The sequence below is a fragment of the Spermophilus citellus genome, assembly GCF_964194105.1.
Source record: "Spermophilus citellus genome assembly, chromosome: 6".
In the NCBI taxonomy this organism is placed as follows: domain Eukaryota; kingdom Metazoa; phylum Chordata; class Mammalia; order Rodentia; family Sciuridae; genus Spermophilus; species Spermophilus citellus.
Window position 1 is genome coordinate 66259784 of NC_138187.1, and position 288358 is coordinate 66548141.

General features: G+C 37.1%; 1 protein-coding gene and 1 long non-coding RNA gene across 36 annotated transcripts; one reads left to right on the forward strand and one right to left on the reverse strand.

Moving 5' to 3' along the window:
- The first annotated feature begins 21806 nt into the window (after positions 1 to 21806).
- LOC308651559 lies at positions 21807 to 42036 on the forward strand. The gene is made up of 4 exons (XR_014022585.1): positions 21807 to 21905; positions 30625 to 30701; positions 40215 to 40269; positions 41852 to 42036. It is a non-coding gene; the product is annotated as an uncharacterized lncRNA (long non-coding RNA).
- Positions 21877 to 205475, reverse strand: ZNF438 (zinc finger protein 438). 35 transcript variants are annotated; one of them, XM_081298823.1, is made up of 13 exons: positions 205458 to 205475; positions 193048 to 193122; positions 170653 to 170708; positions 128019 to 128088; positions 126459 to 126563; positions 124887 to 124935; positions 120847 to 120939; positions 96037 to 96254; positions 94215 to 94288; positions 55962 to 56029; positions 38724 to 38807; positions 27344 to 29165; positions 21877 to 25991 (listed from the first exon to the last, which is right to left on the reverse strand). In XM_081298823.1, exons 9-13 carry the CDS (start codon positions 94244 to 94246, stop codon positions 25373 to 25375), a joined length of 2625 nt encoding a protein of 874 aa, XP_081154949.1. In that variant the 5' UTR covers positions 94247 to 94288; positions 96037 to 96254; positions 120847 to 120939; positions 124887 to 124935; positions 126459 to 126563; positions 128019 to 128088; positions 170653 to 170708; positions 193048 to 193122; positions 205458 to 205475; the 3' UTR covers positions 21877 to 25372. The 35 variants fall into 35 exon arrangements, with proteins under 35 accessions (XP_081154949.1, XP_081154938.1, XP_081154948.1 ...); XM_081298812.1 differs by lacking the exon at positions 205458 to 205475 and adding an exon at positions 205022 to 205157; XM_081298822.1 differs by lacking the exon at positions 205458 to 205475 and adding an exon at positions 205022 to 205113 and having other exon boundaries at positions 193048 to 193119.
- Between the last annotated feature and the right edge of the window lie 82883 nt (positions 205476 to 288358).

Genomic DNA, 288358 nt, shown 5'->3' on the forward strand with positions numbered 1-288358 from the left:
AAGTCTGAGGAACTTTCATCTCTTCTCATTGGAATCTTAGGAAACCCTGAAGAGCCAGGAGCCACCCCAGTAAGGGGACTCTTTCCCCATAGCAGTCAAGGAAGAGGGGCAGTTGGGAATTGGCCAGTCACAGACTAGCAGATAAAAAGTTGAGAAACCAAGGCAACACGGACGGACAGCTTTGCCTCCCCCAGAGCACAGAGCAGGCAGATATCCTGGTGTCGTGGGACCTTGCCACAGGACTGTGAGCTCCTTGATGGCAGGACCTGGGCCTGTCCTGACTACTTGTCTTCTCTGCCAATGTCCAGCTCAGAACCTGGCACACAGTGGGTACGCATTATACACTTGCTAACCTAAGCAGTAGCCTCTGGGCACATTTCTAATATTTGAACAAAAATCTGTGGGGATGCCCAAGTGAGTGGAAGCTGTGGACTCCCCAGATTTTGCCTGGTAGTTGGTTGCTTGGGATCTGCCGATTCCACATGTGGGAAAGCAGCTGCCCCAGGCTATTCCGCAGGCCTGCTCCACCCACCCTGAGTAACCCACAGGGCACACCCTGGAAAACGAAAAAAAACAGGGAGCCCCGCCTGTCCCCAAAGAAAGAACTAAATTGCAGCAAGCAATTTGGAAAGGAGAAAGGAGCTTGGAAACTCAGAGCAAGCAAGAATCCTCTCTGAGTGGCCCCCCTTCTGCTGTCTCAGGGAACATGATGAAAAGGTTGGATTTGCCTCATTTCTCAACACTCATCCCTCAGAGGGGATCCCCGTCTTCTCTCCTGCCCAAGGAAACCCCCTGCCCTTCATGCCTTGCTTGCATTTCTCCCTGTTTCTGCTGGCTCGAAGCTGTCAGAGGGTAGGAATCCAATTCTGAGGCTCAAAGCCAGCACCAATTTCTGAAGCACTTGACTTGGCACCTTTGCTGGGAACCCAAATTGTATCCTTTGGGGTTTGTGTGAGGGGGCACATGCAGCTCTGCCCAGCCCCTGAAGTCCCTTCTGGCCTGTTCTTCCAGTTTCCTTTCCTCCTGCTCCCAGACTCTTCCTCCAAAGGGAGAACAATGCACGGGGAGAACTGTCCCCAGCTTGGAATCCCAGAGACTCCCCCAGTGGAGTTGAAGGGGGCTCCATTTTGCAGGACAGCTAGTTAGCTTAGGGAAAACACAGCTACATGGTGAGTAAGGAGGTTGGAAAGAATGTCGGTCTTCACTGGGATTTAAGATGACAGATTTCTGGCTCTGTGAACTTGGATGAGATTAACTCTTCATTCTTAAGGAAAAAAAAAAAAACCCAAGTCTCTGAAATAGTAGTTTAGTGGAAAAATGTAGGAAGTGTCGCAGGCAAACCGGTTTTCTCAGTCCCTCTTTCCGGGGCTGCATATTTTCTGTATCTGATAATATGTTTGTTACACCTCGTCTCTGCCAGGGACATACAGTAAATTGTCAGCTCCAACCATGTAATCTCTTAACCATGAGGCTCCAACATCTGTTGGCCAGTTGTTGCATGGTTGGATCATTAACCAGTCTTCTAATTTTACTCTTTGAATTTAACATAAAAAGTTTTAATGAGTATATGTAATTCATACTTTCCAACTTCAGAGAGTCCTGAAAGGGAAACCTATGCTTTTATAACCCAAGTCTCACAAGTAAACAGTTTTATTTTTAAATCCCATTTCCTCCCCCACTCCTCTATGCAAATACATTCTAAAACAGACCAATTGGACACTATCTCCCTTTCCAGAAAATGCATTGAAATGTTAGGCTTGGTTTCGGAGAAGAGCCCCCTTTTTTAAGCTTTGTGCTCATCTGATATGTCACATGTGCTCATTCTTCATTTTGAGATTAGACTGGTGTCATGAGCTCCTGTCCACCCATTTATAAAAACAAATTGGAAAATGACATGAGAAAGACAACCCTTGAGTCATGCTGGGAGAATTCGGTTTTAAAACTTGCTTTTGCTCTCATGCCTGTTTTTACTGAAATGAGATGGATTTAGAAATGGCTTGTTCCTGCCAACTTAGTTCACTTTTCCCATTTCCCCCTGCCTTGGGTATGCCTCAATCTCCAGCCTAGGAAGGGACTGTGTTTGATTAAATGCAATTTGGGATTGACCTTTATATTCAGAGACATGCCTCTATAAATATATTTTGAGTGTTTTTTTTTTTGAACAAACTCCAACAGGCTGGAAAAGAAATGCTCAATTCAATAGCATATGTGACTAATAAAGCATCCCTTCGTGATCCCTTGCTGTAACTGTGTTTATCATTAACCAACTCCTGGTGAATTTCAAAAGAACTCCTCATATTGGTCTTCGCTTCCTCTTTGATGATATCTTCTATGTTGAAAGTTTGATGAAACTTTTTAAAGCAACAGGCAAAAAAACTAGTTTTGTTAGTGTGGCTCTTGGCACCTGCCAGAATTCTGTCCAAGTTCTACAGATACTCATCCCTTCCTGCCTGGTGCATTTTCCCCTGGACAGTAATACTGTGATGAATGACCAGAATCAACCAGAAAACTCCTTTTGCTTGTGACAAGAGATTAAGGGGATGGCTTCCCTCTGATTCTCTCAAGTTCAAGCAAGTTCAGAAGCAGTATCATAACACAGCATTTTGTTAAGAACCGAATCTCAGCTGTGTGGCCAGAGATACTGGTGAAGTGGAAGAACTTGACCCCCACCGAGATAAGTTTCCTCTATTGTCTTAGTCAGTTTTCCTTGGCTGGAACAGAGTACTCGAGATCATAACTTACAAAGAAGAAAGGTGCTCACAGTTTTGGAGGTTTCAGATGATAGTTGGGTGAACCCATTCCTTTTGGACCTATGGCAAGGAAGCCTATTATAGTGAGAATTGTGGAGCAAAAGCCATTCACTTCATGGCCAGAATGAAAGGGAGAAAGAGGAAGAAGAGACCAGAGTCCCATAATCCCCTTGGGGTGCATACCACCAAAGATCTAAGACCTCCCACTGGGCTCCACCTCCTGAAGTTTCCTTCACCTCCCACTAGTACTCTACGCTGAAGACCAAGACTTTTTGTTTGTTTTTCAGTGCTGGGGATTGAACCCAGGGCCTAGCACATGCTAGGCAAGAGCTCTACCACTGAGCTATACCTCCAGCCAGGACCAGGCTTCAGTACATAGGCCTCTGGAGGACATTTAAAATCTAAACTATAGAGCTGGGTGTAGCTCAGGGGTAGAGAGCTTGCCTAACATGTGCAAGGCCCTGGGTTCAATTTCCAGCACTGCAAAAATAAAAATAAGAAAACCCCAGTGTAGCATCCATTCATTGGCAGTTGGTAGGAAGTGCTGTTTCCTGCCCAGTGCTTTCTAGTCTCCAGGGATTGGCACTTAAAATCTAGCATGGGAAGAAAAAAGACAAGCCAATCAATTATATGACTATCTCCGTGAAATGTTTTTCTACCAAAAAAACAAAGAAGGTTTTCTAGATTTTTGGATGGGGAGTACCTAGGAATTTACTATTATTATAGAATTCTTGCGCAAAATTTAAAATCTATCAAACATGACTTTAGAGCTAAGGACTGGTGATGGGGTGGTGGTTCCCACAGTGGGGTAAGATGACAGAAATGGGGAGGAAGTTAGAGATGATCTTGTCCAAAGACTTCCTTTGAGGATGAAGAAACTGAGGCCTTCAGTAAGGGCATGTGTGAAAAATATCACCCCAACAATAGTTGGTGTTTATAATTCCCTAAAAAGATGGAAAGAAAACACAGGGGTGACAACACAAGAAAGAAGTGGGGGCGTGGGTGAGGATTCAGGGAAGAGGTAAAGAAAGGAAAAGGGAACAAGCTTGGGAGGGGCCTCCACTGTGGAGTCCAGTGTCCTCCTGGTTGACTGGGAAGGAAGTAAGGGACTGCTCCTGAGGCAGGATAAAAGAAATGGGAACAGGTAGGAAGGAGACATAAAGGAAGGATGGGAAAGGAGACTTTAGGTCAGAAATTCTGCATACTTTTCCAGGTTTGTCACTCCATGAACCCGTCTCCATTCCAAACCTGGGAAATTCTCAGAAATCTATTATCTATATAGATCTATCTACCTGTGCACTCTTAATTACCCCCCCCCAATTAATCTATTAAGCAGAGAGATATAATATCTCGAGGAATCTATAATTTAGGGGACTTTCCAGCACCATCTGTGGATCAGATAATGAAGGCCATATCAGCCTGAGGATCCTGAGAAGGACCAAGATCACCAGAACCCGACTTGAGATTACTGGACTGATATTATTCCTACATATCTTCCCATACCCTCCCCTCACCAAGTTGCCTTTAAAAAGAAGGGCTGGGAATCCCCCAAATGCATTTCTCACTTTCAAAAGGACCTGCATTCTCTTTTGAGTCTATATTTACTTTTCTAAATAAACCTCTGTCTATGCCTCTGACTGATGCAAGTTGAAATTCTTTTCCATCACATAAGCCAAGAACCCCACCGGTCCTGAGCTGGGTTCCTCCTTCTCTCTGTTCTTTAGAGACATCTCTTCTCCAGTGACATTCCTGCCCTCGTCTGTCAGTGCGGCAATGTGGTGGGATTCCAGGTACTTGGGTCCTTCTGGTTCTTTCCCTTCATAAGTTCACCCCTTGTTCCTGCCCCATGACAAGTCAAGTGTCCTCTGGAAGAGTTCTCCCTCCAGAGGAGCAGGAATAGTTCAGGGGTGCTGTGGTGCATTTCAGTGGAACATAAGGGAACTTAATGGCCGTGCCAGGGAGGCAGCCCATACGCTGTCTACGCTATCCACCTTGAAACCCACCTACTGAAGTTTATAAAGCCACATCTGTGGAACGATTCATGGATCTTGGTGTTTGGTTTTGATGATACTGAAGATGGAACCTGGGGCCCTGTGCACACTAGACACGATCTCTACCACTGAGCGACAGCCTCAGTCCCCCAACACCATCTTAACTGTATACATGTTTGATGACACTACTGTGGTCAACTGATGAGGCTTCCTCTGGCAATCATCTCCCAGGGAGGAGCAGAGCTGGGCTGAGGCTGTGCAGATGCCACTCATTTGCTCTGTTCAGCTCCCAGTAGTTGATTCCATTCCTGTCCAATTTGGACAACAGGGTTTCCCCAGGAGCAAGGTTGGGAAAGGTGATGGGGAGGAGAAGGGAGGAGCTTTATCGATCACGCTTCTTCATCCCCACCAAGTCAGAGAACAGCATCTCTTTCACTCTGAACACCCACACCCACTTTTTTCATTTCTCCAAGGTTATCATTGACTGGGGGTGAGACTGGGTATAGGAAGGGGAAAAAAGCAAAGCAAAAAGATGATCTCTCCACCTGGATGACCCACAGGCCTCTTTACCTCCTTAAGTCAAAGCCAATCTTGTCCCCTCTCTCTGCAGCCCACAGTCTCTGGGATGGCTTATCTCTCTAATAAGGTCACCATCCACAGAGCTGCCCTACAGCTGGATGAAGGGCAGTTGTCTTCCATGTTTCCATTTCTTTCATTCTCCAAATCTAGTCTGTCACCAAGCTCTACTGAATCCACCTGACACCCTTGCCAACTGGGCAGTCCAGTAAGGTAGCCTCTAGCCACTTGTGGCCCACACCTAGGGGTAATATAGGGTTTATTGGTTAAGGAAGTGAAAATTTCTAATTCAGTCTCATTCTCTCAGTTCAAGCCTCTGTCATTTCTGGCCTGGACTAATGTAGTGGCTTCCTAAAAGCTTTTTCTCACCTTTGACTACCCATCCTTAACACCGGCAAGGGTCTAAAAAAATAAAACCCCAAAAGGAAAAAAACCAACCTCCACCACCAAACGTATTCTGATCTGTTACTTTTTAAAAATCTCCAATGTTCCCATGACCCCAGGGATTTAGAGGGACCCAGTGCAATTGGTCTCCCCAGCACATACACCCCACCACGCTGCTCTTATAAGCACTAGCTCCATGTGTCCATGTCAATGTCACCTCTGCTGGGACACCCCAAATCTTTCAGGCAGAATTGATCCCCCCTCCTTTTTTCTCCCATAGTATGGCATTCAAGGGCCAGAGAATCGTATCTGACTGTCTCTAACCTTCCAGGATATGAACTCCTTGTCGGACACATGGAAAGTTTTAAGAACTGACACTTATGATTTGCACTTGAATGAGGGAGAGCATAGAAGAGCGGATGGAGGACAACAAGTCCCCTTGAACTTGAGATAGCATTTCTATAGGTCAGAAATATCTTCCCAAGGCAGTGATGATCAACTCTGGGTGCATCTCGGAGTTACCTGGAGAACTTAAAACATCACAGTACTGCAGGCCAATTCAAATGAGTCTCTGGGGGTGGCACTAGGAATGAGGAGATTGTGTGGGCAGTAACCAGAGCCTGCTTACTTGCCAACTCCCTACACTTGCTGCCACGGATCCTTGGTGAGTGTGCACGGTCCATTTACATCTTGATATATGAAGGGTAGTGTGGGACAAGTCCTGCAAGTGGGAGTCAGGAAACCTGGCCTTTGGACCTGGTTGTGCAAAAAGAGACTGGGAAAAGTGTTCTCCTCTCATAGGAGATCTGACCTAGATCCATGGTGGCAAGAGGAAGCTCAGAGAGTAGGGATGTTGGAAGGTACCTCTGATTTTGTTTGTCTTGTATGCAAGCCTTCCCTGATGGAGCCTATGTTTCTATTTGCTTAAATGGGGGTCTCTCTTCCCAGACTTAGAATAGGCATGTGACCTAGATTTGAGCCATGACCTGGTCCCCAGGTCCTCCCAAGACACTGCTGGCCAACTGAGGAAGCCATTTACTCTTCTGAGCAGTTGTGAGGTATCTGTCTGGGACAGGTCAGGACAACCAGCGTCCATCTCATCTCTGCATGCAGTCTGTTTGGAAAAATCAACCCTACAAAGCCCAAACTTCATTCCTAAATTCTCTTTGAAACAAAAGATGAAGACTCGATAACAGCGTTTGGGCATCGGGAGGCTGCTGCCTAAATTTTTCCATTGGGTGAACTTGCCCAGGCTCACCTTATTCTTGGCTTGAGGAGCTTTGAGGTCCTGTCACTAGAAATTTGCTCTGACTAATACACTGTTCATGGGAAATTTGTGGCAAAAAAAAAACCCACCTTTATTTCTTGCCACATGTAAATGATGCTAATCCCTTCAAAGATGCGAATCAGGCAGCTGGAAAGAGTTGAGATAAACAGCTGTAATCACGTCAGTCAGGGCCGAATGGAAGAGATTCTAGATTTAGAATCAGGGACCAGATGGCTAAATTCAGAAAGAGGAAGGGCATCTAATGGAAGTGAGGAGGGAAGGAGTGGGCAGGAGAAGGGAACACTGAGGGGTGGGGGGGGGGTTACAAAGAGGCAGTTCTCTGACTTGTTAAATGATGGCTTCTGGGATTGATGGCTTAGTTCTGGGGCTGAGTCCAGTAGAGGAAGTTCCTCTTCAAAATATCTGCAGTGTCCCTTTTCTCTCCCCTCCCATCTGTCCCATTAATCTGGTACTTCACATAAATCCAATCATCTGGGGAACAGGCACTTTTTGCTGTTAGTGCCAAGCTCAACACTGGGCCCCCACAGAGATGCAAAAGTTCCATTCCGCAAAGAGCTCATGGTCTTCTAGAAGGGATGGACATATAAATAGCAACTATGACAAATGACCCCAACTAAGCACAACTGAATGTTTAAATAAACACATAGAGAAAAACACAGAAACTTCCAAGTGTCGTCATCAAAAAGGCAAATTGGTGTAGAAAATTACTCAGGAAAGCTCAGCAACACACAGAGGACTCAGGAAGTCTATTTTCCAAAATTGGAAGGAAAAGAACATTACCAAGCTCCAAGATCTGAAAGACAAGCCATTTCTAGGCTGGGGTGTGTTATCTTACGTATACCAACATAGGTCATAACTGAAAGCTCAGAGGTAGGCTTTCCACCTGCTTTCCTCCCCTCCTCTAGTCATAGCAGGGTACAAGAGCCTGGACTGAAGTCTCCTTCAGGATATCTGGGACAAAGAGGTGAAGGTCAGTCTAGAGTTGCATTTCTGAGATATGGGCAACCTCAGGTAAGGTGACAGTGGAACTGGGTAGAGAGGGAGACCTTCCAGGGGCAAGAGCAGTGTGACAGAAGCCTCTCAGATCCTGGTTAGGTCTTCATCCCCATGATCCCCTTTCTGGGACTCTGCCAGTTAGGAGACCCCCATTCTGGAAACACCAGCAGGCCACAGGTATGTGGCATCCAGAAAGGGCATTTTGTTACAGAAGCCTGTTGTAGAAGGCATATCTGTATAACAGGCTCTTGGGTTTGAATCTAGTACTAAGTATTCAATAACATGTTTCATCATCTGTTAAGTGGGCTTAATAGAAATACCAGCTTTGTATTCCCTTCTGAGGGACGCAATGAGTGAAAGTAGGTGCTATTTGCAAAAGAGTGCTGCCCAGAGCTCCACACACACTAAATGCTATCCAAGTTGGCTGTAATTACGTCCATGGCTCTGTTGGACCACGCAGAGTAACCACCACCTCCTTCTAATACGATGGGTACGATGAGGCCTTCCGTTGACAAGAGCAGCTACATGCCTGGCTGTGACAACCACTCTGAATGCTGGCCAAAGAGGGTGATTCCCTTAGTGTTTATGAAAAAGCACTGAAGTACCAATACCAAATGGTTAAACAAACCCAGATTGTTGTTGGGGATTTGATGGAGAAAGGATTAACTCACTTCCAAGTGCCTTGGCTGGGGACCAACATTATTTACTTAGCTGAGAATTGCCTTTCAACACCAGCCTGGTGAAAAAGACCAGGCTGAGCGCTGGGGAGGTGTGATGGAGGAGAGGGGGACAGTGGGGACACATTACAAAGACATTGGCTCTGTTCTCTGTGTTTCTTACTCCGCCAGCCTTCTAATTGAGGCAGGGAGAGGCTGTGGGTTCACTTTTGTATTTAAGAAAGGACTCCATAATCAGGCTTATTATCAGCCAGCAGGTAGCAGTAGCTTTCGCCTGCTTACTTTTCCCAAGTAGTTAATAGTGATTATTATGATTTAAATACTTCTCTAGGTCCCCAACAATTTAAGTGCAAATGTGTTAAGAAATGTTCTGGTGCCAAACCCCCGAGTTGCTAAAGAAGCTTAATGTACTGCTTTTCAAACACGAAGCCAAATGGTGCGGAACTGGATGATGCTAACTGCAAGATTTTGATGATGTGCCCACTTTGCTTGGATGGACTTGCTTGTGATGTGTGTCTGTGCTGCGCGCTGGTCCAGGGGTGCTTATCATGGGACAGCCTCATTCACAGCACATTAGGAACCCCGGCAGATGGCAGATGGCACAGGCCTGCAGAGTGTTCCCAAAGTGCAACCTCGATGGCATTGAAGGGGGTGGGGCATGGTGTCATCTTGCATTAGGTTCAGTTTGCTCAACCACCAAACTATTAGGTATAGGAGTTCAGGTTCTACTTCCTCTCCATTTTTAAGAAGAGAGTTCAAACCTTGTATTTTTAGGAGAAATATAGGAACCACCATAAAAAATTAAAATAAGCTTAGAATTATCACTGGTGTTCTTTGAGGACATCCTGTGGGCTTGGAAAGCATTAAGAGCTGGAAACCTCTGGGCATGGTGGCACATGCCTGTAATCCCAGTGGCTCGGGAGGCTGAAGCAAGAGGATCACAAGTTCAAAGCCAGCTGCAGCAAAATCAAGGTGCTTAGCAACTCAGTGAGACCCTGTCTGTAAATAAAATACAAAATAGGACTAGGGATGTGGCTCGGTGGCCAAGTGACCCTGAATTCAATCCCTGGTTCCACATATCCTCCTCCCCCAAGAAAAAGAGCTGGAAACCCAAAGATGAAGTAGCCTAAGTTCTCTGTAAGAAACTGGTAGTCTGTGGCACCAATAAATAATCCCAGGCAGAATGAAGAGAATAGGTACAACATCTGCAGAATGCCTGCCTAGGGGTTGGGATTCTCATCTCTCCTCCTAGCAGCCTTTGCATGGGAGTAGAATTGGCTCCCTCCTATGGCTAAGGGGAAGGCAAAGGAGGCAAATCCCCTTCCAGTTTACACTGTTGATGAGTGGCAGAGCTAGAATTCAAACCCAGATCTGTTTGCCTCTTGGAGCATTATTCTTCCATGGGTCCAATCAGGATAGAGTTCCCAGAGCAAGGGGAGGGACACTATCTGGGGAAGTTGGGGAAATTTGCAAAGAGAGGGTGATATTTAAACTGTGAAGTGAACCAAGACTTCCTGATTCCAGATTTCTCTCCTTCCATCACTAATCTCCTAGGGTCCTGGTGGCCCCAGGGGAAAAGCACAGGTGTGAAGAGGGCCCCTCCTCCTGCCAAATTGCAGCAAATCTCAACAGCCTGGCCTTGGCTTTGGAGATTTGCTGCTGCACAGGTGAGATCAGGAGAGACTATAAATAATGCTTCCAGCTCAGAAGGAAAGGAAAGGCCCCGAAACCCAGAGGACCAAGCCCTGCAGGAGGAGGATAGTAGCTGGGTTGCAGGCTAGGCAACATGGAGACAGACCTTACGAGTAGCTAATAGTGATTTTCTGGGTACTGGGCATACATCAGCTCAGACAGTTCTTTAAATGATCAACAAAAGGAGCAAAGGGCTTCTCTGAAGCTTTGACAAATGACCCTTGAGGGAGATGATCTAACCATAAGAGACTCTACACATATCACTCTGATCTGTATCAGAGAACTGCTATCATCCTAGCAGACAACATCTCTAGTTTGGGTGCTAAAATGTGCCAGGTGCTTTTAATGGGCTCTGTTTTCCAGGCATGGACCATGGAGTAGCACTTAGCTAATTAGTTGCAAGGTCTCTCAGTTAGAAAATTTCAGTTTCTGCTGAGGAGGTATGCATACCTGAGGGGAAATGGCACACCCTGGAGATCACAGGGCAACTGCCAATCACATACTGCAATAGGGACAATATGGGCTGCTCCCTTGATCAACAAATGTGGAGCAGTGGTACCGACTAGGTGGCTCAGGGGAGAAACAGGCAAAAACAGCCCCAAGAAAATGGCACTGTCACTCATTGTCCTGGGCTTTGGCTCCATCTCTCTCAAATGTCGACCAAAAATAAAAATAATAAACAAGAAAAAAATCTTGGTGGTACATACCTGTAATCCCAGTGGCTTGGGAGGCTGAGACAGGAGCTTTGATCATGAGTTCAAAGCCAGCCTCAGCAACTTAGTGAGTCCCTGTCTCAAAATAAAATATAAAACGGGCTGGGAATGTGGTTCAGTGGTTAATTACTCCTAGTTCAGTTCCCAGTACCAAAATAAATAAATAAACAAGCAAAAATCTACTAGTGCATGTAGCTGCTAAACAGGAGCCATCTTTATAACGTAATTAAGAAAATTCTGGAGCCTATTTCATTTAAAGACTCTAGTGAAATCTGCGATATCAACAAAACATCTGGTCTGATGTTCGATATGAAGGGGCCCAGAAAGAAGAGAGAAAAATCCACGCTGGAAAAGCATTTGAGATCTGTGCTTAAAATTTCATTAGGGAGAATTCCCCCTGCCCCAAAGGGTCTTCTTTGGTAATATCTATGAAATGACCTAGTGGTATATTTCCACCAGGTTTCACCTTCAGTATTAAAAACACTACCATTCCTATCTGAAATGTCTTTTGTAATTGTGTAATTACACACCTCATTTATCCAATTGTTAAGCCAAGAGACTGATTAAATATTAACAACTGCTTGGTTCTCATGGTGTCATTAGCTGGAACACAACCCTGTAATCTCAGGTAACACACGATGGTAATTATCCTGCGTATTCACACTTAGCTGAAAACCCGGAGCAGTCAATCCCGATAAGAAAATGCATTGCCTTTAAATCCTGTTTTATCTCCTCCGTCTGGAGCAAGGTGCATTTCGGACCAGCTCAGGGTTTTTAAGAATAAACCTGTGGTTGCTGGGTAATGGCTGGGGGAGTGAGGCTGGACTGGCATAAAAAACAACTCAATTCCCACACATGCAGCCCTCTCCAGTCATAAATCCGACGGGGCTTTGGAAGTTATAATGGGATTTTTTTCCTGAAGAACCAAGATGGAGAATCCAGTGTAGGTCAAGCATCCCTCATTTTAGAAAACAGTGCTGAGTCCAGCAGAGTTGCCTTTGTTATTTCTCCTGGGCTAGGCAGCGGCAGGAGAGTGGTGTCCACAGGCCCAGCAGCCTCTGGTTCTGTTCATAGGGGCTGCTGCCTGATCTTGCCCCTCAGCACTAGTCTGATGAACTGGACTTTTCCTTTCAGGCCACCGTAGAGCTCTCCCATCCCAGGGACCCTCATCCCTTCCACCCAGGTTTCTCTTTCACCTCCCTGATGCCTTCCTCCACCTGCTCTTGGTAGTCTGTATGCTTTAATCTGTTCCTGTTGGTGCATTCAGGCCTCAAGGCCTTGGCCCAGTTGTTCCTCTTCTTGGGGCACATTGCCTGTGGCTGGCAAATGTTGAGCAGATTGAAGCTGGTTTAAAAAGAGCCTCAGGTCTTAGGGCAGCCTGAATTCTCCAGGCTGAGAGAGGCCTGAGCCACTCCATGTTTTGAGATGCTCTAATCTGGAAACACTGAGCTAGAGCACGACCAAAGTGCTTCCATGTACCTGGGGCAGCTCAGTGGGAGCTGGCTTCCCTCATTTCCCAACCCCATCCCTGAACATGTGCCCTCTTGATTGAATGGGTAATGGATCATCTGTCTGTCTCCTGCCCCATCTTTTCAATGGTACTGCAATCTCTGTTCAAATATCTGATCATGAGGAGATGTGGCTGGGGCTGATGAACACTTAGAAAAGTTCCTACACCATAGCTCAGATATCGTGTGAGGACAGCTCAACTTGTCCAGACCCCAGAATGGCCAGCACCCGGAGGTGCTCTGAGCTCCAAAGACAGCACTTTCCTTCTGGCTCAGGTGTGTTGCTGGTGCACATCTGGAAGACTGTTACCACAAGAAACTTCATGACATCAAGGTACGGCCCCTTTAATAAACACAAAGGATGTGCTGCAATGCTCTGCCTGGCTACTGATGAGACAGCATGAACGAGAAAGAATTAGCTAATCATCGCTCCAATCACATTAATAAAAAATTCCCCACTATTTGCTGAACTTTGGGAAATACCTAAGTTGATATGAGGAGCAAAAGGAGAGAAGAGAAGGAGTAGAGCATGCAGATTTGCGACTGGTAAACAAACCTCCTAGCAGGGTGGAGGGCCTGGATGTCAGAAAACCAGTGCGGGGAATGGAGGCTCCTGGAGACCTCATTACAATGGCTCTGACACCACAAACCTGTGTCTGATTGCTTTGTAAATGAAGGATGATAAAAGATGTGGCCTCTGTATTACATGTCAAAAAGCTCCTATTTTAGGTTGAAAAGGAAAATGAAAAAAAAATAAAATCTCCTTAGTAAAAACCACATCTGTGCAGCAAATTTGGGGTTTGCATTTATTGCTCTGCAGGGAAGAGCTGTTTAAATCCTCCAAAGCAAACAGACTGGCACCAAGCCTCCTGGGAAGAACAGGCAGTTTTCTTTTGACAACTCATTTGCTAGATCCTAATTATACTGTAGGTTTGGGTTGTTGTCATTGTTTGCTTATTTAATACCAAAGTCAGGGGAAAAGTCGGAAGAAGCAGAATTACACAACATTCAACTCTCCTGAGATCAAAAACTCAGGACATTCTAGTTGTTTGTGTGCGCCACCTGGGGAATCGTTAAAACTACCTTTAAAAATTAGGAGCCTCAATCAATGGCTCCTGCTTGCTAATTTCTGATTTGACAGCTTATTTAGAATTTGCTTTTACATTTAATCACCTCAAAGGCAAATTTGGGTGGAAGATTTTTTCCCCTTCTGATTAAGAATCCAGAGATTTCATTTCTCCACTCCACAGCTTTTTAGCTTTCCATCTCTTTCTGACCATCAGATTATCAAACCCATTCCAGGAGGCAGGGCTTACAGCCCAGATGTAGGCTGCCCTGGTGCTGAGTAAGCCTGGTACCCCAGAGCCACCCCACCTAGCCCCTTCCTCTGTGGATTTATCATGTTCCTTCCTGTACCTAGAGAATGTTTTCTGCAGCTGGCAGCAGGCATGCCATGCCCAGAGGCACTGAGCCCTGGAGACCTGACGAGCCTGCTTGATCTCTGCCTGAAAAATGTGGCTCATCTTCTTGCTGCAGTAGGGGAAAACAGCCGAGTTTAATTGGTTCTGACTTCAGCATTCAGATCATCTTTTTCCCTGGAGGTGTGCATCCCAGGAAACAATATTACCAAAGCCGGGTCCTTTCTAAAAGGCAGAAATTAATCAAGTTCCATGATCATTTGTAATGGGAAAAGAGAAGGGAGCATTCAAACATTTAATTACAATATTTTGTAATTGTTAAATCACCAGTGACATTACAAAATGCTCTCAGTGAGCAGAAACATGATGTATTTCCATGTGAGAAGGCAGACATGCCTAACAGAAAGGAAGCAATCGTAGGCACCTCTTCTCCTCCTTTATCTCCCCCCAAAGAGACCAACCAATTCAAATAGATAATTTGACTAGATTGTTTTTAATTACATTGCAAACATATTTTAAAAATCTGGGATAAAGGTGAACACAAGTCAGCTGGTAATAAAAATGCACGCTCCAATTCTTGGATGACAGATGAAATGAATTTACTATATTATTGCTCTGTGGAAAGCAGGAATATTTGAAATGGCAAACAACTGGATTCAATTAGCACACTTGTTCAAAATGGCTTGGGGAAATGCTGGGCAAGGAACTCAATTTACCCATCCATTGTGGGACTAGGGAAATCATCCTGGTTCACCTCGGAACCACTTTTGTGGAAGAACAATGTGAAACCGGTTCCTGCGATTTTCCATCCAGCCATATCTGGCAAGCAGAGCCACTGAGAGATTCAGCTGCTAATGTTCTCAATCCCTCACCTTACATAAGTGCTTAATTCATCAGAAAGATATAAAAGTGGAGAAAATACATTCAGTGTTGAAAGATGGGCTACTAACCGCATTGCTTTCAAATGCAGGTAAATCCCAAGGGTAAAATTTCAATTCCAAATTTCCCCCCACTAATAAATCACAATCAGCAATTGTCAGTGGGGCCTGTGCACTGCTTCTCACTTGAAGGGTTAGTCCCTGTGGGACACCTGGCCTGGGCTCACTTTTGGAGTTGGTGATGGTTTTGACTTTGGAGAAGGGAATATCTGTTTGCCTTTGCCGTAGTGTTCAAGGGATGTGTTTCAGTCCCTTAGCATGGCTGTGACTTAGAAAGCCCTGGAAACACATAAGTAGTATGGTTCACACATTTAATTGCTTTGACAGGTTTGGTAGAAAGAGCAGGAAACTGACCTGAGCAGGGACTGCATGGTCACCCGAGCTACACTCCAATGCCTTTCTTTGTTTAAGGAGTTGGTAATCATGTTTTGTGAAGGAGACAGTACAGCTTGGCTTTGCAGGTTGAGAAAATTTTGCTTAGGAAATCAAAACCCTTAGTGGGTTTCCTCAACTTTGACAGTGGGAAGATTCCAACAAAGACATTTGGTGGTGGCATTATGCCTGCATTTAATTCATGAGAAGTGAACTATGTCTACTTTGAGAGTAAGGGCATGGGCACCACATTTACATAACTTTGGTTAGGCCTTAGTCTAATTTTATGCAAAGGAACATGATCAGTGTGTTGGTCAGTTTTTAATCACTGTGACCAGAATACCTGACAAGAACAACTTAGAGGGGTAAAGTTTATTTTGACTTATGGTTTCAGAGGTTCAGTCCATGGTTGGCAGACTCCATTTGCCTGAGATGAGGCAAAAACATCATGGCAGAAGGGAGGGGCTGAAGGAAGCTGGTCAGTTCATGGTAGCCAGGAAGCAGACAGAGAGTCAAGGGAGCCAGGACAAATATAATCTCCAAGAGCATGCCCCCACTGACTGACCTCCTCCAGCTACATTGTACCTTCCTGCAGCTACAGTGTACTGGCTATGGTTACCACACAATAATCTATTTTAATTATTAATCCAACAAATGGGTTAGGGTACAGCTCTCATAATCTAATCATTTCCCTCTGAAATGATTTAGAGGTACATCTAATCTCATGCTACATTGCCTAACATGAGCTTTGGGGAAGGGGGCACTTCATATTCAAACCATAACACTCAGACAATAAGTAAGGGACTGGAGAGATGAATCTGCTATTCCCTGTCCGTGAGGTCCTTCTGCCTTTTCTTCTGGGGATGTGTACGTTCAATGTTTTCATTTTTAAAATTTATTCCTCAGCCTTGCTATGTTGCCCAGGCTGGTCTGGAACTCCTGGGCTCACGTGATCCTCCTGTCTTACTATCCTGAGTAGCTGGGACTACAAGTACATGTCAGTGCCCAGCTTAGACTCCTCTCAATGAAAAATGTTGTAGCTTTCTGTTTGAGCATGTTCTTAGAGATGCTCCTAGGCACTTTGCCTACATCCTCACTAACAGGAGGTAGGGTAGGGGTTACTCTAGGGAACAAGAGCAGGACTGAAAGAAAAACTGGCACTGTCTGGAGGGGATAGTCCTAGGATGGAGCTGCAGATGCACAGAGCTTGAAAGCTGCCAGGGAGCAATGAGTTCCATCCAGCTCACAGAGCCTTCCCACTAGGCTCCCATGGAGTCGGATTGAAGTTTTCGAAGAAAGAGGGTAAACAAGGAATAAAAGATCATTGTAAGAAATTGAGGGCTCCAAGTTTGGGGCCTAATAAAAAACTGTCCCTGTGGGAAAGGGAGGGTTTAGCTCCATGTGGTTGGAATGGAGAACAGCTGGGGCCTCCCAGGGCCTTGGGCCTACTATGGCATTGCTTAATCATTAGAGAGGGCATAAGAGTAGGGGAGAAAGAAGGTCAGATCCAAGGTTGAACCTCTGCTGGAGAAATGATTGGGTGTACATGATCAGGAGGCGTGGCCTGTAAAACCACAGTTACATGATAAATACTGGTTTAAAGGTGGGAAATAAGAGGAGTATGGGGAGGGGGAAAGACGTTCAGTGTGCTTCAGAATCAATGGACTTTTTAGTCGATAGTTGTCTTCTGTCTTATTTTCATTGTCTTCTAGAAGCATTGTTTGCTTAAGATATTTTCCCAAAGATGTTGATGAATCTGATGGAAAGTATTGGGATGATTTAAGAGGTTGCTGCTGACTGTATGGGCAATGATGTCAGATTACACTTAATAGGGAATTGGCAGGCATTAGCTAATGATTGGATGTGATTCAGGCTGCAGAGATCCAGTGTGAAAGGTTCGATTCAAACTTCACAATGTGGCAGAGCCTGCGCACTTTACATAAGACTAGTGTGATTCTTGCAAATCATACCTCACAGTCACAATGAGGAGAGAAAGAGAAAGGGGATAGGGAAGAAGAGAGAGAGAGAGAGAGACAGAGAGAGAGAGAGAGAGAGAGAGAGAGAGAGAGAGAGAGAGAGAGAGAAACATGCCCAGTCAGCCTGTTTTCCAGGAATATGCTCAAAAAGTATTGGAACTGGCTCTTTCACCTACTCCTCTATCAGTTTTGCTGCAGATTGAAATTCAGTGGTCTCTTTGCTAAGTTAAGACTATTAATACTGGAGTGTGCTCAGAATCTTGCCAAACACATTTTAAATTCCTTGTAATACCAAAGGCCTTGTGCTATTTCTGAGTTATCTGTAACCTTCAAAGCCTGCAGCCTGATATATTCCCTTTATCCCCAGTAGAAAACAAATCTTGGGTTGTAACCCCATGATTTGCTATCTACTCTCTCAACTCTACCAAATCACTCAAGTTTTGGGCACTGGGTTTTCTCTTCTGGGACTGTCAACAAGGAGGCCAATTAGTGTCCATTATAGCAAAGGATTTTGTGATGTGGAAATTTCCCCAATTGAAACTGGACTGAAATCCCCAATTAATCCCACAGGACCTAGAAAAGCATTTGATTTTTTTGTGATAATTGCATAAGCTTGCCCTCTTCAACAATGAAGTGCTCATACTTACAACAATTATTATTACCGTAATTATTATTTCCCATATAAGACAAGAACGTGTTTGAGTCAGTCTTTTAGCATACCGATGAAAATCAAAGCAAAATGAAAACATCCAATTGTTAGTTAATACCTGCCAATTTCCTTCTCCCTCAGGGCCTTCCATTATCATTGCAAAAGCCAAATTTTATTCTCCAGTCTGTGCAAATGGAAAAATACAGCTTAGGGCAGCAACTTCCAGGTAAAACCACTGGCCTAGAAGACTAGAAGGCTCACCCAGATCAGTGCTGCTCTGTGTCAGGCTGGGTTCAGGAGGCTGGTGACCCCCAACAGGGCAAACTGAGCATGTGGTTCTCCACCTGAGCATGAGACCTCCAAGCTGTGTTGATTTGGGAAGGTCCTGGAGGACCTGGGAGTCGGTCCATAAATACCTATTTGGCAACTTGGGAGAGACTTAAACTGCTATAAAAAGGGAAACCAGACCTCTTTTCTTTAAGCCAACACACTAAAACTGAAAAGAGTGACCTCTGAGGAATATACACAGAAGTATGTGAATTAACTAGGTGTTACCTTGGAATAGTTGGGGCCAAGTAACAGCTAGGTGAAAAGTAGAATTTTCTTTTTACAAGGTTCTGAGCATCTCCTAGACAAGGAGGCAGAAAGAAGCATTTGGATACCTTAACAAAAGAGAGAAGATGGAAAGATAGAGGTCACTTTGAAGTTCAAGAGGTGTCTTTTTTGACCATGTTCTGTTTGTGACCTATGCCTGGCAAGTGGCAGAATGCTCTGCGGGAAGGTAAGGCCAGGAAGAGGAGAAGGAAGGGACCATACTCTTTGACTTAGAGAAACTCACCAGAGGTGTATTTCTCAGCAAAGAAGGGTTGAAAGAGGATGGGTGGAGGGAATGGAAAAGCCACTGGCTACATTACTGCCAGAATTTGCATCCTCTCCAGAGGACTTGATTTCTGCCATATCATTTTGCTTGAATGAAGGTAAGAAATGTCAGACAATTTCAAACCCAACCCAAATGCAGAGCTGGCAACTCTTATCAAGTATAGCTAAAGAAGAGTTTCACTTGATCCCTAAATGATGATCTCAAGGATATACAAGGGGGCACTGGAGGGCTACCCAGGCCATTACTGGAATGGCTATTGGTCAAAAGATGCCTGAAATTCTCAGCATTGGTTATCCCTTGAATTGAGGCCACCCTTAAAAAGGCCTATAACATGCAAATTTGTGGACTAGTCACTCATCCAGCCCCTGATAGCAGAGAACTGAGGGACTGGGCAGCAGCACAGAAAGGCCTTAATGAGGGGCCAGAAAGTCAAAAGTCCACAGCTCTTTATTTTGAATGGTATTTGCTCATTAGTGGGACGTGAAATCAATCAGTAGCCAAGATCAGTTAGAGGTTGGGCGCAGTGGCACATGCCCATAAAAGATCAGTTAGAGGTTGGGTGCAGTGGCACATGCCCATAATCTTGGTGAGTCAAGAGGCTGAGGAGGAGGATCTCAAGTTAAAAGCCAGCCACAGCAACTTAGTGAGACCCTATCTCTAAATAAAATATAAAAAAGGGGTTGGGGATGTGACTCAGTTCATTTGGGATGTGAAACCAGTTAAGTGCCCCCAGGGTTCAATCCCAGTACCCGCCCCCTCCAAAAAAAAAAAAATTCAGAGCAGCACATGTCAAGCAATGTGTATTATTATGGACACAGTATTATTTTTATGAAATTGAACTTTTGTCTCACTTGAGTGTATCTGTGTGTGTGCTGGGTTGAAAACGTGTCTTTCTTGTTGTGGATCATTGTCTTTTCAGGACTGTGAGGCAGCAGGGGCTGAGGGTTAGGTAAGATGCACAGGGGCACTAAAGCCAGGGGTGGGGTAAGACAGATTTTCCTTCTTTAACAGTTTTGCTGAGGCCTGTCCTACTGATAACTGCATAGCTACCCCTTAATATGGTAAAATTGTTTTTTTTTTAACTGAAAAAATAAAATGCAGCAAAAAACATTGAGTACAAAAGAACCCTTTCCCAAATGAAGTCGTTTTCCATAAATTCTCTATGCAAATTCAAGCACACCTATATCTCTTTTTGCCTCTTTTTTTCCTTCTTCTTCAAAAGCAGATGGAAGCACACTGTACACTGTTCAGCACCTTGCTTTCTTCACATAATACACACTTCAGCGCATAAAGTGCTACTTGAGTCTTTTGTACTACCGCATAGTAGTCCATTATGGAGGACTCTAAATATTTTTGACCAGCTTTGATAACAGCTGTGTGTAGTCTTTCACTTATTATAAACAATCCTGCAGTGAACAACTTCCCTCATCTACCTATCTATGCACGTATGCAGTAATTATCCACAGGGCAAATCCCTAGAAGAGGAGGTCTGAACATTTTTGGCATTATGATAGACACTGTCCAATTTGTCTCTATTGAGGGTGGACCAAAATATTAATGACCTTTTGCTGCTTGGTTTTTCCTACCCTTATAGTGCCCCACGGAACCTTCCATCACTAAAAGCAACTCAGACCACGTCTTGAAACAGGACTCCTGTCCTCTTGTTTCTTCCTTTCCTCTTTTTACTTCAGGAAAGAATAATTAAGTCTATTTATTTATTTTAATTTGTAGAATAAATAAGTCTTTTGAGAGACAGTCTTCTTGGAGATTTTAGGATAACGTTTCTTGGGTAATCATTGTCAAAAAGGCTTGGTTCAGTGAATGTCCTATGAAGAATTCAACTGTGCTTTAATACAGATTTGAGTGGGAAAAGGGGGTGTGCTAGTTTTCTAAGAATGTACCCTTAAATATTACTATTTACCCAGAGCTTTGGGAGGGTTATGCAGTTTGTGTGATTGAGTCACCTGGATCTCTTCCATGGCTAAGTTTCTGTAGTAAGATACATATTACAACTCAGATAGTAACCAGATCATTTTCATTGCTGTCTCTACAAATACCTATAGAAGACATAGTGTCTTTCCTTGTAACTCTAAGGTATAGACTGAGTTAATTAATGAAAGAAGGGGAAATCTTCTGAGTAGTACTTAGCGGGTATTTGGCTTATTAAACATGATCTATTATTTTTGAAACGTGCTACAAAAAGGCAAGAGTTACCATCCTATTACAAATGAATTCTTTACTGTTAACTGGGGGTGGGATAATTTTGAAGATGGGAGCAAATTTAATTAAGAAAAAGGCCACTTGTTTAGCTTCATATTATCAAAATTAGAACAAGTAATCTTTACATCACTTCTGTCACGTTTGACTTTCTTCAATGGAGAGCATTTTTCCTAGGATTAAGCAACACATTGAAATATTATCACACTTCATAGTATGAAAAAATGTGATGGATTTCCAAGCCAACATCTGCATACTAAACACAAATTTAAAATATGCCTGAGAAATGGTGGTTATAGTTTTATTATGGAGATAACCACGATTATGGCCAAATAGGAAATAGAATGAACACTTCACCTGCAAAAGCAACATTCCTGAAGAGGTATATATGGTTAAAATATACACCAGATTATATGCTGATTGTCCAAGGGTCAGTAAAAAAAAAACCATATTGAAGTTAAAAACCTGTTCTGCTAAATCCCAGTTCATCCTTACCAGGGCACTTTTTCTCAGGAGCTCAGTAGAAAGGGGAAACTCTATAAAATATGTACCTAACAAAGCATGTCAGCAACTTGAATGGAGTAAACCAGGACAGATCTGAGAATTCTAATAAATAAATGAAGTTGAGCATTTATTGCCAACAATCATGTCACTGGGGCCACAGAAAACTAGAGCCGCACAGCTGGGGAGGGGAGGAGTCTGTAGCCAGAGAAGGCCATGGAACGCACCCAGGTTTGATTATTTATGGTGTGCTGATGAAGAGAGAGCTTTCCATATGAGGTGCAGCTTAACAGAGGAACAGTCAAGCTGAACTAGGAAGAGGTCCAGCAAGAGAGAGAGAAGAGAGAGCAACAAAAGGGGACATGAATAAAAATGACAGGTAATAAAACAATACAAATCTAAAATGCTGTAACTTTCAGAAATAATTTTGGGCCAAAAGAAAAGAAAAAAAATCTGGTTTTGCTGGCTTTGAGCCAATTTTCCAAGAAGCAAAAGACATTAAGCAAAATGAATGTGCTGAGTTGAAGACCAAATTTTCCTTGATATGTTCCTAGCTTACAAGTTTGGTTGCTTCTAATGCTGATTTATATGTAAAAAGCAAAGTGGTAATTTTGCATTTATCTGATGTTGATGCACTTATTCCTCTTCCCCCAACAACTATCTACTATTCCATAGGAGGTACTGGACCCTCTAGGGTCTATGGTAAACAAAGGCACAGTCCCTGCCCTCAAGAGGCTTATTATGGTCTAGCATGGGAAGTAGAACAAGCCCACTGCCAGTTTCTGGATGGGGTGGGGAGAACTATGACAACAGTTAGATCAGGGGCCAGGAGAGGGCAGAGAGCAAGCCAGAGGAAGGAGGTGCCATCCTGGCTGAGACCTGAGAAATGTGAGCCCCCAAATAAGAGTCTGAAAAGAGATCACTTAGTGAATTCTGCTTTCTATACTGATTAAATAGACATTTACCAAACCTCCATGCAATCCAAGCTAGTTTTATTAGTTATTTAAAAATTAAAATGTAAGCTGGGCATGGTAGTGCACGCCTGCAATCCCAGAGGCTTGGGAGGATGGTGAGTTCAAAGCCAGCCTCAGCAAACATGAGGCGCTAAGCAACTCAGTGCGACCCTGTCTCTAAATCAAATACAAAATAGGGCTGAGGATGTGGCTCAGTGGTTAAGTGCCCCTGAGTTCAATCCCCAGTATCTGCCCTCTCCCACAAATTAAAATGTCCTTTTTATGTAATGAATCAAAATTCTGTGGTTCTCAGTAGAGTTTTCATCCCTGAAATCTCTAGGTCTACCTGAGCTGTTTTATCTTATATAACATATCTTTTCTTTCAAATCTGGCCAAAAGTGTAATAAATACCAGCCACCTGTTACTATGTAACCCAAACTTGCCAAGTGTCTTGGACTCTCCAAACAATGCCTTGAGGTAGGACTATTACTGGCATTTTACAGCAGAGGGAATGGGGCCTCAGAAAGGGACACCCTCAGAGAGGTTACAGGGTAAGTGTTGGAGAGCTTTATTCTACACTGCATGACCTTTAGGTTAAGTGCACAGGTTAGACTGCGCCAATAACACTTCTACACCTTAGGGAGGCCCTGAACCATTTCCAAAATTACTTTAGCAAAATCCCTCCCTCATCTTCCTACCTCCTCAGTAATAGCCCCTCTTCCCACCATTCTAAGAACTGCTTTAAGGGCCAGAAACTCCTTACTTTGGATAGCATTGTGGCTGCTCGAGCTGTAATGCAGAGTGTTTCCAGAGGCTAACAATTGGAACACAGGCATTGAGCGGCATCTGGACTCCAAGTTCTCTTCTCTCTTAAAATGAGTTTTCTTAAAAAATGAGTGTTGACTTCTCCAGTCTTTCTTGCCTATTTCCCTGTCCCCTGTGGACCAGTGACAGATGACTTGCCTAAATTCAGTTAGGCCTCTAGGGCTACTGCTCTGAAATGTGTTCTAGAAGGGGATCCTGCCTGAGACCTTCATCCTGAACCAATCATATATTCTGTCTACCTTTGTTCTTTGTCCCATTCATACCTCCTTGTTTCCTTCCAGAGATTATCTACACTCTCGCTCCGGGAATATGTGGTTAAATGCAGGCCATAGGTAGGTGTCTCCATGACTAAGGGGATATTAGACATCTCATTACTGGCTGGGTGATGCAATCTTGGCCTCCATACATATCCACACTCACTATTCTGCCCCTGACCAACTGGTATTTCTGAAATGCTACTTAGTATCTTAGGACTGAGCAGTCTGCAAATTATTTCATAGTTTGAATTTAGGTTCAAGTAATATTCTTGGGTAGATCTCATTTTGTAATGTCTTCAATCTTCCATGAAACAAACTGGCAACTGTACTGAGTGGTACAGCTACTTCATTATTATTAACTCATTAATATTAACTCATTATTACTCATTATTCTAAATCTATAAAATAGTGTAGGTCTGATATTATCTCTTTGAAAATGGGTACAATCTGATCAATCAATAAACCATGGCAAAATCCTCCAGAGAATTTCAAACTTAACACTCTTTATCTTAAATTTACAAAACTATTTGCTAACAAGGCAGGGATGAAGTTTTCCCTTTTTACACTATTTTAGCCACATGGTGCCTATGACCACTTTCTTTTAGAACTAGACATTTAAAAAGATGACTTAAGACCCACTAGCTTATCAGAATTTAGTGCTTCCTCTGTTGGGTAACTTCCTGTATCACAGAAAAATGTTATGACCATGCCTGGGCCAACCTTCGGCAAACAGGGCTAACCACACGCACAGGACTTTCATGCAAAACCGGCGATTCTAGTGGGATGAATGCTCTGACTCTCCTGTCTCAGAAAATGATTTTGCAACCAGGATGGCCAGAAACTTCAAATGGCAACTTTTCTGATTCAAGGTAATTTCCCAGGAATTAAAGAGGCAATCATTTACTCTTGACTTTCAAAGAGACTCTGGGCTTGAAAGGTACAGTTGTATCTAAAATTGATCAGCTAGCAACAACCCTCTGAAGTTACCTGGGAGTGAGAGAGCAGTTGAGATACCTACACATCTGGACTGAACCATCTAGTTCACTTTCCATGTTGCAAATTTTCTGGCCCCAAAGACTATTTGAAAACAACTTTTACTAAGAAAGTGGATTTCTTTATTAGCTGAAATGCTAAAAATTCTTTATTATTTTGATATGGAACATTATAGCTGTGAGACTTGCCAAGTTATCTTCAAGGCAATATGCATTTAAGAAAATAGTAAAATCACACAAAAAATTAAGTGTTAAAAACATATACTTCAAATGATGGTAGAAGACAACCTTATGAAAAGACTGCTTGGCAGCATATTCAAATACACCAGGGAATTTAATAAATATCAACATTTACCATCTAATTTGATACCATGGTTTGAAATGAAATGGAATTGCCACATGTAAATTCTTCACATTGTTGGTCTACGTAAGTAGAAAATATCTGAAAAAAAAGGACACACACACACACACACTCACACGCATACATTTTTACTGAAAGTTATTTGAAGAACAACCTATAATCCTCTACATTTCAATCTCCAAATTTTGATCTTTTAATTTATTCTGAAATAAAGTCTAAGATAAAATAAAGCCAGTACATAGAATTTTAAAATCAGACTGCATATGGTTAGAAAAATATGCATCCAGGGCATATATTTTATTTCATAAGAAAATAAAACTATGTACAAAAATTACTTTTGTTCATTAATGTTGATTCTAATTTGTTTGATTCATAAAATTAAGTACCACCATAAAACACAAAGCTTTGATAGAAAGGTGCTAGCAAAACTCTCTTTAACCCCAGTTTACCCCAGGGTTTCATTTTTCAGTTTTACTGGAAAGTTCAATCACTCCCTGGTTCGAGAAAGTACTTAAAATAGCCCAAAGTTTGGAAGGGTCCTCACAGTTATGTCTGTGTTCCCAGTGCAGGAAGAGCTCCTCCTTCCTTCCCAGTGTCTGGGCACAAAGGAGGCAGTTAAAGCCTGAATGGGACCAGAGGAGAATGGTGTGGGGGCTGGGACACTCAGGGACCTGAGGTTGTTCCCTTGGCTCATTTGCTCCTGGTAGGCCTCCTTCATTTTCCATGAGTATTTCCACACCATTTTGGTGGTGAAGATAGAGTGGCCTTTTCAATTTAGGAAATGCACGGAACTCCTCCTCAGAAGAACAAGCCTTTACCTGCCTTCTTCTCTCAGGATGCTGTTTCCAGTCAGGAGCAGCATGTTTAACCAGAGCCTCCTGAGGAGCTCCTTTGGTGCCTGGTAAGATTCCCTCTTGCAGCCTGCCCTGAATTTCCTCTCCATGAACATAAAGCAGATGGAACTTTATTTCAGCAAAAGACTGAGCAGTGATCTGACAACGGCCACATTTGATTTGTAATTTGACTTCATCTGCCTGGTTTAGAAGTAAGTCTTCTTCCAAGCTTGACTTGTTTTCCCTGAAACGGGGGAAAAAGTCTATATAAGATTTCGTGGAAAAACACAATTAGAATTTTTCCTTTCAGTTCTAAGCCCTTAGGGATTTAAAACACACCTACAATGAGAAGTACAAAGAATGGGGTAAACACAAAGAACCAAGAAAGCCAGAGCCTGGGAAGGGACTCTAGCAGAGGGCACAGTGAAAGCTAACTGTCACACATTGTTTCTCAGGACACCTGGGTTCATTTAGGAAGTGACTATGCCTTTCTGCTTCTCTTGGGCAAGCCCCTCTTCTTTGCTTCCCACAGGAACAGGGGTACTCAACAGGGAATAATCAGGGAGTGTCAAGTCAGGTGCTGCAGAGTTACTTGCTGCAACTGAAGGTAACTGTGCCCCACCACTCAATGTTGCCCTCCCTATCCTTGAGCACAAAAGGCAGTTTGGACATTTTACTCAAACATCAAAATCTGACAACAGGAAAACAAGAAGGTTGGTTTCTTTGTACACTAGTGAAAAGCATGAGAGCAGAAGAGAAACTATACACAGGCAAGGAAGTAGTAGAATAGGCACCCCTTATTTATCGAATATGACAGAGTAAGCCAAAATTGAATAGAAAATATGTTGAGCAAATGAAACAGTGAAAAACAAGAGGCAGAGAGAGAATTGAAAGTGCTGGAAAAAGTTTTCTTTTCATGATGCTGCTAAGAATTAATTCTAGTGAAACTCCTTGTCACCTTGGTGGAAAGAGGATACACACAGCCCTCACTGAAAGCATTTGCCTGGTTCATTACTGCTCTAAGGTCTGCCTGCCAGGCTTCCAAACTACATAGCTTATTTGTTTATAATGTGAGGAAGCAGTACTTGCAAAAAGGAATGACAGATTAATCTGGCCTGATGGGAAAAATGGGTCATGTTAGGTCTGGGTACCTTAGGGTGTGGCTGATGCAGCAGACCCCTGGAGACCCCATCAAGAGTCACCCTGTTTTATAGGCAGATACTGCTGCTTAGATAGAAATCCTATGCACATAAATTTGAGGAAGATTATTTGTAAAGACTATCAGGAACTATATATGATAATTTACTACTTCATTTTCAGATGCAAGAATAACTTTCTGAAGCCCAATTGTTCTGAGCACACCTCAAACTAGCATTTCTGCCTTGGCATACACAGGTTAGAGTAATTAAAAATTATGACTGACCAGACACCAAAGAGAAATAAGATCATTCTTTACTGAACTAGGGGGAACACTACCTTATGAAATCTTCACCTGAGAGATGTTTTTATAAAGTCTTTTTTGAATATGAAATCTTCCCCTCTTCCCCAATATCAAAACAGGCTTTTGTGCCATACTTCTACTCCATTGGCACTCACCTCTCCAGGGTTCCCTCCATCGCTTGCATACTAGCATCTCTGTCTCTGTTCTTTGGCATGGCCCCTGGCTGTGGTTCACTGGGGGAGGGCTCAGTGCTGATCACGACCCTATGCACTTCTTTCAGATGGCCAAAATAGACTCGGATGTGACCAAACACTTTTGCACAAAACTCACAACACACAAGTTTCTTCAGACGGTTTTCACTGTGATGAAGTCTCATGTGTGTGCTTAGGCTGCCAGAACGTACATAGGCCTTGCGACAAATCCGACAACTGTATGGCCGTTTGTTGGTGTGTGTATTCATGTGGTCTCGAAGGTGCTGTTTGAACTGAAAGTGGTGGTTACAAACGTGACATCTGTGCCAAGGTTTCTTAATGCCAGAGAATCCATTTCTGAATACAGAGCTGGGCTTAGAGGAAGGGTTGTCATTCTGCTTACAGCTGAGATATTTAGAATTATTTAACAAAGTGTCCTGTCCCAGGCTGCTGGGCGTTTGGGATGGTAGCACAGCTGCAGGAGAAGGTAGGGGAGCCAAAGCAGACACAACAATTACAGGTTTAGGCATAATGTTACGGTATTTTTTCAGGACCCCGGGTTTTTGGTCTCTGGATTCTTGGGGATCAGTTTTTGCTCTCTCTTTACTATCTCTACATTTATTAAGAATGCATTTCCTCTTTTTTCCTTGAAATGTCAAAATTTCATCTGGTATCTTTCGTTTTCTTCCTCTTCTCTTTGCTGCCCCACCATTCAATTTTGTTTTGTGGTTGAGATCTAGTTTGGTAACTGGATAAAAGGCACTTTCACAAAGATTCTGCTTTGACACCTGTGGAACAGGTGTCTTACTGGCCATTTTGGTGGCTGCATTAAAGCCTTCCATGGTGGAGAATCTCTTATCACAGTCTGTCCCAGGTAAATAAAAATCTGCAGTATTGGCATCAGATTCAATTTTGCAAACCTCTGCTGTTTTCATTCTAGAGTAGGGTAAGATTGGCAGCTTACCCCTGGGGACTGAAGAGATCAATTGAACTGTACTGCCTAAAATGGCTGGTGATAAACTGGTTATAGCTTTTGCATGATCAACTTGTTCTTTAAGTTTTTCACTGGCAATAGGAGAAGGTTTACTGGGTATTTTCTTGCTTGTAAAGTTTACTCTCTCTGAAATCTTTGGGAAACTCTGCTTGGCTGAGGGCTCCCCTGATGTAGAGAATATTGAGGTGGCAGGAGGGGTCGCATTTCCATGGTTGTTGGTCACTGGAGATCTCGAGTCTCCATGGCCACTGCCACTTGTCAGTATAGCTGTGCTGATGCTGGCTGGGGCTTTGTCTAGTGATGGCAGCTGCTTACATGGACTGGGTTTATGTGGAAGTTCAGGCTGGGCAGATGTAGGAGGAGACATCTGAGGACACATCTGGGTTTGGGCAGGAGATTTGCTACAGCCACTCTCAGGAGGGCTCAGGATGGGTTTCTTTCTTGATCCTTTGTTACTTCTTGGGGGTTGATATCGGGGAATAGGCAGTTTAAGATTTTCAGGCATTCTAGGTTTCTGAACTGGTTGAGTTGAGGCAACATGTGGCAAAGCAACAAGAGAAAAAGTTCCCTCCTGGCCAGCAACTTGCATCAGAGCATAGTTCTGGGCAGGCATCCCCAGTGGCTTGATGGCGGGCCCCAGATTCCCCTGATCGGAGAGTGATGGTGAATGACATGGCAGCACTTTGGATGTTAGGACTTTGGGCACAATTTTTGGTGCAATGGTCCTAAACTGACTCTTATTCTGCAAACTTTTCCCACTCTGTATTGTTCCAGAAGGGTTGTTTGATTCGCCTGAAATGATAATACAACATTAAAAGTTATTGTAGTGTAACTGTCCTGTTATTGAGAGTTCACATAATCATCTTATTCTACTTAGAACAGATTCCTTGATGTACCTCTTACCCTTCTGATCAAATGCCCATGCCCTTCAAGACCCAACCTGAAGGTGAATTCCTGCCTGGCCAGCTTCACCAAGGATTATTATTCTCTTCCATGGTTCCACAGCCCCTACTATAATACAGACTGTTTCCCATAATGATTTCTGTGTTTATGTGTCTCCACCACTAAATATAGAGCTTCTAAAGAGGTGGGATGCTGTCCTCCTCCTTCTATTCTGAAAGTCTATCCTCTTCATTTGCCCAATCTGACCATCTCATAAAACAGAATTAAAAATTTAAAAATCAACTTTAGTTTAAATACCTAGTTAGTGTACTAATGATTCTTCACAAGCCAGGGCAACCCCACCTCTTTTCCTGATATCCTGAGCTGCAAAGTTTCCTCTGGTATATTCTGTTGTATATTTTATTTACTTTATATACATGCCCTGCTTTCCCTATTATCCTTAAGCTTTATGAGGGTAAAGCGTAAATCTTGATTTACCCACTGTCTCTGCGGTATGAAATAAATGTTTCTTATATCAAACTCATTTTTCATTCAATTTCAGGATACACCATTTGACCCACTGGCAGTGTAACTTGTTTTGCACTGTGGATGAATTCCAGACTGAATGCTAGCTTTGTTGTTGTCTCCCCATGTGACTTGTGAATTTCTTCTCACACCTTTCAAACTGTTTATGTGCGCTTTTGCAATTTAATCACCAGTATTAAAAAAGCTGATGTGACACCTTTAAAAAATGTTGAACAAAAACAATAAGATACAAAGTGATAAGTAAGGACATAGAGATGAAATTAAAAAAAACACATGAATCACCCAAAAAGCACCGTCTAGGATACTAATAGGAACAATTTTAACTGAAAGAATAACATTTCGTTCTCCCTCGATTTATTAGCCTGACCAAAGACCAATTTCTACAACCTTAGGAGAACAATTAAGGGGCCCTGCTTCTAAGAACTGAATCTTCTATTTTATTCCCTGAGGCTGCAAGGTCACAAGGCTGGCTGCAGAAAAGTTTCTCGTTTCTAAGTACTTCATATTAATCAAACTTCACTTCAACTCACATTTACTAGGCACCTACACTAGTCTAGAAACTGGGACCATTGCAAGTCTAAAAACCCTTTTGAAACTCACGGAGCCACATGTGTTTTGCAATTTACACTTTCAAATTTTAGAAAAGTAATAAGAAGCATATATCAAATGTTACATAACATTCAGAGGTGCCCATAAGTAAACCTATTGACACTTCTCATAGCAAAATATGTGAGTATCCACAAGTGGACACATGAAGATCTTTAAATTGTCTTATTTCAGTTCAGGTTTTTATCAATTTTTTGATAAATTTTTCTGTTTTCAGAGCTTTTTAGATTTTGGAATTGTGCATAAAGGATCAAAGAACAATCTGCTTCCAGGATGCCAGGGATGTGAACACAGGTAGGTAGCTGACCATCTCATAAAACAGAATTAAAAATTTAAAAACCAACTTCAGTTTAAATACCTAGTTAGTGTACTAATGATTCAATCAGGAAGTTGACTGTTTTAGTAAGACTGACATGCTTCAAATACATAAGTAGCGTAGTAGGAATCAGCTGGGAAGCAGAGTGGCCAATTATTAAAAGCAATCAGTGGTGAAATAGGAAAAGGATGCTATGAAACATTGCACATTAGAGTAAGAAGTAAAAGGACTTGTGCTGTTCTGGAAAAGTTGGACAAGGATAATCATATCGTCTGTTGTTTTCTTTCTTAGTTTTGTCACCATGAGGTTCAGGACAAACTGATTAGCCAATCATTTCATAACACCCACCTTTGTGCATTACTATATTTCCTTCCTTATTCATAATTTTAATTTTAAAATTCTATTTTCATTTTAAGCCTCATATTCTCATCTTTTTGAGAAAAGTACTGGAGTTGTAAATAAATATATTAAATCAAGAGGCACAGAATTTGCAGAAAGCCTACAATTATTGATAGCTTTTGGTGACCTGAGATAAGGCTTATTAAATAATTATATTAACAATTAATAATGGTCTTTGCATCTATACAACAAATCTGGGGTAGGAAAAATACAGAAGAGAATACATTGGGTCATTTATGTCGATTCCTACTCCTAAATGATTAAGCAGAAAATATTTACAGCAAAAAGAGCTAGAATAAAGGCTATTTTGTCTTTATTCAGTCATAAATCCTCTCAAAACATGACAATAATACATCATAGCAAAAGACATAACACCTTACTTGCCTGCTCACAGATGACTGTCCAATGGCTCTTCATCTCAGAGTGAAAGCCAAAGTCCCTGCAATGGCCTTAAAAGCCTCAGGCTACTTGGGTCTCAGGGGTGACTCTGCCATTTCCTTTACTTGCTTCCCTCCAGCCATCATGGCCTCTTTGTTGTTCCTTAAATGTGCCAGACAGGCACCTCCTCAGTGCTTTGCACTTGAAGTTCCCACTGCCCAGAACATTAAATCCCTAGTACCTGCTGCATCATTTCCTTCAAGGTTTTGCTCAAATGACCTCTTCCCTGTGACTCTTCTCTGATCACTTTATTTAATACTGTATTACCATTCTGAATTTCTGCCACAGTTAGGATGTGGTTTGTGTCCCAGGGATCGATGTGTTGGAAGCTTTGGTTCCCAGGGTGCTATATTGGAAGGCTGTGGAACTTTTAAGAGGTGGGGCCTAGGGGGAGGTCCTTGGGTCAGGGTGGGAAGGTCATGCCCTCTGAAGGGACTGAGGACATTCTCCTGGGAATCTGGTTAGTTCTTATGAGAGGGATATTAACAAAAGCCTGAGCCTGACCCCATCTACCCTGTGCTGCTTGGACTTCTAACCTCCAAATTTGGAGCTCCTTTTCTTCATAAGTAGCCTTCCTCAGGTATTTCATTATAGTAATAAAAAATAGACCAATGCAACAACCCATTCCTTTTTCTGGCTTTAATTTTCTCTGGAACATCTGTTTATCTATTGTACTAAGTGTATGGTCTGCCTTTCCTCAATAAATGAATTCCTTGAGGGCAAGGGGTTTGCCTGTTGTCTTCAAGGACCTGGTACAGTGTTCCAGCAAGTGGTAGGAATTAATAAATGTTTGTGGAATTTGTTAAGTGATGATAAAGTGACCAAAGAGAAAAATCAAGAATTGATAGATTATGCCCAAGCAATTTTCTTTTAAAATGGAAAAAGGAGGAAACAATTTAAAAATAACCTTTAACATTTCATAATTTTGAAAATTAACAAAAGAAAGAGAGGATATATCTCTGGAACTACTACTTCTCTCCCCCCCCCCCAATTTAACTCCATTAACTGCCAGAATAAGGAAGTGGTTCAGTATAATAATCAAATTCTTTAAAACAAAGGAGATGGTAAGGCCAGTTGTCTATCAGAGGAAATAATAAAATAATAATAAAAGTAAATTATGCTATTGGTGTGTAAACTGATGTAGTCACAGTAACAAGTGGTCTCTGAAGAAAAAATTGCTCTAAGAAAACAGATATACACTGAGAGAGGAGTAGGGAGATTAGAGTGAAGAGAGGAACATGGAAAAGCTGAACTTCAGAGGCAGAGCATGGTAATGCAACATGAAGAAGAGCAGAAGCCACACAGAACAGAAGATGCAGCTGAAGCAACAACCAGTGTCAACCAGTGTCAAAGGTCACTTCAAGATCTCTAAAGGCTTGAGTTGGGAAGGAACTTCCTATTTTTTTTTTTTTTAAATAACCAAGTAAAAGAAAGCAACCTTCTAAGAGTTGAGGGTTTCAGAAATGAAACTGGATGTACTTTATAAAGCCATACCAAAATGGAATAAGCTGATTATGACATATTTAAAGTTAATGTGCTATGTCAGATATTCAAAGGTCTCTACATTGTGTGGCTGTCTGTGGTTGGGAACAAAGGACACTCCTGAGGGTAACCAGGTCGGCTCCAGCAAGGGAGAACACAGATCAGTATGAGCAGTGTGGGCAGCCTGAACTGACAGAGCCTGGATGACAGGTCTAGCACCTGCCAAGTGAGTCAGTTCCCAAGCGCCCTGAATTTAAAGGCACGGAGGCTGGGGTAGAAAAGCTTGTTAGCTGGCTCATTTTCAATCATCACAAGCTAATCACAATCTGTGAAGACTGTGAAGATAAGGCTTTATAGGGTAAATTTTACTTACTTTTGCCTGCCTGGATCTATCAGGAAGTACACAAAAAGATGAGGGTCTCCTAGAAGTCCCATTTCCCAGAATCATTAGAGAAAGGGAATGAAACTGGTGCATTAGAAGAAACGCAAGGCAGAAGTATAACAGGGACTTAGGCTGCCTTTGCTGTGCAGTTGAACCTGGTTTGTCGGCACCTATTGAGTCAGGCCTCTGGCTTAGGACTCCACTAATGAAAGAGGAAAAACCACAAAAAATGTATGAAAAATACCCCAAGCCCCAGGAATTACTTACATGTCCATCAACAGAGTGCTAATAAAATAATCATACAACTATATGATGTAACACTTTGCAGCAGTAAAAAAAGAATGAATTAGATTGATGTGGAATACTCTCCAAGATGTGAGATTCATAGTATTCTATTGTCTAGATGAAAAAGCTGGGGGATACACACATAAATATATTCCTGTATATGTACAGAACAGTTCTAAAAGGAAACAGAAGAGACTAGAGTTAGTGGCGGACTTTTGTGGAGTGGGGCAACGGGGGGAATGTTTGAACTAGGACAGGCATTTATTTTCACTTAACACCCACTGCCTGCACATAGGAGATGCTCATAAATATTTGTTGAATGAATGAAAGGAAAATGAAAGTTTACTTATTTGAAGTAGTTTCTAAAAGCACTATCTTTTGGGATATTCGTGATGAGTGTGTGCTACGCCTAAATGACTATATCTAGATATGCACAAGGGAATGATTCATGTCTTTTATTTTCCTTGACTACTTAATGCAAGAACTGCTAATGACCAAGGAAGTAATCTAGTAATCTGACAGGCAGCACATACTACCTCCTGAGGTTAAGCATTGAGAAGTATGAGAGCTCTTTAGCTCATTACCTCCCAAGGACAAGTGGAGTCCTGAGAATTGCTCCTCCAAACAATTTCTTCTTTAGGATGAAAGAAGGCAATTTGCAATAAAGGTCAGTTATGCTAGATTGACTTCAGTTTTTTTTTTAAAGTAGTTTGAACAATAGGAGTCCTTAGAGAAGATGAAAATGCCATTAAATTTTAAAACTCTAAAATATTAAGAAAGTACGATTGTAGGAAGTCTTTCTTGGCAATGTAGCTACAACAGTGGTTTTTTCCACCACACATTTACAAGGCCTTTCACAGATGGTGTGATCTAAAAACCCTCACCTGCACCTACTAAATTACAGATCTTAGAGAACTCTGTACTAAATAATGAGCAGTAGAAATTTCCACTGACATTCATAATTTCTGAAAATCCTACGAAATTACCCATAACAGAGTTAAAGAGACTCACAGGACTCTCCGGTACTAAACATGGGCTTTTATTAACTGAAAACATAAAAGGCTTACTCAGTAAAATTAATTTTGTACAATTATTCAATGAGAATACTTAATATTAGGATTTTAAATGTGGGCTATTTTTAATCTGTTAAGCATATTAAAGTAACTATTTTGAAAAATGACATTTACAGTTGGGGAGAAATAGATCTAACTGTGGAGTAAAAGGGAACTGGGAGATGCCGAGTTCTTACAATGGTCTAGAACCTAGGCTAGGTCTTCTAATTCCACAAGAAAGTACTATAGTTCCCTCTTTTTAAATATTATGAAAAATAAAGCTTGAGGAAGTTAAGAAACAAGTAAGGTCCACAGAACCCTATCTGTTCCATTCCAATTTGAAGCAGTGATTTTCCTTCATTCTTTCCTCAGAGGCGGAAAATTAAATACAAAGGAATCCTAATTAATTCCAAAATATAATACCATTTCTGAATTTTAAGGAGAAAAAAAACATTTGAAATAGAACTGGCTTTATTAAAAAATTCCTATTACCATTAAATTGATACTTCTGGAAATCCCACTTGAAAGAGAAAATTAATGGAAAATTAAGTCATCTGAAAGTACAAGCCAATTTTTAGAGTCACATTTGCCACATACTGTCCATAGGATTCTAACAAATGCAGAAAGACTACCAGACATTTGTTTGGAGAATGTGCAAAATGTGTTCTCCACCTCCTCCATCACCAGAGGATTGGATCTGATGGATATTGTTTGCATGTTAGAAGCATTGGGAGGAAGAATGAGAGCTCAGTAGCACTAGGTGCCAATGTCTAACTCAGCTTTATCATACTCTTTCCAAAGCAGCTGGCATAATTAAGAGACAAGTGCATGGGGCAATTCTCTAGATAGCTACAAACAACTCACTTCCTGATTTCCACTGGCAGAACTGAGGCCTGCTTTGTTGCTTCTAAACAAAGTTGTTCCCACTCATATCTGGGTTTGGGCAGAGTTCCATTATTCCATCTGTTGGGGCCCACGGGCCTACTGCTAAGCATGTTAGGATGGAACAAGCAGGGGAGTGTCCTCGCTCTTGAAACAGGCCCCCTGGATCCAGGCTCAGAATGAAAGTGCTGCCAAATCAACCTCTAAGGAGCCAACATTTTTAGGTGCTGTTTAGGTTTTAATTTTATTAGCTAAAAACCCTATTTACAATTTTATTTGTTGGCATCCCTGTTTTCTCTCCCATTTGGAATTCAAATAATAAATTTCAGTTGGGGTTCAAACTGTTTCCCAAGATGGTCTGTGGTTAAAATAAGTGTGGTAAAATCCTGGAGAAGTTTGGGATAAAAATAATGTCTCATAACACAAGGGAGCTCAATTTAATTTTGTCAAAAAACTATAAACACATTTAGCCACTGCCTACTCAATCTTTTAGTGCTGTCCAGGATCTGCGGCAATAGGCAGAGTCAGTAAGAATTTATTGAGTGTTGACTGTGGAGTGTGCACTGTAAAATGTGCTGGCAATAGGCACAAGTGTGCTTTTGTTTCAAAGTACTCAAGTTGCCAAATATCATTTCTTGTATCTCCAGCACGAAGGCCTGAAGTCATCATTATCTCAGACCCAACTGAGATAAGCACATTTCCAACTGGACATTTGTGTCCTGTGTCTAATTGTCCATTCCCTTTGGCACATCTGTCCTGCTTTGCTGACCTATGCTCTTGGCTAACTCCCTCCCTTCCTCTCCTAATGCCAGTACCTAGCAGGCACCTTCCACTTAGCACAACCCTGTGAAAGTTTGTCAAACAATGAACTCCTCACCTCCTTAGCAAGAAAGGGAATTCTTATTTTCTGAGAGCTGAGTTTCTTTCATGATGACTGTTGCTTAAACATTATTCTAATGATAAGTTATATTTTGTGTCAGGTATTGTAAAAAAAAAAACATATGCATTATCTCATTTGATCTCCATGATAACCTGAGTGAGGAATTCCTGTTGAGTCATTTTCTAGTAAAGATTTCTAAGCTGGTGAACAGCAGTGCTGGAATCCAAATCCTGGCCCTCTTGTCTGCACAGGCTTTCCCGGCTCCTCCTTGTATAGATTGTAAACTACTGTGCACAGTTATGGCCACCATTATACTCTCTGAATTTTGGGGTTCAAACAGTTTGGTTTCGATGCCTGGCTTTGTCCAGTCACTCTGTTGTGCCTAAATATTGTCATCTATGAAATGGGCATAACAGTACACTAGCTACTGGGATTAAATGAGAAAAATATCCATGAAGGTGCCAGGGTGGTTCCTATCATGTTAGACAGACATTTAGCAGATAGTTTCCCATTTTCTCTTGCCAGGAAGGATTAAGTTTCTGATGCTTATTTAATGTGGGAAAATAAGCACAGAACTTGAGGGCTCATCATATGGAAATAGTTCTGAATCTTTAAACTAATGTTTCCTTTTTGAGAGGTAAATGAAGGAAAGTGAGACAAAATAGCTATTATTCACTAATGAGGATCCCCATAAAACTATATTTTTTTCTCTGCAGTTTCTTTGATGACACCCACTTGGGCAGCTCAGCCATCCCTAACATGATTCATCCTGTCAGTATCACTTACTCCCTCTCCTCCCCCACCCGGTATGTCAGTTGACAAAGTGTTAATTGGATTAACAATTCAGTGTGAGCAGGAGTTAACATGTGCATTTCAAAGAGCTATTTTGTGGGGACACTCCATGCTTTTGTTTATACAGAATAGTGAAGCCAATTGTTGCTCTTTTTAAAAATTTTTATTGGTTCTTTTTAGTTATACATGACCATAGAATCCATTATGATATAATTAACAAGCATGGAATATATCTTATTCTAATTAGGATCTCATTGTTGTGGGTGTACATGATGATGGGATTCACTTAGGTACTTTCATATATGTACACAGGAAAATTGTTAGATTCATTCTACTGTCTTTCCTATTCCAATTGTTGTTCTTAAACCTAGCAGGAAAGAAAGTACTAACAGGCATTCAGTTTAGCAAGAGTGAGTCAGGCCAGATCTCAGTGGCCCTGTGAGGGAAGGCACCACCTGGAGTGGGGTTTGGGATACTGGCCACTTCTCTGGAAGACAGTGAGAATAACAGCCATGATTTCTCAATTCAGGAGTGAAAAGATGTGGGCTCTCAAAGTGGGTAGGGACAGGGCAACCAAAGTTTTGAAGGCACATAGTTATAGATTTAGTATTTTGCTGAGTAAAGCATTAACAAATGTAAAGATAGCTTGAATTTAGAAAGAAGAGTTGGGCACCAAAGGGGAAATACAGTTCATTAACTGAATAAATCAGATACATAAATATATCAGAAAGTAAGAGGAAACAAGTATTCTTTATGAGAGAATTTAAAAGCCAATTACTTCAAATAATAGTGACAATAAAAGAAAATTACACAAGTGGTTTGTTAAATTCAAGTAACTATCTTTTTGAGGACACATAATTAATGTACCAAATGAAAAGTAAATTTAAAAAGCTTTATCATTTAAAATACATTTTAATATTTCTCAATTTCAACAAGTGTCTTCTTCATCTTAATTGAGCCCTATTTATTAGTTCCTATGTCTGGGAGGACTTATTTTGATTTCAAGAACTTCTGATGAAAAACAGCTGAAAACTGGATGTGATACTTGTTTTTAATACATGTAGAAAGAAGTTGTTTATCTTTTTGGAAAAATAACTTGTAGCATGCACAAAATTTTATTCATTATTATACAGCAGTCAAGTTAGTATCGTTACCCAAATCTAGGGATGAATGAATAGCATAAAAATTTGTGAAGAGTTAATGACTTTTCAAGGACACTCAGCAAAACAGATGGAAACTTCTGAAATGCTTTAACCCCATTTTCTCATTATTCTTTTTGTTGTTAATATTACTAAAATTGCTAATATTCACTTGAGTTCCAGTTGAAATTTAAACCTTGATAAAAACATTTCACATGGTCAAAGCAGCAGATCATTTAATCTGACATTCTACCACCCACAAAAAATACCTGTGCAGACTGTCTTTCTAGGAGAGTCCAGCATTTGTGGAGTTAGGTGTTTCTCAACAGGACTGGTGGACATGGAATCATCTCCTATAGAAAAAAAACTTTGGTAAATGGAACAAATTTCTCATTGCAAGCAATCTTCAACAACCAATAAAAGTTGCTCTTTTTAAAATTTTCCTTAAGATGATTTAAAAAAAAAAAACTTTGTTCTTTTTAGTTATACAAGGCAGTAGAATGTATTTTGACATATTATACATACATGGAGTATAACTTCCCATTTTTGTGGTTGTACATGTTGTGGATATTAAATATTACACTAGTCATATATTCATATATGAACATATAGGAAAGTTATGTCTGATTCATTCTACTGTCTCTACTATTCCCATCCCTCCTCCCTTCCCTTCATTCCCCTTTGTCTAATCTGATTAACTTCTATTCTCCCTGCTTATTGTGTTAGTGCCTATGAATCAAAGAGAATACTTGGCCTGTTTTTTTGGGGGGGATTGGCTTATTTTACTTAACATATAGTCTCCAGTTCCATCCATCCATTTACTGGCAAATGCCATAATTTCACTCTTCTTTATGGCTAATATTCTATTGCATATATGTAGCATATTTTCTTTATCCATTCATCTGCTGAAAGGCACCTAGGTTGGTTCCATAGCTTAGCTATTAACATTGATGTGGCTCTCACTATAGTATAATGATTTCAAGTCCTTTTGGTAATATACTGATGACTGGGATAATTGTGTCAAATGGTTCCATTCCAAGCTTTCTGAGGACTCTCCATTCTGCTTTCAAGAGTGGTTGCACCAATTTGCAGTGCCACCAGCAATATATGAGTGTACCTTTCCCCCCCATATGCTCACCAATATTTATTGTTACTTGTATTCTTGATAACTGCCATTCTCACTGGAGTGAGATCAACGGGCTTTTTCTTTTTTTAGTCTTATATTTATATAGCATTTGCAATAGTTATATACTGGGTATGACTAGAGAGATGGCAGTTGATGAAGAAAAACTTTTCTTTAGTGGCATAAACAGACAAGGTTTGAACATCAGAATATGTAGTCAGCTGGAAGAATTAAACTAGGACACATGCAGAAGGTTGAAACTTTCTTGCTTTTGGTCTAAACACCATGATTATGAAACTAAAGCGGTTAAGAGCACAATGTTTCAGTAATGCTAAAAAGAATCACAACAATTATTACTTTTTATACTGTAATTTCAAAAGTAGGTTTACTTTATATAGATTGGGCACTTTTGAGGCATATGTAAACTGCACTTAAAAGACAAGGGGTGAGGTGGTAGTTCAGTGGTAGAGGGCTTACCCAGCATGCACCAGACCTTGGGTTTTATTATCAGAACTAAAAAAAAAAAATGTCCCACTGTTTTGTAGTCTTATAGATGCTTTGTCTTCACATTTGATTTATCTTCAACTCACACTGATTTACGACATTTTTGCTATAAGTTTTTCTATACTTCATTCAGCTCATGATTTTGAAGTACCAATGCAAGAGGTTGGACAGCCATGGATCTTTTGGAGGTAAAGTATTCCCTTGTTATGGTTTCACTGATAATCATTTTTTAAACATTGCTGCTGGTAAGTCTTGACTGTTTCTTCTTTAATCAAGGCATAACTTTCTTTAACAAAGAAAGACCACCCACAATACTAATATTTTGAAGAAAATAAAGAAAAAGAAAATGAGGTACTAGGTACTGATTGACACTCAGATAACCAGAGGTATAGTAGTTACCTGGGTGGAGCTAATCAGATCAGCTGAATATGACTCCAAGGTAGACCTCATATAATCAGATTCTGACCCAAGCCAGCATCAAAGGCAAGAGTCATCAAAGTTTGAAATCTTTGGTGACTACTTTGGATTTCTTTTCTTTGAGTTCAGCTTGGTTTCTCCTCCACCAATCTCTTTATTCTCCTTTGGTTGTAACTATAAAATCTGGTTGAAGGGAACATTTAATCTAATCTGCTAGTTAGGAGTATGTATGAGTTAATTATTCATTTTCACTAAGAGATGGAATGATTATCTACCTGCCTGTGTTCTCTTGTCCTAGGCCATGCTTATGTGTAAGCTTAGGTAATATTCTAGTTTTCCAGTACCGGCTTCATGGCTGATCATCATGGGCACTCCCAAACGATCATAGATTTACCCCACTGCTGTCTTCCTATGGCACCTTCCCCAACTGGCCCCCACCTTGTATACTCTACTCCCATTGCTTGTTAATTAGTGCTGCAGAATTCAACCACCATGACACTAGACAGCATTACAAGCTTTCTAGTCTCAAAATCAGTTCCACAATCCTGTTCCACAATCCATTTACTTGTCCCTAACAGACTCCCTTGGTTCCTAACTGGGATTTGCCCAGATTTTTCCAAGGCACTTTCAATTCCACTCCCCCACAAGCAGGGCTGTTGTCTCTTTAGCTACAGGTTTTTAACATTGAATTTCAATGAAAAAAGAGAGGCCAGTAGGAGGGAAGCATTCCTTGACCCTTTTTCCCACTTCTAAACTTACCTTCTATCTTTGATTAAAACCACACAAATAATAACTTTTCCAGGATGGGAGAAAGGAAGGTAAAATACTATCATTCTACATATACAGCTTCTCTTCCTCAAGCCCGGAAACATTAGAATTTAAAAAATATGCACATTAGAACAGAGAGATGGAGGTTACTAACCCTAGTGCTCCTAGTGGTGCCTCAGGGAGACCACTGAGACCACCACTGAGCTCTCCAGCACTCAGGGAGACCCTTCATGACCAATCTGTCTACAAGTAGCTGCTCAGTCCCATGGGATCATTTTCGGTTTTCTTTTTTAAATTTTAATTGTCTTGTCCTTTGTGGTATAATAATATCATGATATTATATTATAGTCTAGTCTCCTCCTATTAGAATATAAGTGTAACAAAAGCAGGTGCTGTTTCATTCATTGCAGGAACTGTCGCTCAATCAATATCTGGCAGTTGCACAATACAGTATATATTTACTGAATGAAGAAATTATTAATTCTCAATTGTATTGTCTTGCTTTCTCCTATGCTTTTGCTAAACACAAAAATATATTTAAAAAAAAAACAGTAAAAGGTCATTGGGCTCTATCTTTTGTTCTAGCTACAGTTAAATTTCTTGGAGGATCACAAAGCTGAGGAGTGATGGATTTGAACCCAGACCTGTCTGGCACTACAGCTCTTCTTCCTTCACTCTAAACACACTAAGGTGTTTTGCAATTTGTCCATTTATGTATTAGGCTCCTCCAAAGGCTGGTGAGTGTCACATAACCCATCTCAATGTGGAGAAAATAAAAATCTTTTTGACCAAACTTTTTTTCTGATCAGCAGTGTAACTACTGGAGCAGGGGAGAAAGCTTCCTTGTTTTAACAGGACTCTATAGCATGGGTGCTGGGCAGGTAGTTAATGAAATTTATATAGAGCAATTTTCAATGCTTTAACACTTAAAAGCCAGGCTTCTTATACAGGTGGATTCCTTTTACAGATTAGGTTTATACCAGTATGCAAGTTCTTTTTTTTAAAAAAAATATTTATTTAGTTGTAATTGGACATAATACCTTTATTTTATTTGTTTATTTATATGTGGTGCTGAGGATCAAACCCAGCGCCTCACTCATGCTAGGCGAGTGCTCTACCGCTGAGCCATAACCCCAGCCCCACCAGTATGCAAGTTCTCTAAAGCAAAAATTACATAAGAAATTCATGAAACTTTTAAGCACTGACAGAGCACTTTCATTAATGAGCAAAAATAAATGAATAAAAACCTATTACTAAGGTCTTTTATAATTAAAAAATAAAACAAATATCTTAGATATTTCCTAATCCTGTATCACCTGCTAGGAAAACCAAGGTCACCCAAGAACATTAGGACTGAACGAAAAGGTCTAAAAATGTTAAAAAGAATTTCTAAATTCCTCATGTGGCAAGTCCTGCTCTTTTAAGTAAACATGATAAAACACCAGTGCTGTGATGTGTGGCTTCATCAGGGGAATGTTCCTTCTGGGGCTGGGGAAGAGTTTCTTAGAAACAAGAAGACAAATTACATAGTACATGTAAGTTAGAGAACAGAGACCTGCTTTGATTCTTGTACTTACTGCTAGAATAAATCTGAGATAATAATGCTTATTTTTTATTGGTCTTGGTTCTCTTCTTTGCAAGAGAGGATTAGACTAGCAAGGTGTTTCTTAAAAAATGGTGTGCAGAATTTGGAGAAGGTCCCAACACTTTATTTTTATACTAATACTGAGATACCATTTGCCTTTTCTGCTGTGTTGATGTCTACGGTGCTGCACTGATAGGGCAAAAGAAATACTGGGTAAAATTGCTCTACCACCCCAGTCTGAATTGAGGCACTGACAGCAAACTAAACAGTCATATTCTCCACAGTCACACTCATAGTAGAACAATAAACAAGCAGTATGAACTTTAAGTTACATTAAATCTTGATCCTTAAGCACATGCCTTTTCACTATTTTGTGTGATGAAATGGTTCACAAAGAAGCATGATGGCTGCCTTGAGGAAAAGCATTCCTATCTGAAAGAACATCTGAGAGATGTGTGTTGAAATATATTTAAAGAACACAGTCAGATTTGGGTATCTGGCAGACATGTTCTCAAAAATAAACAAATGGAGCTTTCATTACAAGAAAAATCTGGAAATATTTGTTGTCAATGATGAAAATCATCTTTTGAAGGCAACTGGGAAACTAGGATTCACCACCAGAACTTGAAGCTTCCTAATATAGGTGCTTTTCCACTTATGAGGAGGTCAAATACTAATAAACCCATTGTTAAGATGAAGAAATTACAAGTGGAAAATGTATTTTATACACCTAAGGCTGGGGAAGAGTTTCTTAGAAACAAGAAGACAAATTACATAGTACATGTAAGTTAGAGAACAGAGACAGTATACTATGGACTACTAGATACTTACACTTGTGATCTCATGGCTGATTGGAAACTGTGGCTTGTTTCATGAGAAAATGTCAGGAGAGTTTCTTATGAGAGTGTCATACCACATATTGCTAGCCCAGGAAAAGATCAAAATTCAAAATTTAAATTTGGTTTCTACTGAATGTGTATTGCTTTCACAATACATGTGTGTACTGCTTTATCCTTTCTTACTAGGGTAAAGTTAAAAAAAAAAAAAAGTAAAGTTGGGGAGCATACTTAAGATCTTTCCAGATGAGACTGGTGGTTACATTAGTGAATATTCTAAAAATATTTTCAAATAAAGCATATGGAAGATCTTCAAGTCACTGAAATAGTTTTTTATCTCTATCTCTCTCTTTTCTCTTTTGATATGTGGGATCAAACCCAGAGCGTTGTGCATGCTAGGCAAGCACTCTACCACTGAGCTACACCCTAGCCAGGGAACTAATGTTTTCTAAATGACCAAAATATGGTACTGAGACATTAAAAAGACTCAGTCATGCAGGAAAAACAAACAACAGAATATAAAAACTACACTGACATGATTTAAAATTTCACATTATAACTAAACTTTAAGAAGAACAATCTGAGAAGTTTTGGGGTGTGTGTGTGTGTGTGTGTGTGTGTGTATGTGTGTATCTATATCTATATATCTATATCTATCTCCAATGATCTGAAAAGGAAAGTTGGATTTTTCCTTTAATATTTCAACACAAACAAATCATAGCAAAACCAAATATGGGACTCAAAAACCATCTTCAATAAGCCAGACTTCAAAAATATTTGCAAAAAACATTAAGTTAATGTCTGTCTTCTAAATTTTTTTTGTTTCAGAAAATACTTAATTTTGTTAAACTAGGTTATTTATGCTAAGATTTAATGAGCTCATTGTTATATTAAAATGAATTCATACATATGCAGTTTCTGCTTATAATCACTATTATGGTAAATATAAATAGATAAAACCTATATAGATCGTCTTTAGAGTCCTCAATAATTTTTAAGAATGCAAAGTTGTTCTGAAACTAAGATGCTTTTTACTGAATTAGATAAAATCTGATATTTAATCTCTTTTGAGAGTCTATGATTGTGTGTGTGTGTGGGGGGAGGGGTTATCAAGTCTGGAGATATTTTGCTTGTTTTGTAAGTTTTTATTCCTTTCACATTTGTTTCCTTGAGAATATAATATGGCAGCTCAATAAGAGAGTTTTGGTAATAAAGTGTTAAAATGTAATTTATCCTGATAAAATATTTATTATTAAAATATTACTAGTTGACAACATTAGAATACAGGTTAAATAATAAAATTCTTGACAAAGAGATTCCTGGGAAAGCTGGGAATGGAACCACCATTTGACCCAGCTATTGCCCTTCTCGGACTATTTCCTGAAGACCTTAAAAGAGCACACTACAGGGATACTGCCACATCGATGTTCATAGCAGCACAATTCACAATTGCCAGACTGTGGAATCAACCCAGATGCCCTTCAATAGATGAATGGATAAAAAAAATGTGGCATTTATACACCATGGAGTATTACGCAGCACTAAAAAATGACAAAATCACAGAATTTGCAGGGAAATGGATGGCACTAGAGCAGATTATTCTTAGTGAAGCTAGCCAATCCCTAAAAAACAAATACCAAATGTCTTCTTTGATATAATGAGAGCAACTAAGAACAGAACAGGGAGGAAGAGCAGGAAGAAAAGTTTAACATTAAACAGAGACATGAGGCGGGAGGGAAAGGGAAAAGAAAAAAGGGAAATCACATGGAAATGGAGGGAGACCCTCATTGTTTTACAAAATTATATATAAGAGGTTATGAGGGGAATGGGATAACAAACATGGAGGGAAATGAATTACAGTAGATGGGGTAGAGAGAGAAGATGGGAGGGGAGGGGAGGGGGGATAGTAGATAGGAAAGGTAGCAGAATACAACAGTCACTAATATGGCAGTATGTAAAAATGTGATGTGTAACTGATGTGATTCTGCAATCTGTATTTGGGGTAAAAATGGGAGTTCATAACCCACTTGATTCTAATGTATGAAATATGATTTGTCAAGAGCTTTGTAATGTTGTGAACATCCAATAAAAAAAAATCTTCCAAATATATAATACTTCAGAAACTTATCTTACTTAATTTGAATTGATATTCATAGACTATGTCATAAATCATGTTCAAACCGATGACATTGATACTTTTCCCAATTTGAAGAAATATCACCAGATTCTCTTGGTAATATACAATAAATATTTTTTTTATAAAAAGACTGCTTTTTTAAAAAGCAAAATGCATTCAAAATCATTAAATTTTTTTTTTATCAAAACCAAATTACCATAAGGTGCTCATTCTAGTATAGTCTGGATACTGGAATTTCTGTAAACATTTTTAGGATCTTGATGCCAATTAATTAAGAGACAAGAACATTATGTTGACTATTAAAAGCATTACTAGTGATTTATGAATTTCTACTCCTACCAATATTACATTTTTAGGACAAAAATGCCTACCTTATATTTTTGGCCTGCTGAACATCCTAAATACCCTGTCAAACTACTTGGCTTTTATCCCTGCACAACTCATCATACCAACCATCTGCATAAATAAAGATGCAAGCATCTGCTATATGGCAAATGGTCTCAGGGGCAGATGTTTCTATCCTTGTGTTCATGTCACTGGGGCTGGATACATTATTTGAACAGATGTACACAATCTGAAAGTGTTGTGTCCCACAGTGAAATGTCTCCAACTGCTTTCTATCAAAGTACATAAATGCTATTTGCACCTGCATTTATGTTAATGATATAAAGGCAGCAGGGGTCTGACAAAGTGAGATGTGATGCTATGAAATATATTTACATGGTTAATTGGAATTTCTGAGACTATGCTGCCAAACGGCCACACTGACATTGATACATGCTCGAGTAAATTGTCTGATTACCAGCGTGCTTTTTAAGTAATGGAAATATGGTTATTTCAAAATAACTCATTATCTGAATCTACTAATAAGAATATCTTAAACTTTAGTATTTTATACCAAAATAAAATATGCATGGTCTACTTGATAGGTTTTAGGCCACCCAAGCCATTTCCAAGGATAGGTCTAGAGATATGTATGTGTTTTCCATTTGTTCTTCTGTCAACACATAACACACTAATAAAGCACAGTGGTACTTTGCAGAAGTTATTACATCAGAAAGTTCCAATTTCTAACATTAAGGAGTTAACCAAAACCAGCTTGAAAATGTCAATCTGTACTTGGTCTGTGGCATAAAATGGTACCAAAAGTCCAAGAACAGCATTTACACCACTTGTTAAGATCAACACGTTTCCACATGTATTTCAATATTTGAAAACATAATATTTTGGTAATACATAAAGAATGATTTTTTCCCCTCTAGTAACAAGGTCACAAAGCAATGCTAACCACTAAAAGCAAAGCACTAAACTCTAGTGGTTCTCCTTGCTACTACTGTGCATTTACATGTAAGGGCTGGAAAGTCAAATAAGTTACAATAGTAGTTTTCTTTACAGCTTTACTAAGCTAAAAGGTTGTGGTCAATTTCAAATAATACATTACTACTTTTATTAACTTGAAATTTATAATATCAACTATGCTCAAAGACATTGTATCTGAGATAAATATTATCCAAAATAACTTTTTTAAAACATTTATTTATTTATTCTAATTTGTTATACATGACAGCAAAATGCATTTCAATTTATAGTACACATACAGAGCACATTTTTTCATATCTCTGGTTGTACAAGAAAGTAGAGTCACACCATTCTTGTCTTCATACATGTTCTAGGGTAACGATGTCCTTCTCATTCCACAGTCTTTCCCCATTTCCCTTCTCTTACCTTCCCTCCCCTTTGCCCTATCTAAAGTTCTCCCATTCTGCCCAGGCTCCCCTGCCCCATCTCCATTATGGATCAGCATCTTCATATAAGAGAGAACATTTGGCCTTTGGTTTTTGAGATTGGCTTACTTCACTTGGCATAATATTCTCCACCTCCATCCATTTACCTGCAAATGCCATGAATTTATTTTCTTTTAATGCTAAGTAGTATTCCATTGTGTATATATACCACACTTTCTTTATACATTCATCTACTAAAGGGTATCTAGGTTAGTTCCACAATTTAGTTATTGTGTGTGAATTGTGCTGCTATAAACATTGATGTGGCTGTGTCCCTGTAGTATGCTGTTTTTAAGTCCTTTGGGTTTAGACCAAGTAGCTGGGTCAAATGGTGGTCCCATTCCAAGTTTTCCAAGGAATCTCCATACTGCTTTCCATATTGGTTGTACCAATTTGCAAGTCCACCAGCAATGTATGAGTGTGCCCTCCTTCCCATATCCTCGCCAAAATTTACTGTTGTTTGTATTCTTAATAGCTGCCATTTTGACCGGAGTGAAATGAAATCTTAGTTTTGATTTGCATTTCTCTAATTTTTATGCTGAACATTTTTCACATATTTGTTGATTGATCATATATCATCTTCTGAGGAGTGTCTGTTCAGTTTGTTGGGCCATTTATTGACTGGGTTATTTGTTTATTGAATGTTAAGATTTTTGAGTTCTTTACATATCCTAGAAAGTAGTGCTCTATCTGATGTACTGTGGTAAAAATGTGCTCCCATTCTATAGGTTTTTTATTCACCTTACTGATTATTTCTTTTGTTGAGAAGCTTTTTAATTTGATCCTTCCCATTTGTTGATTCTTGATTTTACTTCTTGCGCTATAAGAGTCTTATAAAGGAAGTCATGGCCTAGTCCGATGTGTTGAAGATTTGAACCTATTCTTTCTTCTATCAGGTACAGGGTTTCTGGTTTAATTCCTAGGCCCTTGATCCACTTTGAGTTGAGTTTTGTGCATGGTGAGAGATAGGGCTTAATTTCATTTTGCTGTATATGGGTTTCCAGTTTTCCCAGCACCATTTGTTGAAGAGGCTATCTTTTCTCCAATATGTTTTTGGTGCCTTTGTCTAATATGAGATAACTGTATTTATGTGGGTTTGTCTCTCTGTCCTCTATTCTGTATCACTGGTCTACAAGTCTAGTTTGGTGCCAATACCACGCCATTTTTGTTACTATTGCTCTCTGGTATAGTGATGCCACCTGCTTCACTCTTCTTCTTCTTTTTTTTTTTTTTTTTTAAAGAGAGAGTGAGAGAGGAGAGAGAGAGAGAATTTTTTTTAATATTTATTTTCTAGTTCTCGGCGGACACAACATCTTTGTTGGTATGTGGTGCTGAGGATCGAACCCGGGCCCCACGCATGCCAGGCAAGCGCGCTACCGCTTGAGCCACATCCCCAGCCCTGCTTCACTCTTCTTGCTATGGATTGCTTTGGTTATTCTGGGTCTCTAATTTTTCCAGAAGAATTTCATGATTGCTCTTTCTAGTTCTATGAGGTATGTCATTGGGGTTTTGATTGGAATTGCATTAAATCTGTATAGTGTTTTTGGTAGTATGGTCATTTTGACAATATTAATTCTGCCTATCCAACAACAAGGGAGACCTTTCCTTCTTCTAAGATCTTCTTCAATTTCTTTCTTTAGCATTCTGTAGTTTTCATTGTAGAGGTCTTTCACCTCTTTTGTTAAGTTGATTACCAAGTATTTTATTATTCTGCAAATTATCCTGAAATATCTACTTATGGAATTTCATGGTAATTTATATGCATACTTATATACATATGCAGAACAGGGAAAAATCTGTACCACCTGACATGTACAGTTCCCAGATGAGGTCAAACTAGGTGGTGCTCTCCTTTTTCGTTTTAGCTCTTATACTGTAAACAAGAGTCTTTTCAATGGTCTATTTAGTGCCATGTTTTTGCATTTTTATGCCATTTCTTGTCAGTTTCACCATTTAGAATGACCCTCAATCATAGTGCTGAGGTTCTATCTAGTGTTCATAAGCACAAAAAATCCACAGTGTGCCTTATGGAGAAAGTAAGCTTTGCTGAGGCATGAGTTATAGTGCTCTTGTTTGTAAGTTCAATGTTAATGAATCAACAGTATATATTAAGTAAGGTGTCTGCAAACAGATACACACATAAAATAAAATTATGCATTGATGGTTGTCAAATTCGTTGTAACCAGATGCCCATAGAAACCTAACCTTGTACATGTCCCAGGAGTGATGGTTCAGTATGTGTTAATTTCTTTGTTCTCAGAGACTTTATAGAATATAACTATTTCAAGTGATGAGAACTGGTTGTACCTTACCTTACTTAACTATCACAGAACAAGAATTATTATCCCCATTGGACAGATGAAGGGACTAAGATTTACTGATTTATTCATGATCACAGAACCTAAGAAGAGCAGAAGAATGACCAGTATTCTTTAACTAGACTGAGGAGAAAGCAGAGATGGGGAGGAGGAAAAGAAAACCTAGAAAGGAGGCTTAAGAAAATCGTTTTCATATAAGGTTTAAAAAAAGTGAAACTGTGGTTAGACAACAAGATAAACTACTTTTAGGTTAAGTCTTCACAGAGTAAAGACCTAGTACAGGCAGCCCAGTGTTATTCATTAAAACAGCGATAAGAGAGTACAGCTGAGTTTGGTTTTACTTTTCCCCCTTTGCTCCTTGCTGGTTGCTTCTTCAAAGGCAATAAATATTGGTTAAAGAACATTTGATTTTATTGATCTCAGAACTCCTGCTTGGTGTTTCATTAAAAAGAAGGAGGAGGAGGAGGAGGGGGAGGATGAAGGGGGAGGAGGAGGAAAGGCTTAAAACATTTTGATATGAAATGAGAGTTTAAAACATCTACAACATAATTTACTATGCATTTGAGAACCCATTACATTCCAGGGTGCTTAAAACCCTGCTAAAGATAGAAAATTCATCAAGAGCTTTATAAAAGACCTAATTGATACTGAGTGTCCAAGGTAAGTAAATCTTTCCCCACAATTTTCTTTTTTTAAAAAACATATTCACTAGGTATTCCAAGTGTTCCTTGAGTTTTAAAATGCTATCTTCACTAATGCCAAATTATTTAAGGCTGTAAAACCTAAGTATACTCTTTAATGTCTATAAGACATAAGAATATATATTTTGGATGTGTCCTATTTATTTTAAAAATATTTGATTAAATAAGAAAATTCAGGCTTTTAAAAATAACATCTAAAATGAATTGGAATTATAATGATTGTAGCTTTACACAAATAATGAACAAATTTTGAAAATTAGTAGTAGTTGGAGAGGAGGCTTAGCTCACTGCAGTGTTTCTGGGGGAGCCATTAAGACCCACTGTGTTGACACCTCAAAGCATCCACCGACTTCTTAATGTTCTAAGTAGAAATAATGCTCATGATGTGAAAACTACATTTAAGCAATACAAACGTTATGACAGAATTGAGAAAAATTGCAGAAGACCTATTTAAGAAGACCCTGCCTTGGAAGCTGCAAAACTGAGTTTTAAAACTGACAAATGACTAAGAATTTTGAATGACTTCCATAAAACATTTCCTCAACTGGACTTAAATGAAGACTCTTTTCTGATCAATAAACAACAGGGAATTAAAATTCATCCTGCCCTATCTAAGCTGCAAACATCAGTCCTCAATTGGCATCATCACAAATTATAAATTGTCCCTGTCTGAGAACCATTTGGTGATGTTGCTCACCTGCTTATCAGGCCGGTAAATAAATTCACCTGCATTTTCAATCATTGGTGATTATCTTTCTTTCAAATTCAACAAATCTAAAGTAGAAGTTACAACTATTGTTGGCCTTATTATGTTATTTTCATGTCTTTTTTAAAAATGCAGTTTATCACTGACTACATTTACTCTTTTCCAACACAAAATACTCATTCTTACATTTCTATTAGGCCATCATTTGAAACTATCAAGGAAAAGAAGAAAGCTATAGCAAAGTTATAGGAAATTTTATTCCCAAATCCTTAAGGTGAGAGAGAGAAAACTGAAACAAGAGAAGTCTTACAAATTTTTGGAGACTATTTTAATCTCCCTAAGTGTTTAAAATAAATAATATCACACAGAAAGGAACAATGACAACATTAAGTTATAATGAAAAAATATAAATGTATAAATTCATCATTAGAGTGATATTACATTGTTAAAGTTCTTTCTCTGAGATTAGTAGTACCTGGAGCATGCTTAGCTAAATGTGGTTGTACAGGGGGCCATTAACACCCACTCAAAGCATATTCTCTTTCCCCTCATTTAAATAGAAGGAACTAGAATTTCTCATTAGTTTTCTGTATTAATACTATTGCTAGTTCTTCCTATCTTTAAAGCTGCATTTCTTGTTGACTTCTGTATATAATGTGCTGAGCAAATGTCATCTCTCCACCAGCTCAAAATCTCTGGCTTAATCAACTGTCTTCACCCAGGTTTCCAAAATATTCACTTCTAATGTAGCTTTAATATAGTTAATTACATATATGTCTATCATTTCAATAGGAATCTGTGTTGTCTGAAAGTCAAGGCTCTTTATGATTTAATTTTTGAATAGCTCATAACATCTGATATCATTTCTAGTAAGAATAACCTTGATAATCCCCAAATCAGTTTCCACCATATGAATGTTTGGTAAGGTATAATATGCTGGTGGAATGCATTTCCCTTAAGCCCTAGCATCTGTTGATGGTGTCCTACTTGAATTTCATACTTATATCTGTATGTTTCTATAAGTCAGAAATTCAAAAGTCTCACATTTATAAACAACTTATCAATAGTTTGTTAAGTAAATAAATCAGCATTTAATAAATAGCATGAGCCCATCAAACTTCTCATTCATGTAAAAGATTATATTTTCTGACAGAAATATAAATAATCATAATAAATAAATCTGATATTTTTATTTCCTAAACAATATTAATATTATCCAGGACATGCAGAAAGCACTTGAATGAGTTAATAAGGAAATTAACAAATAATTGGACAATTCTTAGGCCTCATATATATTGCTTTTCTTCAATGAAGTGATTCATCATAGTATGTCATAATTTCTGCCTACTTTGATTTAAGATCACTTTAAGCATCTATGTATCTACTTAAGCATTAATCAAAGAAAAAAAAGAGGGTTGATCAAAAAATTATTAGAAAACTATAAATTTATGATGTGACACTGGGGACAAACAGCTTTACTTTTTGATAGTTCTGGGTTCAAATCTTGAATCAGTGACTTACTGGTTGATGATGTTGGCAAAAGTAACTAATCTCCCTAAATGCTTAAAATAAAGATTTATCAACATACTACGTCAATGTTTATAGCAGCTTAATTCACAATAGCTAAACTATGGAACCAACCTAGCTGCCCTTCAGCAGATGAATGAATAAAGAGATTGCAGGCTGGCTCAGTGGCACAAACCTGTAATCTCAGTGGCTTGGGGGGCTGAGCCAGGAAGATCACAAATTCAAAGCTAGCCTCAGCAAAAGTGAGGTGCTAAGCCACTCAGTGAGACCCTGTCTTTAAATAAAATACAAAATGGGGCTGGAGATGTGACTTAGTAGCCAATTGCCCCTGAGTTCAATCCCCAGTAACAAAAATACAACAACAACAAAAAAGAAATCATGGTATGTATATGCAATGGAATATTACTCAGCCTTAAAGAATGAAATCATGGCATTTGCCAGTAATAGATGGAACTGGAGAATATCATGCTAAACGAAATAAGTCAATCCTAAAGAACCAAAGGTTGAATATTTTCTCTGATGTGTGGATGCTAATTCATAATAAGGGAAGTGGGTAGGGAAGAATAGAGGTATTTTGGATTAGACAGAGGGGAGTAAAGGGAGGGGAGAGGGTATGGGCTAGGAATGATAGTACAATGAATTGGACATTATTACCCTATGTGCATATATGATTACATCACCTGTGTAACTTTGTATCATGTACAACCAGAAGATTGAGAAGTTATACTCCATTTATATATGATGTGTCTAATGCATTCCACTGTAATGTATAACTAATTAGAACAGATTTAAAAATATTTCTATCCAAATTACTATGAGGACTAAATAAAAATAAGGGATGGAAAGTTGTAGGCTGAGTGACTATCACATTGGAGGCACATGGCTAATTGAGTTCTTTTTGGTTTGATGTCTTTTCTCTGTCAAATTCCACATTTGGGGCTTAAGCATATATGGTCCTAGAAAAGACTGATGAGAAAGTTAATAGGACTACTAAATTTCCACCTGGTAGGCTAAAGGAGTCTTATTTTCTGGCTGTGTCAATGGAAATAACTAAGATTATACAATAGTCCAGAGAGGCAGACACACAAAAACAAAGCAAATAACCCTTATGGAAGCAAAGCAGGCAAGAGGTGTGAGGGGTGACATGCTTTATTTCTCTTTATCATCAAACAGATAAGCAGCTCATTGCTTAATTACTCACTATACAAATTTATAACATCTTAGAGCCACAAAAGGGATATCTAGTCCTTTTTTTTTTGGTACTGGGATTTGAACCCAGGGGCACTCAAACACTAAGCCACATCCCCAGTCCTTTTTAAATTTTATTTTGAGACAGGATCTAGCTAAGTTGCTTAGGGCCTTGCTAAATTGCTGAGGCTAGCTTTGAACTCATCATCCTGTCTAAGCCTCCTGAGTTACTGGGATTACAGGTGTGTGCCACCACACCCAGTTCCTAGTCTTTATAGTATAGAAATTGAGGATTAGGGTCAAAATAACTTGTCTGACTTTCCATAGCTGATGAGAAAGGGTTCTGGGAAAGGAGCCCAGATTTCCTGATACTTGATCCATTATTCTGTCTTTTAAGCAATTATGCCTATGTTTGCTGCTCAGGTAGAGAAAGTTAACACCAGTCAGGACACTGACTTTCCAAACCCTCCATCAGCTACTGACCATTGTACTAATCTTCCAAAGGATATACCAGAGAAATTCATGCTCTTGATTCCCACTTAGGTTCTCTCTTTGGCCTCCCACTCCCATTTCCTTTCTTGCCCTAGTGTTCAGAGCTGGGCTTTGTGTGAGTCTTAAGGACACTGGCCCTCCCTTTGGCCCAATGCCTGGATGAGATCCAAGTCAAGGTTTTTTCCATGATTACTTTCCATAGCTTCCCTTGGATCATGTTTGTCCTTCTAAGGTCACTAGACACTCTAAGCAGGAGGCAGCCTCAGACTTATCCCACTGACCAGCCTCCTAAGAGGGAGAAAGCCCACATATCAGTAACAATTATAGAGTATAATAATTACTATCATGTTTTAAGTGGTCATTCTATAATCAATAATATGCTGATAGTTTACATAAATTATTTCTTTTAGTTTCCATATCCTATAATGTGGGATTAATTACCTTTATTTTAGAGATTTATAGATAAGGAAGCTGATATCAAGTGATACACCTAAGATTATATAATTGATAGAATTAAATGATAAAAGCAGATTCCATACTTTTAAGAGCTATGATACTACCTTTTCTTTGGTAGAGAGATCAAAAAGTATTTGCTCCATTTAAGGATTCTTTATAGCTAATTCTCTCCTTTCAACTAAAAGCTATATCCTCTACTAAGGTGGTCCAATTTTGCATCTTTAAAGATAACATTTTCTCTTAAACCCATGTCAAAACTTCTGTTCTGTTTAGAAGAGATTAGGTAGGGGCAGAGGAAAGATTTGCATTTCTCCTATAGGTTAGAGTGTGCCCTTTAGAGGGAGGACAATTCAATTATTCATTATTTAAGAAAAGACTTTATCTTCCACCTGTAAACTTTTTCTGAAAGCTCCAGAGGCTCCTGTTAAAAACTCATTATTTCTATCAATTTTATGGAGCGGAAACAGTTTTTATTATCTGTTCATTTTTAAATGTGCATGGGATAAATAGGTCAAAGAAATGTACAAGCAAATATTCTCTTTCCACACATGTGTTCCCATATGTATATTTATGTGTGTGTGTGTGTGTGTGTGTGTTTTCTATTCACTAAAACCCATGTTGTTCTGCTTCAATAAAGCCAACACACTATCAGTTCAATGACATCTATCAGTGCCAGCTAACTGCCATCAAATGGGAAGGGTTCTGGGAGTTTTGCATGGAATGACATGGCCCTGCTCTCAAGGACCTAAGAGCCTAATAAAGGAGATACAGGTCCTTATAACTCAGGAATCCACAGCACTCAACTTACCAAGGAACATGAATTTCATATATAATTAAAAGGTTTGCTTCTAATTCTAGGAAATGAGTCACCTTATGATTAGAGGGTAGTGACATTAAATATATCAATTAAAATTATTTTATTATAGTGTACACATTACCATTTTCCTCAGCATGGCTTATCTTACCTTGATCTTTGGGTGGTACTGATAGAGGATTCTGCATTATGGTGAATTTGACTTGAATGGGAACTTTCCTAAATATAACCGAGCACAAATAATAATTAGAAAATAATTGAGATGTCATGTTAAATACATGCTAAAATTTAAATTATAATGTTTTTATAAGTAATTCTATTTATAATTACATGACTAATAAGAAATGAACTGAACTAGTAAGAATTGATGTTTTTAGTCCTCTTCTTACTTTTCTACAAACAAGATTTCACTGAATGTACCAGACTGGACTTGGAGAGGAATGCAATAACACATTGAGTCAGAGGCCCTACCCGAATCCCTACTCTTATCAATCCATGTGTGTATAAATTAAGATTCCTTGAAAATACCCTTCTGGATAATTATGTTTCATATATTCTTTTTAGGAAGAAATAACTAAAATGCTTAACAATATATATAAAGGTAATGTAATTTGCAATATATTCATTTAATAAACTATAATCTAGTCATTAAAAACATGATTATAAAGATTACATAGTAGCATAGAAAATGTCGATATAGTGCATTGATGAAACATATTTAATGACACACAGAACATTATAACTATAGGAAAAAACAAAGGCATTTTCCACATGGTAGAAAATATGTTTGAAAGTAAAACACAAAAACCAGTGACTACATTAAGTATTGACAAGAAAGTAGAAGAAATGGAAATCTTATATGCTGCTAGTAATAATGTAAAATGGTAATTACTTTAAAAAATAGTTTGGTAATTTTTCCAAAAGCCACAGATACATCTACCATGGGATCCAGCTAATCCCTTCCTACTTACCCAAAGAAAAGAAAGCATATACCCACACAGAGACTTGTACAGAGAACACTCACAACAGCTTTATTTGTAGTAGCCCCCAATCAGAAACAATCCAAATTTCACCAACAGGTGGAAAGTGTGAACAGACAAAGAAACACTGCTAAACAATTTAAAGAAACAGACTATTAATCCACATTACAATGGAATGAATCTGCAAAAGCACTATTATCTGAAAGAAGCTAGACCAAAAAAAAGCATATATTGTACAATGCTATTAATATATAAGATTTCAGAAAATACAAACTATAGAAATAGACTGATAGTTGTCTGGAGTCAGACGACAAAGAATGGAAAGAAAAGTCAACTGGGCACAAGAAATATCCCTTGAGGCAAAAGATGGATTCATTATCTTGATTGTGGTTATAAACTGTCAAAAAGTAAATAAAATAAATAAAGCAGGGCATATATTTATAAAAAAGTTATTTAAAAATGTTTCTTAAAATTTTTAAGTGTGAAAAATGCTAATGATGTGTTCTTATATCAAAACATTGGTTATTAAATAGTATGGGTCATTTTTTCCATATATTCATGAGAACAACTAGCAAATATTAAAAGTGGTTATCTCTGAGTCAGGCATTAAATTATTATTTAATTTCCATTTTATGCTTATTGGAATATTACAAAATTTCCCCAATGAATAAATACTACTTTTCCAATCAGAAAAAATTTAAATTATTTTGAAACACTATCATGAATTAAAAAAGGAATGTAATCATAATTATTTTTATTTTATAAACTGATATATAACTTAAAATTGTACATACTAATGGGGTCCCATGTGGTGTTTCAATATATGTATGCATTCTGTAATGCTTAAATTAGGTTAAACACATTTATCTGCTCGATCATCTATTGTTTTTTCATGGAGAAAACATTTAATATGTTTTCTTCTAGCTTTTTGAGATATACAGTACATAACTGTTACCTACAGTCACCCTACCAGGCAATAGCTTCTTATTCCTATCCAGCTGTAACTCAGTACTCATTGATCATCACTTCCTTATTCCTCCCTCTTCCCTACGCTCCATTCTTTAGTAACCACCATTGCACTTCTCAACCTCTATGAAATTAACTTTTTTCTATTCCATATGAGTGAGATCATTAGGTATTTGTTGTTCTGTGCCTGGCTTATTTCACTGAACATAAGGATCTTCATTCCTATGCAAGTTGTCACAAATAATAGGATTTCATTTTTTCTGGCTAAATAGTATTCCATCATGTGTATAGGACACCTTTTCTTTAGTCCTTCATTAGTTGAAAGACACTTCCATTGATTCAGTATCTTGGCTACTGTCAACAGTGCTGAAGTACTGCATGTGAATGCAGATCTCTGTTCAACATACTGACTTCGTTTCATTTGGATAATATGTAAAGCAGCAGGATTGTTGGATTATAAGGTAAGTTCTATTTATAACTTCTTGAGGAAACTTCATACTGATTTCCATAATACCTCTACTAATTTAAATTACCACCAGTCATGTGCAAGGATTCCCTAGATAAATCCGTTTTTACTGGGGGAGATGATATCTTAATGTGGTTTTGATTTGCCATTTCCCTGATGATTAGTGATATTGAGCATTTTTTTCATATACTTGATTGTCATTAGTATGTCTTCTTTTGAGATGTATCTATTTAAGTACCCTGCCCATTTTTAAATTGGGTTATTTATTGATTTTTCTTTTGGATATCAACCCCTTATCAGATGTACAGTTTGCAAATATTTTTTCCTATTCTGCAGGTTGTATCTTTATTCTGATTGTTTCCTTTGCTGTGCAGAAGCTTTTTAGTGTGATCATTTGTCTGTTTTTGCTTTTGTTTCCTGTGGCTTTTGGGCTCTTGACCCCAAACTCCTTTTTTAATGTCCTGAAGCCTCTTCTCCCCTGTGTCTTCTTCTAGTAGTTTCATTGTTTTACATCTTACTTAAATTTGCAATCCATTTTGAGTTGATTTTTGTAACTTGTCAGAGGTAAGGGTCTGGTTTATTCTCGTGCCTATGGACAATTTATCCTTAGCACTGTTTATTGAAGTCTTTCCATTCTCCAGTGTTGTTAGTGCCCTATTAAAAATCAGTTGGCTATACATGCTTGGGGTTATTTCCAGGCACTCAATTCTGTTCCATTTGTCTCTGTGTTTGTTTTAATGCCAATATAATGCTGTTTTGGTTACTACAGTATTGTAGAGTATTTTGAAATCAGGTAATATAATAAAATATCTTCATCTTTGTTCTTTTTGTTTAAGGGTGCTTTGGCTATTTGGGGTATCAAAATAATTTTAACTGTATGTCCAATATCATGGTATCCACGGTAGAAAACTCACTCAAAAGTCATACTGTGTTTTGGTTTTCCATATTTTTATTGGTGTATTATAATTATACATAATGATGGAATCTATTGTTACATATTTGTACATATATATTAACAATATAATTTGGCCAGTTCATTCCCCCATATTTCCCCTTTCCTTTCCCTCCTCCTCTCAAACTCCCTTTCTTCTCTATTATCTCTCTTAGATTTTCATGACATACTCCCACACACTACCCGCTCCCCTTTTCTTTTCTAGCTTCCACATACATATGTGAAAAAACATACGGACTTTGACTTTTTGATTTTGGCTTATTTCATTTAATGTGAAGTTGATGCTCTCAAATTCTATTCATTTTCCTACAAATGACATAAACTCATTCTTCTTTATGGCTGAATATAATTCCATTGCATATATGTGCCACATTTTCTTTACAATTCATTCACTGACAGACACCTAGGCTGGTTCCATAGTTTGGCTATGATGAATTATGCACTATAAACATAGGTATTCATGTACCACTATAGGAGCCACGCTATCTTTTGCTGTCAAGTATAGCACTGCTATAGTTTCATCCTATTGTAATTATGAAAAATGAAAACATTTGTAATTAATACACCTAACACCAAATAAAACATCTTGCATAATCACAATATTGCATTTTCTGACTAGCTTGGATGATAGTTCATTATATAAATATGTTAGAGGAAAAGATGTATTAAATAGTCACATAAAATCTAACAGTATTTTTCCAACTTCACACAAGAAAAGTCAATGTGCATTTTTACAAAAGTACAGTATATAACAATATGTAAAATTACAACCTGACTTTTCTTTCTTGAATTGTTAAAAAGTATATTAAGCAGAAAAATCTATCAAAAAAGGGAAAAAAATTAAAGAATGCACATAGTGAATACCATCAATTATGGCAAGATTTAATATAATGAGCTTTATAAATCACTCATATGATTACTTTTAATTTTAATTAATATATTTAAACAGAGTTGATTAAAAATGAAAATTAGGTGAATTGGTTACTTGGGAAAGTGACAGCTTGATGGTGCAAGAAATGGAAATTTTCCATTTACTTCTTGTTCAGGAAGCCTAAGGCAGACATTGCCTTGTCTTTGTTATGCTGCCTTGCCAAGACTCCTAAAAATAAATTTAGATAAAGACCTTAGAGAATAAAAGATAATCATTTGTTCCATGCTCAATAAGCTTATTAACATTAGCCCATGTTGTAAGTTAGTGTGATAAGTGCATGCTCTTGTATATGTGGGTACCAATCACAAAATTACAATGTAGATGTCAGTCTAGATGATTTTTCCAGGAAGGGATTTCCAAGGGAATAAACATGTCATACATCACCAGACAGACATACTGTTATTCAGATAACTGTAATAATGTAATAAATTTGGCCAAGAGAACTTGAAATGTGAAAATAGAGAAATGGAAATATATGAAAACAGTAATGAGTCTTTTGGTGTCTTAAAAAGGTTCTGCTTTATTCACTGAGATACTACTACTAACCTGCCACATTTGGGTAGCTGTTCATCTGACAGGCCATTTTCCACTTTTGATCCTACTATAATCTTGTGCCTCTGGATTCTAAAGCATAGCATGGTAATAGTACCACAAGATTTTAGGTTTGAAGTTAGAATTAGAGTCAGCAAGCCCATGGATGTCTATTCTATACTACAGCTCTTTTATAAAATGGGCTTAGTTTACTAGTAGCATCCTACCTTATGACTGTAATGTAATTTATTTATCCACTGATAGGCATTTGAATTGTTGCCAATAAATGGTTATCATAAATAAATCTAAATACTTGTGCCCACTTTTTGTGTAGATAAATGTTTTCATATCTCTTGGGTAAAAATTTAGGAGTAGAGCCAGGCACAGTGGCCCACGCCTATTATCCTAGCCGCTCCGGAGGCTGAGGCAAGAGGATTACGAAATTAAAACCAGCCTCAGCAATTTAGTGAGGCCTTAAGAAACTCAGTGAGACCCCCGTCTCTAAATAAAGCATAAAAAAGGGTTAGAGATGTGGCTCAGTGGTTAAACACCTCTGGGTTCAATCCCCAGTACCAAAAAACAAAACAAAACAAAAATGTAGAGTGGAAATGCTGGGTGGTATACAACTTTATAAGCAATTACCTATTTTCCACAGTGGTTGTGGTATATTTCACTAATTAAAAAAAAAAAAAACACTACTTCTAAGCAATGATGGAATCCATATTTCTCAAGATCAAAAAGACTTCAATACTTTAAAGCTTATTGTTAAAATAGCAAAAATTTATAGTATATAAGTCCTGACAATAATAGTATTAATCATTTGCTGAATTATAGTAAATGCTTATTCCTGCTTTAATCTATCCTATTTAAGAACTGAATAAAAATAAAGTTCTCAATTTGATATTAAAGGATTAGAGAAGCTAAAACTATCTACAGAATAAATTTTGATCCACTTAGTAAATTCTTAATGCTTATATTGATATTTACATTAGTACAAGGTATTAATGTTTGACAATCTCCTTCCTTTCTTAAATAGTTGCACATGGCTAAAAAAAAGTCCTTCCTCAAATTCAGATATTTTAAAATATGATGGTTCATGCCTGTAATCCAGCAACCTGGCAGGCTGAGGAAGGAGGATCTCAAGTTCAAGGCCAGCCATAGCAACTCAGTGAGGTCCTAAGCAACTTAGTGAGACTGTCTCAAAATAAATTTGGCTAGGGATGTGGCTCAGTGATTAAGCGACCTTGGGTTCAATCCCTGATACAAAAAATAACATAACATACAATACAATACAATACAATGCAATACAATAAAATAATGTATAGGAGGCCTTTTTTTTCTTTAATTTGGTCTTCACACACACAAAAAATCTGTTTAGGAAAACATGCTCTAGCCTAGACCCTTATTTCTTTTCTCTTACAAGTTTTCTACAAAGGACAACTTCTATGGTTCTAAGTACAACTTTAAATTTGTATTCCCAGCTCTCAGGTTCCAGGCAAAATGTTCTCTGCCTGCTACATATTCCAACTGACTACCTCTAACTTCTAAACTAAATGCAGCTCCTGCCTTGAAATGTGCCTCTCTTTCTTTCTTCATGGTGCTGCAGATGGAACCTAGATTCAAGCATGCTAGGCATCCCCTCGCTGCTCCTCTTTTGAAGTTTTTTCAAAGCTATCACTTCTGTTTCATCCTCACCTTCCTGTCTTAGGTCAGGTCCTCTTAACTTCCTGCCTCTAGTCCTATACCTTTCCAATCTACTCTATGCTGCTAGAATATCTTTCTCTTTTTTTCTTTTTAATTTAAATCAAAGTTACATTAACTATTTCCCTACACTTCATTTTAAAAATGCAGCCACTACATCATTATCCAAAGTACATGTATGAAGACACGAATTGGTGTCAACATACTTTATATACAACCAGAGATATGAAAAATTGTGCTGTATATGTGAAATAGAATTGTAATGCATTCTGCTGTCATTTGTTTTAAAAATCAATAAAAATTTTAAGAAATAAAAGAAACATTTTAAGTTAAAAAAAATGCAGCCACTACACAGAGATAAGCACTTGAAATTTTTATAGCTGATTAGTCCAGTATTTATAACTCTATATTTTTTCTCCAAATTTTCTAAGTATAGAATTCCAGGTTGAAATTTGAAGGCACTGCTCGCTCGGCTGAGTTCTGATTTCCAATATTGGTGTGAAGAAATCCAAGGGGTCCTTCCTATGTCATTTGTTTGCATTTCTTTTTTTCTTTTTGGAAACAATACTTAGAAACTTTACAACCAAGTGTCTTAGTCTATTTTGATCCATTCCCCAAGTGTTTGATGGGCCCTATCAATCTGGAATCTTGTGCATTTCACTTCCTGGGACATTTCCTTCAACTAGTTTTCTTGGATTTCCTCATTTATTTTTCTCTGTTCTGTCTTTTTGCCCTTGAACTCCTATTATTCAGATGTCAATCCTCCTAGGATAATTATACTTTATTTTTTTTCCCTTTTCCATTTCCCTTTTGTACTTTCTGGAAAAATCCCTCAATTTTACCTTCTAGTGTTTCAATGAGTTTAGTTATTGATTTTTAAAATTTGAAGCAATCTTTATTGATTTTGCCACTCATACATGTTTCTATAACTAAAAGTGACAGATAATAGACTAAGTATAAATTTCCTATGATTTGTAGATTCCCTAGTTGTGTTTTCGGGAGGACTGAACTACTCCTAAAATGACATTTAAAATATTTTATGTAAAGTAAAAAAAAATCTTATAAAATTGAATTTCTCAAGTATCAGGTTCAGAGGCTTTTCAGATCTTTCAACATTGTTTCAAGTTTCATCACCTACATATAAGAAGCCCTAGAAAACAATAATTTTCAACATCATTTATCAATGCATTATGTTGACAATGATGCTTTTATACATTTCATCTAAGTATAAAAAGACTGAAGTTTTCAGGAATGGTTTTAGTTTTAACACACAACCATTCTTCCATTTTTTTATTTGTATAAATGTCTAAGATATAGTTGTAAGAAAACTATTTGTCTCTATTTCTTTTTCTTTTTAGAGAGAGAGAGAGAGAGAGAGAGAGAGAGAGAGAGAATTTTTTTAATATTTATTTTTTAGTTTTCGGCGGACACAACATCTTTGTTTGTATGTGGTGCTGAGGATCGAACCCGGGCCACATGCATGCCAGGCGAGTGCACTACAGCTTGAGCCACATCCCCAGCCCATATTTGACTCTTTTTCCATCAAACAGAACATGCTTGGAATTTCCAGCCTGGCTTCCAAGTCTATCAGTATGAAGAGGTCACCAAAGCCAGTGAGGTTACCATCCTGACAAAGATGGAAGCATTTCAAAAAAGAATTGCATTATTTGGTAATAAATGACACTCAGCAACAAAATAAATACCACAAAATAAAGAGGCTGTCATTTACCTTTCCATGATATTGATACATATTGTGAGACTGTTCATTATTTTGTTCTTTTCAATCAGTCTGGCTGTCAGCACTTCAGTCAGTTTTCTTTTAATTCACTACTTTAGAAATGATCCTATTTCCACCATTTTTACTCTTATCTACTCGCTGTGACAAAATCATCTTTAAACTAAACAGGTTACAGAAAATTGATAAAATTTTAATATCATTTTGGATTCTTCACATTTCTTTATTAAGTCTAACCAGCTGCCAAGTACCACACACATTTTGGTTTCAACACCATAGATCAATGGGTATGTATACTTTTAACAGATTCTGTTTCTACCTCTTGCCTCTCTTCCCTTCTAAATGATTCATGACATCCCCAGTTTAGTCCATTTCTGTCTCAGTCCTCTGCCACCTCCAGCTGTTTCCTTCTCTACAATTTCTGCATTCAACTGAAATCCCATCCATTAGTTTCACAATGACTATTCAATTAAAAAATAAAATCAAAACTAGTTGGGCTCAGTGGCAGAGCCTATAAGCCCTGCTATTGGAAGGCTGAGACAGGAAGATGAATTTGAAGCTAGCCTGAGCAACAAAGGGAGACCCTATCTCAAACCCAAAACAAACAAACCTAAGCAAATAAACACTTCTTTGCTCCATTTCCTAATATCATTCATGCTATATATTTTTCCTCATGTTCCGTGGCTGTGTGAATTACTGCTTAATACAGAATCTGGTGATTTTTCTTCTTCTGAAAATAATTCAAACTTAATTTTACTTGGAGCACTCTAGTCACAGATATACCTTTTCAGTATCACCTAAACATTTTTTATTTTCTGCCCCCAAGGGCTTTTATCAAACACTTAGGTTATCATAAAATGATTATTTCCAACATAGAAAAAGCTAAATAAAAATTAACAAGCTTTGAAACAGAACTTGGATCAAAAAGGTTTCAGGTTAAAATACAGCATTCTGGAATCTTATTTTTTCATTTATCAAAAAATTTCTATTAGTGTACATTAAGGTAATGTGAAAAATTATTTTGAAAAACCATAGCAATATTCAGATAACATATATATATTATTTAAAACATACATTTTAAAACTAGTACTTTTTACATTTCCATTAATAAAATATTACCTCATTACTAAGTGTGAAACAAAGAAAAAATTCATAATTTCAATAGTCTGACATAAAAATACTATTAGTGTTTTGTTATGTCCCTAGTTTCTTCCCTACAGTTTTAATATTTGTTTTGGTTTTGTAATACATGCAATCATAATGTATATATATGTATATATTTTTTATTCTGCTCTAAGCATGTATTTATGGGGTGGGTGTATGGCCAAGTGGTAGAATATGTGCTTGGTAGACATGAAGTACATGGTTCAATGGGTTCAATCCCAAGCACCAAAAATAAATAACAAACATTTTCTTGTATTGCTAAGCCTTCAAAATCTATTTTTAACACTATGTTTGTATTTTAGTTAAAAAAAATATGTACAGGGCAAAAGTTCAAATAGTAAATGTAGGAATATAGCAAAAATTTAAGCTTGCCTCTCATTCTGTTCTCCCAATTTATTCCCTTAGAGGTAACATGCTGTACCTTTTTGGGTATCCTTTAAGGAACAATCTGTGTATATGTAAGTTAATGTGTAGAAATATGTCCCATCCCTTTCTTCCCATTCCCACTTTGAAGCAAATTATACATGATGCTCTTTTTTCCCTTAATATATTTTTGAGATCTTTAAATGTAGATGGATACAATGCCTTTATTTATTTATTTTTTAAAATGTGGTGCTGAGAATTGAACCCAGTGCCTCACACGTGCTAGGCAAGCACTATACCACTGAGCCTCAACACCAGCTCTATTCTTAAGACCTTTCCATATCAGAACTTATAGATTTTCTTCATTTAAAGGCTAAATAGCGATTCATTACATGGAACCACTCTTCCACTCCATCTTTTTTTTTTTTTTAAAAGAGAGATAGAGAGAGAGAGAGAGAGAGAGAGAGAGAGAGAGAGAGAGAGAATTTTATTATTTATTTTTTAGTTTTTGGTGGACACAACATCTTTATTTGTATGTGGTGCCGAGGATTGAACCCAGGCCTCACGCATGCCAGGCGAGCACGCTACTGCTTTAGCACATCTCCAGCCCTTCCACTCCATCTTTCTTCCTTTCTTTTTTCTCTTTTTTTTAATCACTGAAGAGTACTTTTTTTCCTTCCTATATACTCACCATATTTTCTCCTCATTCAAGAAAGAACATAGCATATAATTTTTTTAAGTTAATGGATACAATAACTGTACTTTATTTATTTATTTACTTATTTTTTATTTATGTTTGGGGGACCAGAGATTGAACTCAGTGGCACTTGGCCACTCAGCTACATCCCCAGCCCTATTTTGTATTTTTTTAAGAGAGGGGTCTCACTGAGTTGCTTAGTGCCTCGCTGTTGTAGAGTCTGGCTTTGAACTCGCACTCCTCCTGTCTGAGCCTCCTGAGCTACTGGGATTATAGGCGCGTGCCACTGTGCTGAGCTATTTATTTATTTTTATGTGGTGCTGAGGATTGAACCCAGGGCTTCACACATACTAGGCAATTGCTCTACCACTGAGCTATAACCTCAGCCCTGGGGTACACCTTTTTTTTTTTTGTTGTTGTTGTTCTAATTAGTTATACATGATAGTAGAATGCATTTTGACATATCATACATAAATAGAGTATAACTTCTCATTCTTCTAGTTGTGCATGATGTAGAATTATATCAGTAGTATGCACATAGGGTAATAATGTCTAATTCATTCCACTGTGCTTCCTACCCCTGAACACTCCCCTCCCTTCACTCCCCTCTGTCTAATCCAAAGTACCTCTGTTCTTCCCTAGCTGCGCCGCTGCTGCCCACTCTGGCCACTATGATATCAGAGAAAACATTCGGACTGGCTTATTTTGCTAGCATGATATTCTCTAGTTTCACCCATTTACTGGCAAATGCCATAATTTCATCCTTCTTTCAGGTTGAGTAATATGGAACTACTGTTTCTTAACCCACTTATTGATAATTAGATTGTTTTTAGGCTTTCGCTCTTTGCTAACATGCACAAGTCTAATAGTAGGACAAAGTCACAGTAAGAAATTTCTGGGCCAGGTCAATTTAAGATTTTTATGGATATTGGCAAATTGTCATACAAAGAAGTTGTACCACTTATCCAACAACATATGAAAATGCTTCAAAAACACTATTTGCAAAAACTGCCACTGGCACTTTTCAGTTAATTATCCAAAAGCTTTAAAGAAGGGGGGGGGGAATACAAGGCCTTTAAGGAGATTCTACAATACCTACATGTTTTTCTCAACTTTAGTTGAACATGCAAACACTGCACTTTGTTGAAATATACAAACCCTGACAATAAAATGAAAACCAGTGTTCACATCTCAAGAATTTAGAAGGATGCTTGTTTATAGAAAGTCTTACTTGAGACATCAGAAAAGGGAAGAAGCGTCAGTTTTAAGAAAGTGCGGCTGCCCAACACTACCAAACGGAAGGTGTTAGTGCTCCTGGAGCTTAATCCCTTAGTTGATATTAGCACATTTTTTTGCTAGGAATATGAAAAGACAGTGATTTCCCCAATTTAAAAAAAGACAAACAAGATAAACAACAAAAAGGAAAAAAATCCTACATATTTGAAAAAGTAGCCTTTTAAATTTTTTGTAAAGACATTATAGAGCATACAGACATTTTAGAGATAATTTTATATTATAAACATTTGTTCCTTTGTCTAATATGAAATGTTTTCTTCACTGAGGTTCTACCAGCTGAGGATCAGGTGAACCCAATTAACCCAATTTTAACTTGTCCCTACTAAGTGTTTTATTTTAGATGTACACTGCTCCCTAAGTCCTTTAGGGTACTACACGGAAAAACTATAAACAGGCTAAAAAGGTCATGACATTAATTTTGCTGTCGTTTTCATGCCTTAAGTAGGCATCAAAAACTAGAAGAACCTTGTCCTGTGGGAAGGAGGGTAATATCTGAAACTAATTATAGTAGTTACCATAAAAACTATTACAATTAAACACTATGACCCTAGCTAAATATATTTTGGTACTTTTTGCTAATGAATACAATTTCTCAAATAAGATTACTACAATCTTAGGTAGAGCAAAATGGTTCACCAGAGAACTAGAGAATAAAGTAACCACTCAAAAACCTGAATTTTCATTCACCTAAAGCTTAGCTGGAAGGCTTTATGTAATAAATTTAGCATAGCTGGACTCTTTTGCAGAAAATGCTATACTTGTTACAAGACTTTATTTAAGAAGGAAAAACTTCTAATTTCACATAGGTAGACTATTACATGAAGAGTCACATCTGCCACGGTTCACTGCCTACTTAGGAACAGATTTCACTCATTTTCTATTGTCATATGCTTCTCCTGTTTTGTCAACTGAGGATTTGTGTATAAGCACTACTATTTAAACCTAAAAGAAAATAAAAGGGGAAAATATCTCAATATTTCAGTAGCTTCTTTCTGTGCTTAAGGTTTTAAGAATCGAACTGCTTTATGTGTTTGGAAGATAAGATGGTCTAGCAGCAACATTTAAACTTAGTGATTTCCTGCTGATTCAGGTTCTGACCACTTTATAACATATAGCCTGAGCACCAGGTGGGATAGATAACCATCTGATTAGCAGGTGAGTAGTATTCACTGTGTATTTCTCTAATGCTAGGAAAGTTCTCTAAACTTTCCTAGCATTAGTTCTCTAAATGCTAGGATATTTCCACACAGATGCTGATGGGCTCACTTTAACCCTTACAAACACTGGAGAATAGATATGAGAGCCAAGGCCAGGAATGATGAGTTTGAGTGGGCAGGGAAGAAAGGAACATTAGTCAAGGAGGTCTGTCAACATTTGTTTAAGACTAATGAGGAGGGAAAAAAATGAAAATGTAGCAATCAAGAAGGAATGAAAAAGGAAGTAGGAAGAAAAAGAAACAATGGCAACATTACTTTAAAAGGAGAAATAGCATGTGAAGAAAAAAATCCTTTAAATTCTAGTTTAAATATTTTAGAAGACACAGAAAAATCAGTCAAGAACTAGTCCTTTAGGTTCCTGATGAAGTGAAAAAAGATGTATACAGTACTTCTTGTGTATTGTTAAAAGCCTTGATAATCAATATCTATTAATTAGTGTAAACGGTCCTAATTAGCGTAAATGTTGCTGATCAAAAGCAATCATATCAAGTGGAATAAAGGGAAGAGGGGGGAACAGGAAGAGGAAAGACAGTAAAATGAATTGGACATTACTTTCCTATGTGAATATATGAATACCCGACCAGTGTAATGCCACATCATGTACAACCAGAAGAATGAGAAGTTATACCCCATATATGTATAATATGTCAAAATATATTCTACTGTCATGAATAATTAATAACAACAACCCCCCCCAAAGCAATCATATATTAAAATTTAAATTGTGATAAAGTCAAATACTTTAAGAACATCCTTTATTTCTCTAAATTTGAAAGTTAACCTTGGAATAAAAAATTTGAATTGTTTGTTTAGAGGTATTAACTGAATATGAAGCATTATTATAGAGGAAAGATGAGAAAAAAAAGAATGCACAAGGCAACAGAGCACCACTCTTTTCTTGTAAGGATTTCTACAACAGTTCCTAGTGGATTATCAGGGATTCCAACTTGGACATGATTAGGAACACTTTCCTGATCCTTTATCTTCATATATTTGATAATGTTCCCATAATCAATTTCTTTATAAATCCACATCTCAAACTACAATTTGTAGTCCAAATGTGCATATTTGCATGTTGGATGATGAAGCAACATTCTCAGCTAGTGCATCAAAAAGTGATTTTATAATTATCTAAATATTTCATTACATTTTGTTCTTATTATTTTAGAAAAATTAGTTGGGATGAATAATCTAATATAAATGTAGTAAGATACCAACAACCTAGGCAAAATAAAAACAGATAAAATTTCTGTGCATCAAAGGGCACAATCAGGAGAGTGAAGAGGCAACCTACAGAATGGAAAAAAGTATTTGCAAATTATAATTATCACATCAGATGTTAATATCCAAAATTTATAAAGAAATCTCATGACTCCACAACAACAAACAATCCAATTTAAAAATGAGCAAAGGATCTGAATAGTCATTTCTCCAAAGATGACATGTAAGTGGTCAGCAAATATATTAAAAAGATGTCCAACATTACCAATCATTAAGAAAATGTAAATCAAAATCACAGTCACTTCCTTGGAACTCATTAGGATGGCTATTTTTAAAACAAAAACAAACAAACAAACAAACAAAACAAACCAGAAAATGAGTGCTGGTGAGGATATGGAAAAGATGGAACTCTTGTCCAGTGCTGACGGAAATGTAAAATGGTCAACTGCTATGGAAATCGGTATGACAGTGGTTTAAAATTAAAGTTAGAAATGCCATATGATCTAGCAATTTGACTTTTCAGTTTATGTCCAAAGAGGTGAAAGCAAGATCTCAAAGAGATACAAGCACACCCAAGTTCATGGCAGCATTATTCACAAAAGCCCCAAGATGAGTCAATCCTAGGTCTAACAACAGTATGGATAAAAAAACACACATACAACAGAATAATATTCAGCCTTACAAAGGAAGGAAGGCAGGCTACAACACAGATGAATCTTGAGGTCATTATGCTAAATGAAGCCAGTCACAAAAGAACAAATATTGTATGATTCTTCTCATCTGAGGTATCTCATACAAACAGAAAGTAGAATAGTGGTTGCTATGGGCAGGGGACAGGAGAAACAGGGAGTTGTAGAGAATTTGAGTTTTAAGGGATGAAAAGCTGTTTGTTTTCACAACAGTGTGAATACATTTAACACTGCTGAGGAGTACACTTAAGAATAGTCAAGATGGTAAATTTTACGTTTTTTTTTAAACTGAAAGAGAAAATGTAATTATGCATAGGTCTGATAAACAACATATAATTAAGCAAAAATGGCAATCATTGAAGATTTTTTTAAACTGTTACTGGAAGCACAATGGATTTAAGTCAGGTGTTATATGTGTCCAATCACAAAGAAAAATAAAATAATTAAAGAATATTTATAAATGATATATCAGATATTATATCAAAAAGAAGGAATTACATAATGTTTTTGGGTAAGAGGGTATCTTCTTATATAGCATAGGTCTATTTTTTTTTTTAACTTTTTCACACTGCATTTCCATGTTGTTAGTTTTATGTTTCTGTGACCAAATGTCTGACAAGACTAACTCATGGTTTCAGAAATTCAGTCCATGGTAGACTGACTGCCATTGCTTTGGGCCCAAGGTGGGGCAGAACACCAGGGTGGAAGGGCTGCAGCAGAGGAAGGCTGTTCACCTCATGGCAACTGGGAAACAGAAAGAACAAGGACAAGGAGCCAGAGGGCAGATGAACTCACCAGGGCACATCCCCAGTGATCCACTTTCTGTAGCCATGCCCCACTTGCCTACAATTAATACCTAGTCAGTCCATTCAAACTGGGATGGAATGATTAAGTTACAGCTCTTATAATTATTTCACCTCTGAATATTCCAGCATTAACACAGGAGCTTTTCAAGGACACCTCATATCTAAACAATCACACATGTAATTTTTGAGAAACATATTTTGTACAAAATTAAGTATTATAAATGGGAAGTACAAACCTAGGTCTCAGAGGTCTTAAGCTATGAACACTGCCACTCTCAAAACTGGATCTGGCTCATTTCTTTCTATATCCCCTAAACAACTATCACCCTATCTTCTCTGGTTAGCTCATTAGAAAGTCAGGATTTTTTCAGGTAATCTTTTTTATAGGGCTACCCAAATATTAGCAGCTGACAAAAAGATCCAGTGCTATAGAAAAGAGCTTCAATGAATACCATTTCAGCTCCAGGCTGGTTCTGGCAGGTTCTCACCCTCTTTCAATCTAATACCACCCCAGGCAACCCATATTCCCCACACTCTGGCATTATCAGAATTAAGTTGGAAAAATCAAGTTAATCCAGATAGTTTCAGATTAAAACAATCCAATTAAAAATTAGCATCAAAGAAATTAGCTATTAGCCTTTAAACTAGCTTTGAGATTTAAGTAGCAAGTCTATTTATTCCTGTACTCTCTAAGATATGGTTATATGCATAATATCAACAGTGAGACAAGCAGACATGGATGAAGGGTGTGGGAGGCAGTGCTCTGGGGCACCCAGGGACTTGTGGGATTGCTTCTGGAACATTTGTTACACTTAAAGGATTTAAAATGCTGACAAAGACTTTTCTCCCACAGATTATATTACCTCTCAATAATATAGTATGAAACCTGAAATTGAAATATAACTAAGAAGAAATCTCTTTTCATTTTGTCATACAATCTTAAATATCAATATCACAAAACTGGCTGCTGGTGTAGATTCACTCAGCATTAGGATTTTCTATAAATGACTGGGTGACGAGGGCAGTTTAGTCTAAAAAAGTAACAGCATATAAAAATAAAAGGATAACTAGGCATAGTGGCATACGCCTATAATTTCAGCAACTTAGGGGGCTGAGATAGGAGGACCACAAGTTTGAGGCCAGCATGGGTGACTCAGCAAGACGCTGTTTCAAAATAAAAAAGGCTTTTGATAGATTCAGTCCCTAGTCCTGAATAAACAGATAAATAGGTAGATGATTTCAAAAGAAAAAACTCGTTTCAGTGGTAGCTTCTGGAAAGGGAAAAACTGAGAGGTATATTTGGGAGGGAAACTGATTTTCCAATGTAAATTCTTTTGTAAACCTTTCAAATGTTCTACTGTGCAGATGTAAAACTTTACATTATCAACATAAAAAGAACAGGAAGAATAAAGTAGATCTAGAATTATAGGTGGTTCTCAATGAATACTTGCAGAGAAAGAGGTTCATGAAATAATCTTAAGCAAAAAAAGCTGTAGAGGGGCTAGGGCTGGGGCTCAGCAACAGTGCACTTGCCTGGCATGTGTGAGGCACTGGGTTCGATTTAGCACTGCAAATAAATAAATAAAATAAAGGTCTATCAACAACTAAAAAAATATTTTTAAAAAAGGTTTAGAAGAGGTATGTTCTAATCCAATGTGTCTTGAAAAGAAAAAAAATAATGGTATATTCACATAGAGAAATGTCAAATTGTCACTAGTGATTACTTTTGGGGCTTGTGTTGGTGGGACTTCCCATTTTTCTTTGTACAATATACATATATGTATGTGTATATGTGTGTACACACTGTATATGTATAACTAACATATAAATGTAATTAGATAATGTAACAGTCATTCAGTGCATAATGACACTCTGGTCACAGACTGCATACATGACAGTGGTTATATGATTGTGATGGAGCTGAACAATTCCCATTGCCTAGTGACGTCACAGTCATACTTACATGCCATGTGTCTGTAGAGAGCTGAGTGCTACTGGTGTAAACAAACCTACTGTGCTGCATAAAAAAATACAGCACACATAATTATATATTTACAAATGCCTGATAATGACAAATAACAATGTTACTGGTTTCTGTATTCACTATACCATACTTTTAATGGTTATTTTAGAGCATAATCCTGCTACTTATTAAAAAGCAGGAGGCATTGTTATTATAGTCATTGTTATTATTATTCCCCTTGAAGACCCATCAGTGGGATAAGATGTAGTAGAGATGGAGACAGAAATGATTGATGATCCTGACTCTGTGTAAGCCTAGGCTAATGTGTGTGTTTGTGCCTTGTTTTAACAAAAAGTTTAAGTAAAAAAATTAAAATTAAAAAGAGAAAAAGACTCATAGAATAAGGATGTAAAATCAGGATTTATTTTTGTTTGGCTCTACAATTTGTGTTTTAAACGGAGTTATTACAAATGCCTCAAAAAGTTAAAAAAAATTACCAAGTTCACAAAGTAAAAAAAAAAAAAGTTACAGTAAACTCAGGGTAATTTATTATTGAAGAAATAAAACTTTAAAAAATAAATTCAGTGTAGCCTAAGTGTACAGTGTTTCTAGTCTACCACAGTGTACAGTAACATCACAGGCATTCACATTCACTCACCCAGAGCAACTTCTAGCTCTGCAACTGTACTCATGATATAAGTGGACCATTTTTCATTTTTACTGTTGCCTTTCTAAGTTTTTGTTTTAGTCAATTTTTTTGTTGCTATGATCAAAATACCCAAAAATAACAATTTAGAGAAGAAGATTTTTATTTGGGCTCATAGTTTCAGAGGTTCAGTCCATGGTCAGTTAACTATTGCTCTGGGCCAGAGGTGGGGGCTGAACATCATGGCGGAAGGGTGTGGTAGAGGAAAGCTGTTTACCTCATGGCCAGGAAGCAGAGAGAGAGAGAGAGTTAAGCATCAAGGCAAAAATGTAAACTCCAAAGGCACTCTCCCAGTGACCTATTTCCTCCAGCCACACCCTACCTTCCCAGTTATCACCCAGAACAGCAGTCCTTTCAAATTATTAATCTAGCATATGGATTAATCCACTGATCAGACCTCTCATAATCAAATCATAAGCTTTTGGGGAACACTGTGTATCCCTGAATAATTTGTGCATTTTAACACACAAATACCACTGTGCTACAACTGCTTACAGTATTAAGTACAGTAAAATGCTGTACTGGTTTGTAGCTTAGGAGCAACAGGCTATACCATATAGCTAGGTGTGTGGTAGGACATACCATCTAAGTTTGTATAAGGGTACTATGATGTTTATAGTGCCTCATGACATATTTCTCAGAAAGTATCCCTGTTGTTAAGGCAAGTATTTGTATGAAATTATACAACTGTCTGTTTTATACTCAAAACAATAAGTAATGTTCAAATGGGGAGAACCTTTAGCAAGAATCTACTTTAAACATTTTTGTTCAAGAAGGAAAAATAGTTATTTTGATTTTCAAGTAGTAATTAAACTAAATGGAAGCCTTTTCTCACTTTTTCTATCTTCTTCCTTCTAATTTCACAGTGATCATTAGATTCAATAAATAAATTTTTGGCAAAATCAAACACATGAAGTCCATTCATCAACTATTTAACACAGGAATTGAGTAGACTGTGCCTGTAGGAGTAAGAGGGGCAATATATATAATTTCTTTTTTTTTTTTTTTAAGAGTGAGAGGGGGGGGGAGAGAGAGAGAGAGAGAGAGAGAGAGAGAGAGAGAGAGAGAGAGAGAGAGAGAGAGAGAATTTTTAATATTTATTTTTTAGTTCTCGGCGGACACAACATCTTTGTTGGTATGTGGTGCTGAGGATCGAACCCGGGCCGCACGCATGCCAGGCGAGCGCGCTACCGCTTGAGCCACATCCCCAGCCCCTATAATTTCTTAAAATTGTTTCAAAACTTTTTCTGAACTACAAATAATTTCAACTTAACAGACTAAAAAATCAGCACAAATTCAAAAGAAAAAATATTTCAAAGAAATAAGATTCTGACTTACATTATTTATTCCATGTTTTTATATGTTCCCTTTGCATAATTTAATTCTTTTCCAACAGCAATCATATTTAACATTAAACATCTGACTCTCCCAATAGACTCAAAGCTCTATAAGGGTAAGGTCCACATGTCATGTTCCCATAAGTCTCAGGACCTTGAAGAAGAATCTTTCAAACCTATCCACTTGAGAAGATATAAACTTGAGCAAAAGAAGACACAAGATTTTACAGATATTTAATGACAAAATACTTCCCAATAATGATTACTTAACTCAGCAAACAACAAGACCCACATAGAGTTAAAAATATCCTAAGGATGGAAGAAAAGGTTATTTTTTAAATGATCAGTGTAACAAAATTAAAGCTTATGTTCTCTAAGCACAAATGCCAAAGGCTCTAGAGTTTTGGCTACCTTATAAATATTAGGTTCTGAGCCATAAAGTCAAAGCCTTAAAAAACCTAACAAGTAACTCTTGAAACGGGAGCATACTATTATAGTCTTAAGGTATGTTATCATTGCAAAGTTCTTATTGACTATCTCAGAATTCCTTACATTAAAAGAAAAACTTTTAAAAGGAACTAGGGGATAGCAGATATCCTAAACAACACAACACAGATTATGACAATTCTCAAGAGGAATCCAAATCATAATACCCTTTAGTGAATGTGTATAATTTTTGACATATCTATACTTCACCAATCCATAAACACTGAATTAAGTCTACTCATAAACTTGTATTCCAGTTTCAAGAGAATTTTAACCAGGGTGAAAAGTTATACTTTTTTTTTTAAAAAAAATCAAATCAAAACAAAAGATTTCTAATAATAATAAAGATGACTAATTAAAGTCATGCTTTTTTATGCAAGCATATACCTTTCTGTCAAAACAGGAAGGGTAAAAGGTATGAACTTATTCATTAATCAGCAGGCTAATAACAGAGCAGGAATTGAAAAACGTCTTCTGTAAAGGATCAATTAGAAAATATTTTCAGTTTTGTAGACCCTATGGTTGTTGTCACTACTCCATTCTGCTGTTGTGGCATGAAACTGGCAATAGACAATATAAATGATATTAAATTCCAATAAAGCTTTATTTATGAACACTGAAATAGAATTTTATATCATTTTCATGAATCATAAAACCTTTTTTGTTTTTTTTAATAATTTAGAAATGTAAAAAACATTCTTGGCTTGTAGGTGACACAAAACCAATTTGGTCTGCAAGCCATTTGTTAGACCTTATCCTAATCCAAGAATTCAGTAAACCTGGTTTATATAACTTACTAGCCACGTGACCTTGTCCTCACTCCACCAAAACAAAACAAAAATAAATAAATAAAAAAAACCCAAAACCAACAAAAAAACCCCCACCAACATTAAGCTCTTAATTTCCAGTGGGAGTTAGAGACCTGTGCTACTGGTATAAAAACAGTAGCAGAAACTAGCTTTTATTTTGATATTATAGTGTTGCAAACTGTTCTAAGCATTTTACTGAATGCTAATTTATTTAATTTTCTTCAAAGCAATAGGATGAGTATTTAATGAATCCCATTTTACATATAAGAAAATTTAGGCACAGAGAGGTTAGGTAAATTACTGAAGCTCACACTGCTAGTCAATGTATAGATAATGCTTATAGACAGGTACAGGGTTCTGTTCTCTAACCTTGAAATTTCTCCATTCTTAAAGTTCCCATTTCAAATTCCAATTCTCAGAAATTGAAATGCACAAAAGAATAAGAACATGGAACAACGTAAGATAATTAAAGCTCATCAATAATGTTAAGCTAATCTTTGGATTGTGCCTATACTGACAATGACAAAGTTGATTCAAATGGATGGGCACTTCAGCATTCTCATGGAAAATTAGGAACAGTACCTGACTCCTTCTAGTTTGTGCTGGCTCATGAGAACAAATGCTGGTGCAAATGCCCCAAAGAGAAAATTGGAAAGGCAGGTCACTATTATTTTTTCTAAATTACTCTTCATTTTTTCTAATTTAAGTTTCCCTCAAGTTTTTTTTTTTTTGTGTACAAAGGGCATTTGTAGATTTATAATGTCTGTCTGCCACTGACACATTAACAATAAAACACTAATAACCAGGGAGATACCCTTTTTATAACAGCTACAATATAACTTAAATAACAACCCACTTGTGCACATTCTCTTTTTTTCCCCCACAAGGTCTTTATCTGTCTGTTGGTTTTGTGTGTGCTGGCATTCCAAATCTAACTGCCCAATGTCTAGTTAGGGGTCATCTGAAAAAAAAATTAATTTATTTCAACATTGTGTTGAATTGCCAAATTGGCTTTTAGAACTTGAAAAAAATGGTATCATTTCCACATAACTACAGAATAAAACATCACTTGAAGAACTTGACAGTTTAGGACTTTGGCCATGGAAATAAGAAATTACTAAAACTGAATTGATTCCAGATATTCCTCATTGGAAGGTAGTTATATGCCAGAAAATTATTTTAGAGTCTATTTTCATTACTTACATCCATATGAGGAAACTTAAATGACAGATGATCTCTAGAGCACTGGGCCAAGTACATCATAATGACACGGAGGTTGTAGACTAGGAAAAACAGACTCTCAGAAAAAAAATTTCATCTGTCAAATATTTAAAAATCTAATTTTCTCAAGTTTATATTTTTCTAAAAATGTTTGTTATCAGTATACTGCATAATTCTACATGTGACTGTCTTGGTAAAAAAGAGGTATTTCTCCACAGAAGACAAAAGATCATTCATGTTACTTGCAATTTTTAAAACAATGTGTATACTGAGGGGAACTCTCTGCTTTAGAAATGGCCCTTCAACTCATTTACTTTCAAAACATTTCAGCCATGCCTTATACCTGTTCTCCTTTACTTCCACAAATTTTATAAAATTGTGTCAATTTTATCTCCGAAAAAGTCCTCAGAAAGCTGGGCATGGTGGCTCACACCTGTAATCCCAGCAACCTGGGAGGCTGAGGCAGGAGGATTACAAATTATCAATCAGCTTCAGCTACTGAGTGAGGCCCTAAGTCACTTGGTGAGACCCTGTGTCAAAATAAAACAAATGAAAGGGGCTAGGGATGGAGCTCAGTGGTAAAGTGCCCCTGAGTTAAATCCCCAGTACAAAAACCCAAGTCCTTAGATATGTCCACTTCTCCTCATCTCCTACCTGGTGCAAACTGCTATCTCATGCCCTCCCTAGACCACTGAATATTTTTAACTGGTCATCCTAGCTTCTAATCCTGCCCCTTCTCTAACCAACACAACCACAGTGATGTTTTCAAAACAAAAATTAGAGCTTACCATCCCCCTAGACACCACAACAGTCTATCGGGACTTGTAGTCTAATCTGGACCTGCTTCATCCTATACTCCTTGCCTCTCACTTGGTATCAAAGACATACTAGACTTTTCTCAGTTTCATGAACATACCCAACATTCTCTCAACGGTTTTTATACATGTTGGACCCCTTCTCTGTATTGTTTCCTTTCTTCTCCCCTTTTATGCCTTGATATCCTGGATGCATCCTTCAGATGTGTTACTAATCAGTTTCCCATTGCTGTGACAAAATACCTGAGAAAATCAACTTAAACGTACAAAGATTTATTTTGGTTCACAGTTTCTGAGGTTTCAGACCAGTTGCTTTGGGGCCTGTAATGAGGCCCTATATCATGGTAGTGGGAGCACATGGCAGAGGAGACTGTTCACCTCATCATGGCCAGGATGCAAAGAGAGAAGAAGGAATTAGGGTTCCAATATTCCCCTGAAGGGCATGCCCCAGTGACCTAACTTCCCCTCACTGGGCCCCATCTCCCAAAAGTTTCCACCACTTCCCAACAGTGCTACAAATTGACAACTAAACAAGCAAGCCTTTTGCATACAGGTCTTTGGGAGATATTTAAAGATTCAAACCATAATGAGATCTTAAGAAAAAATCATTACCTTAGGAGAACTGTCCCCTGGCCTATTCTGGTTCAGATATTGTAAATAGTTTCAGTGAACCCTTTATCTTTCCCTTATAGTAGTTACCACAACTGTGATTCTGAACTCCTCACAGACAAGAAGCTCTAGAAGGGCAAGGGTTCACATGCCTTTGTGTTCACATGGTACCCTAAATATCTGACACAGTAATAGAAAACCTGGGAAGAACTCAGTATTTATGCTTGTGATATAATTCGTATACCATAAAATATAACCTTTTTATATCTAGGCATAGAATAGGTATATTCCATATGGGTATAAGATATAGGCTAAGTCATAGGAAAATTCTATTTTAAACTTTGAAAAAATGTTTCCAAAGAAGCTTTCCATTTATATCCATGCCAGTAACACATGTGGATTCCAATTTCTACATATTTTTACTAATGTCCATTTCTTGATTATGTAGTATTTGACTATAGTTATTCCTTAATTACACTAAAGATGTTGAATATTTTCCATGTACTCACAAGAATATATATAAATTGATCCAATTCCTTTGTCCAGTTTTTAATTATATTTTTCCTTTCTCTTTTTGGGTACTAGGGATTGAACTCAGAGGTGCTTTACCACTGAGCTACATCCCCAACCCTTTTTATTTTAAGACAGGGTTTCACTAAATTACTTAGGGACTTGCTAAGTAGCTCGAGGCTGCTCACAAATTTGCAGTCCTCCTGACTCAGCCTCCCAAGTCGCTGGAATTACACGCATGTGCCAATTCTTTGCATGTAAATCTCCATTTGTTCCAGGATCACTGGTTGAAGACATTATTTTTTTCCCATTGAATTGCATGTGTTGAAAATCAGTGTACCATAAATAAAAAGGTTTATTTTTGGACTCTTAATTCTATTATTTACATGTCTATCCTTATTTATTGTGGCTTTGTAATAAGTCATGAAATTGAGCAGTATGCGTATTCCACATTTTTCTTTTTTAAGACTGTTTCAGCTATTATAAGCCCCCTGTATTTCCATATGAATTTTAGAATCAGCCTATAAATTTCTGCAAAAGGGGCTCTACAGATTTCCATACAGATTGTGCTGAATAGGGAGTACTGTCATCTTTACAATGTTACGTTTCCCAATTAAAGAACATGGGGAAATCTTCCCATTCACTTATGTCTTTAATCTCTGGAAACATTTTCTAGAAATGTTTTGGTGTACAAGTCTTGCACTTCTTTTGTTGAACTTATTCTCAGTATTCTTTTTTGGTGCAACTTTCAGTGTAACTGTTTTCTTAATTTGATTATTCACTGTTAGTGTGTATATATGCAACTGGTTTCATACTGACCATATATCTTTCAACCTTGCCAAACTTATTATTAGTACTACCTGTTTTTCAGTGAATTCCTTAAGATTTTTTTTATATATAAGATCATGTCCTATACAAATAAAGATAGATTTATTTCTTCCTTTCTAATATGAGTGACTTTCATTCTTTATCTTGCCTGACTGTCCTGGTTAGAACCTTCAATAGAATGCTGAACAGAAGGAGAAACAGAATAAAACTGTGTCTTGTTCCTAATCTTAGTACAATGTTAACTACAAGGTTTTCATAATTTCCATTTATCAGGGTGAAGAGGCTCCCTTCTACTCCTATTTTTTTCAGTGTTTTTATGATAAAAGGAACTTAGATTTTGTCAAGTGCTTTCTCTATGCCTAGTAAGACGTCATGTGACATCAGAATGCATTTTGATTCATTGTAAACAACTGCAGCACAAATTTACATTTCTATGATTGTACATGGTGTAGCATCACACCATATGGGCAGTCATACATGTACCTAGGGTAATGATGTATATCTCATTCCACCGTCTTTCCTGCCCCCATTCACCCACCTTATCCTCCCTCCCCTTTGCCCAAAGTTCCTCCATTTTCCCATGCCTCCCTTCCTGAAATGAATCAGTAACCACTTATCAGAGAGAACATTTGGCCTTGGTTTTTTTAGGACTGGCTTACTTTGGCATGATATTCTCCAAATCCATCCATTTACTTGCAAATGCCATATTTTGTTCTCTTTTAATGCTGAGTAATATTCCATTGTGTATATATACTACAGTTTCTTTATCCACTCATCTATTGAAGGGCATCTAGGTGGCTTCCACAATTTAGCTATTGTGAATTGAGCTACTATGAACACTGATGTTGCTGCGTTTTATAGTATGCTGATTTTAAATCCTTTGAGTATAAATTGAGGAGAGGGATAGCTGGGTCAAATGGTGGTTCAATTCCAAGTTTTCTAAGGATTCTCCATACTGCTTTCCATATTGTCTACACCAACTTGTAGTCCCACTAGCAGTGCCTGAGTGTATCTTTTTCCCCACATCCTTGCCAACACTTATTGTTGTCTGTCTTCATAATAGCTGCCATTCTAACTGGAGTGAGATGAAATCAGAGTAGTTTTGATTTGCATTTTTCTCATTATATCAAATGTATATGTTTTGGGCTGGGGATGTGGCTCAAGCGGTAACGCGCTCGCCTGGCATGCGTGTGGCCCAGGTTCGATCCTTAGCTCTACGTACAAACAAAGATGTTGTGTCTGCCGAAAACTAAAAAAAATAAATATTAAAAATTCTCTCTCTCTCTCTTTAAAAAAACACATTCCATCAAGAAAACACTAGCCAATATTTAATAATTTACCATTAATAAAATGCAGAAGTAACAATTATTTTTTTTAAAAAAGTGTATATCTTTTTCTGATTAGTGTCTGTTCGGCTCCTTAGCCCTCTTATTGATAGGGTTGTTTGTTTTGTTTGGTGTTAAATTTTTTGAGTTCTTTACATAACCTGGAGATTAGTGCTCCATCTGACATATGTATGGTAAAAATTTGCTCCCATTCAGTAGGCTCTCTTCACTGATTGTTTCTTTTGATGAAAAGAAGTTTTTTAGTTTGAGTTCATCCCATTTATTAATTCTTGATTTTATTTCTTGCGTTTTAGGTGTCTTGTTAAGAAAGTTGGGGCCTAATCTGACATGATGAAGATTTGGGCCTACTTTTTCCTATTAGGCGTAGGATCTCGGACTAATTCTTGAGATATACCCCATTTGGTCTTGGTTTATAATCATTTTATATATTACTAAGTTTGGTTTTCTCTATGTTGTTAAGGGTTTTTTACATCTATATTCCTACGGGATATTAAACTGTAGTTTTCTTAGTTTGACTTTGTCATCAGGGTAATACCAGCTTCTTAGAATGAGTTAGAAGTATGCTCTCCTATATTTTGGAAAAATCTGTGAAAATTTGGTGTTAATTCCTCTTTAAATTTTGTATATAATTTACTAGTGAAAATATCTGGGCTTGGATTTTTTTTTGTGTGTGTGTGTGTGTGTTTGTGTTAATGATGGGGAGTTTCTTGTATTATAATTCAATTTCTTTATTTGTCATAGGTCCAAATTTCCTATTTTTTGTGTCACATTTGATACTTTTTCTCCTTTAAGAATCCTCCATTTTGTCTAAGTCACCCAGTGGCATACCATTTCTAGTATTTCTTTATAACTTTTAAAAATTTTTCTTTAAGGTTAATAGTAATGTCTCTTCTGTTGCTGCTGATTTAGTAACTTGAGTAGTCTCCTTTTTCATCATTAGTCTAGCTAAAAGTCATCAATTTTGTTGATTTTTTCAAAGAACCAACTTTCTTTCATTGACTTGTCTCTATTGATTTTATTCTCTGTATCATTTATATGTGTTTTACTCTTTATTATTTTCTTCCTTCTGCTTGTTTGGGTGTTCTTCTTTTTCTAGGTGTTTTAAGGCAGGTCAGGTTATCAATTTGAGATCATTTATAAAAAAAAATGCAGGCATATATAACTATTAATCTCCCTATGTCATTTTTTTAGTTACATCCCCTAAGTTTTGGGATGTGTTATAAGTTAATTTATCTTAAAAGTATTTTCTAATATACTTTGTTTCTTTGATCCATTGATTATTTAGAATTATCATTTAATTTCATATATCTGTACATTTCCCAAATCTCCTTCTGTTACTTATACCTAATTGTATTCTGTGGTGGGCAGACAACATACTTTTTATTACTGTCATATTTTTTATGCATATTGAAGACAGTTTTATAGCCTAATAGTCTATTCTATAGAATGTCCCATATATGCTTGAAAAGAATGTGTATTCTGTTCTTTTGGGGTGGTGTGTACTGTGAGTGAGTATTGGGTCTAGTTGCTTTAGTGTTGGATCTGGGATTGAAGATCAAGTTGTAGTTAAGAGGGTGCTCAACAGGAGATCTAATATCATCTTAATGGTAAGATGTTTGCACAATCATATCCCCACTTTGGAGTTGATCTTTAATGCATTTCTTCTGTAGGATTCTGTGGATAGCAAAGTAAGAAATGAATGTAGCTGTCCTATATTCCCTGATTAATTGCATATCAATTTCACTGGCTTATCTTAAATAAATTACTGCAAAGCATTATGAATATAAAAAATACACATGCACAGTGAAAATAATTTTTTTCAAACAGCTAATAGTGAAATTTAGTCGGCCCAAGCACTTTTTGAAGGAACCATTGTATCACTTGATAGGACAAAAAATACATTTTGTGATTTTAAGAAACTTCATTTATAAAATATGCTCAGGAAAGTAGTATTCACTACAGTTGATTTTTTTAAAATAGGCCTTATGAGGCGAATCTAGAAATTAAGACAATCATATCAGTGTAAAAAATTTAATAAAAATAATAAAATCCCTCTACTCTTCTTGCATGAAATTTGTGGTTACTTCTGTCAAAACGTATAGAAGATAATATATACAGGTTTTCTTCAACACACCTAGGAAAAAAATGAGATTTTCAAACTCTTAAGGGAAAAATACTAAACAAAATTATTTGTTTGTAATGTTATACACCTACATGCTTTTTTAAAAGAATGACACAGTATTTGGGATCGTAAGCAAAATCTATACAGACATTTGCCTTATCTTATTATTAACATAAAAGTTTAGCACTTTGGTAAAGCACAGATTTCTCAAAATCTATGTATATGGACATGACTTAAAACTAGTTATTAAACTATATGAAGTAACAAATCTAAAGAAATGCCTAACTTTTGTTTATGATTTTATGCAATCAACAGTTAGTACCTTCACAAATAATTCCCAGAAGCTACTACTAAATCATTGTTATCATTACTTGGGCAGCAGGAAAATTACATCACTTTCCAAATCCTTCAAAAGTTTCTAACTTTCCTTACTGTGGGTTGAAATTTCATATTTCTGAAAAATAGAATATAATATCTGAAATAATAAATATCAGACAATAGCTCGTGTGTGTGTGTGTATGTGTGCGTGTGTGTGTGTGTATGGAATTAGCCCAGGATCGTGCTTCCTAGGAAAGTTCTCTACCACTGAGTTATATCCCTAGCCTTTAAAATTAAAATTATTTTAGGACAGGGTCTTTCTAAATTGCCAAGGCTGGTCTTGAGCTTACAGTCTTCCAGTTTGAGCTTCCAGAGCAGCTGGGATTACAGGTGTGTACCACTGAGCCTGGCCCAGACAACTTTTTACTTGAAGTTTCTTTTCCTAGTCCTCAATCCTATTCACTCTTCATTATCTTGAACAGCAACTCTTTCATCATATGAGCTCTTTTAGGAAGTAATAAAAATATTCTGCTTTTTGATACTGCATGGTGAATTATCTTCACACTTGTAAAAGTCAATATTAATTATAGAAGGAATATTAATGTTCCAAATTTAATGACAGTAATCATATGATCTAACTAAAACAGGGTAAAGGTAGTTCAGAAGGAGTTTTGGCTCATACAGTCATGGTAACCACTATGGAGAATAGACCTGAAATGAAAAATATGCTTTTAAACTGGCACACCATGTCTTCCAAGTTTGGTGACCACACTGCAATATATCTACACAAGTAGGGTAGTAGTACATACATAGGGATGCAAAGAAATTTTTCAGTTATCTTTGTCAAGTAAATTTACTCTTTTTACAGGACTAAAGCTCCTTAGATTAAAGTGGGCACTTCTTGGAAAGGAGCTCTCTGTATTCTACACATGTTTGGGACATGCTGGATGCAGAAACACTGAAGGCTTTCCCAAAGTTAGCATGTATGGGAGTGGGGAAGAAGATTCAACTAATGCAACAGGCTCAGGAAAGAGGAAACGGCATATTTAAAGGATGGTAGATTGGAAGAAGCAAGTTCTTGGAGAGGAAAATAGAGAACATTAAGGTCAATGAAGGCAAGAAGAAGTGATGGGTGTGCTTAGAAAGAGACAAGAATACTGTGCTTCAGCAAATACTTAGATTCCTGTAGTCCTTCAGTCTATGTTCAGAAGAATGGAACAGAACATTTTTTCATCCACTCCCAGAATAAGCCCCCTATAGTCACAGGTGGGCAAAGATATAACAGACGAAGGATGTGACACTGCCAAATCTGACTGGAATAAAACGATCTACTTAGCAGGAGCTGAACAGCACTCTCTTTTGAGAACCACTGGCTTACATAAAATCTTTATTTCTATAATAGTGAAAACTACTTCATCTACAGAGACACATTATCTTTTTACCTACAGTATTCTTGATAAAGACAGTGAAAATAAAATACCTTTTAGTATTTTTAAGGCATTGTTGTGTAAACATTCTGTTGTTCTTAAGCCAATTCTAAATTAATAGAGTCTAAATTAAAACTATTATTGTCAAGAATTTTCCTTCAAAAATCAAGACTAAAATTTCACATATTCTGGAGAACATTCAGGAGATTCACTACAAAAAGTATCAAAATCCTAAGATAAAGTAGTTCAAGCAAATAGAAACTTTCATAATTTAAAAAAATGACATTTATAACTGGTACTTGGTTACATTATATAAATACATTTTAATTGGGCAAGGGAGAGTAAGTCTCTCAGCAAAAAACGCGGGGTAGGAATCACTGTTATTTCAAATATACTTGGTAAAGGTTTACAAAAAAGTATGTTTTAGTAAAAAAAAAATCCCCTCAACAAATAAAATATACCCCACAATAACAATTGAATTGCAATACTTCATACTTTTCTCACCATTTATTTAGTGAATGCTTAAGGGCACACACTCAGCAGCTTGCTTAGTAATACAGGCCCTGTCCTTAAAAAGCAGGTTAAGGAGTCTTGTGGATAGAAAATACATCTTTTAAAAGAGGCAAAATATAATATAACATGTCCATAATCTTAAGTACTTTTAAGATTCTCAGTAAAAACTTTCAATTACTGCAAATGCTTTGTACAAAAATGTGCTTAGAATTTTCTATAGTATAGCACTTCCTAAGTTCCTCATTTCTTTCTAGGCTTTAATACTGACCTTATTTTAGGAAGCAATGGACACACAAAGAAGAGTTGTATCAACATAGCTCCAAACTATCTGTGTTCTATAAATCCTCATCTCCCCAAGGCTTGCAAGTGCTGGGAATGGGGTGTTTGTGGTTCACTAAGAAACCCACTGCCTTATTATTTTTGGAAACAAAAGAGCAAGTCACCTGAATGAATACAAAACCTTCTCCACTAACTCCTCAAACCTCCAGGACTACGACTCCTCTCTCCATTTCATCATTATTTGCCAGAGAAAACTGAAGTGGTCAGACAGAAAGTCACTCATCTTCCCAGTATCACATACAACATACCTAAGAGGCTCTGATCCCTCCTACTTCTCATCTGACCCAATAGAGGGGATGCCCCTTCTCCTTTTGAGTTCAAGCCCCTGCCTATGCCTCAGATTCTATTTTATCCTGTTTTTTTTCTTACACAAAACATTATTCTTTCTCTTGCTTATATTCAATCTCTCACACTGGCTTTTAAACAAACAAGTTTCTCCCATTAAAACAACAAAACCAAAACAATTTGTCCTCACATTTTCTCTAGCTGCAGCCCACAGGTCTATCTAGATATTACCTGTTTCAAATAAACTTCTCTATAAATTGCTGAAATGAGGCTGGGGTTGTGGCTCAGTGGAAGAGTGCTTGCCTATCACACTTAGGACACTGGATTCAAAAATGCAGCACAACACAAAAATAAATAAATAAAATAAAGGTATTGTGTCCAGCTACAACTAAAAATTAAAAATAAATTTTTTAAATTGTTGAAATGTTCTTACTCTTCCTAAGTCTTGATATGCTCTTGAGCTCTACCATACCACTCTTCCAAAATCACTTTTATCGGATTCATCCATAGATGCTGTTTGTTATTTATCTGAATATTTTAACAGAAAAACAAATGCTGTTCATAATCTACTCTTTTTCCTTAACCTAAACAAACTATAAACCCTTATTTTCCTTTCAGCTTTTCTGGCCACACTTGGCTATTGAATGCCAAAGCACCTTAAGGTAAGAATCATGTCTCAATTTATATTCACTCCCTAGGATACCTCACCCATAACTATAGCTTTATTCATACCTCATTGATACAAATTAAAACAATCATTTTGGTATTTTTAATCTCTAGTCCAGACCTCTTCTCTGAATTCCAGACCTATAAACCTATAGACCTCTGTCTGCCTGCCACAGGCAGTGTATAGGAGTGTGGGCCCTGGAGGTAAATTTCTTGCATTCAAATCCTCTCTTTCACTTGTTACCTGACTTTGGGCAAGTCTCTTAATATATTTTTGTGTCCCTCGCTAAAAAATGCATATCAAGACTAAAATTTCACATATTCTGGAGAACATTCAGGAGATTCACTATAAAAAGTATCAAAATCCAATTCCTCCTGCTTGCCTTGTTTCCTACAACCATGGGGTCTTGTACACGTCCATTCCTGTTTAAAATGTTCTTTCCTCTTTCTCTTCTCTCAGTTAATTCCTATTCCCTCTTCAGATTACCTGATTCAATGTACCCTCCTTAGAGAAGCTTTCCCTGGCCTTTCAGAGGAGGCCAAATACTTATTTATACTCAGTGCTCTATGCCTTCCTTCATGGCACAGCAAGGAAGTGCATTTAGAAGGGAGGAAGAGAGAAGTATTTCAACTATCCAGAATTTAAAGAAGACAATTACTCAGTCGAAGAAGCAAGCATAAGCACAAGAGTAAGGAGATTTACTTGGGTAACAACAGGCTATATGAAGAGAGTTAGTTATTGCAGGCTGTATAAGTGGGGCTGGGGGGACGGAAAGAGCAAATCTGCAGGAATTGAAACAAAGAATGGTCTTGCATCTCCAAACCTGCAGTTTTTATCAGAAAGAGTTAGGCAATAAAATGACCCCTCCCCAATGCTGGAAATATATTTTCAGTATACAGGTAAATAATTCATCTGATCTTAGTATGTAAATGTATAGATAAATCCAATCTGAATAACTAAAATAACAAAACATTTGACATTTTAATTAATTGGCTGATTTCAACAATTAAACACTGACATTTCACATCATCTCATCACATTTTGTATGTATATATACACAAAATCAAAATAGATTTTAATGGAATACTATTCAACAACAAAAAGGAATGAACTATTGATAGATGCAATGACTTGAATGAATCTTAATGAATTATATTCAGTGAAAAAAGTCAATCCCAAAAGGTTAGATATTGCATTTACACATTATTAAACAAAAACAACAACAGAAAACAGATTAGTATTTTCCAAAAGTTAGGGATAGGGGTGGGAAAGTCAGAGGGTAGGTTAATATGGTTATAAAATGGCAATATAAGGAATCCTTATGATAGAAATGTTCATACTAACTGTAGCAGCTACAAGAAGCTACACATGTCATAAAAACTGCAGAGAATTAACTACAGATGTACAAATAAGTTAAAAAAATTAGGGAAAGCTAAATAAGATCTAAATTGTATCAATGTTAATATCCTGAATGTTACCATTGATGAGAAACTTGTACATGGTATATGGGGTGTGTGTGTGTGTGTGTGTGTGTGTGTGTGTGTGTGTGTGTATTTTATTTCTTATAACTGCATGTGGATTTACAATTACTCCAAACTTAAAAGTGTAATTAAATAACAATTAATATGGCTGAAGGTGTAGCTCAGTGGTAGAGCACTTACCTAGCACACACAAGGTCCTGGGTTCCACCCTAGCAACAACAAAAAATAATAAAAGTAGCATTAAACTGCTTTTAATACATTTTCAAAGATAATTATTAGATTGCCCATCTATGACTATAATTTTTCAAAAGTAGTCTTCCTCCAGTTTCTCCATATTCCATCTTTACTAGTGTCAATTCATGGAGAAAGTGAGATTTTTTAGGAGAAAAAAGAAAAAGATATCTTGAAGTTGTAACAAACATGAAATAGAAGTATTAATATTTTAAAAAGTAGATTTTGAATGGTACTAGAAAGTTTGAGATCATAATGACATAAACAACTATTTATGACCAAGAAAAATTGCCTCCTTTGGAACTTTGAAGTATTAAAAAAATCATTTGGAATTAAATTACAAAGCTCACATACTTGTTTATTCAGCTGGCCTTTTTTAAAATCATGGAACTTTAAACTTACAATTCTAATAGGCTTTCTGGTAACACCCCAACCCTTTGAAAAATAAATGAAATATCATAAATCATTTGACGGTTCTTAAGCTTAGATTTTTATCATCACTCAGGATCTTTAAAAATAAAAAACAATATGAAAGGATAGGATCTTGTTTTGTGCCCTATAAAGCTTAAGATAGAAAATAAATCACAGTATTAAATGTCATTTAGAACCCTAACTTCAATACTTAGGATTAAACTGGCATAATATTTGTGGTCATTTCTATGAGAATTCATACAAGTTGAGTAGTTTTTTTAACAAAATATTACAGAACTCTGGCATTTTCTGTGATAAATGAAGCAATAAGGCTTTTGAATTGCATTTGTGTATATTTAAATAGTTCATATAAGGGATCAGACTGTCATCCTGCCAGATATCTAACACTATGAATTTATTATTTGGTATCCACAGGAATGTTGGGATACTTAATAGAGTTAAGAATTGGGGTAAATCCTTAAGCTACAAATTTAGGGCCATATTATAGCTACAGAGTTCAACCTTTATTTTCTAGAAAGTTGATTTAATGAAAACTTTTCACAGATTTTGCCTGAAATGTTGAGATGAAAAATTTATAAGTATCTCAAATGTTTAGAATTCAACAAAACAGCTTTAAGATCTAGGTGTTAGCCACAATACCCTGAGAATTATCAGTTAAGTTTCAAGAGAATAAATTATGGGATACAATCTCCATGACCTAATTGTAAATTAAATTCAATGATGGGTCAGTAATCAATTCAATTCATAAAAATGTGCCTTTGGAAGCCAGCCGGTCAGCATTTAGGGAAGGAGACGGGAGCTGGGCCCTCCCAGTTGTCTGGCCCATATTTTAAAAGAATTCTACTTGAAGGAGATTCAAAGAGCCAAAAAAAAATCACTTGTGTCTTTCCTGATGGTTTCATTTACTCTTCCCCTTAAGTGGAAATCCATAATTTTCCTTCCCTTCTTTAAGCAATAATGGCATAACTTCTGAGAAATATTGCCAGAAGGTTTATATTATTTCTAAGATGAATTATAAACATTTTTTGTTTCAGTTGTTTTTCTAACTCATTTTTAATATAGCTACCAAAACTGTAGCCTTTAAATAAAGCCTCAACCAAGGTCATATCCATATCAGTGTGTGCCCAAGCATTTGATAAACACTCGAATGAATGACTGGATTAATGATATCACAAATGTTTCTTACATTTTAAATATATTGCTAATTATGCATCCATAAAGATTATTTAACTCTAAAATTTACATTTCTGAAGAAACTATTAAAATTGAATACATATCAAATAATACTTCCAACATATGTGTAAGTTATAAAGAAAAATAATAAAATGAACACCTGTTTTCCCACTAGCCAGTTTAGGAAATGAAACATTATTCAAGACTTTGAAGTCCCATTTATGGCCTTCCCCATTCCAATTTTTTTCCTCATGCCTTCTCCTCCACTACCCTAAATTTTTCTTTACTTTCTTGTGTGTGTGTGTGTGTGTGTGTATGGTCAGTATGATGTTTAATTTTGGCAAGATTTTGGACAGAATTATATTGGAAGAATTCTATGTCACTTGGTTTTATCACTAAGAATTACATTTATGAAATCCATCTCTGATGATTTATTTGAATACAGCATACAGCAAGCACAATTTATGTCTTCTTTCGTTGGATATTGGAACTGTTTTCAATTTTCTGAAAAATTCCTACATATATTTCTTCATATACATTTGCAAGTTTCTATGCCTAGAACTGGTGAAGTAGTATATGCACAATTTACTAGATAATGACAAACTGTTTTATATGTATGCCCCATTCATGTAACCACTAATAGAGTAAGAGAGGTCAGGATGTTCTACTTCTTGCCAACATTTTGCCAGTCTGACAAACATAAAAACAACTTAACAGGAAATAAGTTATTTTGGCTCACAGTTTCAGGTTTTAGTTCATGGTCAGTTGGCCCCATTGCTTTGGGTCCATCACAAGGCAAAACATCACAGTGGGAAATATGTGATGAAGCAAAGCTGATTATCTCATGATGGTCAGAAAACAGAGAGCTTGCCTTTATAGCAAAGACCACCCCTCCAAGCCCATTAAGTGATGAATCCATAAGTAGATTAATTTGTTTATGAGGCCTGAGCATTCATGATCTAATCACCTTCCAAAGACTACCCCCTGCTAAACCAAACACGAATACTGATGCACTGGGGATCAAGCCTTCAAAACATAAATTTTAGGGGACATATAAGATCCAGATCATAACATCAAGTTAGTGTATGTTTAACTTTGTAAGAAACTTTCAGACCTTTTTTTCCTGAAATGTATAAGATTCTTGTTTAAGATGTATAAGAATTCCATTTGTATAAGAAATTCATTAACAATGTTTAATTTTAGCAATTATGATGGATATTTCATTATCCTCCTTTTTTTTTTTTTTTTGTACCAGGGATTGAACTCAGGGGCGCTGGACCACTGGGCCACATCCCCAGCCCTTTTTTTGTATTTTATTTAGAGACAGAGTCTCACTGAGTTGCTTAGAGCATTGCCATTGCTGAGGCAGGCTTTGAACCAGTGATATTTTTTAACTCACATTTCCCAGATGATTGATTAATGTTGCAGAGCACATGTTTACTTACCACGTGAATGTCTTCTGCTATGTAGGGTCTGTTCAAGTTATGTATCTTTTTTTTTTATTGGTTGTTCAAAACATTACAAAGCTCTTGACATATCATATTTCATACATTAGATTCAAGTGGGTTATGAACTCCCATTTTTACCCCAAATACAGATTGCAGAATCACATCGGTTACACATCCACAATTTTACATAATGCCCTATTAGTAACTGTTGTATTCTGCTACCTTTCCTATCCTCTACTATCCCCCCTCCCCTCCCCTCCCATCTTCTCTCTCTACCCCATCTACTGTAATTCATTTCTCTCCTTGTTTATTTTCCCATTCCCCTCACAACCTCTTATATGTAATTTTGTATAACAATGAGGGTCTCCCTCCATTTCCATGCAAGTTATGTATCTTTTCAAATCATTTGTCTGCTTTAACACTTTTTTTTGTTTGTTTTTGATTGTCTTCTTGTTATGGAGCTGTATAAATTTGTATCTACATAGTTTGACAAATACATGCTTCCTAAATATTTTTCCCCAGTCTGTGGTTTTTCCTTTTATTAATTCTCTCTTGATGAACACAAGGTTTTTTAATTTTGATAAATTCTAACTTATAAAACTTTCCTCTTACAGTAATTGTTTTTACATCTTAAGAAATCTTTGCTTACCCCCAGGTCATAAAGACATCCTCCAATGTTTTCTTCTCAAGTCCTTATGGTTTTAGCTTTTACATTTAGCAATATGATCCATCTCACATTGATCTTTGTACATGGTGCTAGATAGCAATGGAGATTTATTTTGGCTTAGATATCTAGTTGCTACAGTACTAGTATAAAAATTCTTTTTCCTTCCCCACTGAGTTGCTTTGGATTTTTGTTAGAAATCAAATGACCATATAAGTGTGGGTATAATCTGGTCTATTCAATTGCACTGATTTATTTATTAATCTTTATGGCAGTAACACACTGTCTTGGTTATTGTAGCTTTATAGTTAGGGTACAAAAATCAAGTCTTCTAGCTATGTTTAGAAGATTATTTGGGAGATTCTCAGTTTTTTACATTTCCATATTGCTTTTAGAACTGGCTTGTCACTTTTACAAAAAAATAAACCTGTGCGATTATGATAGTGATTACTGTTGAATTTATAGATCAACATAGGAAGAAATGTCATCTATTTCAATCTTTCAGTCCATGAACAAAGTATCTCTCTGCATTTATTTAAGTCTTTAATTTTTCTCAGTACTGTTTTGTTCTCAAAGTAGAGATTCTGCATGTCTTTTGTTAAATATATCCCCAAATGTCCTACTTTTATTAAAAATAAGAAAAAGGTATATAATTTACCATCACAATGCAAACATACTTATTTCTTAGGGCTGCTTTACCATACTCTCCCTTCAGAAATATTAAATCCATCAAACTTCTGAGAAATTTTGTTTAATAATACATAATACAGTCTGTATGGAAAACAAGTCAAGAATTTTTAGAAATGGGACAAGGACTCTACAACTTGGCAGCAAAATAAAAGAAACAGGTAAAATCTAAAACACAAATCCTAGAAATAGGATCAGGAGACTTTTATAATCTGCTCTTGCTTTAACTGTATTCTACAATGGGGCAAGAAGGGGGTTAGACATATGATCACTTTGTCTGCGGGTTCACTGATCCTTTAGGCATGGGACTCACATTACTTAAGTGCTCCAAAATCAATTCTTTTGACTTGTGGCTCACATAGTCACAACCAGGGGTTTCAAAAGAAGAGAAAAGCAGGAAGTAGTTAACTTTTACTTTGAGCAGATGTAACACAAGCTCTTTGTTTTCTCCTAAAGATAAGTCTGTATGCAAAGACATTATGGTTTCTGGCTTGGCCTTGTTCTGTTCCACTGCAGCCCTATCTATTGTGGTATGCTCCACTCACTGTTGTTCCTTTTCTTCATTCTGTTTCTTCCTGGTGTTACTAATTTTTATTTTCATAGCTCCCCTATCATATTTTTCAGACTTTGTCTTTAGAGGGTCTGTGAGTGAATGGATCAAATCCCCCCCACGCCCCACCCCATCATCCCAATCCTAAAAGGCATCTCTTTAATCTTTGACCTTTGCTTGCCTCTTGGTGGCTTCTCTTTGGGCTTCCCTTTAAAAAGTCTTCTCTTCATGTGCTTTACCTTACTCTTCCATAATCTTCTTGATCAAATTTGTTCTCTTTCTGAAGTCTTTCTTTTGTTTTATGAAGTTTATTCCACTACAGTCCTCTTCCTTAGTATCCTTTATGTTGAATTTCTGCATTGGTGGCCACTGCCAAACCTATTCCTCTACATCAGATTATATGTGTGTGTGTATACACACACATATACACACACACATAAGTGTGTATATATAATATATAAAAATATATATAATATATATCCTCATCTCTGCTCATGAACTTCAAATGAATCTTCTTGATATTCTGTGCTTTGTCAGTATTTGGAGTAGACAAATTTTGAGACAACTTTATTTTTTTACCACTTTTTCTTCCATTTTCACCCCCATCTTCCCCCCCCCCCCATCCCCACTTCATTACCAATACTAAATAGACTCTAAATTCTTCCATTTAGCCATCCTGGAGGGACAGAGCCCCAGGCACATTTACAATTTCTTTGGTCAGTTGATTCCACATTTTCCAAAGAAATCTTATCCAACATGTCATAACAAGATCAAGAGATACAGCATATTAAGGTATAGGTAAACATAGGGGGGAAAAACATGTTTGAGATCTTTTAATTGTTAATTTGGGGCTTAAAGTGACTCCAGTTTTGTTTTTGTTTTCCTGAATGTTCCTATGTGTTTCTGGATTCATATTCTTTGTTTCTTTCATGGGCACACTCTCATCTCAAGAAGTTGTTGCACCATTTTTTTTTTCTTCTGAGGGGAGCAAAATTAATAAAGCTTCACCAACCTTTTTTTACTTGGCAATTCTATCTGCTCTCTGGGCAATCAGACTACAGAACAAAATTCATGGCCTGGATTATCTAGCACCCTGGCTGCAGTGTTAGTACCAAAGAGCACTGCAGCTTACTCTCAGATAAACTTATTACAAACTTCATTTTTCTTATCTGCCACCATCAACCATAGAGGTCAAAAACAGAAATAGCAGGGTAAAGCCAGTAGAAAATTTGGTTCAGATATAGACAAAAATATAATACTCTTCATTTAATACTTCTCAGAAAGGAATAAAGGACACATATTTTGCCACAGCTCACAACTATGCAGTTTAGTTCCAAAGGTAGGAGTGTTATATTCCACTTTTCCTACCAATCCAAACATATTCAGGGGTTATTAAACTCAAGCATATGAGATCTATTACAGATTTAACTTGTTTTACCTAGAAAAATGCTAAGTTAATGTTTTTTGAAAATTTTTTTGATAAACAACACTCACATTAAGTAAAGTCCATTACCCAAATTCTGTCAATTTCATCATGAACTAACCTTTAGAAATTGGTATGAAAACTTAGTGTTTCATCTTTGGGTTGAGGAAGTTGAACCTGAATGCAGCAAACACTCTATCTATGTGGTTGATTCTCTTCTCAAGCCTCTTGCTCAGGTCTTTTCCATAAATGATGAGACAGCTGAATGACTCTTTTCTAATTTTGGATAACCCCAAAGGTCAGTTCACTCATAGGTAGTGTTCAGAACCCACAGTTCATCTAAAAATGAAAAAAAAAGCTTTCAGCACTGGCAGAAGATGTTTTGGCTACTTCAAATCTTTACCTTGTAAAACCATGTTGAGAAGAGTCTGTCTTCTAGGATTTCCTCATAAAGTCTCAAAGGAATACTTTAGAAACTTTTTTTTTAAGTTCACAACTATTTGTTGACTTATACTTGAAAGATGAGACAAATGTAAAAGTCTAAAAAATTACCTGTTCTTTTCTAAAACAAATCTTAAAATTATGCTCTATTTTCTTACATCAAGTGAAATCTAAGGCCAATATCATTCTCCCTTTTATAAATATCTAAATCTATTGCCTGATTCCACAGAGAAATTTTCTTTATCTGAGGTCCATGAAATTTATAAGGCCAAGGCACACAGTGTGCTCTTTTGATATTTAAATTCAAGTTGACTTTTATTTTATTTTAATATCTAGTCATTGGTTCCATTAATTTAGGTTTTTTATTGTTGTGTTGACAATTATACATATAATGAATCTATCTTACCTGTCCCATATGTCAGTAGCCCTCAAACTGAGGAACATTTGGGGTTTTACAAAGATTTTCCAAGAAATGTGTAATTTTAAGGCAAGATAAGATCATTTTAGACAACCAATTTCTAGCTCCTCAACCTTCATTCTTCCTAATACTGATCTTTCTGGGAATATGCTGGTAGCCAAGTTGTCATGCTGGCTCCTTTCCCCACTTCACAATTACCTTTCCTCCTCTTTATAAAAGAAATGTATAACTCCTGGGATGTAAAAACCCCAGGTGGCCAAAGAAGGGGACAAATTAAAACAATGCTATGTATAAATTCTCCTTTAATCAATGAAACTGTTCTTTTCCTATCTCATATATATTTTATTAAGTAATTGAGTATTTGGGCCCATATTATAATATTATAAATCAGATAAAATAAAGCAGTAGAGATGATATTTTACCTAAAGGCTTTCCTTCTTCCATAGCCTGATTACTGTTAAAGAAGCATCTCTCTAGGAGACTTTAGTGAGCACAAAGCAAAGAAACACTGAAGGCAGCAGTACATTACTGTATCCAGGCAACACATGGCAGGACTCTGTGCCTTACCTATTTATCTATATTAGAATTAGAATTCTGCCATGTGATGGTTGTCATGGCGGCATATATTAACATATTTATTTGAGTTAAAAAAAATCAAGTTGGACTTTTACTGAAAGAAGGATGTCTTATTTGAAAGATAAATTTAAAAATGAAGACTAGCTTTGTAAATTAGATTAAATGGCAGCAATTTTCCCTAAACTAAGTAATCTCTATTTACAGCTACAAGCGTTGCTAAAAATATAATTAAGACAGATCTTTAAAAAATTCTCTAAAATTATTTATTGACAGATACATGTTGCAATTAATAATAGTTCTTACAACCCTTTCTAAGTATATTGGATTAAAAAGGGTGCTTCTACATAAAAGAGTAATAAGTATAACAGTCATTTGATAAAGCTTAGTTAAGCCTTTTTGATAAAATTTCCTCAAACTGAGAAAGTAATAGCAAATTCCTCTATAAGCCAAGTGATTTCTAGTCTTTAGTAACCTAAAGATGATAGGATAATTAAGTTGTCATTAGAGTCATCATTAAAATAATTTATAGATAACTTTTTGATTTCTGGTATACAACTCAAGCATGAGAAAAGTTAATGATACAGTTCCTGGCATATTGTAAACATTGATATTTTAAAACTAAGATATTTTATCACTTCTTCAGATGTACACTTGAATTTATTCACTTCTCTCATTTCTAATCTCTATGACCTCTGATTTCTGCACCATCTTTTTTCTCTTATACTCCTTCAAATTCTTGTTTTCATTTCTTTGAAAGCTTTGGGTTTTCTTCAATTTCTTTCCTGGATTCTGCTTCTTCTAATTTGTAGTTTTATAATTAAATTTAATTATAATTGTTAAGACATTTTAACTTTTTTCCCATTGTGTTTGAGAATCCCACTTCATTCTCTATCATATGGACAGTCTAATGCCTCAAGACATATACTGAAAACTGTGTCCACTTTTCATTGACCAGTACACACCAGTTTTGTAATAAAACAAAGTTTCCATGCACAAGTGGATCTGCTTCTGAATTCTCTATTTTTTTTTCCATTGGGCAATTTGTACATCCTCACATCATACACTAGCTTAATTACTATGGTTTTATATTAAGTCATGATATAAAGGCAGGAAAACCAGACCTCCTTGATATAGGGCAGGAAAAACATCTTATTCTTTGGACATACACTTGTAATTTTTGAATAACTACCCTATATAAGTTCAGAATTATAGTGTCAAGTATCACCAAAATGCTACTAAAATAATAGCATTTTATTATATTAAAAACATTAACAGTAATAACATTAAAATTCCCAAAATATTAGGGATTTGATTCTATGTGCACTGAGAAATAATATTTTTTTTCAACATTTAAGTGTTCTAATTCATTAATGTAGTGTTTCTCCACATTAAATTAGATTATATTTAATGTCTTTTAATAAAAGTTCATAACTTTATCATTAAAGGTCTAAGACATTATGTATTAGACTTATTAAAAATTATTTTTATTATATTGCTATGCAAATTATAAATTAAAAAATTACATTTTCTAGACAATAATTCCATTCTCCATTTTTGGTTTTTCTTTCCATGGTTCCAGTTACCTGAGTTCAACAATGATTCAAAAATATTAAATGGAAAATTCCAGGAATAAACAATTTATAAGTTTAAATCACACAATGTTCTGAATAGTGTAATGAAATCTTACTCTGTCCTACTGGGGATGTGAATACACAGCTGATGCATAGTATAGATGCAGCATACATACTACGTGCATACATTTAATAGCTGTCTTGGTTATAAGATTGACTGTTATGGTATTACAGTACTTATGTTATGGTATCACAGTACTTATGTTACTTAATTAGTTACTTAATTATGACCCTAAAGCCCAAAAGCAGTGATGCTGGCAATGTGGATGTGTCAAAAAGAAGCTGTCAAATGCTTCCATTAAGTAAAAAGGTAAAGGTTCTCAACTTAAAAAAATAAATAAATTGTCTGTTGAGGTTACTAAGATCTACAGCAAGAACAAAATTTCAAATGAAATTCATGCTACTTTCACTGTCAAATCTAAAACTGCAAAAGTTCTGTCCACAGTGTGTCGGGAGATGACACATAGGAGTGAGGATTTATCCTTAGCCTTGAGCAATGGAGGTGTGAGACTGGCTTCAGCAGCAGACAAGATAGGTGGACCTCACCTCTGCTCAGCAGGGGAATGAAGCTCTAGGAGTGGGCACTCACCCAATGGGACTGGGCTACACCCCTCTGAAACTCAATCCCTTCCCTCATTTGAGTGGAACTTTCTCAAGTGTCTTCCCCTTAATAAACAAAGTCTCAGGCATGCTTTCTCTCTCTTTCCAAGAACCTTTAAGGTTGAGAGGCCTCCCTGATTCCTGCAAGCAAAAGGTATTTCTGTGTGCTGCATGCTTCTTTTGCCATTTTCTTAGTTATTGATGTAGCCAGCTTTTGTGAATCCAGCTCATGTCACCAGCCCAGCTAGCTGGCAATAAATGGAGGCCCCACTGGGATTATATTTAAGGTAGTTGATAATATATATATGGTTAAAGTGTAGCTCTCTCTATATAAGAAAGCACGCTTTTCAGGGCTTACTGTCGAATTAATGTGGATTTTTTGTTTTTTGAAATATTTTAGATAAGAAAATTTGGATTTACATACTAGAGATTAATGTTTAGAGAGAATGAAGAGCGAGAGGAAAAATTGTTTTATTGTGGAATATTAAAATTCCAAAAATCTATGCTTCTAGAGAAATAAAGTATTTAAATTATTTTTATTTGATTATTACTTTCTAGAATTATTCAGGCAATTTAAATTGGGCTAATAAATCTACCGAGCCTCTTACTGCAGCCTTACCGAATACTAAAATTGAGTGAGCTGTACCCAGTTGCTACTCATGCAGATGTAAGGCTTTGGCTGCTCTTCCCTAGGGGGTCTTTAACTTATCCTTGCAGACCCACTGCCAGCAATACTTTTACTCCTTAGATAACCTAGTCTGGCCCACCGATTATTACGGGGATCTCTGGCCCATGTGCAGGAGACATTGGCACCAGCTTCTGTTGCTGGAGCCTGCTTTTCAGTTGAAAGATTTCTGAGACACTGGCAGGAGGCACTGCAAGGGGAAGATGCAGGGAAACGGTCCATTGACTGAGAAAGTGCTAAGGTCAACACAAGTCACAGAGATCTGCTCAAAGGATCCTGCCCATGCAGAACAATATGGCAGCACCAGGGGAGGCTCATTTGGCACTGTGGCTTTCTGCCACGTTCGGGGGATGCTGGCCGCTGGCTGGGACTCACAGGGACACAAGCCTGGCTGCTCCCGCCTGCACAGGGCGCCTGAGGGAACAGCGATCCACAGAGGCAAGGGCACGTAGCTGCCACAGGAACATCCACAACCCAAGGGAAAATGGCGGAGTGCCCACAGAAGGTCAAGGGGATTTGAAGTGGTGAAATGCAGACAAACAGGCCCAGTGCCAGGAACCAGGCACAGGGCACAACAGCGGGCAACGAGACAGGCACGGCGCAGCCAGCCAAAGGGTCCTTTGTTGGTCCAGATGCCAAAGTGATCTGCTCCGCTACACACTAACCATGGTAACCCATCGCGGGAGCACCGAGTGGACTGCACAGAGCCACAAACACACTCTGCCGGGTGCTGCGAAGCTTCAACCAAGGACTGTCATGGTCAGAACAGACAACACACAGAGTAAACATCCTACAATTTCAAGCAAAACTGGGTTATAGAGAACCCGGAAGAATCCCCCAACCAAGTGCCCTGGACAACATGGCGAATAAATCCCACCTCCCACACTTTTTTTTTTTTTTTTTAAGAGCGAGAGAGACAGAGAGAGAGAGAATTTTAATATTTATTTTTTTTAGCTTTCGGGGGACACAACATTTTTGTTTGTATGTGGTACTGAGGATTGAACCCGGGCTGCACACATGCCACGCGAGCGTGCTACCACTTGAGCCACATCCCCAGCCCACCTCCCACACTTTTATGGGCTACCCTTTAGTCCTCACTACCACCACTCAAACAGAGCTTCCAGCCCCACTGCCCAATCACTAACCTATACTTTCTGTCTCCCACAGGCTGACAACTGGAGTTAGGAAAGCTGTGCCCTGCTGTCAGAAAATTTCTTTTTATGATTTTTAATATGTTCCCTTTAACAAAAATATTTATTTTCAGACAAAATCTAATTCAGCAAACTCCTCCACTGTAGCTCTTAGCCTGACTTGTTCTCAAAGCTAAATAACCTGGTTTTTTACCTGACAGGTTCCCCTAGGAATTTTCTATGGCTACATTATTAAGGAAAAATTGCAAAGATAACATTACATTAATGAGATACTATGCATATGCTTATAGCTTAATTTCATTTTTAAAAGTTATGGGGTGCATTTGCTTGTCATGAGGACAGAAAGCCAGCAATCTGAGATCTTTTCTCATAGTGTTCCCATGACGACCAAAGAATCCTTATTCTTTTCATTTCTACTACGTAAATATGAAAAATACAAAAATGTATGCATAAGAATCTTATTTTAACTGCATTACATGACATCACCTAGATATAAGGGTGCACTCCTAGTTAAAAGTAAATCAAAATGGATCCAAATACTTTTAAGAACCACAGGGTTTCATAAGGTTTATGATTACATAATTCTAAGCTATACTTTTATTCTTAATTCATATTTTCCCAGTTACATAAATAATCTATAGTCTTTAATTCAGAGGATAATTAATATATGTCTATTTGCTTCCACTCATTTTCCCTCAACAGGAATCACATAATTTATATTTTTATACATGCATTTATCTCATGCTCTGCTTTTTAGAGATATTTAAGATAAATGTAATTTACTATAAAATATTTATTCCAAGAAATACTCATTAAATTATAAAGTTGACATATAACCATCAAGTAATCTCTAATTCCTAAATTATTGTTCAGGTTTTTATAAAATGATAGATATAATTCTGTAAACAGAGATATCCAAAAGGCCTTGGCTACATTTCATTTGAAGTAACTCTTCTTAATAAAACAATTGTTTAGATTCCAAGATTTACAGGAATTATTACAGAATATAACCAAGGAAGAATTCTAGTAGGAGAAAGAAATACTTCTGTATAGAGAATAAGGAATTGGAAGAGTCTTAAGAGGAAGAAAGAAATCATCTCTGGGTGAAAAAAAAAAAAAAGGTCTTTATATATTCTAAATTTTAATGATGGAAGGATTTTCCTGAATAAAGAATTTTTTTTTCCCAGATTGAATCAGGAAGATATACACAATTTAAACAGACCAATATCAAGTGATGAAATAGAAGATGCCATCAGAAGCCTACCAACCAAAAAGCCCAGGATGGAATGCATACATAGCCAAGTTCTACAAACTTTTAAAGAAGAATTAATACCAATTTATTTCTGGAAATAGAAAAAGAGGCAGCACTTCCAAACTCATTCTATGAGGCCAATATCACCCTGATTCCAAAACCAGGCAAAGACACATCAAAGAAAGAAAACTTTAGACCAATATCTCTAATGAACATAGATAAAAAAAAAATTCTCAATAAAATTCTGGCAAATCAAATACAAAAACATATCAAAAAGATCATGCACCATGATCAATTGGGATTTATCCTAGGGATGCAAGGTTGGTTCAACATAAGGAAATCAATAAATGTAACTCATCACATCAATAGACTCAAAGATAAGAATCATATGATCATCTCAATAGATGCAGAAAAAGCATTTGACAAAATACAGCACCCCTTCATGTTCAAAGCACTAGAAAAACAAGGGATAACAGGAACATATTTCAACATCATCAAGGCTATCTATGCTAAGCCCCAGGCCAACATCATTCTAAATGGAGAAAAATTGAAGGCATTCTCTCTAAAAACTGGAACAAGACAGGGATGCTCTCTTTTACCACTCCTATTTAATATAGTTCTTGAAACACTGCCAGAGCAATTAGACAGACGAAAGAAATTGAAGAGATAAGTACAGGAAAAGAACTTAAATTAGCACTATTTGCTGACAATATGATTCTATACCTAGAAGACTCACAAGGCTCCACCAGAAAACTTCTAGAACTAATAAATGAATTCAGCAAAGTAGCAGGATATAAAATCAACACCCATAAATGAATTTCTGCATATCATGACAAATCCTATGAGAGGAAAATGAGAAAAACTACGCCGTTTACAGTAGCCTCAAAAAAAGAAATAAATAAAATACTTGAGAATCAATGAAAGAGGTGAAAGACCTATACAATGAAAACTACAGAACCCTAAAGAAAGAAATCAAAGAATATCTTGGAAGATGGAACGATCTACTTTGATCTTGGATAGAACTAATATTATCAAAATGACCATACTACCGAAAGCACTATACAGATTTATGCAATTCTGATCAAAATCCCAATGGCATTTCTAATAGAAATAGAAAAAGCAATCATGAAATTCATCTGGAAAAATAAGAAACCCAGAATAGCTAAAGCAATCCTTAGCAGGAAGAGTGAATGAAGCAGGTGGCATCACTATACCAGACCTTAAACTATACTACAAAGCAATAGTTAACAAAAACAGCATGGTATTGGCACCAAAACAGACTAGTAGACCAATAGTACAGAATAGAGGACACAGAGACTAACCCACAAAATTACAATTATCTTATATTAGACAAAGGTGCCAAAAACATGCATTGGAGAAAAGATAGCATCTTCATCAAATGATGCTGGGAAAACTGGAAATCCATATGCAACAAAATGAAACTAAACCCTATCTTTCACCATGCACAAAACTCAACTCAAAGTGGATCAAGAACCTAGGAATTAAACCAGAGACCATGCATCTAACAGAAGAAAAAGTAGGCCCTAATCTTCATCATGTGGGATTAGGCCTCAACTTCCTTAATAAGACTCCTATAGTGCAAGAAGTAAAACCAAGAATCAATAAATGAAATGGACTCAAACTAAAATGTTTCTTCTCAGCAAAAGAAACAATCTGTGAGGTGAAGGGAGTGCCTACATCTTGGGAGCAAATTTTTGCCCCTTACATATCAGCTACAGCATTAATCTCTAGGGTGTATAAAGAACTCTAAAAGCTAGGCACCAAAAAAAAACAAATAAACAAAACACCAATCAATAAATGGGCCAAGGACATGAACAGATATTTCTCAGAAGAGGATATACAATCAATCAACAAATATATGAAAAATTGTTCATCATCTGTAGCAATTAGAGAAATGCAAGTCAAAACTACTCTAAGATAGCATCTCAATTCAGTCAGAATGGCAGCTATTATGAAGACAAACAACAATAAGTGTTGGCGAGGATGGATTAAAAAATGTGGCATATATACGCAATGAAATATTTCTCAGCAATAAAAGAGAATAAAATCATGGCATTTGCAGGTAAATGGATGGCACTGGAGAAGATAATGCTAAGTGAAGTTAGACAATTCCTCCTCACCCCCCACCCAACCCCCCCAAAAAATGCTGAATTTTTCTCTGATACAAGGTTACTGACTCATAGTTGGGTAGGGAGGGAGAGTATAGGAGGAACTGACAAACTCTAGATAGGGCAGAGGGGTGGGAGAGGAAAGGAGGGGGCAGGAGGTTAGCAATGATGGTGGAATGTGATGGATATCATTATCCAAGTAATAGGTATGAAGACATGAATCGGTGTGAACATATTTAATATACAGATATAAAAAATTGTGCTCTATATGTGTAATACGAATTGTAAGGCATTCCGCTGTCGTGTATTTGGAAACTTCTCTTTAAAGACTACATTTGATTTGAAAACATCATAATTATGATAATTACTGCTAATTCTTACATATTACTTCTGTTTGTTAAATATATAAGTTTCTAAAATATCTATGAGATTTAAGAGAACATTTTATTAAAACTGGTGTTCTCCAAATTAAGGCTATCTATTAATTTTGAGCAACAGAAGCTACAAATTTTATTGGGAATTCATTTTATCATATAGGGTTCTCTGACTGAACCTATTATCCACGAGATATATTATCAGACTTATATGCAGCTCCCTTCACTGGGAAGTAGCCTTAATCATATTTTTTAAAGACAACTGAGAGACACTGACCCATTTAAAGGATAATATTATGAAATATAAAGATATTTTGAAACCTCTCAGGAAGGGATTAAAGGTTATTTTTTTAAGAGAGAGAGAGAGAGAGAGAGAGAGAGAGAGAGAGAGAGAATTTTTAATATTTATTTTTTAGTTCTCGGCGGACACAACATCTTTGTTGGTATGTGGTGCTGAGGATCGAACCCGGGCCGCACGCATGCCAGTCGAATGCGCTACCGCTTGAGCCACATCCCCAGCCCCAATTAAAGGTTATTTTAATTCATCTATTTTACATGTAACATCAAAATGAATTACAATGATCAAAAGAGGTGTCTTATTTTCATATATTGTAGGTCTGGCCTTAATCACTACCATGAGAGAAGGCCTTAAACAAAAGAAACCTCTGTAGCTTAATACAGATAAGAGCAAATTCAGAGAGATTTTCAAGAGATCCCAATACATATATATTGTAATATTTCAGAACTTATGCCAGATGTCTGACCCCACCTAGATATTATGCTATCACTTAGCTAAAATTTAAAATAGAAGGCCATCCTAAGAACAATTTTTAAAAGATCTATCTTAATCCTGTCCCAAAAACACAGAATAGGGACAAACCTGGTTATTTGGAGCACAGACAATTCCCCAGGGATAAACAGGATCCAACAGGTAAACAGAATGCCTAAAATAATAATAATTATTATTTGATAAAATAATATTATTTTATAATTACATTATATAACAATATATCATATTATATATAATAATAATGATGATGATGATGATGATAATGATTTTAGTAAGCCTTTAGAAAAATCCTACTATCTTTATGGAGAGACTCAAAGAGACAGGACATAGCATTTAAGGGATTGCAGAAACTAACATGGTCCTAGGCACATTAGATGTTACACCATAATTTAAATAGAGATCAAATAAAAGAAAAAACATAAAGACAGAAAAAGACCAAAATACTAGTCTTGATCCCAAAAGAAATAAACTTCCTAAATAAAAACGTTACTCCTCTTTTAAGTTATTAAAAAAAAAGGTTTGACAGCCTCTATAACACTGAAACAGGGTTTACTTTGAGCCCCTTACTTTGAGAAAAATAACTCTAAAAATAGTTACCCCTAAAATATCAGACAGACAGCCATAAAAAAATCAGCTCAACAGCCACTAGTTTACCTCAATATAGAACTTAAATGTGATAAGCCCATTCTTTACTTTAAAAACAAGGTAGTGCCCTACATCACACATTGGTATTTTAAAAATTAGTAAAGACATAAACAATACATAATTATTAGAGCTTATTAAGTTATTAAAAATGTTCATAACTGTTTATACGTAAAGACTGTTTTGACATGAATCCCTCAAAATGTCATTGCTAGCTTAATGCCATATAAAATTCTAAATCAGGTCACTGTCTCAAACAATACTATTGACTTATTTTTGCCCATCAATTTTTGAGGTACTAACTCCACATACATAAGTCAGCATTAAGTTTGATAACAATAATAACAGTTTTTAATGGATTAGCAAATAAAGGGCTATTCATTTTTCTATTTCAGTTTTTGTTGATGGTAAAAACCAAAATATTTTTTCTATGCTTATTAAACATATACATTTTCTATTTTGGAAAGATGTATCTATATATTTCTCATGCCGCTAGTAAAGGACACCATTCTTTTTTTTTTATTGATTGTTCAAAACATTACAGAGCTCATGATATATCATCTTTCATACATTTGACTCAATTGGGTTTTGAACTCCCATTTTTACCCCAAACACAAATTGCAGAATCACATCGGTTACACACTCACATTTTTACATAATGGCATATTAGTGACTGTTGTATTCTGCTACCATTCCTACACCCTACTATCCCCCCTCCCCTCCCATCTTCCCTCTCTGCCTCCTCTGCTGTTGTTCGATTCTCTCCCCTTATTTTTTCCCTCTCCCTTGCCCCTCACAACCTCTTATAATTTTGTGTATCATTGAAGGTCTCCTACCATTTCCATATGCTTTCCCTTCTCTCCCCCCATTCGTCTTTGTTTACTGTTAGTCTTTCCCTCATGCTCTTCCTTCCTGTTCTGTTCTTAGTTGCTCTCTTTATATCAAAGAAGACATTTGGCATTTGTTTTTTAGGGATTGGCTAGCTTCACTTAGCATAATCTGCTCTAATGCCATCCATTTCCCTGCAAATTCTATGATTTTGTCATTTCTTAGTGCTGCATAATACTCCTAGGGACACCATTCTTAAAGTTAAAAACTTTGGCTCTGGCCTCATCCCAAATTAAAGAGAGTCATTTAAGTTAATCTAGAGCTAATTTAACAACACAAATTTTTATATACAATTTGTTATATTCTTCATTTTGGGTAATTCTATTAAAATCAAGTCATAAATTTGGTAAAGATTAAGTTTCTATTTACTATGGTCCCTTTAAATGACTTTTGTCAAGTTTCATAACCAGCTAGAGATAATAAATCTTTTCTTATTATTTAAATACCTGTACTATACTATTCACCTAATGATAGTATAACTTATGCCAAGCCTCTATTTAATTTTAACAAAAAAAATAAGGGAAAACAGGATCCTACATACACATACTAAATCTTACAAATATTTCAAAAATTTTTCTTAAATTGTGATATTAAAAGTCTTACTGATGCTGAACATGATTTAGTAAGTTAAATCAGATTTCAAAAGAGTTTAAACCTGTCATCCTGGAAATGGCTGAAAAACCTGACACAGGAAGGTAAATCTCTAGCTGCAGAGTTTACAGCCATGCAGCTTACGAGCTTGTCAGGTAAGTAAAACTTACGGAGAGACTTCTGTGGACCCATTTCCCAAGTGCACTTTTTAATGTACTTTATGGTGTGGGCTGGAAAATTCATCCATGTGACTAGATTAATTGTACTGACTATAATGGTCAGCTATACCTATATGTTGTTCCCATGATAAAAATGCTGGCTGGCTAAGGGTATTTTTCGGCAGGGAAAGACAGCATATGGGGAACCTAAACCAGCCAATCATGCTGGTCCTTGGAAATTAAAACTATACTGACATATCTGGACAACTGTCAAAATAGAAAGATTACTGAAATAGAATTTTCCTATACAGGCTAGTTATTTACATAAAGTATCCACCAATGTATTATTGCCCTAATCATTCTACAATAAAATTGGCACCTTTCCTAAGTGGATGGATTGTGCAAATGTCTTGCCAGTATAACATAAGGTGTCTAAAAATAGTGGATATATTTTAGACTGGTCTCCTAGAATTGACAAAGACAATTACATGAGGATGCCATGACTCCTAGAGGCTTTAACTTTCAGAGAGATGGCATCCAGAATGTTGTCTGGTGCTTAACTTCTGCCCCCAGCATTTTTGCATTACTGACAAACCTAAGAGTTCCTTTTTTTTTATTGGTTGTTCACAACATTACAAAGCTCTTGGCATATCATATTTCATATATTAGATTGAAGTGGGTTATGAACCCCCAATTTTACCCCAAATGCAGATTGCAGAATCACGTCGGTTACACATCCACAATTTTACATAATGCCCTATTAGTAATTGTTGTATTCTGCTACCTTTCCTATCCCCTACTATCCCCCCTCCCCTCCCCTCCCCTCCCATCTTCTCTCTCTACCCCATCTACTGTAATTCATTTCTCTCTTTGTTTATTTTCCCATTCCCCTCACAACCTCTTATATGTAATTTTGTATAACAATGAGGGTCTCCCTTCATTTCCATGCAATTTCCCTTTTCTCTCCCTTTCCCTCCCATCTCATGTCTCTGTTTAATGTTAATCTTTTCTTCCTGCTCTTCCTCCCTGCTCTGTTCATAGTTGCTCTCATTATATCAAAGAAGACATTTGGTATTTGTTTTTTAGGGATTGGCTAGCTTCACTAAGCATAATCTGCTCTAGTGCCATCCATTTCCCTGAAAATTCTATGATTTTTTTTATCCATTCATCTATTGAAGGGCATCTGGGTTGGTTCCACAGTCTAGCTATTGTGAATTGTGCTGCTATGAACATCGATGTGGCAGTATCCCTGTAGCATGCTCTTTTAAGGTCTTCAGGGAATAGTCCGAGAAGGGCAATAGCAGGGTCAAATGGTGGTTCCATTCCCATATTTCCCAGGAATCTCCAAACTGCTTTCCAAATTGGCCGCACCAATTTGCAGTCCCACCAGCAATGTACAAGTGTACCCTTTTCTCCACATCCTCGCCAGCACTTGTTGTTGTTTGACTTCATAGTGGCTGCCAATCTTACTGGAGTGAGATGGTATCTTAGGGTGGTTTTGATTTGCATTTCTCTGACTGCTAGAGATGGTGAGCATTTTTTCATGTACTTGTTGATTGATTGTATGTCCTCCTCTGAGAAGTGTCTGTTCAGGTCCTTGGCCCATTTGTTGATTGGGTTATTTGTTATCTTATTGTCTAATTTTTTGAATTCTTTGTATACTCTGGATATTAGGGCTCTATCTGAAGTGTGAGGAGTAAAAATTTGTTCCCAGGATGTAGGCTCCCTATTTACCTCTCTTATTGTTTCTCTTGCTGAGAAAAAGATTTTTAGTTTAAGTAAGTCCCATCTGTTGATTCTTGTTATTAACTCTTGTGCTATGGGTGTCCTATTAAGGAATTTGGAGCCCGACCCCACAATATGTAGATCGGAGCCAACTTTTTCTTCTATCAGATGCAGAGTCTCTGATTTGATATCAAGCTCCTTGATCCATTTTGAGTTAACTTTTGTGCATGGCGAGAGAAAGGGATTCAGTTTCATTTTGTTGCATATGGATTTCCAGTTTTCCCAACACCATTTGTTGAAGATGCTTTCCTTCCTCCACTGCATGCTTTTAGCCCCTTTATCAAATATAAGATAGTTGTAACTTTGTGGATTAGTCTCTGTGTCTCTATTCTATACCATTGGTCCACCCGCCTGTTTTGGTACCAGTACCATGCTGTTTTTGTCACTATTGCTCTGTAATATAGTTTGAAATCTGGTATCGCTATACTGCCTGATTCACACTTCCTGTTTAGAATTGCTTTTGCTATTCTGGGTCTTTTATTATTCCATATAAATTTCATGATTGCTTTATCTATTTCTACAAGAAATGCCGTTGGGATTTTGATTGGCATTGCATTAAACCTATAGAGAACTTTTGGTCATATCGCCATTTTGATGATGTTAGTTCTGCCTATCCATGAACAGGGTACATTTTTCCATCTTCTAAGATCTTCTTCTACTTCTCTCTTTAGGGTTCTGTAGATTTCATTGTATAAATCTTTCACCTCTTTTGTTAGGTTGATTCCCAAGTATTTTATTTTTTTGAGGATATTGTGAATGGAGTGTTTTTCCTCATTTCTGTTTCAGAAGTTTTGTCGCTGATATACAGAAATGCCTTTGATTTATGCGTGTTGATTTTATATCCTGCCACTTTGCTGAATTCATTTATTAGTTCTAGTAGTTTCTTTGTAGACCCTTTTGGGTCTTCTAGGTATAAAATCATGTCATCTGCAAATAGTTATAATTTAATTTCTTCTTTTCCTATTTTTATGCCTTTAATTTCTTTCGTCTGTCTAATTGCTCTGGCCAGTGTTTCGAGAACTATATTGAATAGAAGTGGTGATAGAGGGCATCCCTGTCTTGTTCCAGATTTTAGAGGGAATGCCTTCAACTTTTGTCCATTCAGAATGATGCTAGCCTGAGGCTTAGCATAGATAGCTTTTACAATGTTGAGGTAAGTTCCTGTTATCCCTAGTTTTTCTAATGTTTTGAACATAAGGGGATGCTGTACTTTGTCGAATGCTTTCTCTGCGTCTATCGAGATGATCATATGGTTCTTATCTTTAAGTCTATTGATGTGGTGAATAACATTTATTGATTTCTGTATATTGAACCATCCTTGCATCCCAGGGATGAATCCTACTTGATCATGGTGCACAATTTTTTTGATGTGTTTTTGTATTCGATTTGCCAGAATTTTATTGAGGATTTTTGCATCTAGGTTCATTAGAGATATTGGTCTGTAGTTTTCTTTCTTTGAAGTGTCTTTGTCTGGTTTTGGAATCAGGGTGATGTTGGCCTCATAGAATGAATTTGGAAGAGCTCCCTCTTTTTCTATTTCCTGAAATAACTTGAAAAGTATTGGTATTAATTCTTCTTTAAAGGTTTTGTAAAACTCCGCTGTATACCCATCCGGTCCTGGGCTTTTCTTGGTTGGTAGTCTTTTGATGGCTTCTTCAATTTCATCCATTGATATTGGTCTGTTCAAATTGTGTGTATCCTCCTGACTCAGTCTGGGCAAATCATATGACTTAAGAAATTTATCGATGTCTTCACTATCTTCTATTTTGTTGGAATATAGGTTTTCAAAATAATTTCTAATTGTCTTCTGTATTTCTGTAGCATCTGTTGTGATATTGCCTTTTTCATCCCGTATGTTAGTAATTTGAGTTCTCTCTCTTCTCTTCGTTAGCATGGCTAAAGGTTTGTCGATCTTATTTATTTTTTCGAAGAACCAACTTTTAGTTTTGTTAATTTTTTCAATAGTTTCTTTTGTTTCAATTTCATTGATTTCCGCTCTGATTTTAATTATTTCTTGCCTTCTGCTACATTTGCTGTTGTTTTGCTCTTCCTTTTCTAGGGCTTTGAGATGAAGTGTGAGCTCATTTATTTGTTGGTTTTTTCTTTTTTTGAGGAATGACCACCAGGCGATGAATTTTCCTCTTAAAACTGCTTTCATTGTGTCCCATAGATTCCGATATGTTGTGTCTGTATTTTCATTTATCTCTAAGAATTTTTTGATTTCCTCCTTTATGTCTTCTGTAACCCATTGATCATTCAGTAACATATTGTTCATTTTCCATGTGATGTAGGATTTTTCCTTCCTTCTTTTATCATTGATTTCCAGTTTCATTCCATTATGATCAGATAAAATGCAAGGTATTATCTCCACCCCTTTATATTTACTGAGGGTTGCCCTATGGCATAATATATGGTCTATTTTTGAGAAGGATCCATGTGCTGCTGAGAAAAAAGTATAGCCATTTGATGATGGTTGATATATTCTATATATGTCAGTTAAGTCTAGGTTATTGATTGTGATATTGAGTTCTATAGTTTCTTTATTCAACTTTTGTTTGGAGGATCTGTCCAATAGTGAGAGAGGTGTGTTGAAGTCACCCATAATTATTGTGTTGTGGTCTATTTGATTCTTGAACTTGAGGAGAATTTGTTTTATGACTGTCGCAGCACCATTATTTGGTGCATAAATATTGATAATTGTTATGTCTTGTTGGTGAATGGTTCCTTTTAACAGTATATAATGTCCTTCTTTATCCCTTTTGATTAACTTAGTCTTGAAGTCGATTTTATTCCATATGAAGATGGCCACCCCTGCTTGCTTACGAGGACCATGTGCATGGTATATTTTTTCCCATCCTTTCACCTTCAGCCTGTGTATGTCTTTTCCAATCAGATGTGTCTCCTGGAGGCAGCATATTGTTGGATTTGTTTTTTTAATCCATGATACCAGCCTATGTCGCTTTATTGGAGAGTTTCAGCCATTAACATTCAGAGTTACTATTGATATATGGTTTGTACTTCCATCCATGTTTGATTATTTATCCTTTTTAAAAAAAAATTAGTTTGTTTCTCCATGATTATCTTTCCCCTCGCCCTCTGTCTTTACCGAGGCACTGCCTACTGATGGTTTTGGTTCCTAAGAGTTCCTTAAATGTGAGAATTAAGAGAAAGGATGATAAATATCCTGTAGACTATAAAAAATGCAACTTATCTAATTGTATCATTAGGTATTATAGAGGAAAAGGACACTGATCTTTCATCAACCTTCCTATGTCCTACTGCCAGCTAACATTTCAGAACCATGGTATGCTGAATTTAATGTTCAGCCTTCGAAACAGGTGTATGCCAATTAAACAGACCTAGGCAAGCTCTTGATTTCATGATCCTTAAAGTGACTACTTTAAATTTATTCATTGTTTCTACAATTATAGCCTTTGTGGCTATAATTTAAACTTACAACATGTAAATATTCCTAATAATTTGGCTTATATTACTTCCCAGATCCTCCATAGTCAGATGAATATTGATGGAAGGACTGGAACTAAGTTGAATGCTCCAGAAGCCACTGTAATAAATAATACAAATGAGATCTCTGCTCTATGGTTTAAGGAAAGGCTTGAATGCCATGCTAATTATAAATATGTCTGTGTTACTATGGCCAAATACAATGCTTCCCAATAAAATTGGGAAAAGATTAAAAATCTTGTAGTGAGTGTTTGTTAGAGTAATAATAATAACCTGGATCTTTTGAAGTTAATTGAATGACTTTAATCCTAAAAATATGTTGAAACATTCTATATGGTATGTTATTGAAATGATATGTTTTCTACTAATTCTTTTTATGTCACAATAGGAGGTCATGACATCCTCGGACAAAGAATCCAGTGACTGGGAGTCATAACCCTTCAGTGTATTTACATAATACATAAAAAATGGGGTATATGTGGGGAGTTGTCACATAGGAATGAACATGTACCCTTATCCTTAAGCGATGGAGATGTGGGACTGTCTTCCACTGCGCACTAAAGCAGGTGGCCTTCACCTCTGCTCAGCAGGGAAATGAAGCTCCGAGAGTGGGCAATCACCCAATGGCACTGGGCTACACCCCCCTGAAACCCAATGCCTTCCATCATTTGGGTGGAACTTTCACAAGTGTCTTCCTCTCAATAAATACAGTCTCAGGCATGCTCTCTCTCTTTCCAATGGGCCCTAAAGGTTGAGAGCTGTCCCTGATTCCTGCAAGCAAAAGGTATTTCTGTGTGTTACGTTTTTTTTTTTTTTTTTGCCATTTTCTTAGTTACTGATGTAGCCAGCTTATGTGAGTCCAGCTTAGGTCGCCAGCCTGGCTAGCTGGTGATAAAAGTGCATGATAAGTGCTTTTTAAAGAAAAGGCATTAAATTTGGGGCAGAAGACATAAACACAGTATCTTCTGATTGACTGAAGTGTGTTGCACAACACATGAGAGGATCTCGTGATGTGAGTAATAACAAGCCATTTACTGTAAGTAAGGAATGGTTATATAGACTCAGGAATAGTCCTGGTCTGAAAAATATAAAAACTACAGGAGAGATCCACCTGTGGAGTTGCAGCTGCATTTCTAACAGAGTTGACGCAGTTGATTAATAAAACAAGATATATCATCTGAAGCAAGTATTCAACTGTGATTAAATCAGGCTTTTCTGATAGAAGATGCCCATCAGGATCTATATTCATAAAAGTGCTAAAGAAGCACCAGGGCATAAAAATATGGAAGAACAGATTAACCCTAGTACTATGTGACAATACTGCAAGGCATATGATAAAATATCTCACCGATTACAAAGAACCATATACTCTCAAAAATAAAAAAAATATATTATATTACATAAAATAATTATAATAGTAATTATTCCATTTTATTATAGCTATTATTGTTCATCTCTTTCTGTGCCTAATTTATAAATTAAACTTTCTTATAGATAATGTATAGGAAAAAACATAGTATCTATAGGGTTTGGTACTATCTGCAGTTTCAACATCCATTGGAGGTCTTGGAACATGTTCCTGATGGATAAAAGGGGAACACTGTAGTAACTTTACTGTGGAGAACTCTGGCAGAGACCATGTTAAGCAAGTGAATAAAGTTAACACCACCAGCAATAAGTCATGTTGATGTAATTTACTCTCTGATATGAAGTGACATAATCATGAGAAAACATAAGACAAAATCAAATTGAGTCCCGTTCTACAAAAGACATGACCACTACTCTTCAAAAGTATAAAGCCTGAAAAGACAAGGAAAACTGCAGCATCAACAGCAACAAACTCCACAAATGGGAGTAGACTGAAGAGATATGGCCACCGAATGCAAGTGGTGTCATGAATTGATCCTGAAATAAAAAACGCATCAAAGAAAAACTGGGAAAAACCAGAATGAAAGCTTGTAGTTTTGTTATCATTACTCTATCAATGTTAACTTCTTAATTTTGATAAATAATCCATGGCTATGTAGGATATTAATGATAATCATTATTTTCTATTTTGTTATTTGTTGCTGTTCTATAGAAAAGCAATTGTCTTTCCTATGTTGAGTCTGTATTTTAAAGAATCTTGCTAAATTCATTAACTCTAATAATTTAGTTGTAGTGTTCTGACAGTTACCCACATGGACAATTATATCAATGCCAATAATGATGTATTTTTTTCCCTTCTTTCCATTACTGTACCTTTTCTCTTAGGCTCCTCTCTGCCTCCCTTTTACTTACTCTGCTGGCTGGGCTTTCTAGCACAATTTGAATAAAATGATTAGATCAGGATTTTATGTCTTTTAAGAGTTAAAATTATATCTGTTGATGCCCAGAACTAATTTTAATTGTATCAGAATAATCAAGGGAAAATAACTTGGTTTTGCTCTTTAGCATTTTTATCATAGAGAAAGCAATACCATTTTATTTCAGTTTTAAATTCTGAAATGTTTATATAGAAAACATAAAAGAACATATAATCAAAAAAAGTAAGTACCATGACAAAAAAGAAATGCAATATGGTATTGTATCACTAAAATAAAATAAAAGCTGTGGCATTAACTATCCAGACATCACTTTTCCTTGTTATAGTGTGGGGGCTGTAATTGGGAAACATTTACCCTGCCAGAGTTTACATTTCCAGGTCTTCGTCCCTTGTACCAGATGTAGCTTTTGAATAGTACTCTCCAGAAAAATATCAGTGGAAGTGACTAAGTGTCAACTTCTGAATTGCAGTTTTTCATGTTCATTCGTTTGAGTTCTTTAGCAACTCAAAGGCCCAGATTAAGGACGGTTACCTATTGATCACAAATGCCTTCGGTCCCTTATTTCATTAGCGGTAAACACACTTAAATTGGGTTTAAGCTATTAATACATTTTGGGATCTATTTATTATAGCAGTTAGCTTTCCCAAATTAATAAAAAAATAAACAAACAACTACAATATATTTAAGGAAGGCACAGATGAAAAGCTCTAAAGTAAATAGTAATTGCTTAGTACCTAGAAATGAAGAAACCGAGTAAAATGTAGTAAGGTAGTTATGCCATACAGTCACAAAGCACTTAATAAAAAGACTGCTTGCCAAACATTTAATAAAAAGACTGCTTGCCAAACTAATAATCCTTGGTGACAGAAGTGAAAAAGTAGTTGCCTCCAGAGGTATAAAGCGGGGAATTAACTGGAAAGGGTCATCCATCTGGATTGATGGAAATGTTCTGAATCTTATTTTGGGTAATGGTTACAGTTGTCAAAACTCATTGAACTGAGCACTTAAAAGCTATGCACGTATTGCCTGTAAATTTCAGTCAGCTCTTGTGTTTTTGTGCTTCGAATCTTTGGGTTTAAATAACTGTGGATTCAAACTATTTGAAAAAAAAAATGTGTATATACTGAACATGTACAGACTCTGTCTTGTTATTCATAAACAATATATTTTAAATAATCTAGAGATGATTTAAAGTACACAGGAAGATGTGTGAAAGTTATATGTGAATACTATACCATTTTACATAAGTGACTTGAATATCTGTGGATTTTGGTATCTTGGGGGTGAGGTGTCTTGATTGACTCCTAGGGATGACTAAATACCTCCATTTTTACAAATGCAATTGTCTACCAAACTCATGCCTATAGAGAAAAGAAATGGAAAACAGAATGTTTGAATTACAAAGTACTATTTGCTATCTTTATCAAAGATTTATAATAAAGAAATGTGAAGAGACAAGCATTAAAAGATTTAAGAGTAGCAATGAAAGGAAATTGAGAATCTAGAAATTGAGGGACTCTCAGAGGTAGAAAAGTTGACTGCTTCTGGATTTCACACATTGAAAAAGAAGACTTAAAAAAAAAACTTTGAACAAAAATGGTTCCTTATGCTTTCTCTAGTAAACAGAGGAATTTAACTTTGCTGCAGATTAGGTTAAGTATGTTAACTTCAGATAAAACATATTTCAAATGGTCCAATAAGAACCCCCAGTAGGTTGAGAAAGAGACAGAAAAGTAAGAAAGCAAAGGAACAAATAAAGCTTGGAGTTTTGTTTGTTTGTTTTTGTTTTTGTTTTTGTTTTTTTTTTTTTTTTTTTTTTGGTGTGCTATTGCCTAGAGTAATTATACAATTCACTGTCCAAACTGGGAAAGCTTTTAGAGTAAGAAAAGGGCATTATTACTTAACCTGCCAAGACAAGGGACATAAACTAAGACTGTCCCTGCCAGTTTGGAACATGTAGTCACTCTTACTAGCACATGGAATTTACTGCAGTAAGACAGATAAAAAACAGCTAAGTTTGGGTGAATAACATGGCCAAAGGCCCCACAAATGCTGCATTATATATAAGCCTTTGAGAGACTCTTAAAATAATGTTTAAGTGCATGGACAAAAAATAGCAAATAAAGGACATATTTCCCAATGCCCACATAAGTGTGACTGTAGGTGAAAAAATGGTCAAGGAAGAATCTTCCAGAAGGCAGAATCAGGTCCTAGAGAAAAATAAACACAGAAGTTCCTGGTGGGGAGCAGGATCAGAGTCTAATCAAGGGACATCCCCCACCCCAGCCAAAGAGTCTTAAAAATGCTTCCTGCTATCCATGCTTTCTGTCATTGTCAGTATTCCTAATCCCAGAAGTTCCTTCAGCTTTAGAGGATTAAACACAAACTTGTAATTTGCTAACTGAGCCTAATGCAATAAATTATGGATACTGCACATAAATTGAAGGTAGTAAAAATAAACCCAAGAAGTCTTTTATAAAAATCACTGAACTGATGATGGCCAGGAGGCCCTGATTCTCATCTGACCCTCACTATTAGCTTGTGACCCTGGATAAATTGTGACTTCTCAGGACTTGAGTTCTTTCATTTGTAAAATGAATAACAGGGATGCCTTCCAATTCTATAATTCTAATTTAAAATTCTTGACCTCACTAAGCCAAAAGAAAACCACAAAAATCCTCTGAAAAATAGAGAATTCATATGGATTAGTTGATCTGGTTTTTCAGCAAAAGCAATGCAGCACAATTTTTTTAAAAAGTTATATTGGCAAATAAAATTTTGGTGCAGTTTCATTTTTAATTTTTCACATTATTTTGGTCTCATTATACTAAAACAAAGAATAAAATAAAACTTCCTGTTTTAAGTAGGGAAAGACATTTGCCTTCCATTTCATTAAGCTTTAGAAACCAATTCAAAAGGCGGCAACCTGACCCTGCTTCAGAATTTCAACATTTTATTAGTTACATAGACAAGAATAGTATTTACTGAATCTTAAAAATAGTATTTTTAAAGTAATGTAAAGTAATTTAAAGAACATGTATGCTAAATTTCAAATTTTGATGCCTCCTCAATTTTTAGAAGAAAACAACCTTCACAACTCTTTCTTCATCACTGGTGAAAGGTATGACAAAAGCTAACAGTCTATATTAATACTTTGTTGTTCAAATTATCCAGCTTTATACATGTTGAAAAATAAAGACCAATCATTTTAAGAGAATACAACCCAAACTTTGTCACTTCAAATCATCCTATGTGAGGACAAGGAAAAAATGACATTTTGCAAATCCTGCCTTCATTCTAAGGTTTCCATTTGAGTATTGATAGTAAGCTGTTGTTTGTGACATTTCTTTTTTCTTGTTCTCTATCAGCAGAGCAGACTTTCCCTTAACCCTACTGTCCACTGTCACTGTCTATAGATTCTCATACTTTCAACTTTTCCAGAGAAGAAAGCTTCCAATTCCCAAGATATGGGGAAGACAGTTTTTTTTTTTTTTTTTTTTTCCTGGCTGGAGTGAGGTGAGGACATAAGAGTCCAACCAGTCCTGAGACAGACTTTCAGCTGATGATATGCTTTTAACACCAAGCCTCAACTCCTTCTCTAGTCTCCTGATAACACTGCCATTGTCTCTGTAGTGATTAGAATTTCACATTCCTTTGTTATACCCAGTCATAGCATCAAATCTTTCTGTCTTCAAAGCTTATGCATCAGAGTTATTGAAGTCATTCACCTCTCATCAAATAAAGAGCTGGAATTTTTGCATCTATACCCTTTGTTTTTATATAAATTTCTTTTGTAGAAGGCAGCAGAAAGTTGTTTCACTGCCATTGTAAAGCCAAAAATTACTGTGTGAATTATTTCACATACCATTTTTAATGATTTGAAGTCATGTCCATCTTGGTCTACTGAGAACACATTCTCACCTCCCTTTTCCTATTTCCCTTGGAGAAAGCCTCTCCCACTCCATGAGATCCCAGTGAGGCTTAGAGTCACTGGTCAGTGTCCCTCTCCTATAGCAGACCAGGCTGGCCCACCAGTATATACCACTCCTAGGTCACACTGATTTTTCAAATGGCCACACAAGTGGTCAAACAAAGTCAATGCACATCTTCTTTGAGGCAGAGAGGTGGATATTTGGCCTGACAAGTTCTCTTTTGGTTGGAATTATTAAACTGGAAGAATGACAATCTTAAGTTGCTAGTGATCAGCCTACTGGCCATATGCCTCTGAAGAATGACAAATAAAGAAATCAGCCAAACTGAAAGAAGAATCCAGATGAGATCATTTGAGTTCCTGGCTATAACCATGCCTAAAGTCAGATGCACTTCTGGAAATCACAATTACATAAACAATTAAGTTCCCTTTATTTTCATAAGCTGGTTTAAGCTGGCTTCCTTTCAGTGATGAAGGAGTCCTGATGGATACATCATTGAATCTAAATGTTCCAATTATTGATACTCAAACTACAAAATTCTACTCATTTACCAAAAATTAAATAGCTTAATTTCTTTTATTCAAATAAAATCACAAATCAAGAATTAACATACACATATATGTCCCTTCCACCATTTAGGTAAGATACTTTGACTTTATTTGATATTTGCATGTTTCTAAGGTAGCACTATCTTTGAGAATGAGATATATATGTTCTGCAGTACTACAAATCCAACAGCCAATCACCTACACAAAAGCTTCCTTCCTGGTAGGTACTTCAAACATTCTAGCAGTTGCTTTAAATTTTTTTCAGTGCTCTCATCTCAGTTTTTAATAAAGTTCAAGTTTGATTTTCTTACATCAAGTCTATGTCAAAGAATAAAAGAATACACCTCAAAATAAAAGTATTATTTAAATTTAAAAAAAAAATTATTCAACCTCAATCTCTGAGCCAAAATTAGACATCAGAATTACTTAAACCTAAAGATTTTGGGGAAGCAGGTAGAGGGTAAGATCATGCTTCCAAAGAGACAAGTAGGAATGCTTAGATATTGGTTCCATAGGCATTCTCCCTAGAGGAACTGCCTCATTATTATCTACAGGCCATTTGTGCTCACCAACCCAATAGTCAGCGTCTATACTTCTGGGTTTAAAGTTCTCTCTTGGGACTTCAGTCAGCTTCAAGTGCACACAGGGGCCAGGCAGGTAATCTAAAAGAGGAAGCAGGCATTAATATTTAATATTTTCGACATATTGCAATAATTTGCATTAAAAATAACATTTTATTAAAATTCCAACCTCTCTCTCTGGTTCTAAGTTTTGCTTCCATGCACTATTTATACCTACTACCTTTAGTGTATTCATATTTTCTTTCATTAGGCTATCCTTTTTTTTATTAGTTGCACATGAAAATACATTGATCTTGACATATCATACCTAATAATAGCTTTTTTTGTGCACTGATACTCTATGTACACATTTATGTATGAATAAGTTAATAATAATGACAAAAATTTGGTTTACTGAGCATATAGTATGTGCCAGGCACTCTTCTAAGTGCTTTATATAAATATTAACTTATTTTGTCTTCAGTGTAAACCTATGAATCAGGTGCCATTATCCCCATTTTACAGATGAAGACATTGAGGCTCTGAGAAATCAACTTGTCTAAAACCACAAAGCAAGTAAGTTGTAAATTTGAATGTGGGCACTCTGATTAAAGGATCCCTGCTCTTAATTTTTCCTCTTTCCACAAAGACATATGTCATCTATTATGGGTTAAATTATGTCCCCATAAATGACATGAAGTACTAACCCTGGTACCTGTGAATGTGACCTCATTTGAAAGCAGTCTTTGCAAATGAAATCTAATCAAGATGGGATCATACCAGATTAGGCTGGGTCCTAATACAATTTGTCTGGTATCCTTCTAAGGAGAAAATCTGGACACTGCCAGACAGAATGGAAGACAATCATGAGAAGACAGGATCAGAGACTGGATTTATGCTGCCATATAGTAAGAAATGCCCGAGGCTTCCGGAAACTAGATGAGGTAGGATCCTCTCCTATGGGCCTCTGAGTGAGTTGGCCTTGCCAATTGATTTCAGATTTCTAGCCTCCAAAACTGTAAGAAAAAGTTCTGTTGTTTAAAGCCTCTCTACTTGTGGTACTTAGTTATGGCAGAGATCTAGAAAACTAATACCATCTCTCACTTATACTGAAATATGCCATGTCTTCAACCTGCTATTTGCAATTTTAACACAGATGGAAGTCTAAGTAAGATTTAGCTCTCCTCTTATTTCTACTTAAAGAAAAACAATAACGAGGGGTGGGACTGAGATAACCAAAAAGTACAATGTTTCAATCTAATATAGGCAGCTTCTATTCAGCACTAGCCGATGACTACCACATGGAAATACAGGACTAAAGTTGCCAGATCTTCTAGTTTGCATGAGAATCCAGCAGCCATGATTTTGTGCATTAAATTTTTTGACAAAAATTAGTTACTAATTAAAAATATTAATACTTAATGACTGGTATATTAAAAAATATTGTGCTGGTCAAACAAATCACATTTACAGACCAAATCTGGCCACTGGTCGAGGATTTTACAATCTCTACTTTGTCCATTTTCTTTGCTTTCTATGTCTACTTCCCTTGCATTTTATTTCACATGGCCCTAACTGGACCCATCCATCCACCAGATTTAGCAAGCAGGCACAGCACTGGTATCGGAAACCATGTTGAAGTCAATACCTTAAGACCAGAAAACCCTCTATGCAATGTACTGATTCCAAGATGTACTGATGCAGGGGAGTCACATATACTTAAGAACCTAAGACTGCGTGGGTACACACTTGTGGATCCACATCTTAAGTTTTATTAAAACTGTTCCTCTGTTCTGTCAGCTGATAGCCAATGTCAAAGAATTTTGATTTGAGTAAGGGTTTTGTGTAACCCAACGAAATGACCTATGGCATCATTCATAGTAATGCCCTTACAATTTAATGAGTTCTTCCAAATCCTTATCTCTTACATATATACTTGAAGGAGTCACAAGTGGATTACAATAGCTCATAATTGTCATTCAATGTGCACCAATCTGTAATGTATAAGTTTTCAGAAACTGGGGGGATTTTTTTTTTTGCCATATTTGGGATTAAATTCAGGTGTTCTACCATTGAGCAACATAGTCCCAGCTCATTTTAAAACTTTTTATGATTCTGAGGCAGGATCTTACTAAATTGCCAAGTCTGGTCTCAAATATGTAATCCTCCTGCCTAAGCCTCCTAAGTAGCTGGGATTGCAAGTACACACTACCAAGCCTGGCAATGGAAACATTTTTGAAAAGCAGTTCTGTGAAAACAGTTTTACAAAATGTGACTTTTTTTCTTCAGGTTGTTCTAAAATCTCAGAAATATGGGGAAAAATGTTCTGAGAATGTTAACATCAATAAGTCACGTTGCCTAACAATCCTCATTGGCAATGAGCATCTACTGGGGGTCAAACCTAGTTAATATAGCATAGAAACTAAGATTGCTCCTGGCAAGTGAAAGGAAGAACGCATACACTGCCAGGACACTCTCAGCTACATTGAGATATTAAATGGACAGTGATGAAGTTTGGCACACCACAGTGTTTGGGACTTGCAAAATTGATGAACATTATTTTTGGAAAATTTATAGCAATACAAAGAAATGAAAAACCACAAAGTCGGTCCAAGTCATCTCATTTAATGTTTGTTCTGTTTATTTGCTTGAATTAAGAATTTATCACACTTCCACTGGTTTTTATGTGTATAAAATCATACTGAATCTCACTAGCTTATTTTTCTCACAACAAGCCAAAATGGTCAGTAAAGTGAGTGTTAACTCATATGATGAAAAGGAACCTGATTCTCTGAAGCATTAAATAATTTGTTTCAGGGTTATTAGTGACGAGGGTGAGGCTTGTATTCAAATCTTCTCATTCTGCGTTCAATGATTTCTCCCACAAATAAAAGTCATGAAAACTTACAAGACTAGGCTCTTTCCACAGAAAGCCAGACTTGACTTTGGGCTCAGGTAAGTTTTTTAAACTTCTCTAAATCCCAATTTCCTCATTTGTGAAATGAAATTAGAATGACAAAATATATGTAAAGAATATGGAATAGAGTGAGCACTTGATTTTTATTTTAAATGTTAGTTGCCTTCTCTTTCCTCTCTTCTACCAAATCTATCAACTCTAAGCAAACCATCCATTCTCTGTTTAAACATTTGGGTGATGAGTGAAAACTACATATCTATTACAAAAGTAACTCAAAGGGTATAAAGATATTGATAAAACAATAATAAATTCATTGTTAAGGCAAAAAAGATCAAAGAAATTGTTGAATATATTATTATAGAATAACTGAGAAAGTAGTTATTTTTTAAAAATTCATGATGATGAGTCTTTTTTAGAGGGAGGTGGGTCACGTCAAAACTTCAGGCTTTGAACTTATTCTCTGCTATCTAATGAATATGGCTAATTATCTTCAAATAAAAAATTCAAACACATCAAAGAGATACGAAATGTTTTTAACCTATGGTGTGGTTTGAGTTTGTACACCTTAGGAGCTATCTTGTGCCACTTGGGTCAGAAGCAAAAGAATTTCCAGGGTCATCTGGCTGATCAGTGCCGCAAAAGAACTGAAATTCTGACTCCACTGAAGATTCCATTCTGCTGATTCAGTTATCCCTCTGGATCAGGAGGAGTTGGAGGCACTTACAGGTAGATAATAGCAGGGGATGGAACTAATGGGAGTCCATGGGCTGCTTGCTCTCGTTACAAAAGTGGGCAGAGAAAGAATTGTAAGCTTAGAATGTGGATTGGTGTTTTAGTCAGGGGCCTCACATAATCTGCCAACAGAAAACTAAGCAATTATCAAATTTAATACTAAAAATATTAAAATGCATAGGATGATTGAGAACATTTCTTCAAATTTCAACTTAATGCTAGGGAACTGTGAGCCAACAACTACCTTATATATGTGACTCTGATTCTTGGCACAATCCTGCAGGACTGGGGTTGTGTTACTGCATATATGGGAGGTTACTGATTGTTTTATAATGACCATGTTGAAGGTCATATTCCTCATACACATAATTTCACTTACTATTATGAATTAGACATGTACCTGAGTAGACAATGATCTCTTTCCATTAATTGCAAAGTGGCTGAAATTACTGTTTAAGTTGCCAGGTCATAAAAGAAAAAAGATCAAATTAATAAGGGTGAAGTTGTATAATCAGTTTATAAAACAAATCATGCTGAGGTCAAGGCTGACATCACCAACTCCCACACATCTAACTATACTTAAAAATGTGACTCTTCTCTTTTTTCTCATAACCATTGTTCTACTTCAAGCTTTTCCTTATTTTTCTTCCATTCACATATAGTTGAGGAATCATTTATCTTGGCAAGGACCAAATTGATCATGTCACCCACCTCAGAAACCTCTAAAGGCTTCCTACTGCTTGAGGGACAGAGGCCCAACTCCTCAGCAGGGGATTCATAGCTCTCCTAAATTTGGCCCATCCTTCTAATTCAGGGGTTTTCAACCTTGGCTGAATATCAGAACCACTAGGGGAGCTTTAAAAATAAACAGGCTTATGCCCCATGCCCCAGAAATTCTATTTAATAGTTCTGGGGAAGATCCAGGGACTTGTAGCTTTAAAAATAGATGGATGACTGTTAGGTTCTGCCAGGGCTGAACCACTGATCTAATTTTCCCACTTATTATTTCACCCAATATGAACTAACTCTTGTGCTTCAGTCATTAATGACTGTTGTTTATGTCTTCAATCCTCTCTGCATGCTGTTAATCCAACATGGAATAGCATTTCCTTTCTAGCTCTTTATTTATATCTTCACCATTCTTCTAAAACTAAGTGAAATCCCACCACTATTTTTAGAACCACAGAGAATCTTAATGACACTGCAATTCTGATAATCCTCAGAGCATTTATTATCTTTCTGAAGTATTTTATGGCAATTAATAACATTGTTTTTACTATGAATATTTCTTTAATATTTTGCTCCTTGTATTTCAGGCCCCTGAGGGAAGGCAAACTTTTCACAACATCTTTTGTTTCCACTTCCTAGCCCCTAGCATTAGCAGCAGCATTAAGCATAAAGTAGATACTCGGGGCTCAATACTTATGATGACTGAATAATTAAGTTCTCTGAAATTTATGAAGTGTTTTTTTCTTGCAGCCTGACAACCTAAACTGTCAACCTCAAGGGTTGTTTATGCATACAGTGACATGTTTTGTCACTAGAGGCATCATTATACCCATGTAGAAAAGATAATCACTTGTTCACAAAAACTGATTTGATGTCAAATTTAGGGGTGATACTTATAAATATATTTTTCCTTATAGACAGAAGTTATATTTTTTCACATTTATATACTTTCTATGTTTATATATTTTCTATGTATATGCAATCTGTTGTTTGTGGAAGAGCAGAAAGTGGTATGTAGTAAAAGAACTACTGATCTATCAAAAACTTACAAAAGACCCACCAAAGTGAAAGGCCAGCTGAAGCCCCACCTAACTCACTATGGGGAAGTTCAGAAGAGCAAGTGTTCTTTTCCTCTCAACTTAGATGACATAAAGGTATTAGTAAACTGTAGGTAAATGTCTATAATGCAAATACTGAAAACTAAAAAGCTATTGGTGGAAGGGTATCTAATATGAATAACTACCGAAGCTCTGGCTCAGCCCAGCAGGTTCATGTCCTGTTTCTAGTTCATGGGACACATACTTCCATATCCAGAACAAAACAAAACATCATTGTACATGGAGTCTACCTGTAATTGAAGTAACATTGGTACTTATGAGTTAAACAGTCTTGGGAGAGTTGGCTGAGAATCAAACCAATATTTATAGTACTGTTTTGTGGAAAAATGCTTTCTGCATTCTAAACAATAGAATTAAGATATGAACTTCTGGAATACAGCTTATTCTTAGGTTGGAGAATGACTGTATCTTATTAAGGGCAGCCAGGAGTGGATTACAAGAATGAAAATTGGCATTATCATGGATAGTACATATCTATAGGATGAAAGAGGGCATGATGGGAAGAAAGCCAAGCACATTCTTAATTTTTTAAGCAAATATTTACTGAGCACCATTAAAGGCTATCCTGAGTACTGTGGGAGACAAAATTCATCAGACATGATCTTTTACTTTATACAGCCTTACAACCTAGGATGGGAGCTATGACAGACACAAATAAAGCTGCTGTTAATAGTGATAAAAACAAAACAATAGATGCAGTCAGCAGAAAGATGGAAAGAGTTAGTATTTCTAACTGGAGTAACCTAAGAAGACTTCATGGAGAGATTTGTAGAAGATTTTAAGATGCAAAGGAAATAGTGAAAGCAGAAAATCATAGGTAGGAAAAATAGAACAATTTAAGGACAAAGAAGGACATGTGAGTTTAGAGAATAGGAGACTCCAGTTGGCTCAACTGAGGGATGTTTCAGGAGCATGGTAGGGGGCTTTGAATGCCAGGAAAAGGAACTGAATTATTAAAGTGATTCTATATGCAGATTTATGCAGAATACAAGATGGAGGAAGAGAATGAATACAGAAAGATCATGAAGAGATGATTTTAAAAGTTGAGGTTGGTTAAGATAATCTTTCAAGCGAAGTTTTTGACCAAATAAACATTTAAGGTTCATGTGCTAGCTGGTTAATAAATTACTTCCTTTTACAATAATGTAGAAATCATTAAGAAAAACTGTATGAAAACTTAAAAAATAAAAACCAAAATATTAGCTTCAAAAGAAAAACCATTTTAAAAGCACCGTTTAGCATATGGTTAAGACTTTATGACTAGAACTTGCTACAAATACAAGAATAATTGAGGTGGCAGTCTCCCTTTAAAAATAATACAATGTGTTTAAACATTATATTTTTAAAAGCATATAAAATGTAATATGAAATTGTTATTCCACTATTGTCAAACACCACTTATTCAATATACAAGATCACTATAAGATATTCCATAAAATTTTATTATTAAGGAAGCATCAAAGGTAGTAGACTTAATTGTTTGTTTTTAAATCTTTTCTCTTTTTAAAACAATTTTTTTTAATTGCAGATGAACACAACACCTTTGTTTATTTAATTTTATGTGGTGCTGAGGATAGAACCCAGTATATCACACATGTAGGCAAGCGCTCTACTGCTGAGCTACAACCCAATCCCTTGTTTTTAAAATCTTGAGCTACTGCTAAGATAGATGTGAGCCAACTTACTTGAGTGATTTGACTTAGCAAACGTCTTCCAACTTCAAAACTTCAGTATTACATGACACACAGCATTCATCTTTATATGAAAACAAATGAAATGGAAATAATGAAATTAAAAGGATATGTTGCTTATAGAAACCAATTAGATGATTACACCTGAAAGACCATAAAAGAATTATATGAAATACCTTAAAACATATTACTTATACTATGCATAATTTAAAAACCTAAAATAAAAATCTTGAGCTGTGCTCAGAGACTTCTAAAATAGAAGATACAATATTCCCCTTCACATATTTTATGTCAATCTCCTAAAAATTGGGGAAAATATTATTAGATATTTAAGCCTGATTTACACTGAATTATTTAAAATTTAGCCAATATTTGAGCCCCCCTCAGTATTACAGTCAGCAAAAAGATACTAAAGTAAGGGAGAGACAGCTCCTATTCTCAAGCAACTCATAAACCTCCAGAGAAGACTAATATGAATAACTCCAAATCAAAACAGACTTAGTGCTACAAATGATACAAGGCACTATGGAACTTTGGAGAGAGTTTATTACTACAGGAAAAATGTGGGAAGGCTCTGCATTCTGGACTGAATATCAACAGAGAGACTGTTAAAAGACAGATAAGGACTAGAATTTTGAGTTGAAGCCAAGTCATATTGTGGAAGGTTAAATACTAGATTCAGCACATGTGGCTTCAGTAGAGGGCTGGAGATGGAGCTTGACGAGAGAGTGCTTGTCCAGCATGCACAAAGCCCTGGGAATAATCCCCAGTACCGCACAAAAAAAGCACATTCAGTAGAAAATACATTCAAATTTGTATTTTAAACATATGGCTTTTGTTTTAGAGTATGAGTTACTGTGAGAAGACTCAACAGGTAGTGGATTCAAGGCTTACATACAAGTCAAACTACATACTGCATATGAGGTACACATAGACATTTATTTTACTACAGGCAGTGAGATCTTTTGCTACTGCAATGGTCAAGATAAAAACAAAATATAATTTAAAAAAAGGACAACTGTCGCAATGGAATTAAGTGTTGAAAATCCACTGAAGAAGTGCTTCAAAGTGAGAACCAGAATAACCATCCAATCAATTATGCAAAACTAAGAACTGGAACAATCAACAACCTACAGTTATACTGTTACTAACACAGACTGTCTTCAGCTATAATGGATCTTTCTTTTATGCGTTGTTTGTATCAATCACAGTCTTAGGAAATCAACCAATCCAACAACTCATTTCATTTCTGATATCCTATCCTAGAATTTCAGAGACCACCTATAATAAAGAAAAATACTACACTCATTTCCTCTCTTTGAGGTACCACTTCAGAATCAACTGTATGGTATCTCTGACTGCATTAACTCAATGCAATAGTTTGGTCATCTCCTAAATGATCTATTTATTTGAGGAGGGGCCTGCCACAAAAGATTGATAGCAATCAGTGAAGTCACAGAAGAACAAAAGAAAGGAATGCACTGTCCTGCCTCTTTAGGGAAGAAAGACCAAGAAAAACTTACCACATATTGGTAAACTTAGAAAGATTTTTCTAAAAGGCAGTAAAGGAGAATAAAAATTCTATTAGTTGGGAGATTTAAAAGTGGGGAAGAGAGAAGTGGAATTATAACTAATTAAGTTTGCTCTTCTAAGAAGTCCAGTATAGTCTGAAAATGAAGCTGAAGAAAATGAACTTGAGTTTTAGTTGTTATTATTGGGTTTTTTAATTCATTTTTAATGCTAGTAAATGGAAAAAAATGGAAAGGAAGAGTGATATATATGGGGCAAAATCAAGAAAAGACAAGAACTCTTCTAGTTCATGTTAAAGAGGAGAAAGTTCTTTACGATTAGAATGAAAGCAAAAGAAGGAAGATTGATAAAAATTTTGTGTATTAGGGAATAAAGCTGAAGAATCTCAGATCCAATGGCAAAGCCATCTAAGGAGGGAGAGAGTGGAAGGCAGAAAGAGGGAATGAAAGGGAAGACAGACTACGGAACATTATAAGAATGAAGGAATATTTGAATTTGAGAGAAGAACAGTTTAGTTGTCAGAGTAAAGGAGAAAATAAAAGAAGGGTTTTCAGTATTTAAAATTTTAGAATGACTTTGGTTGATAATGAAGTTAAAAAAATCAGTTCTGCTGGTGGCGTATGCCTGGAATCTTAGCAACTCAGGAGGATGAGGCAGGAAGACTGCAAGTTTGACCCAAGCCTTGGCAACTTAGTGAGCCCTGAAGCAACTTAGCAAAATTCTGTACCAAAATAAAAACAAAAAGGGCTGGGGATATGACTCAATCCCTGGCACCAACAATAACAACAAGAAAGTTTTTAGCATTAGAAACTCAAATTCATGAATTTAGAGAAATATTTTAATCACATGGTGTGGAGTATAGATGATCATAGTACTGACATCATCGAGGAAGTTGGAGCTGTATCTTCGAAGTCAACCAATAAAAGGAATTAGGAAGAGGAGGCAGTAATGGAAGATTTATAAGACAAGCAACTGATAAATAAAGGAGGCACACAGATTCCTAAGTGGACCCTGGGAACAAAGGAGCACATCAACCCTCCTTTAAAATCTAGAATTTTGTGGAGAACAGGAAAATGGTGGAGTAGAGAAGTGTGCTGACCAAGCTGCTCCATGGCATGAGACCAAGAAAGTAGATGAGTAACTTCTCAGTGAAGTGAGTGAAAGAGGGTCTTTATTGGGATTTAACTCTGTACTCTCAGAACAGCTTGAGGACTCAGATGTTTAGGTCTAATAAAATAAAAGAAGAAAAGTCACCACCAGTGCTGGCAGCTGCTAGACCTGATCCACTGTGGAGAAAAGGAACAGGGGGACTAAGAAAACCTGCATCTAAGATGACACCATGGCACTATGGTGTGTCTTGGTACAGAGAAATCAGAGATTAAGGACACTGCCTGACTGATCCAGAGGGTGGAAAACATGCCACACATGATGGCTGTGGCATGTTCCTACCATGCTACAGTGGCGGGCGGCTGTGGGAGTCTGGACCTGTGTGCTTGAGCTAGGTCCCCAAACCATACCTGGCAGATGCCCACCACACAGCTCATAGTGTGCCTAGGAAACCAGAGAAATTCAGGCATGGAGGGTGTTTGATGCAGGAGAATACAGGTGGCAGAGAGGGCGAAAGACTGGCTCTCTACCTCACATGTGGAACCCAGGGGAGACTCCTGGGGTGCAGTATCTCAGTGTGAACTGGCAGTTGCAAGGCCCTGTAAGTGCGCAAAATCTTCACACCAATCGCCATTCAAGAAAGCACCTGGGGCTTTCAGGAGCTGCGCCTAGGGGATCTTGACAGCAACCTTACCCTGACAGTGGGGCAGACAACACTCTCCAACCTGTGCCACCTCACACTGTGGAGAAGGGAAACTCGGAATTTTTTAACTCTAACTGGCAGCTTGATGAGCTACACAAAAGGAGGAAGGTCTTGGCAAGGGCCACTACTCTTGTGTGAGCTAATCACCTCAAAACAAACAAACAAAAAAACCCAGAAAGAAAGAGTTACTTTTCATGACTGACTTTTGGGGGCTAGGGTTTTTGATTAGTATTTTTTTTTGTATTGTTTTTCACTTGTCTATTTTTATTGGTTCTCTTTCTTTTCTTTTGCTAACAGAAAAATTCTATTGTTTTCTCTCTCAGTCTTCCTTTAAATTTTTACTTCTGCTTTCTCTCAAATCCTTCTCAATATCAAGGATCATGTAAACAACAACACAATAATATTGGGTAACACACCTCCCTAATCACTGGATAGCTCTTCCAATCAAAAAATAATGAAGTTACAGAACTAAAAAAATACAATTAACAATCTAGATTTATCAGACATAAATATAATATTTCATCCATGAATGACCACATACACTTTCTGCTCATCAGCACACAGATCATTTTCTTAAATAGGCCATATCTAAAGCCACAAAGCAACTCTTAACAAATAAAAAAAAATAGAGATAATACCACTTGCATTCTATCAGATAATAACGGAATGAAATTAGAAGTCAACAATAAGATAAAAAAATAAAAGCTACTCTAACACCTGGAGAATAAATGATACACTATTAAATGATGAATGCAAAGCAGAAGAAATCAAGGGTAAAATTAAAAAAAACACTTAAGAGATAAATGAGAATAGTGATGCAATATATCAAAATCTCTGGCACACTATGAGGGCAGTTCTAAGAAGAAAATTCATAGCATTAAGCCCATTCATTTAAAAGAATAGAAAGATACCAACTAAATAATCTAACATTAAATTTCATGGCCCTAGAAAAAGAAGAACAAATCAACACCAAAAGCGCAATGCAGGAATAATTAAAATCAGAGCCAAAAATCAATGAAAAAAATCAATGAAACAAAAAGTTGATTCTTTGAAAAAATAAATAAGACTGATAAACTCTTAGCTAAGCTAACCAAAATAAAGAGGGAAAACTCAAATTATTATTAAAATTTGTGATGAAAAAGGAAATATCACCACAGACACTACTGAAATACCCAGGATAATCAAACTATTTTGAAAACTTAAACTCCAATAAATTAGAAAATCTTGAAGACGTTGACAAATTTCTAGAGACATATGACCTACCCAAACTGAACCAGGAGGACACAGAAAAATTATACAGAGTGATTTCAAGTAATGAAATTGAAGACCCTTTCAAAAGCCTACCAACAAAGAAAAGCCCAGGTCCTGATTCTCAGCCATGTTCTACCAGACTTTTAAAGAAGAACTAACACCAATCCTTCTCAAATTATTCCATGAAATAGAAAAGGAGGAAAACCTTTCAAAGTCATTCTATGAAGCTAGTACTACCCTGTACCAAAACCAGACAAAGACTCATCAAGGAAAAAAAAACTTTAGACCAATATCCCTGATGAATATAGATGCAAAAATTCTACATAAAATACAAGCACGTCACATACAAAAACTGCATTAAAAACATAATGCACCATGATCACATGAGTTTCATCTAAGCAATGTAAGATGAGTTCAACATACAGTAATGAATAAATACAATTCACCACATAAATAGACTTAAAAACAAGAATCACATGATTATCTCAATAGATACAGAAAAAGCATATGACAAAATATAGCATCCATTCATGTTTAAAACAATAGAAAAATAAGCGACAGTAGGAATATACCTCAACATTGTAAAAGCTATATGACAAACCCAAGTCCAACATCATTAGAATGATATTAAATACTGGAACAAGACAGGGATACCCTCTATCACCACTTCCATTCAGCACTGTCCTTGAAACACTAGCCAGAGAAATTAGCCAATAGAAAAAAATTAAAGGGATATAAATAAGAAAAGAAGAGCTCAAACTATCTGTTTGCCATGGACATGATTCTATATTTAGAAGACCAAAATAACTCCACCAGAAAACTTCTAGAACTTAAAAATGAATTCAGCAAAGTAGCAGAATACAAAATTAATACCCATAAGTCAATTGTATTCCCATATACAGATAATGAATCAGCTGAAAGAGAAATTAAGAAAACTATCCATTCACAATAGACAAAAAAGAAATAAAATACTTTGGAATAAATCTAACAAAAGAGGTGAAAGCCCTCTCCAATGAAAACTACAGTACACTAAAGAAAGAAACTGAAAAAGATCTTAGAAGATAGAAAAATCTCCCATGTTCTTGGAAAGGCAGAATTAATATTGTGAAAATGGCCCTACTACCAAAAGTGCTATACAAAATTAATGCAATTCCTAATAAAATTCCAATGATTTCTTTATAGAAATAGAAAAAGCAGTGGAATTCATTTGGAAAAAATAAGAGGCCCAAAATAACTAAAGCACTCCTTAACAAGAAAAGTGAAGCAGGAAGCATCACAGTAGCAGAACTTAAATTATACTACAGAGCTATAGTAACAAAACAGGATGGTATTGGCACCAAAACAATCATGAAGATAAATGGAATAGAAGAACAGAGACAAACCTACATAAATTATTGAATATTTGACAAAAGAGTCAAAATCATACACTGGAGAGAAGACAGCCTCTCAACAAATGGTGCTAGGAAAACTGGATATCATATGTTCGAATGAACTTCACCCTTATCTCTCACCCTGCATGGCATTCAACTCAAAGAGGATCAAAGACCTGGGTTATAGAATGAGAAACCTTGTACATACTAGAGAAAATGTAGGCCCAACACTCTAACATGTAGGCTTAGGGACCAACTTTCTCAACAAGACTCCTAAAGTGCAAGAAGTAAAATAAAAAAATCAATAAAAGGGATGTTATTAAGGTAAAAACTTCTTCACAGCAAAGAAAATAATCAAGAACGTGAACAGAAAGCCTACAGAATGGGAGACAATCTAGTCTCAGATAAGGCATTAATTTCCAGAACATACAAAAAACTCAAAAAGTGTAACATTTAAAAAAAGATAATTCAATCAATAAATGGCCAAAGGAACCAAACATATACTTCTCAAAAGAAGAAATATGAATAGTCAACAGATACATGAAAAAATGTTCAACATCTCTAGAAATTAGAGAAATGCAAATAAAACTAAACTTGAGATTCCATTTCACTCCAGTCAGAATGGCAACTATCAAGACACAAGTAAAATTAAATGTTGATGAGGACGTGGGGAACGGGGTACAGTCAAACATTGTTGGAGGGACTAAAAATTAATTGAACTACTATGGAAACCAATATGGAGATTCCTCAAAAAACTAGGAATGGGGGCTAGGGTTGTAGCTCAATGGTAGAGTACTTGCCTTGCATGTGTGAGGCCCTGGGTTCAATCACCAGCCCACACAAAAAAAATAATTAAATAAAAATAAAGATATCATGTCTATCTACAACTAAACAAACAAACAAACAAATAAAAAAACACCTAGGAATGGAACCATCATTTGACCCAGTTATCCTATGTGACACAGCCACATCATTGTTTATATCAGTTAATTCACAATAGCTAAGCTTAGCTAAGCTATGGAACCAACCTAGATGCCTATCAACAGATGAATGGATAAAGAATTTATGGAAATAAATTTATACACAACAGAATATTACTCAGTCATTATGAGATCCTTTTTTTTAGCTTTTTGAAAAGATTAGATCACTGCAGCATTTTAAAACTCTGTTTTTCTAAGTACTATATTAACTATGATCCAAAGGTTTGCTACTGACTCAATACAAAATGTTGCTAATTTGTGTTACAAGTAGTTACTTATGAATTGTTTAAAAGCATGTTGCTTATTCTGAAGAAAATTGGCGATTTTACAGTTATCTGTTATTCATTTTGAGTTTAATTCCACTGTGGAACATCTACCATAGGATTTCAACCCTTTGAAATTTATTAAGTCTTGCTTTTTGGCCCAGCATATGTTTTTTTTTTGTTGTTTTTTTTTTTTTAATTTGGGTAAAAATTCCACATCCGCCTGAAAAATGAGCATTATGCAGTTGTTGGAAGTAATGTTCTATAGAGCAATGGTCCAGGTGGTGCACACTCATAATCCCAGTGGCTTGGGGGGCTGAGACAGTAGGTTCTCGAGTTCAAAGCCAGCCTCAGCAATGATAAGGTGCTAAGCAACTCAGTGAGACCCTGTCTCTAAATAAAATACAAAATAGGGCTGAGTTCAATCCCTGGCTACATACCACCTCTGCCAAAATAAATAAATAAAAGCAATGGTTCAAGTTGGTTAATAGTATGATTAAACTATAGTGCAATCTTCCTATTTTTTTAATTGTTTATTTTAAACATGGCGGGGAAAAAACATTGATGAATTTTGTTAAATTGGTGATGAATCTGTCCATTTCTCCTGTTTGTTGTCAACTTTAGCTTTCTATATTTTGAAGTTATGTTATAAGGAACAAAAATATTTAGGATTTTGTTTCCTATTAAACTGACCTTTTTATCATTACAAAATCAACTTTTATTTCTCATTGTACATCTTGCCTTAAAGCCTACACTGATATTAATTAACATATCAGATTCTTTTAGTGTTTGCACAGTATACCTTTTCTTGTCTGTCCATATCCTGTTCTAGACATCTTATGTAAACTATAAACAGCTGGTCTTTGAGTTTAGTCTGAGAACATTTTTGTAAATTGGCACTTAGCCTATTTACATGTAATTAATCACTGATATTTACCATCACTGGCTTTCTACTCAACTGTTCTTTTGTCTTATTTTAACCCCCTCTTTTTAAATTAATTAACTTATTATTCCTTTTTTTCTCTTGTTACTTTAAAAAACATTTCTGTAATTTTTAAGCTATTATCTGACAGATTTTAAATAAACTTCTTTGACTTATTACAGCTGATTTTTACCACTGCAGGAGCAAGATAAAATTATCAATTTGGCCATTTGTACCTATCTGCCTTTGTTCTGCTGTTTTGATATATTTTGTTTCTGTTATACTCCATATAAAGTACTTATTATTTTGACTTGAGGGAATAAGTAATTTTATATTTACTTACATATTTATGTTTCCTGATATCTTTATTCCCCCCCCCAAGGTTCTACCTTCCACACAGGATCATTTTTCTTCAGCCTAAATTATTGTACAATGGTCCTCCCTGTGACAATCTCTTACCTGTTGTCTAAAAACACATTTTCCTCATTAAAAAATATTTTGAGTACAGAGTTTCACATTGGCAGTATTCTTCCTTTATGTATTTAAAAAGTAAGGATCTCATACTAGCATTTCAATCAATAGTTATCAATCCTTTGAAAACAGTGTTTCATTTGATTGTTTTAAGATTTTCTCTTTTTCTATCTGGTTTTCATAAATTTCACTATTTTGAAAGTTAAGGTAAGACAATATCTCATTGTAATTTTGAAATGCATTTGCCTGATGGCTAGTGATATTAAGCATTTTTCATATATTCGTTGGTCATTTGTATTTCTTCTTTTGAAAAGTGTTTATTCAGATCATTTGCCATTTTTTTTTTAAATCAGACTTTTTGTTGTTCAGTTCTAGAAGTGGTTTTCTTCATCCTAATCTTACTTGGGGCTCACATAATTTCTTGAATATCTAACTTGATATCTTTCATCAGTTTGGAAAATTTTTGGTTGGGATCATTTCAAACTTTTGCTTCATTCTCTTATCCTAAGACTCAAATGACTACATGTAATTATATATCCTATACTTTCAGCTAGAATAGGTTAGGTGAAATGACTCAGTCAATTTATGTTTCTTTCAGTATTTTGTTATTTCCATCATTTTTAGATGAGTGCTTTAGCTTGCATATGTTTCTAATGAATTGTCCTTGAGTTTGCTTGTTCTATTTAATTTTTACTGCTCACTTTGCCACTAAATCAAATCAAATCTTATTTTCAAATACTACACATTTCAACACCAGAATATCCACTTATTTTCATATGATCCCAACTTTCTGTTGAAATCCTTTATCTTTGCTTCTATTTCTTTAACCCCTTTATTTTCTTTGATGTGTTTATAACAATTAAAAAATCTGTTTGGTAAGGCTAACAGATTTTGGTAATGAAATCCATCTAATTTTGGATCTCTTTTTGTTGTCTCCTCTTTGGACACATTTTTCTCTAACTTTACACATCATATAGTTTATCTTTTTTAAAAAAATCAATCAACTGTGTAACTGACATCTAAAGTCATATTGCCTAAAGACATATTGGTCAATAACAGACTACATTTATGATGGTGATCCCATATGATTATAATGGAGCTAAAAAATTCCTATTGCCTGGTGACAACATAGCTGTCATGATGTCATAGTATAATGCATAACATTTTTTGCGGTGACGAAAGTGTATGTACTGGTTCTACATACACTTAGCATGAAGATAAAATAAGTTTAATAATAAAATAAGTTTAATAATAATTTTTTAAAAACCTAACTATAAGACAGCCTCTTCCTCCAGAAGAAGGCATAGTTATTACAGAAGATGATGGCTCCATGAGTGTTACTGCCCTTGATGACCTTTCAATGGGATAAGACATGGCAGTACAGAATGGTAATACTGATGATACTGACCCAGTATAGACCTAGGCTAATGGGGCTGGCATGGTTTGGTTTTCTTTAAGAATATGGTAATTTAAAAAATTTTATTCTGATTAACATGTATTCATTGTACTTATTAATGGGGTTCTGTGTGATATATCATACATGCATATAACAGGCACTGATCAAATCCAGCCTCCCTTTAAGCACCCTCTTGCTACTTCCCTAACCTTTAGTAATCATTATTCTACATTAAAATTAGCCTTTTTTTAAAAAATATTTTTTAGTTGTTAATAGATCTTTATTTTTTTATTTCTCTATAGTGATGCTGAGAATTGAACTCAATGCCTCATACATACCAGGCAAGTGCACTATCACTGAGCCACAGCCACAGCCCCTCAAATTAGCCTTTAAAAAAAAATTTCCACATGAGAACAAGCAGTACTTGTCTTTTTGTGTCTGATTTACTTTACTTAACATAATGTCCTCTAGTTTCATCCATTTTTCCGCAAATGACAGGATCTCATTCTTTTTATGTCTGAATAGTAATCCATTGTATATCTATACTACATTTTCTTTATCCATTCATCTGTTTATGGGCACCTTGCTTGATACCTTATCTTAGCCACTGTGAATAAACATGGTAATGAAGATATCTCTGAGGTATACTGAGTTCATTTCCTTTGGATATGCATCCAGAGGTGGGACAGCAGGATCATATGACATATCTTTTTCCACTTTTTTGAGGCCATACTGTTCTTCATAATGTCTATACTAATGTACATTCTCACAAATAGTGTATCAGAGTTCTTTTTATTCCACATCCTTACTGGCATTTCTTTTCTTTTTTTTTTCTTTTTGATAACTGCATTCTAACTAGGGTAAGATAATATCTAACTATAGTTTTTGAAATGCATTTGCCTAATGGCTAATTATATTAAACATTTTTCATGTATTTGTTGGTCATTTTTATTTCTTCTTTTGAGAAGTGTTTATTCAGATCATTTGCCATATTTTAAATTAGACCTTTTGTTGTTAAGTTCTTGAGTTCCTCATATATTTTGTAATAATCCTTAGTCAGATCAATATTTGGAAATATTTTATCCCATTCTGTAGATTATTTATTCACTATACTGATTGTCTCCTTTCTATGCATAAGATTTTTAGTTTCATGTTAATCCAATTTGCCTATTTTTACTTTTATTTTCTGTGTTTTGGGGGGTCATATCAAAAAAAATCACTGCCTATCCCAATGTCTTGAAATGTTTTCCCTATGTTTTCTTTTAGTAGTTTCAGAATTTGGGGTGTTGAATTTAGATCTTCAATTCATTTTGAATTGATGGTTGTAGTTAGGGGACAGAGGTCGTATTTCAATCTTCTGCATGTGGATATTTTCAGTATCATCTATTGAAGAGGATGTCCCTTTTCTAATGTATGTTTTAGGAGTCTCTGTTGAGAGTCACTTGGCTACAGTTGTATGGGTTTACATCTGAGATCTCTATTTTGTTCCACTGATCTATGTGCCTCATTTTATTTCATATGTTAACAATTATAGGACTGAGGTTTTCTCCCAGTGAAGTCCCATGCTTCCCTCTATGAGACAGGAGGGTGGGGAGCTGATGACCTCAATCCAACTAGTCTACCTCTAATATAAAATACCTAAAAGGTAAGAATGATTGTTTATTGCAGCTCCACTTTACTCCCACCCCATGAAGCCTGTCTCATAAGACCTACAAGAAGCCACTTCAACATTCTGGCCTCCTAAACTTCCCCAAGACTCAGCAAACCTCCCTTGGGGGAAACTAGCTGTGTGTCTGATGACTTTCTCTAAGTTCTAGTCACCCTGCTAGACTTGTGATCATCAAAACTCTAATAGTTTTTCTTTCCTTTTGTAGAGTCACATTTTCATTGTAAGCTTGACCCTCCAACAGTACTCACACTGAGCAGATTTCTCAAGAAAAAGATGACTGCTACAGCTTCAGCTTGTTTGGACTCTTCTTTTTCTGAAATCTCAATCTATTTCTCTGCTTTCATGGCTGTCTGCATTAACAATATGATTGTGGTCTATTTTAAGACTGACACAAATATTACGCCACTTTTCCCATTGAGAAGTAGACATATACATCCCTCCCCTTCCTTGAATCTTAGTGACCTCTGTTCCCCTTCAACCAATAAACACACATACATGCACATATGCATTTGTGCACACAAATATACATAATGAATAATATCTGATAACAGTTTTTGGATCTAGGCCTTAAGATAGTAATTGCTTTAACTTTATACCCTGGAATACACTGAAGCACTGAACTGCCATTGAAAAGGGTAAACTAACTAGATCCGCTGAAAAAGATTTTTGGTTTCATCAATTTTTAATGTCTATTTTACAAATTGCTTTTTTATTGCTTTCTATTTATTTTTCTACTAATTTTGGGTTTGTTTTACTTTTATTTCTTCTAGCTTAAGATGAAAGCTTGGAAAAATTATTTTAGATTTCTCCTTTTCTATTTTAAAGCCATATATTTTCCTCTAAACACCATTTCAGCCGTACTCCACAAATATGTTCACATTTTCATTCAGTTTACATATATTTTCTATTTTTTTCTGCTGAGTTCTCCCTTATCCATGGTTTATTTTAAATTGTTTAATTTCCACATTTAAGGGAGACTTCTAGATATTCTATTGCTATTGATCACTAAGTCAATTTAGATATGGTAACAGCACCTATTCTGTGTAATCTTAATTCTTTAAAATCTATTGAAAATTGTCTTCTGATCTAGCATGACTTACTTTGATGAATAGTCCATATGTACTTGAAAAGGATATATATTCTGTTACTGAGGGCAATGTTCCATAACTGTCAAATAAGTCCAATTAGTTAAAAATATAATTCTAAATTTCTATTTTTTATTGATGTTCTGCCTACTCATTCTATCAACTGCTGAGCTACAAGTGTTGACGTATGTAACTATCATGACAGATTTATCAATTTCTCCTTCATGGTCTGTCAGCTTTTGTTTCAAATATTTTAAAGCTGTTATTAGGTTCACAGATATTTAGGATCAGATCTTTTTGATTACCTGATTCTTTTCTGAAATCTCTCTCAATGTTGCTAGTAATGCTCCCGTCTAAATCCTACTTTGTTGGGTGTTAATACAGCTTACTGCTAATTCCTTAATGTATGCAAGATATATCTTTCTCTATTCTTTTACTTGTAACCTATGTGCTTATATTTGATAAGGATTTCATGCAGAATATACACTTATGCCACTTATTTGTTTTTTTCACTTTGCATGGCTTCAAATACCTGAGTTTAACGTTGGTCTGAAAATACAAACAGAAAATTACAGAGGTAAGCAATTCCTAACTTTTAAATAAATAGTATACTGTACTAAGTAGCAACATGAAATCTTTTGCAGTCCCATTCCATCCCACCTGGGATATGGATCTTTCTTTCTTTTACTCTATCTATGCTACATATACTACCTGCTCAACAGCCACTCAGTAGCTATCTTGGTTATCAGATTAACTGTCATGGTATTGCAGTATTTGTGTTTAACCATTATCTTAATAATGACCCCAAAGTGCATGAGTAGTGCTAGCAATTTTATTATACTATATTGCTATAATGTTCTATTTTATTATTGATTATTGTTATTTATCTCTTACTAGGCCTAATATATAAATGAAACTTATCATAGGTATACATGTACAGAAAAAAACAGGGTCAGTACTATCTGCTATTTTAGGTATCCCTATGGTTATGGAGGGATTACTGTTGTTAAGTCTTACTAAAATATTCAGCCTCATAATCTCTACCTTTAAAGTATTTAGATCATTTAAACTTAATAGAATTATTTATATGGTTAGGTATGAATTAACCATCTTCTCATTTTTGTACGTGTCCCAATCTCTTCTTGTTTCCATCTTCCTTTTCCTTGCCGTATTTGGAACTGAATACTTTTTAGCAATGTATCTCCATTACCAGCTTATTTAACATAATTGTATGTTTAGTAGTGTCATGGGTTGCTTCAGTGTTTAAAACACACACCTTTAATATCACAAAGCTTCAACAAATATTGTACCATTTCACATACAACATAAGGACTTTATAATAGAATTTATCTATTTTCTCTTTTCTGTCCTTTGTTCTATACAATCCTTTATGTATTTAATCACATTAACAGATCTTTCAAAAATTCAGGGAACAAACTTTTAAGAGCTTATTTGTAGTCCCTCAACTCTACTTCATTGATCTATATCCTTACCCTTAAGTCAATGCCATGTTGTCTTTTTTTTAAATTTTTTTATTGGTTGTTCAAAACATTACATAGTTCTTGATATATCATATTTCACACTTTGATTCAAGTGGGTTATGTACTCCCATTTTTACCCCGTATACAGATTGCAGAGTCACATCAGTTACACTTCCACTGATTTACATATTGCCATACTAGTGTCTGTTGTATTCTGCTGCCTTTCCTATCCTCTACTATCCCCCCTCCCCTCCACTCCCCTCCCCTCTTCTCTCTCTACCCCCTCTACTGTAATGCATTTCTCCCCCTTGTATTATTTTTCCCTTTCCCCTCACTTCCTCTTGTATATAATTTTGTATAACCCTGAGGGTCTCCTTCCATTTCCAAGCAATTTCCCTTCTCTCTCCCTGTCCCTCCCACCTCTAATCCCTGTTTAATATTAGTCATTTTCTCATGCTCTTCTTCCCTACTCTGTTCTTAGTTACTCTCCTTATATCAAAGAGGACATTTGGCATTTGTTTTTTAGGGATTGGCTAGCTTCACTTAGCATAATCTGCTCTAATGCCATCCATTTCCCTCCAAATTCTATAATTTTGTCATTTTTTAATGCAGAGTAATACTCCATTGTGTATAAATGCCACATTTTTTTTATCCATTCGTCTATTGAAGGGCATCTAGGTTGCTTCCATAGTCTTGCTATTGTGAATTGTACTGCTATGAACATCGATGTAGCAGTGTCCCTGTAGCATGCTGTTTTTAGGTCTTTAGGGAATAGACCTAGAAGGGGAATAGCTGGATCAAATGGTGGTTCCATTCCCAGCTTTCCAAGAAATCTCCATACTGCTTTCCAAATTGGTTGCACCAATTTGCAGTCCCACCAACAATGTACAAGTGTACCCTTTTCCCCACATCCTCGCCAGCACTTGTTGTTGTTTGACTTCTTAATGGCTGCCAATCTTACTGGAGTGAGATGATATCTTAGGGTGGTTTTGATTTGCATTTCTCTGACTGCTAGCGATGGTGAGCATTTTTTCATGTACTTGTTGATTGATTGTATGTCCTCCTCTGAGAAGTGTCTGTTTAGGTCCTTGGCCCATTTGTTGATTGGGTTATTTGTTATCTTATTGTCTAATTTTTTGAGTTCTTTGTATACTCTGGATATTAGGGCTCTATCTGAAGTGTGAGGAGTAAAAATTTGTTCCCATGATGTTGGCTCCCTATTTACCTCTCTTATTGTTTCTTTTGCTGAGAAAAAACTTTTTAGTTTGAGCAAGTCCCATTTGTTGATTCTAGATATTAATTCTTGTGCTATGGGTGTCCTATTGAGGAATTCGGAGCCCGACCCCACAGTGTGTAGGTCGTAGCCAACTTTTTCTTCTATCAGATGCCTTGTCTCTGGTTTGATATCAAGCTCCTTGATCCATTTTGAGTTAACTTTTGTGCATGGCGAGAGAAAGGGATTCAGTTTCATTTTGTTGCATATGGATTTCCAGTTTTCCCAGCACCATTTGTTGAAGATGCTATCCTTCCTCCATTGCATGCTTTTAGCCCCTTTATCAAATATAAGAAAGTTGTAGTTTTGTGGGTTGGTTTCTGTGTCCTCTATTCTGTACCATTGGTCCACCCGCCTGTTTTGGTACCAATACCATGCTGTTTTTGTTACTATTGCTCTGCAGTGTAGTTTGAAGTCTGGTATCGCTATACCACCTGATTCACACTTCCTGCTTAGCATTGTTTTTGCTATTCTGGGTCTTTTATTCTTCCATATGAATTTCATGATTGCTTTCTCTATTTCTACAAGAAATGCCATTGGGATTTTGATTGGCATTGCATTAAACCTATAGAGAACTTTTGGTAATATCGCCATTTTGATGATGTTAGTTCTGCCTATCCATGAACAGGGTATATTTTTCCATCTTCTAAGATCTTCTTCAATTTCTCTCTTTAGGGTTCTGTAGTTTTCATTGTATAAGTCTTTTACCTCTTTTGTTAGGCTGATTCCCAAGTATTTTATTGTTTTTGAGGATATTGTGAATGGAGTGGTTGTCCTCATTTCCATTTCAGAGGGTTTGTCGCTGATATATAGGAATGCCTTTGATTTATGCGTGTTGATTTTATATCCTGCCACTTTGCTTAATTCATTTATTAGCTCTAATAGTTTCTTTGTAGACCCTTTTGGGTCTGCTAGGTATAGAATCATGTCATATGCAAATAGTGATAATTTAATTTCTTCTTTTCCTATTTTTATGCCTTTAATTTCTTTCGTCTGTCTAATTGCTCTGGCCAGTGTTTCGAGAACTATGTTGAACAGAAGAGGTGAGAGAGGGCATCCCTGTCTTGTTCCAGAATTTAGAGGGAATGCCTTCAATTTTTCTCCATTCAGAATGATGCTAGCCTGGGGCTTAGCGTAGATTGCTTTTACAATGTTGAGGTATGTTCCTGTTATCCCTATTTTTTCGAGTTTTGAACAAAAAGGGATGCTGTACTTTGTCGAATGCTTTTTCCGCATCTATCGAGATGATCATATTGTTCTTATTTTTAAGTCTATTGATGTGGTGAATAACATTTATTGATTTCCGTATATTGAACCAGCCTTGCATCCCAGGGATGAATCCTACTTGATCATGGTGTACAATTTTTTTGATATGATTTTGTATCCGATTCGCCAGAATTTTATTGAGGATTTTTGCGTCTAGGTTCATTAGAGATATAGGTCTGTAGTTTTCTTTCTTTGAAGTATCTTTGTCTGGTTTAGGAATCAGTGTGATGTTGGCCTCGTAAAATGAATTTGGAAGTTCTCCCTCTTTTTCTATTTCTTGAAATAGCTTGAAAAGTATTGGTATTAGTTCCTCTTTAAAGGTTTTGTAAAACTCTGCTGTATACCCATCCGGTCCTGGGCTTTTCTTAGTTGGTAATCTTTTGATGGTTTGTTCTATTTCCTCAATTGATATTGGTCTGTTTAGGTTGTCTATATCCTCCTGTCTCAATCTGGGCAGATCGTATGACTTAAGAAATTTATCGATGCCTTCACTATCTTCTATTTTATTGGAGTATAAGGATTCAAAATAATTTCTGATTATCTTCTGTATTTCTGAAGTGTCTGTTGTGATATTGCCTTTTTCATCCTGTATGCTAGTAATTTGAGTTCTCTCTCTTCTTCTCTTCGTTAGCATGGCTAAGGGTCTGTCGATCTTATTTATTTTTTCAAAGAACCAACTTTTAGTTTTGTCAATTTTTTCAATTGTTTCTTTCGTTTCGATTTCATTAATTTCGGCTCTGATTTTAATTATTTCTTGCCTTCTACTTCTTTTGCTGTTATTTTGCTCTTCTTTTTCTAGGATTTTGAGATGAAGTATGAGATCATTTATTTGTTGGTTTTTTCTTTTTTTAAGGAATGAACTCCATGCAATGAATTTTCCTCTTAGAACTGCTTTCAATGTGTCCCATAGATTCCGATATGTTGTGTCTGTGTTTTCATTTATCTCTAAGAATTTTTTAATTTCCTTCTTAATGTCTTCTTTAACCCATTGATCATTCACTAACCTGTTGTTCATTCTCCAAGTGATGCATGATTTTTCCTTCCTTCTTTTATCGTTCATTTTCAGTTTCATTCCATTATGATCAGATAAGATGCATGGTATTATCTCTACTCCTTTATATTGTCTAAGAGTTGCCCTGTGACATAATATATGATCTATTTTTTGAGAAGGATCTATGTGCTGCTGAGAAAAAAGTGTAACTGCTTGATGTTGGGTGGTATATTCTATATATGTCAATTAAGTCTAGGTTGTTAATTGTGTTATTGAGTTCTATAGTTTCCTTATTCAACTTTTGTTTGGAAGATCTGTCCAGTGGTGAGAGAGGTGTGTTGAAGTCTCCCATGATTATTGTATGGTGGTCAATTAGACTCTTGAACTTTAGAAGAGTTTGTTTGATGAACATAGCTGCACCATTGTTTGGGGCATATATATTTATGATTGTTATGTCTTGTTGGTGTATGGTTCCCTTGAGCAGTATGTAGTGTCCCTCTTTATCCCTTTTGATTAACTTTGGCTTGAAATCTATTTTATTTGATATGAGTATGGACACTTCTGCTTGTTTCCGAAGTCCATATGAGTGATATGATTTTTCCCAACCTTTCACCTTCAGTCTATGTATGTCTTTTTCTATCAAATGTGTCTCCTGTAGGCAGCATATTGTTGGGTCATGTTTTGTGATCCATTCTACTAGCCTGTGTCTCTTAATTGGTGAGTTTAAGCCATTAACATTTAGGGTTATTATTGAGATATGGGTTATCCTTCCAGCCATATTTGTTTATTTATGTTACTGAATATGGTTTGTTTTCCTCTTTGATTATTTTCCCCCCTTTACTGTCCTACCTCCCACTGTTGGTTTTAATTGTTATTTTCCATTTCCTCTTCCTGTAATGTTTTGCTGAGGATTTTTTGGAGAGATGGTTTTCTAGCTGCAAATTCTTTTAACTTTTGTTTATCGTGAAAGGTTTTAATTTCATCTTCCATCTTGAAGCTCAATTTTGCTGGATACACAATTTTTGGTTGGAACCCATTTTCTTTCAGTGTTTGAAATATGTTATTCCAGGATCTTCTAGCTTTCAAAGTCTGTGTTGAGAGATCAGCTGTTATCCTGATTGGTTTACCCCTAAATGTAATCTGTTTCCTTTCTCTTGTAGCTTTTAAAATTCTCTCCTTATTCTGTATGTTGGGCATCTTCATTATAATGTGTCTAGGTGTGGATCTCTTATGATTATGCACATTCGGCATCCTGTAGGCTTCTAGGATTTGGGATTCTGTCTCATTCTTCACATCTGGGAAGTTTTCTCGTATTATTTCATTGAATAGATTGTTTATTCCTTTGGTTTGGAGCTCTGTGCCTTCCTGTATCCCAATGACTCTTAAGTTTGGTCTCTTTATGTTATCCCATATCTCTAGGATGTTCTGCTCATGGTTTCTTAACTGTCTTGCTGAGCTGTCTATGTTCTTTTCAAGTTGAAATACTTTGTCTTCATTGTCTGATGTTCTATCTTCTAAGTGTTCTACTCTGTTGGTAGTATTCTCAATTGAGTTTTTAAGTTGGTTTATTGCTTCCTGCCTTTCTAGGATTTCTGTTTGTTTGTTTTTTATAACTTCTATCTCCCTGTATAGTTGATCTTTTGCTTCCTGGATATGTTTGTGTATTTCATTGTTGAAGAGATCTTTCATTGTCTGATTTTGCTGTCTAATGTCTTCCTTGAGACTCCAGATCATCTGAAGCATGTATCTCCTGAATTCTTTATCTGACATTCCATCTGCTGCAGAAATTACCTCTTCTAACGTTGAGTTGACCTGCATTGCTTGTGGTCCTTTCTTTCCTTGTCTCTTCATACTGTCCGCGTTTCTTTCTGCTTACTGAGACTGTTGTGTTGTTGAATTTTCCCCCTATATATTTGTATTACTCTTGTATAGTTGCTAAGTCTCCCACGCAGGCGTGGGCAGGGGCTCTGCTCCTCCTCCAATTGGGGCGCTGTGCCTACCACATCGGCAGGCCGCTGGGCCTGTTCTGCTGGTTGGTAGCAGGTGCGCCTACCTTGCAGGCGCGTGGGGCGGCTCTGCCACTCCCAGGTTGCTGGGCCTGACCTGCTGGTGGGTTGCAGCTCCGGCTACCTTGCAGGCACGAGGGAAGGGCGCACACCTATTTGTATTTAGACAGTTACGCGAAATGGATGACGTAATGCTCGGGATGAAAGTTGGGGGGAAGGGGAAGGTAGGTGCTCTTGAAAGGAAAGAAGGAGAGGGAGATAGATAGCATAGAGGATAATGGAAAGAGCAGTAAAACTTGGAAGGGGAGAGAGAGAGGGAAAAGGGAGAGAAAAAGTTAAAATGAAATAGGAAATAAAATTAGGTCTTAGAGATCCATTTTCTTCTCTTCCCGTAGGCAAAGCTGTGCCCTCCGGGCTGAGTTTTGCCCTCAATGTGTCAACAACAATCCCTGTAAGGTGGTTCCTGGGAGTCTCTCAATCGTGTTGGTCCAGAGCCGTTTCACTTCTACGGCCCCTCCTCCCCATCCTCCTGCCAGCCAGCCAGGTCCTGCTCACCGGAGGCAGTTCACCAAGGATTTGGTTACACTTTCAGCCCCACCGAGTGCTCTATTTCCCTAACTACTGAGCACTCTCGTTGTCATTCATCTAAGCCCCAGTGCTGTGGAGCTGTAGTCTGGGAGTCAATTGTTTAATTTTTCCGGAACCCTTTGGTGGGCACACCTTCGGAATCTGGCAGCTAAGACCATTGGTGTCGCTGCTGGTGGTAATAGGAGTTGGGGGTCGAGGATCCCCTCTACTTCCCTCAGCCCCTACAGTCACAACCACACTGCTGGCGGTAGGAGGAGTTGGGTGTCTGGAGTGTCCTCTGTTTCCCTCCGCCCCTACCGTCACACCCTCTCAGTTCGCGGTTGGGGGATTTGGGGGTGGGGAGTCGTCTCTGCTTCCCTCTGCCCCTACAGTCACGCCCTCGTCACTGGCAGTAGGGGGAGTTGGGGGTCGAGAGTCCTTTGGCCCTTAGGGTCATGCCCACAGAGAGATTTTGAAGTTTCCCGGTTGTTTGTATCTGATGTGGGTGGGAGTCACACACCTGCTAAAGTAGATTCCGCTGGGAAGGAATCTCTTTGGCCGAACTTTGGTGACTTCCCCTCTCTGCTATGGCGGGCCCCTGGCTCCTTGCCGGAGTGTCCGAAGGGAGGGGTGGAACTGGCTTTCTCTGGTCTGACACAATCTCTAGTTTTAGTTCCCAGTTCGCTATTTCGTAAAGGGTTGGTTAGATTCCCTTCACGCTGTCTCAGGGGGGGAGCCGTTCGCCGGGTGGGCGGGGCCGTTAGTAGAGCCGGGAGGGTACGGGCTATCTGCTGGGCCAGGCAGGGACACTTCTTGCTGCGCCGGGCTGCCGGTAGAGCCGGGCAGCCGGTAGAGCTGGGCAGCTGCGGCTGCGTGGCTAAGATCTGGGCGGGCGGGGTAGCCGTTCGCTGAGCGAGAGCGGGGCCTCTCGGGACGGCGAAGTGTCGGGTGCCGTCTGCGGGTTCGGGCGGGCCGCGCCGCTCGGGGCCTCCGGCCGCTTTCTGAAGCGGCTGGTGGCTGTGGGACTTGACCTCCGTGCCCGCGTGGCCGGTCAAGATCCACTTGTCTGGGACAAACTGACACTTCTAATAAACCTACCAATTCCCGGCAGGTCCCTTCTTCACGGAATTTTGCTAGAAGTTCCTCAGTAGGTAGACTGCTGCTGTTCCAATGGGTCTTTCTGATCCCGTTAATGTGGAGACATTGGAATCGCTGCTTCCTTGCCGGCGGCCATGTTGGATCCCCCCCCCATGTTGTCTTGATTACTCTCACTAAAAATTTTGAAATTGGGAAGTTCAATTTTGTTCTTCTATCCATTTTTTTAAATTTTATTTGATCCTATTTTATTATGTGCACTTATGAATACCACCTTAAATCTTTTCTTAGACAAGACAGACATAAATATAAAAAATTAAATAAGCTATATATTCAAGATATATTCAAAATAACATAATCATCTTAAGATTTGAAAGTTACAACCATTAATGTATGTCCCTAGGAATGACTATGAACTTAAATCTACTTATTTCCGAAGTCCACATCAACATTTACTGAAAGCCTACCAGATACCCAGCAGTGTGCAAGGTTAGATACTGATAATACAGAAACCTTTCTCCTCATTTAGCATATAAATAGAAAATGACAGCAGACTATACTAAAGCAACAACAGAACATGTACAAGAATACAATGGTAACAAAGACAAGGGATATTAATTTTATCTAATCATATTTCTCTTCCTTTAAAGCTTGTTTTGGAAAAAAGTTTACAAATTTTAGTATTTTCTAAATAAAGTAAGTTTAAAAATACCCAAGGCTAGTACTTACAAAATCTTGGAATAAGCAGTCCTTTTATAAAGTAGGGCTTCTCTTAATGACTTTTAAGACTTTTCACTTGTTTTTTGTTTTTAAGGTTACAAAAGGAATTTAGACCAATGGGGAAAACATACAAAACAAGTATTTATGGTAAAAAGGGAAAGTTTCATTTTATCTCTAACCCACCCTTTTTTTTTTACCCCCAAAGTAACTTCCATTATGCTTAGCTAACTCATTATTTAGAGCAACCTAAAGTAACAGAACCAAAATAATATATTGTTCGTTTGTGTGTGTATGTGCGTGTGCACATGTGGTATGAAACTTCATAGTGACAATTCTTGAAATTAGTTCTATGAGAGATTTTAATAAGTGTGCTTAAAAAGGAAAGAAAGGAAGGAAGGAAGGAAGTCTAAAGGAAGATGGACTATTTCCAAGTTCAAATAAATTTGGGAAATATTAGGTTAACTAAAATATCAGTATGTACTATGACTGCTCCCACCTTTTCAAAAAGTAACTGGCTACTAAGCCCAATCACTGATTTAATTAGTAATATCTTAAAAAGCTATAGATCTTTACAAAATTACTCTGTGAGAAGCCAATTAGATATAGTTTCTCCTCCATTGTCATGCTGGTAGCAATTCATATACTTAAACACATACAGAGATTCAGAAACAACGAACAGGGCCACATAAAATTTGTCACTGGCCAAGACTAAAAGAATAGTTAGTATATTGCCTCAAGATTTTTGTCTTTCTAATGTTAGAAAAACTGGCTTCATTTTTGTACTATATTATTATTTTTCCTTTGGCTGTGTAATAAAAGAATAAAATGAGAGACAAAATTTGATTCTAAATACACTAGTGTGTTTGTTTTTAAAATTAAATACTACTAAAGGGTTTCTATAAATTCTATAAAAATTTTAATCTATAAAACCAAAGACTAGTATTAAAATGATCTGTGATATTAGTATAATAATTGCTTTATTATAAAAAATCTTTAAGAGGTTAATAAAAACCTGCTGTGAAATTTATTTTATCTATAGTGCCTCCAGACGCCTAGATATGTTCAAATAATAGTGAATGTGGAAACAACTTTTTATATGTTAGAATTCAAATCAAGATATAACTCAGGGCTGGGGATGTGGCTCAAGCGGTAGCGCGCTCGCCTGGCATGCGTGCGGCCCGGGTTCGATCCTCAGCACCACATACCAACAAAGATGTTGTGTCCGCCGAGATCTAAAAAATAAATATTAAAAATTCTCTCTCTCTCTCTCTCTCTCCCCCCCCTCACTCTCTCTTAAAAAAAAAAAAAAGATATAACTCAGCAGTGAATACCATTAAACTTTTCAATAAGATTGGATGAAGACTGTGAAGTCATGAATGATAGAGCTCTTCAACATACTTATTTCTATTTTTCTACAGAAATTTTAATTAGGAGGAAAATTCAGGGGCATCTCATGTGGAAATGATCTTATGGTAGCTGTTATGGCTTCTAAGGAGAAGTTAAAATTCTACTTCAGGAAAATATAAGTGTGTACTCTCCACACACATTTAGGTTTTGCTGTTGTTTCTATTGCTGGGAACAAGAGGTGTGAGAACTGTCCCCCTTATTTACAAATGTCACCCTCCTCACTCCTTATATCCAAACACTATTTATTTAACATCCTATGCAAGTTTCCCCCACAAATTGTACTCCACTCTCTAACTCAATTCAAAATCATTCCTCCCTTCCCTAAACTATCTGCTTCTGGTTCATATCTCTCACTTAGCATGCAATCATATTTAGTATACTTTAAGTTACTGTTTGACATGACTAGTTTACATATCCTGATCACTGAGACGTCTGGGAAACTTTAGATGACACGAATAAGATTATATACATCCCTGGAGAGCCCACAAATCCAGGAACGATGCTGCTTACATCAGCATTCTGTATTGCTTTTTAGTGCTCTACCTAGTAAAGTTAATCCTTAGAGAAATATAAGTATTTTTCTACTATGAAAACAATAAATTTGTTTATTAGTTTTAGGAAATGTTGATATATTATCTATGACTAAAGTAACTGATGACTACACATCATTTTTTTTTTCTATGAGAGAGCAAGAAAATGAGGTATAGACCACCTTAGGACTTGGGCACAGAAGATTATGAAGGAAATAACTGTTTAATGACAACGAGATTTGGAGGAGTACCTATCATTAGAGGCTAACAGAAAGGTATAGGTAACATATTCAGACATGCACCACCCAATCATGCACATATGGAATAATAAAAACGTCTACAGAACGAATTTGGCACTATCATTCATTCATTCAACAAACCTTTACTGAATATCTACTATATCAACATGCTCTATGCTATTCTGGAAAACTAAACATGAATGAGAACTATCAACCAGTAATGTTGGCACTCTAAAGATTCAAAATAGAAGAAATTTAGAAATTCATCTATCTACCTTCACATTAACTGTATTACATTTGGGTAAAGTACATTAAAATTTTTTTCTCTATGACTTAGAGCAATACAAATAGTTTATTTTCCCCAAGCACCAGCAAACTTAAATTAACCTAGAAACTCCTTCAAAGAGAGAGTTTCATTTCTGGCCCCACAACTCTAGGTTCCCAAGTTGCTAAGGACAAAGAAGTGTTACAAGCACAATGAGTCAATGTACATCTAGAACTGTGTCTAAACACAAGCTCACTACCTGAGATCAGGGTAGTAGTGTTGGCATAGGTGCTTCCTGTCCCTCTCAACTGATAAATAGCTGCTGACACATTCTTAGCTTCACAGCGTAATATTTTCTTCTAAAACTTAAGTGGAAAAGGCAAAAATAGAAACTATTTGCCAACCACAAAAATGTATGCATTTTAAATTGTGGAATCAAAATGAACTGTTATATACTTTCAAAACCAGAGAAGTCAGAAATAAGTATCTTCACTATGCTAAACTATAACCTTCTAAATTGACAACAAAAGAACAAGAAATGTTGCAGTTCCTACAACAGCTTGATATCTAAAGCAACTAAAAATAATATACTGACTAAGTAGGCTCAAAGTGAGATGGCAGTGTCAAAATTTACTCTTTTAGAATCAAAACCCACTTCCCAAGCATATCTTTAGAAGGAAGCATTCTTCCTGAAAATCCTGAAAAAATCAACAGTGTATAAATCAACCAGAAATGTGCTAAACCAAGAATCAGTAGACTAAAAAAATCTACTCAAACCAACAACAAACTTGATTGCTAAATATTAGTTTGAAAACCAATGTTACTACTCTGTTGTTATTTTAAATGAAAAGGAATTATTTGCAGATTGCAAAGGAATTTAGCCTACCTCATGGAGAAGTAGCCATTTCTATTCTTAAAAAAACAAAACAAAACAGAGTTTTCACCTACATAATTACCTGGGACAAACTTGGCGGGTGCAAGCAGGCCAAAAGGTTAAAGGAGCCTGGGAATGCTTAACATCAAGAAAGGAATTATAGCTCAGTAAGATCAGAGGGAATTACACAGGAAATGTGAACAGTAACCCTTTCATATATTTGTACTTCCTCCTACTGCCTCTGACAAATCGAGTCCTGCTGCCTTCTAGTTTTGTAAACATACAAGAGCAGAGAGGGACTGAGCAAACGGAAAAAAGACATTTCACATACATACATTCACACACACATATACACACATACACACACACACACACACACACAGAGCACACAAAGCAAAAATTCATAGTAATATGATAAAATCAGGCTGCTCTAAGAAACAATCTATGGCTTTTTAAATCATCACACATGCACTGTATCACTTGCCTTGTTTCAACAGAACCCTAAGTATACTCTCCAAAGAAACTTGAAGAATCAGGCAGGGGTGGGTAGATAGAATATTTGGCAGATTCATAAGTTGGGAAGCATGGCTTCTATAAAGCTGACCAAACAAATGGGTCTCCACCCTGGCTTATATTTTTAAACATCTTGTTCCTAGTCTGTAGGGAAAGCATTCTTTCCACAGTAAATAATAGGCAACAGAATCAGAAATTCTTATTATATCCATTATCTAGTCAATGAAAAAAGTTTTTTCTATATTCTAAGTCAGAAACTTAGACAATTCAAATGATTATTATAATTTTTTAAAAGTAACTTAGCTATAGCCAAGGAAAGTTAATATATTTCTGGTTGCTAATTTGGAAAAGATGATGTAACAGTATGAATCTTAGATACCTTCAGAGACCCCTGATTGGGATTTTTTTAAAAAAAGAGACTGATTCTTACCACATCTGTGTCTAGAAAATAGGAGAAATCTCAGTTTTCATAAACAGGTGCATTTAGGATATATTAACTAAAATGCACATGCACAGATGTGCACACGTGTGTGTGTGTGTGCGCGCACGCACACACACACACACACACACACAGTCCTCATAGGTGGGGAAAACAGATACAATGGAAAAAATCTCATGTCCTTCTTGAATGTTATTTAAGATTTCAAAATAAATTAAGAATTATAACCAAAAAGGAACCAAAGACAGACAATATGATTGGCTTTAAGAGTTCTACTTAACCAACAAAATCTATAAAAATTTACTGACAAATGTTTTAGTAAATGGATAGATATTAATATTTTTTAAAATATTGAAGACAGGGCTGGGGATGTGGCTCAAGCGGTAGCGCGCTCGTCTGGCATGCGTGCAGCCCAGGTTCGACCCGCAGCACCACATACAAACAAAGATGTTGTGTCCGCCGAAAACTAAAAAAATAAATATTAAAATTCTCTCTCTCTCTCTCTCTCTCTCTAAAAAAAAAAAAAAAAATATTGAAGACAAAAAAAGACCAAAAGTGCCTAAGAACAATAATGTATTGCTGATAGTGAGATGTTATTTACTGGAATCTTTAGCATATACTTTTTTGGAGAGTGACTTTTAAGTGTTTTTTTTGGAGAGTTACTGTAAGTGATCTCTTTTCTAGAATTCCGCCAGAATAAATGCTGATTGATATACATCTGTTAAATTACTCAGCAAAGGGTCTCTCTATTCTGAAAATAAAAGAACACCAATATGGTTAATCTCTTTTAAGTAATACAGGACAAAAACGAGCAGGTTAAGTCTTTAGTAAAGAGGCATTAGTAAAAGACGTCAACTGTAGTAGACCTAGACAACCCTTGACGATGAAAATAGTAAGAATACCAGCTAACATTGGTACATTTGTCCAGTGCTTAGCAACATACAAAATACTTTATACAATTTAAATCCCAGCACTATATGAAGTGGATATTATTATCATCATTTAATTAAAACAGTATAAAGAGGTTTTTTCAAGGTCTACTGCTACTTAGGCAGCCAAGCTGAGATTTTAAACTTTTCTGACAGTTATTCCAATCACTAGAAATTTTTTAACTTCGTCATGCAATGTTGAAATTATCTTCATCCAAACTTCAAAATAATATATAATAATATATTATTATATATAATAAGCACAACTTTTTTCTCTCAACACACCCAATACGACTCCCTTTCATAACAGTTCTCGTAAAAATTCTCACAGTGCCCATTTCAGCAGCCTAAATTTCCTCATACCAGCATGACTAAGCCCACAGCAAAAGGCATCTTTCAAAGTCAAACCTCCTTCAAAGTAGGCCGTATATCCTATTACTATCCTTAAAATAAGGACATCATCACAAGCATGAGCTTTTAAAACCATTAACAAGTGAGGAAATGTATGGAGTTGTCAGTTCCCCATATAGAATGTTTCAAATATGACACATACTACCTCTTCATTTCTAAAAGATGAGCAGGAGTCACCCTCATACTCAGGCCAAAAGGAAATACCTGCCTTCAGGAATTTGGTAATGGTTGGCTACACAGAATAACAAAATTAACAGAACTAAGAGTTTCATTCTTACCAATTTAAAAAATCATTCTAAATGAAGTGTTATCAAAGAATGCCAAACTACTGGCATCAGTAATTTAATGTAAATGGAAAATAAAAAGAAGATGGGGTTTTATTCATATAAAACCAATATTTTACTCACTTCTTAAGGTTATTATGAAGATTATGAGACTAAATTACATGAAAAATACCAAGTATCCTGCCTTGCACATGGTACCTACTCAAAACAATGTCAGCTACTATTAGTAATACTGAAGAAGCAGTAAAAATAAAACATACAGTGGAAAGCCATATTTAAAATGAACCAACAATCAATATATTCTGTGGTGTTTTCAAGGCATCTTTGCAAAACCTAAATTTTTAGGTTTTGTAAAATGAATGTATGTGAGTTACCACATAAATATTTTAATGATTTATAAGAACAAATGACAAAATGATGATCCCTTGGAAGATGGGAGAGTGTGGTGGTCAAAGGAAACTTTAGTCTGATTTGCAAGGTTTTTCTTTTCAAAAAAAGGAAAATATGCATGTATCCCTTTGTAAATAATCTTAAAAAAATAAAACATACACATAAAATATTATCTTAGAAAGTTTAAATTCTATTGTTAATTTGGTATTACATGAAAAGATCTATTTTTATTCGTAGTTAATGTATCCAAAATTTCTAAAACTTCATTTTCTTTATTTAGTAATTCCATTCAAGCACATTGCTTTTAATAATCTTCCTAATGACATTCCTAATTGCTACATTAAAAATACCTACTTGTGCCAAAAAGAACCCCTTCTTCACAATTCTATTAAGTTTTAAAACCACTGAATGTATGCAACCAAGGCATAGAGAGACTTTCGAAGTCCAGGAAACCATATATCAAAACATTTTTACATAAAAAGATTACCTTTTCCTTTTAAATCTTGTATGTATACATTTAGTAAACCACAACAAAAAAGTAGAATCCCTGATTATTTTAAAGGCCAAAGGGTTGCCTATTAAAAATCATAATTATTTCAAATGTGTTGAGGGTAGCTGTAATTAAAAACCTCTCCTCCTAGGCTTTTCCTAACTTCTTGTTCCAGTCTGGACCATATGATGTTTTTTAAATTCTAATGTTCCTTCTAGTTCACAGCCATTGCTGACTTTATTTAAAAACAAAAAAACAAAAAACAAACAACAAAAAAAACTCATTCCTTTTTTCCCTTCAGTTCTTCTAGATTTTAGCCATATAGCATGGGCGAACCAGGTTACAAAAGCTCCTATTAACTCCCTAAAGAGCAGCAAATAGTGGGCTTCCCATGGCTCGGACATGGAGGTAAGCCATGTGCTCTATACATAGCCCAAATTCAGCTTACAAATTAAAGGCTTCTAGTGTTATAAAAGAACATCAATATTTCAATGGACAAGAACTAGAAAACAGCCTCATACTTCAACAATAGGACACTGAGTTGAATAGGAAATCTCCTGACTTAAACAGCTGTGAAAAATTCAGTGGCTGTGGGAAGTAGTATAATCTCTTTTAGACATAATTAAAATTCAAGAAAAATCTTTTCTGTAAGTTAATGATAAATTGTAATTGATCAAAATATATCTTCCTATAATTTCAAGTAAAAGTTTCTAGGTATAATTTGTGGCTAGTACAAGGCAATTCAATCCATCATCATCTTCTTCCTCTTCATCATTATCATCAGTTTTATATCAAGAAAATGAAAAGCACATGTATCAACAAAAATTTTTTTTCCCAGCTGCTACGTTCCAACAGACCCATTAATATTAAACAGTTATATAGCTCAGCTGGTAAGAGTGCTTGCCTTGCATGAACAAAGTCCTGGGTTCAATCCCCAGCAACACACACACACACACACACACACACACATACACACACACACACTCGAATATTAAGCAGATATACCTGCAAAAACATACAACAATGGTTCCTCTAGTTATTGACTCCCATAGTTCTACAAAGTAGGCTTCAGGAATCTTAAGGATGCTGGAAGTCTGAAGGTATAGAAATCTCGAGGCTGCTGAGTTCTTCAAAAACATTTAAAGTCACCTGCATCATTCTTTCCCATACATTCAATTTATTCTCTCCTGCATGCCTTCATGTACCCTGATGCTCCAGTTACTTTTTTGTTTACTCACCTCCCTCTGGAGTATAAATGCCTTGAAAATTCAAAAGATAGAGAAATCTTACACCTTGCAGTCCTTTCATCTAGTAAAGTTTCTCACATAAAGTAGATGCTCTATAAAAACTGAATGAAACAAAATAAATACAAAATAAATGTCTCCTTCACTCAAGTTAAGTTCCTAAAAGATGCTACTGACTGTTCATATCTACATTCCTAGCAGGTCCTCCCAAATGTATGCAGGCACTTATAAGCCTATCACATATGTTTTTATCCAAGTTTCTAATTTATTTTGAATTTTATTTGCATTTATTTGTGACTTCTCTTTATGTACTAAAACAAAACACATTTCTGATTTTCTTTTACCCCCTCTTGTTAGAGAAATAAAACTTTCCAACCACCTTTGAGTTCTCAATGTGATGACTATAGAGAAGAGAAGCATTCAATGCCAACCGTACAGGCTTTTCTGTGCTGCTCTAGACAGGCTGCTGTCGGTGGCTTTCCCTCCAGAATTTGGCCAGAACAAAGACTTTTTTCAAAAAAAATGTCACCCTTGGACTGCTGTACAGATTTTTCTCAGTCAGCACTGTTTCTCAGCTCTTTCACAACTGTGACATGTTCATTATTTGAAAACTCTGCCTACCCTGATGTCACCATGCTCAGTTCAACTTACAACAAGAAATCTCAGGCAGCATCCCATTGCTCTTCTTGTGAAACACGACTTCAATGTGAGATGCCTTTTCATCACTCAGGAGCTTGTCAATGAAAAATGTTCAGTGTGACTACAGTCTGAGCCCACCTCTCAATATCCTCAATCTGGAATAAACCTATATCCCAGTGGAAAAGGTGACAACTTTCTGGTAATCTAAAGAAATATCTTTCTCATGGAAAAAAATGAGTCATTCTTAATAAAGTCATTAGACCAGGAGAAAGAGGTAGAAAAAGTCAGATTTTAAATTAAAAGTCAGATGACTTCCAGATATTACAATTGAGACTATCAACATATGTCACTTACCTAATATTAGGTCAGAACATAAACACAGGAGTCACACATGATCCCTTCTAATTCTCTTATTCAAAGTATTGAGAGAGATGATTTATTCCTTTTGACTTTATAAGATGAAATTAAGATGACTCCTTTGCTTAAGAAAATTTAAAATGAAAATGCTGTCAAGTGGACACCTCTTTGCTATCTCTGTTGCCCTGGTCAGTCACTGAATTATTAAGTTAGATTCTTAGACAGTCCGATTCTTCATTTAATAAATCCAGTCTGAGATCCAGAAAAGTTGAATGGCTTGCCATGGTCACAAAGAAAATCAGAACCAAAGTTAGAATAAAGGTCTTCCCACCACTGTAATCATGGCTTTTCAAAATACCACAACCAAAAGGAATCTGTTGCCCAAAACCACACTCCGACCTGGCAAACCTGGAGAGGCTTGTTCTTTGCTTTGCCTCACTCCCTACATCTTGGTAGTTTAGCTACATAATTACTGTTAGAATTTTCTGAGAAAGAAAAGACTTCCATCTCTAAAAATAACTTAGCAACAGCATTGTTTTCTTAAAGATATTACCCCTAGCAATTGCTAGGGGTAATGTTTCCCATTCCTCAATGTTTCCCAAAAAAGCCTGCATGGCCACTAAGACCCTGTTATCCCAAATGTTCCTCAAGTAAGTTCTGAAAAAACTGGGAAAGTCCGAGAGCACCTTTAATATAAAGAGAGAATGACTTGTAGAGGTCACATAACAGTATATATCAGAGACTGAAAGCAGCAGGAAGACAACTTCTATCTTGAACAATATTAAGAATCTAAATGTCAGTTACCCTGTAACCTGATAGAGCAACTGATAGGGTTATCTCAGAAAACAAGCTTACAAGTTGACTAAATTAAACCGGCAATGTTTCCCATAAAATCCACTACCATAAAATCCATTAATACAATAATCCCAAATGTATTCTAGGTTTTATACTTTGATGCCGCAGTCTGGCTGGGCACAAAATAACCTAGCCGGGCACTTGTTGGTTCAAACAGGAACTACTTTATTGCCAGAACTCTCACCTGCACTCCAAGCGCACTCCCCTGGGTACTCTCTCAGCTCTCCACTGGGCTCCAAGCCAACTCCCTGGACTCAAAGGGAGCTCAAAGTAGCAGGCCCCTAGGCAGGGGGAGCCTCCCTATTGCAGGACAGCAGGGGTCCATATACAACTGAATACACAGCCTGCCCCAATCCAGCATCATCCAGTAACAGCAATTATACACAGCTTAATTTAATTATCATCATCTTAATGGCTCCCTGGTGTCACCTCTCAACCACTCCTTCTGGCAATGCCAGGCGCCATCCCTACTCAGCTGTGGCTCTCAACACTTTGATATAGAAATTATCAAATGCAAAATTTGATATTTTAATTTAAAATCTGACTTTTTCTACTTCTTTCTCCTGGTCTAATGGGCAAAGAAATGACCTGAAAGTAGGCAATAAGGAAAGGAAAATAGTTATCTTTTGAAGATAAATGGGAATAAATCAAGAAAATAATGAGGAATACTAAAAAGAGTACATTTTTAATGACTTTCTAAAGGCTCATTTTGATATATAACTGGAAAAAGTGGCAATTTATTTAAAGTTGTGACAATCTTAGGGTTTTCCTAATTTTTATGCCCATATAAAAGTTAATGAAAAATATTATAAATTATTTAAGTACCAATTTAGTAATAATCTGAGATAAAGCCTAAAATCATTTTAATGAAAACTGAGAAGCAGATAAGTAAAGCTTAAATATGCCTATTAGACCAGGAACATCAAGATACCATCTGATTCTTGATCTAAAATGAATTCTAAGTATTATACAGTCTTTAAAAAAGTTTAAAGTTTAAAAAAAAATTATATAATTCCTAGCAGATTTCAAAGCAGGTTACATTTAAAAACTCAAAACTAAATTTAAAAAGACAAAACTTTATATCAAACAGCAAAAAACTCAAAATACAACACAAACAAGGAAGGACTTAAAACAAGATCAATGAAATAAAACCAATGGAATTAATTTTGACAAAAAAAACACATTAAATAGCTATTAAAAGACAAAGGTTCTCAGAAGGTTATAAAAATGAAATTCGACTATCCTACACTTTTAGGAAACACATGTAAAAGAAATGAAAAAGAAGAGGCAAATATAATCAGAAGCACAAAGAATTAATGGGAAATATAAACAAAGGTGGCAGTATCAATATCAACTTAAATAAAACTCAAAGCACAAGTTACAAATCAGAAAGAAAGTTACCTTATTCAGATAAAAGGTATGATTCTCAATTGAGATACTGGCAATAAATTACATTAAACTAAAAGCTGACAAATATAAAAAAAATTAATGAAAGAAATCACTGATAAATAAATTTAAACCCTTGCTCAGACAAAAAATAATTATAGAAAAGTTGAGCAACAGGGCTGGGGTTGTGACTCGGGGGTAGAGCACTCGCCTAGCATGTGTGAGGCTCTGGGTTCCATCCTCAGCACCACATAAAAATAAATAAACAAAATAAAGGTATTGTGTACAACTAAAAAATAAATATTTAAAAAAAAAGAAAAGTTGAGCAACATATTTAGCTTCTTGAAATACAACTTTAAAACTAAACAACTTTGCAGGTAAATGGATGGAGTTGGAGAATATAATGCTAAGTGAAGTTAGCCAATCTCAAAATACAAATGCCAAATGTCTTCTCTGATATAAGGAGACTGATTCATAAAGGGGATGGGAAGGGGAGCATAGGAGGATTAGATGAACTCCAGATAGGGCAGAGGGGTGGGAGTGGAAGAGAGAGGGTATGAGGGTAGAAAAGACGGTGGGAATGAGATGGACATCATTACCCTAAGTACATGTATGAAGACATAAATGGTGTGAATATACTTTGTATACAACCAGAGATATGAAACATTGTGTTCTATATGTGTAATATGAATTGTAATACATTCTGCTGTTATATATAACAAATTAGAATAAAAAATAAAACAACCAAAAAATCTGTGTAACTTCACCAAAACTGATCATAAAATAGCCCATAAACACAACCATAAAAATTATGAGAAAATTAATATTAATTTATTAATAACTAGTAACAAAAGTTTAATTGTAACTTCATAATCTGGGAAGTAGCCTATTGGATCAAAAAGAAACTCTTGGTATACAATCACATTCTATTTTAAAAATTATTTTAACAAAAATATATATTTTTTGTATAGAGAAAGACTAAAAATTTAAATGCTTTCCATTTTTTATTAATGTAGAAACTTTCTGCCACATAATAGCAGAAAGTTTCCCTATCTGGAGTTCATCTAATCCTCCTATGCTCCCCCTCCCATCCCCACTAAGAACAATAGCTCAAGTAAGATAGGTATTTTTCCTTTTTGTGTAACAAAGGGTGCCAGGGAAAGGTATACATCACAAGATCAATTAAGAATCCACACTGGCTCTGCCATCCTCCATATGGTTTCCAACTCTGTACCTAAGGTGGCTATTATAACTGGTATAACATCCCAGCCAGTAGGAAAAAAAAAAAAAAAAAAAAAAAAGAAGGCAGGTATGTATTTAAAGGTGGCCCTACTCACATTACCATTCACTTCTCATTTGTCACACATCCACCCCTGCTCCAAGAGAAGCTGAAAAGCATAGGGTCTAGATGGGTAGCTCTACAATATGCTAAATCTAGGGATTCTGTTTCTAAAAGAAAGAATAGATTCTAAGGAACACTGGTGCCCCTTCCAATTTGCTTTCAAACTAAAAAAAATAAAATAAAATAAAATAAAATAAAATTCAACTTATTAATCAGGAAAATTACAACAAAACCAAGAACAGATTATTTGCAATGTTAGCTAGATGTTTCTCAGTGCCAATAGTACTACTATATATCAATCTAAGAAAATAGAAAAGAACACCAATACATTCTGAAGATGCCTGGGTCCTATTCCAATACACAGGTTAGAAGGTATGTGGAAATTTATCGACTTTCTCTATATTTAAGGATATTTAATTCAATGTATTGTTTATATTCACACTGATCTATCCAAATGATTTTTTTCAGGTCAACTAAGTTTCAGTCTTTACAAAATATCTTCTAACATCAGACAGAAGTTAATCTTTTGCTAGCAAAATAACTTTTGAAATTTGAGAACCAGGAATTTTTTTTAAACAATGTTACTAGGGCATAATTCACAAATAGTAATGCATAAGCATGCCCACATACACAAACGCACGCTAAGTATACTTTTCAATGGCTTTAGACAAATTTATACACTCTTATTATTACTGCCCTAATAAAGATACAGAACTTACATATCATCCCAAACAGTTCCCTTTACTGCATACAGGTTCATCACAACACACCCTAAGCTGTAGGCAACCTGTCTATATTTGTCACCATAGATTAAATGTCTTTTCCAGCATTTCTGATGTACTAATCTGTGTAGTAAATGGAATCACAGAGTTTGTATTCTTTTGTGTCTGGCCTATTAGCATCATGTATCTGAATACATTTATATTATTTGTGCATGTCAGTACTTTACCCCCTTTTCTATTGAATAGTATTCCACCACAATGTTTGTTCAGTTATTACTTGATGGATATCCGTTTCCAGTTTGAGGCTCTTAAATAAAGCTGCTACAGGCTGAGCATCCCTAATCCAAAATTCTAAAATGTGAAATGCTCCAAATACCAAAATGTGTTGAATGTCAATATAAAGTGCAAAAAAAGTCTTAGATTTTGGAGCATTTCAGATTCTGGATTTTTAGATTAGTGATGAGCAACTGGTAAATACTATGAAATATTCCAACTTAAAAAAATCTGAAATACTTCTGGTCCCCAGTATTTCTGATAAGGGATAATCTACCTATATAAGCATTCATGTACAAGTCTATATGTGAACATATCTTTTCATTTTTGTTAGGTAAATATTTAAGAGAATTGTTGGGTCTTATGGTAATATAAGAAACTACAGTTTTCCAAAAAGGTTTCAACATTTTACATTCCCATTAGCAATATGTGAAAGTTCTGATTGGTCCACATCTCAGCCACTGGTACTGCTCGTTTTATTTTTAATTTTAGCTATTCTAGTGAGTATATAACATTATCTTATTATTTTACTGATTTGTATTTTGCTGAAATCAAATGATGTTAAACACCTTTTCCTGTACTATACTAGCTATTTGTAATCCTCTTCTGCCTATTCTTTAAATAAGATTGCCACATTAATGAGCTACAAGAGTTCTTTATGTGTTCTGGTCATAGAGCATTTGTCAAGTACATGTATTGTGAAATGCAAAGAATTGCCTTTATAATATATTTTTATATCTTTATTTTTATTTATTTATTTTTATGTAGTCCTGAGGATCAAACCCAGTGCCTCACACATGTGATGCAAGCGCTCTACCACTGAGCTACAACCCCAGCCTGACTTTACATTTTTTTAAAAAAATCCATTGAAGAATATGTTTTGAATTTTGATGGAGCCACATCTATCAACTTTTAATCTTTTATGGCTCGTGCTTTTTTATCTTTAGAAATCTTTATCTACTCCAAGTTTTTAAATATTTTCTTCTGTGATTTCTTCTTCAGGTTTTACAGTTTTAACCTTTTTTATTTAGGTCCATGATTTCTTTCAAGTTATTTCTGTGAATGGAAGGAAGGTCTGAGTTAACCTTTCCACATGGATATCCAGGCATTCCAGTACCATTTATTGAAAAGACTACCTTTTCCTCATTGAATTTCCTTAGCATGACTTTTGAAAATCAATGGACTATAGATGCCTGGATTTGTTTCTAGTATCTCTATTCCATTGATCTATATCTATCCTTAGGCCAATACTGCCTTGATCACTATAGTTTCAAAGAAAATCTTCAAATTAGGTAATGAACGTTCTGTAATACTATAAATTTTATTTTTGCTTACTTCTCTAGAGTCTTTTTATATCCATATAAATTATAAATTCAATTTCCAATTTTTCATTGGTAGGGAGTACATGTACACCTAATTTTGTAAATATACTTTGTGTCCTACAATCTTTGTTAAATTCAAATATAAATTCTAGTGGCTTCTGGAGATTTCTTAGCATTTTCTTTGTACAAGACCATGTCATTTGCAAATAAAGAACATTTTACTTATTCCTTATCAATATATATGCCACCTGCTTCTGTTTAACGCCTCACTAAACTAGTCTGGGTCTCCATTTCAAAAATAGAAGAATGCAGGTAGAGTAGGCCCTACTTGGATTTTTCCGCTCCTTAAGGAATTGAATTAAATGGCCATTAAATGAGATTTTGGCTATAAATTTGGTGTATATCTCTTTCTTGAGAAAGTTCCGCTCTATGTCTAGTCTCCTGATAGTTTTTATCATAAGTGACTAATGAATTTACTCTAATGATTTTTCTATAACTATTGACAGGATCATATATTCTTTTCCTTTTTTTCTGTTTAAATAATAAATTATGTTGGTGAATTTCAATGTTAAAACAACCCTGCATTCCTGTAATAAACCCACTTTCTATATATTAATGGATTTGATTTCCTACCAACTTATTCCTACCATTTCAGTGGATCGGAAGGCTGAGGCAGGAGGATCACGAGTTCAAAGCCAGCTTCAGTAAAAGCGAGGTGCTAAGCAACTCAGTGAGACCCTGTCTCTAATAAAATACAAAACAGGGCTGGGTTTAATCCCTGGTATCAAAAAAAAATCTGAACTTATGAACATAACTGTATGTAGTTTAAAGCCTATTTCATTTCATCCCTGCTTAGATGTGTACCAAGTAGCTGGATGACAGAGAGGTTTTTAAGACATTAAAACATTTCAAGAATTTCTTCTTCTGTCTTCATTTATTGCTTCATTACTGGTTTTAAGAGATGGGTGCATATTTTAGCCTTTTGCTATGGTCAAGTGAAAAATTAAGCTCCATTTGCATCGGGGCAAGAGATCAAGAACCATGAAAGTGCAATGCTCATACTATCTTTATAATCTCTCTCTCCTCCTAGTAGGATCCTGGCTCAAGTCGAGACAAGAATATCAATAGAGAAGATAATCCAAAGTACGTGTGTTGAGTCAGAATAACAATTTTGTTTGGGTGAAGTCAAGATAATTATTAGGAAGAAAGCAGAGTTGAATCTAAAGGACAGAGAGAGTGAGCTATAATGGAAAAGGGGCAGCAAAGTCAGAAACCTAGAGAAGATATAGAAACCGGAAGAGATTCAGGTAAATTAAGGAATTCAGGCCTTTCTTGGAGAGTCAGAAATAGTATATTCATCAAAACTCTATTTTCATTCATCAGAACTCTATTGGTATGCCAAAACACACCTTGGGGCCAGGTGTGGGGAGGCCCAGATGCTAAAGGAAGTTGTGCCAGGCCAGAGATAGTTTTTAAACATTATTCTATCACTGAGGTGCTAGCTTCCAGAATTGATCAAATATCAAATATTTTAAGGCCCTGAAAATCATTCTTTCCTGTATTATTAATTCCAAGTACCTCAATTCAGCAGTTATAAGAAATATGAATTTGCATTTCAGGCCATTACCTTACTCAGGTCTAACTAAAAATGCTTGCAACTTAAAGTTCTCCACTACTTAAGTCATATTTTTCCCTCTTTGAAGAAAAGGGAAGGGACTTCCTGACCCTCAAATAAAACATTCAAAACACAGTTGCTACTTCTCAAGGAGTTTCTGGAATAAGGGTAGAGATGAGATGCATTTTCCACTTTTAGCAAACTATAACCAAAGGCTTGGCAAATTTTGTTTAGTAACTAAAATCTATTAAGAATTTATGTATGTTTATTTACTTAGACAAAAGGTCAATCAAAATAGTGAAAAAGTCTCAAAGAAAAATTTTTGGAGGAGCACTTGGCCAATCAGACCAGAAATCAGCACTGAAAGCAACTCTTCTTCCTTTCAACTACTGACAACTATAACCTAAAAGTGATGTTTACTTGTGTGGAGAAAGTTTCCCAATACAAATATGGGAGAAAGAATCTGAGGACTGTGAGAAGAACTGCTTCTGAAAAAAAAAAAAAAAAAAAAAAGAGAGAGAGAGAGGATTCTAAAAATTAATATAATCTCTGACTTGGGAAGATCTTAGAAATGAACTCTCCCCTCTCTACTCAACACATATTTCTTCAACAACATCTCAACATCTCGAAAGAGGGACATCAGCCTCCATTATACGCTGTCAGTGATGGAGAATTCACCTTTTTATAAAGTAGCTCAAGCCATTTTCATGCGGATGTAACTGTTGCCAAGTTATTCACTATAGTGCTATTTATACTGAGTCTAAATCTCTAACTTTTTCCCCTTGTTTCCAGCTATGTCTTTCTATAATCTTATTTTTTTAAATTTTTATTTAGTTGTTGATGGACCTTTATTTAATTTATTTGTTTATACGCGATGCTGAGAACCGTACCAAGTGCCTAACATATGTTAGGCAAGTGCTCTACCACTGAGCCACAACCCCAGCCCCTCTTTAATTTAAAACTCCACTCCCTGTTATACTTGAAAGCAATTCAAATGACAGAAACTATAAAATTTCTAGTGAGACATCTACTACTCTGTTATACTTGAAAGCAATTCAAATGACAGAAACTATAAAATTTCTAGTGAGACATCTACTACTACATTGCTAGACAATTCTAAATGTGAGCTCTTTCTTTTCTCTTATCTCCACTAGCCAGGCATAGTGGCACATGCCTATAATCCCAGCAGCTCCGGAGGCTGAGACAAGAGGATTGTGAGTTCAAAGCCAGCCTCAACAACTTAGCAAGGCCCTAAGCACTAAGCAAAACCCTATTTCTAAAGAAAATATTAAAAAAGGGTGGGGATGTGGCTCAGTGCCCTGGGTTCAATCCCCGGTACCAAAAAAAAAAAAAGTTTTATCACCATTGGTACCAAGTTACAGGCTAAGCTAACTAGAGAGAGGGTTTAGCACAGAGAAGGAGGTGAAATGAGCCAATTATAAATAGATTTGGAGTATCAAAGGAGTAGCAAGGAGGCAAGTGTGGGTAAAGCAGAGTAAGCAAAACAAAAATTGGAGAAACATTAGACTTGGGGTTTTATCTTGAGTCTGGTGAGTAGCCACTGAGGTGATCTGAAAAGGGGACTAACAGAACTGTTTAACAAACCAACTCCATTTCTAACTCCTGACCAACTGACTGAATCTGAAAAGCTGAATTTCACCTGTCATATGCACAATGACCCCATCTCTCATCTCTGGCAACTGTCCTGGTTTCTGGATCCAAGTTCCCAAGCCAACTAAGAACTTCTAGCTACCTAACTGACCAAATGCATGTTGTCAGCATGTTCCCCAGACATGCCAAAAGTTCCTGGCATATGATCAAAGAAGCCTACAATAAGTGAGTGTTCTGTAATTTATCAGGTTAAGAGGTTAATCAGGTAATAGAAAACAGCTGGCATGTTAGGGTTCTGCCATATCAAGGGTAGAACAAGAAACAGGAGAACTTATGCAGGCTGGTCTCCCCAGAAGAATCTGTTCTAGGTCACGCAGTGTGATCTAGTACTCTTTCACAGAAAAATTAGAAGTAATCTGAAGTTTACTATATGTCCATGAAAATGTGTCAGCATTTCCTAGAAGCTGCTAAAAATGTGAACCAAGTTTCGGGTACTGCATACAAAGGGATATTGTTCTTTTTGCCCCATAGTCTCAGGGATAGCATACAGATACCTGTTACTCTCCCAGCCTCATTTATAAAGGGAATTCCAATCTACCTAACAGGTTTAGTGAAGATTAAAATAAAAGTAAAACACCTGGTTTGTAATTGCACAATATATATTAACTATTCTCTTTTATTCTCACTTTTATGACCACAAAATAACAACCAGCTAAATGGTAAGCATGTCCTCAAAAACAGCACTTTTAATGCTCTTCTAGTACAGAATAATAAAAGTTTCATTTGATTTATTTGTTTTGAGTGAAATATTATATGATCAACAGATTTCAAACTTGGTCTGAAAAAAAAATTAACCTTTTTTCCAAACCTCCCTATGAAAGTTGGAACAATAATGCTATATAACAAAGAAGTAGTGTTGTAAATTCCATTAACATAAGATTAATAATACCAATTCTGAATAAAGATTATTAAGCAAAAAGAAATCTCCAAACCTTTAAGAGTCATTCAGGCCTGGGTTTATTGTTTTAAATGTCTATATCCTTAATTGTAATATATTTCTATTTCCCTTTATGAATTTTAACTAAAATTACTAAAGTTGGCAACAGAAGCAGGAAACCATTCATAAGACTAGCATGGTTATTTTATTAATGAGAAGTTACATAACAGTTTCAGTGAACTACAGAGTTTCATTCTTATGATCTTTTAATATTTATAGAAATTTAAGAGTTATCATGATAAAGTCCATTTTGGAAACAGAATTTCTATTATCTGGCAGCAATCGACTCTAAATTATTTTAGCTCAATTACAGAAAGGCTATTTAAGTTATGTTTATCTTTATTCATACTCATTAACAATAGGTCAACTATGGCTAGAACTTGACCTAGAAGCTCAAGTAGGTATAACTGAGCAAAACTATACTTAACAAGGTCTTAATTCCAAACCACTGAGTCACATCATTGACATTTTGTCTCTAGTACACTAACAAAGGGGGGGGGGCAGCATACTGAGAACCATTTAAAGGGCCTGCTTGTATTAAAAGAAAATGTTATAGAAAATGATCAAAGAATACACAAATGTCTTAAAGGAATCAGAGAAAGCCTATAACTAAGTACTAGGACAAGTTCATGAACAGTATGCCAATGTTCAAAAAAATGAAATTCCACAATTCCTATGATTACATTATTTCCCTCCATCTCTATTTCACAGAGTCTGTATTTTTAAAAGTAATGAATAATTTTGATTTTTTTCAAACCATTACACAGAAAATCTATTTCCAAATTATAATTCTCAAATCAACAAACTTTGGCTTTTTTGCCTTAAGCTTATTTTGGAATAAGTTTAGACGTACAAAATAGATTCACAAACACAGTATAGAGTTTCTGTACACCCTTCACCCACTTTCTCCTAAAGTTAACATCTTGGCAACATTTATTAAAACTAAGAAATTAAAACTGATTTGTTATTTTGAACTAAACTAGATTTTATCTATTTGTCCATTAACACCTTTTTTTCAGTTTCTAGATGCAATTCAAGGTACTTTGCACTTAATGATTTTTTTTTAATGCAGTAACTTTTGGTATACTACACTTCAATGTCTTATTAATGCTATTCTTATTATGGTTATTATAGAAAATAAACTGAAATTACCTGGAAAATATGATTGATCATTAGGTATTAGAGAAAATTGACATGAAGAGTCATGTAAATGTGATACTTCTGCTAATGTATTAAGAGAAAAAGAAGTAAATCACTCAGATATGGCCCATCGCCTTTGCCATGAACCTATGAAATCAAATGACTTAATGTTTCAGAAATAGTTCTTCAAAAGAGCCTTGTCACTTACCTATCTCCCAAGGCTCTTGTAGTCATAAGATACAGAGTAAAGCTTTTCAATTAATTCTGTAATAGAATATAAAGTAATATTATAATCATATATTCAGATAATCCAGTTTTATCCAATATATATAAAAATTACTTTCTTTTAATTTTCAACTTTCATTTTTAATTACTGTGTATTTGTATTAAGATAACAAAAAAAAACTAATTTCAAGGAACATAAGTGCATGATTTATTACTATTATTATCTTTACTTTAAAAGTGAAAGCACATAAAATTGAATAAAAGTTTTAAGATGTATAGAAAATGTTCCAGAAATAAAAGAAATGACACAATGAATAAAACTGACTAAGAAGAGTGCTTCACATTCTTTTCTAAGTGCATAATGCTGTGGAAATTACTAAACAGACATAAACAAGTGAATCATATTGAGGGCATATCCTTTTTGATGGGAAAACAGTAATCAAGAATTTGGTGTTAGGAGACTTTTGAAAGGTAAAGTGTCCATGTGTGTCAGTTTCCCCAAGACAATCCTAATTTATGCCACTGTCTCAGCGCCCCAACCAAATTATCATATGTCCTAGATTTTTCATTTTCCAACTTTTTTTTTCATGGTACCACTAATTTCCAACAATTTTTTTCATAGTATGAAATAAACTGGGACACATTTGTAATTTTCACTTAGGCTCTGGCATGAGCTCAGACTCATGTATGAGATGCACAGGCAGTGAAGCCATTTATTAATTTAACATATAGTTAAATCTGAAAGACACCTAGCAGTAACCTACCTCTTATAAGTATCATAACTGACACCTGACTCTCAAAGAGTGTACCCAAAAACCCAATGCTGCTGCCTCAGCTTATGACTTGCCCAAACACACAATGAAATAAAAGCAGGCAGAGAAAGTGTTTTATATTTTACTCTATAAAGCATGACTTTTCATCTAGATCAAATGACTTTATAAAAAATCTTAGTTTTGATTTAAAATTGTTTTACGCAGTCAAGGTAAAGTGATACATGTTAATTTTCTTGGCTTCACTAACAGAAGAAGTTCAGTTTAATGATTTCAGCTTTCTATCAGTGTCAAATGGAAAAATCAATTCCAATAATGGCTTGATTGCTCCATGTAATTTGTGAAATCAAAGTAAAACTTTTGGATGTTCATCTTGTCGAACATGAAACACCTGATATTGCTGTAATTGCTATTTCAATTCAGTTAAAAAGTTCAACAGTAAAGACAAAATTACAGTTGGCTCTCATTATTCAGAATAGTTAAGTTTTATAATGTTACCATAAACACTTAATTAGTGAATACCAAACTATTGTTCCTAAGAGATACAAAGTTAGGCTGACACTCTCTGGTCACATTTTCATCAGCTGATGAAATGTACCTTTGTTTTACATATGTTTCTGTTTCAAGATATCTTATTTAATATATATTGTTGATTCACTAATAACTATAATAGAGCACTATAATACAGGTCTGAATGAAGCTTTCTAACACATTATTTTTTCTGTAGGTACATCATTAGCTTTCTTGCATTTAGGAACACTACACAGCACTTAAATTCTATATTGGATAGTTAAAAATTTTTAACATCAAAGTCACTAACAAGAAGCATTAAAAACAAAACAAAACCTCAAAACACTGCATAGACCACACAAAGGACACTTATTTACACTATTAGAGCTGAAAGAAGGCAGAACATAAGTGTTCAGCTTAAAACATGTGTGTTGAGCAATCCAAATTTTATCACTACTCTGTGTTGTCTGTAGTTGTTCATTCTACTTAATGATTACAAAAGATCCATAATTAAATTTACAAGAATAGTAAAATTCAAAAAATAAAATCTACAAATAAGAACCAACTCTATACCTCTATTTTTATAGTGATAATACAATTACAAATTTTGGTAGAGCATATATAGCATCATAGTAAAAACATTTTCACTAAAATAAAAACAATTATGGAACAGAAACAAACTTGGACTTGGGTTCTGGTTCAGATATAATTCAAAACTGTGCCTAGATAAACTCTAATATACCACTACCAATAAAAATGGAAGCAATTTCACAACTCCATCCACAGAAGCTGTTATAGTCTGACAAGTTTTATGAAAATTTATACATACATAAAGAAAGTGAATTAAAATTTTTTGTGAAAAAGATAATGTCAAATTTAAAAAAATACTTCATCATAGTAGTACGTGTTTTCTTTTTGTTACCTGTTTTAGAATTCTTTGAATCTTTTAAGATCCATTTGGCAAAATCAATAGCACTGATGATTTTCAATCACTTTCTAAATCTGGTTTTATTTTGTTCAAACTCAGTTGGAAATAGCTATGGATTAAAAATGTGTCCCCACTGCAAAACACTTAACGTTTAAGTCCTAATACCTAATGTGATAGTATTTCCAGGTATGGCATCTGAGAGGTGATTAAAGTTAGATTAGGTTATATAATTGGGACCCTCATGATAATATTAAGGCCTTTATAAAATAATGAGACAAGATCTTTCTCTGTCTCTCCTTTCCTTCCTCTTGCTCAAGTGCACACACAAAGGAAGGGTCATATAAGGACATAAGATCAAACCAGTTCTACAACCAGGAAGCAAGCCCTTGTCAAACAATGAATCTGCCAGCACCTTGGTCTTAGACTTCGCAGCCTCAAGAACTATGAGAAATAAATGCTTGTTATTTAAGTCATTCAATTTATGGTATTTTATAACAGCAGCTAAAATAAGAAAAAATCTTTTAATTCAATATGTAATATTTAAAGATAACTTATTTATAATACATGCCAAAATGAAATAAACCTAAGAATGAATCCCTAAAAATTAACAGCATGTAAATTTGATAAATTTTTTCAAGACCTATAAAATAGATACAATTTATGTAACAAGCTTTGTCTTCTAAAAATTTTGTCTTCTAAATAGAGCAAAAAAGACAATATCTGTGAAATAATATGGGCTGGAATATTTACATGCTAAGCTATTTCAAAACTTCAAAATTTTAGAATAATCTCATTTAGTAGAATTTGCTTTGAAATTAACAGGTACCTTAGTATTTATAGTTTAAGATTCTATTCTAAAATTTTTTAATCATAATTTATAGAGGATAGCATCGGTTTAAAAGAAATCAACAGAATTTTTCAGTTTTTAAATTTAGCAATTTGCCAGGTGCGATGGCACACACCTATAACCCCAGCAGCTCGGGAGGCTGAGATAGGAGGATCATGAGTTCGAAGCCAGCCTCTGCAAAAGTGAGGTGCCAAGCAACTCACTGAGACCCCATCTCTAAATCAAACACAAAACAGGGCTGAGAATGTAGCTCAGTGGTCAAGTGCCCCTAAGTTCAATACTAGGTATCCCCTCGCCCCCCCAAAAAAACTAGCAACCATAAAATGCAACTTTGATAAAAAACAGTTTTCTGAGGCAATTAAAAATAATACAACCAATTTTTTAAAATACATTTTTCAGAAATATGTAAATACCCAGTTTATGACTAAAACACAAAATAATATATATGAACATTTACTGTTCTTTTTAATGTTGAGAAACTCAAAAGAACAGTTTTTATTATGCTTTAATGAACACAGATAAATGTTAATATTTTTAGAATAATTTTCCTGATGGGACTATTTTATAGGTTCACCAATGATAAAAAAAAAAACAATGTCAATGAATAAAATCACATAACTATAAAATATTCTATGTATATAATTACATAGATTTATTTATAACTCCCTATTCTCAAAAAACAAATCTCAATTTGGACAACAAATTTAGTGTTCAACCCAGGTGTGATGGTTAATTTTATGTGTCAACTTGGCTAAGGTTATGGTGTCCAGCTGTGTAGTCTAACACTAATTTAGGTGTTGCATGAAAAGTCTGTGGATGTGATTAACATTTACACTGAACTGATTTTAAATAAAGCAGATTGCTCTCCAAAAATGGTGGGTCTTATTAAACCAAAAGGAGGCCTTATCAGAAAAGACTGATGTTTCCTGAAGAAACTTGGACTTAAGACTATTAACATTCGAATCTTGCTTGAGTTTCTAGTCTGCTGGCCTGTCCTACAAATTTCAGACTTGTCAGCTCCCATAATCATGTGAACCAGTTCCTTAAAATAAGTACACTCACCCTCCCTCCCCCCTTGCTCTCGCATCCATCCATCCATCATTCCATCCATCCACCTTACTAGTTCAGATTCTCTGAAGAACCCCTGCTTGACTAGTATAAAGGGAGAGTACACGTATGGAAGACCTCTACCCAAAGGAAGCTATTCCTGATAGGAGTAGACCATGAGAGAAGCATGCAATCAAATCATTAACATTACTTTAAAGAAAAAAAGAATCCCAGATTCTATGTCCACACCTTTCTGTACCAGAATGATACCACACAAACCAACAATGCTAACCCGTACTTAGCTTCTGGAGAACAGGGATTTGTTTTACTCCTCTTTGTACCCTCCTTCCAGCAGGGAGTCAGAGAAGGTCCTCTAGAATGTTGCTAAATAAAGGGTCAGAAAATATCTAGAGCCCCAAATACTAGTAAGATGGTGAGAGTATATTTAAAAATATGTATTTTAATATTCTCAATAGTATTAGTGTTGTCACTCAATATTATTACTATCCTATATTATGTCACCTGTATAATATGGAATAAAAATGGATGAATAATAATTGGATTTTCTAATTCTATAATCACTTATGTCCTTGAAAGCCATAATTCTTGGTGCAGAGGAAAAGAGATACAAATGGAAGATCTGAGCACAGTATAGTCTCAACTCAAAATTGCAGTATCAATAAGAACCTGTGAAGTATTTTTACCTTACCTTAAATATATGTACTGTTATGGTTAGATGTCCCCAAAAACTCATCTGTGAGACAATGCAAGAAAGTTTAGAGGTAAAATGATTGTGTTACGATAGGTTTAACCTAATCAGTGTATTAATCCCCTGCTAGGGATTAACTTGGTGGTAATTGTAAGCAGATAGGGTGTGGCTGGAGGAGGTGGGTCACTGGAGGCATGCCTTTGGGATTTATATTTTGTCCTTTTTTGAGCAGAGCTCTCTCTCTGCTCTCAGTGCAATTTCCTGAGTCACTTTCCTCCAACACACTTTTCCACCATGATGTCCTGCCTTGCCTCAGGCCCTGAGGAATGGAATTGGCAATCTATAGATTGAGACTTCTAAAACATACACACTCCTAAATAACCAATTTTTTAAATAAGAAACTTATAAAGGAAGTAGGAAAATATGTTGCAAAAAAATGAAAACCAAAACAACATACCAAAATGTATATGCTATAGCTAAATAAAACAGTGCATAGAGGGTAAATAACAGCTATATATATAAAAAAAAGAATGGTTTAAATCAATAACCTAATCTTCTATCTAAAGAGGAGGAAAACGTAGCAAAAGAACAAATTCACCCGAAGCAATCAGAAGGAAGAAAATAATAGAGTACAGTACAAACAAGTGAAATACAGAACAAAAAGACAAAAGTGAAAGAAAATCAATGAAAAAGTAAAGAAAATGGCAAAGGATTAGGCAATCAGACAGACACTGAAAATGACAAAAAAGGAGGCTTTTTATCGGGAAGAGCAGAATCCAGATTGTAGGGAATTTAAGGGAAAAAAACAGGAGGGGAAAAATGGAGATGGCATCTGTAGATTCTTCTTCCAATAAACTTGAATTAAGAAAGAGTGAGAAGAGAGAAACTGAAAATACAGGCAAGAAGAATGATTAACAGAGTAGAAGCCTCCAAGAGATTAAAAGGGATTAAGAGCCCAGGCAAAAATAAATTGGCGTTGGGAGGAATTAGAGTAACAGAATCCTGACTGTGTTCACTCTGGCAGGGGCCATGAATTTTGACTTGTCTCAACTAACCAGGACCTGTAGGCCCCTGAGATGCAATTGAGGCATATGAGATACAATTTGGGCTAGGGAAATCAAGTCTTCTAGAAGGCTTCTGAGAAAATCTACTTTACTCTTAAAAAAAACATAAAAGAGATGCCCTCTTTTCTTACAATTTTGATTATTTTGTTATGTAGGTAAAATTCTTAGAGCTCAAGCTGCCATCTGTAGACCAGGAAGGGAGAAGTCTGAGGACAAAAGGCAACTCATCCAGGATTGCTGTTGCATGAAACAACTATAAAACCAGATCTTCTAGTTATATAAGATAATGAAATGTACTTATTACTTGAAGTCATTTTCAGTTGAGTCTTTTGTTACTTGCAAGCTGAAAGCAAGTATCAACAGAAAGATGCTTTTTCTGAGATGGATCATTGATAAAATTAACTTTGCCAGTTGCAGACATGGAAAAGTCAGAGTTTCAGTTTCAGCTTACAGTTTCATTAAACAAAATAAAGCTCAAATAGACTTATTTAATAAAGGGACTTGCCTTACTGGCTTTTTCCTGCTTTAAAAATTCAAGTATTTCTAGTGCTAACAATAGCTGGTGGTGATGATGACAATGATGAGCCTATGGTTAAGTATTTTAAAAAGCTAGGCATTTTATACTTTGTTTATTTTTTGCATTCCAATTGACTTTAGTGACATTGCTTGCATTGTCCATCTTTTGGTAGTACTAATATTTTACTTTGTATTAATTATAATTATCATGTCAGCTTCATTTTTTTTATACTTTCTTAGTATATAACACATACCATAATATGGTTTACAGAGGGAATCCTTAACTTTTAAGAATCTTTGAAAACCATTAGGGTACTGCCTCCCTCTGCTGATTTTCATTGTTGGTTTTCGTTTCCTCTTCATGAAATATTTTTCCAAGGATATTTTGTAGTGCCAGTTTTCTAGCTATAAATTCTTTTAACTTTTATTTATCATGGAAGGCTTTTATTTCATCTTTAAATCTAAAGCTTAATTTTGCTGGATACAAAATTCTTGGTTGGTACTCATCTTCTTTCAGAGCTTGATATGTTGTTCCAGGATCTTCTAGCTTTCAGGATCTGTGTTGAAAAATCTGCTGTTATCCTAATTGGTTTTCCCCTGTATGTAATCTGATGCCTTTCTCTCATGACTTTTAAAATTCTCTCCTTATTCTGTATGTTGGGCATTTTTATTATAATGTGCTTTGGTGTAATTCTGTTGTGATTTTGTACATTTGGTGTCCTGTAGGCTTCTTGAATTTGGATTTCCAATTCATTCTTCATGTTTGGTAAGTTTTTTGATATTATTTCATTGAATAGATTGTTTATTCCTTTGGTTTGAACCTCTATGCCTTCCTCTATCCCAATAACTCTTAAATTTGGTCTTTTTATGCTAGCCCATATTTCTTGAATGTTCTGCTTATGGTTTCTTACTATTATCACTGTGTTTATATTCTTTTCAAGATTATATTATATATTTTATCTTCATTGTCTGATGTCCTACCTTCCAAGTGGTCTACTCTATTGGTGATGCTTTTATTTGAGCTTTTAATTTGGTTTATTGTTTCTTTCATTTTAAAGATTTCTGTTTGTTTTTGTTTTTGTTTTTTTAGAACCTCTATCTCCCTGTTGAGGTGATCTTTTGCTTCCTATATTTGTTTATGTATCTTCTTGTCGAAGTGATCTTTTACTGCCTGTATTTGCCTCTTATATCTACCTTGAGTTTAAAGGATATTTTAACCATGTACATCCTGAATTCCTTCACTGTAATTTCTTCTGTTGTGGCTGCCAATGACTCTAATGATGTGGTGTCTTGATTTGTTTGGAGCACTTTCTTCCCTTGCTTTTCATGTTGCTCATGTCTCTTCCTTTCCAGCTCTGTGGGTCTAGGGTATTACTATTTTTACCATATAGGTTTGTAGTGCTCTTGTAGGGTTCCAAGATGTCTCCTTTGTGGGGAAGGACAATGTTAACAGATCCCAATATCAATAATACACCACCTATGAAAAATTCATTGTTATTAAGACATTTACAGTTTAGTCTCAATGTACAGAAATGTTGGTTTCAATTATTTTCTAAAATACAATCAGTAGTTCTGTAAAAAATGTTTACAGTTTCTGATGGTAGACAATAAACTGGGGGTGGGGTGTAGGATGATATGCTGAGGAGGTAGGATATGAGGATAGAGAGTTAATATATCTTAGGAAGTGTGAAAAAGAAATCTAATGAAGAGGGTTAGTAGCAAGACAGGAAGTAATTTAGGGTAGACAGTACCTGGGAAGGCAATAGAGTACATAAAACAAATACACATATGTATTTAGAAAAATGCAGGATGTTAAAATAGTAAAATTTGGAGGAGGGAAGAAAAAGAAAAGAAGAAAAAAGAAAAGAAAAAAGGGGCATATATAACACCTCTATATTATATTATTAAGATGACTCAGTCCTCAAAAATCCTATTTCATGCAAAGTTCTAGGTTTCACATATGTTGGAGATGTGAGGGCCAGAGGATAAGAGGGGTAGAAGAGAAAGATAAAAAATACTTGAAGAAAGAAACCAGGGTTGTTGCTAGTTTTAGAGATTTGTATTTTTCCTGCTTCTTTTCTCTTCCAATAGGTGGGGTTGTCTGTTGTAAGCTGGTGTCTCTGCCCTCAGGATGGTGGAGGTAAACACGGTGGGAAGACTGGTTCTGGTATAGGGCACCATACAACTTATAAATATTTATACATTTATTTCCATATATTTTCTAAATATGGTCAAGAAAAAAAATTCAATTCCATCTGTGGAATGATACATTTATTTGATTTTTATCAGAGAATGAGACAATCAACACTGCAGCCTTATTAAAAAATACCAATAAAAGTACATTTTTAGCATGAATAGCAAAAAGCACTAGAGTTATACATTTATCCAAACAGTTCCCAAATAGTTAAAATAATTTTTGAAGGTTAAATTATAATACAGTTTTGGAAGCCCAGACATTTTTCCTATAGAAACAATGCAACTATTCCATTATTAGGTCAGTCCATAAAAATCTTGTAAAATCATATGCATAAATAAGACTACTGTTTGAACTACACTAAGGTAGAATAATAGTTTTTCCTTGTATATCATTTTCTGACCTATCCCAAGTCCCAGGCATCACTGCCTAGCATGAACTCTGTTCACTTCTCCAAGATCATCTCCCATCAATCTCACACCACATACCCTATGGGTCAGATATGCTAAACTACACCAGCCTGCAGGCCCTTCTCCCCTCTAAGACACTGCTTGCATACCCACCATCTTTTCCTTTTTTTTTTAATGTGAGAATATTTTTATTGGTTGTTCAAAACATTACATAACTCGTGACATATCATCTTTCAAACATTTGATTCAAGTGGGTTATGAACTCCCATTTTTACCCCAAATACAAGTTGCAGAATCACATCAGTTGTAGGTCACCTCCACTCAGCCTTCTGATCTCAGTTTAAATGTTACTTCCTTAGGAAGGTCATCCCATGTCTCCCACTGAGTCATGTGCTCCTGCTGTATGTAGGTGCTCTCATATCATCCGACACTTCCCTATTATCATTTACCATACTATATTATAATTACTTGTGTCAATCTTCCCATAAGCTCCATTGTATCAGGGATTCATTGTATTTGCTATTATTTTTAACCCAGAGCTTAGAAAAGAAGGCCTAACATATTGAAGCTGCTTAATATATATTTTTATGTGAATGGATTTTCATAATAAAAAAGATACTTCAATGCATTCTTAAACAGATCTATGGAATGTTTAACTTCTTCTCCAGTCATTACCAAGGAAGAAGGCTGCTTTCCAAAGAAGGCTTCCCCATTCCTGAATTTACCACAAGAATTATTTATAGGGAGAAACTCTCTAGTTTCTTCCCCATTGCTGGTTTATAGTCACTTGAATGAAGCACTAAAATTCTAGAAAACAGGAATAAGTATATTTTCTAATATGATTTTCATCTCCTTCTTACAGGAAATGTCATTTATTCTCACAGCTTTTACTACCAGCAATGAAATACTGATTCCCAAATCTGTATCTCTAGGCCTCATTTTTTTACTTATGCTTAATATCCAAATTTCCAGCTATCGATAATTCTTGATCTAAATATCCCAGAAAGACAGATTCCTCGGGTTCTCCCCAACCTTTCTTTTCTCTTGTGTTCTGCATTTCAAATGATGACAGCACCATCTAGTCATTGCAGCCTCACACCCAAATTAGCTCACTTTTGCTACTTAAATATAGTCCATGGACAAAAATTGCTGTCATCACTAAGAACCTATAAAAATTCTGAATTTCAGGCCCTGCCCCAGACCTGCTGCATCAGAACCTACCTTTTAATTCCCTAGGCAATTCATATGCACATAAAAATCTGAGTAACACTGGTCTGTACTTCCTTTTTTCTTTAGCCTTATACATCAACTTTGACACCAAGTCTATACAGTGAATTTAAAGGAGCACCACAATGGCCTCTTAACTGATCTCATTCCTTAGTGCACTGGTTCTTATTCAGAATTTTAGAAGAGACACTCTGATGTACAGCTATAGTGAGGTCACACGGTTGACTGGCTAGAACTGTGTATAATATAATGTTTTATCTATATTGCAATCTAAACACTGGGGATGCTTATTTAAATGTCACATAGGAGAGCACACAAAAAAACAAAACTTAGAATTCTGAGTTTGAGAATCACTTTTCCCAAGTCTTCTTATTATAATCATTTTCTACATTGACCTCAATTTTCTCTCAAAAGCACAAACCTGACCATATCATATCCCTCTCTAAAATCTTTCAGTGGCTTCTGAACAGATCCTATATTTCTATACCTCTGCCTTTCTGTTTATGCTTTTCATTTTTTCATTCCTCCTGGCAAAAAAAATTTGTCAATTCTCTGAAGTCCTGCTGAGGAGTCATCTCACTAGAGAAGGACCTTGCATCTCACTGGCCTCCTTTGGTTAAAAAAAAAAAAAAAATAGAAAAAAAAAAAAAAAGAACTTCTCCCTCCCCCTGTCTTCCCTGCACTTTGTTCATCACATGTGCACGGCACTCATGGTACTATATGAAGTGCCTCTAGAGTGTCTGTCTTCCCTAACAGACAAGGACTTGTTTAAAGAAATTCTCTATGTTGGTCACACTCAAAATATGTTAAAGGAATCAATTACCATTTATACTTGACATCATTAGAAGCTTTGGAATTTATCTTTGATAACGGGAACACATTTGTAAACTAAAAACTAGTGCTATACACCCATAAGATAAAATTGTTTAGAAAATAAAATCTCTCAAGCTACATGCATCAAGGAACAGTATATGTTGAAATATGCTTGAGGACCTAATTCCACTCACATAAATGCAAATATCTTTAAAAGTCCACAAGACCATCCTACTTCCTGTTAGACAAGATAACTGGACAGGAGACCCAGAGGTTAGTCAGTGATGGAGGAGGTAGAGGTCAGTTTGCTAGCTGACTTTTTAAATTACATATTTTATCATAAAGACTATAGTAAATTTAAAAAGTTTATCAATAGTCTAAAAATATAAAACAGCTCATTTTATGCACATTACTTTTCAAGTGAAGTTAAAACACACTAAAAATATCATTTTGTACTTAGTTACAAAATTGACCATACTCATACTTCCAATGATCGTGTTATTTCAACAACCCAATGTATTGTAGTTCATTAAAATATTCACCAAAGTTCAATGAGTTAGGACAACAGTCATCAAACAATTACTGTGTGCCAGGCCCTGAGGCAGGACCTGACCATTGCAGGCTCAAGACCCACCTGCCAGTGGCAAGGACTGACTCATGTGCCCAGCGCTGCATGCAGAGTGCTCACCAGCACTGAGTCGGGAGGGATGCCCCCAGGTTCTGACTGCTGCTCTACAAGGGTGACAATCCTTCACCCTTTCCTGGACAGGAGACCAGGAAGCAAAGGAAAAACACCCATGAGGATAAGGTACAAGAGTCCGAAATCACACATAATATTCAGAGAAAAGCAGTGACTAGGAATAGATAAAGCATAAGAACGAACAAGTACAAATGGGCTCCTTTCTCATTAAACTCCTCAAGAACATGGAATTATTTTAAGTACTTTGAGAGAATGGCAGTGGTAACTCAAGGTTGATTTAAAATGCATTTCTTTGATTACCCGGTTATGGTGAACATGCCCACATGTTACTGTACTGTTTGTTAACTGCTAAAACACTCTACCCACTTATGTACTGAATTTTAATATTTTTACATCATTAAGTTTGAGAAAACTCTTTGGGTATTTTGGATATCATTCCTTCATCATGCTTGATACAAGCATTTCTCCCGGTCCTGTTATTGTGACACATTCAAAATTGTTGATCTTTTTCTTGATTAGTTTTCCAGTGTTCCAATACTTTAATCCTTCACATATATGATGAATGTTACATTCTATTTTCTACTGCTTTTAAAAAATATTATATAAAATATATTTAGCTCTTGATACTAGATAGACTTGATAAAGATTTGATGTACAAAAATATTCACATACTAGCCATTGAGCTCCCTCTTTCAATCCTATTTACCATGCCCTCTGACAAAAATCCAACAAGGAAATTCTTTTTCATCCAAACTCCACATTCATTTTAGTTCATGTTTCCTTACATTACAGTGCTGGCAAGAGAGCATGTGTCCTTCCCATTATCTTTAGAAATGGCCCTGAGATATCCACACCTTCTGTTAAAGGATTTAAGAATTAATAATTTTAAGGTATATATTATGGACAAAAAACACATGGGATGTATCAGCAATAAAAATTAGCTAATTTTAAAGTTCTAAAAGATACCTTCTAAATCCCCAAGACTAAAAACAAACAATTCAAGGTGTTTTTAAGGATCTAATATGTCATAGTCTTATGAAAGGTAATTGAGAAATTAGAAAAGTGGGCTTAGTCCAGCAGTTTGCTATTGAGCAAGTCCAACTTCCATGCGCATTCTGGAAATTGGTGTGTAGGAGGGAGGCACATTTTTCTAGAGGTCACAAAAAGGGAACATACTTGTGCTAGTTTTTGAAGAACCAGGGACCTTAGGTGTCTTGCAATGTATTAGACAATCTTGTACAACAAAAACCTGTCTCTTCCCAAATATCAATAGTCACTCTACTTCAATAAATAGTCATATAATCCACAATGACTTGCTTCTGATATTTAATGAAGAAAGTCTTGCAACTTCCACTTGTTCTAGCTATTCTTCCAAAGGTACCTGTTTTACAGTGGAAGGGTTAGTCATAGATAAGACTGTGAGGTAGACCTGGCTATACAGGATGTTTTGCTTACTCATCCTGTTGTATCCCTCATGTTGCTTCCTGTTCTGGGCTGAATCCCTTCCAGTAAAATCCTAGGAAGTTCCTGGGTTTTCATTATTTTCTTCTCCCTCTGATTCAAAACCTGTTTCTCATAAGTTCTTAGAAAACAATTGAAAAGTAAAGCATACTAAGTTAGTAATTTCATGATGAGACACAGCACTACTCTTCTCAGGAATAATCCAAAGACACTACTTCTTACCAGCCCTTCTATTACCACCCTGGCCCAGGGCACTACCATTCTTCACTAGCATCACCAGAGTGATCTCTTATTTGGTCTTCCTGCTTCAATCTTCCCACTCATAGTCTATTCTCATAGAAGGTCTGACCAAAAGGAGACTATCTCAGTTCTTGGCTCCAAACTCCCTGAGGCTTCCTATTCGCTCAAAATTAAAGCCAAAGTACTTCCAATGACCCATAAGGCCATGAAAGATATAAAAGGGGGAAAGCTGAAGAAAGAACATATTGGACAGAAAACAAGAGTCCACTTTTATCATGTTAAATTTGTGATGCCAATGAGACCAAGATGTTGATGTCAAAAAGGTATTTTCCTTAGATCCCTCAGAAGAGAGCTTTAGGCTAGTTAACTAATTCTCAAATGGAGGTTATTCTGTCCCCCAGGAGAAATCTGGCAAATCTATAGATATTTTGGTTGCCACAACTGGGGCAGAGGGATTTCTACTGGCACCTAGTGTGGGTAGAGGTCAAAGATGCTACTATATATACTACAATGCACAGGACAGTCCCCCACAGCAAAATAATTATCCAGCCCAAATATCAATAGCGCTACACCTAACAAACTCTGGGCCAGAAGTAACATGGAAGACTTGGGCAAAGAGATTACATTTAAAACCAAAAGTAAAGAGGAAAAAAAGGAGGAATTTATCTCCATGAACCCTTCTTTTAGAAGTCAGGGAAAAGCAAAAAGAACAGAGAAGACAGAAGAGGGTTAACTAGAATGAGAAAAAGGAAACAAAAGGAGTGAGATGTGACAAAGGCCAAGAGTGTTTTCAAAAGGAAGCACAGGTCCCTGGAGAACAACTGTCATGTCAAGTAACACTGGCAGGGCACTAAGAGCCTGAGAAAAATGGAAGCAGCATGCAGTGGGGAGTGAGAAACTGAGGTAATAGAGACACACTGGATGAAATCACAGGGCAATTTGAAGGCTCTTAAATACATCAGTAAAGAGAAAAAACTAACAGGTAGTTGGGTTCACCCAGTCCTGAGGCTTTGCCAGATCCGAGACACCAAAGAGCTACAAAGAAAATGGGAAATCTGCAGAAAAGTAATTTGAATTTGAGCATATAGGCTATGTTAAGAAAGAACTGATAATAGGGGAGGCTAATAAATAGAGGGGGTGGTTAATGATTGAGAATTCCTCAAGGCTATATGTGTTGAAATTTAATTCCCATTGTGAGGTGTTAAGACACTAGAAAAAAATCTGTGGAGTTTGGAGGTCGGGCCTCTGGGAAGTGATTAGGATTATATAAAATCATTAGCGTAGAGCTCTCATGATTGAATCCTGGTGGCTTTATAAAAAGAAAGACACCAGAAGGCACACGCGTACACATGGGTTATACTTGTCTCTTGCCATATAATGCTCTGTGTAGCCTCAGAACTTAATTTGCAAGAAGGCCATTACCAGAAGAGGCCCCTAGACCTTGCAACTCCAGAATCAAGAGCCAACATAAACTTACTTCTTTATAAAGTAGCATGCCTCAGATATTTTGTTACAATAATAAAAAAAAAACCATACTAATACAATGGAAATCTTTAAGTCATAAACATTCTTCCATATCAATAAATACACTTCTCTACTATGCTTTTAACTGTTCCCTAATAATGTGGTTAGTTTCTTGATATAATTTTACTTTAATAATAAAAAGCTGTATGACATTAGTGTTGGTGAAGGTGTGGAGAAAAGGGGACCCTTTTATAAATTTGGTGGAAATGTAAATTAGTCAGTCATTGTGAAAAACAATTCAAAGATTCCTAAAGAAAGTTAAAACACTACTACCATATGACCTAACCCCAAAATCCCTCTTCTGAGTATATATCCAAAGGAAAAGAAATCACTACCTCATAAAGATATCTATACTCCCATGTTCACTGCAACATTATTCACAGTCATCAAGGAATGGAAACAACAGAAGTGTCCATGCACAGAAGATTGATATATTGGCCAGCTTTTCATTACTATAATGAAATACCTAAGACACAGTACTTATTAAGAAAAGAGGTTTATCTAGCTTACAATTTGGGAGGTTTAAACACAACAGCACAGCACACGCACTAGTGGGAACTGTCCTTTGGCTGCATCATCTCATGGCAGATAACACCGTGGTAGTATATGTTGGGGCAAGTTTCTCAAGCCAGGAAGCAGAAAGTTGGGTGGAACCAGGCTTGCTCCTTTCATAACAACACTTCCAACAGAATTCAAGAGGATACAAAAGAACTACCCTCTAAGAGCACTCCTTAACAACCTAAGGAAGTCTGACTAGGTCCCACCTCTAAAAGGTTCCATCACCTCCCAATATTACATCCTAGGGACCAAGCTTTTAAATGACATGAAATTAAACACAATTAAACCACACACTAACCATAGCAAATGGATAAAGAAACTCTGTGTGTGTGTGTGTGTGTGTGTGTGTGTGTGTGTGTGTGTTTATATCTGTGTATATACATAATGAGTAATTATTCAACTTAAAAAAAGTTTCCATTTGCTACAAGGTGTATGAACATGGAAGACATTATGAAAAGTGAAATAATTCAGCTACAGAAAGACAAATACTACGTGATCTCACATACAAATGGAATCTTTAAGAAGAAAAGTTTAATACACAGAGATAGACAACAAAATGGAGATTCCCAAGCAGGAAAGGAAAAAATGGAGATGTAGCTTAGTCAAGGGATACAAAGCTGCAGATATGTAGGACAAACAAGCTTAGAAATACAATGTACAACAAGACTATGGTTAATACTATACTAATTAGAGATTTCTCTTTGCTGCCAAAAAAACCCACAAGGATAGCTAGCTATGTGAGATGACTGATATGTTAATTTGCTTGTCTATAGTAAATATTTCACAAAATATATTAAAATATGTTGTTACTCTAAATACACATAATTAAAAAAATAAAAAATAAAGAGATAATATTTGAACACAGCTCATCATCAAAAAGAAACTCCTTACCTAGTTAACAGTCTCTGTGTACGATTCTAAATCTTCAACTCATTTACTTTTCCAGACCAGGACTAAATGGTATTTGTGGAAAATATCATGTTATTGTGAATATATATGACACATGATAGACCTAGAATAAAATATCAGTTCTTTCATTTTACTACTCTTATGACTTTGAATTTTGAGTACTATTCCAACTTTGAGTACTATTCCAATTACTAGGCTATCATCTGGTTCTTTAGCTTCTCTAAACCTAAATTTGCTCATATAGTTAAAAGACTGTGGTAGGCAAAATACTGTCCCTCCCACATCCTAATTCCTAAAATCTCTGACTATGCTATATTACATGACCAGGGGGAATGGAATTAAAGATGCAGATGTGCCTTAAAATAAGAAGACTATCCTGGACTATCTTGGTTGGTCTAAAAGAATCACAAAAGCCCTTAAAGGGGAAAGAAGAGCAGAAAAATCAGAACCAGAGAGATGGCATTATGAGAAAGACTTAACCAGTCATCATTGGCTTTAAAGAGGGAGGAGGCTACAAATTAAGGAAGGCGGGGGTGTGACTACAGAAGCAGAAGACAGGCAAACTGATTCAATCCCTTAATGCCTTCAAAAAGAAATGTAGCCCTCCTGACTCTCAGTGAGATTCGTTTGGGATTCTGGCCTCAAGAAGGGTAAGATAACAAACTTAGGCTATTTAAGCCACAGATGTTTTTTTGTGTTTTATTTTACAGCAACAATAGAAAACTAATACATAAGTAAAATATACTATCTTCATAAATCATCATGTAGATTAACCTAGATACTGTAAATAAAGTACCTAACAGCATGCCTAATATATAGGATGCATTTAAATAGCTACTATTGATATTAAAAGTTTTGATAATACTAACAGCATCAAAACCAGTCAACAGAAAAAAATAATGAAATGACTCAGTTATACAATTTGCTCAACTCTGTGACCTAAGGTCTCAGTTCTCTCACAAAACAAAATGAGAAAGCCAAGAATAGATGACTTCTGAAGTTCCTTCTAGCTCTAAAATTTTATGAATCTAAAACCTAATTCCTTAAAATGACATATTCTACTTACTGCTAATTAACTGATTCAGAAAATCCCATTAAATAAAAATAGTAGACCAAGCAGTTTTCCTTTTATGTTTCAACATTTTCAATATTTTATATTACTGAGTTACAGCCTTATAAAGTTGAGTCATGGCATAAAAATCACAGGCTTGCAAGTCAGGAAAAACATCTAAGTCATCCTGCTACTATTAAAAGCCTCAGAGTCAAACTAAAATAATAATTGTATCTTCTTAAATAACTCAAAGTATATGCCCACATATTATCTCATTTATTCTTTTTTTAATAGCTTTATTGATGTATAATTCACATACCATACAATTCCCCCTTTTAAAGTATACAATATAGCAATTGTAATATATTCACTGAATTGGGAAAGCATCACCACAATTTTAGAACATTTTCATCTCAAAAAGAAACTCTACCTATTTAGCAGTCACTGCGCACTCCTCCCCTCCAACCCTTCCAACTCATTAATCTATTTTCTGTCCCTATTGACTGGCCTGCTCTGAACATTTTATATAAATGAAATCATACAACACATAGCCTTTTGTGTCTTGAGTTTTTTACTCGGCATAATGTTTTGAAATTTATCCATGTTGTTGCACATGACAGTTCATTTTAATGCTGAATAATATTCCATGGTGTGAATAAAACACATTTTGTTTATTTATTCATCTGATAGATATTTAGGTTTTTACTAACTATGCATTATTAGAATAATGTCACTCTGGATGTCTATGTACATGTTTTGTGTGCCTTTTTATTTTTATGTATCGTTGGTAAATCCCTAGGAGTGGAATTGCTGGGTAATGTGTTTTATCCTTTTGAAGAATTGCCAAGCTGTTTTCGAAAGCAGCTTCTCCTTTACATTCCCTACAGCAACATATGAAGGTTCCAATTTCTCCACATCATTATCTGTTACTTGTTACTATTTTTGATAACAGTCAACTAGTGGGTTTAGTATGGTATCCTGTGTAGTTTTGATTTGTTTTTTACCTGTGACTAATTAACACTAAGCATCTTTTCATGTGCTTTTAGCCATTTGTATATCATCTTTAGAGGAACATCTGTTCAGAAATTTTTACTTGAGTATCTTTTTATTATTGAGTTGTAAGAAGTTTTTTTTTTATTTTTTAAGTAAACTCTGGATATAAGTTCATGATTTACAAGCACTTTATCCCATTCTATGTACCTCACCTAATCTCAGTGCAGTTACATGCACCAACAGATTCTGTATTGCTATAAATAAAGTACCTAACAGAGGTCCCCACTTTGCAGACAGAATTGGTATGTCATATAATTAAACAATCTTGACAATTGGCAGTCAGACTCTAAAGAAAACTTACAGCTGTGTTGCTATTTCTATTAGTTTAAAGAGGTCATGTAGTGACAGCTACATCATTGTGACTCCATACTTAGGAAGGCTCCCTCCTTCAATCCTAAAGCTCTCCTGTATCTAAAACCAGACAACATCACTTCCACAGCTATATCAAAGATGGTTCATTCATTCACTAAAAAAGTATTAAGTGTAACATGTGAATGCCAAGCATTTAAATACCTGCTATTGATATTATTGAGGAGCATCCATGACACTGGGAGGTCTGAGTGAGAGAAAGGATTTATCAATGAACATAACCAAATTCTTGTCCTCATTAGTTTCATAATTTGGCAGTTATGCAAAACCCCTATCCCTAAATTAATTCCCTAAAGGTAAACAGTCCTGACAAAGAAAGTTTTAATTCTAGTATCTGAAGATACATCCTTAACTCAGGAATCATCATAGAGTTTCTTGAGAGGATAGGACAACACACATGATACCCTATCTTTTAAAAATCCAAAGCATGAAACTTATTTTGTGACCTAAGACAACCTTATTTTGAGTACTATTCCAATTACGAGGCCATTATCTGGTTCTTACAAAGCATTTTGTAAGACAGCAGTGCTTGATTTAATGGCATTTATCAAAATTAATTAAAAGAAAATACTTATATTTTTACCTTTAGCCAGAAAACCCTGATGTTTCATAGTCTAAATCATGGCAGTGTCCAATTCCATACTGAATAAAAATGTTATAATAGCTCCATTAAACATAAAAAATACAGTATTATAAATTCAACAACTTAAAAAGGTAGTTCTAACCATTTATAATAAAGTGTTCCTAACATAGAAAGACCTAATCATCCCCAGGAAAGAGAAGGCATAACCCTAAGTGGCCCATGCAAAATGAAAATTTCTTGATATTGTAGAATTATTTTAAGATCCACACAAATATTACTCACTAAATTACATCTATTTTCTTTTGTTATAAAAATATTTACTATCCTTAATTATGGTCAATAAAAGAATTTGTTGAGAATGATAGAACCCATAGCTTATAATTGAAGCTACATTGATTTTTACTGAACTAATTTAATAAATAACAGCCAGTGAATAACAAAAACACAGGAAGATGCACCATGCCTCCCTCATGGTTCTGAGTGCCCTCCACGCACCATTTTGTACCTGGAGATGCACATGCCACTATTTAGTAAGCCAGGTGCCTAAGGATTATGAAGGTACAGGTTAAGCTAGAAAAGCAGGACTCAAGGTGATCCCAGATATGGCTTAGTACAAGAAAGGCAATGTCACAGTTCAATGCAGGGCTTTTCCACACTGTGAATTGGGAGGCTTGGGCTTTTCTGGAAGTGTCTGAGTTGCTGCAGGGTCAAAGGACAACTGCAAGTGAGCAACCCCATTCCCCTCACTTCCCCTTGGTTTATACACTGAACTTCCAGGTATGTTTTCTGAAGACTGTGATAAAAAGGGTCTGGAAAAGAAACAAAAAGGACCTCTTGGTCAGGAAGACAAGATGTACATCAGATCTGAAAAGACAAGGTGAGGACAAATAGGAGAATGAATAATGAAGTGGGTGAGGAGCCCTCAAAAACAGGAAAGGGTGCGGCATTCGCCAAAGACCAGGGTCAGGTCTTTATCCACAGAAAAGAATGCCTATTGTGGAGCGACTGCCTCTGCTTAAAGGAGCAGCAAAGGGATTCTTCACCCAGAAGCATTCAACTGCTGAAATCCAACTCCAGCATGTTACTTAGGGACTGCAATCTCTTGCCTCCTAGACTTCTATTGCCAATCCTCCAAAAAGCAGCCAATGTGAGCCTTCAGCAAACTAAGAAAGATGGTGTCACCCCTGTGTCTGAAACCTTCCAATGGCTTTCCCATGACATGGGTAAAATCCTAAATCCTTTCATTGGCTCCTATTGATTACCACTAATCATGCCCCTAGTTGATTACCATTCTCCTCACTCACACCTCCCAGTGCCATGGATGCTCCTCAAGCAAAGCCCCACCAAGTCTTTATGGGATTAAGTGCTATTTCTTTACCCTGGAAAACTCTTCCTTAGACATCTGCATTGCTGTGTATCTGATGATATCTAAGTGTTTGCTCAGAATTCACATCTGAGAGCCTCTTCCCTGAACACATTATTCAAAACAGTGTCTATATCATTCTATAGCTGGTTCTTTTTCATTTTTCTTTGTAATACCTTTTTACCATCTGAAATTTACGTGTGTGTAAGTGTGTGTGTGTGTGTGTGTGTGTGTGAGATGTACTCTCCTACCAGAATTGAGCTCTGTTTTGATCTAGGTAGCCATAGCACCTCAAACTGTATCTAGGAGATAAGTGCTTAATTAATATTTATTGTGTGGATGAATGAATGATCAATTGAACCATATCTGATCTTAAATCTCTTTATGCTTCAAGTTTTTATCCACTTTCCCTCCCTTCTTTTTCCCAACTTTTTATCTATACTCCAAACTTCACCAGTATAACCTAGGATCTGAGTACCAGGTTTTGCCTACTTTCTGGCCCTACATTCTTAACTCTCTTGTTGGCTTGTCCTTCTACTACACACCTAAGGATCAACCTAAAGATGGACTTCCCACATCTGGACTAGAGATCACTTTTATAAAAACCCCCATCACAAGGAGTGAGAACTCTGCATATACATGGCCTCCTATCTCAGCCCGTCTCACTGCTGCCCATCAATCCTTCATTGGGTTTCTTATCAGCTCCCTCCCTTACTTCCCACACAATCAATTTCAAACTTCCACCACTTTCTTCAAGTTTCCTACTCCCCTTTCACTTAGCAAATGACATCACCTCCCCAGAAACAAAAGAAAGGTTATTAGGTCAGACTTCCTTGGTTTCCTCCCTCACTGAGGAACAACCACACACATTCTCACCTCCTTCCTGGCAGTATGGAGGAAGGGTGTCCCTCTTCCTGTTCAAAGCTAACCTTTAATCACTGTCCTGGAACTCAAGTCATCCACCTTCTTAGGGATTTATCCACTTACCCACTACAAGTCTTTGATTTCTCTTCTAATTTTCCCTTTCTGCACATAAGTATCTCTATCATAAAACAAATAAACAAATGAGACTAATATACAACCCTGGACTTTATGTCTCTCTCCTACCAGTGTCCTACCTGCCCCTTTCTCTTCACAGCCAACTGTCTTAGAAAGAGCTTAAGCTATATTTATTGTCCTCCCACATCCACTACTTAACCCTCTTCAACCTGTATGTTGCCTACGAGCATAAAACTGCTCTCCCAAAAGCACAGAGGACTTCTTAACTGAAAATTCATACAAATTATTGGTATTTGTTAATTCAATACCAGCATCTTTAACCTCAAAATATTTGTCTTATGTAATATAATTTCTTCTTGATGTTCTTTCTACTTTTCTTGGCTTCTTCTTCCGAGTCCCACTTGCTATTGACAGTATGATCCAAGAAAAAAAGTCTATGTGATGTAATAGTCAAAAGCCTGAGCTTTGTCGTAATCAGTTAGACACCACAGCAACAGAAACTTAACAAGATTGTCTAAACATCAGAAACTTACTGTCTCACAGTTCTGGAGGCTGGGATGCCTAGGATCAGGGTGCCAACATGGTCAGTTTCTGGTTAGGGCCCTCTTCTGGACAGAAAAGACACAAAAAGTGGAAAAAAGATCAGGAAGGAATAATGTTACAGAAGCCAAGAAACAAACATTTTAAGATTAAGAATATTCTATCTGATCAGGGCTTCATCCTTACCACCTTATTTAACTTAATTATCTCTTAAAGGTCCCATCTCTGATATACTGTTACATGGCAGGTGAGGTCTTTAACACATGAGTTTGGGGCAAGGGGGGGATTGGGTCCATAGTAACAAACAATAAAAAACTTTAAATATGAAAAAACTCAGTTGTAAGTAACAATAACTTGCAAGAGTAAGAACTCTAATAAAGTAACAAAACAGACACCATGTGAAACTATCAGGATAAAAAAATTAATATAAATATATAAAATATACTTATGAAAATGAAAAGGAAGACACATAATTATAATAAGGATATTAATAGTATTTCTTCATTTTTAAACTATTTGAATAATTAGAAAAATTTGAAAAATAAATTTTCATAAAAGGTGAAAATGAGCTGGGCACAGTGGCACACATCTGTAATCCTAGCAGCTGGAGAGGCTGAGACAGGAGGTTTTGGTGAGTTCAAAGCCAGCTTCTGCAAAAGTGAGGCATTAAGCAACTCAGTAAGACCCTGTCTCTAAATAAAATACAAGACAGGACTGAGGATGTGGCTCAGTGGTCAAGTGTCCCTGAGTTCAATCCTCAGTACCATCACCCAAAAAAATGTAAAAATGAAAAACTTCAACTGAAAAAAACCACAAGAATAATTACAAATCTAACTTCCTATGCTTGTTTATCACTTAAAGCATTGTCATCTGTATCAATTAAAATATAGGCTAAAATGCTATACAACAAGACCAACAACACAATGACTACAAAAAAAAAAAAAAAGAGGAGTTCATTTCTCTTTTATGACAGTACAGGCTCAGACAAGTGGTCCAGGGGAGGGAGATAGCTCTGCTCTGCAAGGTCATTCAGAGACTAAGGTCCCACATGTCTCATCTCACTTCTCCTTCGGGTACCACCACTGCTGGCTAGATCACGAACAATTCATGGATAGGAAAGGAGATGGGCAAAAGAGTATGACAGATAAGCAGGTTTTTTTTTTTTTAAATTATTACTAATGTGCTTTAAAAGTAGTATACATCACAGCTCCACTCTCACCCTACTGCCAAAACTTAGAAATTGGCTTAGTGACTTTATCTAGCAATAAGGAGCCTGATAAAAAAAGATTTATATATAGAGAGAGGTAGGTAGGGTAGGAGGGACCTACATGCCTAGCTAAATATCAGAGATGGGAGTGCATCCTTTGTCCCCCTATGCAACAGTCATCTCCTTTCACATGAGTTAATTGGAAGTTCCACTCAATTACTGGAATCTGTTCAAAGTCTAGAATCTCTGGGTGATGACAACCCTCTTCAACAGGTATCCATGTGGCTCCTTCTCTATCCAGTGACCTATAAACTAATAGAATAGTAATCTTTGCTATTTACTATCACCATCACATCCAATACTCAGTGGTCAAATACAATTAAGTTTTACATTCTGAAAAGAATACCAAATACCTTATTTTATCAACAATGAAATACTGTTGGAAAAGAATTGAAAAGAATCCATGCTCCAGCTTTTTTTGTAAGTTTTTTTGGTTAAATTCAGGTTCTGGTCTCTGAAGAGAATTTCCTTTTCCATTTGTCTTTGAGAGCCCTGTCTTGGCCACTGAAAGATTCTTTTCCATTATTCTTTCTGGCCATATATGAAGTGGACACAAAGAAAACGTGCTTCAACAGGGAATCAAAGATCCAATTGCCTACTTCCTGCTGGTGAAAATTTGGGAGCTAAGGATTATTGACTACTAAGTGTCAAACAACATCAAAACAACACAGGCTTTTGCAAACCAAACGTTTTGGATTTCTGACAACATAATCATCTCAAAAATTCAATATGTCTGTATGTCTTCTGTCAGTGCCACATGAAAGTAATCACAAGTAAAGATTTTGTTTGGGGCTGGGGATGTGGCTCAAGCGGTAGCGCACTCGCCTAGCATGCATGCGGCCCAGGTTCGATCCTCAGCACCACATACAAACTAAGATGTTGTGTCTGCCGAGAACTAAAAAATAAATATTAAAAATTCTCTCTCTCTCACTCTCTCTTTAAAAAAAAAAAAAAGATTTTGTTTGTCATAGATATTAAACTAGTCAACTCTATTCTTTATTTTCTGGCATCAGTGGCAGACCTATCCCTCTTTCTCTTGATTTACAGCTAGCTGCCTTGAAGTCATCTGATTCACACCAAGAGGATTTTTCCACCTCAATGACATCAGGGTTGGCCATGTGACTTGAGACGTTCTTCTTACCAGACTGATTTCAGACTTAGTCATTTGGCTTGCTTTGGCCAATAAAACAAAAACAAAAGTTAATAAGTCACTTACAAGAAGCTGGTTCTGCCACTTCTCTTTTCCCTGTCACAAAAATGGTAATGTCCCCCCGCCAAAAAATGGCAGTGTTTCTTCGGTTTAAATCTTGGGTGTAACAGAGGATGTGGAACATAGCCACAGCCAACATATCATGAGTAAGAAATACACCTTTATTGTTATAGGGAATTAAAACTTTGTATTTGAAACTGTAGTTTTTACTTAGTTCAACTGACTGGTTCAGGTGAAAAAGCAAATCCTTACTTTAATTTTTGCCTGGACTAGCTTCCAATAGCTTCCAAGGTTGAGCCAAGGAAATCTAGCAGAAGGTTTTTGAGAATGACAAGCTTACCTCTTACTGTTTGGCACACAGGAGCAATTTTTTCCAACCCTGCAATGCCCCACATTGCAGTCAGTTCAGACTACAGACCATGGGGGGAAAAAAGAAACTTCAATAGCTATAAACTACAGAATCCCTTTGAACTCTAAATACAAACTAACTGGCCCCTTATTTGATGCCCTCTTATATTCCTCACTAAAGAAGCAAGCAGACTCAACTGGTATTAGTAATCTGATTCTTTCTAACTACCTCCCTGGAGATATAGACTGGATAGAGAAATTGATGCCTTATAAAAATTCTCAAAGGTGACAGTTTCACCAAATATTTTACCACTATACAATTAAGGGTCAGTGGTTTTTTTGACTTTTTTTTTTTTTAATGTATGTCAGACAACCACTTAGCCAATGCCATGCATTTAAGCTTTTTATTATGAAGTAACCCGTTTCAAGTACTAAATTTTGGCATTTTATAGGGTATGGGCTAAACAGTTGTAATAAGTGATACCAAAATACAATGGCTCAAACAAACAAACAAAAAAAAATGTATTCTCCTCCATGAAACAACATGGAGATACACAGGTGGCTGGGGGGAGAGCAAGTAGTAGTTAGTTTTCTCCACAAGGTCATCCAGGGCTGATATCCTCAGGACAGGGCTTCTATTTGAGTTCAAGACAGTTGTTGCCATTCTGTTTGCTGCTTTCCAGTCAGTGGGAGAGGAAAGAGAATTGGCAGATGAAATCCAGGACAAGCACCATTAAAAGCCAATCCAGAACTGCATATTTCACTTCTGTTCATATATAATTGGCCCAAACGTAAGCAGTCGTACCTGTCATCAGAAAAAGATGAAACCTAGAGTGGGTAACCATGCTGCCAGCTAAACCACCCGGGTTCTAATTGTAGAATGAAAGGAGGAGGAACTAGATAACAAAGAATTAATCTCTGCCATACCCCCATACAATCTTTCCTCAATAGTCATCAGAAAGCCAATCAGCAACTTCCTGGATTCAGTAACCTTCTCAAAGTCAGTCAGTCTCTAAACTCCAAGCTTAAAATCATCCAATCCTTAAACTGTCTGACTTTTGAAAATCATCCAATCTTAAAACTCCATGCTTCCTCAAAACCTTATATAAGAACATGTTTTTTTGCCTTCTAGGAGGACAGTATTCTCCAAGCATAGTTCTCCCTTGCTTAGGAAATATAAAATTCATCTTTGTTTCAGCAATATTGTATAGTGATCTCTTCATTCCATAATATAATAAATAACATGAGTATTTGGATATGAACATTTTTCTTCACTGAGGTAAGAGAAATATTTTTTATAATAATCCAATATATTGGCAAGTTTGGAGTCTTCATCTTTTAAGGAAAAGTATAATTCTTCTTGCCCAATATACATGCACACTAGCAAAGGTCAGACTCTTTCTCTCCCTTCCTCCAAAACCCACAATTTCATACTGTCTATGGTCCAAATCCAGCCAATGGATGTACTATATGAAACATTACAATATCCAACCACTAAAACCAAGAATTGAAGAACATAAAATAATCTTCTTAAAACTGTTTAAATATTTAAGTATATATTCTTTTTAACCTAATGAAAATGACTGTCTAGCTTGGTTTTGTAAAACCTGAAACCTAAATTCAAAATCCTATCTTGGATTTATTCAAGCAAACTAATAAACACTTAAGTTCCCCAATCTAGGCAATAAAATAATGATCACCAGTTCCTAACACCTCACAAAAAGGATGTGCTCAATTAGAGTAGAATAAACTCTCAATGTTTCAGGAAGAAAATAAAAACTGTATTATTATCATTTACTCTGTTGTTAAAGTCAAGTCAGTCTGAGGTTTAGTTTACAGTGGAGAGAAACAGCCTCAAACATGACATAAACAATGGCTACCCAATTTATCTCATTTTCTTAAAGGATTCAAAATAGAAAATGAGATAAATGGGAGGCGCTTAACCCTTGCACAAATCCCTCTGTATCAGAATGGCAATGTCAATCCTACCATGTAGGCCAACTGCCCTAACTATGCTCAAAAAAAAAAAAAAAAAAAAACAGCTGAGACCTATCTCTTAGACTACTTTTAGATTGAGAGGTCTCAAAAAATATATTCTAAATAGCAAATAGTGCTATCTTATGGTGAAACAAAACTCAGTGAACTTCCAGAGTTTCATATCTGAACAGTATTACAAACACTCAATTTACCAACTGATTCAAGTGGCAAATTAGACTATGTGCCCAGAAACCTATTTAGTCATGTAATCATAGATTAGATGAATTTATACAGAAATTGTCAATTTTATTTTTTGAAGAAGAAAACCTCAAGAGGCAAAATAACTCAATGGAAACAGTCAAAATTACATTATGAGTTGGGTGACCTTGAATATACTATTTAATCTCCTTAAACCAGCTTTCTTATCTATGCAGTAGGAATAATTACTCTATTGCATAGGGTTTTTAGGAACATTAAATGGGATAACAAATAACTGGTGACTTTAAAAGGGTGAACCTATCTCCAAATCCTAGATCTGCTCTTGTCACTAACTTGCTCCAACAATATGAACAGTCATTTGACCTATGTCTGTTTCTTTATCTGTCAAATAATGAAGATCATGTAAGCCCTACATATTTTACAGGGTGTTTGTGACAATAACATATGAAAACTAATGTAAAAAGGATCTTTGAAAAACAACCAAGTTACTAACTATAAGATAGCTAATTCAGTATCTACAAAAAAAAAAAAAAGAAGGAAATTCATACTAGCAATAACCCAAGACTGTATAATGTCCAAATTAAGTTAATTTTAGTAAAAAGATTTTTTCACAGTTAAAAAAAATACACAAAAGCACTAGATACAGTGACAACCAAAAATATTTAAGGTTATTATAACTAGTTTCAAGAATGTTTTTCTATGCAATAAATGAATCAAATTCGCCCAGCTATCCAACAAACTAAAAGCAGTACGACAAAACCTTTTGTTCCAGTTCTGGCATTTGCCACTTAAAACTACCACCTCCAGTGGGGAAAGCAGAAAGAGTAAATGGAAGAAGGGAGGGAAAGAGGGAGACAGGCAGGAGAGAGAGAGATAAAAAGAAAATATAACATAATATAAAATAAAAAGAGAATATAAAAGAGTAATGGTTTCAATCTTAAATGTCCCCCAAAGGTTCACCTGCTAAAGGTTTGGTCGCCAGCCTATGGCCTTCCTGGGAAGTGGGTAAATTTTAGGTTATGAGGCGTAGTGGAAGAAAATCTGGTCATTGCAGCATGACCTTGAAAGAGATGTTGGAACCTCATCCTCTTTCTCCCTCTCTCCCCGCTCTCTATTCCCCAGTCGCCATGAGGTATGTAGATGTCTTCCATTATGCACTCCCCACCATGATGTACCACAGACTCAAAGCAATGGGCCAAGAAACCATAGACTGACCCACACTGAAACTCTAGGCCAAAAGAAGTCTTTCCTAACTTATAAGTTTATCTCAGATATTCTGTCCCAATGATAGAAACATAACACAGGAAGGGAGTACGATGTGAGGGGGGAGGACTGGAAAGAAGGAATGAAATAAAATGAAGTGTTTAAAGAGATTATACAATTTATCAACATCAGCAGCACTGACATTTTAAACTGGTTAATATTTATTCAGTGCGGGATAGGGTATCTGATGAATTCTAGGATGTTTAGTAACATTTCTGGCATCAACTCACTAGATGCCCAACACACAGTTATGACAACCAAAGATGTCTCTAAACATTGCAAAATCCCCAGGGTAGGCTGGATGAAACAAAATTATCCTCGTACCAGTCTGAATTCATAGTACCAGATTCCAATATTTATCTCACATTTACCTCCCTACAGACTGGTAGCTCAGAATGGAGCTTGAAACTAGCAGCTTTGAAACATAAGAACCAAATAAACAAATGCTGCCTGTGGGAGGGTAGCAACTTAAAGAGAATTATAGTTATAGTAGGTAGCTATGGTTAATCTATGCATTCCATCAACAGGAAAGGGATAACTTTTTTGTGTTTAATACTAAGAAATTTGCTTTTGATCATTCTTTTGGGATGATAACTTGGTCGACCTGTCACTAAAGCTTAGTCTCACCCAGATTTCCTAAGTATTAGCCATTAGTGTTTACCTGAAAAAAAAAATCAAGCCAGAGATCTTAATTTCTAAGAAATTATGAATCACAATTCATAAATCATTTAAATTTATACAAATTACTTAAATTAGTCAAACATTTACAGTTTCAAAAGTACAAAAACTAGTGTTTAGTTATCACTCCTAATATACATGAGCAAAAAGGTAATATGCAAAAAGTAAAGCTAACTACCAGAAGTAGAATCTTATGAACTACATGTAACTGCCTGGTATGTTCCATCACTGGCTATACACATTGTTTTCAGTAAGATAAAATTTCCATATATTTATATCATAAATATATAATGAAGATCATGTAAGCCCTAAATATTTTACAGGGTGTTTGTGATAATAACATTAAAGGAGTTTTAAATTTTGCTTGTACAAGTATAAATTTTTAAAGAAATTTGAATTTTATTCATTATCTAGGATGCTATATTTCACATCTTCAATGTTAGAGTGGCTTCTTTTGTCTTCAAATAGGACCTACCCTCGTACCTGCTCTTCCGAGAGCTACCTGATACAATCAAATAATCACCAATCTGCCCTCACAAAGCCTATGCAATCAACAGGCCAATAGTTAATTCTACTTTATATATATGGGTATTCTATTTTATATATGGGTATCTGATGTTCTTAAGGAAGCTAATTACAAAAGTGATATAAAGAAATACCAATCATTTCAAGTCCACTGAATTAGGGAAGCTACACAAACAGATTTAAAATTCTGTGAACTACAAAATGAGATGGCACACTTCTACATTTATATTTGTAGAGGGTTCCTGTTGGAGCAATGATGAACTTGGTTATTCAGATCAACTCTTCCAATAAAAACTTCAAAAGCTAAAGAAAATATAATTTTGTGTATTATAAGAAAAAAACTCTGAACTTAATTATGAAATCTATAATAGTACAATTTTAAATAATTTTTAATGGTTCAAATTTAAAATACTCATATTAGGTAATTGTGACAACTGTGTTGAGATTGTGGTATGCTTGAAACTGATTTACAGAAACAAGACACATTGGTGGTGGGGGTGGGGGTTATCTAGTCTAGTCTAGTTCTACAATGTTCCAGATACAAGAGAGGCAAACTATAACTCCACCTATGACACATGTTACCAGATTTCCTTTTTACCACAAAAAAATATACCTTAATATTAAAGAGTTGGATCAGAGAAATTCAAACTTATTCCAATATGTGGAAATTTGGTGTGATACACTTAAACTAGCAGAAACCTGCCCAATTGCTTCACACACAGCTCTTCCATGACCCTCTATTATGCAAACTGCAACAGTTCAAGCCAATTCCCTATTTCACTCTTGAGCCCTGTCAACACTGAGGTAATAGAACTGGAAAAACTCATCATCGCTCCACAATGATAGTCAAATATCACAATTTATTTCATTTGGTAAAAATCATATCAGTGCCAAATAAAACTAATGCAAATGTAGTAAAATATGCAAGATTTTGAGTAATTCTTTTGTTGAAAAGGACTCTTGGGGAGCCTTAAATTCTTCCTGCAATTACTTAAGCATTCTTTTGCTCCTTTGCTCTTTTCATGCCCCATCTCTCAAGTCGTGGGGTAGGGATAGGGGTGTGCAGAAAACCAAAATGAACTAATCAGCATGTATTTATGCATTTAGTCTACTCTAGTTTTATCCCCACAGGTTTTACCTCATACTATGCTCCTCCAGGAAGAGAGCTAGTTATTCTTCTCTGAACTCTCAAAACCTAATTAAATGCCTTTCATATAAAGTCATCCTTAACAACTAAATTACATACAGGCAATGTATAAGGACTAGAGATGGAGAAGTTAAAGAGAGAAACTTTGCCCTCATGGAACCTATAGTGGGGGAACGAGTGGGAAAAGACTGGACTTTTCCTGCAGGAACCCAATCAAATAATGAAAAATCTATCGGTACAGCCCCACTCCTTACATTTTTTTCTCCTACTGCCACCCCAGGCTTAGATAGGGGAAAAGAAAGCAGGTTTTCTCTTCAGAAATATAAATGTGTATCTCCAACACTGACCACTCTCAACTCCACGTTCATATTAGTCACCTCATCCACAGGGAGGCAGTCATAGAAATTAATTGCATGTACTCCAAAGCCAGAGAATGCTTGGGGGTGAATCTCAACTTCCCCACTCACAAATGGGGCGAATTAAGGAAGTTTTCTGTACCTTCATTTTCTCATCTGTATAGGAACAAAAATAACTCCTACTGGCTGGGCTTAGTGGTGCACACCTATAATCCCAGCAGCTTTTAGGAGGCTGGGGCAGGAGGATTGCAAGTTCAAAGCCAGTCTCAAAAAAAGGTGAGATGCTAAGCAACTCAGTGAGACCCTGACTATAAATAAAAAAATATAAAATAGAGCTGGGGATGTGGCTCAGTGGTGAGTGCCCCCCAAGTTCAATCCCATGTACCCCTCCCCCCAAAATAGCTGGTACCACACACAACTATTTTGAGGATTAAACAAATTAGTTATACAAAAGTACTTAAAATTCTGCCTAGAACACTATTTACACTTACACTATTATTACTAGCATTTATATTATTATCAATATGTTTAACAAGCATCTAAAACTTATCCAAACTGAATTCATACTTTTCCTCCCAAATCCTATTCTCCACATCCTCTCATTTTAGTAAACTACACCACTGCCCTCCTAGTTGTTCCAGCTTAAACTGAGAATTTATTATTTCTCCTTTTTCCTCCCACTCCACACCAACAAGTCCTGTCAATATGTTTCAAATTCTAACACTTACATCATCTCCACAATTACTAGCCCTAGCCTACAGTACCACCCATCTGGCCCCCAAGAGGTAAGCAATAGCCTATCTCACCATTTTTATTTCATTCCTACCTCCTGACTCTACAGTTAATTCTCCATACAAGAAAGCTTAAACTAGATTCCACTTCCTTGATGCAAACTTTCCAGTTTTCCATTACACTTAGAATAATATCTTTACTTTAACACAGCCTACAAAGCCCCCCCCCCCACCTAGCAGGCCCTCCATCCTCATCTGCCACAACTTTCTCCCTTTCTTACTGTGCTCTGAACACTCTCACCTTGCTGTTTTTCAACCACTTTTGTCTTGTTTCCACCTCAGAGCTCTGTCCTGAGCTCTGGGGCAGAAAAATATGAAGCATGGACTAGGAAGTCAGATTGCCCAAATTTACAATCTCTACCACATTTCAGTTGGGCATCTTTGCCTGTTTCCTCCTTTATAAAAATGGAGACTGTTAGTTACTTCATGTGACTGTTGTAAGAATTTAGAGTTTAGAATAGTACTTACATATGTAAGCTCTACTAAAGCATTCACTGCTACTATTATCCTTTCCTGAGATGTTATTATTCAAGCTCTTCCCCTCACTCAATAGATTAAACTGTCCCCTCCTTTAAATGGCCTCCCCAGACAGATCCTACCTAAACAACCTTCCCTGTTCCTCACTCTCCTCTTACCTTTCTTTTTTTCCACTGTACTTACTCCTATCTAAAATTATTTTATGGACTTATTCTTTGATGTCTATATCCCAACTGTAACAGGAGCTCTGCTAGGTTGGAGACTGTCTTCTTCGCTGCTATATTTCTAGTTCTGACTCAGAACCTGACTTTTGAATTCACACTTCTCATTCAGGGTAGGAACTGATGCAAATCTCTTAATAACAATATCATACTTAGAAAGCCTTTCATTTCCATACTCATGATCTCATCTGACCCTTGAAAAAGGAACAGCAGCTATACAATCATCTTACATTTTAGAGATAACAAAGTTTCAGGTTTGAGTGACTTGTCATTGAACACAAAACTAGTAAATGGTACAAAAATTATTAGCCCTGCTTTCTGATTCTAAGGCTCCTTCCAACAGGTAGAAGGTTATTACACTCTTGAAATGAATTTACAGAAATGTAAGCTCTTAATGCCCTATATAAATACACGCCAATGTGCTATATTCTTCCCTTCAATACTTAACAAATATTTGTCCCAGGGTCTGAGAGTATTATAAATTAGTATTAACTCATCAATAATGTACTAATCCCTGGCAAGAGTTAGCCAAACTATTCAAGTAGTCAGATGGTATAACTGAATATTCCAAGTCAACATAGCAACAACTCCTAAAATTCGGTGTACGTGTGTTGAGTATAACATGCTAGTTCCAGTATGCAAAAAGCTTTCTCTGCAAAACACAGACAAAGGGGAGCATTGTATTACCAAGATCACTGTGATAAATCCCAGTTAGTTTTTGATTCCTGATCCATCAAATTCTGAGACAATAACTCAGATAACCCATCAGACTTAAGAGTCACAGTTAGATGGCTTGGAGTTGAGGATGAGAGGGGGCAAAATTGTGTGCAAGATCTCTATCTACAATGGCCAACGACTATCACATACCTCAAACAGCCAATTATTTTTGTAAGCCTTCTGTAGCATTTTCCATGCCTGTGTTATCTCATGTGTTCTTGTAACATTCCTGGTCCTGTGGGATACAATTAGGAGGACAGAGGCTGCTTTCCATCCATTAGACACAAAAAAGAAACTGAGGCAGCAGGTGGTTGACTTAGAACTTGTCCTCAGCGATTTGGGCCCTTGCGGGATCCCACAGGAAACCAGGATATAAAGATTCCTAGTCTCTGAAGTCACTCTCCATCCTCGACTTAACATGTCTAATTGCAGGACTGAGGAGATGAAGAGTAGAAATCTGAATCCCTTCACTAAGGAATTTGTAAAAGGGCTGTCCATTTCCATGTCCCACTAGCTCTCAGGCTTTCCCCGCCCCTGAGGAAAAAGGTGCAGACCCTGCCCCGAGGGTGAGGCCTCGCCTGCCCGCACCTTGGTGCCTCCCTCCTAGAAGGACGCGCTCCCGCTCTGAGCGGGCACCTGTCCCTTCGCCACGTCCAGCGGCTCTCCTGATCTTCCAAGACTCAAACGCCCACAGCAAACACCGCCGCAGAAGTGCCAGCGACCAGCGAACACCACAAAACCAGGGAACTGCAAGGATCCTCGCAAACTTACAGTTTTCCTACAGCGTGCGCGTCACGGCGGAGTGACGTCATGGGACCCGGCGTTCGGGAGGTCAGACAGCAGAGCGTGAGCCCTCGCCCCCACGGCTCCGCCCCCACCACGGCTCCGCCCCCAGCGCCACAGCAGGAGAGACGCCCCATCCTTTGCGCCCCGCCCCGGCTCCGGCGCCCCGCCTCCGCCACAGACCCTGGGCGCCGGCGCTGACAGGATGTTCTGCTGCGTGCCCGTGGGCTTTATTGGCGTGCACACCTAGGAAGCACATCTCTAATAGGATCTTTGCCCAAAGCCTGTCCCCGGGCTGAGGGAATTCAAAAGACGGGCACAGAGACCCCCAGAAACACAGCAAACATGCCGTTGCCTGGGGGTTAGAGCAGGGCGCCAGGGTTCTGATTTAGTTTTTCCACACACACCGCCTTTTTTCCCTCACGTGTTTATTAAAAGTGCTCCACGTGTAGAAAGAGCCTTTGCTTTCCACCAGGTGCTTATGGGTCTCAAGGCGGGTCCTCCACCCAGAGAAGTCAGCTCTCCCATGGGCCTTCGCTCCACCCGGCTCCTAGCAGGCTCCTCCCCAGCCCTCCCAGTCCGGGCTCAGGCCCGCCCATGGGTGGCTCTGTCCCGCCCCCTCGGCTCCGCCCTTCCGGCTCCGGCTCCGGCTCCGACCATCCCCCTCTGTCTATCGTCTGTGCCCATCCGCCCCGCCCTGCCCAGGCGCCGCCTCCAATCCCTTCCTAAGAGCTTTTAGGTTTTCCTCTTTCTACTGGATTTCCCGTTTCTGGTCAATGAAGCGCCCTACGGGTCCACCTTTGTTAAGTTTAACAAACAGTGATCTAAACATTATGCTTCTTCGCCAGGGTAAACTTTCCAGCCCCACCCCCCCTATTACCCACGTGACTGTACCCTCCTGGGTCAAGTCCAGCGCTCTGCTCTTTTATGCTTTCCAAGGGAGTTCTGGCGACAAGATGGCTCATTAGGAGGAAAAAGGAAGGCGCGAAGAACTGACAACAGAATATTAACGTGACTTCTGGTTGTGAGAGTCTTAGAAGCATAAAAAAGTAAACGTTGTGGTAAAAAAATGGATCAAACAAATTTGTCTTGAGGCAAAGATAACGGGGAAAAGAAACCTTGGATACTAAGGAAATATTGAAAATAGCAAGGATCACTTTTAAAAACTTACTTGGGACCATGGCAAATACCAAGTCAGGCGTTTTGCAAGGCAGCTCCAGTGTATATAAAACCTAGAACAATATTTTGTTTACACACTTAGTGAGAAAGAATAATGACGGGGGGAATGTAAGCCTTTAATTCCTTTGGGATCTGATCAGGTAAAAAGTATCCGTGTCTTTTAATTCTAGAAAAACTTAAGTAGTTACAGTTTCGGAAAGTTTCTGATGGGTAAAATTTGTACATTTTAATATCATAATGTTTTAATAATCTCTCAAATTATGTAAGTTACATTTGTGAAGTTGTAATTTTAATAAGGTTTTTGTTCTGTGCAGCATCGATATAGTAAAATCAGCACTTTTTAAAAGTTCCACACATTTGTAGAATAGTGATATTCATGTTTTTCTTCCAAAACAATAATTTTAAGATACCTTTAAGTTGTCAATTTCATTATTTACATGTTTATGAAACGTTTTATGCATATCATTTCCAAAAATGGGAATGATTCTAAGCAAGATTCTAGATATACCTAATTGTCCCACAGTTTAATACTATCTTTTTTTTAAAGTGGAAATGGCTAAAAACTGTGCACCAAATATCTTAAGTGTTTTTAATATACTTTTGCCTCTAAAAATGGAGTTACAGAATATAATTTTTTTCTCATTGTACTGTTTACTTTTTTCCCCTGATACTCCAAGTATTTAAAAAAAAAAAAAAAAATCTGTTGCTCAGTAAAGAAAAGAAGTAAATTCCTTGAATCAAAGACTGACAAACAGAAAGGGTACTCAAGTAAAGAGGGAAAGTTGAAATGTCAGGGAAATTTTTGTAGGGAAATTCAAATTTGTGTAAAAAAACTTAAAGAAGAGTGATGAGAAGTAAGGATTGACAGTGTTGATATTAGAGAAAGGAATTGTAAGGACAGCTGCTTTCTTTGAAGAAAGAAAACCCTGGACCTTCCAGGTTTATCCCTGGAAATACTGAGGCCCTCTACACTTGCCCTGAGAGTTTCAGTGTTTCCATGTGAGTCTTTCACTTTGATCTTCTGCCCCCAGCAATCTAGCTTTGGGAGCCTTCTCCTTCAATATATATAAGTCTTTCCTTGGTCCTACATAGTAAGTTGAGAAAAGCTAAAGAAAAAATTTAAAAGTACTTAATATTTAAGATAAAAGAAATATAATTGTAATATAAGGGTTTTATATTGTTATGTATCAATCACTTTAATTCTTATTTAATTCTTGCACTAGGTGAAGTACTATTCTTAATCCATCTTACACATGAGGCAAGCAGAGTACAGGAGACTGAGTCAGGTGTCCCATGTTACATGGCAACTGAGTAGCAGGCAGGATTTGAACTCATACTCCAAAACCCACAGCCATAATCACTGATCTATATTGAATTTCATATGGCAAAACATATGATTCAAGAAACAAAGTGACTTAGAAAGTTCAAGAAAAGTTCTGTAAATTTTAGCTCCAAAAGACTAAATACAATGTATTGGTAATTTTTTTCCACTATTTCCCAGCCTATCTCCACTGAATGATTCTATTTCATTTTTTAAGGTGCTAATGATAACCCACTAAGTTGATTTTGTGACTCACCAATGGATTATCAGTCTAAAAAATCCTATTCAGAACCCAAAATATAAAATAGCAGATTGTTTCACAGTAATGAGGGTAATTTTTCCTCAAATTCAAAGTTGGGGAAATTAATGTTTCAGTAATATGTGTTTTTTCTGTGTTGCAATGTTAAATGTATTTCTTACTAATGGTTTTCAATTTTTAGAAAATTAATGTTACTCTACCTACCTCTGCAATTTGGATCTGGAATGTCCCCCAAAGGCCTGTATGTTAAAGGCTTCTTGTCAGCTTAGCACTATTGGAAGGTGGTGGAGCTCACCTTCAAGAGGCGATGCTCAGTCACTAGGGGCTTGCCCTAAAAAGGTAATGTGTGAGGCTTGTCTCTTCCTTGCTCCTCTTTTTGCTTCCCAACTACAAGGAGGTAAGCATCTTCCTCAACCATGCACTCCCTGTGATGATGTAGTAGGTCCAAGCAGGCACAAAGCAATGAAGCCATGGACAAAAACCTCTGAAACCAGGAGCCAAAATGAACCTTTCTTCCCTATAAGTTGACTAGGTGAGATATTTTGTCACAGTGATAGAAGCTGACTAGCACAGTTATCCCTTGCCTTATTTCTATGCATTGTTCATCTTTTGGGATCAACACCAAAATAAACAAACTCCTTACATTCCTTTCTAAGCTCCGGGATCTGGTCTGAGAGAGCTCTTTCCAGGTAATTGACACAATCAATAATCAAGTCACTCTTGATTAGAGAAAGGCTCTTATCTCTGGCACAAACCTACAAGGGTCCTAATAATATGATGAACATTTATAAAGAGAGAGAGAGAGAGAGAGAGTGTTTCATAGAGTGAAATGTTATTCTGACAAAGGAGCAGAGTTAGGGAGTTTGATGGAAGGAAGTCCTGGGACAGACTGGGGAACTATGAAGGGATGTAATTTTAATAACCACAAAATCTTACTCATGTCTTCAGTTACACAGTTTGTGACATGTTTCATATCTCATTGTATCACGTTTTCCCTCAACTCTTTTTGTGGCTAATTCTTCTCCTCTTTGGTCTATACTTAAGAATTTCCTCTGAGAAGTCTTCCCTAAGCTTCTTTTTCCTCTTTTCATTGGAAATTAAAATTTTAATCACCTACTCTGCTGGGCTATAAGCTCTGTGAGAGTAGGAACAATGTTGGTCTGAATCAACTTCAAATCCTCTACTTGTAGCTGAGTACCATGCCCTAAATAGGTAAATATGTGTGTAGGAATGAATGCAAGAAAAGACCTTTAGGAAGGAAAAACATTTGAATAACAACACAGCATAACATAGCAAGACACTGAAGTGGGTTGGCTCTGTTATTATCTTGGAACTTCCATGCAAATGCAATACCTTCTGCAAATCTCAAAGGGTTCTCACTAAATGTTATTCTTGTAGGATGTCCTAATGGGGTATTGCCCCTCTGGGAACTCTGAGGAATCAAATCAGGCCACCTGGAGCCTTATTTGCATAAATTCTCCTGAAAGAACTGGACAGGTTGGCAGGCCCTTGAGGATAGCAATTAATTCTCTTAAACAAAGGATACTAGATAAAGACTGCCCCCCAACAGCAAGAAGGGGTGGAAAGTGAAGAGAGAAATGGGAAGACCAGGAGCTTTCTGATAAGCACAATTTTTGACTGTGGGCCAGGTGCAAGTTTTTGAGTTTAAAGCTGAAAGAATCAAGCTGCCTTTTTGGATGTGTTAGGATTAGGAGGCAGAGACAAAGATGCAGGAGAAAAAAGAGTAACAAAAAGAGTTGCAATTCTTCAAGAGATGACTCCTCACTACCACAGCCCAAAAGACTGTAGTAGGCAGAATGCTTGAGCAACAGGCCTTGAGAGACCTTTGTATATTCTGTTCTTATTGTAATCTTTTTATTCCCATTACACTTTGAGAAGAGCTACTCATTTTCCAAGTCCAAGTTATATCATTATCTGCTGATAATAGCCAATGGTTACTATGTGCTTACTGGTTCTAAGGCACTAGGAAGCATTCTATGTGACATCTTTTATTGAATCTTCATAATTACTCAATGGAGTAGCATCATCTTATTTTATAGATGAGGTGGAATGACTTGTCTTTGGTCATGGATATGGACTGAATTCTGTACCACCTACCCACAAATGCATGTGTTGAAGTCCTAACCCTTACTGTAGCTGTTTTTGGAGAGAGGGTCTTTAGGAGGTAAAGTTAAATAGCTCATAAAGGTGGAGCCCTAATCCAATAAAATTGGTGTCATTATTGGAAGAGAAAGGAAAACCAGAGCTTTCTCCCCTACCTTGTGAGGACATAGGAAAGACAGCTTCCTGTTGTTATCCAGAAAGAAAGTCCTCACCAGGAATCAAATATGCCAGAACACCAAATTGGATTTTCCAGAATCTAGAACTCTAAGAAAATAAGTATCTATTGCTTAGGTCATGAAGTCTATGACATTCATGACAGCCCAAGTAGACTAAGAGAGTCATCAATTAAAGTAATCTGACTCCCAATTTCAGCCTTAAAATCTTCACTCTATGTCTCTGCTTTGTCAGGATGGTTGGATTATCTCCCTCTCTTTTTTTTTCCTTACCACAAATTCTCCTGTAGCACATATACTATTTTCTCATAATGCCACCTCCGTGTTATTTAACCTACCTGCTTGCCCTCTGGAGGCACTGAAGATTTTATGATTTAAGAAGAATCATAAAACCTGCATAATGAACAGCTTTCTGAGAAATTTAGTAATACTCTCTGTGAATTCATGATTTCAAATGGTTATGGTTTCCCCTACAAATAGATTTTTTTTCACAATTTAGTTTCTAGAGTTGGAACTTTTTTATGTTTTAGGGGTTATCCATTATTATATCACCTTTGGCAGCTAAAAAAAAAGAGAGAAAAATACTTAATAAAAATTGAAGTGTAAAATGAGAGATTAGGTTCCAGTTCAACCCAGTATAGGCAAATGATGTATTGATGGCACTCACAGAACATACTTTCTTGCCCAGCAGAGAGTCACACAAATTTCTTCACCGGGGCCTCTCTCTTCTCACATAACATAGGGAAGAAAGGAGGTAAATGTCTGTGAGCTATTATAGTCATGCTTATTCTATGCCACAAATGGTAATCAAGTCACTTATAAGTTACATTTTTTAAATTGATTCTTTTTAGTTATACATGATGGTAGAACTCATTTTGATATAATTGTACAAGTGTGAAATGTATCTAATTCTTGTTAGGACCCCATTCTTATGAATGTACATAATCACTATGTTGTATTCTTATAAGTACATAGGAAAATTATTTTGTATTCATTCTACTGTCTTCCCTTTTCCTATTCCCCCAACCCTTCCTTCCCTTTTGTCTATCCTACTAAATATCTATTCTTACCTTTGCCCCCTTATTGTGGGTTAGTTTCCACATATCAGCTAAAACATTTGTTCTTTGGTTTGGGGGGACTGGCTTATTTCACTTAGCATGATAGTCATTTTCTTGCAAATTCGTTAAATCTTTCTTCTTTATAACTAATACTCCATTGTGTGTATGTATCACAATTTCTTTATCCATTCCTCTGTTGGGGGGCACCTAAGTTGGTTCCATAGCTTAACTATTGTGAATTGAGCTGCTATAAACATTGATCTAGCTGCATCACCTGTAGTATGCTGATTTTAAGTCCTTTGGGTATATACTGAGGAGTGGGATAACAGGATCAAATAGTGGTTTCATTCCTAGTTATTTTGAGGAATATCTATACTGCTTTCCCAGGTGGTTGCACCAATTTACAGTCCCACCAGCAATGTACCTTTTAGCCCACATCCTTGCCAACATTTACTGTTACTTGTATTCTTAATAATTGCCATTCTGACTAGAGTGAGATGGAATCTCAGTGTAGTTTTAATTTGAATTTCTGTAATTGCAAGAGATATTGAACATTTTTTCTTATATCTGTTGACCACTTGTATTTCTTCTTCTAAGAAGTGTCTATTCAATTTCTTTGCACATTTATTGATTGGGTTATTTGTATGGGGGATGTTAAGTCTTTTAAGTTCTTTATATATCCTGGAAATTAGTGCTGTATCTGAGGTGCAGGTTGCAAAGATTTTCTCCCATTCTGTAGGCTTTCTTTTCATGTTATGGATTGTTTCCTTTCCTGTGAAGAATCTTTTTAGTTTAATGCCATCCCATTTATTGATTATTAATTTTACTCCTTGCCAAATTAACCCCAGAATATGAGGGTCTGTGGATTCATGTAATCCATATAGTGAATGGACTGTTTAGACTTGTGTACAACGCTGACCAGGAATTTCCACTGGACACCAAATACTCTCTCCTAATTTTGGGGGAGTTTATGTACAATCCCAAGGTAGAAAAAGCAACCAGGAAAAAAAAATAAAAACACATTGTATTTTCTACCTCTCTAATATATGGAAGGTGAATCATAATGGATGTAATTTTTTGAAAGTTAAAAAGATACAATATTGGTGTCTTAGGTGTCGTGGAACATATTTGAAGCTATGACAAAAACAGATGTATATATGGGAAAATACCTTGTTATGGTTTAGATATGTCCCCCAAAAGCTCAGATGAGAGTCAATGCAAAAGAGTTTAATGGTGAAATGATTGGGTTATGAGGGCCTTAGCCTAATCAGTGTGTTAGTCCATTGATAGGGATTAACTGGACAGTAACTGTAAGCAAATAGGTGTGGCTGGAAGAGATGGGTCCCTGGGTGTGTGTCTTTGGGATGTATAGTTTTGTCCTTGTTGAGCAGAAAACTCTCTCTGCACACCCCCCCCCCCAGCCCCCTCTGCTTTCTGGTACCTTGTCCCCAGCTGCTTTTCTCTGCCACACACTTTTGCCATGATGTTCTGCCTCATCTCAGGCCCTGAGGAATGGAGGTGGCCATCTATGGGCTGAAACATCTGAAACTATGAGCCTCCAAATAAACGTTTCTTCCTCTAATTGTTCTTGTCACATCTTTCAGTTACAGCAATGTAAAAGCTGACTAAAACAAATCATATTTGAATGATACACACACATATTCTCCCATAACTTTGGCTTGAATGCTTGTGTCCCCGCAACACATATTTTGAAACTTATCCCCCAATGTGATGGTATCAAGCGGGTGGGGACCTTTAGGAGGTGGTCAGGTTATGAGGGTGGAGCTCTCAGAAATGAGATTAGTGCTCTCATAAAGGAGGTCCCAGAGAGTTGCTTTGTCCTGCCATGGGTGCATGCAGCAAGAAGGTACCATGAATAAACCAGCAAGTAAACCCTCAAAAGACATCATATCTGCTGATAATTTGATCTTCTACTTCCCAGTCTCCAGAATTGTGAAAGTAAAGTCCTATTATTTATGAGTGTCTAGTTTCTAGGATATGTTATAACAGCCCAAATGGTTTAAGACGCACGCTATATCTATTATCTGGTTTTAACAGCAAGGCTACATTTTAGAGTGAGCTTTCTATACTTTCAGTAGAAATTTATAATAATACCTGAAAGATCACAAACATAGATAGCAAAGAAATACATGCATTTCTGACTCTATCAGACTGGGGGCGGGATAAAGAGGAAGAGGATAAGAGATTGCCTTTAGACTCATAGTTGAGAAAAATTCCATTTCCTAGCTAGACATTTTCATTTCTGTATTTTCTTGTTTATAGAAGCAAGTGTTTTCTTTTTTCACTTTAAAATTTTCATTCCTGTCATCTCCATCAGATTAAATGGGTACTTACAACATTTTAACACATAAACACACAAGCAGTCCAGGTAAAGATATGCCCATTTTATCCTATCTTGCTTTGAATTTTTCTTTTCTATATTCATGGCTCTCACTCTTCTTATTATTTTAAATATTATCCTTTCAAGTATAGTAGATCGATTTCTTAAAATGGACTTAGTAATCAATTTGCTAGTAGCTAAAGCATTAAACTACAGTAGTCTGATTCCTAAATTTCCTTTCTTAAAGAAAATTGGGCCATTTATCAAAAGCACAGACTGGTATACTCTCAGAACTCATTCAATACCAAAGCTTCTACAAAATAACTTTTTTGGAAAAACCAAAACTGAAGAAAATACAGAGTACTCATTTATTTTTATATTTTGCTTTAAAAATATATAATGTATTACAACAAAATTTCCAAATAATAAATGTAAATTCAATGAATTTTAACTAAAATAATGCCACATACACATCATACATTTGTGATATGGATTGTAGAATATTCTCACATTCCAAAAAGTTCCCTAGTACTCTTTTGTGGTGAATCTGCTCTCCCACCTCCAGTCCCTGGTACAACTGGCTCTTTTATCTTCATAGAATCAGCTTCACATACAGGCTTTTGGGTCTTGGCATTTTTTTAGCACAATATTTTGGAGATATCATCTACAGTTCAAATCTTTGTATTGCAGAGTAACAGGCAATGTCATGAATATTTTACAATTTATCTAGTCACTTGTTGACAAACATGGTTGTTTTCAGTTTTTGTCCATTCTAAATTGAACTGCTCTAAACTTTTGAGTACAACTCTGTTTTCATTTCTCTTGGGTAAATACTTTAGACTGAAGCTGGATTTCCTATTTAGCATACTATTAACTTCATAAGAAGTTGCAATTTTTTTTTTGCAAAAATCTGTGCAGTTTTACATTCTCAGCCATAATACATGAGAGTTCTAGTTCCTTAAATTTTCATCAACATTCAGGTTTTATCATTCTTTCAGCCTTTCTGTTGTTTATTTTCTAGGGTCCCAGCCAAGAAATTTTGTACTAACCCAATTTCAAGATTATTTCTGTCTTCATTTCTCATGGAAGCTTTATAATTTTGTTATGGGACCAGGTCTGGTTTTGCCTGCCACATGGTATACCAATCAGTGAAACAATGAGTTCTGCGAAAGAGAGTTTATTTGCAAGGTGGCGGCCAAGCATGGAGGTGGGAAACCCAAGTCACAAATCTGCCTTCCCAAGGATAGGGTTTGGGGACGTTTATGGGACAAAGAAGAAGGGTGATTTAGGTGTGGGGAAAAGTTATTGGAGGTAAAGTAATCTGTAGCTTGCACATGCATAATCAAACTTTCAGGCTTTCTCTGGGATGCATGTTCAGAAAATGGCCATGTTAACATGAGCTAAGGATGGAGTTTTGGACCTCCTGATGAGTGATAAAAGATCATCCATTGGACTTTTCTACAGGCCCAAGTAAAGAGTCAGTGGTTTCAACAAAAGTGGCTTTCAGGTCCCTGAAAAGTCACCTAGGCAACCGTTATCATCCTGACGGTTTGCATCAGAGGTGTTCTCCACAGATAATGGGAGACTAATAATATATTGTTCATCTGTAAGATTTCTAAAAGTAGTGAAATTTTTAAAAACCAACTAAAAGCAAGTAACTAATAGCAAATGGAGCTCTAGGTTTTTTTAAGGTTGTCCCTCATTTTCAGTTTTACCTTTTATTCGTAGGACTACAATCCATTTCAAGTTTTGCATAGTATGAGGTGAGAGTTGAGATTCATTCTCTCTCTCTCTCTCTCTCTCTTTCTCTCTCTCTCTCTCTCTCTCTCTCTCTCTATATATATATATATATATATATATATATATGGTATTCAATTGTTCCAGCACCATTATGTTTTCTCTGTAGTTGCAGAGACTACCTTTCCCCCACTGAATCACCATGTACTTTTGCTATCATCTCTGCATCCATTTTTACAAAATCCCTCTTTCTATTCTGTCTTTCCCTCATTGGAGACACCTCTCTCACTATGCTTAGAATTAGGCTAAAAAATAAACCAACACCATTTAAAAAATATATGTATTTATTTTTTAGTTGTAGTTGGATAGTTGGACAGAATAACTTTATTTTATTCATATATTTTTATGTGGTGTTGAGGATCGAACCCAGGGTTTGGCACATATGAGGTGGGTGCCCTACCGCTGAGCCACAACCCCAGCCCAACACCATTTTTTTAAAAGCACAAAACCCGTGTAGTGGATTCTATGCTGCGCTGTTCTGAACCCTTGTCAGGATGGGGACACACATTTTGGCTGCTGGACTCGTTGGTGATGGCTCACAACTGTGTCCCTCTTCAGGCATCACCTTCATATGCAGGAGTATTTCTTGCCCAACATTACACCTCCATCCTAGAGACAGCTCACATACAGTGACTTCTGTATCATTAAGAAGCTGTGACTTCTGTATCATTTTCTTTTTTTTTTTTTAATATTTATTTTTTTTTAGTTCTCGGCGGACACAACATCTTTGTTGGTATGTGGTGCTGAGGATCGAACCCGGCCGCACGCATGCCAGGCGAGCGCGCTACCGCTTGAGCCACATCCCCAGCCCGACTTCTGTATCATTAAGAAGCCTTGGCCACTTGACCTCAACATAGGGCACCTCTGGAAAAGAACTCCGAATGGGATCAATGCAACTTCTCCTGCAAAGACATGGCAGCCTGACCTTCCCGCCTTTCCTCCCTGCTTGCCTTTAACCTTTACAGGTGCTGTCCCCAAATGATTCCTCAAACGAATTGCCGAATGCAAATCTTGGAGTCTTAAAGACTGTTTCTTAGGGAATCTGACCTGCCATAATCTCCAAGCCGATTATGCCATTTCTCTGCTTAAAATCCCTTGCCAGCCGACTAAAGTATTAACTTCTTAGTTTGGCATAGAAAGGTTGGCTCCAATCCATGTCTCTTGTCAGCTTCTTCTGTCACCACTGACTGTCCTTCAGATAACTTTACATGTCTATATTCCCGTGTTGCCCATTTCCATTTCTTTGCATAGTACTTCATCTCTGCTAGGGATAAATTTCCCACTTCTGCTTAGCCTTCTGTTAGTTTCTTAAAGTCCATGAATCATAGTCTACTTTTTCTGGGAAGTCTTCCTTCTCATTGTTTCCCCATAGGACCAGGTGACTCTTTACATGAGAAGTTATTATCTAACATTGAAACTAGGGTTTACTTTTCTGACCCTCCTACTAACAATAGTGTCACTAGGCTAGGATTTTCAATGCATTATAGATTCTCAATACATTTTTTAAGAATGAATGAAAGAACACCAGATGAGGCAGACACTTTTCAAAGTACTCAACACTGGAAAATTTACCATGCATTTGATTCCCCATACCTTATATCTAGAATATGATACACCCTCTTTAATGTCTGTATTTAAAAAAAAAAAACCCTCTTTTTTGGATTCTGGACTACCATGTTGCTCAACAAAAATTTATGCATACACTTCAAGATAAAATCAAACCTTAAGCATTTAAAGCTGGTTCTATTTATAAAAGAGAGGTTTGGAAACCTAATGATTTTTAAAAAGAAAAAGAAGGAGAAGAGGAAGAAGGGAGACTCTATTAAGTTGGTTTGGCTGGTGAGAAACTAGAAATTTTCTTCCTGTTCCCAAGAGGCTTATTTTTTATCTTTCTTTTTCACACTGTAAAATGTCAAATTAAACTGCAAAGTTAATTCTCATCACTTAGGAAGGGATTCTAACAGTATTAATTAAGGATTACTGAAAATTTTAATTTTATTCCTCAGAACAAAGACTTTAAATAATTAAACAATAATTTTTCACTTCTTCATATTTATGTTCTTATGGAATATTGCATTTTAAAATCAATAGTGTTGATACCACCTTCCAGAAACTTGAGTGACCATTTTAAAATTAGAACTGCTTATTGATATGTTTTATTTTATGGATTATAATTCTAGGGTTCCCTTGAGAAATTTTGGGGTTTTTTTATGTTTCTCCTTTAAAGATAAATTCCTTACCAGATAAAGTCCTTATTTTGCAGGACACCAGGAATTCACTTTGGAGAATGATTTGGATTTCAGTCTGGCAGGATATGAAGCACCTTTTACATACTTTACTGTCTTTTTCAGTGATATACGTTATGCATGAAAATAATTTTTAGCATTTTTCAAAACATATGAATCTGCCTTTATGAGAATTCAACAGTTGTTCTTCAAGAAAGTATAAAGGAAAGAAAAACAAAATCAATTATCAATAATATACCAATACAAACACAAAGTGACAAAAACATTTATGTTTGAAAACTCAAGGATTTAGTGATTATTTTGAAGTTCATATTTTCTTATATCTTAATGAAGCATTCATTGAAAAAGTTGGAATTGTTGCTTTCCTTTCAAATCAATGTTAAAAAGATTGTAAATTCTAAATTGTGGAAGTATACTCAGAAAATGGAATTATAAGCCAATTTAAAATTAAGGAATGTTTCCTTTTCCAATTTTGCTTTTCTTTTTTTTTTTTTAAGAGAGAGTGAGAGAGGAGAGAGAGAGATTTTTTAATATTTATTTATTTTTTTAGTTCTCGGCGGACACAACATCTTTGTTGGTATGTGGTGCTGAGGATCGAACCCGGGCCGCACGCATGCCAGGCGAGCGCGCTACCACTTGAGCCACATCCCCAGCCCTGCTTTTCTTTTTAACATTTCATTTGTACTCTGCTGCTAGTTTCTTTCAGTAAATGATTTCCTCTAATTCGAAAATATTTTAAAATATAGCTCCATAGAAAGGAAACCGTATTGGAAGCTATGGTACTTCAAACAAAATAAAATTATGGTGCTTCAAATGTCACTAATAATCAGTATTTATTTTTTATTTAATCATGAGTTTTATTAACAAAATGAAAGCATTAGCTTCTTATATGTGGACAGAGAAAAAAATGTGCATTGAAGCACATTTTTGCCTTGATATACAGACATTATAATTACCAATAGTGTAATACAGGAATACAGAGTCCAGAATTCTGTCTATGAAGATTTAGTTCCTACCAGGGTTAGCAGCTGTTTCAAATTTAAGAGGACAGGAGTGAATTAGCGACATTTTGTAAGAAATAAATGAGCCTTCAGCACACACCAATTGCTGGTAAATTCAGAACATGATAAACATTGTGGAACAAGAAATTAAGATAGGAAACACACCTGCAAAGACTTATTTTCAAAACAAAAAGATGTTACTGTGGAACTAAATATTTGCTGAAGTTTCTTCATTATTCTGTTTTTGCTCCCCCCGCCCATGTTTTTCCATTCAGGACCATTTCTAGATTTCAGTGATTGTCATACACTTTGAGATTTTGATAAACAAACAACAACAAAACACTTCAAGACTCAAAAATGTCACATTCCCTTTTAAAACTTACTTAGGGCTGGATGCCCTGATGCATGCCTGTAATCCCAGAGACTCAGGAGGCTGAGGCAGGAGGATCTTGGGTTCAAAGCAAGGCTCAGCAATTTAGAGAGGCACTAAGAAGCTCAGTGACACCCTGTCTCTAAATAAAAAAGGACTGGGGGTGTGGCTCAGTGGTTAAGTAACCCTGAGTTCATTCCCTAGTACCAAAAAAAAAAAAAAAAAAACAAAAAACCTTACTTAGGAAAGTGTCCCTAAGTAATTGACATATTTTTTTCCTCCTTCAGTCTATACTTATAAAATATTTAATTTATTTATTTATTGGTGAAAATACATCAATTTTTAAAAACAATCAAACAAAATTCAAACTAGCAAATATTTTTTTCTAAAAAATAATTTAAAAAACTATACAGTATACACAAGAAGGGGGCTGCTTAACATATGTCAAAAATAGATGTGTAGTTTGTTTTCATCCTTTGGTTATCATTCCAGAGGGCTGGTGAAAGAGTTTGAACAAAACTTTTTTTAAAGTCAATTCTATAGAATTTCACACTTATTACATAATTGACGTGAATAAGAAAATTTGTATGTCTTAATAAACACACATCCTCTTAAGTTCCCATTTTGGCTCCCTGAAATAGACCTCTTGGGTCTGTCACTTACCCAAAAACTTATTTCTTATTTCCTTATGTTTAAATCATCTCCCAGCCTGGGATCTCCTTGCAATATCTCTATCTGCAGACTTTAATGGAGACCAAAGTCTAAAGCAAAAAGGTGATTTGAATTGCAAATCTCCAGAGTAAGTTTCATAAGCATAGTATCAAATGGTAGGTTTGAAAGTAAGATATAATACCTTAATAAATGGCATGTTTATCATCATCATTATTATTCAGAATTGTTTTGGAAACTTGTGTTAATACATAAGGAAAAAAAATCAATAAAAATAGGAATGTTTCCTTTTCCAGTAAACGAGTTACTTTCAGTACTGGGAAACCATAGGCAATTAACATTATTTGCAGATGCTAAAATACCTAGGAAACTCAAGAAACTATATGAAAACACTTTTTTTGAATAAGAGATTTAGGTAAAGTGGCAAAATATAAGATAAATTTACAAATATCAATGGACTTTCTCTGTACTAGCTGCAACTTTGTTGTACAACCAAACAACTCTAAATGTCACAGGGACTTATAATAGCCAACCTTTATGTCTTATTAACATTACATGAAAGCTGAGGCTTAGTGTTGAAGGACACTCCTACAGGAGTCTCTCACATTATCACATGTCTTGTTAGATACGCTAAATATGCAAGAACCTGATGTTTTCCCACCCATCATTTTATCAGGGTTGTTTTTACAGTGAGAAACCTTGAGAGATGAGTTAATTTCTACCTCTGTGGCAAAAAACAGGCTTGCTCACTTTATGCTAAAAAATAATAGGATTTAAGCTCAGTGTTCTTTTCCTATAATGCAACCCACTGTTCAGGCATTCATCTGGACCCATTCACAGCACCACTGCAGGAATGGAGATTTAGGGAACTGTTCCAAACATGCTGATTTTCTGGCTGTTGCTTTTTCTGTACAAAACTAAGCTGGTTAATATTCCTTTGTGTATATTTGCCACATTTTTAAAATCCATTCATCTATTGAAGGCATCTAGGTTGGTTCCACAGTTTAGCTATTGTTAATTGTGCTGCTATAAACATTGATGTGACTGTGTCCCCTGCAGTATGCTGTTTTTAAGTCCTTTGGGTATAAACTGAGGAGAGGGATAGCTGGGTCAAATGGTGGTTCCGTTACCAATTTTCCAAGAAATATCCATAATGCTTTTCATATTGGCTGCACCAATTTGCAGTCTCACCAGCAGTGTATGAGTGTGCCTTTTCCCCCCACATACTCTCCAACACTTGTTGTTTATCTTTATTAAATAGCTGCCATTCTGACTGGAGTGAGATGAAATCTTAAGAGTAGTTTTGATTTGTCTTTTTCTAATTGCTAGCGATGATGAACATTTTTTCATATATTTGTTGACTGATTGTATATCATCTTCTGAGAAATGTCTGCTCAGGTCCTTGGCCCATTTATTGATTGGGTTATTTGGGATTTTTTTTTTTTGCTTGTTTGTTTTGTTTTGTTTTGTTTTTTGGTGCTTAGCTTTTTGAGTTCTTTATATATCCTAGAGATTAGTGCTGTTTCTGATGTATGAGGGGTAAAGATTTGCTCCCAAGATGTAGGCTCTCTATTCACATGCCACTTGCAGGTAAATGGATGAGTTAGAGAAGATAATGCTAAGTGAAGTTAGCCAATCCCCAAAAAACAAATGCCTGAATGTTTTCTCTGATATAAGGAGGCTGATTAATAGTGCTGTAGGGAGGGGGAGCATGGGAGGAATAGTCAAACTCTAGATATTGGGAAGGGAAGGGAGGGAGCATGGGGTTAGAAATGATGGTGGAATATCATGTGATGGACATTATTATCCAGAGTACATGTATGAAGACACGAATTGGTGTGAATATACTTTGTATACAACCAGAGATATGAAAAATTGTGCTCTATATGTGTAATAAGAATTGTAATGCATTCTGCTATCATATATAAATTTTTAAAAATTAATTTAAAAAAGAAAAAAATCTATGTTAACCTGATATGTAAAAATAATATCTCATTCCTTGTTTTTGATTGTTATTGAGGCTGAATGTTTTAAATGCTAATTGACCATTTGTATTTCTTTGTGATTTGCTTGAATATCAAAAACCATGAGAAAAAAATATAAATAATAAAGTGCCAACTATGAACAGAGCAGGGAGGAAGAGTAGGAAGAAAAGAGTAACATTAATCAGTGACATGAGATGGGAGGGAAAGGGAGAGAAGAGGAAAATTGCGTGGAAATAAAGGGAGACCCTCATAGCTATACAAAATTACATATAAGAGGTTGTGAGGGGAATGGGAAAATAAACAAGGAGAGAAATGAATTACAGTAGATGGGGTAGGGAGAGAAGAAGGGAGGGGAGGGGAGGGGGGATAGTAGGGGATAGGAAAGGTAGCAGAATACAACAATTACTAATAGGGCATTATGTAAAATTGTGGATGTGTAACCAACGTGATTCTGCAATCTGCATTTGGGGTAAAATTGGGGGTTCATAACCCACTTCAATCTAATGTATGAAGTATGATATGTCAAGAGCTTTGTAATGTTGTGAACAACCAATAAAAAAATAGATGAATAAATAAAATAAAGGTATTCTGTTCAAACATAAATAAATAAATAAATAATAAAGTGCCATTTTGTAGAATAAAAAAAAAAAAAACACTAAGCTGGTGCTCCACCATGCTCTTGAACAAAACTGTGAGCTAAATAAACCTGTTTTCTTCATAAGTAGACTGCCTCCAATATTTCATTATAGGGATGAAATGTTGACTAGTAACACACATTATATACAAGAAGCATGGTTGTATAATCTTTTTACTAAGTAGGGAAAAGAATGGCCAATAATAAAGTCATAATATCTGTGTTATAAACTCTTAAAGTAATAATACCCCAGTGAGTGAATATGTGTGCCATGTTACTGGATGGAAATATAATGTTTTAGTCAGCTTTTTTACTGCTGTGACTAAAGAATCTGACCAGAACAATTATAGAGGAGGAAAAGTTTGAGGGCTGATGGTTCCAGAGGTCATAGTCCATAGAAGATGGGCTCCATTCCTCAGGGCTCGAGGTGAGGCTGAACATCATGGTAGGAGAACATGACAGAGGGAAGCAGCTCACATTGTGGTGATCAGAAAACAGACTTCACTCTCCAGATACAAATGTGTACACCAAAGCCACGCCCTAATTCCCACCTCCTCCAGCCACATCCTACCACATCAGTAACCACTCAGTTAATCTCAATCAGGGAATTAAATCACTGATTGGTTAAGACTCTTACAACCCTATCATTTCTCCTCTGAACCTTCTTGCATCGCCTCACACTCGAACTTTTGGGGGAGATTTCACATCCAAACCATAACATATAGTATTATAAAAAATTCTTCTGTTTTAATACATTTTAATGAAAATTAAATCAGAATCTCAGTTTATGGTATTATTTAAATAGAAAATGAGTTATATGTCTGTGTATGGGCCATTTGGATCATCCAGGAGAAATGTTAAGTGATAAAGCAAGTTGCAAGAAAATGTGCCACATAATGCTATTTTATAATTGAAAACACCACTTGTTTTGTATATGTTGATATAAATGTAAATATATATCTTTGTAGGTGAGGGAAGATTTTGTAGGGAAACTAAGGCAATGATTCTTTTTATCTGAATACATCTTGGTATTGTTTGGCAATGAAGTTCTGTCCAATAGTAACTAAGAAATCAGAGAATCTTAAAAATATTTTAAACTTTGTCTAAGTTTCCATTAAACAGTGGCATACTTTAGACTGCTGACATAAGTGTGTGCACACTTAGACTGAAGTCAATTTTGCTTATTGAGCTCAGGTATGAAGGGAAGATAGGCAGTCATGGTCCGACTGCCGTCAGCATGCTCATTACTTTACAAATCCAGCTTGATGTTTTCCAAAAGACTCCTCATTAATCTTCTTTTCTATAAGGCAGATGCTATAGCTTTGATATGAAATGTTCCCTCCAAATCCATATGCTAAAGGTTTAGTCCTTTAGCATGGAACTATCAGAAGGTGATGGTTTCACCTGCAGCTGCTTTCACCACATGTTCCCATCATAATGTACTACTGCACCCCAGCCCCCAAGGCAATGGTGCCCAGAGATTATGGACTGAAACCTCTGAAACCATGAGCCCAAAATATACCTTTCCTCCTTACAAGTTATCTCAGGTATTATGTCACTCTGATAAAAAGTTCACTAACACAGCAACTGAAGGTGACAACTGAAACACAAATTTGAAGAGACTTCCTTATGTATCAAGGTTAGATCCAAGTATATTGCAAGCAAATTGGATTCAACTTCCTCAATGTGCTTTATTCTTAAAAAAAAACTAATCAAAATAACTTGGCATCCCGTATCTCAGTTTTAATGACATTTAAGTCAAATTCATACATTGCTTATCTTTTTGTAGGTACACTTTATTATTACAGAGTGCAATTCTCTGTAACACATGATATTAAATAATGTAAGAACACATTAAGAAGAACTTCAATGGCTGAAATTATTTTGTGCAAAGTAGCCCTTTTATTTTTACAAGTTTTATTTATTTATTTATTTATTTATTCATTCATTCATTGCAGTGCTGGGTATTGAACCACGTGTGTTGGGCAAGCACTCTACCTCTGAGTTATACCCAGTGGCCCTTTAAATCACTGGAGGACAAAACTTCACAAAACTGAAGAAATTCTCAGGTAGCATGCATTCTGGGCATTGCAAAAGTTTATCTGAGAGGATATTTAGAAGTTATTCCAGAATTTTTCTATCTTGGATTATACAGTCATGAATGCAAATATCTGATGTAATCACACTTTAAATTTTGCAAAAGATCAAAATCATTGTATTTTCATACTAGTAGTTTGATGTATCTTATGATTACCTCTAAGAACCTGTGCTACTGCATGCATTTCTGCATGACTTGTGCATAAAAATGGAGTGGAAGAAAAAGAGCTGTGTTCTCAAGCCTTTGGGACTACAACTAAACCCAACAATATCTTTGAAGCCCTTTCAAAATTCTTCTGAACAAATGAGCTAAAAGAAAACCATAAGAATGAAGTATTTAATAGTGTTCCAGCAACATATAATTCACAGCAAGGAATTTGGCAGGAAAAATAAATCAGTTATTCACTGCTGAGCATCCAAACCCTGCCCAGCAATTTATGAGAATGATTTATATCATTATCGAGATGTCAATTCCATGGAAAATCCTAGAGTGTTTGCCTTACTTTGTGAGGATCTGAACACTCATGACAGAGTTCTTATGTTCTATTCAGAAGTTTGTTAGTTACCAAAATGAAAGATATTTGGCTAAAAAAAGAACCTCATTTTCAGAACACCAAGAGATTACTAGTTATTTCAGCTTTCAGAACCAATACCTTTCATTGTTTTTTGTCATATTTGGCAGATATGTTTGGGATTTTGTATATGAAACCTGAAATTTTAAGAGGCAAACACCAATATTAATATGTATTAAGTATACTCCAGGTGGTTATGACTAAAATGCAGTTACAAGGAGAGAAAATTGCTACTAAAATTGATCTCTGCTCTTCGTGATTTAATTCTTGAAAGTGTTTTTGGAGGAAAATGTAAAATATTGTCTAGTCTGCCTGCAAGATAAACTCGGGCAATATTTTCCTGACATTGTAGCAGAAAATTCCACTGGGAAGATTGGGAGGAAATTTTTACTCAGTTACATTTTATATTTGCCAAACAATCCTCAAGAAGAGATGTAGGGAATCAGATTTGATTAACTCACAACTTCCAGAAAATTATTTGGCAAAGTTTTGAGTAAAATTCGTTCTTGTTTTCCTGAGATAAGTGAGAAAGACTCTAATTTCCATTGACTATGTTTGTGAAAGCATTTTCTTTAGTTCTTACATTTTTGGCTATGAAAACAAAGGAGCAAGATAGGACTGATGTAAAAAAAAAATGTCCTGTATTAGATTCTTGCTTCTACACTCGGTTCTCACTCTGGCTTCTGAAGTAAGCTTAATGGTGAGCTAAATATGTGCATAATATCATATAACTGAAGTTAAAAATGTATGTCTCATGGTGAAAGTGAAATCTTTCTCCTAAGATAGAATTCCTTTTATTTATTTTAGTTGTGATATTTAATGTATTCTATAATTTCAGTTGGGATCCAAGGAAACCAAGGTTTTGAAGAAAGAGAGTAGGTTAAAATGATTCTTGGCTCATTTTTTACTGCTTCAGGGAATGTACCCATCCCTGTAGCAATATGGAGCTGATTGCAATTCCCCTTACACACTCTGTGTTTTATGCTTACGTGCCTTCTCAGATACTGCCTCCTTCCCTGAAATTCACTTTTCCTCAACTTATTAGCTAAGATAATTCTTCCTTGCCCTTTAAGTCTCAGAACAAGTGAGTCATTTATTCCAGGAAGCCTAGTTTCATTGGAGTGGCCTTTCCTCTATGCTTCCATAGTGCCTTACTCAACCTGTTAGCCTAGAATTTTCCATAAATTATATACTCCTTACTGCCTGGCACTACGTTTTGTTTGATTTCCTATGTGAAGACCCACACAGAGTGTCTGCTGCTTGTTAGTCTCTCAATAGCCCTTATGTGTTCAATGTTGATGGATAAATCTATGCAGGTATGCATGTCATAAAGAGTAAGTGCGGAGAAGTTGGTAACTATGTTGGTAGAATTGACAATGACTGGTTAGGAGAGGCTACAGAGAGGAGCTGACACCAAGCAGGATTCTAGACTGAGGAGGATTTGCCATGTATAGGGGTAAAGGAAGGAAGCACGAAGAGGGAGAATCTCAGGGAATAAGTATCCATGAGAAGGAAGGCAAAGAAGTAGGGAAAGTTTTCAAAGAAAAAGGTACAGAGGTATGAAGGTCAAGGCAACAGGGAGTAGTGAGGACTGTGACAAACTAGAGAGTGCATGGTTCATTTAAAGAAGGGTCCAGTAGTTTACTGTATGGAATTTGGAGGCGAATGTTATCAGATCATTTTTTTTTTAGCTTTTTTTTTGTTGTTTTTTTTAAGAGAGAATTTAGAAGTTGGAAATGAAATCTTCCAGTTTTACACATTAGCATATACTTAACGTCTCATCAGACAAAAAATATATATATACCCTGGGGCTGAATTTGTCTAACAACTTCTGTTTTATTTCCCTATACTTGGAAAAAAAGCTCTATTGACATTGTAGGCTAGTGGTCTGGGAATTATAGAGAAACATCCATTTTATCTCTGTGACATTTCCTACTGAATGGTGCTTACTGACAAGAGCATGTCCCCAATATGAATATTAACGAATCTATGGGGAGCCCTGAGGAATCTCACACTCTGAATGACATGGCAAGATCTGGAAAAAAAACCACACTTTAAATAATCACCAAGGAGTATGGAAATGAGAAATAACAAAAGACCCAAGGATAGAAATGTGGAAAACACCTACCTTTAAAGCACTTAAAGAGGAAGAAAAGGGACAAAGGGAGAGAGGGGAACATTAGAACAAGGGATAGTTTGCCATGAAGCGGAAGGAGTAAGTCCAGGGAGGTCATTTATCACAATTATGTTCAGGCTATTGATTTAGTACATTTATATTTATTAATAAAAGGAGGTGAAAAGTAAGTCAAATGACTATTAAATTATTTCTTCAGCCTCCTATTACAGGTATGTTCAAGAGTTAACATTCCCTGACAAATAATTCAGTATGAGAAAAGAGATTTGAGGCGAGTCTCACATCTGCTTTATTTTAACCTTTTTACACAGGAAAAACAGACCCGATGACTTTGCCCAGTTTTTCAACTTGGAATTGTCTTTCATGGAACCGAAAAGCCCTCACACACTTTGAGATTAATCTCATGGTGTTGAAATTTCTGGAAACCTGGCATGGAATTTTTTTTCTTAAGTTGGAAATCCACATATAAGAAGCATAATCAGTAGACTAATATGGGGAAATGTTCAACCCCATTAGCAGTCTAAGATACACAAATAAAAGCTGCAATAACATAACCTTACTAGTTTGCACTCATGATGATTTCTAGGGCTGGCTGCTTTGTTGTAATTTGTACTGTGAAACAATGCTGGAAACAGAACAATTGGGAAGATCCATATAGAGAAATAACTTGGCAATGCATTTCAAGAAATACAAGATATCTTGACTCTGTGTTTTTTGGAGTTTAATATGAAATCCATAAAATAAGAACAACTGTTTACATAAAGGTTTTTGTGTTACCTTTATTTACAAGATGCTAAGTGCACCTAGGATGGGCATTTGTTTGATGCATTTTCTTAGGTGTGTATCCTGAGATGGGAATTCCTGTGCTGTAATTTAGTGAGATAGAAATTGCACATTAAAACCCATAGGGAGCAAGGGATGCAGCACTGGGCTGAAGAAGAGGCTGAATGACTATGTGAGTTCAGCTCAAGTGCAGTCTCAACGTAAGCCCGAAGTGAGCTCTGGAGTGTGAACAGCCCCACGTCATTGTCCCATCTTCAAGAAAGCTTTTTTGCACAGTGTTGGTCATTGACCCAGGGTCATTTCTGAGGAGCGGGGCACATAATCCTCCCTGCATTTCCAGCTGAAGCTGGGCCTTTCAGCTCTAAAGAAGGGTTGGAAGCACTGGCTTAGAAAGGGGTCTGAATGTTGGCCCTTTCCTACCCAGGTTTGAGGATAAGATTGATGTTCAGAATCCAGTTGAGTTTTTGCTTGAGTCTAGCCTTCAGATCTCCTGGGCTAGAGGGTTAAGTTTTGGTCCCCTTTTCTTCTGAGAACAGGATGTCCCATTGTCTGTGAATGACTTCTTCCAGTGGGAGCTACTAAATTATTTCTCCAATACCCTCTACATCACCTTCTCCTACCAGTATGGCCAAAGATGAATAACTGAAGAGAATGACAAAATTTTTTTAAAGACACTGACTAGGAGGTAGAAGGGAAACATCTGGCTTTTACTGGTTGTGAAATTGGGGAATATGTCTGCTCCTCTGGTTAGTGCTACTCTGGTGTATCACAGTAATAAAATGAGCAAGTCAGAAGCTGGTTCTGTCTCCTTTGTGAACATCTGTTCTGTTCTAGTTCAGATGGGGAGTGTGTGACTTTTAATTCAAAAAATTTGCTCTTCTGTACAATCCTTTGAATGACTCAGGTAGTGGAGAATCAGTCTGGTCTTTTGCGTATGATCTTTGCCTCAGTTTCCATTTTTAATGTTATTGTTTATTTCCCCAGGGAATTTTAAGGAGAAACTGGGAGGAATCTCAAAGTTATCAGGAGTGTCCAGTCTTCTGCCAAGTTCATACAGGAGTGTTTTAAAATGGAAATTTTAAAAAAGTATTTACACATTTGAGAATTTTGTTTGTGAATCCTTTTAAATGGATGTCCTGTGTAAACCAGATATTCTTGTTTCTATATATACTTTAGAAATACATGATAAATATGCAAACTCAAAAGTAATAAATAAGAATAATTGAGGTTTTCTACCTGAAACCTCAAAAATATTTTGAGAGACAAAGGGGATCTAATAGTGTGTTTGGAGTTTTCAAGGATAAGAAGTGTAAAAATTTAGGAGAGACCCAAGAGGCCAAATGCTTCTTTTTTACTTTCATTCCCTGTTCTACTGCTATGACTTTGGATAAGGTACTTATTCTTTCAAGCCCCAATTTCTTCAACTATACAATGGCAATAATATTTTTTTCCTCCTTAGGGCACATGATGGTAGTGATATTTATCCCCCAGGCCAGGATATTTATCCCATAGGCTCTGGAGTCAGAATTCCTGACTTTTAATGTTGGCTTCAACCAGGAACAGTGGTACATGCCAGTAATCCCAGCAACTCTGGAGGCTGAGGAAGGAGGATTACAAATTCAAGACCAGTCTCAACAACTTAACGAAGTCCTAAGCAACTTATTGAGACCTTGCTCAAAATAAAAATAGAAATGGCTGGGAATGTGTCTCAATAGTTAAGTGCCCCTGGGTTCAATCACTGGTACCAAAAAAAAAAAAAATATATAGTCAATGTTGACTTCACTAGCAATAGCTATATGACCTTAGGCACATTACCCCCTCTATGCCTCAATTTTCACTCCTGAAAAAAATGATCATAATAAAAGTACTTATCTTTTAGGGGTTAATTTGAGGATTAATGAGTTAATACCACTTAAAAGCTTAGAAAAGGCTTAGCACACAGAAAACATTCAAGCAACATTGGATACTATTTTTTTTTAGGTAATTTGTGATTTTTAAATAATGTATGTAGGGGAAATGGTAAGTATATAACAAATGCTATAACAAGGATTTGATCTGTATGTATTGGAAAGGGTATGTTCTACATGTGAGTATTTTTTTTAGTTATACATGGACACAATATATTTTATTTATTTATTTTCATGTGGTGCTGAAGATCAAACCCAGTGCCTCACATGTGCGAGGCAAGTGCTCTTCCACTGAGCCACAACCCCAGTCCCTACATGTGAGATTTTTTAAAAAATCGATATCATTTTGGGTAAATGTATCACACAGCTCATGACAAAGCAATGGAAGTCTTATATGTGAAATATTCAAACAAATGAACATCTAGGTGAACTCTTTAAATTCATATTATGATATATCTTTTTTTTCAAGACTATAAATTGTTTTGTTATCTTAGCATGATGGATCACATCAACACTGAAAAAAATAGTTACTAAGAAACAGGTTTTGAGAAAGAGAGAATGAGAGTGAATGTATAGGTCATGAAAATAAAATGGTTTCACCAAAATATCAGTGTTGCTATAGTTTAGATTTTTAAATGTCTTCCAAAGGCCTACGTTTTAGTCTGCAAAATGGCACTATTGGGAGGTGGTGGAACTTTTAGGAGGAGGGGCCAAGTGGGAAGTTTTAGGTCATTGAGAGCATGCCCTTGAAGGAGATTAGGGGACTCTGATCTATTCTTCTCCCTTTTGTGCTTTCTGGTCATGAGGTGAACAGCTCTGCTCCATCATGTGCTACCTGCCATGATGTTCTTCCTTGTCGTGGGCCCTAAAGCAAAGGGGCCAATTAATCATAAACTGAATCTCCAAAACTGTGAGCCCAAATAAATTGACAACAAATTCTCTCCATAAATTGACAATCTCAATTATTTGTTACAGCTATGGAAAGCTGACCAATATAACTATATAGGTCAAACACTGAAGCCTAAATGGTTATCTTCCATTGTTCTTAGAAATAGTCAACTCCAGATGGATGCTAACCTAGGACGTTGAACACTCACTCTCATTTTCAAACAAATGAACACCCAAGTTTGTGAGTTTATTATTTATTTATTTATTTATCTGTAATTTCAAAACTAAACTATAACAAAGACTTTGAGATATGTTTTAAGGTAATGATAATAATACAGGTGTTTTTGCTCTAATTTGACATATAATTTCTTACAAAACGTTGTGTTCTAAAAAAAAAAGGCACATGTGAAAGCATGCACACCCTCAGTTACTTTAGTAACTAAATTTACAAAAAAAAAAAAAAAAGGTTGGAGCAGGTCACTCAAAACTATGCAACTTGTGTAACCAGAGCAGTATAAAAACAAAAATTGGTTCCTGGAACAATAACCTCAAGAGCCCAGTTGGGCAGCTCAGTGCTGCTAGAAAATGCCACAGTGGAACAAGAGTGGCAGTGCTGGCAAAGTTTTCATGAGAGCAGAGCTGGCGGGCTGATAGGGCTGTTTGGGCTGCTGTGAGGGTGGGCACCATGAGCTTGCTGTCATCCAAGAGGTGAGAGCCATCCAGGCTGGGCTTCACCTCCCTTGGGAGAGTGCTCCAGAGCCACAAGAGTGTATTTTCTTAAAAATATAGTTTTTAGGGGCCAGTGTGGTAATCAAGTTCTGTTTTCTTTTCCCCTTGCGGATGAAGGTTATTATTCTATTGCTGAGACAATAGCAGGCCCCCTTGCCTAGGAAAAGATCAACTTCCTGGTCCTACTATCCTCATTCTCTGTTGACCAATTGGTTCATTTGCATTTTAGGTTATCTCGTGTGATGAAAATGGGTTGAATTTTTCATACGTGTTTAGAAAAATTACAACTTATTTAAAAACATCCTGCCGGCTATGGTGGGGCACACCTATAATCCTAGCGACTTGGGAGACAGCAAGGAGAATAGCAATTTAAGGAGACCCCGTCTCAAAATAAAATAAAAAATTTCGCTTTTGACTATCTAAAAGAGAGTTACGATTTGAATTAAATTTTCGGGGATCTTTAGGGAACTGAGAAATCAGCCAAGAAATCAGATGGATGGATGCAAAGTGTTATTAGGGTGAGTTTTTACTAGACAAAAGGAGACATTCAATGTTGCTGGCACTGTTTTAAGTGTTTTATGTGGATCAACCTACATATCTCACAGCAATCCTTATAAGGTGAGTTTTTATGACCTCATTTTTACAGATGAGGAAACCGAGGCACAGAAAATTTAAATCACTTGCCAAGGGTCATGAAAATGGGAGACCCAGGCTTGCAGCTCCTCAGGCTGTGGGTAGAACAGCTACATGCTACCTTTGTGGCTGTGGTGGCTGCAGGGGTGGATGTGGCCTCACTTGAGGGCTTGTGGTGAATTCCTAATTTAGAAAGATGAACTTCCCCCACCCCAAGGCACCAACACAGAGACGTGAGTGAAGAACTATGAGCTATGAGAATGATTTTTGTAACCAGAAGTAAAGAAGAAGGAAAAGCATGCTGAACAAAGAAAAATGTAGCTTTCTGGTCGAGTGCACATGTGGACCATCATCTGCCACTTCCCTTGTTCCCCTCAGACACGGGCCCCCAGTGTCCCTGGGGCTTTCACACAACCGAGGCTTCTGGGAGGAAGACAGGTGGCCTTTTATTCGTTTAAAACAAAAACTAGTTGATGCTGGAAGTCTTGTGTGTCTAAATTATAAAGGGATCTTCTTGGGGATATTTGGGAGGCTCCCAATCCATCATTAGCATCAATTTCCTTCTCTCCTGAGGAGGTAGGGATGGGAACAGGACATGAATTGTCAAAATAAATAGGTGGAAGAACAATGTGGGGGTTGGGGGAGAAAGCTAGGAGAGTGGATTTCAGAGGGGCTCCCAAGAACATGGCGAGTCCAGGGAAGCATCAGGCCCCAGCTCTGGTTACATGTCCATGAGCCGGATGGAACAACTGGCTAAGGGGACTTTGGACTTAACATCCCTCAGCCTGTTTCCAGCTGTTCCCGCCTTCAAAAGGATTAAAGGATTTTGACTTCCTTCAGGAGTCAGAGAGTAGGAGGGTATTTATGTCTGATCCCAAGGCTTAGGAGACAGAGAAGGAAGGAAATCTTGATCCCAAGAAACAGGTGGGTACAGTGAAAATCAAAGCAATGAGACAAACCCAAAAATTCTTGGAAGAAATGGAATTAGTTGATCTAAGGCAAAGAAACAATCTGGGGGCTGGGAGGAGGTCAGTACAGCAACCCTGGGCCCCTTCAGTAACTCTGCCCCCATTTCTGGGGAAGTCCCTTCTCTAGGACCTGCCCACTATAGACTATGAGTGAGAAGTCCCTACTTCCATTATCTAGAAGGTGTGGGGACTGAGAGGCCCCAAAAGTCTTTGCCTGAGGGAAGTGAATCTGGAATCTCATGTTGGAACTGGGCAGTATTTTCCAAAAGATGTAAGTGCACTGTAACAAGTAGAAACCTTCAGGGTACCAATTTAAATTCAATATGGTCAAATGATAAGGCAAATGGGAAGGATGAAGGATAGAACAGGAAAGATAAGGACTCACGTCTCATGGGAAGTGATTTTAGAGCCATGAAGGATGGTGTCAAATGTGAATACACGGTTGGAGCTTAGGAAGTCACATTCTCTAGCTTTGGAGATGGAGGAAAGGAAAAAGATGGATTTGGCTGATTCAGAAAAAGCCGTCAGGGTTTCAAATGGGAGACAGAAATTTGATGGGAACTGGCAGAGGGATGAGGTTTAGGTCAGCGTCTCCATAGCTGTGTCCCCTAGCCACCATGAGCCTCAGAATCATGCAGTGCACCAGTACACAGTGCAGATTCCTGGCTCCTCCCGGACCTGCTAACCCAGAATTTTCTAGTGATATGTTTAGGAATCTGCACTTTAACAAACACTCTAAAACTTCAACTCTCCTTTCCATATTAATAATGGAGAACCACCAGTTTAGGTTTTGTTATTTATCATCGAGAAATTTTGGTGCCTGGATGATAAATGAGAACAATGATGCAATTATTTTCAAGAACTACAGAGACTGAACACCCACAAACATACCATAGTGTTATAATTAAATGTTATTCCAAATACAATATCTCTAACATACATATTTGCCACGTAGTAACTTGGCATATATGTGAATCTGTTTACCTACGTGGTTGCTTTCCTGCTACCTTAAAGAAATTTAACCCATAATTTCTGTGACCAGAGAACAAAAAATCAGAATCCAGGAGGGTGTTGTAAGGACACAGCTAAAAAGCACCAGGTCTTTCCTGGTATAGGATCTGGGTGGTTAGTGATGCTGTTCCCTGCAGCTGGGTTGCTGGAGAAATGTTACAACTAGAGCCTTTCTTTTCTGGGTGGCAGATGGAGCCAGCCACTGTTCTGAGCTTTCCTGCTCCATGTGGGTATCCTCTTCAAAGCCCTGGCTTTCAGATTCTTTTTCAGAAATCCCACATACTCCTCATGGAGCGTGCCAGGTCCCTGTTACCCCTATCCCATGACCTGCCTAAACTGGGAGGGATAGCTATGTTCAGCCATCATGAGCATTATAATAAGATACATGCGGAATATAACATTTTGGAACCAAGATCCAGATGCTGGCTAGTCCAGACCTCTCATTTTGCTAGTGAGAAATGAAGCTCTGAGAATGAACATGATGGACCTATGGGCACAAGACTCACCCGAGGCAGCTTTGCATCTTGAACTTGGATTTCCTCACTCCTCACATTCTGCTCAATCAAAACTACACTGAGATTTCATCTCACTCCAGTCAGAATGGTAGCCATCAAGAATACAAATAACAATAAATGCTGGAGAGGATATAAGGGGAAAAGAACACTTTTACATTTTTGGTGAGATTATAAATGAATACAACTACTACAGAAATCCCTATGGAAGTCCCTCAAAAGACTAAGCAAGGAAACACCACATGTGCCACTCTTGGGTATTTGTCCTAAATAATCGAAGTCATCATACTATAGAAATATATGCACACCCAAGTTTATAGCAGCACAATTCAGAAGAGCCAAATTGTGGAACCAGACGAGGTGACCATCAACAGATGAATGGATAAAGAAAATGTGGTATATGTATATAACCATGGAGTTTTACTCAGCTATCAAAGGAATGAAATTGTATCATTTGTCAATAAGTGATGAAACTGGAGAACAGCGTGCTAAGTGAATTTAGTCAGACTCCCAATGTCAAAGGTCGTATGTTTTTCTCTCATATGTGGAAACTAGATAGGAAAAGAGAAAATAAAAGATGTTTTTGTGTGTGTGTGTGGGGGGGGGGTTGTATCTTATGAAAACAGAAGGGAGACCAGCAGAATAGAAGGCAACAACTCGGAGAAGAAGGAGAGTAGTAAAATGGGAGGTACTGGGGAATAAAATTGACCAGATCATACCATTATACTGTGTGCATGTATGAATATGTAACAGTGAATCTTACTATTGTGTGTAATTATAATGAACCAATAGAAAGGAAAATAAAAAGAAAACATCCTTCTCTTTTCTTCCATCCTGTGCCTGCACCGAGTGCTGGTTGGACAGAGGGTGAGCTGGTGACTGAGGGAAATTGTATGCCAGGCATCACTAAGTCTGTGAAGAGCTTCCTGCTTTTCCTGTTTCCCCAATCACTGCACAGTGCTTCCTAGGGATCACACCTCACTTTGTTCCATCATAAGTCACTTAGTTTTGGTGGCAGGATATTAAGCATTTGTGAGAGCCTCATGGCATATGGCTTACCCTGTTGATTTCACAAGCCACTGATTGTTGAACACCATTTTCCATTTGTTTCCAATGTTACCCACTGTGGCCAAGGGGACCAAATATTAAATTCCATCATTGTTCATGGTAGCTTTGAAAAGTCAAGGTAATGGAGATGTAGAAATAAGACAAGTTTTCTGGGGACAGAAGTGACTACACTTGGACCAGCTCAGTTCAGCTTCCATGTATTCCTGGCAAGAGCTAGAAACTTCCTGGTAGACTAAATTTGGTCCCTCCCATCAGGAGAATTTTCCCAGACAAGGATGTGGACTGTAAATGTCCATCCAAATCTTTATACTTAAAAAAGAATAGTTGATTTCCTGTAAGAGTCTGATGAAGAAGTTGTGGAAAACATATAGCCAAAGCTTTGTTACTTCTCCATCCAGTTGCCATAAAGCTCAGAAAACCATGAAAACGTGTTGGAAAAGAAGAACAGATGTCTTCTTATCCAAAGGTGGCCGCCATTTTAGCATGACGAGGCAGAAGTGAAGGTGGGTAGCTGTCAGTTGTAACAGGTCCTTTACCTTCAGCCTGAAAAAACTCTCAAAGACATCAAATAAGTATGCTTAGCTCCTAGCAAGTGATCTCTATTCTTCTACGGGGGAAAGACAGACCTTCAAGTGCCCATGGTTTCTTGCCAAGTGTGAACAATTTGGAAGTTTATCAAGGGAAACTGCTAGATAATTCTTTCAAAGGTTGTCCTGGAATGATGAAAATGTTGACTCTAAAGGTCATATCTCAAAAAAAAAAAAAATCCCCGAAGGTCCCATACCATTGTGAATTCTACATTTTTCTTTTTGGAATAGATAGATGATCCTGTCACGAATAGACACTGTGGTTTGCAAGAAGAAGAGAAAAAACTTCTTATTAGAAATGTAGTCATCACTTGACTCTTCAATAAGAAAGAAGGGGAAAAGGTGTTAGTGGCACATAACCAAGTATAATAGGCTCAGCTATGTGAAACTCTTTCTACGTCTTGGAATTTTTGAATCTGAAGTTGTCTAAGCCAAGATACACTTGGGCAATACAACCTGAGAAAACAAAGTTTTAAATAAAGCATTCTGACATCTTTTTCTAATGACACATGCAATTTTGTAATATACCAAACTTACATCTTTGCTTCCAACTTGGGAGTGTGGAACACCATACATGTCTGGCTCCAAACCAGGAAAAAAGTCAGGCTTGGCCTCACCTCCAGATTCACTGTGGCAGCTGATTGAAGGGGCTTAGGCAGAGACAGAAAATTCATGTATCACCCTCCTTAACTAAGAGGTTTGGGGGACCTGTTCCTATTCTCTTGGTTTTAAGGTGTAAATGCGTACAAAGACAGTCTGGGAATGGGTAATGCTGTTGTGAGGGCATTCTGGACCCAAACAAAGGTAGACACAGTTCTTCTTTATGCTTCAAAAAGTGGTCCAGGAAACTTGAAATCATCTCATTGTAGGCTGATCACAGTAAGATCTCCAGTTTACTTAGAAAAACCAAACTCAAAGTTAATATGATTTTCTACACTTTAAACATTCTAATTAAATTCCTGAATTTATTTTTTTGGAAGAAAGAAAGCAGAACATTTATTTCAGTTCTAGAAATAACTATATCTTTGGCTTGTATTAAGGACTATTGGTCTCCTAAGCTCCGCTCGAAAGTTACAACATGGGAATTTACAGAATTTTCATAAAAGCAATTGAAATTATAGTGTTTTCATGAACTCCCAGGGTGTACTTCTATTAACAAAAGATGTTTTGCTTTACTCACACCTGCTCGGTTCTCCATGGGGGCTCAAGTGATACACATTCCAATAGAGCAGAGCCAATAAAATCAAATAAAAATGAAGTTCCAAGGAAGAGAATGGAGTTATAAAATATGACCACAGAAAGTGCATTTGAGAAGAAGCTGAGCTATTGGAGTTGGCTATTTAAGTAGAAAATTGGTACAAAAAATAGATTTTCAACCACGAGTTATATAATTTTGACTGTGGAATACTCTACCAGACAATTTTAACACATCTACACTATGTTCCTCTCTGTGTGGACTGTAAGAAGGGGACAGGATGGAGAAAGTTGAGAAAAAGTAATAAAAGAGAAAAAGAGCAAAATAGAAATTTTCTCTGCATGTTACTGGAAAGAATTAGAGAACTTTCACAATGTCTTCCTAAATTAATGTGTTTATACTTGCTAAGTTATTGACTTAAGAAAAAAAAACCAACTAATGTTTTCTTTACTGTAAATCCTTGAAATCCTCTTCTCAGAAGCTTTCTGTCTATAGGAAAACAAGGGAATGACTTAATTCATACTTAAGACACAATTACCAACATATTCATATTTAGACATCATTTTAATATTCCTAAAGTTTTGTTGTTGTTCTGAGAGTAACAAAGCATCTAAAGAGGCTTCTTGATATAGATTATTAATTTAATAATTATCACCCACAATGATTTGAATATGGTTTGTTCCTTCTAAAACCCATGTTGAAATTTAACTGCATTATTAAATACTAAGAAGGGGGACCAATAATCAAGATGACTCTGGAGGCTGAGGCAGGAGGATCGCAAGTTGAGGCCAGATTCAGTGGCCAAAAAAAAGGGTGGAGGGACCAAGCGAATCTTTAAGAAGAGATTGGGGCTCTGCCCTAATGAATGGATTCATTCATTCATTCAATTAGTGGGATATTTTAAGACTGAGCTTGAGATTTAGCTAGATCTCTATATACTCCCTGACTTTCACTTTGCACCACCCCAGAACTCTGCCAACAAGAAGACAATCACCAGGCCCTTGGAGGTTGAATTAGAACCATGAGCCTAATATAAATCTCTTTCTTTGTAACTCATCCAATTGTGTGTATTTTGTGATGACCCACAGAAGATGGACTAAGACCTTCTCCCTCTACATACACAAACTCACACAGATGGTTTCAGGTTAAAAGTAAAAAAGAGGTCCCTAGCCCTTCCTTGAAGAGATTACATTTTATTGGGCACAGCAAAATGACAAATACATGAGTGACAGGAAAATCATACTTGTGAGAAGGAAATGTTCTTTGTTCCTTGTAATCTCTTGCTGCTACTGAATGAAGGAGGATCTTAAAGGGGGGTCCTTTGCAGAGTAAAACCATGGGTAGGAAGATGGTTGATGAGGGCACCTCCGGGTAAAGGGCCAATAATTCTGCACAAAAGGAATGTATTGGATGGTGGGGTCATGAGGGGTCGATGCTGGAATCAGGAAACTTGATTTAGAGAAGTTGTGATAGAAGAAAAATGCCGTGAGTCTGTCCATGGCTGAAGAGAAGCTCTAGGTGGGGGAACAGAGTTTTCATTCATTCATTCATTCATTCATTCATTCATACATGATTACCAAGCACCTGCTGTATGCCAGGCTCTGGGCTTGGTGCTGGAGAGAAGGTTCACAGCAATCCTAAGGAAACTTCAATGAAGTATCCTACTTCTCCGTGACGTCTCATGGAATGGATTTTCTGAAGAAGGTAGAGAAATGCTCAGAGATTTGCCAAGACTGGCAGAGGGTGAGTACACAGGAGGCTGCCAATGGGGACAGCCACACCTGCATTACTCACACTTCAGAAGGGGTGTCCATAAAGGAAAAACCCAACGTGTTGGCTCTCACTTGTCATAATTGACTTCATGACCAAGAATTGTAAGCATTTAAGTGCAGGAAGAACATGCCTCGCTGCTCAGGAATGTGGAGGGAGCAGAATACTTTGGTTTGGATTGAGTGGGTCCTTTCTCACTATATTATGGTGGTTTTTATTTAGCTAGTTTTTCTTTCACCTTGGTATGGAACAGTCTTAGAGGAGGACTGTTCTCAGATGTGTCCCAACAAACTATTGTGTTGGCATGCGTTATACAGGATGCAGTAATTTCTTATTAATACTAAATATCCAAACATGTGCAAATGAAACCACCATAATATTAAAGGAAATAATAGAAAAATGTGAGTACTTAAAAAAGACCCCCTCACAAAAAAATCCCATTTTTTTCCCAATGCCATAACCTATGTGAAATTGTTGTTTATGTTTACATATATGATCCAAGTGGCATTCCCAGCTTGGCAGCCATAACTCCACTCCTTTGGGTCTCATTCAAAAAGAAAATACAAGGACTGGGGTATGGCCCAGTGGGTAGAGTGCATACTTAGCATGTAGCAAGGTCCTGGGTTGAACCCTTAGCACCTCCTTCCCCCCGGAAAGGGAAATGCAAGTGTATGAGCAAAATGTGATTATAGGCATTATTATTCCTCAAGTCCACCTCTGTTCTCAGCAAAAGCTCATTATTGATGGATAATGTCTTCCCTGGATATGGGAAATGCATTGCAGGCATTTGTTATTCCCCAGTTAGATAATTTCTGAGTTCTCTGTTATGGTAGCTCTTTATTGTTGTCACCTAGATTGTACCTTACACAGTTCTAATTTGCTCAGATCACCTAAGTCCGTCAGATTTTGCACTACAGGGGGTTCAGTAGAGGTTAAAATTCAATTGACTTTATACAGCATTTAGCTGAATGCTGCTAACCTGTGTGACCTCTTAATAGTTATTAAATAGTTCATGAAGGTGACACCATGGCAATCTGACTCCACATAACACCCAATATAGAGAAGGTACACAAAATATTTTTCTTATTAGTTGTACTAATAAAATATAATACATTTGGAGCAATAGTAAAACTGTATTTGACCAGAAATTTCTGAGCATACAGTGTTCTTGATTTTTGTTTACTTGGAACCAATCCTTTTGGGAAGCCTTCATGCAGACACATGTGCTTCTCCCACTTGGAAAACAGAGTCCACAGGACAAACTGGAAGCTGCAGGAGCATCTCCTCATTTCTCACTCTAAGATCATTTGGACATGAAAGATTGGGTCAAAATTATACTAACTTGGGGCTGGGGATGTGGCTCAAGCGGTAGCGCGCTTGCCTGGCATGCGCAGGGCGCTGGGTTCAATCCTCAGCACCACAAAAAATAAAATAAAGATGTTGTGTTCACCAAAAACTGAAAAATAAATATTAAAAAATTCTCTCTCTCTCTCTCCTCTCTCTCTCTCTCTTTTAAAAAAATTATACTAACTATACAAACTCTAGGCAGCCACTAGCAGTTGCTGTTAAAATAAAAAAATAACTCTGGTTCTCAGAGTATTTTGTTGTCAGGGACCTCTTTATGAAGTTAATAAGAACCCAGTGACTGAGAATTCTGGTAAGCCAGGGACAGATAATTTTAGATTTTCCTAAATCTATTTGCTCAAACATGGATAAGAGGTTAGAATCCTGAAACTCTTGAACATTTGATATAATTTGCACTCTGTCTGGGCTTGCAGGCACTCCACTCTGATGAATGGGTGAGGAGAGCCCGTTTTCTTGTGTTTCTGGTTCCTTTACACTTCATTTTTTCAGCGTGTGAAACCGTCCTTAGTCACGTTGGATAGGCAGCCCCATTACTCCAGTAAACTCATCTCCAGCTTGAAGAATCCGATAAAGCAAGCAAATGTGTAAAAATAATCACAATGGAAAGGTGCTTGAATGAAATTTTTTCTTCTGAGAGGTAGCATAACGTAGGGTAGGTGTTGAAAGCATGGAATTTGGAGGAAGACTCACCAAGGTTCAAATTCCAGCACCAACATTTACAAGCTGTGACCTTGGGCAAGTATTTAATGTCTGTGCTTTCTTACTTTCCTCATCTATAAAAATGAACAATATTCATTTTCCTCATCTGTGAAAGAGGACAGATTGTTGTATAATCTGACATATAGGCAGGGTACCTGGAAAACCAGCACAGGGCATGGATGGAACACCATGTTATTTGATATGAAGTTGTTAAAGTCATCTTTAATGTTGTCCTTTTCTAACCAACCAATCACAATGACTTTCTCTCTAAATATTAGACTAATTCCTGTACATGAAAAGCTCTATTTTGTATTGCTATTCTTTGATTCTATATGAGTGAGGTCCAGTTTTCTCCATTATACAATTAGAGAAGGTCAAGTCTTAGAGAAACATAGCCTTGTAAGCTACCTGATCCATGGTTATGTTCTCATTGATGATCACATTCTAAGTCTTAATGTTGGCAAGATTTCATTGTTGTTTTGGTTTTGTTTTAAGACAGGTCTCACTGTGTTGCCCAAGTTGGCCTCAAATGCTAAATACTCCTGCCTCAGTTTTGTAAGTACCTGGGATTATGGGCATGCAATATCACTTTCAGCTCCCAGGGTTTTTTTCCCCCTAAGGAGATCAAAATTCATTTTTTTACATGATAAAAGATGCTATGGGCCTAGGGTCCTGGTGGCAGGGGGAACCTCAAGGGCACTCTGGTATAAGATGCGGTACCAAAGGGAGGCTGGACCCTAGTTCAGAACAACCACAAAGCAAAATGCTGGACCCTAGTTCAGAACAACCACAAAGCAAAGTGATCGAGTGAAAAGTTGAGCTAAGGAAGGAAGCTATGGGTCAGCTTGATGGAAACAGTATCTGTGCACAGGTCAGAGGGGCAGGAAACAGGTCTAGGGCCACAGCCTCAGGCAATCAGGAACAGGTGGAAAAGGGAAGTGACCTGCAAGATTACTGAGGCAAATATCTCAGGATGTAGCCTGGTAGCATCCAGAGGATGCCAGGGACTTTTCAAGTAGGCACAGGCTATGAAGTGTGGGAATGACCCCTCTAGATTTTAAGGCTTTTACTGATGACCTTGCTAAGCTCTCTAAGGTGCAATATTTAGACCATTTAATTGTCTGAGTTAGGAGGGAGTTCCCATTTATTCAGAAGCTTCACATAGATCTTTTGAACTTTCAGATTGAAGTGAGTAGTCCTGGAACTTGAACTCCAACACCTTCAGATCTTAATACTCAACTGAAGATGCTTCTGAGGCAAAACTCCTTTAAGATGCCGTTGGACTTGTCAATTACGGGAGCAGCATTAGTGAGCATCACTGGAATGAATGTCCAGTTCGCTACACACCATGAGGGCTCAGCTATGAAAAGCCAAAGTTGCACAGGCTACACTCATGCCAAGCCAGAGTCTTCACCATGTCCTACCCCTTTCTCCTCTTTATAATCATCATTGTCCTGCTTTCTATCCCTCATGATCAATAATAGCAGTAACTATGCTTGTGTATTGAGGCTCAGTATGTGGGAAAGCCTTCACATGTAAGAGATGATTTAATCCTTGCAACAATCTTGAGGGTAGGTATGATTACTACCTCAGTTTTGTGGATGGAGCAATTGAGGCTCATGGAGATTAGGTAACTTGCCCAAGGTCATTCAACAAGGTTATAACCAGCAGACCTGGGAATCAAATCCAAGGAGATTTGACACCGAAGCCTGGACTTTTCACCATCCTGCTGAGGATCTAATAAGGATGACTTACAGTTACTGCTGAGCTAATTGTACCCAATGAGTTAAGTTTTAGGCAAGATGTTATCTACTCCCAGGATTTACATTTTAACATGGCTTATCTTCAATTGTGGAACAAAAGTCTGAGTTCCAAATGAAAAGGACAGGAGGCGACAGGAAGGAGAAAGCCGGGTAATAGAGTGGATGAGATCATATTAAAGCCAAGCCTGCTTTAGCGGGAATATTCCTTTAGTATGACTGGGATGGTTGATCCAAAAAGGTCAGTAGGCTCTGCCCTACCCTCCCCAGAGAGATCTGGGAGGAGGACCAGCCCAGGGCTGCCTGGCTTCCTGCCAAACCTATTTTCAGAACCTGAACATGTATTTGGCCAACTTTCTTATCCACTTGCCCTGGGGCCTGGAACCTCCAGGACCCACACAACCCACATGCTTGGAGGTTTCCTCCACTGCCTGGCCACCTTGACCTTTCCCCTTCCCCTTCCCTGCTTTGTCACATCATTCTGCTAAGAATAGTAGCAAGCACTTCCATTATAGATACTATAGTAGCCTGTGTATATGAATCCATTCGTTTCTCTTTTCCTTAGCATTTTAGAATTTTTGTATATCACGATCCTCTTTGTTCTCATCCCAAAGTACATACTTAAATTCTTTATATTTTTTCTACCTCTGACAACAAGTTTTCTGACAGTAAACTGTCATCAAAACGTGTCCTCTTTGCCAATAGATACACTGTTGAGTTCATTCCTAAATTATTTTATACCTCTTCTCCTGAGTACTCTGTTTGTATGTGACATTTGCTGCAGAACTTTCCAGGTTGTTGCCTGTGAATTTATCTATTTTCTCCAGCTACCTTTCTTTCCTTTCAACCACATATTTGTAGCATTGTAATTGTTCCTCAAAATTAGCTCCAAATGTTTCTCTTTCATTTCATTTACCTTTAAGGAGAAGGGGCCTCAGCCCTGAAATCTGATGCTGGCTACAGAAGCATCCCCTCCTCTGGCTGCTCTGGGCTGGCTAACTTGTCAACCAAGAATGACCGTAAAATGGTGCCTGTTGTACCCCACACCCTATCACTCTCCGCACACCAGGGAAAGTCTGTGGGCCACATTGAAGCTGCAGACAGAAGTTGCTGTCTGTCTTTTCCTCTTTTCTTCCATCCTCCCTGAAAGTAGAAGAAAAGCATGCAAAACAGTTCCATGAGCCTGGCAGGGCTAAAGGATGAAACAAAGGAAATATCTTCACAACCATAAGTCCCCATGAAATGCCTGCCATCATCTTCACAGTTTTGATAAATATGAAGTGCGCTGAAATTAGAGATCATAAATTTGGGAGCCAAGGGGAGACGGCTTAGATTTAATAGAACAAACTGTTCCATGAAATCTGTCTTCTTAAAGTTAATTAAAGGAAGTGGAAATGGTCATCTATTAACAAAATCTAGCTCTCTAAGGAATAGTTTGTGAATACAAATCCATTCTTAGATACACATGAGTTTTATGGGTAGAGATATATAGTGTGTGTCTGTATCTAAGAACAACATTTTTGATTTGAACTATAAGACCCAAAGAGACTTTTATTCTGATTTGTGAATTTATTCATACAAAGAACATTTTAAAGGCATAGAATCAAATGATAGTTTATTACATGGTTAAATAACGTATGCTATCTATATTGTAAAGAGTAAAATTTTATAAAATTTCTGTAATGTGAAAATGACTGACATACACATTCACAAAATGCCCTGTTTTTCATGTTATGTATTCTATCCTCTTCTGGGCCATCAGTGTGGGACATTGTTTTAAAAGATTACTATCCAAAGATATTAAGGATAGGCTAGGGGTGTGGTCTAGTGGTAGAGCACTAGCCCAGCATGCACAAGGTCCTGGGTTTGGTCACCAACACAATGACAACAACAAAAGGGCAATATGGAATCCCTTAGAGACTTCTGTTTTTCAGATCTCTAATACAACAAGGTCATAATTTTTAGTATTTAAAAATAAGACAAGAACACATCTGGGTATAGTTGTGCATGCCTGTAATCCCAGCAACTCAGGAAGCTGAGGCAGGAGGATCTCAAGTTCAAAGCCAGCCTCATCAATTTAACAAGGTCCTAAGCAACTTAGCAAGAACCTGTTTCAAAAGAATTAAAAAAAAAAAAAGACCAGGGATGTACCTCAGTTGTTATGTATCCCTGGGTTTAATCCCTGGTACCAAAAAAAAAAAAAAAAAAAAAAAAAAAAAAAAAAAAGGACAAGAATATAAACTCAAAGGTAGAGGTAGTTAAACATGCTGTCTCAAATCATTTTGAAAAAGTGAATCTGCTTCTGAATATGGTCTTTCATGAATTTTATATTTAATTTTATGCTTTATTTTGTTATCTTCAAACTCATCAACTGACAGATCCCAGACTACGCTAGTCATTCTCATGGATTTGGGAGAATTGAGATCATTAGTCTAAGACTTGGTTAGGACTCCTTTGAATAATTTCTGCTCTTGTTGAGGGCTGAGTCCCTGGGGTGCGTGAATTGACAAAACAATTGAAGATGAAGGGAGAAGGGGAAAAGAAATTTCTTCAACCGAGCCTTTGAAACCAAAAAGATGGCTTTTGAACCATAGCAAAAATTTGCCAATCAAATCACCAGACACTTGTCTAGAATGTTAGCAGAAATGTTGCCACAGGTCTTAATTGCTTCAAGATATGCAGAGAAAGTGTGTGTCTGATTATCTGTTCATAAAATTGGAATGGGAAGCTTTAAAATTTAGAGGCACATTGTCTTGATGTGGTAGATTCTAGGACTCTTCTTTCCAGCTCTATTCTCACATACTGGTAGTGATAGCACAAACTGAAACAATTGGTTTGAAAAGCAATTTGGCAATCTAAAGTAAGTGTCATAACACTTCATGCCATTCGACACAGAGATTAGTCTTCTGCAAATTTATCCTAAGGGAATGAAAAAACAAATGCATAATGATTTCCAAGGCAATTTTATTTTCAAAAGCAAAATCTTGCCCATAAACTGGAAAATCTGAAAATAAGGAAATAGTTAAGCAAATGAGAAAACCACTTTATAGTCATTAAAGTTATTAATGATGTTCAGTAACATACAAAACAAAACTTAAGATAGAGGTTAGTTATTAAGCTGTACTCAGGCATATTAGAACCCACACTGGAATCAAATTTCTTTGCCTGTTGACTCCTTGTTAGATTCCACCCATAGGGGGCACTAGAGGGAGATTGAAGGGTGGGCAGGGGGCCTGCCCCTATCTGCTTCCTGTCTTGTCATTTGCTCCACTAGGACCCTCACTCGGGACAGCTTAGCTGTTTTCCCCAGCAGTTGGCCCGGAACCATCCTTCATATACCCCTCACCTCAGATGTGTCAGCATGAACTCTGGCAAGGTCCCCTTCCCAGAGGTGTGGGTCCCAGTTCTGCAGCAACCCCTCCCCACCAAGATTATAGGTTCTGATTATCCCAACTTCTTCCCTTTGATCCTCCTGCCAGAAGGGTGGTAACTACTTCCTATAGTCACTGTGCTGGTTTTATGTCAGGGTGTTCTTCATGTGTTTTCAGTTCCCTATTATCCATTTAACCAATGCTCATATTAAACTCTCTGTGCCAAGTCATTGATGTTATTTCTATTTCCTTGACTGGCTAAAAAAATGAGGGAATGAAAGTGTTATGTATATTGAATATGACCATATAATCATATGTATATGAAAAAGCATCAGAAGAAAATTTACCAAAATCCTAATTGTGGTTGATTTAGACATGGCATTAAGTTTATGAGTGATTTTTCTTTTCTCTTCATCCCTGCCTTCTTTTGTGGGAATGGGTGGGGGACATTCCTTGGAGGTGAACCCAGTGCCTTGTACATGTTAAGCAGGCCCTTAACCATTGAATAGCATGCCCAGTCCCAATCCCTATTTTCCATACTTATTGGAGATGGAATGGGGGAGTGGGTTCAGCTGGGTTTGATACCAAGGTGTTTACATTACTTTCCTAGTAAATATACAAAAAAAAAAAAAAAAAGAGAGAGAGAATTTGATTCCAAGTCAAGGAGTATATAGCCTGGGGAAAGTCTGGTCTATAAAACCAGGCAAATTATAATCTGGGTAATAATAACTGATTGCTAACATGATCATAATTCCACTGGGGTAACTTTTGAAAAAGAGCAACAGAAGCAGAAGATAAAAGTAAAGCAGGTGATGTCTAAGTTCTCCTAGAGGGGAAACTGGTATAGTTTAGAAATCACAAAATAAGAGGGTTGATGTGACTCTCTAGCAAATTCTACACTACAGCAGCCCATTGCGCTAAAGAACCATGTCCTTTGGGAGAAAACCTGGGTTCACAGAAATTGGGTGATGCCAAAGTCATCTCATTTTCTTTTTTGGGTTATTATATGAGTTGATCATGGATTCACTTATTTCTTCATTCATGCAACAAACATTTGTCTCATAATTACTAGGTTCCAGCAACTAACTTGGCCACGAAGATAGAAAGATGAAAGATTCTAGTAGAAGAGACAGGTCCATGATGTTTAGATGCTGTCAAAATATATTCTAGAAAACAAATTATTCTAATTCAAACCTTTCATTTTTACCCAATAAAATGCAAAACAGACATCTGTACCTCTTACTGGGCCTCTCATATCGCTACTGCCTCCACCCCTACCCTGGTGGAGGATGGGTTACAGGGAATGGAGAGGGCTTAGGACAAGGCAGGGCTTGACATGGGCGGTGGGGAGGGAGGGAGGTAAGGTTCAGGGGTGGGATGGGGTGAGACACCATCTGGCAGCGAAACACATGAAACCAGGCGGCATATGTTTTTCCGCACTTGCTCATCCCAGCAGGGGCCATCAATCATTCTAAATAAGATGTCTGCTCATTCTCTTAATTTCCCATGAATCTTGAATGGTCTACCTATCAGATTCTCTGAATTCTGCCTTAATGTCACAGTGGTCAAATACATTTACTTTCTAGTAATAAACAGATTTAGCTGTTTAGTCATGGAAACCATTCTATTTTTGATATGAACATTCTTGTTCTTTTTGGTATTCTTTCTGATTTGTTTTCCCTCATTGATTAAAGATATATTAGACATCAGTAAGGGGACATTCAGTTCATAATATGATCTATTCTCAGCTCTAGAATAAAATAAATTCTAACTCTTCTTTGGGACTCTCTGTTGTATACATTTATGTTAGTTAATATTCTAAAAATTAATTAAATGATGGTTGGAGGGGAAAGATTAAAACCTCTTGGAGGTTAACCCAGGCATAGATTTTAATGTATCTATCCCTTTTTCCTCCCTGATGATAAAGAGACTATGTCCATAAAATTATAGGCAATTTAGAAATGAATAAAGTAGAAAAGGAAAGTTTCCCACAATTAGCAGTGGAGGGTATTGGAGATGGAATGGGGGAGAGGGTTCAGCTGGGTTTGATACCTAGTGATTACTAGTAGTTTTACTTTTTGACATAACTAAGTAAGCAGAGCTGCATAAAAATGCTCTGGGCAGGCAGTAACCCTAAAAATAGCTATGTAATAAGATGTGCTGGGGTCTCTGGTGGAGAATGAAGAAGAAAACTAAAGGCAGCTGGGCAGGGCTGGAGGGAATGGTGGGTGGGGCCTGAGACTGAAGAGTGGCACTAAATCATGGCTCCATATTCCCATGCTTAGCATTCAACAAGACAAGTCATTATATCCATTCACATTTCAAAATATATAAGTAGCCTATTATACTGTGTGTAATGCAGGAAGAGAAGGTAGAAATTAGCATGGTGAGAACTTGCAACAAGAGATTAAGGAGAGGAAAATGAGAATTGTGCATGAGAAAGCTAATGTAAAATTAATATTTGTGGAGATGATACACAGAATTATATGTAAGAGTTCCTACACCTTGATGAAGCAGGTCCCAAGTTTGGTTCTAACTCCTGCCGCTGTATCTCTGCTCACATTGCCAATTATGTAAATATACAACCTGATTGCCCAAATAAAGCATAATGCTTCCTGGTACTGAGACTAGACAGAATTTTTTTCCCCAATGGGTCTTCATAAAGAAGGCACTGGAGCCAGATGTGGTGGTGCATGTCTGTAATCCCAGTGGCTCAGGAGGCTGAGGCAGAAGGATTGAGAGTTCAAAGCCAGCCTCAGCAAAACAAGGTGCTAAGCAACTCAGTGAGACCTTGTCTCTAAACGAAACACAAAAAAGGGCTGGGGATGGAGCTCAGTGGTCGAGCGCTCCTGAGTTCAATCCCTGATACAAAAAAAAAAGAAAAAAAAAAGCACTGGAGCAATATCGTAATAGGTGTCTCAGTGGTGTTTTTAAAGAAAGCAAAGAGTTTTACTGAGATATTTCTTATATCTGTAGTCAAAGGAGGTTGAAGTCAAAATTCTATCACCCGATTCAGTAAAAGAAACTCCAAAAGAATCATACAATATGAGTGTAGAACTTATTCTGGGGAAAATTGTTAAACTCTGCTGAGCTGTGGACTACTTAGGAAAACTTTCTTTTCACTCATTTTAAAAGCATATGTGTAAAGATTTCCCTTTGTTCCAAACTGTGATAGCCACGGAAATGTGCTTCTCTACCTTCTGCTGCAGGAAACCCCACATAGGCCATTCAGAAACCACTGCCATGTTTGCATCAAGGCCACCATCCCCAGAGCTGTTCCCAATCCCCACCAATGATGGGACACAACAGAAGTGAGGGTGCTGAGCCTTTCCTTCAAGTTCCAAAAGTCCTCAAGTGGGCAACTTAGGCTGCAGGACTTTCCATCAGCCTGTCCAAAAATTTCTTAGAACTGGCCTGCTGCCTGAGATTCTTCTCACTTGGTTTTCCTCTCTTTCTTTTGCCCCTTCCTCATGTTCGGACCCCTATTGTGGTTAAATAGTTCTGCCTGCCTCCTCCTGCTTCCTCCCCATTGTTCTTTACAGGTGCTCCTCCATGTAAATCTCTTTTGCATCTGATCACATTGTGGCTTCTGCTTTTTTAAGGTGGCAAACTAACCTACATACACTGAGGATTCAATGGTTACCATGGCAGCCAGGGATACAGCTCACACGGAGAGATGGACCACAGACAAGGCAACAAATGCATGGATGAGATGGTTCCTGGGCAGTGGTTAGTACTCTGAAGGAAGCAAAGCAAGACTGTGTGATGGAAAATGTTAGATTGGGGTGGAGGGATGCCTCATTTATTAAGCTGACATCTAAGTGTCAGGCAGAGTTGAGGCAGGGGGCAGAGTGTTTGGCATGTTTGAGGACTGGAGTTGTCTGTGGCAGGTGGAGTGAGAAGCCAGAACAGCGGTAGGATGTGACACAGCATGATACGGAGGGACAGAGTTGTGCTGGTCCTTAAGAGGAGCTCAGATTTTATGCTAAGTGTGATGCAGAAATCAAAAGTGTGGGTATAATTTTATAGGCCTGGAAGACCTCTTTAGATTTGCCAATAAGATATAGACTCATACAGCTTTAAGTGGAAGGCAAGTTTAACACAACTTTCCATAAATATTGTCTTTCCTTTTAAAACAATGTTTACTTTTGAAAGCATGCTACATCTTTACTGTAAAAAATGCTAAATATACAGAAAAATTTTACCTCTGAACTATATCCCCATCCCTTTTTATTTTTATTTGACACTGGGTCTTACTAAGTTGTTGAGGCTGGCCTTGAGCTAGTCTCCTGTCTTAGCCTCCCAAGTAGCTGGGATCACAGATGTGCAGCACCATGCCTGGCTCAGTCACCTCTTCTTTTTTGGAGTAGATCAAAGGGGATCAGTGGGCAAGATAAGGTTGTCCATTCATTCATCCATTCATCCACTAACTCATCCATTTACTCATTCATTCCATAATGTTTGCACATGTCATTGTGCTAAGTAACAACATATAAATATTTCCTACCCTCTGGAATACTACTGTACCTTGTGAGCCATGCTAAGGTTCGAACTTTGTCTCAAAAAAAGTTATCTTTTGTTTTGTTTTGTTCTTTAACCCCCAAAAGCATTCCATTAAAAGGCTTTAAGCAGAGGATTGTCACAATCAGATTGATTAAGTTTGTCTGAATCAAAATGCCAGACATTTGATAAAGTTGAACAGGTGGTAGGAATGGGAGCCCGACATTTGGAACCATCTGTCTGAAGACAGGGAAACTTCCCTAAGAGTTACATTTAGCCAACACTTCTGAATCCAATGTACTATATGGGGGAAATGTTGCTGAGTCCCAGTTAGAAAACAGCTTGAAATCCATAAAGTTTGGGAGCAGCTGACCTGGGTGTGGCTAGAGAAATGAGCCTCAGAGGTGGTCAGCAGGGTTGAGCAGCCAAAACGTCCCTTATATTCATTCTTTGGTGAACTTGATCTCAGAACCCCTTATCCTTGGCTTTCCAATATGCAATTTCCCTTACTTATAGACAACCTTCCTTCTTTTAGCCTAATTAACTCAGGCTTATCATTAAACCTCAGCTGTAACATCATTTACTACAAGAATCTACCTCCTAGGCTAGACCAAGTAGTATTGCTATGTGCTTCCATGGCATAATACATCCCCTATCCCTATTTATTTAGCACACTTTCAAAAATATTGCATGAAGGATTACCACCATATGGTAGTATAGGCCATGTCTCGCAGTGGGCTCCATTTATACCACAGCCTGTATATTCATCAACGGAATTTGGGCAGTGCAAAAACTGTGCAGCCACACATTTCCACCTTGTTTGCTATTCTGTTGTGTGTCCTCCCCATTAGATTTTCAACTCCAAAAGGATGGGAACTTTCTATCCCTAATATCCAGCAGTAGTGTTAGTAATTATTAAATACCTAACTTTTTAAATTAAAATAATAGATCTATGCTTGCTAATGCATAGAATGTTGAAATGCAACCTTCCCACTTGGATTTATCATACCTAAAGTTTATTCAAGGTGATGTGTTTATAATTGGACTTAAATCGATAAGATCTTCAGTGACATCTTTCCATTTTTGTCTTACATGCTATTGCATTAACATGAAAAAATTTCCCTCCTCTATCTCCTAATAACCTTTATCAAGCTACTCACTAGACGGGCAAGTCTCTCTTTTTCTGGGACAAGAGCTAAGGCCAGTTTTAAGGGTTCAGCAACCTATTGAGAGGGGATGAAAGGCAAAATCTCTTTTTTTGAGATGATCCAGGAACAATCCCGTATCAAAATTCCTCCCAGTGACATAGGTTGACATCTGACTGCTCTGCCTTCCTCATCTGCAGGTGAGTCTGGGAAATGAGGTCTTTTTACTAGATACATTGCTGGTAATGAGGGAGGTGGACATTGCCTGGGTAACAAGTGGTTGATCTTAAACGGGTTCTAAAAGAAGGTTGGGCCAAGTGCTGAAATGAGGGTAAATTTTCACTTTCTACTCATTCAGCTCAGAATATCTACATCTAAATGAATGCTATCATGTATTAGGGGGATGAGGGGACCTACTGTGCTGACTGCTAATGTTGAATAAAGGCAAATCATCCTCCACATCTCTTCTCCCAGAGCTTCCGCAAATGCATAGTTTGGAGAACTTTTCCATTTGGGTGAGTACAACCAATTCTAAAATGATGACCCTAAATGAGGAAATCCTTACCTTCCACAGGGCTCAAGGCCAAGCTTCAGCATTCTGCCCCCAGAGATAACTGAATATTCATGGGTATATGGAAGCAGAAAAGATAATCTGTCCCTTCACAAGGGCCATGTAAGAATTCAGAAACATCATGCCCTGCTTCTTCCTGTAACTCAGGTTAGCTACTTTCACAAAGAAAGAAAGAAAAAAGGAAAACAAATAACATTCGTGGAATGCATATGGAGAAAGGGAGAAGATCATCATCTGGAAGTGACTTCAGGCTAGGCTCACATTGGTTTGGAGAAAGCAGCAAGCTGACAGTACATTCAGGCACCAGCCAGAAATATGGAATGTGGATCTGCTGAGGGTCCCAGAAAATGGATTTGTTAGTTAAGGGAGAATAGACATAATAGAAATAAGTTACAAATTCTTGGAGAGTTTCACTCCTGACTATTCATTGCCTGGCTTTATAAAATAACCAGAACAAAACCCTTCCTGGTCCACTCAAGTTTGCAAGGACCTAACAGCTAGGTGATAAAAAGTGTCCATTGAAAAAAATAAGAGGAAGAATCGGCAACTAAGAAATATACCATGTAAATGATCTACAATGATCAATCCTTGGTAGCAAACATGCTAAAGATATGTGTTTAAATACATAATTATTTACAAAATACCATACTTGAGAAATGATTTCCTCCATCTGAAATTAAATCCCATAATTAAATAGCACGCAGTCTGATGCAAAGGCAATTTATCCAATAAAAAGTTATTTCTTTCCAACATGAATCATCTTAAACTCATGGTTTCTCCAGAGGGTTAACCCCCACTTTGCTTTTTCATGTATTTGGTCTTTAACAGGAAACAAATTACTTTGCTAGTGTTGTATCCTCACTAATTCTTTAAGGTGGAACGTAGAAATATGACAGGCTTTATGACTTCCCCTGGGGCTCCATAATCACTAGTGTAAATGATGGCATCGACTTCGAGTGCCATGAAAACTACATTAATGAAAATGACCAGGCTGGGGTGTGCTGGAATGCTGATGAAATTCAAGGAAAAAGCCTTATTTGTGAGCAGTTTGTATAATTGGACAATCCTGACTGACATTTACTACGGTCACAGTGACAGACTCCATTCCAGAATTACAAATAACAGTGTAAGCCTGTTGAGAAAAATGAATAATCCTTATTCCTTTAGAACTCCAATATGCATTAAACAGTTTGAATAATGCTTTTAAGAAAATGAATACTTGAAATTATCAGTCAAGTCTTTGCTCTTGTAAAAACTGTGCCATCAAAAGAATTCTTCACATTTATCAATAGTCTTTGTGCATCAGTGAAATATGTATTAGTCAGTAGGTGTAGTTCCTGTTTCCTCCCACGGCCAAGATGGCAAATACATGTTGCAGGTGTCACGAGATGCCAGTCCTTCTTCCACAATAAGCATTACTAATCAGCCCTGGCACTCTTTTTGCTAATCTCAGACCAGTTTCCTGGAGCAAACACTTCAATGAATTGGGCAGTGGGTGCTCAGGTGAAAACCATTTGCTCTTCTTGTGCCAGAAAGTAGCTCTTCATATCTGCTTCAGAGATTATCTATATTTCATATATACAACTCTCTATAAAATACCTTTTTTGTATTTATCAAAAATATATTTCTCAATCAGCTGTTAAGAAACCAGATGTGATTTTAACATGGCTAAAGCTCATCAACATTTTAAAATCATATATGTAAAAATTAAAGTATGATAAAATGAGTGGTCAGCTTCCTAAGTTATAAAAACGTGAGTTACATTATATATAAACACATTTTTGAACAATGAGGTAAACCAATAAGTACAATGAGCTTTATTGAATTGTGAAATATTAATATCTGAGAGGATATCAGTTCATTGAATTTGAACCCTGCACTTTGGACCACAGTGATACCTGCTACATGTCATATACCTCCCAAAAGCAATATTGTCTAAGAAGTTGTTTTTTTTAATGTTAACATAAAATGTGAAGTAATTTCATTAGTTAGGTAGATCGTATCATCAAAAGCACTGATTCTAGCACCATGCTTTGTAATATTCTTATCTTCCAGTCTATTCCCAACAAAGTCTCCCTCAGCGAAGGGTGACTTCCTGCTCTAAACAGCCATCAGCTCCTACTGTTGTCATCATTATTTCTTTCCATTAGAAGAGCTGAATCATAAGGCCAAGGTTACTGAAAGCTTACTCATATGACACAGAAATAAAACCAAACACAACTGAAAGATTTCTTAGCCTCTTCTGTCACTCTTCACCCGGTCACTGTTTGCTTCCTGTGATGTGAAGGAAGAGGTAGGTGCATGTCCATCATGGCTGCTTGCTCCAGGATGCCTTCCAGGGACTAACTACATCACTTTCTCCTCCTGTTTCTTCTCTGTTGAATCTGAAGAAGTAACAAAATAGACATGGGAGTTATAGCATGTTAACTTAAAGGATGTGTGTGCAGTGGAAAGCCAAAAACCTATCAAAAGTGCTGGGACATAAGCCAGCTTTAGGGTTAAAACAAAACATAAACCTTCTCTCCATGTGCAGTCAACTTGAGAGCTGAGTGTTTGCTGAGTTCTCTCTCCTCTACCCCATGAGCATAAAATCATGTGGGAGCAGGATCCCCTGCTACCTGGCCCTGCTATGCTGCAGGAATATCTGTCAGGCATAAGGGAAAGAACAGGGAACGGGATAAGCCCACCCATTCACTGTGAGAGGATCTAGGAGGATGTGACACATCATTTTATCTGTAAAATGGGGTGATGGTTCCTGTACCCTCTGCCTCATAGCACTGAGGGAGCAAGAGAGGGAGTGAAATGACCTCATGAATGTGCAAGTGCTTTGTCCATTGGGAAATAGTCCCCAAAGAGCAATGACAGCATTAGGTATAATTTGATTATTGGCATCCTCACCATCTTTAGGTCTACCTGACATATGTAGCTCTTTCTTTAGATTCAAGCAGGATGCAAGAGAAATGTTGATAAAAGGGTAACACTGTCAAACTTACCCTTTAGTTTATTTCCAAATACTACCTATTTATAATTTGCAACGTGGCTTGACATTGAAAAACAGTTATAGTTTTTTATTTAACAAATTAACAAACATATATCTAACCCCCCACCCCCACCTAGCCACACACACAGAATTGTTTAGGCTTTATTGCCAGCCAGGATGGTACCTAGTTGTTTATATTTTTTAAGTTCTACCAGTATTTCTGTGGTTGAGAACCACAGTGTGCAGTGATCCAAGGCAGCTGTTTCACTCTCCCCTCCATTTGAACCCCAGTTTTTTATCTCCCATGCACAGGTCTGGGTCCAATGGGCAATGGGGTTGCAAGATTCCATGGAAGATACCTGCTCATTGCTCTGGCCTCTTCTTCCTTTCTCTGCCTTCCCTGGAGAAGCAGCAGACCTGGAACAATCCAAGCATCACTTCTGCCCACACCCCACCTCCTCTTTCTCTAATTAATTGTGATGATGGGTTGCAACAGGAGCCACCTGAAGTGAAAAATTGGCTCCATCTCTTAGCATCTAATATCTGATATAATCACAAGATATAGCATAATGGCTAATGAAACACTGAACAAAATTTATTATACCAAAAGATATAAGCATGCATTTAAAATAAGTGCCTGGGGTTACATTTTGCTGAATTCTAATTTTATATTCGATATTGAATTTATGCTATATTTTTTTTCTTCGTTTTGTTTCAGATAATGATGGCCTTGGCAAGGCATAGATACTTTGGTGCAAATTTGTTTTTCTTGGGTGAAATACTTTGTCATTTTGAACTATTTCTCTCAAACCCATCCTGTCATTAGCATTCATGATCCTGCAGAGTTAATTCTAATCCACTCAATTCTACAAAAAGAGACTTTGGAGTCTTGGTCAACCTTTACTTCCCCTTCGCAAAAAGCTCATTTTTAATTAAATAAATCTTTGTATACAATGGCTGTTAAAATATTCTCGGGTTGGTACAGGTGTGATCATCAGAGAGACTGCTGATATCTAGAAAGTTGTTCTTTTTCATTTCCCCTAAGTTTTTTAGCATGTTCATATGGTAATATTTCCCAGCTGGTAAGGGACCCAGCTCCTGGAAGAGGAAAAAGCAAAATACACAGCCTCGTTCCCCAGCTGCATGTTATTACTGTTATTCCCAATTCACAGGAAATGAACAATCATTTAGTCTTGACAGGTACATCCAGAAATTCACTGTCTTCCTTTTCAACCTGAAAAAAAAAAAAAAACCTCAGGACCTGCAGAACTTATGCATTTGTCTTAAAGTATGCTTCATAATTTTTTTTTGCCAACATTATGAGTGTATCTTGTGAAAGCTTTTGAAAACATTCTGGGAAAATGCTGCCAACAGGCTTTGGAACCTGGGGGGAAAAATATTCATCCAACATACTTTCTGCTCATGAAGATATGTAACTCAGTGGTCCCTTGTGAGCTGGTGAAGGTCATTTTTATGCTAGCAATTGGGGTGTGACCTCAATGTCCTTTTTAGTAGACTATTAGACTTAACACAAAAGCAAAGTTGTCAGCAATGAATTCCCTTCCAAATCGGTTTCAGGATGAACCAAAAGCAGCAAGTATGCTAGGGAGGTTTTTGTTGTTGTTTTTTTAAATTATTTTCCCCTTTATCCTGATGGAATAAGGATATGTATTTCCATTGAAAATACATTCATTATCTGAACATATTTTTCCAAAGTAGAAATAAAATCAATACAAAATAAAACTCCCTTTCATCGTGGAGTTCACAATTCACAGGGACATAACTCTCCTTACTCCTCCCCACTCTCCTGCAACCCAAGCTGGCCTCCATGTTACAGATGACAAACTAGTGACAGGACCCGGGAGGCCGTGCAGGCAGCTTGAGTTGGGCTTCTAAGTGGGGATGCCTGGAGAGACAGCTGGTCTCCTGACTCCTGGGCTAAGGCTGTTTAGTCTATCCAGCTGAGGATTTTAAAACATTTACTTCAGCTTAACTCACTTTGCCCCCTATTATGGTCCATTTGTGAGTGTCAGTCTTTATCTCTGGACCTGAATCAGACTTTACCCCTTTCCCACCTCCTTCTTGTTTCAGAAGAAGAAAGGGGGGGAAAATCAAAGCCTAAATATGGAACACATGTGCTTTTCATCTGGGCTGTTTAGAGGGATGGGGAAATGAGAACTGTCATTGGCTGTTTCTCCCCATGTTTTGGCCTGCCCTTACCCTAGGGTTCTGCTGACACTGCTAAGGCTATAGAGCTACTGTGTTCAAAGTTAACCTTCCATGTTGTGACTTTACTCCAGCTTTCATCCTTCTGGCTTTTCTGTGTCTTAGTGGTTTGCTCCACCACTGAGTGTGAGAAAAATCTGCATTTTCTACAGAGGGCAGATTTGGAGGTGAGCAATAAGTTGATGGATGGTAGATGGCTTTGGTAAAGACCTGAAATCCTCCACCAAGACTTGGCCTGGACTACAGCAGGCAGCCATGACTCATGCTGAGGTCACGCATTCCCAGGCAGCATTTATAGGTAACCAGGAGTCTGAGCTATTTGCAGGTGCCCTACATATTGAGCATTCTCATTCTAACTCACCTCCATGTTGCCCTGGCATCTTTTGAAGTAGAACTTCATGGGGTGAACAGGAAGACTACAACATTTTTATTATAGTTGGCTTCCTTTGCTGAATTAGCGTTTATATTTTCCCAGTAGAAATCCCCAAATTGAAAATATAGAGGTGTCAGCTAGCGCCACTTTAGTTAAGGTTGTGTCAACATTTCCTATAAACCTTGTTTTTCTAGGGTTTATAACTAGACCATAAAAATTTGCTCAGCTCTGAAACTTGGCATAGAAAGTCAACCTGGGAGTGAATTTTGCAGAATTTGAAGAGGGAAAAATAAGTTCAGCTGTTTTTAACATGTGCTTGTGCTAAAATGGAAATGATTCTAAGATGCGTTTTCTTTTTGGGTGACTCAAGTGGAGCTTTAGTTTTTATAAAAATCAACTCCTCAAGAGATTATTTCATTAATATGAGCTAATTGCATTTGTTAATTTTGAGAGAAAATGTTAATGATTGAAGTATTTAACTCAAACCCCTGTGACTATGCATCTGCAGGTACCAGTTTGCAATCTGGCAAATTGCACATATTTTAGTGCAGCAAACCACCAAGGCTTCAAAGGAATCTTTTCTGATAAAAGGTTAATGGTCATATCAAAATATGTATGTACTCAGGTGAGTGTCCTTTATTCATTTTGACCTGTACTTCACATTACTTAGATGACCCCAAAAGTAGTTCATGCAATGTTTGTACAGAGAAACATCCAATCCCTCTCAAAAGGTTTTCTGGGTATAGGGCTACTTCTCTGCATCCCCAGCGGTTGTTAATATATCCATTTTGCTGTGCTGGCAGGATGTTGGAATTTTGGAAGCAATTTTATCCAACATGTTGCTATATGCTTGTGATGCCCTGGCCTGCATTAATCAGTCTCAGGGTAGGAACTCCAGGGCAATGGTAGCCACAGGTGACAGGGGCATCATGGAGGAAAAGTCCTCCAAAATTGGAGTCCAAGCTGTTCTAGACTCAATGCCAGAGGAATCAAGTTGAGTCCACCTATCTGGGAATGCCAATATACTCTGTTAAACTACTGGGCACAGTGAGAGGATGAACTGAAATCATTTTTGTATATCAAAGCCCCGTGTAAACTGTGAATTGCCATCCAACTGAAAAGTGGTGGTTCTTACCTTAGTACATGGTCCTTGGACCTACTCAGGGTAACCATGTGCCCCCTTCAGCTGATTCATGGGGAAAGACCCTGGCTTCCCAGCTAGATAAGCCGTGGGAATCAACCATGGGCATCAACCATAGGAATCAATCTCATTTCTTCTAAATGCAGACTTGGCTGCTCATTTTCCCACAGACATAGATCTGCACTGGCCCCAGATGCTACCTTCTTTGCCACCTGTTCTGCCACTGCTCTCTACCTCCCCATCCCATAACATGACAGCAGGTTCTCCTGCTAGTTTCAAGGATATAGTTTTTGGTGCCTTTAGGTTTTCTATGGGATTATTTCCCACTCCACCCTACGGCTTCCTTTCTCAAGGAGAAATGAGCTTCACCTCTTGGGCATAAGTGATTTGTATTTGTTATGGAGAACATTTTGGCAGGAGTATCTGTAAAATGCATTTAGCATGGTCAGTCTTGACCAAGGTTGGCTTCAATGATATATGGCAGGGCCTCTGACTGAGAAAGATCTATACTTGATTCAAAGCTCTGTTCTCACCATCTTGAAATTCCTAATAATTTTTAAACAAGGCGCCCCATATTTTCCTTTTGCACCAAGTTCCACAGCTTGCATAGCTGGTTCTGGCTTAGAATCCTTACTGACTATCCCTGAAATCTAATCCAATATGATCTATTGAGTGCTGAGCTGACTCTGACTAGGGCTGGCTTACCTGTCCTATGCAGCAGAGGGATTTAGCATAAGCCTTCTATTTACTGCCTCTCCTAGCAGCCCCTGCCTCACCATACCTGATGCCAGCTTCCTGTAGGAGAGAGGTCCTGCCTCAGGTTTGCTAAAACCAACCTTCTCTTCTGGCTTGGTTAGAGCCAGACTCCTTGGCTGCCATTTTCAGACCCTCTGTCAAAGCCTGAACACTGGCATGACCATTTGTTGTTTGCTTTGGATCTTGTTCCAACTAGAAAGGGACACTGGACACCTTGAAGCAGCCACACTTGGGGACTGAGACCATACTTCTGCACCCAGCCTGCTACAGCAAATACCTCTGAGTTATTATCTATTCAATCAACTTGAACTGAGCACTAACCATGTTCTAAGATTTCTGTGCGCACTGGGGACACATCACTGAGCAAGACAAAGATGTCCCTGCTCCTGGAGAGAAGAAAGACAATAAATGAGTAAATTTGTGGGCTGGGAAATGAACAGGGCTATGGGAAAAATAGAAGAAGGGACAGGAAAATGGGGAGAGCTGGAGGCCGTTTACATTAAGAAGGGGAAATCTGATCTGAGATCTGAAGGCATCGGGGTTGTGGAACCTGTGAATTTCTGGGGAAAGAGCATTCTTAGCAGAGGGCACAGCTAGTGGCAGAGCCCAACGTGGGAGTGAGGCTGGCTTTCGGAGGAGCAGTACATGTGACACAGCAGGTGAGAGGAGGTGGGTGGTAGGAGGTGAGGCCAGCAGCTAATGGCAAGGGAGGGGCATTCTGCAGGGCCTGAGAGGGACCTGAGCTTAGACCAAGTGACAAGGAAGCCAGCATAGCTGTTTGGAGCTATCCAAAAGATGTCGTGGCAGCTGTGTGGCCAGGGACTCAGAGAGCAAGGGTGGAAGCCTAGAGGCTTTCAGAATGCAGCTTAGTAGCCCAGAGGAAAAGTATGTTCTTTTGAACCCTGTGACTTGGAGCTTCCAGCCTCAGCCTCATCTCTTTTTACTTCTTTCTCAGAGCCTCTGGTGTGGAAGCCTCAGTAGCATTGGCAGTCAAATCCACCCAAGCAAGAGCATGCCACCAAAGCCTGCCAAAGCATCCCCTTGGCAAGAGATGCTCTTTAAAAGAAAACAGTAAGCCAGATTTTCGTTGTGTGTCATTTCGATCCTCTGATGGGGGAGGCTCCATGCTTCGGATCTCCTTCAACCCCTCCCAGGCCTGAAATGCTTTCTCCAGGTCCTTCCTCTCAGCAGCTGCATTTGCACTATTTGGTTCACCCATGAGCTTGTGTTCAAATCAGTCCCTATAGATATTAACTCAAGTCAGTAAAACACCTTTGCAGGCCATAAAAGATGTGTTTCTCTGAAGCAGAAAGCTCACTTGGCAAGAAGGTCTAATGGACAGTGCCTAGAAGGCAGAAATAATTCAGATGGTGCAGTGAAGCCCTCGCCCAGGGGGCATGACAATCCTGCAGGCCCAGGTGAGCAGGAAGGGGGTTAGAACAAAGAAGGCCTGCCTGTCGCCTCCTTTTGTTTATCTCCAACATCATCTTTTTTTATTTTTAATATTTATTGGACTTGTAAATGAAAATGAAATCTTTCATAGCAGTCTCAGATTGGGTCCAGGCTTGAGGAAGAAAACTGTGAAAGTTCTTTGTAAACATGCAAACACTGTCCAAAATTAAGGTGGCATCATTATCTGGGAAAACAGTCTCTAGCACTCTCTGTCAGTGTTTGGAAATACTGTGTTGAATACCTTCCAAACAATTAAATCCCATCAAGCTGTTCAAATGATTGTGTTCTAATAAACTGCCCAGACTCTCACAGCTGCTCTCCTGGGGGACGCTTGGGTCCAGGGTTAGATGCATTTTCCATTATCTGTAGGGAGATCGGGTAGCACAGCAGAGAGGGCACTGGGCCCAAAGTCAGGGAACCAATTGAGTTCTATCATCTTGGGCTGGTCACTTAACCTCTCAGAGGACCTGTTTCCTTATCTGACTACTCTGCAGGGTTTTTGATAGAATGATATGGATAAGAAAATCCTGTGTCAACTGAACAGGACAATGTGCTGCCAATCAACTGCTTCGAAAGTTGATCAACCTACAAATAGAATCATAACCTTATATTCGTCAGCATTTTCCCCTAGAAACTCCAAGATCCAAGTGCATATTGGATATTATGGGCCTTTTAGAGATCTCCTTACGATCTCATCATGATTTTGTTTGTTTGTTGAAAGAAAGAAAGAAAGAAAGAAAGAAAGAAAGAAAGAAAGAAAGAAAGAAAGAAAGAAAGAAAGAAAGAAAGAAAGCCAAGCTTCTGGATCATATTGCTAATCAAGTTCTCTTGGTAATCTGAAGTGAGAAGCCCTGTGTCATAGGTCACTGGGATCATTTGCAATAATGAATAGGTGCTAATGAATTCCATAGATTAGAAGCAAGTGAGAGAAAGGAGAAAAAAAACTCCAGTTAAAACCTGAATAAACAGTGTTACAAAAATGACTGCTATGTGAGATTTTATGGGGTTCTGTTGTGTAGTAATGGCTGGTCTGCTAATTAGTGTATTTAAAAACATTTTATAGAGTTGATTTTTCTTCCTGATCATGAGGTGCTTTCAGGGTTGGAGGCTTGGAGGACTGATGCTCCTACACTGTAGCATCTTGGAATAGCTCTTCCTTGTTAGGGATCCCTTATTAACAAGACCCCCATCATGGCATCATTGAAGCACTGAACAGAGGAATTGCTCAGGTAGGTACCAGCCACCTTGCACCCTGAAGTGGCACACAGGCCCTAGATGGTGGTCAAGTCCTATGAACAGATTAAGAGGCCCTGGGGCTCTCAGAATACCAAGATTTGAGACATAGGGAGACATGTTGAAAGCACAGGCCTTGGTGCTCCCAGAGCTCTGGCTCCTGCCCAATTGCTCTGAGACCCTGATTCTTGAAACATGCTCTACAACGGAGCATGGCTAGCTTTAGACAGGAAGCTATGTGTAAGAGTTTAAGGCACATGAGGTCTGGGTTGTAGCTCCATGGTAGAGTGCTTGCCTAGCAAGTGTGAGGTACTGGGTTCCATCCTCAACACAATATAAAAATAAATAAAAATAAAGGTATTGTGTCTATCTATAATGAAAATATCTTTTTAAAAAGAGTTTCAGGCACATGAGTACATAAAAGGCAAGGTAAGTACTAAAATGCAAGTCACGTTTATTTGGGTTATTGTATTGAATTCTCCAGTAACTCCATGAGCTGGGTGCTAATCCTATCTTTACTTCTCAGAAGAGCCCTCATCGGGGCAGTCTAAACTGTCCCCATTTTATACTCTGCATTCCTAGTCCCCCAAAGTCCTGTTATTTTTTGTTTTTGTTTTGATTTGTTCCATTTCAATGCTTGGGATTGAACCCAGGACCTCACACATACTTGATAAGCTCTCTATCACTGAGCTACACCCTCAACCCCCTGTTCTTGTTTAACAAAAATGTTCTTTCAGTTATAAATACCCAAGTAATGTTGAGAATTTCTGTATCTTTTCCAGCAGCCACCTAACCATAAAAGGTTTTCCTCTGCACCTAGAATTTGGGAGGGATTACTCTCTTAGGTGTGTAATGTGTAATGTGTAATGCTCTAGAAATGAAGAAAGGTTCCCTTGGCTAAAAATTAGCTTATTACGAGACAAGTGCTTTACAGGTCTTATACACTGATCCCCCAAACAACTCTAGAGGAGACCAGGACACAGAAAGGTTAAGTGATATGCCCAAAGTCACACAGCTCATAAATAGCAGAACTGGGATCAAGCCCAGGCAGCTCTTTGTCACTGTCATTACAATGCCTCTCTAAAAGGCACATGACAGAAAGGGAGTTTGTACTCCATCCAATCATCCCAGCTTCTAAATGATCTGGAATTCTGACTACATTGCCACTGAAAGGCCTCAGAATATGTGCTACAGAACACATAAAAACTCCAGTCCACACCCAAAACATATCAGATGTACTTTATGGGGAATAGTCAGAAGAAAATCAAAAGAGGTAACTTTCCTGCTTGTGACTTTTAACACAAGAGCAAAACTCAAACCCCAAACATTTTAATCTCATAATACTTGGCTGAAAGTAGCTTTATAGCAGGGGGTGTCTTTGGATTTTAATTTTGGATTATAATAAAGAATATCTTGATGACCAATGTGGCCTTGAGGTGTCATTTTAATAAGGTCTGTACAGATATTCAGATTGTAGTTTCTGGAAGAAAAGTGGATACTCAGCTTTCTCCTGCTAAATTGACATGGTTGGTGCCAACCTTTTAACGCTCTCCGAGGGTACCTTCTAGTGGTTTAATAAAATCATCACTGATCACTGTGATGATGGACTGCACACTTATGGAAATCAAGGTTATTTTATTAAGAGACATTATTCTTTATATAGGGCGTTAGATGGTACAAGTAATTTAAGATAACAAAGGTCTTCATTTTACCTTAAAACCAGCTCACACTGCTGATTCAGCTTTGGAACTGTGCATGTTGAACAAGGAAGGGAGACAGAGGGCATTTGAACATCATCTGGGGGCCTGGTCCCTCTGAATTCAATGGGAGTCCCGTCTGGAAAGATGCTGCCACATCATTGCAAAGTTAATGGCAATATTTTCTTTGGCCATTAGTATGTGCTGCCCAAATCTCTGCAAAATGCTAACAACTGCAATTCTCTGGGCTCCCCAGATGATGGACTTATGAAAATTTATCTCCAATCTCCAAATCTAGTTGTCCTGGGACTCCCGTGGCAAATGATCTTCTCCTAATGCTCTCCTACATATCTCAGGAAAACAAAAAACAAACAAACAAAAAACCCCAAATTCTAAGATACTATATTCAAGCAGGGAGGGGTAACCTTCTGGAAAGATCCTGCTTAATGGTGAAAAAGAGGTCCTTAGGATATGGCCAAATCAGGACTTGGGGATGCGGCAAAGTAGAGGCCACTGGATGGGAACCAAGCCTGAGAGGGGCAGGCAGGAGAATGGGGTTCATTTTTTCCTACGTAGAACTTTGGGCCATGCAGACATGTTCTTTTAGTACCTATTCAAGACATTGGATAGAGTTTTCTGGATCCCTTCTCATGGGCCAGCAGTCCTTTAAGAGTCTGGATTTAGGCTGAGCTCTCTCTTTTCACACCTCATGTAATGTGGGCTCAAGGCCATGTATCTCTCTGTGCATGGGGATTAAAAGTCTACCTTTTAGTCTCCTGGATCATTGTGGCATCAGTTCAAGCTGACCATGCTTATTTGAGTTTTCTCTTTGCTTCTGGTATGTGGGAGTTCCCATTCTTTTCTTGTCAATTCAAGATTGCAAAAAAATCAAAACAAAACAAAACAAAAACCAAAAACAACACACCTTTTTTTTTGTTGTTTTTTCTTTCTCTTTTATCTAAGCATTCTCTGTGTGTGTAGCAGTAGGGGTGGCTGAGTCAGCCCAGTCCACCGTGTTGCCAGAGGTCAAGCCTACACTCTAGTTTCTGGTAGCTGAATTTGACCTTCAGTGTTTACAGTCACTAACTCTGAGCTAGCTGATAACCTGCAACTGCCCACTGACATTAAGTATCACTGCTGATACTTAATGGCCCTCTGGTGCTGGAACTAGGGTTTCCAATTCCCAAGGAACTATTTGCCTACTAATAGAAGTTCTTAACATGGAATTCAAGGGGTTAATGACTTTCTGATGTTCATGCAAGAATTTCTGTGTATGTACCTTTTTTATCAGGACAGTATACATAATTTTCTTCAGAATCCCCCAAAGGATTTGTGATTCTCAAATGTTATGAGGTTCTTAATGGTGAAGAATCCCTTTTCTAGTGAGGCTGCCTGTAGAGAGATCAAAGAAGCAACAAAGTCCCTTTCCTCTGAATGGCTATCCAGAGGTAGTCAGCTGGCCACCAAGAGCCATCAGAAGGAGAAGAGGAAGCAGTCATAACTTGATTGACACAGACAGAAACACAAGTATAATCCACAGTACAAATTCATCTATAGGATAGGAGAAGCTTTGTGAATACATCAGAACCATTGTGCTATAGTAGAAAGAAAGCTGGATTCTAGATTCAGCTTCTGTTTGGGGGATCTGGCGTTGCTACTTGCCGCAGTCCAGCTGCAGCAAAATAACCAGGGGGTGACAACCAACTTGTGTAGATCGATACAGCAGGAGTGGGAGCCCTTTATTGTAGGACAGGAGGGGTATATATACATTCCACACAGCTTATCTTAATTAACATAAACTAGATACAGCAGTCAACCAATAAGGAATCTCCACACTTAATGGCTTGCTGGCGTTACTTCACAAACCACTCCCTCTGGCAAAATGCCAGGTGCTATCCTGACTTGTTTACAGACTCTAACAGCTACTAACCATCTAGTGATGCTAGGAAATTCCCAATCTTCCCAGGCTGCTTTTTCATTACTGCTAAAATGTTCTTGTAAATAAAATTTTATTGAAACACAGCCTTACTTATCCACTTCTATATTACCTATGACTGTTTTTGTGCCCCAGTGGCAGAACTGAGTATTTGTGACAGAGAACATGTGGCCCGTGAAGGCTGAAAAATATACTATAGAAAAATTTACCAAATTCCTTAACCAAAATTATCTCTCCATCTCTTTCCACTTTTTATTTTATTTTATTTTTTGGTTGGGAAATATGGCCTTTATTCTAGGTAGTGGTTGTCTCACAGTTTTTGATAAATCACTTGAAGTTTCTACTTTATTTATTTATTTATTTTAATTAGGTCTATCTGACAACAAAATGCATTTTGATTCATTATACACATTTGCATTACAACTTTTCACTTCTTTGGTTGTACACGATGTAGCATGACACCCTATGTGCAGTCTTACATTTATGTAGGGTAATGATGTCTGTCTCATTCCACCATCTTTCCTGCCTGCCCTGCACCCTTTCCACCCTTTCCACTTCTTGATGTTCTGTGTTTCTCAGAGGCAAAGGGAATGTTACTCAGCCCAATTTAAGGGAACTATGGAATAGAAGCCAATGATGGGTGAGCTTACCTTGTTTGGTTGAAGCAGCTCCCTCAACAACTATTGCTAGGGAAAATCTAGGGAAGGGTCAAATAGAGCTACTTAAAATAATCCAACTCCATCTGTGCTCAGAAGTGTGTCATAATCCACATGCACTGATGACCTTCTTCCAAGTGTATCCCAATGAGTGAGGTTTAGAAAACATTATTCACTACAGTCATATTCAGTAATAATCATAATTAAGTTTAGGGAATAGCTGACAAGATAGCATATCCATTTTCTTTTCTTTTTTTTTTTTGCCCTGCTTAAATCATGTTTTGAAATGCAACCCATAAAGAAATGCAGCCCCTCTGATACGGGTGGCTAAGTACAGCATTCACCTGAGCATGAACTTTCTGGGCTGAACATTCTGGAGACTGATATATTTATAAGTTATGTGTTGTCCAAACCATGCTTTCCAAACATCATGAGAAGTCACTGTGCCACAAGGGCATGGCAATAGTGGCAAGAATCCCAAGGGATAGGGTTTCCCAGCAAGTCAGACATCCAACATCTTATTAGATTGGAATTCATCTCTTTTTAAATTTGCCTATCCTATTCCTCTTCATTTATTTCATCCAAGAAGGGTTTATTTGAATTATGTAGGATGCAGCCCTTTTTCCCCTCTGAAATTAACATATTTCAAAGAGCTAAGTCTTTATATTAAGTGCTGAGAAAATGAGATAGAGAATAGTCCTGTAGAGGCCAAAATCTCTGATCTAGAGGAATGGGAAAGTCTTTCTCCTTGTGATGTAATTTTACTTTACTCTTTCAATCTCTCCCAACCATCAAACCACTGTTTCTCTTTTCTTTTCCAACAGTATCAAGGCATTCTACTACTTTTGTGTTTTGGTTTCGTGGAAATAATTTCTAGCATGGCACCTTTTCTTAGCTGACTCTGTGAAATGCTTTATACAGCTTTGAAAAATCTCTCCCTTCTGCCATTTTGTTTGAAAAGTAATAAATGGGACAAATTGTCCTAAATGGTAGGATGGGGGAATAGTATTTGGATGCCTTTTGATTTCTCCAGAATCAAAGGAGGTTTGGATCCCAAACCAGTGATTGAGTTTCTTTGAGATACAATTGGAGATATGAGCCGCAAATTCAAGGAGGTGCCCAAATTGTAGGGTGAGCAGAACAGGCTTTTTCAGAGAACCTTGGAGACTTCCTTGAGTCTTGGATATCAGATAAACTGGGCACAACTTTCAGTTTTAGCATTCTGGGAATGTCCTTGGTCAGCTCCACAGGTACTATTCCTGCTTAGAAACTCAACTTCTGTTTCCTTCTAGAGAGTGCAAGAGATTTGACCACTTCACATACATTTTCACTTTCTGGTGGTTATTATTATTTTTTTTCTAGAAGACCCCAAGCAACCTTTCACAGTTTTTCTCTGGCTTTCTCTTGGGCCTCTGCTTTAATTCCTTCTCCAGGAATTCATGGCTGGTGCTTTCCTCTCTTTTCCAAAAAGACCCCTGCTCCCGACACCACATTAAACTGACTCCTTCTTGTTCTCATGGCTCCTGGCTCCATCTTCTGCTTCCCCCACCATATCCTATCTCAACCCTTATTCTAGATGAAAAACAATGTCTATCTCTTTCAGATTTGAAGGCAAAAACAATTGGGGAAATGGCTTAGGAGAACTGTTGCTGCTTACAACTTGTCAGTGTGTGCTTGGTGGAGTGGAGTGGCTCATAGAAAGTTCTCAAGATCAGCATCACAATCCATTGCTTTGATGCCCTTGAATTGCTTTACTTTTTGTAATAAAGAAAGATTTTCCTTTCTTTTTGTGGGGCTGGAATGTTGGTCTTACTCATAGTCCTGCTATAAAGTTTCTAGTTCCAGTTCCCAGTTTATAACTCCAACTCTATCCTAAATATCTCTGTAAAAATCTTGGTTCTATATTTTGCTGCTGTACTATTTATGCTTTCTTATTCAACTTCCTGGTCTAAACCTGTGGAGTTAACCTTTTGCCTAATATAGTTGTAATACTTTCTGAATTCGGTGCTGGCAGTTCCCCAAATACAAACACCAAATTTATGAATGTCCTCTACACAAAAAGGTCAACCCTTTTGCTTCTGGGTGGTATCATCAGAAATGTTGGGGGAACTCTCTCTTTTCCATGAAGTTTTGGCAGAAGCAGTGTTCCTCACATCCAGCTTTTTGAGTGGAGACTAATTTCCCAGGGAGACCATTGCACATGGTGGTCTAGCTCCCAGACTAACCCATGAAAGCCCATTCAATCCATAATGTAGCTCAAACACAGTGAAAAACTACAGCAGATAAAAATGTCTTTGTTAATGTATAGTATTCCATTTTGTAAGAGATGAAATTTGCATAGCCATATATATTACAATGTTTCTATGGAAAAATGTTTGCTCCAGCTTCCAAAAACTGATTTACAAACAAACCCTTGGAAGAAAAAATTCAGTCTAAATTTAGAACCTAGATTAGCTTTAGCTTTCAGCACATATTTTCCTTTTGTTTGTACAAGTCATCTAGGGACAACTTTACTGAGGCAGGCAAGGCGAAGCTATGAGTCCGGCACCAATCTAGTTTAAGATATTCAGGTGTCCCCGGGGATGGAAAAGGAAGCTCTATAGCCAGAGGAAATTTGGTTTCAATGTAGACCAAATTTTCTGGATTGCTATAAAAATGCTGTCATCAGTCTGCCTCTGAAGAAATAACAAGAATTGTGTAAATACCTTTATACTTTCTCACCCAATTTACTGTGAATGTCTTTCTTAAAGAACTAAATATTACCACCTGGACTTCCAAATTGATGTATCAAAGAGTGATCCTCTACAATAAGATGAAATTAACAAACAGAGTCACCCAGAACTCTTTGCCCTGTGAAATTCCTATGGAAACCTGGTTGAACATTTGAGGGCACAGGTTTAGGGCCTTTCTTCCAGTCTGGCCACCTGAAGAACAAAGCTGTTTCTGGGGTCTAATTAACTGTAACTGAAAAGGCTTCCTCATGAACATTGCTTTCAGGACACAACCTGGCTCCTAGGTCAGGTGCTCCAGGGGTTCTTGCTCTCTATGCCAAATCACCACAATAGTCAAGGTGTGTCTTCTACTGGCACTGTAGCTTTTTTGTTCATGAGACTTGTAAGTGGCATTTTATTTAAGTAATAATGACTGGCAGAGAGGGCCTTTCCTGATACTTAATGACTAACTGGAGGAATTGTGGGCCTGAGGCAATGCATATAATATGCTATTAAACTCTGAAATTTGAAAATGTAAAGGAAAAAAAATAATTACCTTCTTATGCATGTTACCATGGATACTGAGTTTTGTTTATAGTTTTAGTCTTTTCCTAGAGGTTAAAGTCCAGTTTAGCAACCAATAGGAAATAAGTACTTCAGTCTCAATTTCCACTCACTTTATAATGTTTGACATTACCCAGTTAGTGTGTTTCTTTAAGAAGGTACCCATTGCCCCTGAAATAGGATATGTAACATGTGATACATATTGCCATAATAAGTATTCATATTTTATTGAACAGTTTGGCAATCAGTATTTGAAATCAGCTAACCTTGTAGATAATCACATTCTGTTCCCCTAGAGTGTTGGTAACTTTCATACCATTCTTTATCCCTCCTAAAGAATGATCCATTTTTCAGTCTTCAGATTGTATGCACATATTTTACTACATTTTAGTGCCAGAAACACTATTTCAGTTGAATATATCATTACAGTGTGTAACTCAGAAATTAACTTTTAAACATGAGGGAGAATATACTCGAAGTACCACCTAATAATCCATAATTTACATGGTAACTGTTTGCTCTATGCTTTTCTAAATCTTGGAAGACTCTTTTTGAACTCTTATAGAAAAACAGGACTCAATTAAGGCAATTTCACAATGCTGTAGAAGTGTTGGCCCAAATTCAAACAACTAGCTTCTTATTAGCTATTCTGGAGATAAAAGAACTAAGAAAAAATTAGAAACTGAATTTCATCTACAGCTTCAATCATTTCTCCCACAAATATTTTTCCTTTAACAAGATTTATCCCTGTTTATTTTTCTTTACCATGAAAGAATGGTAAAACAAGCCTTCATCAAATACTTAGTAAACACTATTCATTTGCTTATTCATCTATTAAGAATTTTTGAAGAAAGGAAAGTGACAATAACTCTACTAGGGATTCAGGAAGGCACCGTGGAGGAAGTGACACTTATTTTAGATGGGAACTGCAAAGCACAAAGTACAATTATAAAATTATTATGATTATTTTATTTCCTTACCTCTTCTTCTATTGGAATATAAACATGGATTCATTCCCAAGGAGACTACGACTCAGTTGAGTGTCAGATGGAAAAATTTGATAGTGGTTATAAAGCCCTTCTTAATACTCTTAATACTTAATTCTCACCCAATTTACTGTGAATGTCTTTCTTAAAGAACTAAATATTACCAGTCCCCCATCTCTAAATATTCATTTCTCTAAGAAGTACTACATTTACAAAAATAGCTATGTCTTGACATATTGACATAGTGACAGTGGGGGACACTAGGAGTCCCTGGGAAAAGCAGGTGGACACCTGCTACTGGGTTGATTTCCACATTGACATGCAATGCTGTGAGCACTCTGTCTTTATCAGGGTTCATGAGGAGAATACTGACACCTTTCTTTGTATTATTATCTATAGACATCCAAATCATGCTCAGTGCTAGTGTGATTTTTCTGGGTCCTTAGAATCACATGTAGAAGCTAAAAGCCCAAGTTCTGAGTAGGAGGGAAATAAAGGGACCAGTAGAGCATTCATTAAAGAAGGCTGCCTACACCCCAGGGGTCTGAGCAAGACTTCTCAGGGTATAATGAATATATATTCACAGGGAGGGACTAGTGTGGACAAAGGTGGCCAGTCAGTATCCAGCAAGTCCCTGTGGGTTTCAGAAAGCAGATTGGCTTCTCTAGAGCAGAAGGCCCTACTGGCTTGGGAGTCAGGAGAACTTAGATTAAAAAGATAAGGACAGGAAGGGGAGCAGATGGCAAATGGCCCCATCATTAGCTTGAGAAGTGCAGATGGATTTGTAAATTCCTGCTCTCCTTAAGACTCTTCTCAGGCATCATCTCTGGATCACTTTCTCCAACCCTGATGCCACCCCAGATGTCCCTCACTCTATAGCACTTACCATGTTGTACTAAAATGATCCAGTTACACTCCAGTCTCTCCCCTGTCCTGCATCCTTGACTCTGATCTCCTGTAAAGCAAGTGCTCTTGCCTAGTGTGGCTTGTCTTATTGCGTGCTCAGAGCCTAGCACAGTGTTTGAGCCTGGCCAAAGTACTGGCTGGGCCTAAGGCAGCATTCAGCCAACAGTAACTGAGGGTCAGGCCCATACCAGCACTGTCCTCGCAGCTGAGGAAACAGTGATGTAAAAGCAGGATCATGTTTCGGATCATATGGTGCTTATACTAGGGAACCACTCTAGATTCTGATGCAGAGCATACATGAGGGGTGTTTTAGTCAGCTTTTTCACTGCTGTGACTAAAAGACTCTATAAGAACAATTGTAGAGGTGGAAAAGTTTATTTTAGGGCTCATGGTTTCAGAGGTCTCAGTCCACAGACTTCATTCCTCTAGGCTCTTGATGAATTTGAACATCATGGTAGAAGAATATGGCGGAAGGAAGCAGCTCACATGATAATTAGGGAGCAGAGAGGGAGGCTCCATTTGTCAGATACAAATGTATACCACAAAGGCTCACCCCCAGGGACCCAACTTTTCCAGTCATACCCTACCCACCTTCAGCCACCACCCAGTTAACCCCATCAGGGGATTAAATCACTGATTGGATTAAAAGCTTTCATAACCCGATAGTTTCTCCTCTAAACCTTGCATTGTTTCACAGGAGCTTTTGGGGTACACTTTATATCCAAACCATAAACAAAGGGATTGAGGAATATTCTTTTGATCTGAGTATAGGGAAGAACCTGTGATTCAAGTCAGAGACTCCAGCCCAGGGTCTTATTCTATCTGTGAACATTTGAGGACCTGAATCTGGCATGACAAGAGGGGGAAGCCCAAGATGTGGCCCATGAGATGGTTAATCAGAGCTAAAAATGAAAAAGCTTCTGGTATAGTTTGGATGTCTCCTCCAAAACTTGAATTGAAATTTAAAGGTCATTGTGACAATATGAAGAAGTAGAACCTTTAAGTGTTAAGTCTCCAGATGTTAATCTACCTATGTTCTCATGAATGGATTAAGGTCATTATTGATGGATTAGAGTACTTATCTCAGGAGTGAGCTTCTGATAAAAGGATGGGTTTAGCTCAATTTTTTTTATCATGCATGCTTCCTCACCATATGATGCTATCACACAACAAGAAAACCCTTGCTAGATGCCCACATCATGATTTTTCTTCCCAGCCCCCAGAACTGTGTGAATAAATCTCTGTGCTTTATAAAGTACTTAGCCTCAGGCATTCTGTAACAACAGCAGAAAATGGACTAGTATTTTTGCTGAGACTGGAAAAGTTAACTTTAAAATGTTTAAACTATAGACTTTTCAATGGAGAAATCCAGGGGAAAGTACAAATGGTTTTTGAAAGAAAGAGTAAAATTACTCCTGCAAGTATTTTGACATCAAGATGCATATTATTAGGTAAAAATGAGGACTGGAGTCAATGTTCTCATAGCCCAACTCTCCTGGTGCTGGCTATGTCAGTTGGAAAGGCAGAGTGAAGGAGATGACCTAGCCTAACTGAGAAAGTTTAAAAACCCGGACAACATGAGATCTGATTCAAATTCTGACAGAATCTGGCTTAATCTCTCACCCTAGCTGCCTGGTTCTCTTTGCCTTTCTATGCCGCACCCACCCATGTACTCCCATCCTCCACAGCCCTCCATCATGAAGGCGGGTGCATGGTGTTCACATCTCCTACCTTCAAGTGTTGGAGAGAGGAGGGAACTTATTCTTTTTTTTAATTTTATTTTTTTATTGGTTGTTCACAACATTACAAAGCTCTTGACATATCATATTTCATACATTAGATTGAAGTGGGTTATGAACTCCCAACTTTACCCCAAATGCAGATTGCAGAATCACGTCGGTTACACATCCACAATTTTACATAATGCCCTATTAGTAATTGTTGTATTCTGCTACCTTTCCTATCCCCTACTATCCCCCCGGGAACTTATTCTTATAATCCTTTAAACCAGGGGCTATTAAAGCTGATAGATTCATCCAAACTCTGAAAGACATAACGTGGGAATGGGAGGAAAAAGGGGAGAAGCAACCAACCTTACTTAAGGTGTGGTGCACCTGGGACCATTTGCAATGTCAACATCAAATAATGAATTAACTCACATGCTCTTCCAGTAAAAGACTGAGGAGTTTGACCCAAAGTGGGTGTTATGGTTTAAATATGAGGTGTCCCCCAAAAGTTCATGTGTGAAACAATGCAGGAATTTGTTTGGAGGTGGAATGGTTGGATTGTGAGTTGTAAACTAATTAATGGATTAATACATTGATATGGATTAAGTGAGTGGTAACTGTAGGCAGGTGGGGAGTGGCTGCTGGGAGCATGACTTAGGGTTTTATATTTTGTTCCTGGTGAGCAGTGCATGCTCTCTGCTGCCTGATTGTCAAGTTCTGAGCTGCTTTTCTTCTCCACAACCTTCCACCATGATATTCTGCTTCCCCCTGGGCCCAGAGCAATGGAGTTAGTGGTCTATTGACTGAGAACTCTGAAACTGTGGGTGCCAAATAGACTTTTCCTCCTCTAAAATTATTCTTGTCAGATTCTTTGGTCACACACAGCAACAAAAAAGCTAACTAAAACAGTGGGAAAGCTAGTTCCCTTGCCTGAGAAAGACTGTATAAAAAGAAGAAAAACATACCCATCCTTGACCCAAGTCAAAGACAAGATATTTCCGCCTAATTGCCATTACATCATTTATCTGAAGAATTTGTGCAGACTCGTTGAGGAGCCCTCTTCAACTTCATAGACTTGGATAAAAATGAATTATGTTTTTAAACTTTTGCAGTTGCTCATGGAAAGAAAAACACCGGCATATACATGAATTATCAAACATCTGCTTTACCAGTGTGGTTCAATTTTGAGAACTGATCGGTCTGAAAAGCAAGTCAGGCATGCAAAGAGGCACAACATTTTTAAGATGCTGGAAATGAATATATAAATTTACAAATTCTCATAAGTTTTCTGACCATGTGTCAAAACTCTGAGGAATGTTTATATCTATTTAGTTCTATGAGGTACGTTATCTTTCACCAAATGGATAAAATCCAAACTAGAACTGAAATTAGGGTTGGAAATCTGGCATCTGAAGTGAGATGTACCCAGATTGAATACATTCAGGAATTCTCACAGAGTTCACTTTGCTTGCATATATGTGTATTTGATCAAAATCAATTGACAAGACACTCCTAAGTACATAATTTGTTATTAATAAAATGAACTGCTTTTCTAAAATGTATTTCTTATTTGTTCTAATTAGTCATACATGACAGTAGAATGTGTTTTGACACATCATACATAAATGGAGTTTAACTTCTCATTCGTCTGTTTGTACATGATATAGAGTTGCACAGGTCATATAATCATATATACACATAGAGTAAAATTGTTGATTCTTCTTCTATCATTCCTACCCCTTCTCCTCCCTTCAGTCCCCTCTGTCTAGTCCAAAATACTTTTCCTAATACTTTCTATTCTTTCTTATCTGCCTTATTGTGCATTAGCATCTGCATACTAGAGAAAATATTTGGCCTTTGGTTCTTTGGGATTGGCTTATTTTGCTTAGCATAATATTCTCCAGTTCCATCCACTTACAGGCAAATGCCCTAAGTTTATTATTCTTTAAGGCTGAGTAATATTTCATTGTGTATATATACACCACAATTTCTTTATCCACTCATCTGTTGAAAGGCACCTAGATTGGTTCCATAGTTTAGCTATTATGAATTGAGCTGCTATAAACATTGTAGTGGCTGCATCATTGTAGTGTGCTGATTTTAAGTCCTTTGGATATATACCAAGGAGTGGGATAACTGGGTCAAATGGTAGTTCCATTTCAAATTTTCTGAGGAATCTCCATACTGCTTTCCAGAATGGTTGCACCAATTTCAATCCCACCAGCAATGTATGAGTGAACTTTTTCCCTACATCCTCGCCAACATTATTGTATTCCAGATAATTGCCATTCTGACTGGAGTGAGATGGACTCTCAGTGTACTTTTGATTTGCATTCTCTAATTGCTAGAGATGTTGAACATTTTTCATATATTTGTTGATTGATTGCATTTTTTCTTCTGTGAAATGCCAGCTCAGTTCCTTTGCCCATTTATTGATTGGGCTCTTTGTTTATTTGGTGTTTTTTTTTTACTTCTTTATATATTCTGGAGATTAATGCTCTATATGAGGTGTGTATGGTAAAGATTTTTTTCTCCATTCCGTAGGCTCTCTCATCACATACATGGTTGTTTCCTTTACTGTGAAGAAGCTTTTTAGTTTGATACCATCCCATTTATTGATTCTTGATTTTACTTCTTGTGCTTTAGGAGTCTTGTTGAGGAAGTTGTTTCCTAAGCATGTATGATGGCGAGGTCTCCATTCTAGTGCCTAAGTCTTTGATCCACTTTGAGTTGAGTTTTGTGCAGGGTGAGAGATAATGGTTTAATTTAATTCTGCTACATACAGATTTCCAGTTTTCCTAGCACCATTTGTTGAAGAGGCTATCTTTTCTCCAATGTATGTTTTTGGCACCTTTGTCTAGTAGGAGATAACTATATTTATGTGGATTTGTCTCTGTGTCCTCTATTCTGTGCCATTGGTCTACATGTCTATTTTGGTGCCAATACCATGTTGTTTTTGTTACAATGGCTCTGTAGTATAATTTAAGGTTTGGTATTGTGATGCCTCCTGCTTCACTCTTCTTGCTAAGGATGGCTTTGGCTATTCTGGGTCTCTTATTTTTCCAAATGAATTTCATAATTGCTTTTTCTATTTCTATGAAGAATGTCATTGGGGTTTTAATAAGAATTTCATTAAATCTGTATAACGCTTTCGGTAGTATGGCCATTTGGACAATGTTAATTCTGCCTATCCATGAGCATGGGAGATCTTTCCATTTTCTAGGGTGTTGTTCAATTTCTTTCTTTAGTGTTCTGTAGTTTTCATTGTAGAGGTGTTTTTTGTTGTTGTTTTGTTTTTTTGAGGCTATCGTGAATGGTTTCCTATTTCTCTTTCAGTGGATTCATCATTGATGTATAGAAACACAATTGATTTATGGATGTTAATTTTGTATCCTGCTACTTTGAATAAAACAAACTACTTTTGTAACCAAAGTTTTTTCTAGGCCTCACCTGTCTGTGAACCCACATTATCTCATTTGGTAATAACCCAAGTTATTATAGGTTGTAAGGGGTCATGTTTCCAGGAAAAAGCTTATTGAGGAGTGTTCTTGAGATCAATACCTGTTGAAAAGAGAGGGAAAAGCATGGTGATACCGAGGGGGAAGTTGAGAAAATTCATCCCTGCAAAAGCATTAGCCATTTCACATGGAGGCTTTTAGAGTTGTCACAAATTAGAACAAGAGGGTCATAGTGTCCTGCTTTCATCTTAACCAGTCATTCAACACAAGTTCTTCCTGGCAGATGTGACCATGACATCACATAGATTGTATTCTTTAGATGAGGGGATGTCCATAGGCTAGCAGCTCAAAGTCATATTCTGACAACATTCCCAGCATGTGAGGGACATCAGAGCTTCATCTCCAAATCAGAATCCTCCCGAGTGCATCAGAGCTTCCACGACAGTCCACCTCTTTCAGTGCTTTGATCCTCTTCTTCATATGGGTTCTGGGCAAAGTTTCTCCAAAACACCAGTGAATCTCTGCTTCTAATGGGAACTTAGTGTAAAGGAAAGTAGTGTGGCAAGTTACAGATTCAGGTTTCAGGGCAATAAGTAATACTGGTCTTCTCCCTCCTCTGTTTTCAGTGGAAAATTTCCCTATTCCTACAAGCATTTCTTCTGATCTCAGTGTTTTTCCCAGGGGCAATATCATATGTTCATCCCTGAGGGTTAGTTCCTGGTCATTACGTTCTTCTCAAGCTGTAGTCTATTTTTTTTTTTTTCAAAATTGGAGAGGGAAGTACCAAGAAGTGCCTAAGTGGGTCACCTAGGTTCTGCACGTATTCTTTTCTTCTCCGTGTATAACAGTAGCCCTCTGTCTTCCTGGTGATCAAGTTCCATTACCCTAACATAGTGATTCTTCTTTTTCATCTACTGCCCCTTGGTGCAAGGAGCACCCAAGAATCAGCTGTACATATAGTTTAGTGGGGCTGTGTTCCCTGTCCGAAGTACCTCCCACTTACCAATTGGGACCTTAAAACCCATGAAACTCAGTGTTTTGAGGATTTTTCTGGTGGGTCACAAGGAGTGATGGTTGGCAGAGCCACTTGTTTACACTCACTTCTTGGTTCTAGATTTGTGTATTCTGCCCATTATGAACACAGAACCATACAAAAATCAACTTAAGCTGCACCCTGCCTCCTGGACACATACAGAAAATCACCTTTGAGATGGCCGATCAGCTAAGTTTTTAGCTGTGCTAGAAACTCTCTAATGCATTATCTAATGCATTCTCTCTGGCTGGCAGCTGCTGGGTGGTATGGCATGCTATAGAACCAGTGGAGTCCACTGTCATGTACCCCTTCCATTCACTTCATTGCTGAAAAGTGTGTTTCTTGCCCCAATGTGATGGTATAGGGATCCCACGAAAGTGCATTTAGCACATTAGAAGTCCTTGGATAGTGATTCTGGCAAAAGTGCTAAGGGCAGGAAATAGAAAACTTTTACTCAGAATATGTGTCCATTCAGGTTAAAATGAACTGGAAGATGGCCAATGAGGTATTTGCCAGTGTATTCGGTTGGTGTCTTTGAGGGATGGCGTTATTTGGGGGACTCAATATCATTGTTGCTAGAAATCAAGACATTGGTCAGTAGCAGTTGCTAGAAGAGTTTTGTTTAGAAGGAGGCCATGCTGGGGTGGGGGACATGCAGATTCCCTGTCCCTGCCACCATGGCAATTGTATTCATGTGCTGTTGTGCCCACACTGGAGTGACTGATGACAGAAGCTGGCTGCCATCAATTGGCTAGTCTTTTTGTCTACCTGCATGTTTAGTTCCTCTCTTGTGGTTGTTAATGGGAGATACAAAAACGTTCCTGCTTTGTACCCACTTCCACAGGTCCATGCACGTGTTCCTACTCCAGACTTTCTGACTGCTTTCTGCCAAACTTTTCCCTTCGAGGTCCTTGCCCATCTGGTCACGCCATTGGTTCCTACCCAGGAGTCTGTATATGTTATAACCCCTGGAGGCTTCTCTCTAATGCAAAGTAGATGACCAGGGACCAAATGAAGCTGAAACTTTCTGTGTCCTTTGTCTTTCAAGATCAGTTTTGAATGGGGCTAAGATTCAGTTACCATGCATTTTAGTTTATACCTATTTCCTGGGTGGTCCATCCATGAAGCAAGCTTGAGCTCTTATTAATCAGCTGATCATCAAAGATTTTGCATGTGGCCATCAGAGTGAGCTGACAGGGTGATGCTGGTGTAGTGACACTGAGTGACATGGAGCTTTTGTGCAGATTGATTGTGACCCCTGGCCTTGTTGGGCATAATCTCAGATATTCCCGCACTGTTTCACAACGGATTATTCCATGGCCCAGTCCAATCCTGTGACACAGTGGTTGTGATAAAACTCAGCTCATTATGGTTTGCTTTGGACACATGGTCACTGGGTATCCTGTGGTTAGGTACTCTATCTCTACTAGGTCCCTGTAGCATGTCAGAGCTATTGCTTAGAGTAGTAGAATTCTTTGTTGAGATAGTGTAGCCTTGCTCCGGAAGTTGAGGTGTCTGCATTGTGATTTTCTCATTGGGGCTTGCCAAAAATTCAACATGGCATCTTTTCCCACCACGGATACATCCAATACCAGAAGGTCTGTAGGGTCGTGTGGCCCAAGTGGCATTGCTACTATAGCAGGATCCATTATTTTTCTGGTTCACTCTTTTTTTTAATTAAATTTATTTATTTATTTTAATTAGGTATATATGGGAGCAGAATGCATTTTTTTTAGTTGAAGTTACAATTTTTTTTATTTATTTTTTATTTATTTATTTTTCTTTTTTTATTGGTTGTTCACAACTTTACAAAGCTCTTGACATATCATACTTCATACATTAGATTGAAGTGGGTTATGAACCCCCAATTTTACCCCAAATGCAGATTGCAGAATCACGTCGGTTACACATCCATAATTTTACATACTGCCCTTTTAGTAATTGTTGTATTCTGCTACCTTTCCTATCCCCTACTATCCTCCCTCCCCTCCCCTCCCTTCCTCTCTCTCTACCCCATCTACTGTAATTCATTTCTCTCCTTGTTTATTTTCCCATTCCCTTCCCAACCTCTTATATGTAATTTTATATAGCAATGAGGGTCTCCCTTCATTTCCATGCAATTTTCCTCATCTCTCCCTTTCCCTCCCATCTCATGTCACTGATTAATGTTACTCTTTTCTTCCTACTCTTCCTCCCTGCTCTGTTCATATTTGCTCTCATTATATCAAAGAAGACATTTGGCATTTGTTTTTTAGGGATTGGCTAGCTTCACTGAGCATAATCTGCTCTAGTGCCGTCCATTTCCCTGCAAATTCTATGATTTGTCATTTTTTATTGCTGCATAGTACTCCATTGTGTATAGATGCCACTTTTTTTTTATCCATTCATCTACTGAGGGGCATCTGGGTTGGTTCCACAGTCTAGCAATTGTGAATTGTGCTGCTATGAACATCGATGTGGCAGTATCCCTGTAGCATGCTCTTTTAAGGTCTTCAGGGAATAGTCCGAGAAGGGCAATAGCAGGGTCAAATGGTGGTTCCATTCCCAGCTTTCCCAGGAATCTCCAAACTGCTTTCCAAATTGGCCGCACCAATTTGCAGTCCCACCAGCAATGTACAAGTGTACCCTTTTCTCCACATCCTCGCCAGCACTTGTTGTTGTTTGACTTCATAGTGGCTGCCAATCTTACTGGAGTGAAATGGTATCTTAGCGTGGTTTTGATTTGCATTTCTCTGACTGCTAGAGATGGTGAGCATTTTTTCATGTACTTGTTGATTGATTGTATATCCTCCTCTGAGAAGTGTCTGTTCAGGTCCTTGGCCCATTTGTTGATTGGGTTATTTGTTATCTTCTTGTCTATTTTTTTGAGTTCTTTGTATACTCTGGATATTAGGGCTCTATCTGAAGTGTGAGGAGTAAAAATTTGTTCCCAGGATGTAGGCTCCCTATTTATCTCTCTTATTGTTTCTCTTGCTGAGAAAAAACTTTTAAGTTTAATTAAGTCCCATTTGTTGATTCTTGTCGTTAACTCTTGTGCTATGGGTGTCCTATTAAGGAATTTGGAGCCCGACCCCACAATCTGTAGATCGGATCCAACTTTTTCTTCTATCAGACGCAGAGTCTCTGGTTTGATATCAAGCTCCTTGATCCATTTTGAGTTAACTTTTGTGCATGGCGAGAGAAAGGGATTCAGTTTCATTTTGTTGCATATGGATTTCCAGTTTTCCCAACACCATTTATTGAAGATGCTATCCTTCCTCCATTGCATGCTTTTAGCCCCTTTATCAAATATAAGATAGTTGTAACTTTGTGGATTAGTCTCTGTTTCCTCTATTCTATACCATTGGTCCACCCGCCTGTTTTGGTACCAGTACCATGCTGTTTTTGTCACTATTGCTCTGTAATATAGTTTGAAATCTGGTATCGCTATACCGCCTGATTCACACTTCCTGCTTAGAATTGTTTTGCTATCCTGGGTCTTTTATTTTTCCATATGAATTTCATGATTGCTTTGTCAATTTCTACAAGATATGTCGTTGGGATTTTGATTGGCATTGCATTAAACCTATAGAGAACTTTTGGTAATATCGCCATTTTGATGATGTTAGTTCTGCCTATCCATGAACAGGGTATGTTTTTCCATCTTCTAAGATCTTCATCAACTTCTCTCTTTAGGGTTCTGTAGTTTTCATTATATAAATCTTTCACCTCTTTTGTTAGGTTAATTCCCAAGTATTTTTTTTTTTTGAGGATATTGTGAATGGAGTGTTTTTCCTCATTTCCGTTTCAGAAGTTTTGTCGCTGATATACAGAAATGCCTTTGATTTATGCGTGTTGATTTTATATCCTGCCACTTTGCTGAATTCATTTATTAGTTCTAGTAGTTTCTTTGTAGACCCTTTTGGGTCTTCTAGGTATAGAATCATGTCATCTGCAAATAGTGATAATTTAAGTTCTTCTTTTCCAATTTTTATGCCTTTAATTTCTTTCGTCTGTCTAATTGCTCTGGCCAGTGTTTCGAGAACTATATTGAACAGAAGTGGAGATAGAGGGCATCCCTGTCTTGTTCCGGATTTTAGAGGGAATGCCTTCAACTTTTGTCCATCCAGAATGATGCTAGCCTGAGGCTTAGCATAGATAGCTTTTACAATGTCAAGGTAAGTTCCTGTTATCCCTAATTTTTCTAATGTTTTGAACATAAAGGGATGCTGTACTTTGTCGAATGGTTTCGATGCATCTATCGAGATGATCATATGGTTCTTATCTTTAAGTCTATTGATGTGGTGAATAACATTTATTGATTTCCGTATGTTAAACCATCCTTGCATCCCAGGGATGAATCCTACTTGATCATGGTGCACAATTTTTTTGATGTGTTTTTGTATTCGATTCGCCAGAATTTTATTGAGGATTTTTGCATCTAGGTTCATTAGAGATATTGGTCTGTAGTTTTCTTTCTTTGAGGTGTCTTTGTCTGGTTTCGGAATCAGGGTGATGTTGGCCTCATAGAATGAATTTGGAAGAGCTCCCTCTTTTTCTATTTCCTGAAATAACTTGAAAAGTATTGGTATTAATTCTTCTTTAAAGGTTTTGTAAAACTCTGCTGTATACCCATCCGGTCCTGGGCTTTTCTTGGTTGGTAGTCTTTTGATGGCTTCTTCAATTTCATCCATTGATATTGGTCTGTTCAAATTGTGTGTATCCTCCTGACTCAGTCTGGGTAAATCATATGACTTAAGAAATTTATCGATGTCTTCACTATCTTCTATTTTGTTGGAATATAGGTTTTCAAAATAATTTCTAATTGTCTTCTGTATTTCTGTAGCATCTGTTGTGATATTGCCTTTTTCATCCCATATGTTAGTAATTTGAGTTCTCTCTCTTCTTCTCTTCGTTAGCATGGCTAAAGGTCTGTCGATCTTATTTATTTTTTCGAAGAACCAACTTTTAGTTTTGTTAATTTTTTCAATAGTTTCTTTTGTTTCAATTTCATTGATTTCCGCTCTGATTTTAATTATTTCTAGCCTTCTGCTACATTTGCTGTTGTTTTGCTCTTCCTTTTCCAGGGCTTTGAGATGAAGTGTGAGCTCATTTATTTGTTGGTTTTTTTCTTTTTTTGAGGAATGACCCCCAGGCGATGAATTTTCCTCTTAAAACTGCTTTCATTGTGTCCCATAGATTCCGATATGTTGTGTCTTTATTTTCATTTATCTCTAAGAATTTTTTGATTTCCTCCTTTATGTCTTCTGTAACCCATTTATCATTCAGTAACATATTGTTCATTTTCCATGTGATGTAGGATTTTTCCTTCCTTCTTTTATCATTGATTTCCAGTTTCATTCCATTATGATCAGATAAAATGCATGGTATTATCTCCACCCCTTTATATTTACTGAGGGTTGCCCTATGGCATAATATATGGTCTATTTTTGAGAAGGATCCATGTGCTGCTGAGAAAAAAGTATATCCATTTGATGATGGTTGATATACTCTATATATGTCAGTTAAGTCTAGGTTATTGATTGTGATATTGAGTTCTATAGTTTCTTTATTCAATTTTTGTTTGGAGGATCTGTCCAATGGTGAGAGAGGTGTGTTGAAGTCACCCATAATTATTGTGTTGTGGTCTAATTGATTCTTGAACTTGAGGAGAATTTGTTTTATGAATGTCGCAGCACCATTGTTTGGTGCATAAATATTGATAATTGTTATGTCTTGTTGGTGAATGGTTCCTTTTAACAGTATATAATAACCTTCTTTATCCCTTTTGATTAACTTAGTCTTGAATTCGATTTTATTCGATACGAGGATGGCCACTCCTGCTTGCTTACGAGAACTGTGTGCGTGGTATATTTTTTCCTATCCTTTCACCTTCAGCCTGTGTATGTCTTTTCCAATCAGATGTGTCTCCTGGAGGCAGCATATTGTTGGATTTGTTTTTTTAATCCATGATACCAACTTATGTCGCTTTATTGGAGAGTTTAAGCCATTAACATTCAGAGTTACTATTGATATATCGTTTGAACTTCCATCCATGTTTGATTGTTTATCCTTTTTTTAAAAAAAAAATTTAGTTTGTTTCTCTGTGATTATCTTTCCCCTCGCCCACTGTCTTTATTGAGGCACTTCCCACTGATGGTTTTGGTTATTGTTTTTTCATTTCTTCCTCATGTAGTGTTTTGCTCAAAATGCTTTGCAATGCAGGTTTTCTGGCTGCAAATTCTTTTAACTTTTGTTTATCATGAAAGATCTTTATTTCGTTGTCATACCTGAAGCTTAATTTTGCTGGATACAGAATTCTTGGTTGGCATCCATTGTCTTTCAGTGTTTGAAATACATTGTTCCATGACCTTCTTGCTTTCAGTGTCTGTGATGAAAAATCCGTTGTTAACCGTATTGGTTTACCCCTAAATGTAATCTGTCTCCTTTCTCTTGTAGCTTTTAATATTTTCTCTCTTTTCTGTATATTGGATATCTTCATAACAATGTGTCTTGGCGTTGGTCTACTGTGATTTTGTGTGCTCGGTGTCCTGTATGCATCTTCAATTTGTATATCTGTTTCCTTTTTTATTTCTGGAAAGTTTTCTGTAATTATTTCATTCAGCAGGTTACTCATTCCCTTGGTTTGAATCTCTGTACCTTCTTCTATCCCGATTACTCGTAAGTTTGGTTTCTTCATGTTATCCCATAACTCTTGGATGTTTTTCTCGTGATTTTTTACCAGCCTTTCTGAGTTGGCTAGACTCTTTTCAAGATGGTATATTTTGTCTTCATTATCTGACGTTCTGGTTTCTACTTGCTCCACTCTGTTAGTGATACTCTCAATTGAGTTTTTAATTTGGTTTATCGTTTCCTTCATTTCTAGAATTATTGTTTGATTATTTTTTATAATCTCTATCTCCTGATAAAGATGCTTAACTTCTTCTTTTAGCTGTTTATGTAATTCCTTCTCAATGTGTTCTTTCGCTTCTTGAGTTTGCTGTCTTGTATCCTCTTTAAGGTTCCATTCCATCTGTCTAAGGTGTTCCTTGAGGTCTTTATATGACCATTTTTCTGATGACTCTAGGTCCTCCTGAATATTTAGGCTGTCCTGCATTGTTTGTACTCCTTTTCTTCCTTGTTTCTTGAAGGTGCTCATGTTACTTCTTGTTCTGTTTGACTGCTGAGTTACTGCTTATTCTTATAAATTTATTTGATGCTTGGGAGGAAAAGTATTAGAAGGGAAGGGAAGAAGTCACTAAGGAGAATGAGAGTAGGCAGGTAGAATTCAAGGAAGGGGGGATAAGAAAAATGAAAAGACAAAAGAAGAAAGAAATAGGAACTAAAAAAGAAAAAAAGTTAAAAAAAATTTAAAAAAAATAATAATAATAATTAAAAAAATTAAAATTAAAATTAGAAGAGAAAGAAGAAGAAAAAAAAGAAGAAAGAAAAAAAAACAAGATATAAAAATGAAGATGAAAGAAAAACCCAAATCAAAAAACAAACAAACAAACAAACAAAAAACAAAAAAAAAACAAAAAACAAAAAAAACTAATAAATGCCATCTTAGAGTTTGATTAACTTCTCTTCCACTAGGTGGTGCTGTGCCCACCAGGCCAAGTCTCTCCTGTCAATACGCGGGAACCAATCAGTGTGCAGCAGCTCCTCCCAGACTGGGCGAGTCTCCAATCCTGAGTGCCTAGGGCCTCCTCTTGTGTCCAATCACTTCCACTTTTCCTCTAGCCAGGCCCCTCTCACCGCAATACTGGCTACAGGCCAGGTCTGCTGCTCCCAGGAGCCCTGTTTTCATGAATGACTGGGCACACTCTCCCTGTTTGCCATTCCCTCAGACCCTAAGTTTGTAGAGCTTGGGGCTGAGAATCCTCAGCGAATTTTACTTGCCCTCCAGTAGCCACTCCCCCGTAGCTGGTGCAACTCGAGGCCTCAGCAGTCAGCCCTGGCGGGAGCGGCAGTCCCACGCCGCTGACTCCCTTGGGCTGGCTGTAGCACTCACGGGAGAGCTGGGAGGGGCCCTTAAGGTTTCCCCGATGCGTGGAGAGGGAAAGCCAGGGGTCCACACACCTGTAGCAGCAGGCTTCAATGAAGTTATCTCCACCGTCGCAGTCCCGCGACGCCAGCCCTCCGCCACAGTGGTGTCCCCCGCAAACGGCGACAGTTCGCCTCCCCCTGCCGGGCGACCAACGCAACGGGCGGGTCCCCACTGTCTCTCCCAAGCCCCGCCTGGACCCTGTGGCCACTACCCACGAAGGCCCGGCAGGCATCCACCTCCGTAGGATGTGAAGGGCTGACCAGCCGCCTCAGCCGGATGGATTAATGCCGAGTCGCAGCTGTCTGTCTCAGCTTTTCAGACGCGGCAGCACGGGGCGCGGAGCTCAGAGAGGCTTACTCACTTCCCGCCGCCATCTTCCTCTTCTCGCTATATCGGGATGATGGCGGGGCGCTAGCTCGCTGTCTCTGGTGTGTCTCAGCCTCGGGCTCCCACGCCTGTCTCCGCGCGGCCTCCACAGCCAGTGCTGTCCCGGTCGCTCTCTCCGCCCCCCGGCGTTCCCGGCTTCTAGCCGCACCGCGGCCCGGTCCGTGTCTTTCTGGCTCGCGGCTCCAGCGGCGCCCGGGGCCGGGGAGGCGACAGCCCCTCTCCGGCAAGTACCACAGTCCCCGGGCCCCGAGTCCCGGCCCAGAATGCATTTTGATTCATTGTATACAATTGCAGCACAACTTTTCACTTCTCTGGTTGTACACGATGTAGCATGCCATCATACATGTAATGTTTGTTCCACTCTTAAAGTCATTAGACTCTCAATGATATCCAGGTTGAAGCAATATTCCCAGGTGTAGAATATGCTACTTTCAGAACATAAATTCACCAATCAAATTTTGTTTCTGTATTTGTGGTGAGAAGAGCAAGGTTCCAAAATTTATCTTTTACTTTGGATGTGATGTCCAGGCATGTCCTAGACCACTGCCTGGATTAAGAAAATTTCCTCACCAGAGACAATTGCCAAAGAGGACTAACAGCTGAAGGCAGTCTTTCAGCAGCCTTACCAGCAGTTAGAGGAATAAATTCTCTTATACTGAGAGATTGGGATGATCCAACACATTTGGCTCTTGATTTTACCTGCTTAATATAGATCTCTCTTCCTTGAAATTCTTACCCTCTTTCTACTATCGCTAGGGTCTACCAGAGGGTGACATGGCTGAGCTCCTGGCCATAGCTCTTAGTTTTGCTCTATATACCCTTCTTGATCCTCTGGCTATTACACCACTTGGGGGAAGGGCACATACACAGCACTGCTCAGTTCCCTGTATTCCCAAAACAAACTCTCTAGGAGACCCTGACCCTTACCTCAGCCCCCACCATCCTTACAGAATGTGGAAGGTGCCACTTTCCTCAGGTCCCGGAGATGAGTTCACTGGGAAGGGACAGTGGTCAAGGTCCCAGGTAGACTTTATGCTGTTCCTCAGTCCAGTTGCTTGTAGATAGATCTGTTCTCTGGGGTGAGGTGGGAAAATCAAACTAAGTCTAAGTCACTTTAACTATTTTTTTTTAAACAGAGGGATCTATAGTGTCTAAGCTAACTTCAACCCCTCTCATTTCAATCAGTCTTCCAAATGAAATAGAGTTTACCCTTCTCTGTGTGAGTCTCCATCCAGTTATATGTATGAAACAGTTTGTGGAGGTGTGTTAGTTAGTTTCCTGTTACACTTACAGAATACCTGAGATAATTAACTTGTAAATAAAAAAGGTTTATTTTAGCTCATGACGCACTCTTCCTTTCACATGCTCTGAAGACTCTTCCATTAATCAACCCTTGTGGGTCTGTGCTAGTTTTGTGACCATAATAATTACCAGTTTAAACTCAAGCTGGAATTTTCTAGCTATTGTTTTGGATGTATCTTTTATTACTATATTTTAAAAGTTCACTATTGATAATAGTGCATACATGATTATCCTTTAAAGATTCATGTGTTTCCCACAAATGCCAAATCCTGATAATGTGGTTCATTATTGACACCAATTAAAAACCAACCGTCTTTCTTTTCCTTCCACATTTTTTTAATTGGTGCATT

What these genes read in the sequence shown, in the direction of transcription:
- ZNF438 (XM_081298790.1), bottom strand. Translation starts at nt 94,420, where the DNA reads ATGTCTTTGCATACAGACTTATCTTTAGGAGAAAACAAAGAGCTTGTG. An exon ending in TAGAAAGACAGTCTGCACAG is followed by an intron (nt 29,166 to 38,723) that starts GTATTTTTTGTG and finishes TTATCATTTCAG; the next exon opens with GCGAATCAAACAACCCTTCT. An exon ending in ATGGAGGGAACCCTGGAGAG is followed by an intron (nt 25,992 to 27,343) that starts GTGAGTGCCAAT and finishes CCCCCGTTTCAG; the next exon opens with GGAAAACAAGTCAAGCTTGG.